Genomic DNA, 210,627 nt, shown 5'->3' with positions numbered 1-210,627 from the left:
CCTCGGACTCGTAGAAGTTGAGAACTAGCAAATTTGGGTATGCGAGAGGAAAAAGGGGGTATCGTCCATTGCTACCTCGTCCCGTCACACGCAAATTCCTCCAAATAATTACACACACACACACACTCAACCGCATGCCAAACTATTTTGACACGCAACACAGCACAGCAGCAGCACCGACAGCACAACAACAGTTGGCTCTCTCTTTCCCTTCTCTCTATCCATCTCCTGCAAAATCAATTTGAGTACCAGTACGCAAAACAAGCACTTCTCTTCCCTTTCCATTGCCAGTGCGTCTGTAGATGAGCAAGTGCAAGACTTTTGCCATTTCTACTAGACACGCCAAACACTGTAAAAACCCCCGTGCTGTGTATTAAATCAAGAAACCTCGGTCCCGACCAGGCGGGTGGACGAGGAGAAGCGGCCAACGAGCCTTGCGTTGCGTTGCGTTGCGGGAGCCGTCAGGCCGGTGACAAGCCTGCTAGCCAAACCAGACAACTTTGCCTTTTTTTTTTTTGGTTCTGTCCTTAGATTGCCCGTCTTTCTCAGACAAAGCGTGCTGGGCAGTATCTAGTTGCTATTGTTGTTGAGGTGAGGTGATTGCTGGAAATCTGTAATGGACTCCAGCATGGCCAGGTTCTTCTCCTGCATGTCGCGGTCCATGTTGTGGATTTGGTTCGCGTTGACTCTAGCTCGTTGTAGCTGCAGATTACGAGTTAGCATTCTTGTCCTGTCTCTCCAAACAAAGGGAGCATCAAGCAGGGCGTTCGCACCACAGCCAGTGCCTCAGAGGAATGGTCTTCTTCCTCACCTTCCGCGGGCTTGGCCGCTGAGCCGTCCGCCTCGTCGTCTTCGTCGTCGCCAACGGCGAATCTGCTGGCCGCAAGTCCCTTAGGCTTGGCAGTCGTTGCGTTGGCCTACATTGTTTTAGTGATAATTCGCCTGAGCCGCGCATAACAAGATCAGAAACACGTACCTTGGCCTCTGCAATCTCGGCATCCTTCACCTTGAGTTGCGCCTGGAACTCCTCAACGCCCTTCTGCTTGTCGGCCAATGACTTTCTCAGGCTCTCAACCTGCTCCTCCAGCGCTCTGCGCTTGGCCTGCTCCTCCTCCACGATCTTGGTCATTGTGTCGTTGAGCTCCTCGTAGTCGGCCTTGTAGGTCTTGAGCTGCTTATCGGCCTCGAACTGAGATGCTTCAAGCTCCTTTTGCGCGAGCAGCAGGTCCTCCTTCACGTCCTCGACCTCCTGCTTGGCAATGGTGAGGCTCTTTTGTACCACGGTGAGCTCCTGTTCAAGGCCCTTCTTGGTGTTGTTCAGTTGTTCGCGGAGGTTGTCCGCCTCAGCAGTGTCGGGTGTCTTGTTCTTGACGGCATCGAGAGCCGCCTCGGCCTCGGCGCGCGCCATCTTCTCAGTCGAGATCATGGCACCGAGCTCGCCGAGCTCTTCCTCGAGACTGGCCTTCTCCGTCTCAGCCTTTTTGATGGAGTCTTTGGCAGCGGAGAGAGCAGCCTCGAGCTCAGCCGCGCTGGCCTGGGTCTTGGTCTTGTCAGCCTCCGCCTGGGCAACGGACGCCTTGGCAGCCTGGAGGGCAGATTCGAGCTTGGAGGCATCGGCCGAGATCTTTTCAATCTCTTTGGCAAGGGACTCGTTTCTGGCCTCATACTGGCTAGTCAGCTCCTCCACGACCTTGGTGTGAGCCTTGTTAATCTCTTCGAGCTCAGCCCGGGCTCCAGAAGAGCTTTGCTGCTTCAGTGCCTCTAGCTGCTCGGCGTGACTGGAGATGAGCTTCTCAACCTCAGCCGAGTGAGAGTCGTCGAGGTTTCTCTTGGCCTCGGCAAGAGCAGCCGCGCTCGACGTCTCGGTCTCGCGGATGCGGGTCAAGGCCTCGTCGAGCTGAAGCTTAAGGGTAGAAAGCTCCTCGGTGTGCACGCTGTCGCCAGCCTGCTTCGCGGCAGCCAGCTCGGCCTGGTGTGCCTCAGCAAGCTTGGCCTTGGCCTCCTCGATTTCAGCCTGGTGTGACTGCTGCAGCTTAGCCTTGGCCTCCTCGAGCTCAGCCTCGTGGGTGCTTGCTAGTTTCTCCTTGATCTCGGCGAGCTCGGCTTCGTGATCGGCACGCAACTTCTTGGTGATGGACTCGAGCTCCTCCTTGTGGGCAGCAAGAAGCTCTTCCTTGTTACCAGAGCTCTCCGCCAGGGCCTTCTCCCTCTCGGCGGCAATCTCGGCGAGCAGCTTCTCCTTGTCGCCGGCAGTCTCTGCGTGGAGCGCCTCAACAACTTCAGAGTGAGAGGCCTTGAGAGCCTCGAGCTCCTTGGCAAGGCTGGCCTCGCTGTCAGACTTGAGGATCTCGAGTTGCTTCGCGTGGCTGTCCTTCAAGCTCTGGAGCTCGGCAAGCTGAGCGTCCTTGTCGGCAGAAGCTCCGCTCTTGGCGCCCTCCAATTCCTCAGCATGGCTAGCGCGGATAGCATCGAGCGCCTTTTGGTGCTCGGCCTCCCGTGCCTCCAGGGCAGCAACGGCGGCGGCAAGCTCAGCCTTGGCCGCCTCGAGAGCCTTGGTGCTTGTCTCGGTGCCGTCAGCGAGGCTCTTGGAAAGGTCGCCGTGTTGGGTCTCGAGTTCGCCGTGCTTGGTGGTAAGCTCGGTGTGCTTCGACTCCAGCTCGCCGTGCTTGTTGGTGAGATCGCTGTGCTGCGACTCCAGCTCGGTGTGCTTGGTCTTCAGGTCGCCATGCTCGGTCTCGAGTTCGGTGTGCTTGACCTCCAGATCCTGGAACTTGCGCTTGAAGAAGGCGTCTCCCTTGAGAGACTCAATTTCCTCCTCGTAATCCTGAGAAATCTGCTTGAGCTCGGCGTCGTGCTTCTTGACCTGGGCAGAGTGCTCCGCTTTGGCCTTCTCCAGAGCCTCATCCTTGGCGGTGATCTCCTCCTTGATGCTGTCAATCTGCTTCTGGAACTCGAGAGCCTCCTCCTTGGCCTTGGCGACGTCGGTCTCGGCAGCCGCAAGCTTGCTCTCCAGGTCGGCGACGTTGGCCTGAACCTCGGCCAGCTCAGCCGTCTTGGCATCGAGATCAGCCTTGGCTTGCTCTGCGGTCTTCTCGGCAGCCTCGAGCTTGGTCTTGAGCTCGGCGATCTCACCCTCAACAGCGGCGAGCTTGGTGTTGTGGGATTCGACCTCGGCAGAGACCTTGCTCTCGTGCGCAGCCTCGAGTTCGGTTTGGGAAGCGGTGAGCTCATCAATCTTCTTCTGGAGGTCGGCGATGGCAGTCTCGTGGCTGTCCTTCATCTTGGATAGCGCTTCCTCGTTGTCGGCGGAGGCTGACTGGCCCTGGCTGAGCGCCTCGCTGTGCTTGGCCTCGAGAGCGTCAATAGCAGACTTGTGCTGGTCCGTCAGGGAGCTCTGCAGCTCCTCAAGCTTGGCGGCGTGCTCCTCCGAGGCCTTGGCCAAGTTGGACTCGCTTTCCTTGAGCTTCTCGTCATGCTCCGCTTGGAGTGTTTCGAGGGACTGCTTCATCGAGGCGAGCTCGGCCTCGGCGGCTTCCTTGGCGGCGACAGCCTCGGTGTAGTCGCTCTGCTGTTTCTCGTAGTCAGCATCGGTGGCCATTAGATGTTCATTGGCCTCATCCACCTGGTTCTCGAGCTCCGTCTGCTTAGCCTTCAACTCGGTAACCTGGTCCTGGTGGGCCTTTTGGATGTTGTACACGGCGTTCCTCACCTGAACGGCATCTCTGTTCACCCCGTCGGTGTACTGGGTGAGCTTGTCCTGGGTCTGCTGGACCTGTGTCTTGAGCTCGTTCAGTTGCGACTCCTTGTCCGCGAGCTGGGTCTCCTTCTCGGTGAGCTGGGCCTTGAGTGATTCGACTTCCTTTCCAAGGGCCTCGGAGGCGCCGGACGAATCGGGCCGGATGGACCGTCTGGGAGCGGCGGAGGTGGTCGAGGTGGAGGCGGTGGACAGGCGCTTCTTGGCCTCGGCGACAGCGCCGGTACCGGTGGCGGCCGAGGAGCGGGAGCTGATCGAGGAGGGACGCGGGGCTACCGAGTTCGGGGTGCGCGATGTCGTCGAGGAGAGTCGCGGAGCGGCGGACGAGCTGCTGGTGGAGCTGGCGGGTTTCCTGGCGGCGGCCGTGCCGGTACCGAGGGTGGAAGTCCTTCTCTCCTTGCTCGGGGAAGCGGCACTGCTGCTGGGAACAGTGGAGGTGCGGCGGGCGGTCCTCTTGGATTCGTCCTCGGAGGCGGATACACTGGGTCGCGAGCGGTGGGTGGCGGTGGAGGAAGTACTCGCGGGCTTGCGGACGGTGCTGCTGGCAGTGCTGGAGCTGCTTCCGGGGGGACGGGTGGGAGGCTTGGTCAGGCCGCCAGCGACGCGGGAGGTAGTGGAGGAGGTGGTGCTCGCAGGCTTTCCGGTGCTCGAGGTGGACGTCGTCGGGCGGCGGGCGGCGGCGGCGGTGGTTCCAGAGCTCGAAGCAGGCTTCTTCAGGGAAGAGGCAGTCGAGACGGTGGACTTTGTGCTCGGCGAGGTGGTGGCGGTAGCAGCAGCGGCGGCGGGCTTGGGGGCCTCGTCGTGCTGAACGACCTCGAAGCTACCGGCGTCGGACATTGTTGTAGACGATGGTGGGACGTCCGGGAGGAGGAGAGGGTGTCGTCGTTCGGGTAGTTCTGCTTACGCGTATCCAGGTCAGCCAGGGCAGTTCATGAAGATGGGATGGAGAAGGGATCTCGGGTATCTGCAGGAATTGGGAAAGACGAAGGAGGGAAGTAGGCGGAAGAGCAACATTGTGGTGGGAGCCACAGCATTCCAACATTCCTGGGGTGGTAAGAAGGTCTCTGAGATGGTTATGCAGAGCTGCATTGAGGTCTCAAAGACGACAATTGAGACCAGAGAGGGACAATTTAGGTGTTTGGTTGTTGTGACTTACCTTGCGACACGTTGTACGCGATGGTGTCTTGCTTGGTCGTCTGCTTTTTTTTCTTTCTTCTTCTCTGCTTCTTGTCCTTTTCCCCTTCTCCTTGCTGCTGCTTGACTTTCCTTGTTTGGGAAAGCTTAAACTTTCACCGCAGGGGAAATCAACAGAACAACGGCAACAAAACAGTTGGAAGGAAAGCCGGAACAAGAGTAACAAATGACGCACAAAACGACACGGAAATGTCGTCGTGATATCTACAGGTTGGGAAGCTCTGAACAGTGGCGAAAGAGCTGGACAGAGGTGTGAGAGAGGGGGGTGAAGAGGAATTGGGAGCTGGGAGATTGCTGGACCAAAGCAGAGGAAGGAATTGAGCCAGTACCTTTGGGTGAGGTAGAGAGAAAGGTGAGGTGTCTAATTACCTACCTTAGGTAAGGCCATGGGTCCTGGGCTCCTGGTAGAGGATTTCCGCAGTGCTCCGTAGAAGAAGAAAAAAAAAGAAAGGGTTGCTTCGAGATTGGCGGATGGAGCAACATGGGGGACATGGAGACGCTGGAGACGACGCTGGCCATGTCCAACAATCAGTCATACTACGTAAGCTTCAAGTACTTCTTTTGTCCGTGAGGTACCTCAGATCACAGACAGGACCCTTTTTCCACCATCATCTCAAGCCAAGGGTAGAATGAGGTACCTACTTCTGTCCAAGGTAGGCTCTAGAGACGATCCAATGTACGCATGCCCGGCACAGGCGCTGCACTACCTACCTTAAGGCAGAGGATGCGTCCCCCAGCTGTCTGAAGCACTGACACCCGACGAGAACAGCGAGATGTATGCAAGCCAGGCCAGAACATTGGGCGGAAGCCACCCAAGATGCGTAGGTATGCAGGCCTCCTCGCGAACAGATGCCTGAACAGTGAACACGGCTCCTGGGAACCTCTCACAGCATTGCCACATGGCCCTCAGGCTCTATCGTTCTGTTTCTCTGCGAGGTGTTTCTCAAGCTCCCCCCATCCTCGCCTTGGGAAGAGGAAACAAGTTTAGCGGTCGGTACCTTACCCCTGACAGCCAGCACCAGCGATAAGGTACCTCTGGTCCCGAGCTCTCAGAGGTGAGCCAACCAGTGGACAGTGCTGACAGCGGGCGGCTCTCGCTTCGGGAGCTCGGGCGGTGGCCCCCCCTCCCTCCTTTCGCAGCCTGTCATTCGCTGACGGGACATTGGCGCGTCCAATTGGCTTCGACAGGTTCTCAAGTTCTCCACCGCATGTACCCTATCCATAGCTACGTATCTTTTTGTGTCTCTCTCCACGTTCCAAACATTTCTGTCCCCCCCCAAATCTCGGCCCCAGGAAGCGCCTGTTCCATCATCTTTATGCAACCTCTGGATAACTCGTTTCCATTCGCTCAGCGCCCAAACGGCGTCACAAGACCTTTGCCTCGCGGGATCGGCGCAGGTATGGCATTGACTGCGTTGGACTGTCCACTGTGTCCAGTCCTTCTGTCCATTCGTCCCAGCAAGGCCAGGCCCAGTGGCCGAGTATCAGATGAGAGGGTCCAGAAGACCATGGAGTTGGACAACTCATGGACGAGAGGGCAAAGCAGTTGAGGCTGCAGTTTTCTGTACACTACAGTTGCATAGCACTTGCAGAGGTACGACCGCGATGAATAAGGCTGCCCATCACCAATTCCCAATACCGAGGCCGTCATCAGCGAACCCCTGAACTAGCCTGACTAGCTATCAACCGTCCGGTCCATCTCACGCGCCGCGGCCTTTGCTAGGAGAGGAACGCGTCTTGTGCTCTCTCTGTGCGGCGCAGAGACGATTGAGTGACTATGAGACCCTTACAAAAGTTACGAGTCGCAAAGGGGCACGAGCGACAAGAAAAGCCCGCCAATTTATTATACGGAAATTTGACCCTCAGGTGAAGCTCCCCTCCCAAAGCCCCGTCTCTCGGGCCCCGGCTACTTTTTGATTTAATTGTATTTCCCTCTTCGTATTACAAAAGTATCATCTATGTCTGACTACAAAGGTATAGAGTCTCCGTAGGGGGGGCGGATTTTTCGTCTGAAAAAATTCTGGCTTCTCTCGTGACTAAAAAAGTCTCCATATAGCACCTTTCAAGTTTCGGTATGAAGAAAACACATGGGATGGAAAACTAGATGTTGGACCCCTAAAATAGAATATTCATCTACTCTATCCAGTCTTTGACACTTTCAGCTTCAACAAGCTCAACACAAGAACTATAACCCAATGTCTCTCATCTCAGTCCACAGACACTGCGATGCCATCCGTAGACCATGAACGCTTAACGAACACCACTGACCGTGGTACCACCACCCCGCGCTACAGCCCAACCCACACCCAATGGGCATGATGCGCTGTCAAACCATGTCACCGCAATCCACTTCTGCTCCCGCCCGCCGATGTGGCACATCGCCGTTGGTGGTGACACGCCGCACCAGACGTGCCCGGCACGTCAGGCTTGCTGTTCGCCTAGTATGTAGTTACATCACTCGCATCCCCATGGATTGCCATGCCAGATGCCCAGCCTCCGGTTCTTCAATCAAGGTACGATCAAAGTAAGACTTGCAGAATTCCCTAAACTCCCATGGTGCCTAAGGTAACGATATTGGCTGTTGACCTGCCCATGCCCCAAACTTGCACGTTCTACCACGGGCCAGCGTGATTGGAAGAAAATCATCATGACTTTTGCAAAGATAATCTCCAAAAAAGGCACACTTGGACGAAATGCAAAATCCCACTTTATTTACTCCCAACACTATTATTACAAAACCTAGGTAGAGCCATAATCATTCTAATAGTCGTCGTCCGAATCAGTCTCCTCGTCCGGGACGAGAGCCCGGTATCTGCGGCTGGCAAGATCCTCCTCGATGCCGCCTTCGCTCTCGGGGTCAACGTAGCCCTCTCCTCCAAACAAGCTGAGAGCAACGGGGAGGAAGATGAGAGCGTGAGTGCCTGCGAAAACGACCAGAGACAGCCACACTCGGAAGTAGTAAATCTCAAAGATCTTCGACCTGGTAAACGCCAGCACGAACACTCCCAGAAGCTTGGTGACGGTGATGCCAGAGAAGACAGACGCTCCCACGTTGACCAGAGCCGTCCAAGCGCGGGCGTCACGACCACGGAAACGGTTCTTGGCGCGCTCCATGACGGTGCGCGACGGGAACATGAAAGCCCTCGCAATGTGCGCGCAGAACTCCACGCCGATGCCGACGCAGATAATCAGGTTGACCAGCGACACGGCGTTTAGTGACACGCCAAAGACTGCCATGGCTCCGATAATATCGACAACAGTCATGCAGACTGTGACTGTGACAACCAGCGCCGTCATGAGGGATCCCAGAAGGACGGATGCAATGACAAAGATGATTGCCACCGCCGAACCGAGGAGAGCTCCTGTGAGCGAGACGATACTGGCGTACTGGTCAAAGAAGATGTAGAAAAGACTGTAAGGGAAGACCTCAACACCCGTTGACTTTGTAATGTCGGATGCGATTCTTCGGGCTGCCGACATGGCGTTGATGAAGTCGTCCTGGCTGCGCAACGGGGTATGCATCGTTCTGAAATGACTGGCGGGGATCGTATCCTTCTCTGAGTCCACCACCACAGCATTACCATATGATGCTTGGCCACCGAGCGGGCAGTCGTCGTTGGTGGGTGCCTTGAGGAACTTCTCGAGGTAGTGGACAAACTCGCCGTCCTGGGGCATACCCGACAGGGTGATGTTCCATGGTGGGTTGCGGTCAGCGAAGCATGCCTTGCCGTTCTCAACACAGCACGAATCGCCAAGGTCAGGGTTAAGCCACAAGAAGAAATCATCAATCCAGCTGGCAGCGGGCGACGAAATGTATGAGACGTCAGGTCTCTTTCGCTCACCCTCCAGGATATTGGAGAGGGAGAATTGGTCGCAGGTGGTGAATCTTGCGCAAATCTCGCGCTGGTTCTTGCGCGCAGTCGCGTTGAACTCTCGGGTGACAAAGTAGACAGGAGGACCAGTCTCCATGTATTTGTAAAGATCGTTGAAATAGGGGATGAGATAAGAGCCGTCGGGAATGGCAACGCGCTGGTCCAGGCCAAGTTGCACCTCAGGAATAAGTGCGATTCCAGCGGCAAAGAGACCCAAGAAGACGGCAATAATGATAGCCTTGGCCTGCTTCGCGAGAATTGCTGGTGCGTATGTACGGCGGATGAATTGCTGCAGCCAGCTCTCTTCTGGGACTTCGTAGAAACGCGCATTGGCATTGCCGTTTCCGCCACTCAGGTGGACACGGGCTGCCTTGACCTGCAGGCAGGGAATACAATCTGCCCTGTGGTCCTCCACGCGGATCTGGTTCATGGCCAGGACTGAAATGAAGAGCGTGATCTGAAGAATGGCGTTGATAAAGACAGCCCCAGCGGCGTAAGCGGCAAAGTTGCGCACCGCGGGCATACCTACGAACGTTCCGAGCGCAAAAGCGACAACTTCGGTCATAGCTGAGAGAAGAATCGACGGACCCATTCGTCCCAGAGCCTTGGCAATACGCTCCTCGACCATCTCATCAGGGTGGCTCACGTTAACGCGCTCAAACTCGTGAACGATGAGGAAAATATTGTCTACACCGACAGCAAGAACGATGAAGGGAATGACCTCAGCAATAATGAGCGTTGCCTTGAGTCCGAACCAGGAGAAAAGACCGATGGAGGCGCTGATGGACATCAGGACAATCAGAATGCCAACAACGCCGAGTGAGAACTTGGACTGGACCAAAGCAACAGCTGGGTTCCTGATCATATCCCGGAATGACAGCGTAGTAGATCCGAGGGCGAGAGAAGCGTATAGGAACATGATGATGTAGCTGATGACGACGATCTTGGCATCGGTATTGGTTGACTTGTTCAACTCCTGCTCCAAGCTGATCTCGGTAGAGAATGAAAGTCGAAGTCCTCGGTCCGAAGCTTCTTGCTGAACCTCGAGAAGGCGGTCGCGAAGCGCCACCTCCCAGTCCATGGCACGCTCAACGGCCGGGCTACCTTCAGCTGCGTTTTGGACGACCCAGGTGACAGTCATGGCATGAGCAGCAGCGGGGTCATCATCGTAACCGCCTAGAATCATGTTCGGCTCGAGAGGAAGGCCGAAATCAGGACGGCACTCGACGGGGGACTTTGCGCACTGTCGCAGTTGATCCTCCCAGTCATCCTTTCCAACAAGGGAGGGCTCGTCGCCAAAGTAGGTCGCCACGGACTGGACAACGCAGGAGGTGCCGGTAGGCTTCAAGCAGATGTCATTGAGGGTCGCGCCGAACTTCGGGCCCTTCAGCTGCTTGACGCTCTTCTCGACACCCATCCACCAGATCAGCGTATCGTAGCTGAGAACGGGGGCTGGGCCGCTGGAGTGCTGGTCATTGACCAAAAAGACCTTTTCGGCGCGGTAAAATGGACCAAACTGCTCGTCAAAGAAAGCCTTTTCTTGAGCAGCAGGAGACGTGGGGCTAACCCAGAGACGCGCAGGGTCTTTCTCGAGGTCAAACCTAACCCAACCGGCACTGAGAATAACGACGACGATGAGTGTAACACCAATGGTGATTCCTTGGTAGCGCGCTGCAGCGTGGCCGAGCTTGCTGAAGGCCGCGTCGCACCAGGTGTTGATCTTGTAGTATCTCTGGGGTCTATCAAACATGGCCCCATTCTGAACGAGGTCGCCCTCATCCTCATCGTCGCTGGGAGACGCATCTTGCAGGAGTCGGAGTCGCTCACTCTCTCTCTTGGCACGGCGTCTCCACACAACATGTCCGACAACGGCTGCGATGGCAGCGAACAGGAGGACGCTGTAAGTGAAGATGGCCGCAAACGACAGACAGGGCAGAAGACCAACATGGCATTCGCCAGGCTTCGAGACGGCCGGGAGCTCCGGACAGACAGCAGGACAATCGACGCAAGCGCAGCGATAGTTGGGATCCTCGTCATTGCACTTCTTCGGGGTCATGTCGCGAGGGGCCATGCCCGGCTCGGTGTACTCGGTGGGGAAGTTGATCTGGAAGGGCGATCCAATGACCTTCTCGTCTCCCAAGAACTTAAGCAGCTGGGAGTAGTTCTTTGCGCCGCCTCCGATGAAATCAATGGCCCTGGAGTTGGAGGGACCGAACTTGACCTCCTTGCAGCTGTCGAAGAATCCAGTTCCATATTCCTTTGAGATGAGCTGGTCCAGCTCTGTGACCATAGTCTTCTTGTTCTTCTCCTGGGTCTTTGTAATGTTTAGGAAAAGGGACTGATCGGGAGAGCACGTGAAGGTGCAGAACAGGTTGAAGAAGTTGTCCTTGCAGGCCGGGCAGGAAGAAACGATCTGGTTCGGGGTGCCGAGCTCGGAGGCAAGCGATTTGACCTGTTGAGCAGCACACATCAGTAAGGTGGACAGCAGCCAAGTTCTTGACGCCGATGACTTACCTGTTCAGCATCACAGCAAACCGGACCAGAGTTCCATTTAGCGCCGCAAAGGTCGACAATCTGCTTCCGCAAGTCTTCATCGGGGTCCGTAGCCAGACCATTGTCGGGGCAGGGCAGCTGCTTGCCAAAGAAGCTCTTGGAGCCGCAATGGCCGCGCATGGCACATCGTCCGGCTTCATGTTTCGGCGTAAATGGCTCTGCTGCAACACTGCTGCTCAGGGAAGCCAGCAGCAGGCCGCCAGCTCCGAGCAGCTTCAACAGCGTCATCGTGGGCGTGGTGTGTGCCGCTCAGCGGCTAGGGTCGGGTTACTGGTGGAGTAGTATGCTGAAAAAGAAGAATATTGAGGAATATGCGACGATGATTAGAGATGGAGGAAAGAGACGTCCGTCGCGCAAGAAGACCCAAAAGCAAGGGACGATGGACGGGTTGATGGCAGATGTTGGGTGTGGAATGAGAGGGACGGATGGAGGTTGGGTGGTTGCAGTGACACACGATACCTACCTCAAGGTACCGTCCGGGTGCGCCTGCCTCTGGGGTAAGGTAGGTAGCAAGCTTTCTGGGAGCTCCGGTAAGGTAGGTGCGGTGGGCTGCTGCTCGTGTGGCGCACTTGCACTTGCGACTCTTCCGCCCGCGTGTACGGCGTGCCTGCGTCATCCACCTCAAGTTGCACCAGAAACAGCAGCGGCAGCGGGTGTCTCAGTGCTGGCACCCACCACAGGCCACTGCGGAACTGCCTGAGGTGCATCTCACACCTCAACCACGCAACGCCGCACCCACCCGACCGGCTGCTGGTGCTTCCTGCCTGCAGAAGTGGGGCCACCACTCGCTCTCGGCTGGGGCCCTTGGAGGAGCTTGGGGACCATTTGATTGGCGGATTCCTTCCCAGCCACTCCGCTGTCACTGCCGCAGAATCAATGGCGTCACGATGACAGTCCCTCTCTTAGTCAGGTACCTGCCCAATGCGGCACATGGTCGGCTGCCCTTCCGGAGGCCCACGCGGGGATTCCCCCCGGACGTGAGGGTCTATTCGGACACTTCAATTCACTTCCGCTCAAGGTTCGGCCCGAAGGTTTCGGTTCTAGACTTGATTATGTCTTGAAGTTCACCACACGCTGTGCCATGGCCTTCCAGACATCTATCATATTCTTGAGTAGGAAATATTCCTGGTAGAGCATACCTTATTATCAAAAGTAATTAGGGATCTTCATTACCAATAATTGAAACCTCATTGGCATATTCAAGGAAATCGTCCGCACAAGCGTGTTGAGTGCCCATCTTCCAGTCGAACCCTGACGAGACTGATTCATATCGGAATGTCGCGACAAAAAGCTCTTCGTGGAGGCCAATGACCACGCTATTGAACAGATTCCATGGGTAGTATATGTTCGTATCCAAGGTCGTGGCGAAGCTTACGGTTCGACAAGCCATCTATCTGGGTTGCAGAGGCCTGAGAAAATTCCTCTCGGTAAACTTCTGCCTAGGTCTTGAGTGAGCCTGTTCTCATGGAACCTTCACTCGAAATAAACCTCATACGGACCCATCAGCCAATGGACTTCTATCGCCTCCTATCGAGTCTTGCCTTACGCTTACATATTCCGGGTGGAACGTAGGACCCTTACTAAGGGAAGATGAGTACTGCCGTTAAAATAAAACACGCATGATACGACTACGATGCCAGAAAATGGAACATAACTAAGAGTAAGGCAAGATCTCGGTAGCTCTGAGCAGAAAGCTGCAGAACATCGCACCCACATGGTTGTGCTGTGCCTAACTTAGGCCGTGTAACATTTATTGCCATATTTATACAAGGTGGTGGTAGAAATGATTGACCTCGGGCCTCTCTTCAAATACGAACGGATCCCTCTCAAAATAATCGTCAGCTCGCAGCAGCATCACTCATCCTCCCCCTTCCCCTCCCACCCCAAAATCTTTCGGCCCAAAGTTATACCACCCATACATCTCGACGCTCGCAATCACACAAAACCCCGTGACCAGCCAGAACCGCGCTCTGGGACTCGAACTGATATGTCGAAGATTGAATGCAGGGATCTCAATTATATCTTCTCGTCCTGCTTTGTTGCTGTTGCCGTTGACGTTATTGCTGCTGCTGTTTTTGCCCTGTACAGTGCCGCCGGCGGTCCGGTACGGCGTGGTGGAGAAGGCTGCGCGATGGAGCGCCCGGCTCCGGAGGCCTCCGGGGAGGATGAGAGCTCTTGTTGCGATACGAGTTGTTGCTGCGGACATGGCTCTTGGCTTATGTCGGGTTCCTGGGAGGCTTGGTTCTGAAGGAAATGAGAATGTAGGCTTGTTCTTGAAAGAGAGCTGCTCTTGTATTTTGATTCATAGCATCTTCCAGATAGCTTCGTTGGTCACATTGCGCTGTTCTTTTGGCGACTTATATCCTCCGCCCGCCGTTATTTACGACCCGAGCGTCTGCCATATTTACGAAGGATGCGCTGGAGTCATCGTAAAACGACATGCCTAAGCGTGAAGGTGGCACACCCCAGCCGACTGCACCCGGGAAAAGTGGAGACGTGCCCGTCAGCTCGGAGGAATAATGCCATGTCTTAGGTATGTCGCGAGGACTTTGGTTTTCCCTATTGGGCTTGTATCGAGCCTATCACTAGAGCCAAGTGCCTGAGGTAAGCATTTCTACAACCAAAATGTTCCATGTACAGATCTAGTGTTCTCCCATCATCATACTACAAGGTATGTCCAGTCAACACCTGAGCAACGCCGTGCCCACAGTCAACGCCGCAAAAGTCCAAGCAAGAAGCCATGACCATACCCTCATGATCTGTTAATCGTCAGTGGCTTGAAGGGCTTCCTCAGCCGGTCTATTGGCGCAAGGCCTCCTTCCTTCTTCAACGCCGCCGGCCGTTTGAATCCCCCAAAGCCATTCGTAGTCGTGGTCGTGTGTAAGCAGCTCGCCGGCCGTTCCCGGACCGGCGGTGGCTCGTTCATGTCTTGATTCTCCTTTTCGGGAGACTTTGCTCGAGGCGGGGAGCTCGAGAAGTTTGTGTAGTGCTTCTTTGGCCCCGCGGTGCCTTCGAAAGCTGGTCTTACTGGTTTAGCGGGCATTCTCCCCTGTCCGAGTCGGTGACCGCCGAGGCCTGGCTCAATGGCATTCACAGGACGCTGCGCTTGGTGCAAGTTTGGCAACTCTGGAAGCTCTTGAGCAACCGATCGTGGCTCGGGAGCTGCTGGACGATGTGTTGAGGGATAGGATGTATCCGATAAATCGGATTTAGTCCTCTTGACGAATCCCAGAAGACTTCGCTGATCGGCCGGCCGCTTCGACGTTCCCTTCCTAGGCGCGACGGACTTTTGAGGCCCAGAGTCGTTCTGGTGAGCGGATGCGGCCATCTCCCTTGCAGCAGCCAGCATCTCCCGTGCCGCGCTTGCAGTCGTAAAGCCTGGCAGAGTGAAGTTGGAAGCACTGTCCATTGTTGTAGATGTGTGCCAGGTGGGTATCGGCTGGGAATCACCCTCTTCTGATGCTGAAGTTGCCTGTGCCCGAGGGCGTCTCTGTGCCCAGGGCATGTTTCTCCCACCCACACCTCTCTCGCCAAAGGAGTCTTCCGGATCTTCGGGCCACAAGTTGTCCTCGGGCCGTTCCATGGGCGGCAGTTCCTTGTACACCTTGTGTTGCGTTGGCACGACTTTCTCCCTTCCAAGAATGCGCCCCATCTCCTGAAGGATCCCGGGCTCAAAGGATGGACCGGTTTTCCTAAAATACGGATGAATCTCTGATGGGATGAAAGGCGATAGCTCAGTACGCTCGCCTCCGTTTCCTCCATTCTGCGAGCTGTACATTGGGCAACTGAGGTAAAGGAGTGTTTGCGCACGCGTCATGGCCACATAGAGTAGCCGACGTTCCTCGTCGAGATCCTCGGACCTCGAGTGTGGTATGGATCCATTGTATACTGCTGGTACAAAGACAATGGGCCATTCAAGACCTTTGGCTGCGTGGATAGTTGAGATGGTTACAGTCGGCTTGTTCTCCGCATCTCCCTTTTGCTGCGCGTCCGACGCCAAGGAGACGTTTGCCAAGAAACGGCCCAAGGCGTCATTTTCTTGCACCTGCTGGACTCCATCGATCACTGGAAGACGATCCTCCTCTGCTGTAGCGCTCAAGTCTCGCATAAAATCGCCCGCCAGACTGATGAATTCCTGGACGTTGGCCCATCGCGTCTCGTGCTCTTCGGGGTAGTTCTCCTGAAGGTACTTCTGGAAGTTGAGCTGTGAAAGCAGATTATGGATGAGGTCGACCAAGTGGTAGTATGGACTCCCGGCTGGGGGCTCTTCGATCTTCCTTCTGATCCCAGAAATCAGTCGGAGAAGCTCTGCGCTAATCTTCTGCTCCATTGCCTTTTTGATATTCGTCTTTGCCTGGCGCTCTCCGCGGCAATGCTTGTTTAGCAAACCCCAAATACTGAGCTTAGAGTTCTCGGCTTCCTCAAGAAGGGACTTGATGGTTGTATCTCCAACGCCACGGCGGGGCACGTTGATGATGCGGGCCACTGCGTCGTTGTTGTCGGGCTGGTGAATGACGCGTAGGTAATCAAGAATCACCTTGACCTCAGCGCGGTCATAGAATTTGAAACCGCCAACCATTTTGTAGGCAATGCCTGCTTTTCCTAGAGAAGATTCGACGTGCCTGGAAAGCGATGCCGACCGTAGGAGAATGGCTACATCGTCGTAGGTCAGCATCTTGCCGGCCATCAGCAAGGCTCTCTTGATTTCAGACACAATCCATTCGGCCTCCACAGCTGAAGACTTGAGTCTTCGGAGAACTGGTCGTGTGCCTTTGTTGTGGATAGGTAATAACACTTTTTGGTAACGCTTCTTGTCTTGCTGGATAACCTTCAGGGAAACATCCAGGATTGCTTGCGACGAACGGTAGTTTTCCTCTAGGGAGATCTCGTCCGCTTTAGGATAGTCCTTTAGCAGACGGTATAGGTTCTTGATTTCGGCGGAACGCCAACCGTAGATGCTCTGGTCCGGATCTCCCACGATGGTAATTCGTTCTCGTGCCTGAGCAAATAGCCTCATGAGTTCGTACTGAATGCCATTGGTGTCTTGGTACTCGTCAATGAGCACAGCCTGGACATTGGCAACGCAAGAAGGGTGCTTCCGAAGTAGCTCCACACATTTAGTCAACAAATCGTCGTAGTCAAGCAGATTCGACCGTTCGAGGTGACTTTGATACTCTCGAAAGCATGTTTCCAAGTCGCGGTTTTCGGGTACTGGTTTGCCGTTCCGTTTTACTGGTGCCTGATTGTCACCTCTAGCCTTCTTCTTGCTGATCCATGATCTTGCAGCAGGAGGATCGACTGATAGCTGTAATCGTTTGCATATTCTCTGGATAATGGCTCTCGAGTCTCCATCGTCGGCAATGGCGAACTTTTCATCAAGTCCTATACGCTTGCCATAGGCAGCCAGGTAGCGGCGAGCAATACTGTGAAATGTACCGAGGACAATCTTCCTTCCCCGGTCATCTCCAAGGGCCTTGCAGATGCGCTCCTTCATCTCCCGTGCAGACTTGACCGTGAAAGTGGCGACAATCATGTCAGTGGGCGCATATCCAACATTGTCCACAAGCCAAACGACACGGGATGTCAAGGTGTGTGTCTTGCCACTTCCAGGGCCAGCCAGGATAGCGACAGTGGCATTCTTGGACGTGACGGCGCGACGTTGTGCTGGATTCAACGTCGCAAGGATGGATTCGGCCGGACCTGGGGCCGAACTTGACGAGTTCATTGTCGTACGGCGATCATTGGCGAGGAAGAGAAGTGAATTGCAAAGATTGGTATACAGAATGCAGTCCAACAGTGAATGCTCCGCTTGATTATCGCTTCCCAATGAAGAGGGTCGCGTCCTCAGGCTCTGTTGACGCGTCTAAAGTTCTTTGACCGTGGCACCGGCACCCAGGTCAACATCGCGGTACCTGTGTACCTGGCACGACATCAGGTGATCTCTCACGTGGAAGGCGGCCCCTGACAAGGATACCTCGCCGCGCACGTGCATCCGCAGATCCGCAAAGCTCCGCGACCCACCTGTAGCTTGCACTGAGGCAGCAGGGGAATACTCCCATACCGGACCGCTAAACTCTCGTCGATGGCTTCTTTGTTTTTGCGACTTAATTCACGAATTCAAAGTCACCCACTGAGACATGAACCACGTATTCTACTCAGCCACTAGGCGACCCGACGATTCAGTTTGGCTTCTTCCGTTGCTTCGATGCTCCTCAAACGCTCAGGCAAAAGAAGCCCTATTGCGGCAATCATCGACAGGTTTCAATAGGCGGTGCAGTCACACTGCTCTCGGATCCGGATGCATTCGCCGACGTTTTATCGGTTGAGCTCCGCGGGGTGAACACCACAGCCCCCCTTCCTCTAGAGTCTATGCCAAAACCATTATGCGTGGCGCTGATTCGACAAGCTGGCTCTTGGTTTTTTTTTCTCGATCAAGAGTCCCATCCCGCCGTTTCCATCACACCCAGACGTGCCAGACCGGCAACGACCGGCTGGAAGTGTGTAAGGAACCACGGAACGGTCCATTGGGCAAAGCGAATAAGCATCGCTCGGACAAAGTCTGTTCTCCTTATTGTTGCTTTGATGACTCGCGAAGGGTTGTTCGCTACCCGCCGAAAGCGAACGGACAATCACCCGTGCTCGCCCAAGGTTTTCCCTTCCGTCGTGAATGAGAAACAGGAGCAACTCAACTTAACGGGCAGAAACAAAAGTCAACGTTCCATCGGTCGATGTCGCTCGATGGGAGAAGAACAGCGTCGGTCCTATCACGGTGATGAGGTTGCGATCATCACGCTTTAATGCTGCCCGCAATGTGAAGTCACACTTGAGCAGAGATCCCATTCGAGGACGCCTGTGATGCGATGCTCCAGAGGGCAAGGCCAGTGCAATAACGTTGTGCCCTATTGCAGCAGCTCATGCGGTCAGAAAGAGATAGTGATGGGGCCAACGCAGGGATGGCCTTCCCGCTGCCGGGACTTGGGCCTGGAAATGGGGGACTGGATTCGCTTTGCATGTGTCCCCTTGGACAGGTCACAGCAGTCGAGACTGGAGAAGACTTGAGAGACAGGATGAGAAGCGAGGACGACAGGCGGAACCACCTGAACAGCTGACCTGGGAACCGCTCCTCTTTTTTCACCACTGTTCACGACAAACCACGGTGATTCCGACTCTCAGTGGTCAACCATTTTGGGGCCATGACAGGGCATGGCAGGGCATGGTTTATTGCCCTGCGAGGACGAATTGAGTTGCCAGAGTTCTTGTTGAACGACAATGAAGGGTGGCACGGCGCGGGGTTGGATCAACTTGGATGTGACGGAGCAACCCAATCATGCCCCCGGCAGCCATCCTCGGCGCTTACGGCCCCCTGCCATCACGTCGATCCGTCCAACCACATCCCGGGAAGCCCTTGATGCTCCCGCCTCCTCTGCAGACGACATTAATAGCCACGAGCCATTTTGGGCGCTATTTTATCGACGCCATCATGCAAGTGCGACCGCTTCGCAGGCGTCGTACCTGGGTGTTCAGCAAGTCAGAGTCCAGAGCACACGGTCAGCGCCAATCTCGACGCACTGCCGAACCTCACCAGCCGCTATATACCCTTTGTACGCCGCATATCCGTGCCTTTCCATGTAACTTCTCCATCACAATGTGTTTCGGACCCTCCTCCAGGAGGTAAGATCATCAAAGCTGGATTTGACTTTTAAAAAGAGTTGCGGTGTCCTCACCACCTCACCATGAAACCCGTCCAAGCCCTTCTTAACTCGTGTCCTCGACTTCACTTCTTGACCTTCGTTCTTTACTTCTTCTTTTGCAGCAGCAGCCACATCACACTCGCAGCCCCGTCACCGTCTGTCCTGGAGACTCGCAGCAATAACAACCCGTTGAACATTGATTGGGATCCCGCACCATCACCAGAGGACGGACCGCCAGCATCTGCAAACGCTCTCAGAGACCCTGCATATCTCCCTTACCAGATCGGCGCCATCGTCGGTTCCTACGGAGTATCATTGGTGCTGGTCGCCGGTTTGTTGCTCGTACTATCGAAAAGACGTCGTGAGGCCCTCACTGCCGGTGACGACGAGGTGAACTTTGAGGGTGGACTCGAAGAGCCACTTGACGATCCAAAGTCACCCCCAAAACTCACCCTTGAGGTGCCGAGTTCGCCCAGGAGCATTCCCCGGAGTCCCGTCCGCAACTTTTCGTATCCCGGTGCCGAGGAATACCAGACTCCGGAATATCCAACTCCCCAGACCCCTTACGTCAACCCAACACCAACGTCAACGCTCCAGGCGCCCGGAATAGACTTTACCGTTGACCAGAGAATCGTCGCCAAAGACAAGAAAATGGCGCAAACGCAACTTGAGGAGATGTACAAGTACGTGATGGAGCAGGAGGAGGCCAAACTGCAGGGCATCAAGCTGGAAGGATCGCCGGTACTCTCGGCCAACCCTCAGCTACCAACACCGACGAATGCCAGCTTTAGCAAGTCGTCCCTGAGGAAGGAGAAGCACAAGCCAGGCAACCTGAACCTGGCAGAAGAGAAGCCAGAGAAGAAGCAGTCGAGAGCTTCATCCATCTTCTCGGCGCTGCGTTCTCCCAAGAAGGACAAGAACGTCCGGGGTATTAGCATTTCGTCACCCATCATGACGCCCATGACAGGAACTTTCCCGAGACAGGAGGCCCAAGAGATGAACGCCATACCGCCGCGGCAGTACGCGCCGCCCCCGCCACCCCCGGTGCCCATGAGCCAGATGCAGATGCCGTACGGAGTACACCAGCACAACGGCCAGGTATCACCCGTCAGCCCGGATCACTCTCCGGAGAGCACCCAGAGCATCGACGAGCGGATCGGCGGCCAGATCCCCATTGGCCACGTTCGCAAGCCGTCGGCGGCGCCCTCCGAGATGGATCCCAACTCGGCCGTTTCAGAACGGTCGACCGCGCCGCTCATCGGGCTACCGCAATCCCCGAAGCCGGGCGCCCGATTCAGCTCCACACTACCCTCGTCCCCGAAGCCGGGATCCTCGTTCCAGCTCCCCGCCTCGCCCCTGCCAGGAGCCGGGTTCCGGTCCAAGGCCCCTTCGGCAGTCCGCACTGGCGGATCCCTGCCTCTGCGCGCGTACGAGCCCGCGCTCAGCTCGCCGTCGCTGGCATCGCAGACCACCAAGCAGACCGTGTTCACGCGCACGGGACCTCTGTCGCCGTCGGGGGCACGCACGCCGGCTACCGGCATGGCGGTGCCGTACTCGCCTTACCAGCCTTTCACGCCCTGCGTGCCCATGACGCCGTCGCTCATCACTAAGGCTGACCGGAAGAGGATGAAGAAGTTGGAGCCCAAGACGCCCACGTTGGAGATGGTCAGGAGTGATGATGACATCTGGTAAACTGGGTTTGCTGGGCAGGTTTCCGGGAAGTTAGAAAAGGAGAGTACGGGATAGGGGGGCAAAATACCCATATAGACTGTGGATAACGCAAAGCAGGGCCTGGCGGGCGACCGTAGGGTAATGTCATGATGAAATGTTTTCTTTTCCCTTTTTTGGAAATGGGATGAAGAAGAGGGGGATAAGAAAGAAAGAAGGAGGAAGAGAGGACGAGACGTTTCTTGGCGCTGTCTCCTGATTGGATCTTAGTTCTCTTCCATCGGATTTTATCGCATATACGCAAAATACCATTTTACATAGCAAGAAAGGGAAAGATGAGGGGTTCCGGTTCAACGATCAGAGTTTATGACAAGAGTCAGTACGCGCAGGACAGAGAGAAGATGATCTGTCATGCCCTTCTCTCTGGAACGAGACGATTCCCGGATAGCATCCAGGTATTTAATGATTAAGTTTTATTTTCTGCCCTCCTTCTTGCTCGCATTCTGCAATGATGTACGGATATGCAATTCAGGGTTCGTGCCATGCGTGTCAAGGACGAATAGGCGTTTCAGATGGTGAGTTGAGGGATTGTCTCTCGTGTCTCGGATGAGGGAGGGGTAATAGGTAGCACCCAGTTGGTTCAGTCACCGTGGGAGACGAGGGAGCCAAACAGCGAGTGTTGATCGGCAGGCAGGGGAAAGGTTAACTCATGGCTGTCAACGTCACCAGTGAGGGGGGCAGATATTGTTCAGACTTTAAGCAGTTTTGCTGGGTCTCGAGGAGTTGCTGAAGACGTTGAAGCACGAGGTTCAACGGGCCGGAGGGATGGTTAGAGACCAAAGGCCAAGCAACCGTCAAGCGTGTTTGCGGGGTGCCTGGGCGGGATGCTTGGCCTTTCTACATTCTTGGTGGTGTTGTGGCAGGCTCAAGCAGGGTGAGTCGCAGCCATGCTCCATTGTGAGACACTCACTGAGGCGCTGGATGAGAATCAGAAGGGCGAGGTGTGTGCAAAGGTGTGGTGGATGGGGGGAGGGACTGAGTGTGAGCACTGAGAGTGAGAAGCAGAGACAGACAGGCACACACGCACACTGGCGAAGACACGGTCCACAAGTCGAGGACACGGCCCTGGCCTGGAAAAGAAGCATGAAGCACCAGAAGGACCGTGACGCGCGCGCGCTTGTGAGGGGGAGATAAGGGACATATCCGTACACGAGAAACACACCTGAAAGTTGAAAGAGCGCAAGAGAAGAAAAAAAGCGAAGAGAGACAGAAACCGAGGCGCCACCGGTGAGCAGGGTGATTGATAGTGGAAAAGCCACAGCTGCTTTCAGCCTTTCAGCACTGGAGATATTGGAACTAGCAAGCTCTACTAGCTTACGGCTGATGTCTCTCTCGAGTCTCAATCTAGTGAAGGCCGCTGGGGGCAAAGTTTTCTTTTCCTTTCTCTTTCTTCAGGCGTCTTGCAAGTTTGTTGTGATTCGGCTACCCAACGCTACGGCGAGCGCCGGTGAGTCTTGGCCCATCGAGGGTCGAAGGTGCGGACTACAGTCTAGAGATAGGTACGGATACTTTGAAGATCAATAACAACTGAAGGGAAACGGGGGGGATCGCAAATGAAAGTGTGGAGACGTAAAAAGGCTAGGGCAGAAAAATGCCCGTCGTCATCATGGGACACCCATCGAGCTGAGCTGGCGTTTGGGTGGTGATCCTGGCTGGCTGGTGTTTGTGATGGGGAGGAGCTGAGCACTTGAGCTGCCTACGAGTACGGATACAGACGAGAGCCGATGATACTTTTACGTCGGTCGGGACGGATTTGTGAGCAGCGCTTGCAGCACCTTACCTACTCGAAGTCTGCATTGGAATTCCACAGGAATTGAAGATTCGGTATCACGCGATAGTTTCGGTCCGTAACCGTAGACAGTATGTGGAAGCGTTGGGCTATCAAGGCGTTCCCGGCTCGCGGGTGGCCCCCTCTCATCCGAAGGGTGAACTCTCACACACTTCTCTCACTCTTGACTTGTCCCTCATGCCTTTTTTTTCCCAGTTCCTGCGCGTGCCACGGCGCAGTGTTTCTTGGCGGTAAGTGGCGTTTCTGGAGTGGGGAAGCCTGGAAGATGAGCGATGCGTACCTATGGTGAGTGAGTAACAAGTGAGATTATGTGTGAGAGGAGAATGAGAGACGCTTGTCACTAAGAGAGTCACAGAGGGCGGCCGGCGCGGTGTTCCTGGTCCCCCGGGGCTCCATGACCAATCCCATCCGGCATTTCCCAGCGCTGATCCAAGACTAAGACTGCGCTGTGCCAGACTTTTGGCGTCCCACATCGTGGTGAGTGAGACTTGCGAGTGTGAGTTCTTTGCTCATCTGCCTTCCCTGGCCTGGCCTGGCCTGGCCTGGTGCGCTTGGATGAGTACCTATTGAGTGATGCCCGAGGTAAGGTCGGTACCTGAAGGGGAGTCAGGGCGGGCGGGCGAGCGGGCAGACGGGAGGAAGGTATCGTCTCATATTGAATAACGTGTGAGGATACGTACTTGCTGTCAAAGTGCGAGTGGACCTGCCCTGAAATGCCAGCCGGCGGGATCATTGCCGGCAGCCGTCAGTATCAAGATTTAGGAGCACTTTCCCTTAACACATCATGAAGCAGACCTGGCAAGAAGGAAGTGTTGGTGGCAGCATCCCGGGTTTGCAGGACAGCGAAGCAGGGACGAGTCGGCGCCCGCAGTACTTACGAAGGTACATTTGATGGTGGTCAAACCGAAAGTGGGAAGGAGTCGGTACGGGCAGCCAGCGGGCTACGGGTCGTAGAAGGTGCCTACGACTGGTCCTTCCTGCATCGAGTCTAAGGGTAGGTACGATCCACGGATGATTGGTGGCAGCCTGTAGGAACCTAGTGAGGAAAGCACCAAGGTACGGAGTACTTGGTACGAATACGTACCTAACGAGATGGATCATTGGCAAGGACGGGCAGGGACGGGTGGTGGTCTGGGCTCCTGCGGTTTCTGGGCTCATATCAGGCGTGGTTTCTAGATAATCGTACGATGCTCCCCCGTTTCCTTCCCTCCTCCCAATTCTCTGCTTCCCTCTTTCGCTCTCCTTCGACCCTCCCACCCGATTTCGATTTCGATTTCGATTCCCGATTGCCTGCCCTCCACCCATTGACTGGCACTGTCGAACCGCAATTGAGCATCTCGAATTCTTCGACAGAGTATCCGTACAGACAAGCAAAGTACGACTACAGAATAACCTCTCTGCACGTTGAGTGTGCATGCATCGGAAAGGAACATCAAGCAAACCACCGAGTCCCCCGACACACACAACTTGACATCCCCGCCCCTCTTCTTCTTCCCTCCCTCGACGCTCGACCTGCAGCCTGGCCCTGAGAGTAGTGGCCCACCCCCAGCAAGTCCCGTCAATTCGCTGCGTCGCATCCGTGAGAGGAAAAATAAGGCACCGCAAAACCAGACCAGCGTCATACGACTTCGACCCTCTCGCTTGTTTTGCCTCTGGGTCTCTCCGTTCTGCCTCCCGGCTGACACCACTCTTCCATCCCCATCTGTCCATCGCCTTCTGCCGACAGTCGTACGACCAGACATTCTTCCCGCTCAGCACCACGCCGCTGATTGCCGTCAATTGATCTCGCATTCCCGATACCTCACTACCTCACCCAAAAGACACGACCAATCTCTGGCCCCTGCGGCCTCGTCCACCGATCCCGTCGCTGCTCGCCGGCCACTCACATCGAGTCCCGCTCTAGATTCCGGGACCTGGCCCCCATTCCCAGCGCCGAGCGCACCCAAAGAATCCCAGGCCCGTCCCGACTTCGATGAATTGAGCATCAGCCCATAGGTGCATATTTTGATCGCTCTGCAACATGGCGGACCAGGATCCCAACGCCTTATTTGGCCTCGACGACTCGAACCTCGGCGTGCCCCCGTCGTTCCTCGACGACTCGGACGGCCAGAACGTCAAATCTGACCGAACTGGATCCAGCATCGCCAACGACAATCAGGTCTACTACGACGCAAACAATTGGTCCTTTCAAGACACACCCCCGTACGACTCCTACAACATTGCTGCCGTCACCACCGCCGCTGGCGCCACTCCTCTCTTCCAGACTGCCGCTCCGTGGGATTTCTCTCCGAATAATCAACACCATCAACACGGCCCTCCCGCCGTCACCTCCGGTCTTGATCACTCGACTCTTGCCCAGGCTGGCTTCTATGCCGCTCCCACTCCCGCCCCCAACAACCAGCAATCCCATCGAGGAGGCCAACCACACACCCTCCCGCAAGAGACCCTGAGTACCCTGACTCCCGCTCAGCAGGAAAAGCTCAGAAATATCGCCATGCCCGCCCATCTTCAGTATCAATCTCCCAAGAGCGAGCCGAGCCCCGGATCCGCCACCAGCGACCACAAGGCAGCAGGACTGTCGTCTCCCGATGCCCACGACTCCAGCAAGGCCAGCAGGAAGCGCAAGTCTTCGGCTGACGTCGATGACGATGAGGAGGAGGATGAAGATGGTCAGCCCATCAAGAAGACGGCCCACAACATGATTGAGAAGAGGTATCGCACCAACCTCAACGACAAGATTGCCGCTCTTCGAGATAGTGTCCCAAGTCTGAGGATCATGTCCAAGAGTGCCAGGGGAGAAGACACGACCGAAGACCGCGAGGAACTTCATGGCTTGACGCCAGCCCACAAGCTCAATAAGGCTACAGTAAGTCGAAAAGCCAAAGTGCTCTAAGGGGACATCTGACTGACAATCGCAGGTTTTGAGCAAGGCCACCGAGTACATCCGTCACTTGGAGAAGAGGAATAACCGTCTCTGCGACGAGAACCATGCTATGCAGAACAGAATCGCTGCCTTTGAGAAGCTTTTCATGGCTGGCGCGATGAATGGCGCGATGAGCCCTCTCCAGCAACCGCCGACTCCTATGCAGTACCCACAGGATCAGTACATGAGCACCCCCATCGGAACGCCGCGTGGGGAGTCTGCACAAGGCATGATTCCTGTGCCCGACGACATGAAGCGTATCATTTCTGCTCAAATGGCGGCTGGCCAACCTTACCCCATGCCACAGCAAAACTATCGCGGAAACCCCAACGTCATGCGACAACAACAAATCCAGCAACAGCAGCAGCAGCAACAGATGCAGCAACAGGGACGATGGGGCAACAGCAGCCAGTACTTCGGCAAGTTGATGGTCGGCTCGCTAGCCGGCCTCATGATTGTCGAGGCTGTGCGAGAGAACGAGCAGAGCAACGATACGCCCGAAGGCCGCGGTCTGTTCGCCCTGCCCATCCAACTGCTGAGCTATCTCGGATCGACTTCTCACATGCACGTTGGCGGCTACTACATCTCTCCTGCTCAGATCATCTCACATCTGAAACTTTTGTTTTTCCTCGGCACCTGCTTGTGGGTCTTTGTGCCCTCGCTCTTCGTTCCATCTGAGGGGAAGCCCAAGAAGGCGCAACGTCTTCGGGAGTCGCTTCAGGCCGCTGGCTCCGTTGCATCCCCGATTCACGTCCGTCGCCAAGCTTGGTTGACTGCTATTCAGACCGTCTGGGTTCCCCAGCACAACTTCTTCCTCGAAGCTGCCGCTCTGATCATGAAGACGATGAAGCTGAGCATGCGCAACGCTATCGGTGTCCACGGCTACCAAATGCTTACCGGTCTCACTGAAGAACAGGAGGCTGCCCGTGTGAAGGCCTGGTCAATTGCGTTGGATGCCCAGCTCGCAGGAGGCGATGTAGAGATCAACAAGAGCCGACTGACCCTTACCCTCCTGGCTTCAGGCACCCTTCCCGATACCCCCTCTAGACTGATGCTCAAGGCTCTTCACGTCCGTGTCCTTCTCTGGGATCTTGGCGCCAAGGGACTTCACAACATCGTCGCCAAGAAGGTTGCCCGGTCCCTCTGGAATGAGGCGAGAAACCAGAACCGTGTCCTTTCGCAGCTGCGCCGTAACTCTGAGCAGGTCGACGATGATCTCCCCGAGCACCTGGCCGCCCTTATCGAGCAAGAATGCGATGACGTCCTCAACAACAGCGTTGTCCAGCGAGCCTACAACCTGGCGTGGAACTTGTCAACTACCGAGGGCGTTACTGAGCACAATGACGGAATGGACACCGTTGTCGATGATCAGGCCGTTCGATCCCCGCTGGATGCTGTTGCTGCCTGGTGGTCGAGCCAGACCATCCAGCGTGCCTTGATTACCAGTCTCGAGGCAAGCAAGGATGATGGTGATGCCCCGAGGGTAGTGTCAACCTGCTTGACCACCGCCCTCAAGACTTCTCCTATCGGCTCCGGTGTGCAGGCGCGCGCTCTGGTGGCCCGCGCTGTGCTCGTTGACGAGAAGCGAGGAGCCAATATTGCCGCCGCCCTCCAGAACATTAAGCCGACCAGCGAACAAAAGTCCCTGAGCAAGATCGCCGCCATCATCGACTCGTCGTCTACCGCGCAATCGCCCGACGTCCAGATGGCGCTCGACTGTGCCATGGCCATTGCCCACCTCCAACGTGCCAAGCTGGCGGCTGTCCCATCTCAAAAGGGGTTCGGAATCATCGAGAAGATTGCCCGCCCCAGCGCTACCGCCAACATGTCTCTCCTTGGATGCACCGCTCTCTTCAAGCTCATGGAGGAACTTTACGCACAACAGTCGTCTTCTGACAACTTCAGCACATCTCTTGAGCGCGTCGCCGGCAGTCTCCGTATCTGGATTGGCAGCGCTCCTGGCGAAAAGTGTGGTCTTGAGCAGGACGTCCGTCACAAGATGGTGGACCGCTGCCTCAGCATCACCAAGAGCGTTGTCGGTATGGAGACTGACACGGGCTACGGTAGTATGAGCGAGTGTGAAGAAGATGGGTGCTGACGGAGGTGTATGTGTTGTGGTATATTTAGAGGCGGTATCTCCCCTTATTTACGTACTTACTAGATGCATCTTATTTCCTTTCTATTGTTGTACTTTCTATGGGTAGGGCATGGGGCTCGGCGTCACTATGGGGGAGGACGTATGTCTTGGACTGGCGTTTATTTTGCAAGGAAAGCAACGAGACTTACGGCTGGAAAAGGATGGGACCAGCGGATTTTGCATGAGCAGAGACGGGACGTCGCATCTGACTGACATTGAACTCCTGCGCGGACTGTCAAGGAATGGGATAGGAGAAGGAGACGGACGGTACGGTCTGGGGATATATACAAGTCGGCTCAAAAAGTTGCGATGGAAAACTTTCTCTTTCTCTATAATACGCAGGCCATGGGGCCTGCCATTATGTAGAATCAATATCGACGATGTGTTCGTTGCATACACTACTGATGTGTTATCTGGAGAGTTTGTTCGTGGGCGACGGTGAGGCGCAGTGGGGGTGGATGGAGGGCATCCTGGAGCTATGCCCTGTTGCAGCCAGCTGTCTCCGTGAGGGTTGCAACGAGGGGTATGTCACTCCGTCATGGAGGGCATAGGCGACTTTCCTCTTTCAATATAGGTGGGTTGTTACTATGTACACTCTGCTCAAGTCATCGACCATCGAAATGAATAAGGGGATTAGATGAGAAGGAGAAAGGAAAGCATGCGATATCTGGTGTTTTTGGGGACGACGCTGACGTTGATGGTGTTTTCTAGGACCACATAGAAAGACTTTGGATGGGACTGGGCAGTGTTTAAGAGGAGACACTGCCCTGGGGAGAGGGTAAGGATTGGATTCAGAAGGGCCACCGGTTCATCATACGGTAAGGAAAGAGATGGGCCGAATTGGATGGAGAATCAGTATTGAGTAAGTACTCTTTCTGCATTTGCACACCTTGAAGCAAGGGAAATGGAAAGGCCAAGTACATCGAAGTGCTGCAAGTTTATCAGTGTCTCTCGGTGCGGCAGTCAAGGGAATGAACCCGCTTTTTGCTCCCTTAGGCACACGGCAAGGGCCCTGGGCTTCAGGTGATACTTTAGGTACGTCTCCACCTTTCAAAGGTGCATGAGACCGGGACCCCCCAACCCGGCCAAAGATAGGTACCGGCACGTTAAACACGACAACGACAACAACAACACACTGCACAGGATGGACCTTGGCACCCACCAGTACCACATAGGTACCTCACGCATTCAACAAGGGACGGATAGCTGAGGTAGGGAGATGGGAAGTCACACAGTTCGACCTGCACTAAACACACTAGAGAGTGCTAGCAGCAACGGTCGCTAGTTTTATCGGATCCGAACCGTCAAACCCAACGTCCGTCCGTCCTTTTCCTTGTCCCGCCCGGCACATGATCGCCTGAATGGGAACGGCGACAGGGCCTTTTGCCAGGTTATCGAGAGAGGTTGCAGCAATGGCCTGCTGGAACGGGTCTCGAGTGCCGCCCGACATGTGAGTTGTTATCGGTCCCTTGAAGAGTACGCATACCTTAGCAAAATGGATATCTGACTCCCATGTCTATCAGTCTATCTACAGAACTATACGGCGGCTGGCAGCAATATTGGACTGCCAAGTCATCCCACGCTTCTGATTCATCTCGATTTCGAAGCTGCCTTATCATCCAAAACTCTAGCATGCTCTGCGGCTGAGTTTCGACGACCAAGTCCAAGGCGCTGACAAGTGCCAAAGCTGGGGAAATGTCTTGGAGGCGGGTGCTTAGTCTTGTTGTTTGCCACGAGCTGGACGCTTGTTCGAGCAAAGCATCTGCGAACACCCCCCGACAACCCAGCTCGCGCTGCTCATCCTCCCTCTGAGCATCAAATCGGAGCCCATCCTGCCGAGGGGAATACGCCCTCCCTCGCGGTCATCGCCCTCCAAAACTCCAAAAAGCTAGCATTGGCCTGCCCAATGGCGATAGCAACTGACCCCAAATTGCGACTCCCCGCATCCTGATGGCAACCACACCACAATCTTCAAATCCAATCAGATATCGACATCACCGGGCGCCATGTGACGCAAGATTGCATCTGGCAAGGGCGAATGCTCATCTCTCAGACTGGCTCGTCACTTTTCTAAGAGACGCGAGAGTTGACCGCTTGCTACCTCGCGTGCCTCGCTCCCTTCGCTGGCCCCCTCAGGCTTTCTCTTGCCCTCTCCGGTCTCTCTAGCTCGCTGCTCTGCCCTGATTTCCCATCGAGAATCGAGTATCGATGGCCCCCCTGGCCTCTCCACTTGGGAATACCACCTGCCAGCTAATCAATGTTGCGCAGCCCTTCAGGAGACACGGACAAATCATCGCGTCCGAGCCATCGGCATACTTTCCTCTTCCCGTAGGACCGGCATTATGATGGCCAGGTACCCGTCCTGTTTGTTAGTCAGAAGCTCGGCTAGCTCACAGGAGCTTCAAAGAACATGGAGGGGAAGACGAGGTCCACGAGCCACGAGCTCGTCGAGGCGGGCCATAAAAGAGCGGGTGACACGCCATGTTTGCCCGCAGTTCTCAAGCTTGGAAGCTTGAGTTCACAGACTGATTGCCCAAGATGCCTCGCCACTCTCGTTCTGGCCTTGAGATGCCTAGACGCTCGTTCTTCGCCGTCTTTGCTTTGATTTCGTTCGTGCTGCTCGTCACCGTCAGTCTCTCCCAGCTTGGAACTCGACAAGGTGCCACCCTCAAGTTTGAACGCAATGCCGACGGAGAGTGGCATGCCAAACCCAAGACGCGTGCTGCGGCGGGCGACAAGTACCTCCTCGGTGTTGGCAAGGCTGACATCACTGGTCCCGTCGTCGAGATTGGCTTTGCAGGGTACGCTGATCTGAGCCAGGTCGGAACCGGCTTGAGACAGCGGATCTACAGCCGTGCTTTCATTGTCGGGGATGTGAGCAAGCCGAGCGATCGGTTCGTCTATCTTGTGCTAGATACCCAGAGTGGCGACACGGCCGTTCGCGAGGGCATCCTCGAGGGCGTTGCAGCTCTTGGTTCGGGATACTCCGTATATAACAAGAACAATGTTGCCGTGACCGGGACTCATAGCCACGCTGGCCCAGGAGCTTGGTTCAACTACCTCCTGCCGCAGGTCACTAGCTTGGGTTTTGATAAGCAGAGCTACCAGGCTATTGTTGACGGTGCAGTTCTCTCCATCAAGAGGGCGCACGAGTCTCTACAAGAGGTACTGTGGTCATCTTCGAGAGACTTGCCAATTGACTAACACTCCCAGGGATACCTCGACGTCGGAACCACCGAAGTAACTGACGGCGCCATCAACCGCAGTCTATATGCCTACCTCAACAACCCCGCGGCAGAGAGAGCCAAGTACAGCGCTACCACCGACACGACGCTGACGCTCCTCCGCTTCCAGCGCGCGTCTGATGGCAAGAACATGGGTGTACTCACCTGGTACCCAACCCACGGCACCTCGATCCTCCAGAACAGCACACACGTAGCGGGCGACAATAAGGGCGTCGCGGCGTACCTTCTTGAGAAAGACCTCGCGAGTGACGCGGGCGCTGCACCTGGCTTCGTAGCTGGCTTCAGCCAGGCGAATGTGGGTGATACCACGCCCAACGTACTCGGCGCCTACTGCGATGACGGTTCCGGCCAGCAGTGTAGTCTGGAGAACAGCACCTGTGCCGACGGCAAGAGCCAGTCGTGCCATGGTAGAGGCCCCGCGTTCCAAAAGTTGGATCTGGGGATTTCGAGTTGCTACGAGATTGGACGTCGTCAATATGCCGGTGCCAAGTCTGTCTATGTAAGTTGTAATCCTGATGCAGGATCCAACGTAGCTGATCAGTCCTCCTTTTCAGAATGCCCTGGCTACAACTTCCACCCCTGTTACGGGCACCAGCGTCAAGTCCTTCCACTTCTTCCAAGACATGTCATACTACAAGTTTCCACTTGCAGATGGCACCATCGGCCAGACATGCCCCGCCGCCCTCGGCTACTCCTTTGCCGCGGGAACTTCAGACGGCCCCGGCGCTTTTGACTTCACTCAGGCCGACTCTGGCACCCCCGATGCCAACCCTCTCTGGGCAGTCGTCTCCGGTCTTCTCAGGACCCCCAGTGCAGAGCAGGCTGCTTGTCAACAGCCGAAGCCTGTGTTGCTGGACGTTGGTGAAATGAGCACCCCGTATGCTTGGAGCCCCAATATTGTAGACATTCAGATGCTGCGTGTTGGACAGCTGGTCATTGTCGTTGCGCCTGGTGAGGCTACAACTATGAGTGGGCGGAGATGGAAGGCTGCTGTCAAGGAGGCTGCAAAGAGTATTCTTCCTAATGATCCTGTTGTTGTCCTCGGTGGTCCCGCCAATACCTATGCCGTAAGTTTTGCGAGCTTCCTTCTTTTCATAGTCACTGACAGTTCCCAGCACTACATCGCCACCCCTGAAGAGTACGCTATTCAGCGGTACGAGGGCGCATCTACCCTCTTCGGACCCAATACTCTCCCAGCCTACATCAACCTCACCGTCTCCAACATCGCCTACCTCTCCCCCTCCTCCACATCCACACCCGCAGCAGGCCCCTCCCCTCCAGACAACCGCGCCAACTCTCTTTCCTTCATCACTGGCGTTGTCGTAGACGGTGCGCCAGCAGGCCGCTCCTTCGGACAGGCCATCGGGCAGCCTTCGTCGTCGTATACTCGCGGCGCGGTAGTCAACGCCACATTCCAAGCCGCGAACCCGCGGAATAATCTCAGACTCGAGGGGACGTACGCCGCGGTGGAGCAGCTGCAAAGCGGGAAATGGGTGCAGATTAGGACCGACGCGGATTGGTTCCTCGTTTACACTTGGACGAGGACAAATTTCTTGCTTGGGTATAGTGAGGTTGTAATTAGTTGGGAGACTGGGACGAGTGATGGGGCTGGACCGGGGACGTATCGGATCAAGTATTATGGTGATTCGAAGCCGTTGATTGGGAGCATCTCGGCTTTTGAGGGGACGAGTGGGAATTTTACGTTGATTTAGGGGAGGGTCAGAGGGGTTGGTGATGATTATGGATTATGACGGTGGAGTTTTCGTAGTGATGAATCGTAATGTCCTTTTCACATGAATGCCTACTGCCTTATTTCCTTCAAGTTGAAGCTGAGTCTTTCCAACACTTGTTGGACAGCCCGTCCATCTTGCACGACGAGGCAGTCACATTCGAGTACGTACTTCTCCATACATTCAGCAGGCGGCCTATCATCACTCAGCCTGCCTGCAGTTGGAACCACGAGGGCTCCTCAAGGATAGGTACATAAGCACCTCCCACCCCTTCACCCGAATTCATCCAACGGGCTACACTCTCTATTCGCATCCACCTCACAGCCTGATTGCAACGTGTTTCTGGTGAGTCCACTGCCAGTTTCATTTTCTTTCAAAGTGAATTATTGGTTGACCAGGCACTGGGCCATTTCAAATCCAAGCAGCCTAACATGGATTCCGAAGAGTCTGAAGAATTTTACTCCTCGATAAACGATGGCCTCTGTGACGAGTGCTATAATGCTGTTGTTTTTTACGACGGCGGCGACGAATTCTACGAGGGCACGAACCGTGACGATGAGGCTACCCTGCGACATTCTGAGGAGGGAGGCGATATCATTGAACTGGATTCTGAGCGCTATTGGAATGACACACTACCCGACTTGCCTATGATGGCTGAATCCGCTGCTGCTGGGTGCCGTATGTGTGGTTTCCTTCGGGAAGAGCTCATACGACGAAACATAAGCTACGATGGCGATGTCTACATCGATGCGGTATACTTATATGGTGGACCAGCAGATATTGCCGATATATTTCCTACTGATTCTGGCTTAGTGTTCTGGAGGTGTTGCGTTTTTGCGATTGAGGGAGGGCATCAGGTCGCAGCTCTGAACTTTGGAATTGAGACTAACGACGGTAAGCTGGGCATTTCCCAACCTTTCCCGTTATAATTCGACCCTAACAACTTTTTGAAAGATGTATTGCGTCAATGGTTAAGATTAGGCCTGAAGCGCGCACCAGAGCCTTTGGATCCTCAAAATGTTGGATGGCTTCAGTCGGAGCTCTGGCGCTGCGAGGATGCATGCGGCCACCCCAAAGCAGCACCGCCATTCCTACCCACGAGGCTTCTTGATATGGGAAAGAGTGATGAAGAGCTCCCCCGCCTAGTTGTCGTTAAAGACATGCTCAACTCACGCGAGATTGATCATGTCAGGTATGCGACACTGAGCTATTGTTGGGGTCCCAAGGCCGACACTCTACAGCAGGCTAAAACTACAAAAGAAACGTTGTCAGCTCATTTGAAAGGGATCCCGCTTAGTTCCATGAGCCCTGTTGTCCATGACACAGTTAGAGTCTGCAGGGTGCTCGGCATTCAATACCTTTGGGTTGACGCTCTTTGCATCATTCAGGAAGACAAAGCAGATTGGGATCGTGAGAGTCATATGATGGGCAAGGTGTACTATTCTTGCTTGGTGACTATTTGCCCTGTCTCATCGCGGTCTTGCATCCAAGGATACCTCGGACCACGGCCTCAAGGTCTCGACGTCGCTTTCCAATCATCACATCACGAACATATCAGGGGCACCTATACGCTAGTCCACTCTTCTACCGATGTTGACGAAAACGATGACAGGTGGCCTCGTCCCGGGCCACTGGCAGTAGATCTCAACCGCTCCTCATGGGAGAAAAGGGGCTGGACTTTCCAGGAACGACTTCTTTCACCTCGTTTGATCATGTTCGGGTCTTCTATGAGCTATTTCGCATGTGAAACCGTTGCGATATCAGAGACTGGGTACCAAGTCATCAATACCATGCAATCATCACTACGATCTAGGTTGGAGAAAGCTTTTGGAGAAGTGGGTGATGAGATGAATCACTCGGCGAAGAGCATAAACAGGTTATACGGCATTTGGGATGAAACCATCATTGACATCACAACTAAGATCTGGACGTTTCCTGAGGACACTTTTGCCGGAATTGCTGGCCTTGCCCAAGGGTTCGCGGCGATCACCGGCGATACATATCTTGCAGGCTTGTGGAAAAATCATTTGCATCAGCAGCTGCTTTGGGAGAGCTCACGGCCGAAGACATCCGACTTGCCCTCATTCGTGTATAACTTGCAGCACCCAGACCCGTACATCGCGCCCTCATGGAGCTGGGCATCGCAGAAAACCTACGTCGAAGAATTTTGCCAACCACATTATACAGCTCCAAGTGGGAGCGAAGTGTCTGCATCGACATCATCAATGGTAACACAACAACCGAGCCACATCTGCCCTGAATTTTCCCTCACAGACTATCACATTGACCTCTTAGGCAATAACCCCTTCGGCCCTCTAAGTGGAGCTTACCTTCAACTCAAGGGCAAGACGTGCCCATTCCCGTCGAATGTCGAAAGGAAGGCCGTTGGGCGTCACGAAGACGCCCGTCCGTTATACTCGCAATTCTCTAGGGGGGTCGGGACTTGTGTCTTTGACTGGTCCGTAGGCAAAACCTCGATACAAGCGCCAGAGAGTATGTCATTGTTTTTGGTGTCGAGCTGCTGCTCGGCAACAGTGAATTGGGAAGACCTGAAATATAAGGCGAATTGTGACGACGAAGACTTTGACGAGTGGATGCCAAGTGAAGCGGAGGTTGGCGGTACGTCGTTTCCGAACGGTTATGAAGACATCGACATGTGCCGATACTGCGCGGATCCGACGCACAAGCGCACTGGATATGGCCTTGTGATCCACCCTGCGGAGGAGCCTGGATCATATGTGAGGGTTGGAGTCTTTGTGTTGTTTGCACATAAGGGGGGCATGGACCTCTTCCACGACGAGGAGGAGATCAACCTCGTGTAATATCCCAACTCTATTGAGGCAGTTTGTACACGTATTCACGGAGAGCAACATGAACCGGGATCTCACGTGTCATAGAGACCCATTCTGCGGTTATGGCAATGGACCTTCCGCGATGACGGAAAACAGGCTACTAGAAAGGTACGCTGAGGGTTTGCAGCACTGTGCACATTTCAGCGGAGCTTGATGAATGCCCGCTGGAGCTACCTCACGATGTATCTGATTTGTGTGAGAAAGTGGTCGTGTCTATGCTCGCAAGAAGGATTTCATATCGAGTAGGCCTGCTCGTCACATGTGTTACGGTCTTGCTTGGCAGAGGGATTCGCTGCAGGGGTTGATCGATATCGAACCGCAAACGGCGTCTACGCGCGGAAGAAAATGTCCGCGGAGTCTTATGATGGCCATATCATCACATTCATCAATACATGAGACAGAGTATATCTGCCAGAAATGAGAATGGAAGGGACATTACCCATAGGGTATCCCACCGGCGACCTCAGAGAACGGAAGGGGAGAAGACGGGAAGGGGCATCACCAACATCTCCCCTCGCTAGCTAGCACCAGCCTGGTGTTTAGACCGCTTTCATAGAACGATTGATCTTCTTCATGAACCGAAACACGTCTGTCACTTTGCAAGCCCACTGTCTCTCTTTTTGGAGGTGTTTGATCATTCCTCTTTCCCCAATGATCCTCTTAGCAGTTGAATCCTGGCGTGTTTAGCGGCCCGACGGCATCGGTCCGCCCCTCGGATCTTGTAACTCCAGTCAGCGAACTGCAAACAGGGATACTCACTTGCCTCTGGGCCCTTCTAGTTCGACGTCTGATTGGGATGTGAGATAGCCGTTGGACTCACGTATCTTGTAAGGTGAGTCAAGAGATTGGAAACAACCGCCCCCCCGCATTTGTTAGTTTCGTTTTGGGAAGACGATCGCTGTTCGCACCATGTCTCAGTCACAGCTGAGCAAACATCTCAAACATCAGGACTCGCCAAGCTTGCGTGGCTTCGGATGCGATAGCTGAATTATAGCCTTAAACTAGTTTGTAGGTAATTAACGAATAACAACAGGCCTCCATCGTTCATCTACCAATGCCACTGAAGCTTTTGAAACTTATGCCCGAAGGCAATGAGAGACAACTGGAAGCCTCCTGAGCAAGGCTGGTCAAGAGCGTTCCCTGACCAATAAAGATCTGAATATGATGAAGAAGATTGAGCTAATTTTTGACAAGCAATTTCAATCTGACGAAACCAATGTTGGACTCATACACGATCTGGCAAGAAGGATGGAACCTGACATCGCGAGCCCTACCCTTAGAATAGGTGTTCCTCGTTCAACTGTAGGGATTGGTTTCTAAGTATAAATAAAGCCTAGGATCTTGAGCATTTGGAGGAGAGAGTCTTTTCTGAGTAAACCGCGCAATCATTCTATTCACTACCCTAAATTGACCCAACTCTTGACCTAAGTAACCTTTTTGGTGCCTTTTCTTTTTGGGACACGATGGCCTCAGACACAGCAACTATTCGCGCCTTGATGGTTGGAATCGACGACTACAAGGGGAATAACCTCAACGGCTGCGTTAGGGATATTCGCATTACCCAAAAAATCCTCCAAGAGAACCTCAACGTACCTACCGACAACATCAGAACATTGATCTCGCCCTTCTTGAAGCCTAACGAGCCAGAAATCGACCTCAAAGATCTTCCAACGAAGATCAATGTTCTCAATGCTTTGCAAAGCATCTCCGACGCATCGAAGCCTGGTGACTTCATCTACATCCACTACTCTGGCCACGGCGCCCGCACTAAAACCAAGTTCCGCGCTACTAAAGGCGAAGATGCGTGGGACGAGCACATTTGTACCCTGGACGAATGGATCAGTGACGTCGAGTTCGGCCAAAGACTCGACGCTCTTGCCGATAAAGATCTGGTGGTGTTTGTGGTTCTAGACAGTTGTCACTCGGGTGGTGCGACGCGTAACAACGACACGACTAAGGCTCGATGTCTCGTTGATGAGTCGATTGAACCTCCGACAGATGGCGCGCCTGGACCTGGATCGAGAAGCGCGGGCGAGAGAAAAGCCATTGTCAAAAACACTTGGTTCAACACGTCTGGCAAATACAACTTTATCGCGGCCTGTCAGCCGCATGAGTACGCCCATGAGACCAGACTTGCAGACGGCGAGATCGGCGGTATATTGACATACCACTTGGTCGAGTCCTTGAAGTTCTACAACGCATCAAAGAATCCGGTTACTTATAAAGAACTCATGTCGACCCTTCAGGCGGATCTTAAGGCTACCCAATATGCCAATGATCAACAGCCTATGCACTTGGGAGACGGCAAGAGAGTCGTGTTTGGAAACAAGGATATAAACGATGCAGTTTTCAGCCTGTCAACAAACGTGGTTACGGTGAACGATACTTCGGTCACCTTCAAGGATGGCAATGCCACCAGAATCAACGTTGGAGACAAGTTCCTTATATATGATCCATCTCACGCATCCATGGGACTTATTCTTCCCGGCGCAGGTCCGGTGGCAGAAGTACGCATCGATACAGCGGGAGAGCTGCAATCCTCCGCGACCCTGTTGACTGGAAGCTTGGCCAACGTGAAAGTAGGATGGCTTGCCCGGCTGTCGCAGAGAGCACACACTGCTACGGTCTACGTCGATATTCAGAATCACGAAGCTGAGATACTCCGCCATATTCGGACAGCCTCAGTTGAGAAAGCCAATGCCCTCGCCCCCTTGGAATGGACATACCACCCGAACGCAGGTGAAACGCCCCCAAACTATTCGATCTCTGTCAACGCCAATGAAAATTTTGACATCCGAGACGAGAACAACCAAATTCTCTCACGCCTGCCGATAGTTAAAGCCGACGAATCTGGTTCACGAACTTTGATCTATCTGCTTCAGCACCTTTCAATGTACCGCGCGGTCATGGACCTAAGACCTAGCACCGTCAAAGTCCCGCCGAAGTTTGACCTCACCTTTACATCAATTGGAATCCAGGCCGCAGGTTTCGACGAGAGTGAAGTAGCCAGGGTTCAATCAGCATGGGAAATCAAGTTCACGAACACAGATACGAAGGAACTTTACGTCACTATTCTGGACCTCGGACCTGCGTACGGGATCGAGCAGACGTTCCCTGATGGCGATGCGGCTAGTGTAATGGTGGGCCCCGGCGATCACATTTCGACCACTATTGGCATCACGATTCCGGACCTTCTCAAAGATGCTGCTAAGAAACCGGGATTCAGGATGGAAGACGTGTACAAGGTCTTCATCACAGACAAGCAGGCATCATTCAGCCACTTTACTCTGCCAGACCTTGAGGATCTTAGGGACTTGGGTAGTGCCAAGAGGAAGACTGTCAAGGCGTCCCCGAAGAAAGCTCCTTGGTATGTGGCCGAGTATATCGTCCGCACCCCTCTGGAGTGAGGCATCATTTGGTCGAACTCCTGGGAGGTGTATGAACCTCGCTAAGCATACTTGAATAGCTATGCTCTGTCGCTTTTCTATTCAAGTTTTCTTAAGTGCTACTGCTATCGGTCTAATATTTGTTCTGATTTCTCTTCTCGGATGGTCCCGACAAGACGCCAACGTGGCTTTATGTTGATGGTATGATTAGTCTAATTCTTAGTTGGAACCAGCCAGGCATTTACTTTGATATGACCTGTCCATTGTTCTTTTGCGCTGTCTGGAAACCCAAGTCAAAATACATAGTGTATACAGACGAACTCCTCGAGACCTACTTTTCATGTGCTCCCAAGAACCTGCCTGCGTTTTGACACCGTGCAAGTAAGAGCCTTGATGAACTAGTCAATGTATACGTCTCCTCGCTTTTCTCATCAGTGGCCCCTAGTAGTCGCGCTTCTACGAAGATACAGAGTCATCACACCAGGTAGATTGGGCTTGTGCTAGCTATCTCGATCAGCTGCCATTCCAACCAAAGTGAGCTCTATTCAGCTTCTCACAGCCTGCCTAGCTAGCGTCCTCGTGCCGCCAGCCCTGTCTTGCCTGGAAGATGCTTGCTTCTTGAGAGAAAGCACGCCAAGGTATCTGCGGCGAAGACCGAGATCGGCAAATATGCTACAAAAAGGGGGCTTCGGGGCCCGGTCAAAGTCGGTCGCAGGCATGCTTTCCAACGTTGCAACGCGAGAACCCACTCCTCCTGCCTGGCCCCTTGCTCAGCACGTCACATACGGATACGGATAGACTAGAAGAGAGCTAGAAAAAAGTTCCTACACTACGAAAGCTTAACGTCCTCAATTACTGAAAGGACAGCCGTCGCTATTTCATATTGTCGGGGGCTGACAGACTCGCATCTGACAGTGGCTTGCGTTTGTCTTGCACTTCAGCCGTATTGACCCAGTTGCCTGAGCTGGTGTTAGCTGTCTCTCAAAGGGGCTGAGGGTTGAGACAATCAGCAGGCGTTAGGAAAAAGCCCCGCGCTTCGTGGAAATTGACCATCGACAAGACCACTGACAGTCTACCTGGTGACGCCTAAGACACAGCCAATTTGGGACCATCTCGAGTTTTAGACTATGGAGGACGCACGCCGTTACTCGTTGATAAATAAGATGGGTACGGATGGCGTGTGAGTAGATTCACCAGCATGCTATGCACGTGGCGTTGAGACCCTGGTCGATTGAAGATGAGAATATCTGCCCCCCTTGCCGTAGGGAGAAATGGTCGGCCATGTTTCAGTCACGAGGCTGATGAAGAGTGAGAGGACTTCGAGAAGTTACTTATGACCTGAAAGCCCCCCAGTGAATTTACTCCTGGTTTGGTGCTTCTTCTCCCCTTTTTGACCCTCTCCGCGGAGTAGGTGTCGAGTTCACTGCCCCGAAACCTAGCCCCTGTCCAATTTTTACTTGTAACCCAGGTCCAAACCTTATATCTGCTGACAGGTCCCTCCCGGCTGTAAGCCAGGCCACCGCCGAACGAACGGAAACATGCGGGCCTCCTTCGAACACAATGCCTATCGGTACCTGATCTGCAGTCTACTTCTGCTGCTCAGCAGCTTCCGCCAAGCGCACGCTACGTATTACCTCAACCAGGCCGACGGGTACGATTCACTGCCGTCATGTGCCGAGCCGCCCATCAGCTCTATTGTCCGGGACATGGTGGCGGGGTGCGGTGACGACGGGAAGACGACGTCGTATAGCTGCTTCTGCACGGCGAGTTCCGACAGGTTCAGGGAAATTATCGCGACGTCGGTCGCGAAGAATTGCGGGCGGTCTGGGGCAGAGGTTGAAAGTGCGACGAGCGTGTTTGATGCGTACTGTCAGATGGAAAAGACTGACAAAGTCACTACCTGTGAGTGTTGCCTGGATTTGACACTTGATTTGGCATATGCCCATGCTGACGTGACGATGTTCCAGCTGCGACTGAAGTGACCTCAGCATCCGCAACTGCAACGGCATCTTCGGCGGATACCGCATCTGCCTCACCAGTGACCTCTGGTAGCCTCACGAGCGTTGCGTCACCGACGTCGACTGCATCACCGGCTGCTTCGGATTCCAGCAGCTCTGGTATATCCACGGGTGCGATTGTTGCCGTGAGCGCTTGCACTTCTCTCGTGGCCATTGCCCTGTGTGCTGCGGCCTTCTTTCTGTGGCGCCGGCGACAAAAACGCTTGCGGCCGGGCCGGGATGCACAGGGCCGTGTTTATGAAGTCGATCATCCGAGCGAATTGGACGGGAGCCAAATGACAACCCATGGCGCGGAAGAGTACTATGCCAAGCCAGAGCTGGAAGCAAGGGGCGCTGCGAGGGAGATGCATGTTGAGCCAAAAGCCAGGAGGCACCAGTTGGCTGAGCTGCAGTGATTCCCATGTATGCTTATTTAGAGCAATGGTGAGTAGACGTGCTGAATGAGTATAACAATACCACTCCATGATTCTGTAAGGTATGCTCGAGGATACTCGAGCAAGAGTTACACATGGGGGTGTTGTAGATTCACCTGGTCCAGCAGGACCGAATTCAAATAATTGGGCTTTGAAGACATTATTACATTATTAGATAAGCTACTCTACAATCACTCCAATGTGATTAGACGGCGAATCCACCAGAGTTCTTCTGTCTCGGCTCGCCAGCTGCCTCGAACGTGCCATTCGGCAGCAGCCTCACACCCTGCGCTGTGCTACCGCCGGGTGCAGCCCAGGTGACGTTCGTGCCCAAGCTCGCAAGGTAGCTCGTGGTGCTGTTGTCGTAAGCGTACTCGAAAGCAGCCGTGTTGGGGCTCAGCTGGTCGTGGAAGCGAGGCTCGGCGAGGGCTTGCGACACGGTCAGGTTCCTGTCGAGGACGTTGTGGATGTTTTGGATGGTGGCGGTGATGATGCGGCTACCGCCGGCTGAGCCGATGACGAAGTAGAGCTTGCCGTCGGGGTGCTCAACAATGACGGGGGAGATGGAGGAGAGGGGACGCTTGCCGGGGCGGACGTAGTTGGCCGGGCTGGGGATGAAGCCGAAGGCGTTGCTGGAGCCCGGGATGCTGAAGTCGTTCATCTCGTCGTTCATGATGACGCCCGTCTCGGGGACCATGAGCTGGGAGCCGAAGAGGAGGTTGACGGTTGTGGTGAGGGAGATGGCCATGCCGCTGGCGTCAGCGACGGCGATGTGCGAGGTTCCAGGGGTCTCGAGAGACTCGATACCCTCCGGGTTGTAGTAGGACACGTTTTCTGTGCGGAAGTCGGAGATCTTGGAGCGGATTTCGGCGCCGACCTCGGGGGAGATCATGCTCTTGGTGTAGGCCGAAAGACCGTCGACAAAGGACGGGTCGCCGAGCTTGGTGCGCTGGCCGTAGGCGAAGCGCATGGACTCGTCCAATCTGTGAACGGTGTTGTTCCGCGAGGCCGGGTCGCCGAACCCTTCATATCCGCTGACGATGTTGAGGGCGCTGAGGGCGACGATGCCGCCGGAGGGGGCGTTGCAGGCTGTGAGCTTGTAACCCCTGTACGAGATCTGCGCGGGCTCTCTGATGGCGACAGTGTAGTTCTTGAGGTCGGCCATGGTCATGGTGCCGTTGGACTTTGACAAGGCGGCAATGGTCGCGTTGGCGATGGCGCCGGTGTAAAAGGCGTCGACGCCCTCTTTTGCGATGACCTCGAGAGTGTCGGCGTAGCGCTTGCGCGTGATCGTCTCGTTGAGCTTGAGGAGGGTGCCGTGCGGCGCGAAGTCGATGGCCCATGACGGATCATCGGTCAGGAAGTTGCCATTGGGGGTGACTGACTTCATATATCTGACCAAGTCCTCGTTGACACGCCAGCCGTAGCGAGCGACCTTGATCGCAGGCTCGACCACCTTTGACCAAGGCAGCTTGCCGTACTTCTTGTGCAGATGCTCCAGACCGCGGAGCTCACCAGGGACACCGCTGAGAAAATCGCCATGTCAGTCTTGGTGGCACTTGTTTTCGCTAGCGCATGGATTCAGCTTACCTAGCGAGACCTCCGTACAAGCTGGCTCTCGTGTTGTTCGTGTACATGTCCTCGTAGGCAGCGGCCGGGGCCGTCTCTCTGAAGTCAATGAACTCGTAAGTACCATTGCTCGACCTCACGAGCATGAAGCCGCCGCCGCCAATGCCGCTGTGGTACATGCCAACGGTACCGACGCAGAGGACGGTGCCGACCGTCGCATCGGCAGCATTCCCGCCCTTCTTGAGGAGCTCGGTGCCGATCTTGCTGCAGATATCGGACTCTGAGGCGACGGCGCCCAACTTCGGGATCGTGCTGTGGCTCGGGGCTGCAACGGCGGGCTGGGTGGTGATGCCGAGCAGGAGCTGCGCGAGGGCAGCGGAAGTCAAGGAGAACTTCATGGTGGGCCGGCTGGGGAGGTTGAGCAAGCTTCACAAGGTGTCTCGTCTAATTCACAGCTCGTCGAGAAGGAACAGCACGGTGTACCTGGTTGGTCCTAAGGGAAAGCAAGCGGCAGTATTGGAACCGGAGACGGCCTGGCAGAACCAAGAGAAGCAGGATACCAACAAGGTAGCCACGAGAAGAAGCTGCCAATATTTAATATGAATGCAAAACTTCACGCTCAATGGCGCAATCGAGCAGACTCGCCGAGTTCGCCCACAAACCGAGGAGATTATGGACCCGACAGGTTGGGGGGAAACGTGGGAAAGGCTCACAGCTTCATTTCGGCAGCCTGCAGATCACCAACGGTAGCCGCTGTACCCTATCGCAATCGTTGGTAATGTCAGATGTGCCCCGTTTCCGTAGATAGGGAAACCCGATTGCGGAACTAAAATATGGTCTGTTAAATCGTCCCACGTTCTACCCAGCTTCCCCGCGTGTGTGCCTGTCCGCCTCGCCGTTCAGCAGCAGGGCCCGGCCCGGTTCGTGACGTCGAGCTTCAAAGTTCGGTGAGCTATTACCTTGGTGTCACTGCAAAGCATCAGCAACCTTTAGAGTCCTCGATTCTGTACCTAGCCACTAGTACGGGTAGTCTGCAGGAAATCTGCATGGAAGCCAACATGGAGCCAAGAACCAGCGAGTCAAGTGCGTGAGTGGCTGGGATTCGGCGTGTGAACCGTAAGCCAAAATTGTCACTATCCAAGTTCTTCATTGGTTATCTGAGGGGGAAGACCGAGAGAGGGAAATGTTTTGGAGAAATATCGAGCGAAATGCCGGGAGGAATCCACTCCGCAAACAATCGGGCGGGGTTCACCTGAATTCTCCTGCCTATTCCGGATAGCTCGCGGCGACCCCGGTATCGCCGGGGGAGGCATCCCCAGTTCACCATGGGTCGGATGGGACAGGTACGCGGCGCGCCAAGATAACAAAGCTTGCAATTTATCATTGCTTGAGCTGTCAAGTTGTTGATAGCACGCGCGGTTCCATAGATAAACTACTATATTTCGATTGTTGTCATGTCATAATGATACTCTAGAATATTGAACTGCACTTATCTACGTGTTCCTCATACAATCCTAAACCCATAACTTCTCCATACTCACCTCTCCAACAAATGCCATTCTTCACTAGCAGGCTGACGAGCAATCCAACACCTCATTAACCTCACAGGCCAAGCTTTTGAGATTGAGTTTGAATGTTTTCATCGCTTTCACAGTAATGTTAGCTAGATTTAACTCAATCTGAACCATGGGCTACCGTCATAACTGTTTGCAATCGCGATACCGACATAGGTGAACGGACTCCACACAAGTCCCGAGAAACCCGCATTTGAACTGTACCAAGAGTCTAGTAGCCGTCAGCCTCACGTGTGTAACGAAACCACGCGGCCGCAATTGTAAAGTTGTCTCTAAATCTTCTGATAGAGAAGGTAGCTCTGCAAACAAACTTTAGTGACGTGAGCTTCTGACTGGTCTGGCCGAGCGATCCGGTGCGCATTTATCCTACAAGCTCATATCCCAGCACGCTGTTGTTCTACCACCAAAAACCACCGGTGAGCACAAGCTTTCCGAACTTGAGATGATGCCAGGGCAAAATATGCTCAGCCGAATGGAGACAATGTCCGCTTAATGTGAACCAAAGGAGGCCCCCGAGTTGCCCTGAATGAGTATGTTGGGAAACTTGAAGAGATTCTGACTTTAAAAATAGTATGGCGATGAGATGGGTTGGAAATAGTACATCGCTAAATGATATCAATCATCAACTTTGCAGTAAGAGCACAAGCGATGTCTGCGATATGCTCTGGGCATGACTGTGGGGGAAGTTAAGGTTAGGTCCGCATATTAATTGCCTCCCTGCGGGCCCATTTGGAAGCTGTTGGCTAGCACGTCAAACCAGGATAAGGTCGCGTAAGAGAAAATACAGGTATTGCTTCGCTTAAAGCCCTCAAGTCAGAACAAAACAATATCGAGTTGATTACTTGAAAAGAGTGTTTGGTAAAGATTACGTATCGGAATCGGAGTAGCCTGTCGTGGAAGCCTTGTTTCCGTCCTGACCAGACTTGTAGATCCTGACCATTTTACCTTCGCGCATCCATAGACTTCTCATTTTGGGACTCGAGATCCTTCGGGCTCCCTTGGGACCTCCCTTAGACTTAAACTGAATCCAATTTCTCGACGAAAATTGACTCTCTTCTATATCAGTTATCGAAACAGTGAGTGCTTTCTAACTAAAAACGGAGCCTTCGCTAGGATTAACGGTAACAAAGATACAACGAGACGAGACGAACCTGATTGTCATTGGGCCAGAATGTACAATATCAAAGGAAAATATTGTAGGTGACTGGTCTATGGCTTCAATCAGGAGTCAGCAATTCTGCCGTGACTACAAAGGCACTTCGATAACTTCACAACTTAAACCGGTGTATGCTACTGGGAATTGTGCGGCGTACCTAAATCAGATTGACTTAAAAGGCTGCCAGGAACTTTGATTCTTACCACTGCAGCAATGACTGTACTTAGAGTATCAGCAGCAAGCCCCGCGAATATCCCATATTAACCGGAAGTCGTTCGTTTGGAGTTTTCCATATTTCAGAGGGAATGACGTTTGTTATATTGAGTTCATTTCAGACGTCCATTGAAGGGCTGTATATTACATACAATGTTGAAACATATTACCCGTCCGAACCTCGAGCTATGGCCGATGCCCCGAACAAATCTTCAAGCCTTGACACATTCGACAACCTGCAATTTCTTATCCATCCCATGTACCTTTACCATTCTCAGTCCCGCAAGGGTGATTATCTCGTTGAAAGCAGTGGCAGTCCTCTCCTTGCCAGCAATATTCAACATGGTAAAGTCCAGCATGCATTCCGAAATCGGAGGCGGATTGGGTATGACGTTGTCGGCAATGAGGAGCCTGCTATCGGATGCCATGGCTTCGGCGATATGTGTTAGTATGTTGACGCAAGTCTCATCGCCATAATTATGTAGGCATCGACGTATCCAATAGACCAGAGCATCTGTTAGAAGCAGTAAGTCAAGGATTTTGCGAGTTTGAACAGGGTAATAAAGTACTGACGTTTGATAGGTTGCATCGTTTGGAAGTCGTGGGTTTGCAACTTGACGCCCTTAAGCCCTGGGTCACTCATCGCAGCAACAGCATTTAGTACGTCCTCTTTATCCTCAAGTACGACGCGTTCCGTTGGGATGAACGAATTTTCCTGCAATATGGCCTTAGTGACGTGACCATTTCCGGCGCCGACGTCCACGAGCACTGCCCGTTGCTGGTCCATGTTTCGAATTTTCTCCTTGATCCATGTAAAGTCGTACGAGCCGGTGAAAGGTGCCGCATACTGTGCCATTTTCATGGCTTTCTGGAACTGGTCCCTTCTCCTTGGTTCTTGGTAGTAAACTTCGTACGGCGTCATCTCTGGCTGGCCAAATCCAAAAGCAAGTGGTGTCCGGATCTCGGAATCAGGCTCTCGGCGGCCGTACTCAGCGAAGTATTCCGGCATTTTCACGGAAGGGACGATAGTTTCCTCATACCTAGACTCTTCTTAGCACTGAAAGAATATAACCTAGTCGATGTCTTCGTAAATTTCTTACCAGAAACTAAACACGACTGTATCCGGCAAGCCTGGAAGATAGCGTTTGGAGATCTCGGTATGTGCTAATTCCTCTTCTCCTACTTGTATTAGTACTCCACGCGCAATCAGATGCCAGGCGATCCGTTCTTCAATGTCATTAGCTTCGGAATTCTGTGCGAAACGGAGCCCATGGTCATCACTTACGAACCAAAGACTTATCAGCATTGAGCTTCCTGGAAAGTTCGTCGTACGAGATGGTTCCATGTAGAGGGATTGCTTCAAACGCGTTCCAATCAATGAAAAGCTTCATGGCAACGAATTCGCCGAAGCCGTTAACTCGTGTAGTCCAGTCGGGCATATCAGGCCGGGCTGCAGCTATGAGCCGTTCCGCAACTTGGGTAATCTTTTCATTCATCTCAGACTGTTTTAATGGGGATTCAATGAGAGCAGACAGCTTTCCTACAAGGTCAGAAAGCAGCTCAGTGGTGGGAGACATCTTTGAAATGTTGATATGACAAAACTGAGTATCAGAGGGCCGCAATCTTAGCCAACAGACCCTGTGGCTGGCTCATACTGCCGAGTGCACACTGGCTTTATACAAACAAAGTGGATTAATATTGAGTTCTCTGCATCTTATAAATCAACTCAATGATGGTGTGTAGCTCCCGCGTCTTCGCGCTTCTCGCAATTGCGGGCGGAAACCCGTGGCGAATCCGAAACCGATGGGGCGCAACAGATGAACTTAGTATAACAACAAGTGGGTGTCCATACTAAAGTACTGAAGTACATCTCTCCGGACCAAGTTAGGATCTTATTGCTGGGTTCGTGGGCTTTGGAAATTGACAGAAGGATCACAACGATGTGGAGAGTGTAAGTTCTTCTTTTGATATGTGGTGTTGACAGCGTCGAAGTCCATAATTTCTATCACGACTTACAAATAGCCCCTTCAGACAGCTTCGCGCACTGTACCATTGAATCACACGCTTCCTCCTATAACGAACACACTTTGCTTTGAGTCTTGATCACTCAATGATTAATCGGCAGAAGTCAATCATGCAGAGGATTTAGGAATACTGTGCACAGGAGGTGTGGCCCATGTTAACGGCGGAGCGCGCTTGTGAAACGTCACCTTACTGAACATGAGTGACGAAGTGGCAGAATTGGCTTGTTCAACTTCTGTCCTCGATGCCTACGAAAGGATATATACTATGAAGAAACGGATAAAATGATCACCCAGTATTCCACTCACCACTGTATCGGAAGTTGATGGCACCTTAAATGGGGGATTGCGTATGCCAAGCTCGCAGATTGAATCAGACGAAGTATAACCCAATGTTGTTTATCATGGACCCCGCGGATTTCCCGGGAGTGGTCTCTTCGATGAGATGTCAAAATAAGCCACTGCTCATGGTTGTGAAAGCTGAAACGGTAAATGTACTGTAGTACTGCAAGAGATGCTCTAAGAAGAGCGTTGAATGCGTGAAAGATCAGATCAGATCGGATCAATGGGCCGAGTACCCCCCATCGACGCAAATGGTTTGCCCTGTGACAGTAGCACTCGCATCACTCGCCAACCATATGGCAACTCCGGCAAAGTCCTCGGCCTTCCCATTACGTCCAGTCATTGTCCGCGCCGCATGAGTCTCCGCCTTCTCCGTGTCCGAAAAGACCTCTTCCGTCATCGGAGTTTCCACGAGTCCCGGAGCGATGGCGTTGCACAGAACCCCGCTCGGCGACCAGGCCTCGGCTTGAGAGCGCGTAAGCGACACCAAACCGCCTTTTGCTACACCATAGGCACCGCTGTTACCAAATGCGCGGAATGACTGCTGACTGGCAAGATTGATAATGCGACCGCTTCCGCGCTCTGCCATTCCCGGGCCGAATGCTTGGCCTAAAGCAAACGGGGCAGTTAGATTTGCGGCGATGGTGTAGTCCCAGTCTCCTTGTGTTATTCGTGACAATGGCGGGCGGTGGTTGACGCCTGCTGCGTTGACGAGGATGTCTGGTATGCCGTGTGCGGACTTGATGCGAGCGCTGGCGTGGTTGAGGTCTGCTAGGTTGGCGAGGTCTGCCGTGATGGACGTCACGGGGACACCAAGTTGTGTGAGCTGATCGACTGTCACTGCTAGAGGTTGTGGTCTCCGTGCAATGAGTATGATTTTTGCGCCGGCTTGACCCAAGGCAAGAGCAATTTCTTTTCCGATTCCTGAGCTGCCACCAGTGACAACTGCTGTTCTGCCCGCCAGACTGAAGAGTCGGGTGAGGTAGGTCGGTGAAGTGCTGATATTTCTCGCCATTGTCCAGAGGGTTCTTATCTTACCCGTTCAGTAAGAGAAGAAGTATCAATTATCAATGTGAGAGATGTCAACTTTATGTGATAGTAAGTGTGGTAGAAGGTCAGTCTTTGCTGTGAGTCCCGAAGGATGTACATGGCGGGTTCTTGAAGTGTGACTCCGAGTCAACTGTGTGTGACTAACCGACCCTTGTAAGTCAATTCTGGGCTTAGTGCTTCGAGGCGGGAGATTTCACATGCAGCTACCGGCGTTCATAAGACACTTAAAGTGAACTACGACACGTGCAACACCCCATACTCCAACTTTTACGTGGGAAATTGTTGCACGTGATGGCCATCAGTTTGGGTGATAAAGAGGAGTAGCAGTTTCGATTACTCAAGCTCTCGACTGGCTAGGTTGGCTTGTATGCGCAAGTGAGATTTTGCTGCTAGTAGCAATCCCGACGCAACGCCCGGTGGAGGCTGGGTACAGCATGCACAGATAGGATCCCAGGAAAACCCTTCGCAGCAGCAAAAGAGAAGAGCAAATGCATCATGGGAGAAAGCCGAAGTCTCCAACTTGTCAAAAAGGCATCTGTACATTTGTTTTACTTTCAGAATTCAGCATAACTCTCAAAGCGCAAAAGTGACTGCTCCCTAAGATATGAATGACAAGCTCCAGAAGATCGTAACTAAGCGCTAGACTAGTTCAGGTGACGGTGTCAAGCGCAGTGGCACCTGTCAAGCTAACTACGATGTTGTCCCCAGATGCGGGGGTTGGCTCAATCGCATTAGTGTGTGGCACTCCGGGGTGTATGATCTGTTGAACCCACAGATATTGACTTTAAGCTGTGCACTGAGATTCACCACCCAAACACAGAGGGAGGGTGTCGGAACCGCTCTTCGAATACCTCTTCTGAGGAGTAGAAATCTAACCTTGTCAAGAGGAAGATGCCTAGACAAGAGGGTGTATGAGGAACTTGGAACATTATCAACATAAACGCCTGGAGGTACTTCAAGGAGACCTCCGTGGGGAAGTAGGAGCAATCGCCCAAGATCTTCTCAGAAGGCTACTCAAGAGTGAAATAAAGGGAAAGACTTGCTTGATGTACCTAAGTATTTGGATACATAGGTCTACAGGACGGCACATGTGATACTTGAACGAGGAGTTTCACAAGCGCGTGTAAGATCATATTGTGATTGTACGGAGTTTTATTGATGGATCTACCATACTGGATGTTATTATCCAAACCCTACTCCAATTTCATGTCATCGAGGCATTCATCTCTCGTTAGTCGTTTAATCGTCAAGCACCCCCATCACTGTCCATAGCGCCACATGCTCCCCAGCGCCCTGCACCTAGAATGGCGGTAGACAGTTCAATGCAATAAACTGGTTCTTGGGACTGGCGTAGAAGTGGAACGCGAACAGCCACAAGTATCCGATCGACTTTCCAACTCTTCCACTCATCTTATGATAGAACCGAGGGAAGTATGTCTGAAGACCATAGAGGAATGCCGTTTCCACGATCATCGCAATGTAGTTCAACATCCACCACCAGATCTCCACACTAACGTGACACTTGATTCCGCAGATATACTCAGTGCCAGCATGGAAGATACCACTGAGGAAGAAGATGAGTCCATTCAGGACCCAGCGTGTCTTTCCCCGGAAAGGTCGATGACCTACGCCAAGCACAGTAAGGATCATCTCGCCCAAGCCGTTGGTGGTGCGGTAGATGAGCCGATCGAAGTATTTGCTCCAGAAGCGCCGGAGATTCCAGCCTTCGCGGATATCGCCAAAGACCGGAGGCCACTCTTCAGGTTCATCGATGTGAAGCGCTACGAAGAAGAGGGCAACGGTCGAGTGAATAAAGGTGTACCAGTAGAAAGCGCCCCAAATGCCTTCAAAGGCGAAGTAACAGCGGATAACCACCTCCCGTAGGTCGGTCTCATTTCGAAGAAGACGGCGGAAGTAGGAACGTTTGTAGGGGGCAATGTCTTCATGAGAATACCAGGCGTACGTGTCCCAAATGTAGTCCTTGACGCGCTCCAAGATGAAAATGAGAGCGATCTTGGCTACGGTGGTCATGATCCAGCGGCTTCTTGGGCTGAAAGAGGTCCAGAAGCGAACCAAGGGCTGGCTGATTTTGTTCCAAGCGTTATAGCTTACTTGAATCACAAAGTCCCGGGAATTTCTGATCCGTTCGAGCACACCATTATTATTGATTGCCTCAGTCGAGCTCTGGTCTAAGTCGTTATGGTTCATAGTGGCTTTCTCGGTAGTTGTCTCTTCGATCGCAGCTGTGATGGATGCTTCTGCGAGCTGCCTCTTACGCTCTTCATCTGCCTTTATCAAGTGAAGGACAGGAGCCGGACGAGTGGTGTTGACAAAGCGTGCGTTCCACATGAGTTTGTAGGTGGCGAGGATGCGTTGCCCCCAGGGAGAGTTTTTTTGATGTTGCGTAACAGCGATATCCTCCCACAGCATCATAACAGCTGCACCCATGTTTTGGATGACGAGTACCTGAACAATGGTGATCTTGACAGGGTAGAAAATCGGTAGGATGGAAATTTGTTGAATGATAGCGGCTGCCAAGGCGAGGGATGCACCGACGAATGCTGTGCGGTATCGGCCATTGGAGTTAAAGGCGATAGCGAGGGATGCCAAGTTGAGAATGTAGATCAGAGCTGGGTAGCAGAGTATGTCTGTCTGAATCAGATATCTCTGTGACCGGATATGGTCGAGAAAGTGATCGGTCAATGATTCCCATATTCCGATGGGCTCGCCGTAGATATAATCCCAGTCTGAATCTGTCCAGTTCCATTCGGGGCCGGTGTAGTTCCATTGGCTTGCTAGTTCCTCGATAGTAGGTGGCATGATATCCATCTTGGGAGTAGAAGCTGCAGTTGAATTGATATCCATGGCGAGATTATCTCCAGTGGTTTCAAATACACAATGGCAGAAACGTGCTTCAAGTTTTTTACTTGCAGGTAGACTTGCGTGGCTATCCCGAATACCTCAAGGCATGAAAATGTGAATGGAGAATGCTTGAGCATTGATGTGAGACTGATAGAGGATGGGAGAGCGCTTCTTATAGGGTCGGGAACCTTGACCTCTTCCTTGGAACGCAAGAGAGTTTGGCCGTTAGACGGCGCTCCAGTGTACCTTACCCTAACGGCTGGTAGATTTCAAACCTTCAGTACACATGTATGGCTCAATCCTGACTGGGAGTTTTTACTGGAGAACGATCGAATGGGTATGGACCCAAGTGTAGCTCCGGTAGGATTGGATGGACTTAAAACACATTAACTCCCTTTCGGTGAGTGATGTACCTGTCTTCTATAATCTCTCTGTTTCCTAGACACAAAGATGCGTTTGGGGTGATGTTAACAAATGCAAGACTGAGAGCGAATGGGAGGATCGAATCCACCACCTCACTACGTGCAACAGCAATGCGTTGAATTGGTACAACATCGTGTGTAAAGATGTTGAAACATCAATATCGAATGACCTTAGAGCACATGTCGCTTGCTCTATCCACAGAATTATCCAACCACACGGCACAGTCTTCCATTCTCGTGAGGAAGCTTATCTTCAGTGATAACTTCCCAAAACTCACTACCGACAGCAGTAGCAGCATAGAAGACATCATCAGGGTCCCATTTGCGTTTCAGTTCCAGCAGGCGAGGGTATTTGCTATCCCCGTAGAACGACTGTTGGAAATTCGGCTCCATCCTGTCCGACTCAGCAAGATATGAGCCAGCACCTGGAGAGACATCTCTCCACCGCTGCATATCTCCGAAAGTGAAACCTTTGCGGGCTTCTAAGATTTCTTCCGCGGTTGCATTTACAGACCACCTGACAGACTGGAGAGCAAACAAGATGTTCTCGCGCCACGCTGGGTTGACAGCATTGTCTGGGTCATCGGGGCTGATGGCTTTGATGTTGAACCCAACAAAGACGTGATTTGTCTCGAGGGATGTGCGGATAGCCTCAAATGTTGCCTGTCTAAGCTCTTCGCTTTCGAAGTTCTTGCGGGGAAAGAGACGGGAACCGCTTTGGACGTTGACCTTCTCGACCACCTCGAGCGGGAAAAAGTCTTTCCAGGCAGGGTAGAAGCTTTGGTATTCTGTGATATTAGGGTCGAACCTAATCCCGAGATCGTGGAGCTTGGTGAACCATGGGTCCAGCAAACTAGCCACTTCCTTGGCTGTCTTATTGGGTGCGAAGAAGGGCGTCATCTGGAAGAGAAAGTTTCCAGGGCTTGGGTTGTTGTGCAACAAGAGGAAGTACGAGTACGTCCCATTGTCGGCATTGTGAATGAAAGAGTCGAAGTAGCTGCGTACACCACTCCAAAACGTCTCGTTGGATAGACCGTCCGCCGTGGAGAACTTGAACGCCGAGGCAGTTGTAGGAACGTCTGGAAAGGCCTTGACTGTGACCGAGACTGCTACACCAAAGGTTGAGCCACCGCCACCTCGAAGCGCCCAGAATAGATCAGAATTCTGGCTGTGGTTTGCAGTCACAAGGTCTCCGTCCGCTGTCACAACCTCGAAGGCCAGGGCTTGATCTGCCCCAGTACCATATATCGAACTCAGGGGAGAATGTCCTCCGCCCTGTATGTATCCTCCCATCACCCCAACAGTCTGGTAAAAGTTAGTTCTAATATCCTTCAAAATTATCCTGGTCAACGCACCTGTCCTTCGCCACCAACAACAACTCTACCGTATTCAGACGCCACCTTGTATATCTCAAAAGCTTGAACACCGGTGCCACATTTGAAAGCAGGACCAGAGTATCCCTCGATATCGTCGGTAATATCCTCGATGTATTCGATGCTTTTCAGGTGATGTGTCCATACACTCAATGACTCTCCACCACCCGATTTGCCTGAGAAGTCATGTCCTGTGTTCTTGACTACCAGTCTCACACCCATCTCCTTCGCGAACTTAACGCCTTCTTGTACGTGTTTGGCAGAAGTTGCATTAATCACGTACCACGGAAATCCACCCATGGTACAGTTGCCAGAGTCGTAAATATTAGGTGGCAAACACGTGAGACCTTGATAGACGGGCGAGAACATTTCGATGGGGTCATCAAGGTGGGTGTAAGAGTTCGTCCAGGTGGCCGTCATGGTGGCGCAGGCGGCCTCATCGTACTCGACGCCACGGTAGCATACTGCTGCCTGCGGTCGTGGTTTGAGGAGACGGTTGTCGACCCGTTCATTGAGAGCCGCCCAGGCTTCGTCAGAGGGCCAGGAGATGTCACCTGGATATACTTTGCAACGAGCTGGTGCGATGTCTGCTGAAGCCACCAGAGCGTACAAAAGTACCGCTGATATTCGAAGAGCCATAACTTGATTGCATCAATGGAGCCGTCATGAATATAAGTGTAGCAGATGCCGGTCCCGAAATTTGAAAGAAGATTCGGACCCAAGGCCGCGTTATTGGAAAAAAAAAAAACTTAAAAAACTTTCAATCAACCGTCTTTATGGATTTCTACGAGCGAAGCGTGCGGGGAGGTTTTTGTTCAGCGTTGCATTGGAAATGGCGTCTTCTTACCCTGCCATGTTGAGCCAAGATGACGATCTTCACTAAAAACAGGGGATTTCCGTAGCATGTCAGCGTCGTACCAGTTTTCCACGCTATTGACCAGCGTCAAGTTGGATTCGGCGCTGAGTCTTGACTCCTCCTTGCTGAAATCTCCAGGCCACTCCACGTCGGCAATTGATGCTACGGTTCGCATGTAGACTTCGTAAGTCGCAGACAGCCAGACTAACTGACATCATTTTAAGTAATAACAATTACATGGTGCAGTTCTCCCATGCTTTGAATACCTACTTACCTAGACATAGACGTGGGGATCACATGAATTGTGAAAGAATTTATTTCATTTCAGTTTTCTGAATCTACCTTAACACTGATAGACTGTCCACACTCGAGAAAGATATAACTGCAATTGCTGCGTACTGGTCGCCTGGTCCGGATCATTTGGCTTTGTAGTCGTTGAAAGCTGGAAATCCATCCCGATAGTTGATGCTAAACCCCATTTCCTCTCGTGAAATTGATAACTCAGAAGCTGTGGCATACATTCAGCATATGTCGTGGTTTTCGTAGGTATGTCTAACTTGGCGCAGATGGACAACTTCGTGTATCTTCGTGTATGATTGCGTATGTCGGCTCAGCTCTTATTCTGAGATCATTTCGAGCTAAGAAGCTGACGCTGCACTCGTGAGATGCGGGGAAATCAAGCAGCTCGAGCAGCGCCATTGAGATCTTGGCTCATGTTTTGGCTGTTGTTTCCAACGGTGTTATTTGGACCATTACCAAAGACCGATGAAGATCCATTCCCGTTTTCGATCTGGTTTTGGAATCCATCCCAGGGCTGAACTGCTTGATTCGCAATGTTGCTGGCATTTCCGGCCTCAGCTCCACTTCCGTTGCCAGCGAATTGTTGATTCTGGATATCGTTCGAGATTTGTGTCACTTGATTTCTCGGGAGCCCTAACCAAAGAGTGACCTCCCTCGTACAGACCGTGCCATGGTTGCACATGAGTGACACCTTGCCTTGCGTTTTCATACATGTCGACATGACTACATTCCGTGTAAAGCCGTCTAATTTTTGGACTTCTAGGTTGGTCAAGCCTGAGACATAGAGACCTATTTGCCCATGCATGGGGTTCATGCTCGGATCGAGATCGGTCATGAATCCGCTAAAAGAGGCCTGTTTGAAGACGAATCGTTTTCGGATCACGTTGGGTGGTTGTGGATTGCTGCCGTGTAAGACAACTTCGAAGAAGTGATCAGGGCGTGAAAGATATCCCTGCAGAAAAACGGAGAATCTGTCCGTTTGAGACGGGGCGACAGCCATGGTGTTTTTTTGGTAGCAAATGAGTAATAAAGTCGGTCTTGTTGGAGCGTTCAGATACCATCTTTTGGGAATGAGAATGGTGAAAGAGATTAAATTGCATTCGGCCAACGTTTAGAACTTATAGCACCCGAGCCGGAGGCTTTTATGTGATGCGGGACACGTGATATACCAATTAACCTCGCCGCCTTATGTGGTAGCATGAAGCAGTGGCGGAGATAGAAATAGCGAATCGTATTCCTTACCAAGGCACTCTATACCCTAGATAGAGACGCTGGAAGCCTAGGCTGACCACTCAGAGCCATGATGTGTGACGTCCCACGCATCCTCCAAGGTGGATAAGGTGGCTGAACTCGAAAAGTCAAATTGAGCCGCGGAGGTACCCTCAAATATGATCAGATCACGGATGTAGCAATTCTTAGTAGTAGATAGACGTGTGAGGGATAGATGAAGGAATTGCCTCAGTAACACTTTCGCACCGAAATGAAGAATCGTAATCCATGCTGAAAGCCTGCGATATTTGGAGATGAAGCACGATCACGAGTTCATGGCAGACACCTGAGAAAATTGCTACTGAAGCTTGCCTCCTCATATTACTTTCCAGTGCGCGCCACCCGAGAGACGGATGCATCATGTAGCCGATTTCTGGTAAGTTGAAACTTTCGTGGAGTTAATTTTGGAAGCCACTTCCTCAACATGTAAACTTCCTATCAGAGAAGTAATGACTGTGACTGTGATTGCCAGCTTTGAGAGATGGCGATCAGATATTGCTACTCATGACCTATCACTGCAGCATTCCGCCAGGGGAAGTACTCCGTGATGAACCTGATCAGTGATCATGAGGGTAATCCAATGATATCTGGTATCATGTACTAAGTCTAGGATATTACTTTTTAAAGTACTTTGGATGATTCTTTTCTCTTGTTGGTGTGCCGAGTGCTATCCTGCTTCTCAGAGGGTATTCTTTTTAACCTCCAATTGTATCTGTGCGTTTTAGGTTAGAGTAAAGCCATACCTTGAGGAATTTCTATATTCTAGCTCGGATGAAGAGACTGAGTCTTATTGTTTACCCCTGCTAGCGTTAACTACTGCTTCCGTAGCCTTGAGGTCTTATTAAGTTACTTTTGCCCCTGCCTCAAGCGGTATCAGTCGAGTTACATAGTCACGAAGGTGATTATCGTAAGAAACGCATTGAAACCTGAGTCGGATTATAAAGTTTCAGCTCTAAAGGTAAGCGTCGGATTATACATCTAAGATTTCTTGAGCCTTTACACCGCATGAGCTTTCTAACTCAGGTCCTCATAGATCTGCTTCTGGGCTATGATAACATACTAGGCGTCTTGAAGTCTATTTATCTGGGTTGAACTGTTCAATTGACCTTCGTAGTACTATTTAGGAAAGAACACCAGCTGGAGAAAGTAGGAGTATTGTTATGTGGCATGTCTGGAGATCACGTAGAGTGAGCTCAGGTTCAGAGTATTCGGCCTTTCTTAGGGTAAGTCAACGGTGTGCAGCCTTCTCACGAAAAGGTGCATTATAGGTAAGTTGCCTGGGCATGGCTGCTTTAGAAGATCATTAGGAGGTCTCTGCTCCTGTGAAGTTTGACTCTTTGGTTGCTGGGACGATGCAACATTACTGAGTTAATAGTACATATATTTATTTAGTCGTAAAACCACCCAATAGTATCTCTCCAGGGATGAGTGGGAGGTTCGATGATGTGAGGTCCTGTAGATGCTAGCGCCGGATACTCGAGGGATGCACCCTGGAGAACTACATCGCGCCGACCCGGCGCGCTTCGAGCCGAATCGAAGTGGGACTGAGTAGCAAGGGCCACAAGATGAATAAATCTGGAATCTTGTTATGCCAGAACCTCACTGGAGTAATCTTGCTCAGAATCGTGATATGTGACTGCTGACGGGAACAGAATCCCGAAAGCGGTAGTTTGGACAAACCGTTGAGCCATTCATCCGGCGTTGGTTTCAAGCCTTTCAACTTTACTGACTTTTGAGTCAGAATCCAACGCTCAGTGGATTAATATGACCTCACTCACCGCCGCCTTTGTTTCGGCGAGGCAGGCTCCTAGTTCCGGTGCCTGTACCGTCTCCGGATTGGGATTATGTCACAGAGGACCTAGTGGAATTACCATCGAGAATTCTTCCAAAGAACGCGTATGGACTCTCCTACAAGTATTGGCAATAGGAGAGAGTAGAGCTTCTGCCTGATGCCCTTGCCTAACTGTAGGATTGGCATCAGCGCCCTTGGCGTCGCGATGCCAGATTGCCGGGCCGCAGCAGGACGAACAATGCCCTGATCCATCCTCGATGCGGTTCCTACGTGAAGAAGCTAGCGCTCATGGTAATCAAGCCGCGAACCACAATCCTCGGATACGACTTCCGCCGACCAAGGAGCTTTAGTCCCCTGGAACTTATTCTGTTGAAGGTCTTTCGGCCGGAAGAGTCTCTAGCTTACGTGGGCCCGAACCGACACAGCCGCCGGACTCTCAGCCCCGGCGCCACGAACATGAGCCAGACCTCATTCTGGCCGGAACGTCGATAGCGCTTTGGCCAACATCGACCGATGCCCCACTGCATCGGATTCACAAATTGGGCAAAGGAGAGGAAGCTATAATGCCATAGTCTCTGGTGAGGCTGGCTTGTAGTGCTGTCAGAATGGCCCGATCACCTGAACGTCGCGTGGCAGTCGGAGTCCGTGAGGCAAAGGCATCTTGGTGGTGGCTTGCTGTTGATATATGTATTCGTTGTTGTGCGAGACATCATGAAACGAGACAAGATGTTGGCAACAGCCGGATGCGGCTGTGATTCTGAGCCCAAAGACTCGATAAATGGCGAAGACGGTAATTACCGTTGTTGAATCGGCTATTCCTGGCTTCACTGTTGATCAGCCGTATTGAAGGTATCCCGTCGGCATGGTTTCATTGACCATCCCATCCATACAAACGCGATCTTCTGTACTTGACACATTTGAGAATTTTTGACTTCATGAGCGAGACTGTGAAGGTTATGAGGCGCTTCTTGGGGATGATTTTGGTGGCTTTTGCCTGTCATTTGGAGTGCCGGCGCCAGGATATCACGCTCGCAGAGGCAGAGGGTGGCACCGGCAAAGGCTGAGCCACGCCAACATGATCGCCTATCGAAGTCTAACCATATATTCATTCGATGTGTCGGTGAACCCAATTCGACTCATGCGTTCTCTTGCAAACAATTTACGGGGCGCTTCCCATTGCCAAACCGTTGTCAAAGAAGGTCTATGCTGCCTCCCGACGTAAGATAATCTCGATTTCTTAAAGAAAAAGTGGCTGAATCCCTGTTCAAAATGGTCTCACTGTCAGACGAGTTAAACTGCATCTGACTCGGAGGAATTCCAGATTCTTGGAACCAGACCAGTTCTCTACATTGCTAAAGTCATCGCTAGACCCAAGTTAACGGTGCCGGAGGACTACGGTGGCTTGCGCAGAGGCCATGCGGAAGCGAGCTGGCTGAATTGAAGCGGCACGCTTAGCTAGAACTGGCATCTTCTCCGTGGCAGAGGCCAGAATTAGTAGATGAAAATTGAGATGTCATGAGTTTCCTTTGCTACTTTACTATGAGCCGGTGATTGTTTCATGCAACAGTTGACAAAGTGAGAGCCAAGTTACCGTGAGTGGAAAATCAATCGTGACAGCGCCCAACTCTTGATACGACGCTTAATTCTCAATAATGCCCGGGCCAAGTTTGCCAGCTCAGTGCCAGCGTTACACAGCTTGCTTCTTCCGGCGGCCAAAGCTTCTCTGATTTGGCCAGATCTCCCAGTGGATGTCGATCATCCCGCGGCCCCTCAGCATGTCTCACTAGGGAAGTCTTGTCCATCAACGCACGAAAAGCCTCCTAGGACCATTCGGGCCAACAATGAAAGAAAAAGGCAAGTCCGGGAAGCTGGTAGGTAATAAAGAAGCAAGGTCCGGATGCAATTGAAGAGTAAGCACGGAGACAATCGTCACTGATCCAGTGATCCCCACTCGAGCTAGCCGTAGATCTTGAACGGAGGACTCTTAGAAAGACCCCGGACTGCCTTGGCCCCAGACGGTCCGACGCCGCGGCTGTCCGAGCGAACCCTCCAGGCTCGACTGGCCCGATGCTGATTCGCCGATTCCCCTCGTTTGGACGTGGTGACCCTGCAGGGGAGCCGATACAACGAACAAGACTGGTGTGTTGTGTGTGTCTTGTTCGTCCCTTCATCTGTTTCCCACCCCTCAAAACATGGCAGAATTCCAAGAAAGGAAGGCCAGTCGGTAGGCGACGTCCCCGACATGTTGCGCCTCTGCGATGAAAGACGAGACGATGGCTGTTCATGTTGCATTTGCCTTCCAGGAGGGGCCAAGGAATCCGTTCGCACAACCCCTTTGTGATTTATGATGATGTGATGAGTGTTTGCTTGTCACTTTATCGTCTGAGCGAAGAAATACGACTCTAAAAGGAGATGGGGAAGAAATGGGAATGGGGTAAACACGCACGACATTTCAAACATGTCCAAGTCTGTCTGCATGCTGTACGCTCGGGTCACTTGAAAAAACGTCTAACGCTGCAGAAGGAAGAGAGAAGCAACGGTGAGCGGCATGGAAGAAAAAGAAACGAGGGCGCAGAAGCAAACACCAAGACATATCCACAGTGAGCAGCAATTTTGGATTGGCCAAAAATTACGTATGTTTGCCATTTATTTTTAATTGTGCACAGCGTTTCCTATTGACCTGTTCGCACTTTGATCGGCTGATCGGCTTGTGGAGTCTCTCATCTGGGCGGGAAAGTTGGAGAACTGAATCGAGTCTCCATTTCAAGGGTGAGATTTGCGAGGAGCAAGAAAAAGAGGGAGAGAGAGAGAGAGATTCGAAGGGGACGAAACCGCCTCAGCTCTCTCACACATGTACACATGCATGTACTTACGCAGAGAGGCACGGAATAACTTACCATAGAGTGAGTGGCAAGGAAGCCTCGAACCTTGAAGCCCTCGTCTCAATGCCAGCCATGAGCGATCTTGACCGTCTTTGTCCACGCAAAACGCCAGTGCTATCTGCATCAGGTGAAACAAGTTCGCCAGCAACAAAAAGGCACTTGGTTAGCCGTGTCCCCCAACCCAATTCCGGAATGCCCATACCACGTGTGCAGGGGCCCCGGTGCTGACGGCTCTTTCGAGGTACCAAACTGCAGGGTGTGGCGCGCACCACTTTCTGGAGCTACTCAAACACCCCCAGTCGGGTTCATCTCGAGAACGGCTTGACGGACGGCTTGACTTTGGGAACCATTTATCATTGCTGCCTCTCCCTCCTTCGCTCTTGTCCAACCTTTCCAGCCCGTCTAGACCGTCTCCATTTTATCCCGAATGAGTTGTCTTATTTGATTATCCGCCGACTCTTGCTGGCCAACGGCTGAGAACTCCGACCCGAAACCTACCCGCGAGCTGGACTTCGACCTACGGAATTCGAAGTCTTCCCCCCCCGAGTATGCAAACGGCAACGGCCCCGATCTCGAGAACCCTGGTAGAAAATGGGCGGCTCCATACTTGAATTACTCGGCAAAGCCGACAACCTCAAAGATCCTGTGCCGGTTCTCAACCAACGACCAGCAGTCCTAGCTATGGTCGTTTCTTTTCTGGTACTTGATGCTCATGAACCACATCAATATCATTGCAGCTTCTAACAAGTTCCCGCAGCTTGTCGCCTGGATATGCGGTGCTTTTCGACTCTATGTCCGGCTTTTTATTGCTCGATGTCCGGGATGGGATGATTTCTTCGTTGTGTTATCTTTGGTAAGTGGCTGTCAGGCAATGGTGTCGTATTACTTTCAATGTCTAACATTTGGCCCACAGCTTACCAGCCTGCTTTTATCTATCGCGACGTGCGTGGGTAAGTGTCTTCACTCTGTCGCGCCTACGAAAGAAAGGTCCTCTAACCCTTCGGTATAGCCACGGATTATGGGCTAGGCAAACACTTTCTATTACTCGGAGTTAACGGCATGCAATCCTTCATCAAAGCCTTTTATGTCTGTAACGGCGCATACCCAATGGCAACAGCTCTAATCAAATTGGCCTTACTGTTCCAATATCTACGAATGTTTGAACGCAACACGAAGTCTCGATTCGTTACCATTGTTGTCATATACATCACAGCGCTATGGGGTGTAGCTTACTCCTTCATCGCCTGGATCCCCTGCCTTCCCGTATCGGCCTTCTGGGACCTTGCATCGACTACGGACACTCGATGGGCATTTGGTTCCCGCGACCCCATTATCTTTGCGAAAAGCTTTGAGAGCCACGTCGGCATGAATGTTGCACTGGACCTGATTGTATTTGCGATACCTATTCCCCTGTTCCTGGAGGCTGGAACTCGGACGAAGTCGCGCTTGGGTCTGCTTGGTCTGTTCACTATGGGTGTTCTGTAAGTTTCCACGCCTCAAACTTCCTTTCCATCTCAAAGCGAACACGTCCCGTCTGACTCGATTTCGCTAGTGTGAACGTTCTTGGAATCTTCCGTCTCATCGGCATTTCACACTCGAGAGCGGGCACTTATCCGACCCTCGATCCCAGCTGGTACGGCTGCGTGCCTATCGTTCTCGCTGCCGTTGAGATCAACTTGGCGACAATTTGCGCCTCCTTACCCGTCTTCTGGCCCACCCTACAGAGTAGTATCGGCCAAATCTTCATCACAAAAGAGATTGAGATTACATCGGAGATACGCCGTCTCAGCAGTATTCGTGACGAGGAGGCCACTGCTGAGCTATGCGACTTTTCGTCACCACAAAAACCGAGCAAGACGTATGGAGGAATTGAGGTAAACGAGAGGTGGTGTATTAATGAGTCTCCGTTAAGGTCAACGAAAGTTGAGGTCGAATCAAGGGGCCTTCACACCAAACCGAGCGAAAAGTCCCTATTTTCTGAAGGGTTCAAAAGGATAGCGGACGATCAAGAGTCACACGATCGTCTTGTCCCGTCTCCATCACGCAGTCGATTGAGACCATAATTAATAAAAGTTCCGTTTCATGTTCACATATTACTTGGCGAAGCATTTACAACGGATCGAGCATCCTCTAAACACGTATTATCTCTGAAGAGTGGAAAGCAAATCATAGCTTACAACGGGCGTGGTAATGAGTGTCTCGTTTCCTCGCCCGCACATAACTTGGCAATGGTATGAGATTCCTTTGTCGCACGGAACTCTTCAGTCAACATCGCCGCAATATTGCCGTCTTCAGCGACTTCAAATCGCAAGCTAGGACAAATGGGGATGCCTCCGATGTTAGCTCGGTAGTGGAACTTTATCCGGGTACATCGACACCGTGGCTGTCTTGGTCTTTTGTCTGCCAGACCCCAAACTGCAATAGCCCGCGCCTCAACCTGTGCACGGAGCTTCTCCTCCCAGACCAGAGGCGGCTCAACCTGAACTCGACAGACTAAAACCGTAGCCGATGTAGCTCATTAGTCTTGGGCGGCTATTGGTCGCTGTACGATGGATTCGTATGATCGGATGCTGTGACTAGAGTGTAGACGTCGTTGTAACACACTAGACTGAGATGGTATAGTAGATATCCAAAACTACTTATACTCGTAGCAAAACAGACCACCGTGGATATCTATCACGTCGCTAATGGGGATATCCTGTCCAAAGTTGGGGTACTTGAGAAGGTACTGCAACGTGATGTTCTCGTACGGTACGTCACCGAAGAAGTTGAACGGGTACGCGAACATGGTGTCCGGGCCACCGATAGCGGTTTTGCGCGCGGGCCAGTCTACGACCATCGTTAGCAAGATCGATCCTACGACTTTTGACATTTCCTTATACTGGGGAAAACGGGGCGCCTAGGTAGCCGCTTGTCCAAGTGTCTTGGTCTGTTCACCACATGCAGTGGCACTGAAACGAAAGTCAAGTTCGTGAGCAGAAAAACATGCTTACCTCGTCGCTGCCAGTCGTTCCAAATCTTGTCCAGTGCGCCGTGGACGAAGTAGAAGAGTGGATCGCCGGGGGAGGAGTACATGTCCGCATTCTGGTCCCGGCCATTAGCTTCCTCAGATTTCACAACTTCACAACTGAAAAAGTAAAGAACCAAAAAGGGCCGAATGATGAGGAAGCATCATCGTCTGATCATATGTACCTCGCCAACAGCACCGCCGATGCCAAGATGCATGCCCGCGTGGAGAGTCAGGCCGTCAAACTCGAAACTATAGCCCTGGATGTGAGAGTTGAATTCACCGTAGGTCGACGCAGACAGCGCACGGTCAATGATTTCGTCTCTCAGGGCACTAGCAACAAGGGTGGGACTGAAATCTCGACGCAGGCAATGGGGTTGAGATTCAACTGAGGAGCCTAGTGCCAGGATGTGAAGTCAGCAAATGCAAGGCAGGGACGAAAGCCTTGTGGTTTGCGGAAATTCCCAACGTACCAAGACCCATGGGAACCGTGAGATTTGCAAATGGACCTTCCTGGACGCACCCTCCTCCGCTCCTTCCCGGAATTTCCGTGGGGGTCTTGACCGGGAACTCCTCGTCATCACTGATATCCTCGATATACGGTCCGTTACCCCCGAACCCGTATGTGTTGTCGAAGACGGGCGACTTGACGAAACTTTCCGCAGTGTTGTCAAGACTCAAGTCCCAGTAGGGAAGCGTTCCTTGATAAGAGCACTTGTTCCTCAGCTCGGATTCGAAGAGGAATATCATCCACCGATGCCAGCTACAGTTGACGTGTTTAGAAGACGATCGAAATAAGGTTAGAGTTATCTCTTACGGGAGGAAAGGTCCCTGTAGCAACATTAGCACATTAAACTACCTGCTAACTTTGGGACGCAGATTGGGCTTACTCACATTGAAGTGCACCTGTTCTGTGACATAGATGTGCATTCCCTGGAAGTCATCGTATCGGGTCTTCGCACCAGGCCATAGATCATTGCCTTCCGACGGCAGGGACATCAAGCATTTAATAGCATCGATGTAGCTTGACCTCTGCTCCAACGATAGTTGCCGCCATTCGTATCGGATCAGCGGGTTTTGACAGCACCCGGGGCTGGTGTGATTTGATGGGGCACCAGCAACGGCACGGACGACCGCCAAGCCAAGAATGGCCGGAGCGACAGTCGCGAAGAGACGCATGATAATTTAAAAGAGGATGTTCAGAGATGAAAACACTAGCATGATCCCAAGAAAGAAAGGAATGAACTGAATCTAGGTCTCTACTTTTGCCAGACGCTGGAGGCAGATCGGTTCACATTTGAGGGAAACCAACATATTTTCAAGGTCGGCACGCGCTTGCGGATAAAGTGCATTTTCAGTCTACCTGGAGGAAACGAGATGCACAGACTGCTTTCCGTGTGCCCCGATGCATCTTCGCGGCACAATCAGGCCCTTATGCTGGGACGGCTGATTTTCTTCTTTGAGACTTTCTGTTGGTATCAAGATGCAGGTTGGTTGTGATGCGTCTTCGATATCAAGAAGCCCTGCCTCCGGATGCATGCTCCATAGAAGAACGCGTATCCTTCGGCTAGGGCTCTGCTCGTCATTGACGGCCTATGGTTCGATCGGATGATGTTGTGGAGGTTACCTCAAGACCCGCTCCTAATGCCTGTTTCCTTCCCAACGCTTCCGACCCTTGCTGCTAAGTTTTTCCAGGGACCCTGCTCACCGAAGGCGTGTCCGATCACACTAGTTTTAAGCTATCATCGACTGCCCCCATCAAGGGTAGAGAGATGAGTTGCGGAAGTTTGAAGAAGATTGGAGAAATGAAGTTCACCTCAGGTAAACGGTGGTGGGGAGCTCAAGACTCCTGCTTGTGGTTTAGACTTTGATGAATGCTGCAACTTCAAATTTGGCACAGCAGGCCAGCCCTGGCTCATTCACTAATATCTCAGATCAGGCCAAGGTAGCTCTTGAGCAAGGGTTCGAAAGTAATGAAAGAGTAGCTCTGGATCCTTTGGGGCCCATCTTGTTTCGGCGCCGAAAAGTCCGGTGATGATAAAGGGCGGCCTAGCTTGAATGAGGTTTCTCTCCTTGAAGACGTGGGAGGCGCTGGGAGGCGCGCCCTCAGCCAACATCGTGCCAGGGGTCCTGGGGGCTTCGTTCCTATGGGGCGATGGAACCTCATTTCAAAGTAACGAGGCTAATTTGACTCTATGCCCACACAGACATGCTCAGCACAGACAGCGCATCGTGGGGAGAAAGTTTGTGGATCGGTCTTGCGACCTCACTTCTCAGAACGTTACATCTTTGCAGCTTTTTGCCTACTGTTGGACCACGTCGGGCAAGCTTTCGTGGAAGCTCAGCAGCTGGCTGGTAACCGTGTTGATTGCTACTCTGTGGTCTAAAACCTGCGGTGATGTCCATGCCCAACCGTAGGGTAAAACTGGTCGATTGCCCCGAAGTCAAGAACTGAATGAAGCCTTGGCAAAAGCACAATTGGCCTTTCAGAGAAAGGGGAAAGATTCATCATTGCTAGTCAACAAAACCCGATAGCTTGGATTGTTTGATTGCACTTCACTACAGAGCTTCCTCTTGTGTCCAGCATGGTATCATTTCCACACAATAATATGAGGTTCAAGGCGCTCTCATCCTCGAGGATTAAAAGAGGGAACAAACATGATCACCGTTGAGGGAATGGTACATGTATTGTCAGTCCGACGTAGCATCCGGCTTCGCTACTTCCAACACTATGCAACAAGGGAATGTTTTCATCACACTATCTTCAAGCTTCTAACCCGGTGCAATGCGAACGGAGCAATCCCACAGTCGTCGGGAACTTCTCGTCTTCTGAGGCATATCTCCGTTTGGCGAGACGTGGCTTGCTGCGAAGCGCTCTTTCGAGCCAGGTCTCGACCAACACGCGGAGCAGAGGCCTAACTAGCCGCCTGATGCCAAGAGCCAAAACCAACAACACCGCACACGAAATCGAACATAGTGCGAAAGATGAAAATTTGTCCTATAGGACCCAACTACTGATCCTTTGATAAGGCGAATGCATGACCGGTGCGCGAGCTTTGTGCTTAGAAACTTCAGACTATCAAACTCGCACAAGATCGAAAGAATAAGGTTTTAAATTCTACGTAGAACCCGTGCTATGCTACTGGCAGAGTAAGTATACACATTCAGCTGCCTAGAATACTCTCTTCTGCTTCAATTCGTCGAAGGCAAAAGACTTTCCCTCCTAGATCGTGGCGTTTGAAGATCACGTTGACCATGACCATGTTGAGACTGGTGGCAGAGCCTGTATGCATTGGCGAAATTAAACACATGTATGTTGGTCCAGCGAAACATTAAAAATTCGATACATCTTGCTTCACAAGTGGCCAACACCATGCCGACTGTCATCCCATTCTCCTGCATGCACAACGGCTGTAAACAACCCTGACACCGAAAACCAGGATTCATGTCGCGTTAGTAACAGTTGAGAGAATGATCAAGACGATTCTGCAAAAGTCTTTGCCGCGCATGGCTGCGGCGCAGTAGCTCGGCCGCTAAGGGGCCTGCGCCGAGTGTTTGAGAATGTAACGAGCCATGAAAAGTGAACGGACTGACGCCACGGCTGGAAGGACAATTAATATGGGCAAAACTCGTGGCTGGACGTCCTTTGCGGTTCCTCTGCCAGATCTCCATCTCGTCAGTCGACAGATTTACTCTTGTCAACTGCCTAGCAAACGGAGCCTTCGAATCTTTCTCTTTCTCTCGTTTCATACTCTCTCCGGTCCATCTTCCTGCTGGAGTATCGATAATCACGTCGAAGGACACGCACGATTGCAATGGACGGCAAAGTCCACTTCATGGACTCTCCAGGATACGCTGGTGATAAGACTCTACACCTTAACATCGCTCTTATCATCTGTACAACAGTCGTGGTTGGTCTGAGGCTCTATGTCAGAGCTTTCATGTCAAAGGCATTGGGACCTGACGATTTGCTTGCTTTTGTAGCCTTCGTAAGTCGTCAAATTTTACGATTTAGTGTCATAGGGCCGTGCTAATAAATATCTAAAGGGACTAGTAACTGCGTTGTCCGCAATGGATATTCGACGTGCGTTTCTGCTTTGCATTTGTGTTAGAGATCGTTTGATCCACTGACTGAATTTCCTCGTGCGTAGTTGTCCAGTTCGGCAGCGGCGCACATATTGAATATGTCCCAAAGCCTTTACTCGCAACATGGTTTGAGGTGAGGTTGAGCTATTGTTCTTCTTAATAACATGAGGAAGCCTCTACTGACCGGCTTCATTAAGTCTCTGACAACACAAACATTGATCTACTTCGTCGGAACCGGAGTGATGCGACTGTCGATCGTGGCCTTTCTTCCTCGACTGAGCCAAGATAGTAGGCTCTCGCCTTCGGCAGTTACGAATCATTGATTGATTTTGACTGACAGTGCTATTTAGGGACTTACCTAATATTTGTCTACATTACTGGCTTTTTCGTAGTGGCACAGACCGTCGGATGCTTTTTCTATCGCCTCACAGAGTGCAGCCCAATAGCGTACGTGGGCGAAGAAATTCCAATGGTTCATGACTTTTGCTGGAAGTCTCTCTCTTAGCGATATCTGGAAACCTCCGATTTTACCAGGGCTTAATTGCGTTCCACCTGAAGCCGAGAATACAATGATGGTAACCCATCAAGTGATTGGACTGATCCTAGATATCTCCCTGATGGGATTGCCTATCTGGGTGGTTTACACCAAGATGATCTTCTCTCGACGAGCCTTCCAAGTCATCTTAGTGTTCAGCGCGGGCCTCTTTGTAATTATCACAGGTTGTATCCGCCTCGTGATGCTGAAGACACTCCTCTTCCTGGCCGACCCGTAAGCATTACGATACCCAATGCTCTTTTACGAACAGTAGCTGACACCTTCCTGAGATAGTACCTTCAATATGTCGACTATAGGCGTCTGGACTGATCTGGAAGGCCACATCGGTCTCTGGATTGCCTCGTTTCCCGCATTACAACCTCTTGTTCGAATCGTCTCCTATAAACTTGGCTTTCGAAGTAAGCTCCAGAGCTACGGCAAAGAAGGACATACGGATGCTGGTGGTGGTGCTACGAGGTCGAGATCGGGGGCTTGGACTGGTCCTTCGCATAGCAGAGGGTATGTGCGCAACGGTAGCGGCGTCGATGCTGCCGATAGTCACAGCGAGAGGGGCATTATTACAAACGCAGATAAAGACGTAGAGTTGGATAACATGGACAACAGGACTTCGGGCATTCACAAACAAGTTGATGTGGAAGTTCGGGTGGACGATGCGCCTGGCATGGGTAAGCACGTGGCTCATACTTTTGACAAGGGATTCAAGAGTTGGTTAGTGGTTTGAGAAAATACTAGGCAATCCATAGAGCCGAAATCCTACAGTTGGAGAATGCAAACCCAGAGAGAGTTTGCGCTATCCTTTTTGTTCATGAAGCTGCCACAACAGCCGCTGAAGCAGTTGGAACTTGGTGAGAGGGGTTTAGGAGGAGAGGACACCTTCTATCGGCCTTACCGCTCAGTTCATGACCGATGCGTTGAGATTATGGAGCAGCGAGGACCAAAGATAGGGAGCGGATGAAAGAGCAGTTTGCGTCATCATTTCTGCTGGCAGCTCGATATTGCGACCCCAAGCATGACTTCGGGTCGTTGGAGGGTTTCGACCCGTGAAACCTGGTGAAGCCAAAAAGGGGCCCTAAAAAGAACCACGTTCAGTCGCTCATGAACACTGTTTCCGAGCTATACCTCAACGTCGGCAGAATTACTTTGCTTCAAAGGCTCGGCTACAGTACTGCTGAAAGGAAATCAAGCCGCCCAAAAGTTTCACTCTTTATTGCTATCTGTTCACCTCTCACTCCAGGCACTTTCCATCAATAAGCCACAAACCTTGCTAATGAAGCACCTCATGCCAAGCCCCAGTCACCGGTGTTCTTTAGATCCTCAACGAAAATACCAGACTTCTCCTTTTCTTCCTCGTCTTCGATACTCCAGGGTTGGATCTCATGGCCCACAGGCAAATTGGTGTTTCTAAATGGCTTGCCAAGTTCAATTGCCGAACACGCCTCCCCAAAGTTCTCTGTGGCATACTTTTCAGCATGGTGAATCCAGACCCATTTGCCGAGGAGCATGGGCTGCCTTTCATCTTCGAGAATCTCGTTCATGTCGCGGTGGACCTGTCGCCTGTTGACGAAACCATTGTGTTGCAGAAGCGAAGTACGCTCATATCTAGGAGAAATTGATTAAAAGACGGCTGCGCATGATGTAAACGCTTGCCAACATACCTGAGAAGCTGGTGAGCGCGAACAGCAAGAGGTATGTGATCTTTGCCTCCCAGTCTAAGGCATTCAGGAAGTGATATGGCGTCCTCAAGGGCCATGGATGCCCCGTTCCCAGATGACGGGATGAAGCTATGGGCTGAGTCGCCGAGCTGAATGATGTGACCACCATCAGAATGCCACTTTGGTTGCGGGTTACGGCAACACAGCTTCCACCGCACAACAGTGTTGGGTGGGGTGCTATGAATCGCCTCCATGAGAACTGGATCCCAGCCCTCCTTGTCGGGCATCACGTCCGCCGTCTGCGCAGGGGTCACGGTCGATGACCAGGATTCTACAGCCGTGCCATCGTCCTGTGTTTCTTGTGTTAGATTGAGAGAAAGGGTGTACAACAACACCTACCTTGTGCGTGATGCCGAGAAAAATGTGAGTCTTTGACAAGAGAAAGACGATATACATATCAGGGCTGGTCTTCTGTCAGCCAAGCCTTTGGTTTAAGTAATGATTTGACACAAAACTTACGCGGTATACATGCGCAGCTGAGGTCGTTGGAGTTCGGCAATCGCTTTCTGCAGAGCAGGGGCATCTTTGATGTGGTCGGTCGAGTACATGACACGATCAGCACAGTAACCTGTGCTCACTGCGCGAACCGGCTTGCCCAGGGTCACACTGCAGCTCTTGGAACCGATGCCATCTGCCGCTATCACAACATCCCCGATGAAGCTGCGGCCATCTTGGGCGTGGGCGGTGGCGCTACCCTCCCCATCTTCCGAGTAATGGGTGATGTCTACACCATATGTCACAGGAATACCCAATCGCTTGCATTGACCAAGAAACATCATAGCAAGGTCTCGCCGGCTGACAATCGGCTTTGCTCGGATGGGCCATATTACATGTGTGGCAACTCCCGGAAGATGATGCTCGAATTCAGCCTTCGGCACGGCGAATCGCCCGTCGCGGTGACAGAAGCATGCCTCGGGGTCAAAGGCGAACTGATCCCATTCCTGGAGCATCTTGGGATACTCCTTCAAGGTGGCATAGCTGTTAGGCCCGAGTCTGATTACATCGCCTGGGCGGCATATTGTTAGTTAAATTCTAGGGGAAAGGAAGTCTTAAGGTAATCACGTACCGGCCTCGGAAATCGCCTCCCCTTTCTCAAGTATTTGAACCTCATGACCCTTCCTCCAGCACTCAACCGCTGCCTGCAAGCCTCCCAGGCCTGCGCCAACAATGACAACCTTGATCCCAGAAGGAGGGTATCGCACGATCCCGTCCACAATTGAACCACACTCAGGCATTTTGTCGATGGAAATCTATATCAAGATGGAACTAGAAAGGACGGTGATATCTAATTCGGGTAGGGTCTCAAGCCTTGAGCTTTATACCTCGAAAATGATCAAATCTGTGCCGTGACAACATAGTTGCATGGTCTCGACGGGCTTGTGTTGCATCCCGATCCCGCGAACGACCCATGCATATATCGACTGCTAAGGACGGCATTTCTATCGACACTTTTGAGACGTCAGAGTATCCGTAGGTCGGGATTACGAGTAGGAACGGGGCTCCGCCGCAGTCACCTCCCGGTGGGATACGCTATTGTCGCAGGCTTCTTCGCACTATTACAAAAGCCCGGGACCAGCTCCACTAGCAAGAATTATTTTTCCCAGACCTCCTATGCCCCAGGCTCATTGATCTCGTTTTAATTTCTCCAATTCTACTGTTTCCAGAAATATGCCTACAACAGCTCAGTGACAACTCTCCATCTCTTTGTAGATATAAGAGTCCAGCACATGCTTGCAATCTGCACGTGGCGTTGCGAAGTTTTCAGCATCAATATATATAAGCGTCAGACGCTACGCCTGCCGAAGTATTTTAGCAGTTTGTCGGCGACCTCGACACGGATCCTATGTTTCTTGGAAAAGGAACATGAATGCTCATCGGGTCAACTCGCAATGAAGACTGTGTCCCCCCTCCCCCCTTTGGATCTCATTAAGTCTTTCGTGGACCATCAAGTTACTGTTCCAAGCTCCAATAGGCACCTTGGATTTCAAGTACCTGTGTCTCCCACAATATGGTCTCTCATCACCCGATTTTGCCGAGATGTGGTGTTTAAGTTAGCATAGCAGCAATGAGTAGGAAAAGAGCAGGCCTCAGGCAGAATCATGGAAGAAACTCAGTACGAACTGCCTTATATCATCTACTCATACCAGGTCCCTAAGGGAGCTAAATCTACGACCTTCAGGTATGTCACTTCATATGACGGATGTGCAACATAGAGAAGAACAACAACCCTTTTTACTCTACCTCTCAGACCCAAATATACCCACAGCACAGTCTTGATCAGCGGTAAGTGTTGCAAATGAAGCAAGCTAATGAGCAGAAATCCTTGTTTCCTGCAGATAGGATCCAATATGCCACAAATGACACACGCACTCAATGACTGCTGTTTCCTTTATGCAGGGGTCACTTGTGGCGTTGATAGAATATCCGTCGTAGATGATAAGACTGCCACCCTGCGGGGTGAGATTCGTCTTTCCGGTCTCCGGATTCTTCGCAACGGTGAAATGCGTTTGGAAGCTAAACATGGGTAGACTTTGTGAGTTGTCTGTATAGATAACGGAATGCGACCAAAGAAAGTACTCATGTCTTACTACGTAGTTGCGCAGCTTGAGTTGATCGGGCGGCTTATCTCCAGGACCCCGCCGACCTCAAAAGTCTTGTCCGTTCGTGTCTCCAAAGTTACGAAGGTTTGATTTGGGAAATGCTATGTATAGGAAGTCAGCCGACATTTCGTTCCACCGTCATAAGAAAGGTCCGAGTAACCTACGTTCCATTGCACTGAATCATCTGCGGGCAACATCGCTCCTCTGGCTGCCAGGATTTCTCTATTGCCAGTGTTCCTTGCTCCGAGGATGACCAAAGCACCGCCGGGTGCGAAGAAGTCGGTGGCGCGATCAGTTGCGGCAGGGTCTTCAAAAAGCGTTGAGAAGTCTAGTTGGATCCAACGATTTATGAGCACGTATGGAACGAAGGTGAATTTGGTCTGGCCTACTCTTTGTACCAGAGCCGAAACTCTGGTTCTACGCCGCATGATGGTGCGTAGTCTCTCATATCAATTGCACGGGCGGCATGCAGGACAAGGCCAATGCTGCAAATCGTGTGAACCCGCATTTTGATGGGGAATGTATCATAAAGTTGACTTGGTATCAGAGTGACACTTACAACAGAAGAATATCTGCTCTTATACCTACTCCAGCAGTATTGATGGCGGTATTGATGGTGGTATTGATGGTGGTATTGATGGTGGTATTGATGGACTGATGTCTCGTTGTTTCTTCACAAAGTCGAGTAGATTGAATGCCTTGGCCAAATCTCCGGGATTGTGTCTCGCTCTTCCACGGTCGGCTTGAATGTCTAGTTTGGATCCTTCCTCTTTCTTTCTTATTTATGGTTTGCTTTGCTCGAGTTGTTCCATGGAGATCCGTGGTAGACCGAAACCGACTACGTGCTCGGTAAGACGTGGTAAGGATGTCGGGTAGGCGGATGGTATTGAGACTGAGTTCAAACTATGGGACAGATCGCGCTAGATCGAATTAGGGAAATAATCAAGTCTTGGCAAATGGGTCAGTGCTTCGTGCGGAAGCTCTTAATGTCCGCATAGTTCTGTTGCAATTCTGGTTGGATTTCCCATCAACAACTTCTGATTTTCAACTGTTTTCCTAATGAAGATATCGACCGAAAGTCCGCTCCGTCCCCATACTCAGAGAGTCATGTCTAGTACGGGAAAAACTGAACAAACCGGTAAATTATTGCACGCGAGCATTGAGTGGTCACATGCATCATGAACATGAGAGTTCAGTGGCTGACATGGGAACAAGCGACAAATGGACTTGCTTTTGTCATCACCACAGCAAGCGATTTGCCAACGGACAGAGACCGAAAGCTCATAAGAAGCCATGTCATGAGGGGCAAGAATACTCGGAAGCGGACGAAACCAAGATTACAGATGCGGCATATCTTCCCAGTCACCATGGGGCTACCATCCACAACGCATGGCCATGATGGCGGCCTCCAAGAAGATGAACCCGGATACGACCTGCTCAACGATCGTGATATTGCCGGCGTGCAACAACCTCTCCTATCTCCTCCCTCAGCTAGCATCTTTGCTTTCGTTAGGTTTCCTGAAGAAATCGACGTTAGTGCTCGTAGCCTCCTTTGTACTTGTGGGTCTCAGACAACTCATCCCGGTGCTATGTGCACTAACGCCATCCTCAGATTTCACCTATTTGAAAACCAACATGTATCCAATCGCCAAGTACTCTGCTTCCGACGTCACCAATATTTACTGGTTTCATTGGACCCAGGTTGATCTAGCCTATCTCCACGCCATCCTGTACACCACCTCGTTCTTCTTCGATGATCTGGCGGGGCGGAAGAGTGAAAGAACAAAATATCACTCATATCGAACTGTCAGCGAACTCAATAAACAGCTCTGCGACCCACAGACTGCCTTGACTGACTCCACAACGACGGTGGTTATGTTCATGCTCTTTATTACGGAGTGCTTTGGAGATATGGAGAGCGCCCACATGCATATGATGGGACTAAAAAGAATCATCGACCTTCGTGGGGGGCTAAAGTCGTACGATGAAAAGCCTCTTCTCCAGGAAAAGATCCGGAGGTAAGCATTCAACGCAACACCCTACCTTCCTTCTCCTTGAAACAGCAGCGAAGTACATGTACTAACAATCCCGAACGAAGAGCGGATTTGATTTACAGTATGTGTACTGGCTATAAGCCAGTCTACTGTCAAGGCATCTCATCTTCTATTTGTGAATTATCCAGCCAGACCCATGATTTTGAGCACTGGCCAATCGATCAGAGTTGCTTTTCACGCTCGCGCGACCTGATTTATGGCCTTGACAGACAGCTGTACATCTGTGTGAAGAATGTCCAGATTCTTTCACAGATGATCAACACAAGCCACGAGACAGGAGAAAAGCTGGCGGACATGACTTTGGAGAAGTTCCTGACATTTATCCAGTCACAACTTCTCGTACTTGACTTTCATGACGATACTAGAGACCGTTTTGTGGAGGTTCTCAGACTTTCAGTCCACGCCTACCTGACTACTGTTTTCTGGAGCTTTCCCGGCTTGAAAACTGAATATCCTCATCTGGCCACTCAGTTCCACGAGGCCTGTCTGGCCTTTTCACCCACTACGGCCGAAGAAACCTTTTTGTTCGCCTGGGCTTTGATGGTAGGAGCCATCTCAGTATTCCAAAATCGAGATCAAGGGTGGCTATCGGATATTCTCTACCCTCTAATACAGACCAGTCTTGGTACCATGTGGTTTGAGGCGAAAGCCAGTCTGCGTCAGGTAATGTGGATTGGAAGTCTTCATGATAGCGATGGAACGGAAGTCTTCAGGCGATATCTTACCAGAAAGTATAGTGAGACAGCCATCTCACTGGGACGGGTTTGATTATGGTCTACCTTAGGCTATATCAGTGTGCTACTAGCGCTGTGGAAATTCATAATATGCACGCTGGGGAGATGGTCTGTCCCTTTTTCGATCATTAGTGCGTCTGAGAAGCTCACGTGCGGTCTTGATTACATGAACGATTCAGTTCGAAATTTGGATTGAAGAGTCTTTGATTCAGAAGTTTCTCTGCCGAAGCCTAGAGTCCCAGGAGGCATGATTATCAAAGTAAATGTATCCTTAGCCTACCTTATTGCGAAACCTCTAGATAGGTCGAAATCTTGCCGTTTTTATTGATCCATGTCTACACCTTCCTCAAAGCTTGAGGTGGGCTTTGAAGAACTCCGTCACATTAGCAACGGAGGGTGTCACGTACGGCTCCCGGTCATAAAAGTCCATGTGGCGTCCACCAGGCACCAAAATCTTCACCGCGTTCGGATTGGAATCCTTGATTTTCTCGTAGATATCATCCGTGCCCCAACGACTATCGGCGTCCTCCCCGGCAATCAAGATCGTTGGTTGAGAAAGAAACAGGTCTGTGAGGTGCCAAGAATCGAAACGATAGATAAGGGGGACCGAAGCGGGGTGCATACGGTTCTCGGACGTGTTGTAAAAGCCGCGAGGTGTGCGATAATAGTCCCATGCGTCGACCAGGTCAGGGGGTGTGTCGGATTGGGGAGGGTCGGGAATGTATTGGAGGTAGGTAATGTTGCCATCCCTGACGATGTCTTGAATATCTCCCGCCGCAGACTTAACCGCAGCGTAAGCATCCGAAATATTCAAGGTGTTTAGCCAGCCTTGGCGATTTGTGTCGCCAATGTTGACCAAGCTGATTGCGGCTACCGCCTTGATTCGATGGTCAGTGGCTGCCGCGGCGATACCGTACCCGCCGCCCGCGCAGATCCCGAGAACTGTGATCGCGTCAGGGTTGACGTAGTCAAGGGTCTGTAGGTAGTCTACAACAGAGGACACATCCGAGACCCTAGAACCTGGGTCCTCCAGGTGGCGCGGGCTTCCCTCAGATTGTCCTTGGTAGAGTGCGTCAAAGGCAACAGAGACGAATCCCTGTTGAGACATGCGATGAGCATAAAGGTTGGCAGTCTGCTCTTTAACTCCGCCGCCAGGATGGACAACGACGAGGCCTGGAGCTAAAGATGAAGCGTTCTCTGGGCGGCGGAGCAGGCCAGCTAATTGGAGACTGCCTTTGGCGATGCTGATCAAAGACATGATTTGAGATTGCGTACGTGCAGTAGATGATTTGAGTAATGAATAGGATTTCTAAGAACTGTTATTTCTTGAGTGTTCAAGAATAACATTGAGGGTCAGGTGGTTGTCAGTCTTAAGTACTTTTTGACACAGATTGGCCAAGCCCGATACCCACGCAGTCTAAGTGGCTCAGATATCACTCTGTTGCTGCCAGAACGACAACATCCGTCGCCTGTCTTATCGTCGCCCTGGATTAGTATGTTGCCAAGCATCCAGTTCACCTCTTGGCTTTGACCATGGATTAGATAATTGACTTTCGCCAGGCCTATAACTTTAGAAAGGGGGCATGGCGTCCTGTCGAGAGATTTGTCAGGACTTCGGACTCCACATGACATGACGACATAAGGCCTTACATCGGCATTTTACTGGAATCATGTCGCTTTAAGGTTATGCCTTTATATCTATGATTCACCTTACTTCCGATATGTCCGTAAAATCGTCTAAAGTCCACTGACTGAACGAAGTTTGCCTTGCTGGGACAAAAGCCGCACGCCCCTTGATTTCAAATCTCTTGGATTCAGATTATCTTATAATCTTCTGCAACTGCTATTCACTTCGTTGAACACCGTCTTCAAAATTATACTCAGACCCAAAAGCACAATAATCATTTACAATAACCGACTCATCATGGCTCCTCTTGTTTGGCTCATTACGGGAAGCACCTCAGGCTTTGGCGCCGAGTTTGTCAAGGCACTCCTTGCTAAAGGAGATAAAGTCATTGCTACAGCTCGCGACACCTCGAAGATAGCCCACTTTCGTGAAGCTGGCGCGGCTGTACTGAAATTGGATCTCCTTGCCGACCAGGCCGAGTTCGACAAGGTGGCCCAGGACAGCCTCAGCATCTATGGCAGTGTTGATGTGCTAGTCAACAATGCAGGCTACTCCCACTTCGGAACCATGGAGGACGACAGGTTAGTTGCTCTCACTTGACCCATCGCTTCTTGATCCTTATTGAAGATATGTGTACCTGACCCTTGAAATTTTAGCCAGGAAGATTGGAACAAAGTCTTTCAGACTCACCTTTTTGGACCACTTGGTACCACTCGAGCCTTCTTACCTCATTTCCGAGCACGCAAATCTGGGACATTTGTCTTCATAGGTTCGACCGCCGCGTGGGGAGGTATTCCTACCCTAGGGGCGTATTGCGCTTCTAAGAGTGCCTTGAGAGGTATTTCCCCCGGCTTTCCAAAGAAAAGTTTGAATGGCGGGCTGAGGAACTTTTTTGACTAACGCCCCCTGAAATCAGGTGCTGTTGAGGCCCTTAATCTTGAGGTTGCACCATTGGGGCTCCAGACACTTCTCGTAGAGCCAGGTTTCTTCCGCACCGAACTGCTCAACGCCAACAACACTGTCTATGTTGAGACGAAGATTCCGGACTACAAGCCTATTGTTGATCCGCTCTATGCCCGATTTAAGGGAGCTCATCAACAGCAACCTGGAGATCCCGCCAAGGCAGTTTCTCGCATCATTGACACGGTCGGATCCAGAGGAAGTGCTCAGGGGCGACCCTTACCTGTCAGCCTTGCCCTTGGACCGGACGCAGTTTCTCAGTTGACCAAGAAGTGTGCTGACACAATTAAACTGGTCGATGACTGGAAGGAGGTTTCTTCTGATACTTTGCTGTAGATCTGCCCCTGATTGGAATGGTCGCACTCGCATGAGGGGTTCAGAACTTAAGACAGTTTTTGAGATCTGCAATATCAATAAACTCAGTGATCTACCTTGCAGGAAAGTCGAACACGGATCCCGCCCAAGATGTATACTCTTCTTGCGGGGTAAGACCCATGATTGAGATGTATGGGAGGTGCTATGAAACCTCGGTTGATCAGGAGAACCGGAATCCGTCAAAGCTCTTCACGTTTTGGACAGCACTCATTGTTGCTACCCTAACTATCGATATTAGTTTTAGTACGATTGCAAATTCCTACGCTATTCAGACGCATAATCTTTCCCACAGGAAATACGTGCTGTCACAGAAGCAGAATGCGGTTGATCTAGTTCAGGCTTGCACCAAATCAGAGGGGTCCAGAAGTGGTCGGAAACTCAAAACTTTTGCAGGAGCTACATGTAGGCAGTACTGGTGTATTGTAAGGGTGAATTGAGTTGAGCAGAGATCTTCAATGAGCAATCTTTAGCAGTTGATTTTATTTAGATTTAGTAAATTAACCAATTGGCTAATCGTCATCATCATCGTCGTCATCTCCACCCTTTCCACCCCCTTTCTTCTTATCGTCATCTCCGCCCTCCCCCTCGCGGAACGCATTAGGGGTCACCGCAACCGCTCGACTCGAGCCAGCAACGGGCTGCCCAGCGGTGGCAGCTACAGCATCAAACTGTGCAGACTTTGCGTTGCCTAGCCGCGCAGTAAACGGGCCGAATCCTCGCTCGTGAAACCCCAGAGTTGCCCCAGGGTTTCCGGGGTTCCTCACGGCCTTCTCCGATAGAGCCCATCCCATGACAGCGTTGGCACTCGTGGCCTCCGGGCCGAGTCCCAGGGTCGCGTCGAGACAGTTTTCGCAGAGAAAGGTATACGTCAGAGACGTCGCGTTAACAGAGACGCCCTCGGCGATAGGCCGGACGGCGAAGTTGCCCTTGACTTCGGGCGGGTTGTCCTCGTTGGTTCCCTGCCGAAAGGTAGCCATGACACCGCCCTGGCCATCGGGCCATGCCGCAAGGAAAAAGTTTCCTTCCATGTCGCCGGTCAAGCCCATCGCCCCCCATCCAGCACCGTTGACGAGCGGGAATGACAGCTGGCCGATGAAGGATGACGAAGTTGTTTCTGGTAGAGCCATCGCAAAGGCGAATGAGGTACGGGCTCCGAAGAAACGCTCCATAGCCAGGCCTGTGGCCTGGTCTACGAAGGGTGCGCTTTGCTGAGCTGGTGAAGAGGTGGGATCTTCAGCATTGATAAGAATGGCAATAGAACAGAAGAGAAGAATCGAGTAAAAGAAGACAGGGCCAAACAGCCTCAGAGGCAGGAGAGATCCGAAGAACATGACGGTATCGTGGGAATAGACTTTGTATCGAATTGAATGATTACGATATGCCGGCGAACCAGCGCACGACCGAATTTGATAGATGAACTCAAAAGGGAAGACGCGTTGGAGGCTGAAGACTTTCTACTCGAAACTGACTTTGAGAGATCCTTCACACTACTTTATATATCGTAACCATCCGTAGTCCACCATCCAACCTCCAGCCAAGACGCTGTTGTGTTGTGACAGCTCGGTCTCACTGAGGCATATGGGAGGAGTTGGTGAGGACATGTTTGAGCCAAGATTAGCACCTGTCCAAACTTCCATCACATAATAGACAACCATCGGACGCATCGTGGTTGACCTCTCAAAAGGCTGATTTTAGCAATCAGACCCGGGCTGTTCTATTAATACGTCGAGGTTGGTTGGCAGGATTTAGCGACACACTCCAAGTCAAGGTGTCTGACAGGCAAGCCGTTTCGGGTTGTCTGGGGTAAGGCCTGGTCGCGCATCATCCGTGATGTGCAGCCAATGAGACTGGTAAGGAGCCCCATATTTTGACCGTTTCATGGACGCAAGGCGGGAATAGTCTCATGACAAGAGGAATCCGATCTCCTCCCTCTCTCTTGCCTTGAGCAACTCCGCAGTTTACAGCTAAATCTATTTCGAGGCTTCGCAAGTCAGTAGAGAGCTACACTGGCTTCGAAGTGATCCTGTATGTGGGAGCGGCTACGACGGCGCAGACAAACTTGGCAGTACAACAAGTGAGAGGTGATGAGCCGTGCGATGACTTGTTGGGCTCACGCACGAAATCCAAGGAGTTTTACCGTCGTATCGGGTTACATCGTTGACTTGGAACTAATATTCTTTATCGGGCGATATGTATTATTACCCCGCCAAGATCGTCTCTTGGATAGTTTTTCGCCCAGCTGTTCGAAAGGGACATCATTCTATGCCAAGCATTTGGCATCGGGTCGACTTGTCTTCGTGGTGAACCCGACGCTGCGGTCTGGCCTGGCGAAAGTAATACCACCCAGAAGTCTAGTCGACGTTGGACTTGGCAAAATGTCGACGACCATTACTGCTGCAAATATTGTTGGCAAGAAGTAGCGACAGCGAGCTTTAGCCTTTCTCTTCATAATGGGCCTTGGCAAACAGGAGTTAATCAATGTCTGAAGGTGATCTCAGATCTGCCCTAGGTATCTCAAGTGGACGGCTCCAGTCAAAGAAAGACCAAGGCACTCGCCTGGTATTATTGAGTCAACGTAAGAATAAGGTTAAAAATAGCAAGAACAAGCGGAGTTACCCACAGCTCACAAAGACTACTGCGCTGTTCCTGATTACATCAACTTTCCGGGCCTCATACCAGGATGCATTTAGAATAAGAACGGACGACAGCCAGCAACAGGAATTGACATGGGTTCAGCGTTTAAAAAATTTCAGACCCCAAATGCTCCATGCAGCCCCGCCGGCTGGACTTCCCCTCCCCAAAAATCTGGGTGACCCCGCTCGTCTGATCGGCTCAGGGTCAGGGGCAGTCTCACACCTCGTGTCATCTTGCACAGTTTTTTCTGGTACCGCCAGCGAGTGCAGAGTTTCCGAGGCTCTTGATAACCTTGGCACCGGACAGTCGGCAAGTTCGCATTCGCTCACTTTTCGAGATGCTCTACTTGGCGAGAGGGATAGCGATTGCCTCTTGCGTCTAAGAAACGGGCGCGAGTTTGCTGTCTTGCATGAAATCACTTAGTTCTACTTTGAAGTTATGGAGGACCGGAGGGTGGTGGAGGTATATTTTCAGGAAGACTTGAGGAGATTCCAAGCAAAAATGCGCAAGTGTGATAGGATATCCCGCAACAACACATATTGATAGAAACATCTGCTATGGGCGCTTGTCTTCTCAGCATTTCGAAACTGCATGGGCTAGTGACATTTTGATCAATATCCACACCTCACGCGAGCAGCTACTCAGACATGCACATTCGTCACGCCCCGCCTAGGATCATGAAGGACAGCAAGCCAGTTCCCATCATCCCCGCCTCAAAGCGGGTTCAACTACATTCCGGCGTTGTGGCAGAGTGGTCTAATGCGCAAGACTAGAAATCTTGTTCCTTCGGGAGCGTCTGTTCGAATCAGGCCAACGTCGATATCTTTTGCTTTTGGCAACGATTTTGGTTGTTTGATGTTGTCGGCTTTGAGTTGTGAGGATTTGCCAGACTTTGCGCTTTTGAACATCAAATTCTGTGCGCCTGGTTACCGGAAAAGTGGAGACTTTGCGCTTTTGTCTTTTGTGTCTCTTTGCGACCCCATCAGATGGAAAACGCCACTTATGTCAGCGCCTCATCCCTCGACTTACAATATCTCTCTCCACGACTTCTGCGCGCCCAAGACAAACCATGTCACAATGTTGATGGCTGGGGTGCACCAAACTCATGATTAGAGGAAGCCTCATCGAAAGCCCACAGCCGAGACAAACTGAATCGCACTCACGATCCAGATCTGTCAGACGGCACAAATCCCGTTCAGCCGAGGGGCCTAGTACCACACATGGCGGGTTTACGTTGTCCGACAACACCATCACACTGCGAATGCATGTGAAAAGGTTTACTCTGAATAGTGGTTCAGCGACATTTGAGAGTTGATTGATAATGTCCTAAGGGCATCAGGGATGAAATGGTAGTACATGTTTCCAGCATATCTACATCAGTGGCTTCACAGGCAAAGATCCCGACGTTCCATTCTCACAGCCTGCTTGACCCCAACCTGCCAACCTCGCAAAACACCGCAAGCGATGCTGAAAACCCAGGAATGCCAAGCCGCCAACTCAAAAGCAACCTCAAGCCACAACACAACTTACACAAGGGTCCAACTGCAACTCTGGGACTAGCGAACGCCTCTCTTGGGGATCCCCTCAACTCCATTCGTCACAGTCGTCAAATTTGACTCAGCCGCACCGCGCCAGTCGCCGTTAGGGCGTAAAAAGTCTGACAGGACCTTACTTCGTTGGCCAAACCTGTGTCGCTTCAAGTGTGTGTGCTATGTAGTACTGTGCATATACGCTTGCACGCTTGAAAGCGTTGTTAATCTGTCTTTTGCCAGTCATGTAGTTTTGAGCGGGTCATCTCGCGCCCGAGTCAGAGTAAGCATTCGATACGTGTTGACGATCTGGACCTTGAATCGGCATTAGCCCGAGAGCTTCACTTCGCTTACTCGCAGGAGCTAATAAGCTAGGGAAGCTAGAGAAACAAGGTTAAACGAGCTGAGCTCGCTAGCCCAGGCTGACAGGAATGCGGGGACGGGGTCGACAGGCGGAGGCGGACTCGGACTCGGGAGTCATGCCTGGCGGTGGCAGGTGATGTCAGTCGGGCTAATAGCTTTGACTGAATTCGGACAGGATTGATGATCTGAGGCTGTGAATGATACAAGCAATCTTCAAGTCAATGATAGATTCGGAATCGCTCCGTATCCGTAGTTGCCCAACAGCATCCTGTCCTCTGGTGCTCCGCGATGGGGCCCCTCCTCTCCGGGCCCTCTCTTCTCACCCGTTCTGTTCTTCGACGTCTTAAGCTAACTATCTGAACACGAGACGCCACTCATGATCCTCTAATCAAACCATGTGGAAAAGAAGCATCTAACGAAGTGCAGATGCCTGGTTATCATTAAACCCTGCATGTCTAGCTCATCCCCGTAAGGCTCACCCGCACTCTCTAATCAGCCCACCCCTTTTCGCCCACCAGTATCCCAGACCTCTGTCCGTCCCCGTCTAAGGGGTCGGTAAAGACTCCAGTTCTTGTACAGAGTACAACAAACTCTCCTTGCCAAGAAACAATCGCTTTGTCAATCAAGGGATCAAAGGACTTGGCAACAAGGTAAACGCCCGTCGTATTGTTCTTCCAACCCGCCGTCCGTCGGTCCGTGTGACTTGACCGCAAACAAGCACCCAAGAAATAGAGATGGACGTCGGGTGAGCCTTGACAAGGGAGCTAGCGAGCGATGAGCAAGGTCCGGGGTTGGAAGCTTGAATTCAGCTCTAAATACCAAGTAAATGGTAAGGATATGCCTCAGCCTGATCAACGGCTTTGTGTGAGTGGCAACCCCTTGAGCAAGATTCGATAGAAAGCCGCGGAGGTGTCAAGGTCAGGACGCCTGGCCTGACGAGGGCAGTCTTTCTTCTTGGACTTGGGTCTGGCCAAGAACTACATATACCACAACACAAGTCCCAAGAGCTGTCCCACGAGCTCACGTCTCCCGCCCCCCTCAAAGCCTTTGAGCTTCAGGCGAACCTACCCAGACACAACCTCATCCTTTTTCAGTACCAAAATCTCAAAGAGCATACAGCCCCAAACAACCCACTATGCTCTCCAAACACCTCCTCTTATCCCTCTCAACTCTGCTCCTCCCCCTCCTGACCCACGCCGACGAACCTCAAAACTACGACGGCTCAACCTCTCTCTCGACTCCAGCCTACCTCTTCCCCGGCACCGGCTCCACAATCCCAATCCTCAACCTCGGCGCCGCGGCCGTAGCCTCGTGCGACATCGGCCAGAAATCCTGCGACAACGGCTGCATCCCCATCACCGGAACATGCTGCGGCACGGGATCCGGCGGATACTGCGAGATAGGCAAATACTGCACGTCAGGCGGGTGCTGCCAGAACGGCAAGACATGCTCCGGTCCGCCTCAGGGTTGTAGTTCAGGAAAGGTGCTCTGCAACGGGCTTTGTATCCCCTCTGGCACGGTATGTTGTTCCAACGGAGGGTACTGCGATGCCGGGAAGACGTGTACTTCTGATGGATACTGTACCGGCGGCAGTGGAGGCGGGGGAGGAAGTTCATGTGGGAACGGGCAAACGCAGTGCGGCAGCGGGTGTATGCCCTCTGGACAGACGTGTTGTCAGACGTACTACTGCCCGACCGGGGAGACGTGCGCGGGTGACAAGAAGTGTAATAAGGGAGGCGGCGGCGGCGGAGGGGGCACTTCGTGCGGAGCTGGGGAGACGCTGTGTGGGACTGGGTGTATGCCTACCGGACAGACTTGCTGCCAGACGTATTACTGCCCTGCTGGGAACACTTGTGTGGGCGACAAACGCTGTAATAGCGGAGGAGGTGGTGGTGGTGGAGGAAGCCAGTGTGCGGCTGGTCAGACTCCTTGTGGATCAGGATGTATGCCAGCCGGCCAAGTCTGTTGCGACACATACTTCTGTGACGCTGGCGAGAAGTGTCTCGGGAACAAGAAGTGTGACAAGGGCGGCGGCTCTGGCGGCGGAAGTCAGTGTTCTGCGGGCGAGACTCCTTGCGGTACGGGATGTATGCCTGCTGGCCAAGTCTGCTGCAATACCTACTATTGTGACGCCGGAGAGACGTGTGCGGGAAATAAGAAGTGCAATAACGGTAGCAGTGGCGGCGGTGGTGGGGAGGAGGAGGAGGAGGAAGCCAGTGTGCAGCCGGCCAGACACCCTGCGGCACTGGATGTATGCCGGCCGGGGAGGTCTGCTGCGAAACATACTTCTGCAATGCCGGCCTGACTTGTGTCGGGGACAAGAAGTGTCGGAACCCCAACGGTGGAGGCGGCGGCGGAGGTGGAGGTGGTGATGATGATACAAGCGCGACATCCAGTCTACTTGCGACGATACCTGGGGGTTCAGCGGGAACTACATCTCTGAGAGACTTCCCACAGCCTACGCAGACACTTGATGGTGGCGATGATGGGCCGACATCATCTTCAAGATCTTCGTCTTCGACAACAAAGACAACGACAACTAGCGTAGCGCCGACGTCAACATCTGCCCAAGGTGCCGCGATTTTGGGAAGAAGTCTCGACGGCTCCGTCTTGGTTGCGGGCCTCCTCGTTGCAGCGCCCCTGGTGATCTGAAAGTAGTCAGAAATGGTACATACCCGAATATTAAATAAGCGAAAGAGTAACACAACTGTGATTGAACATCATAGGGATCAGTCTTTAATTTGAATCATATTCCCCTAATCATGTATCGCTCCCATACGCCTAGAAAATCCCGGTGAACGCCAAACTTTTTCGAGCCCATGTTGATGCTAGAAACGTCCAGGCGCCATGTGTAGTGCTACCCAAGCAATGCTGCCTACGCCCGAAAATGTGTCATCATAGTCCTACAGATACCTGGGCCTCATCCACTCAAGATTACGAATACTCAGGTTGAGCCCGTTGCTGGCCCACCACTTCCGTACTGGCTCTTGATCGCCGATGCTGTCCTCTAGGGCCTCTTCGATATCGCAGGTTCGGTATTCGACGCGGTGTTTCCGTCCCTCCATTCCTTCAAGCTCGCCATACGCAAACTTGCGCCACCACTCCAGAACCCCAATGTGCTGATGGATCGTGGGTTGAACGAGGACCTCGCCGTCGAAAGCAAGCTTGTCGTCGCCCTTAAGCTTCCTCCAGAGTTCGAGAACGCCGACTTGGCCCCATCGTGAAGCGATCTTTGCTACGCCATCTCCATTGGCAACAGGAATGCCAGAGGCCACCCACCAACGTATGACGTCAACCTGGCCGTGCTGAGCGGCCCACAACAGCGACTTTCCAGGTCTAAGCACGATATTCTCGTCCTGGGCAGCGGCATCACGCCACCATTCGAGCACGAGAAGGTGACCTTTTCCACTGGCCTGCTCAAGGGCAGCCTCGGTGAAGCGGAGTGGTAAGCCAGAGCGCCGCCACCACCAGTCCAAGCTCTGTATGTGGCCGTTTTTGGACGCGCCGTCGAGGGCTTCGGCATCATAGCACTGTTGGTGGCGACCACGGAAATATCGGCTCTCCTTCCAGTAATCAAGAACGTCGGGGCGTCCGAAGTATGCCGAAGCCTTAGTCGCGAGGACCTTCCCGTCGAAAGCCTGGAAGAGATCAGGGCGGTTGGCCTCCATCCAGGTTAGCACTTCGATCAGCGAGAAGCGGATAAGAAGCTTAATGACGAGTGCTGGGAGTTCGTGGAAGGTAGGCGGCGACTGAAGCAGCTTTTTGCAAATAGAGGTTGAGTCGCAAGTAAGTACGAGCCACTCCAATTCGTGCTCGTAGACCTTGACCGGATCGTTGGGGTTCCTGGGTTGTAGCTTCCAAGGATATGGCATGGGCAGGTTGGTGAAAATCCCTAACGCCTGCGCCAACTCCCAGTCGTCGGCAAAGTCGAGAATAATAGTCCAGATCTCCGGCGGCAAATTGGAGTATACTCGCGGATCACCCGAAGCGAGGTAACCGAGATGGGTGACGACGTCAACATCACGACCTAGGCCGAGCAAGTCGGCTTGGTTCTTGATGATGCTCAACACGTCGTTGAAACCGTTCCAATTGACAATTCGCTTAGGGTGTTTGTGGGCGCTGTCGTAGTGCCAGAGAATAGGTGGCATAGCTCGCACCCAAGGCCATTTGCTGTTAATTTTGTTCAACTGCCTTTTCGTGACCGGGTTCTCCCACATGTGCGTGCTCATTCCAGGGACGAGGAGCACCTTTTTCGCTGTGTCCCAGCCACGAAGGACCTCAAGAAGAAAAGTATCCGCGATCCCCACCATCATCTTGGCGATGTTGTCGGCATCGATGGGGGCGAGAACCAGAAGATCAGCCCACTCGACCAGCTCGAAAGCTTGCTGGCGGTAGAATTCGATATCGTCAACGTCTGCTTCGGAGCCGGCACGCGACGGACCGAGCGGCAGTGTCATGGATCGGTTCTGCATAGTGATGACAGTCTGGCTTAAGCGTGGAACGGCGTCGTCGACGATGGCGCGCATCTCAATGGCCGAACTCTTGGAGAGGCGGACGACGAGAGCCTGTGCCCATGATATGTCGCGAGGCCCATTGGCGGCCACTAGAAGGTGAAGCTTTCGGTCGCGCGGCTTGAAATGGAGTGACGAGGAGGAGGAGGCGCTCCTCGTTATTCGGAGCGGCAAGGGGTCGGGGGGATCCATCGTGTCATGCTTTGGGGGCGCTGGGGATGGTTCGTGTTGATCGAGGCGGTATCGTCGGCCTTTAGATTATTGAAATCGGGTCGATCGTCGGCGTCTAAGGGTCGAGAGGCAATAAACGCGGTCGTAGATAGCAAAGGTCCTGATTCACCACCTTCTAGCGTGGTTGTGATCGGGGGCGGGCGTCGAGATGATAAGGTCCAAAGACGAACTTTGGGCGTGAGTCGAGTTGCCAAGGAGTTGGTCGTTGTCGCGAGTCGGTGAAGAAGGTCAGAAGTCGTTGATCGGCGGTCGTAGATAGCAGGGCTGTTGTCAAATCTCGGGGACAGGAGTGGTCTAGTGGATTTGTGATTTATCGGCGGTTGGTGGTGTGTTGTCCGTGACAGCGTTTGCGGTGTGTGCAACGTCGCGTTGGGTAGGTCTGCAGTAGTGGTAGTCCAGCAATTATCCGGGGTCCGTACGACTAGGTACTGACTGCGTAGTGGTGAATCAGGCCAGGCGGGAGTGCTTGTGTAGCGTGTGCAGGTAGGTATCCGATCCGCAGAGCAGCGAAAGGTAGCGTGAGGTCGCTCGCAAGTCAGATCAGCGAATAATAGGTTGGAGTCTTGGAGAGAGTCGTGGCTGGCAGGTGGGAAGAATTGGACATGGATAGGTCGCAATATGTGGCATCACCATGACATGGGTGCGAATTCCTTAATTCCACTCTCGGGACGAGGTGCATGCGATGACCGACCGACAGAGTGACGAGGGGGAGAGGGGAACGTAATTGGCACGTTGGGTGGTCCTCGCTTCGTCGGTGACCGGGAACAAGCTGGGCTTGTTTGTCGATGGTGTTAGTATCGTTCGGTGTCGCTGGGCTCTGATTTCGATCTAGGCTACGATGATTCGTCGGGAGATAAGGCGGCGAAGCGAACTGGATGCGAGAGAAGGGAGAAAAAAAAAAGTCCGGGCTTGTTCCTTGGGACGACGAGAATGCGAGCAGTGGTGGCGGCAGGCGAGAAGAGACGCAGAGACGCAGATGGGGGTTTTCGGGAAGACCAGGACGAAGGAGTGGGGACTTCCTGCAGGGCAGAATGGAAGGGGGGGCAGACGGAAGAAAATCAAGGGGTTGCCGACAGGGAAGAGTCGAGTAAATGCAGATTGAGAGGGGAGAAGGAATCTTCGTTTGCTGGAGATGGAAGCGGTCCACGTTCACGACTGCGACTACGACTCCGTGGAAAGGGAAGACACCAGGAGAAAAAAAGAGGAGAGACTCAGACGGTGACGGTGACATTTGTGGAGACCTTGCGGGCGGAAAGTCTGCCGTTCTTTCTTTCCAAATTCTTCCTTCTGTCACTTGTGAGACCGGCACCTCTCTTGCCTCTTGCCTCCAGTACCTTAAGGTAGTGTAAGACCTGACGTGCGACGAGGAGGCGTCGGTGAGCAACAATTACCTAATCTGCCCCGCCTTTTCTGTGCTTATCCCACGCTCCTTCCTTAAGGCCTTAAGGTACTGTGTAAGGTACCAACCACAACATGGGCGGGCGGACACTTTTTTTTTTTCTCTTTCGCAGGAGCCAGACTGAGCCTCTGAGGTCCGCCTTCCTCAGCAAACTCCCCCGCCTCTACGTCACTGGCGCTCCTGCCTCCTGAGACAGTTTGACCTGTGACGGCAGGTCCAGAAATGCAAGCGACCCTTCCTTCCCTTTCAAAGGAAATTCTCCGCAGGTTGTTGCGATTGCCGAATTAACTTCCAGTCTCGCTCGGACCGTTATCTCCTTGGTATTCCAGGTTCCTCAAGACAGCTCTCATTCTGAGACTCGTTCTGAGACTCATTCGCATTCTCACCTCATCGCTCATTTCCAGACACGATACTTGAGTTCATCACATCGCCGCTGCAAGCAACTCATGAATCACCATCAGTCATCTCAACCTCCCTGATCGACTGCTGTCAGCTTGCCAAACGCAGCCATCGGACCGGCTCATCCTGGCTGCCACAAGGCAAACCCCAAGACTTCCAATGTGAATCTTGAGAATAGGCCCCCCTGTTTTGCATCTCCGACTCCCATCTGCTAAGTTTAGCGCAATCCGGCCTTGCCCCGCAGGGTCCTCCGTGTCATCGGCGCCGGATCCCCACCCAAACGGCGATTAAGTGTGAATTTCATCCCGACTTTTGGCTTTTTACTCAGGAGCCCCTCCAAGCGAGACCCCGGTCAACACCCCAGGGCCGGAGAGAATTCCTTATTGATCCATCAAAGATAAAGCATGCTGACATAATTCAACCAAGTCGCAGTACCTTGAGCCGCGCCTAGAAGTACGTCTCTTTGCATTCCCTACGGAGTAACAGGAACTTTTGTTGTCGGATCCTGCCGAGAATGCAGCATGCATGCTCTAGTGCTTTATTTCCCGTTGATACGAAGTATTGCTTCCGAAATTTTTGAAAGACCCACGTCCCGTTGAGCAACCTCTGCTCATCAAGGTGATAATGAATGAGCCTTAGTTTTGGCAGAAATGATGGCGTGTGCGCTTTCGATGCACCTTAGAGACGCTTTAGTTCTAGGTATACGCCGCCAACACCTCAATGAAGAATATTGCCTCTCTATGCTATTGAGGCAATTCGCGGCTACATTGGAGTACGGGTACATATTTCTGATTCGCTCATTGGTAGAGTTAAGCTTCTCTTATATACCCTCAAGCTAATGAACTCTAATCTTGGCACACACCTCATCCTCGTTCTCGGTCAACTACCACAGGCCAACCATGGTGTACGCATTAGTCTAACAATTTGCAACCTTCCTTCGCTACACCTTCTACTGAGTAGACTAGATATGATGTGATTGGGAGGAACCCTGGTGCGCCAGAACGACTGTTGTCGATAATTGCAAGCAGAGCTACTGGACATGAATCCCTCATCCCGTTTCATCTAGAATTAGGGATGAAGAGCACTTTTGGCCATGATGGCTAGGTTCTTAGGTACATGTCAGCTACGAGGGCCATTGGACTTTTTCCACTTCCACACACGAGTAAAGGAAGCCGCATCACAGAGCTCGATAGATGTGGATATTCCAGGCATCCGTAGGTCACCGCCTCCGTGCTTAGCCAACAAGCCCACTTTACGGACTCATAAATCACCGGCAACAACTTGATGGAACGTCACTTCGTAATCTGGACGCTGTTTTCAAGGGACTACTTACAAAACGGTTATATATCTCCCAGTTTTTCTTAGAGTGCGCAGGTTGACTCTTTCATTATCATCAACTCTATTCTTTAGCTTTACGTCGGGTTTTGCTGCCAACAAAATTGAATCCGAAATCAGAATGTTGTACCATTTATTCTTTCAGGTTTTTTTCATGGCCAGTGCCATCACTGCCGCCAGTGGTACCTCTGCCGTCCCTTTCACCTGGCCCCTCCGCAAGGATCCATGTCCGATTTCGAGTATAATTTACGCTACGGATGCGACTTCATGACATGGTGCGGAGGCTTTGATGGCGGATGCGAAGCCGAGGTATTTACAATCTACTATACCCCATAGAGTTGCTGGGCACTTTCTGATACATATGTGTGATCTTAGTGCCTGCGTCAAGGAAAAGAAGGCTGGACTTGCACTAGTCCCAATTGCGAGTGTCTTTGCGAGTAGAGCACTTGCTATTTGGTCTCCAGAGGGACATGCACAAGTGGTACCGCCAGTGGCTAGATGCCATGCAGTTCCCGGTACAAATCTTAGTTGAGATCCAATGCTCGGATAATGTCATAGTAATCGTTAGGTCGATTTAAATAGCGTTAGGCAGATAGCTACGAGAAAATCCATGCAGTAACATCTTAAGAGGCCAAGACTGCTCCGCAAAACAACGCGAAACGACCTCAGACTTCCCCTACCTTGGCCAGCCTAAAGATCTGGGTTACGAAAGCAGCGTCCGTTGTTGGGATCAGCTCTGTAAGGATTCATGTCAGCTTACTGATTTGATCCAAGCTTTTTGAGATGTAATAACGCTTACATGTACTCCCAGTTGCCGTACGCCGTTTTTCCCCCTTGGGCACACTTTGCTTCCTTGGAAAAGCCATTCACGCATTCAGGTCCATGAATAGTACGCGTTGCACCACTGCCAAAATACTGCAAAGCGTCAGACACAAGAAGTAAAAGCTACAGATTAGAAGTTGATACCTTCAGCTCAAAGTCCCACTTGATGCCATTCTTGTCATGCACGCAAATCCGTCGAAACTCGCCCTTGTTGTAGAGGCCTGTGAGCAAGCTACAGACGACGCCGAGATCGAGGACGTTGTTGTCATTGGCGTAGCCTGTTCGGGGTCCTTATTTGAAACATTCCCCAAGGACCGAGGAGGGTCCAGCGAGGAGAGTTAGAGGGAGGATGTGGATGAGATGCATCTTACTAAGGACTGAAGAAAGGGGCCGTTTTGTTCTAGGACTCGTCGGTGAATGAGTCTTGGGGATGGCGATTCCTCCTATAACAGCAGACCGAGTACTTATAAACAATCGCTGCACATCCAGGAAAGTGATGATATGCGCATGGAGAGCGGCCATGGAGGCGAAGAGAAGTTTTCGGCTCATCAATCGGAAGCGAGCAATTATGGCCCTCGTGTCCATTGCTTAGGTGCCGATCTCTCGTATCAAAATTAACATGGACTGCCATTCATTCCTCGCTATGAAGCAGATAGCAAACGCAAACTTTGCTGGTCTGTCGGATGACAAAGCCCAGAATAGGTGTACAAATTGCTCGATGACACGATTAGACATGCCCGGGCTGCTTATGTTCGCGCGGTTTGCATCATGAACCATTGTTACCATACCATTACCCCTACATGCACCCTTACCTCGTTGTATCACCGCTCTGAAAGACAGCATCTCATCACATGAGTGTGAAATCCTGACTTGTGTTACATTTGCAATCTTATCAATTGTGTTGTGTTTCCAGGGTGGCAAACGGTACACCATACATTATAGGCAACGGGTCGAGGAAGCAAACATTGCGCCAGTAAACTTTGAAGCTCAAGCACCTAGCTGCGATCTTCAGACCCCGATGTTCACAACAGAATCCGTTTAGCTGCAAAGTAGGCCATCGTCGCGTTCTCAAACTGCGATCAATCTTTGCTTTTCTTGTGATCTTGATTTCTGTCGAGGCCGCGATTGCCTTCCCTGTCCCCCTTGTTACCTCAGTACCAAGAAGCGAAACATGTTGCCGCGAGGCGAAGCATTATCTAAAATGCAGACAGGACTCTCGTCTATCATTAAATTTGATCAATCCCCGCTGAGTAAAACATTGGAAAGACTCCTATGCCAACCAACGTTATTCTTGGCTCTTGATCACTATTTCTATCCTTCAAAACCTTGGCTACTTCGACAAAATGAGGGTTTCAGCACTTTCTCACCTTCTTGTACTCGCTGTCTGGGCTGCCTTCTCCTTCTGTGCTGTTCTGGTAAAGAATGCTGGCGAGATAGACGACACCTTCAGAGGTGGTTCACATTCAGTGGCAAGTCCTATCGAGGAACGCTCAGTTCTTGTCGAGGATAGCCTGAAATAAGGTAGAGCCGAGGGAAATGATAGGGTAACCCCTGCAAGGTAAAACCATATCAAAAATCAAGTATAAGCCAAGTCACTGAAACTTCACGAAAAAGTGCCATGCATCGTATTCGGAAAGGAACTGTCACGAAAGGCCTAGCTTCACGGAACGATGATGATGATGATCTTGCTCCGACAGAAACAAACCTGTACGCTCTTTGTATGGAGCTTTGTAGGCAAGATTATGCTCAGGCCGGTTTTGTCCATTGGGACTTGTAAGTCTCACGATCCTTCTAACTCGGCTAGTGATACACGTCACCAGAAGCTAATTTGAAACCAAACAGCTGTATCACCAGATGCAATATGAGCTTTCATCAGGACAGAAGTCATGATCTGAACATGAACTATATAAGGAGATATGGGATTGCTAGATTCGCATCTCTGGCTGCGATTAGACCACTTATGGCGGCAGCGAAAAATTGGTGAAGGAATGACGGGTTGCCAGTTGTTGCCGCCTTTTGTGACGCTTCGGACATGGTTTGGTGGATTACGAAATGGCTAGCCGGGCTTGATTCCATAGAAACGGTTCCTCGCAAATTTATGATTGCACACTCTCTGATCATCACTTCAACCACTTAGCCAGCCGCCGCTAGAATCGTCTGCCAGCAATGCGTGTGTCGATACCTACGCGTGATAGCTTCTCTCTCTGGCCAAAGGACTGCGCCATGCTTCCGTGAGATCAATTCAAGCACAATCTTCTCAAAATCGTCCCAGCGTCCCGTAGTATGCGTGATCTTTGCTCTAACTTTGTTCTGGTCATCCTTATTTGCAGTGTCTTTCACAATCTGGCGTAGTCGACTGACTTGCTCCTTATCGCCAGTCATGAACTCTAGCCGGGTTATCGCGAGTGAGAGAGCTGTATCTCCTGCCTCGATCTTGTCTATTGTTGCATTACGAGGCCAGCTTTCCGCGTCGTAGTATCTTCGGTATCTTTTTGACATTCTGAAGAGTGCTTTTCCCGCCTCTGACAGAGGCCCTGCACCAGCGATAGACTGGAAACGGAGCGCACCACCATGAAGGAGGGTCTTGACAGCAGAAACATCACCTAGCAGTGAGGCCACCATGAGCGGCGATATGCCATCAGGTGTTACCTTATTCGGGTTTACGCCAGACTCGAGAAGCTTTGCAACTGTGTCTCCCACCGCCAGATGAAGAGGCGTTGCGCCATTGACACCTGCAAGTGTTGGATCCGCCCCTAGATCTAAAAGTCGTACCATCAACTCAAGATTACCCGTCATGGCAGTGATCATCAACGGGGTTTCACCGTCACCATTGGGACAGTTCATATCGGGGCCCTTAGCGAAGATGTTATCGAGGGCCTCTGAGATATCAGGATAGTCTTTGCTAATCGGGTCGCAGTAGACTCTACAGGCAAATTGAAACGCTGTTTCTTTCTTTGGGCCATATTGGCGCGATGATCGATGGGGATTTCCGTGCCACATTGCGTCAAAAAGCCGCAAGTCACGCAGACCCATGGCTAGAAAGAATGGAGGAAGGCCGTTATCTGGCGTCGCGATGATGTCAGCCCCCATTTGGGTCAGCGTCACGGCTAGGTGCCTGAACTTCTTTTGGAGACACAGCTGCAAGGGGCTGGAGATTCCCTGGAGACGGGCGCCGTCTGGATCTGCCCCTCGGTCTTTGAGCAGGGTTTCTGCAAGGTCCTCAAATCCATGCTTGATAGCGGTGTGTAAAATGGTGGAACCGTTGCTAAGGGTAGTATCAATGCTGGGGAGGTAGTGTGTAAGAAGCAGCGCAGATTTGATGCATGTGTCTCTTTCCGCCTCTTCCTGACTTTCCTGCTGAAGGAAATGTAGAACTCTTGGTATTCCATGTCGGGCAATGGTACCAAGAGCCACTTCGACGGCAACTGGGTCTTTGAACTGGCAATATTTGTCGCCGGTGCCAAAAGGCAGGCATTCCATTTCGACCAAAAGATTAAGCACCGGTACATCGATGCCCATATGTAGTAGGTACGTGGGGACCAGGAGCCCCGCGTCTTCTCCAGATAGGAAAAACTCGTGGCGTAGACAGTGGTGGTGTAGTTCATCTAGTCTTGAGATAATAGGGTAGGCCTCGGCTGTTGATATTTCCATGTCCACCTTATACTGTTTAATTATGATAATAGTTATCCGAAGGACCTCCTTGACGATGACGGCGTCGGAGCTACCTAATAGATGTCGGAACAATGGTCCGTGACGGTTGTAGAGGGACCATTTCGTTGCATCAGCTACGGATCCTGGAGACCAAGGGAGGCTAGATGAAACGGACGATACAGAACCGGACAGAAGGTTCTCCCAGAGTGAATAAATCAATGGGTCGATAGCCTCGGAGAAACATTTGGTCAGTCTGAGCCAATGTTTGCTGGCATACGGGAGAAATAAATGTATATCGTCTCGTATTTCCGATCGATACTGGTGTAGGTCATAGTTCAATCGCTCCAGATCTACGTTAGAAGCTCTAGCTCGCCTGTCGAGGGACATGATAGAAATGAGTCTCCTTGTCAGGGCGTTTGGACTAAAGATCGAGTTTGCCACAGCACCAGGAATTTTGTCAAACGAGACATTCTGAGCATGTGACAGGCTATTCTCGAATACCCCATAGTTGAGATAAGTGACACAGATGGCCCCGAGTTCAAACTCTGCTTGATGCAGACGAAAGTGGTAAGGAGAAGCTGAAGGCAACGCGGGGGCTCGGACGAGGTGTAACAGGACACTGTGATGAATGAACCTGATGCATGAGTCCTCCTCATCAATCTCCAATAGACTGCCACCATAAGTCGAGGCCAAAGTGAATCCGGAGGGATGTAGAGTCGAAGGACTCCATATCAAGGACCCGGGTTGGACGTTAAGAGCCACACGAAGCTCATCCAGAGAAAGGCATGGGTCTGCTGACGCGATGAGCTGGAAAATTCGTGATCCATACTTCAGGTCTGGGATTCTCAGCATTGCCTGATCAAACGCCTGTGGAAGATTTCGGGGAAGATTGTTGATAATGTCGAGGATGCCAGACTCAGAACGAAGCTCTCGAGTATATTTGGGGCAAATAGCCTCGATTTGTAACGAGAGCCAGAGAAACATGCCCTGAGAACCTGCTAGTAGCTGTTGCTTGACTAGCCCCTCAAGCCTGCTTGATATTGGCCTAATGAGCTTCCAGTTTTCGACCTCAGCCGATATGTAACTTCGCAGGTCTTCGGATCTGTCGACACTCTCGAAAGAAATAGTTTGGTGGATACCAATTGACGATACTGCAACGGATTTGCATCTAGATGTGGGTCGGGAAGAGCAGCATAGTTTGACTCGTCTGAATTGCATAAGTCGATAAAGTTGACCAAAAACTGATTCCACCTCTTCCAAAGGAGCTTCGTCCAGGCCATCTAGGACAAGTACACATTGCCAGGCTGATGGCGTGATTGAGAGCAAGAGGTCAATGCAAAATTCGGCGTGAAATACTTGATGCTTCATTTCGTGTTCATCTAAGAAATTGTCTAGGAAGCGGGCCAGGGTCGGAGTTCTCAAAACTTGGTGTACGATGCTGCCGAGGATATTGTGGTCTTGCCAGGTTGTTTGATTGCTGTTCTTGCAAAAGAAGAACGCTACAGATTGGAGTCTCCTTGAATCCGGCGTAGCTAAATAATTATGGCTGGTCAGCTTCTTCGAGAATAAGGAATCGGCAGTGGAACGGGACCAAGCCATGTAAAGAGTACGTGGATATGTAAACGACAGGGAAAGTGATTGACTGACTCTCGCTAGGGTCCTGATGTGCCATCAAACGATCTGCCACCACGGAGGCCATGGTGACAGTCTTTCCAGATCCCAAGTTGCCTTGAAGCCACAATGTTGCTGAAGTCTTTGTGCTAAGCCATTCTTGATAGCTTTTGTCGTTGAAAATCCAACAAGAGGTCCCCTTTTTTCTCTCCCTCGTCCAAATGGACTCGAACTCCTTCTGATTGGGGGCCAAGGCCTCGAAAAGCCGATGCGCACGCGTTTCTCGGTCCCGATTGGCGGCATCCCGCGAGATCATAACCTGAAACCGGCTGATTCTTTCGACTGAAGACGAGTTGCCTTCAACGTTGGCTTTTGCAACGAGTACCGCTACCCGATTTTCGATCAACTGACCCCATGACCGCAAGTCGTCTTCCAGTGGTTTGAAGACTGAGTCAAAGGTGGAAGTGAATGACGTCGCAAGCTGAGACGCAAATGATTTATGGGCGTCGATGGTGATCTTTTTGCATATTTTGATGAAAACGATGACATACTCGCACATGTACGCCTGAGTCTGACGACAAGTGGGAAACAGCAAAGCGAAATCCTTGTGAAGAGAAGATGATTTACCAATCCTCATTAGAAGAGTTGAAACTTTATCGAAATACGACAAAAAGCTTAGCGATATCTACGATTCCCGTCAGCTGCCCCAATTTTGAGATGACAACATGCAATGAACTAGTTCGGAAGAAGATTTGAAGTCAATACCTCGAGAGTCATCCTGACCGTGGCCCAAACCCCAGACGCTAAGAGGTTCTGGGCGCCTCCAACAAGGACGTCGCCAATAGGGGCAAATTGACGAATTCTCTCCAGAATAGTGACGAGACGGGTGGCGTTCGGCCTCCAAGACCGGTGGCGGCGTGCTCCATCTCGATTAATCTCTTCGGTCAATTGCAAAACCTCCATGGCGTTTGGTGGGCTTCTTGTCTGCAAGTTTTTGAAGCGGATGTGAGATTCATTTGGATGGCGCTTGAGAGAAACGCTGAATTCCGAAATAGTTTGAGCCAGACGAATCTCAGGTTTCAGTTTCCCTACGGTCGCTACCGCCGTAGAAATGTTCTCCATTCTTCGAGTTTTAGATTCATTCCAAGAGTTGATCAGGCAGTGGTGTAGAGACTGAAGCTTCCAAGGTGGAAAATTGGCAGTTCAGCGTAGACTGAAAAAGTCCTGAGAGAGCTTGAAGGTTGGACAAGCGTAAGCAACACGGAAGGTCTCTTGTCTCGTGGTGAGCTGGTCAGACCGAGCCGTAGGACTGCTTAGGTGGCAGTGCCTCAATGCGACCGCTGTGTAACTGTATCGAGGCCTTCATTCCAACTCATTGGCTGTCCAAAATATCGACCAGTGAGCTTTGAAGGATGCATGCAGCTCATAAGACAGCGGGCGCTAGGGGTGGCTAGGCATCCATGAAGTCTAAGGCGTCGTGCTTGTCTTCCCGGACGCACAGTTGTTCAACCCGGTCAAGCCGGCTTGGCTCCCAGGCGTTGACTGTATCGTTCGCCTTGAGGCAGAGGGTGGTCGTAAAACTTTCGACCCAGGTATGTGATAAGAATCGACGCGCGAGATTCGTTCTATTGATAGGCTGAGAAAAAGCGATAGAACAAATCAGTCCCCAGCAAACACCGCATGCTATGCATATAGATAGTACAAGTGAGTCCGCAAATCTTGAGTGCCGCCCTTGGCACTAATCTGAATCATCGCTATTACTTTTTTCCACCCAATTCTGAGCCCTCGATGCAAATTTAGAGATACCCAAGACCAAAACGCCGGCGAGGAGTGCAGAAGTTGCGGCTAAGGAGAGATCAGTATGCGAGTAAAAGGATGAGAATTGTCTTGAGGGACTTACTGATAGTAAAAGACCAGCCGACTCCAATGGCGTCGATCATTGGTACCAGACCACCAACGCTGCCAGCTCCGAAACTGTACTGAACGATGTATTTACTACTGATGACAGCTGTTCTGCGTTCCGGCATTGCCTCTGATGAAATGTGTCAGTCCAGGTTCAATCATCGAAGACGCAACAAGATGCCATGGAAGGTTTACCGGCGGAATATGTGTTTAGACCGCTAAAAGACCACATGAGGCCGAGGCCCTCAAAGAAGCAGCTGATGATGGGCAAAGCGATCCCGCCAACCTCCTTTTGTACACTCCACCCATAGATCAGAGTACCGGCAGGGAGAACGAAGAAGATTGCTGGCAAGCTGCTCTTGAGTCTATCCTGGGGCAAACGGAGACCATTACGTTTCCGGATGTATCGCTTGACAGTGTGGTCTGAGACTCTACCACCAATCGTGCTTCCCATGAGAAAGCCCGCTCCGGGAGCAAGATAGAAAAGTCCACTGATCAGAGGCGTAGTCAGGCCGAACCGAGGGTTGATGACTCGTCGTATGGAACTCAGAAGACCATATTGGTTGAATCCCAGGAGTCCACAGGCAAAGTTCTGCGAAAAATATCAGAATACGGGCTAGAGTCGAGTTGAGGAAAGGGGAAAGAGCAACTCACGGCTGCAACGATGTTGGGATACCTGAACTGGCGGAGAACACCCATCGGGTTGAACGCGTGGGCCAAGTCACCCAAAGACCGAATAGGAGCTCGTTCTGCGACAGCGATCTTGAGATGCGCCAGTTGACTCGCTTTTGGCACGAAGAAGAAGGCCATGATGAGACCGAGTAAGGTCATACCAGCCTGAACCCCATAGATGACTCGCCAACTGGTGAAGGTCACGATGACGGCTCCCGTCAACGGCGCTGAAAGATCATCAGTTTCAGGCGCTTGGGCACAATGCTAAAGTAGTTAATCAACGTACCAATTGCGTTTGCCGCCACGCAGCTGCCTAAGAAACAGCCCACTGCAGTCCCGCGAGTTGTCTAAAAAGCAGTTAGGCTCAATATGCTGGAAAGATCTGGCTCTATACCCAACTCACAGGCTCAAAGATATCTGCCAAGATGGTTTGACCGGCAACTAGAAAGAATGGGCCGGTGGTTCCTCCGATGACCCAAATCGCCGTGAAGCAGGCAAAGCTATTTGAGAGCGCCGAGCCTATCGAACACAAGGTCAAAAGGCAGTTAGCCACGAGGTAAGTCGTTCTGCGACCAAGGATGTTACTCGTCGGCAGCCATATCAAGGCAGACATAGCCATGGCAATGAAGACGCCAGCATTAGCTGTAGTGATGGCATGCGTTGAGACGTTGAAGTCGGCAGCAACCTCGGACGTCGCTGTCAAGATGGAGCTACCGGAGAAGGTGACAGGCAAGGCCATCCAGCAAACCACCGCAAGCGTAACCCATTTCTTCCATGTTGGCATCGCCATCACCTCGTCATCTGCTGCGGCCACGGGCCGAAGAGGGGCGGCGGCGGCCGGAATGGGGCCGGTAAGCGGATCGGGGCTGAGTTGAGGGATCATAACAGCGGCGGTCAAGTCGTCCGGCTTTTCGGCATCTGGGGAACCCATGGCGAGGTAAGTCTCATTAAAGATCGGAAAGCAAGCTGATATCTAAGCTATAGTATCGTCAAAGGATGAATACCGCCTCGGGGAGTCTTCCGAATGTATATAGTCGAGAACTCCTGCAGCTCTCCGCCCGTCGGAGGTACGCCTTCGGCAGGCGAATTTTCTTCCATTTTTTCACTACACCTTCTCTGACTCAAATGTTTCGTTAAGTGGGCCTTGTAGGGCGACGTGATGCACGCATGGGCGACGTGATCAAGGCCAGCCCGGATTTGTAACGGAAATGCGAGTGAAATAGGGCACCAGTGGTTGGTTGTCTGGTCTGAGTAGTCGGCAACATGGCATGAAGCCGGCTTGAGAAACTGGTTAAACCCCTGGACAGTTTGTGGGGTAAGGATCGTGACGGAAAACTCGGCAAAACTCACATTACGCCGATAATGTGGAGAAATCGCAGTCTTTTCTCGGCGTATTACGCGATTTACGCCGAACTATCTCGGCTGGGCTAGAGCTTTCTCCCCCAAATCTCTAGCTGTGACGACAAAGAAACCTTTACCAAACTAGTGCTGATGAGTTTCACGCAGCGGTAATATTTTAGAAATACGTCACAAGTCATTGCAACTTTGGAAGGTGAATGGGCGTCTTCAAATATCCCTTGCGCCCCTCGGTATCCCTACACGTTTCCCGAAAGCAACGGACCTCACGAGGGCAATATCCTAATCCGGCATACCGGTCGACCACCATGACATCGGAAGGCGACGCGTCCAGTGCGGAGGATAGGGTTGCTCTGAGATCCGCTCCGGTATCCTCATCGGCTTCATCACGACCAAAGACCAAACCTACCGCGTGAGTAATACAACTTATCGCGCCGCAAAGCTGCGGAAGGTTTTCTGGTGGTTAACAACGGCGACTCCGCCATGGTAGGTGTCGTAGGTGTCACTCGCGCAAAGTGAGATGTTCCGGTGGTCAACCGTGTGAGAATTGTCGCCAAGCAAGCAAGGGTGCAGAATGCACATACCCTCGGCGCAACCGTATGGTAAAAGTCAGCCAGCGGTAGGTTAGAACCAGAGATGTTCACACTTCGGGCTCGCGTCTCTAAGAGCGACTGGTTATCAGACTAACTCGATTTCCCACAGCTATATCGATGACCTCATTGCCGAAAACCAACGGTTGAAGAGCAACAGCGGCATTGGAAGTCAACCTCGGGCAGCCAATCTGCTCCCAGATCTCGCAGTCGTTGCCCCGGTAAAGGAGACAACAGACAATAATGCAACTGCCATCCCAGCGCCATCGCTTGATGAGCGACCATGGTTCTTCGACATGAATATTCCGCACACGCCAATCCTCATCGGCGAGGCCTCAGACGCTGCATTCGCGACCCGCTTCCGCCAAGCAATCTCATCAGCCGAGAGTAGTCACATCCCGCGGGTGAACTATGCCACAGATGAGAGGCTGCTCGCTCTGTCTGATACAGACTGCCCTTGGCCTAGTCCGGCAAGAGCACGTTTTCTCGTCGGGGTTGCCCTGAGATATGTCAGCCGCTGCTACCATATTATTCGCAAGAGCTCAATTTTGGATGCCTTGGAACAGACACTCCAGAACCCTGCTGAAAGCGATTCACTTCTCAAGAGTAAGCTGTGGGCAATGTTTGCTATCGGCGCCATGTACTCGACCCGGTCTGCCACGTCGGAAAAGCACTTCCCTGGCATGGGGTACTTTGCACGGGCAACTCGCATCCTTCGCATCGTGAGCGAACGACCGAGGATCGATGTTGTCGAGTTGAGATTATTGCTAGTAAGATCGCTTCGATAATTGATTATTTCCGATCGTCTCTAACGTTTTGACAGTCTTTCTACTCTCTTGCACTGAACCGGCGACATACCGCCTACACCTTTGCCGGCTCCGCGACCAGGCTTGCTGTTGTCATGGGCCTTCATCTCAACGTTCCTGAGACGCAACTCAGAGATGCGGCCGCCCGAGAGCACAGGGTTAGAGTTTGGTGGACAGCATACATCTTTGACAGGATGTGGGCAGCCAAGCTAAGCCACCCAGTTGCCGTCCAAGACATCGATATTGAAGTGAATCTGCCGTCGAATCCAGTTGTCGACGATAACATAGCGGATGACTTTGCCGATGCATCATATTTCGTTGCTAGTGTAAAGCTTGCTGGCTTATTGGGAAAGGTGGTGCCATCCATCTATCGAAGAAGGCTACAAGATACCTCCTTATCCCACAGAGTCCAAGAGGCGTTGAAAGATCTTCGTGGGTGGTCTGCAGAGCTACCGCCGGAGCTTCACATTGACTCGAAGCCTACATCGGAACGAATGCCAAAGCCCATCTCGCTACATCTTAACTTTAACCAGGCAAGTAAAGAAGTGATATTGCCAGACAAGGTGTCACAAAGCTAACTTCGATTCAAGTGCGCTATCAGCACCACCCGCCCGATTCTGCTCCACGTGCTGCGAACGCATGTAGCATCTTGGGGAACACCAGAGACCCCAGAACCACGAGTTCCGGCCACCGCCATGACGCTTGCAGAAACTTGCATACGCTGTGCTCGTCACACCTGCCGACTACTGACAGAATGCTGGATCGATGGGTCATTTGCAACGTTTGACTACTTCTACACGCAGTATCTCTTCTCGGCTGCCACCATCCTCGCTGCATCTAGCCTTCTGAGCGGCAAAGAGAGTCACAATGACAGAGAACAATTTGAAGAAGCAGCTCAGTTCTTGTCTCAGCTGAAGGATAATGGCAACTATGCAGCTGAAGAGTTCTGCCATCACATCGACGCTATGAAGCCCACAATGGCCGCAGCTCATGTACGCCGCGGCGATTTTGCCGTGGCGGGAGATTCGACGGCTTTGCTGAACGACACAACTGCCGCTTTTACGGACACTGCAGTCAACCTCAACCAACCTTTTGCGGAGCAAAACACGACCGCCGGTATGGCGCTCAACGAACCATCTTTGCAGGAGCTACTGGCGCAGCCACTGCTCGACTTGCAGTTCATAGATGCGTCGATCTACAATGATGGGGCTCAGGGGCTTTACTGGCCAGACTTCAGCCCGGAATCATGGACGCCCGAGACGTGGACAGCAACTTGAGTATCAGCCCGATGACAATTAAGCACACGGAGATACACTTGACACGCAGAGTTCGGACTACGAGAAACAATGATTAGGGTTCCAAGCTACGATCATTCTACATATAGACTGCGGACACTGTTCCCCGGCCGATTTTGGTACATATGTTTCATCCCAGTATGGCCAATTCTCAAGTACTTTTTACCAAAACTTGAATGGGATCGCCAGTCTTCCAGCCGCATTCGGCGTCGCACTAGCAGAAGCCGAAGAGCCCGAAGCACCTGATGCCGTGCCGACTTGTGAGCCAGTAGCGGCTGTCGTCGCTTGAGTAGTCGTCGTCACCGTGACCACGTCGGTCGTCGCGGCTGTGGCAGACACGCTTGCACTACCTGTGCATGCCTCTTCGCCAGATACAATGGTGTAGCTGGTGCTGCAGCCCACCCTAGGGCAGGCACTCTTGTCGCAACCGAATGTGAAGGTCTCTGTCGCAGCTGCACTAGGGCAGCCGCATGACTGCGTCAGAGTCGACACGGTCAAGCATTGCGGTGCCTCTCCGGTGCAACTAGGACACAGGGATAGCTCCGTCGCCGTGGGGCACCCTTCTTCTACCACCGTAGGAAGAGGCACCGGGGTAGGGAGAGGAGTCAATGAATCAGTTGGCAGGATCGAGTAAAGAAACGACTCCGAACTTGTTTGGGCAACAATTGGTGCCGCGCTATCAAAGTCAGTAATATGTCTTGATTTCGAATATTGACAGATTCATACACGAAGATGAGAGTTGCTACATGGCTGACCACCTTCATTTTGATTATTCCGAACTTTGCGGATTAAAGATGGAGAAAATGTTGTTTGATCGTATCACTGAATGAAACTCAAAGCGAATTGATGAGAGAAGAAGCCAGTCCCACGGTCAGCCCAGCGCGCTCCAGCTCTTATGAAGTCACGAGCCGGTAACACCACCGGCGATCAACTCCTCCTAACAAGACGGCCGTCATTCGTTCATAATCGTCGGTGTACAAACCACCATCCTTTTTCGGCATTGGGGTCTTGGCTTGCAGGGATGCCATTGCGGAGAGCCCGTATCGACTGGCCACCAGCCTCTTTGATTCTGTACTATTGCAGCACCCTTCAAGGGAAAACACGCAGTTTTGATGCGACCAATCCATCAAAAGCAAGAGTCACACCAGCCGGAACTTAGTCTTTCAAGGCGCTCCTCCTTACGTTTCAGAAGTACGTGGACACATCTAGGGTGCTGATGCCAAGGACTACCAGCCCGCGAATCGTTCATTGTCTTCACCACCTTCCTATAGAGGCACAAATGCATTGGCTCGTGCCCGCGCGAATTATGACGCAGATTGCCAATTGTACTCGCTTGTCCACTTGTGTCAATAGGTATATACTTGATACCCAAACATACATGTACATGCTCGTCTTATTGGCGCTTGTCGGCAATCTTTTCCTCGGACGAGCATCTCTCTCGCGCCAGGTTTCCTCCACTGCCAATCCCTCGAGCCTCAAGGGTAATGTCATGAGCGTTGTGTGGCATCCCATCAATATCTAGTGTTCCTTCTGCGTTGGCTCTCGAAAAGATAATGCCAGGCATGACGGGATAGTCGCCCTCGAGTTTCTTATGGTCAGGAACGAGAACGTTGAACCAGCGGGGCATGATCAGCCCAACAAGGGAGCTGACAAGAACAATGTGCATAAAGGTAAACCCAGCAATATGCAGCGGATCCATCCGGTTCTTGGCGTAGAAGTTTGGGTAGGAAAAGGAGAATATGATCGCAACGATCGGTGCCGTGTTGTACTTAAGAACGAACCCCCAAATAGCCGGGATCTTCCACTGGCCGCCGATGGCGATCGTGGCATTAAGATCTCGGCGCAGTTGATTGCCCTGAAGTCACCAGTAAGCAAGGGAGCCAACACCGTGCAGAGAGAAGCTGAACGCAAGTACGTACAGAGTAGGATGTGAGATACCAAAAGCGTCTCAAATAAGTATTCTTCGAAAAGAATCTGGGTGTGTAGGCTGTAGGGTTGGAAGAAGACAATACTGAAGATATTATGCCGACAATAAACATCCCGAAACCAGTCCCTGCGCCTGCTTCAGGGGATACCGCGTGGGCGATAACGAGGCCGATCACAGTACCTCCAATATAGCCAAAGATATTATACAAGCACCAAGATAGAAGACCACACTGATCAACAACATCGCGGTAGCGGTAGAGCGTGGTCGCACACACAGCCTCACACCATACTATCCAGAAGAGAGCCAAGTAGTTGATCCATGTATCCGCCGCGTCAACGAGAACGTATCCAAACTCTGTGCAGAATGGCAAGGAGATGAGGAAGGAGGCAATAACTATGACGGACGACACGTAAGGCCGGGAGAATTTCTTGCCCCAGTCTGTATCGCAGACCATGGTCACCAAAGTCTCCAGGAGTGCAAACGCTGATCCGAGCCCGAGAATGAAAAGAGTGGCAAAGAAGAGCACGCCCCAGAAGTTTGCACCAGGCATCTCGGCGATGGCCTCCGGATATGTGAGGAATCCGACGACAAAAGTGTTCAGTCTTTCGCTGGTATCCGGGTGCATGCCGAGGTACCCAACGATCCCGAAGACAGACATGGAGCCAATGACCTCGATAAGAGAGTTGGAGATGCAGATAATGAGAGCGTCTTGGACTGCATTCGAGTACTTGGAGTTGTAGGAAGCGTAACTCGTGTAGTATCTGAGACCCATGTCAGTGGAAGTCACTCTTTCAGGGAACTCAAGGAAGCGAGATGTCACCCCATGCCGATTCCAGTGCTGAAAAAGACTTGGCCGCAAGCCTCTTGCCAAATGGTGCCCGAGGCAAGCTTCTCCCCATGCCACTCAGTCCAATATATTCTGATGCCGTCGATGGCATTTGGCAGAGAGCAGCCGCGTCCAATAAGAACGATCATAAGGATGATTGGCATCGCCATTGTGAAGTATACCACTCGGCCAGTAAGTCCGATGCCCTTGAACATACACAGCCAGACAACTGGAATATCATCGAAAGATGTCAGCTGAGACATGAAAGTAAGTTCAGCAAAGCCTTTTACTCACCAAACCATGTAAATAGGTTCCACAAGGTAGTCTCGGTGACCATGCCCATTCCTGGATAAGCCGTGTAGTCTTGGACCGCGTTGCCATCTGCCGTCAAGTTTCCAGCGACAGGTTCCACATTCTGAAGAACGCTGCCTTCGAAGAACTCGGTATTGCGTCCCGTCCATGGAAGTGGGCTGTGAAAAGAGTATCGAAAGTATGTCATTATCCAGGCGATTATCGGAACGTAGTAAATCACAATCGCATAGCCGATATAAACGACACCGAATCCAACACCCTTGGCACGCTTGTTGGCATGATGCCACGCAAGGACGCAGCCTCCTCTGTACGCTTGACCGATGCTGATTTCGAGAAGTAACGTTGGTATGGCCAGACAGGAGAGAGAAATAAGATAGGGAATGAAGAATTGGAGTCCGTGATTGTTGAACACGATTGAGGGGAACCGCAAGAGGTTACCGAGACCGACTGCCCCTCCCATCGCGGCGAAGATGAAGGATATACGCGAGCCCCAAACATCACGGCCGTCTTCGCCTTTGTCGGCACTCGGCGCGAAGAGATTGTAGAGCTTCTTACCGAAGTTGAACATTTTCATCAGAGATGATTAACCTAGGCTAGAAAATGGGGGAGAGTTCACGAAAGCATTGGGGCGGCCATCACGTTCGGTATGATGCCCTCTTATACCTTATGATGCATCCTTCAGCCCCAAGCCAAGCAATTAGGAAGTAAGCCAGAGTTACATCTGAAGACTGCTCTGGGCACTCTCAGTATCCTTCGAACGAAATGCAGAGCAGGGCAATGTGCGCTAATAGCTATCGCGCATGTCGGCACAGCGCTGTGATAGAGGATTGAGGTGGTCGGGGTGCTGGGGCGCACGATAAGCCAGCCAAGTCTCTTGGTTGTCTTGTCTAAGATTACGACCTTCCAAATTCCAACCTGAGCCTAAAGACCTCAAGGTTATCACAAGCTACAAATCTAAATTCGGATTGGATGAGACGCAAAGCCGAGCCGTGGCACACTCACCGGATCTTGACTCTTGAGAAGCCCGGGACCTCCTCGGCTTTCCGGCTGTACGCTGACGTTCGCCCAGCTCGCCGGCGCCATCATCGATTCACCTTGGCTCACGAAAATTACCATTAAACTTGCGAGGAGACTCAGTTTCCCCACACCTTGGCAGACACGCGTCGGTATTAGCGGCCAAGAAATTGATGACAGCCAAAGGTCCACCGAATTCGGCCAATGTACATGCCCAAGATTTTGGGCTGTTAAGCAGACCTATAGAAGAATGTGATGCTGCACCGGATCGTTCATCTAATAGGTCTCAAGACAGTCGCTTTTGATTCGGCAACATCTATGTCGTTGTTCTTATCAGAGCATCGTACGTGGCGATTCTTACTGGGCCCTGCTCAGAGTCGGGTGTTTTCGCAGGTCTTGGGCTTGGAAGTGCTTGGAAGATGGAGAAACTGGAAACAAGCCAAAGACGAAAAAGCCGATCGGTGAAGACAAAACCTGTCTTCTTCAGGGATACCATGATCTTTGTGTGCAAGTGATGTCGTATTCAAGTCCTTCCCCTTGAATGATGCTGCTATCAGCAGTAGGCCCGGGTTCGAGACTCAAACGGGCTGAGACCATCTAATTCCCATAGCCTTTCTACTACAATCGTTCCTTTAAGTTGATACAGCTTAGTCAGATGCAACAAGTGCGTCAAGTCCGTCGGAAGACGGCATGAAACTCCGACCATCTGAAAGTTCAGCTCAATTCATCAAAGCGTCACATAGCTGGTTGCCGAAGTAGGTTGTCCCGGATGGAAGAACAGAATGTAAGCTTTGTTGTGCTTACGAATTGCTATCAGTCTTAGTAATGAGCTCATAGTTGCAGTTGCCCGAAGAAGTAGGAGTAACTCTTGGCGCATTGTCCGAGGCATCTGATGATTCTCACAAAGTAATCGGACTTTGAAACTATAAAAGCAGAACGCTTTCCATCAAGATTTCTTGCTGCTTTCTTAAGTTGTGTCTTTAATACCAACAGCAATTACATCATTTCCTACCCGCCAGTCTCTCCCCACTTTGCCATCAAATTCCAGCAATCAAAATGTCGTCCGTCTCGAAACAGCCCGTCAACCTCGTGTTGGGGGTCGCAAACGTAAGCTGCTCGACCGAATGAAAGATATGTGTACTTTTTTTGAGCAAAGCTAATGTTTGCAGGTCGGAGATTCATCTGCTGATCCCATGGCACGCTACGACACGCCCGACCAAGTGAACGCATTTCTCGACGTCTTTGCTCGACGTGGGTACAACCAGCTTGATACCTCGCGCATGTACTCACCCCAGGCGCCCACAAGCTCGGAGCCCAGACTCGGCGCCGCCAACGCCGGCGAGCGATTCAGCATCGACACCAAGGTCACGTCCAGATCGCCGGGATGTCACAGCAAGGATAAAATTCTGAAAGAGATTGACGAGTCTCTCAAAGCGCTGAGAATCAAGCAGATCAACATTGAATATCTGCACGTGCCCGACCGAACAACACCATTTGAAGAAGCGTGTGAAGCCATGAATCAAGCGATCGGAGAGGGTAAGATCAAGAAATGGGGGATCTCAAACTACTCCGCTGCTGAGGTCCAGCGGTTTGTCGACATTTGCCAAGAACGAGGTCTCGTCAAACCCAGTGTGTACCAGGGTCATTATAATCCGCTCGTGCGAGGCGGGGAGAAGGATTTGTTTCCAGTATTGCGCGAGAGTGGTATCGCCTTCTACGGATATAGCCCCGCCGCGGCTGGGTTCTTTGCCGGCAACCATAAGAAGGTTAAAGCGGGCGGACGATATGATACATCGGTGAGACTTTCCTACTCGTCTCGATTAGATTTCGAGAGACTGACCAAGTATTGTGTGACCTTCAAGATTCCTGTGGGTAGCATATACGCAAAGTTCTATGTCAAAGAATCCATCATGACGGCGACGGAGAAGGCGATCGAAGTCGCGTCTAGATACGGAATCGGCGGCCACGCTGCGGCACTTCGGTGGACGGTATATCACAGCATTCTCAGCAAAGAACACGAAGACTCGGTGATCATTGGAGCGTCGAGCCTCGAGCAGCTGGAGACCAATCTCGACATGATCGAACAAGGACCACTTCCAGAGGATGTGGTGTCTGCTCTCGAGGAGTTGCACGAGCAGATTGCTGACAAAATCCCATACCACATGTAGTTACGATGCGTCAAAGCCTTAAGTAGCTTCATCCAGACTAGTACCAGCGGCTAAGCTCAATAGAGTAGGAGTAGATCTTGGCAATGCTGACTGCATATACCGAGACATCAACTTCACCGCTGACAAATGGCAGTGCTTACCTATTTGTATTTGGCTAGTGACTGTTTTACGACTTTTATATCTTGTTCTCGTTACGATAATATTCGATTCAATAAAGCCAGGCCCTCAAGAAACAAATTGTGTTGCTGCAAAACACTTTCTTTGATATCTGTTACGCTTCCCAGCATGGAGTTCATCGTCATAGTGCATCCTAATCAGAGAAGATCAGCTCGCTTGAAGAAACAGGCCCACGCTCACGCAGCACGGGTGACCCATGCACGATCAAGAAAACGTCAGGCGGCCCGCCATAGCGATCAAGAACCGGACATCAAAATTGACGCTCGGGGTCGATCAAGGAATTTGAGGCAACCAGAGGAGAAGGGAACCAGCCGTCCACAACAAGAGCTCGTCGAATCGCAACATCTGGCTGAGCCTTCGATTCCAAGAACTGTATCTGGCGCATTCGAGCATGAGCCGTTGGCTAGCTTTCTGAAGTCTTCTACAGCCGAAGAAAAAATGCTATTCTTTTACTGTACGTCACAATATACATCTTTCATGCCACTTTTGAAGGCCATGCGAGGCCATTGGCACTGTAAGAGTGCTGAATTCTGACGGTCGTAGATGGTCAAGTTATTGTCCCCAATATGGATTTGCAATGTCCTATTCTGTGCTACCTCGGCGAGAACTTCGATCACATACGGAGGAACTGGTTGCTCTGTGGCTCTACCGACATTGATCTCTTGCAGGGATTCTTGCTTGCAGCCAGCCGCCATATGTCCCTCATTCACGGCGAGCAGTGGGGAAACTGGGCAGCCAAGTATAAGCTTAAGCACATTAGCGACCTACGTCGTGCCCTATCCTCTGACGATATGTCATTGAGACGAACTGGTGTTGCGAAAGCATTGGTGTTGTCATTCGATGAGGTGGGTAAACTTCAACACAGCTTTTGATCCTTTGTTATTATTAAGTGCGCTGTTCCAGTAAGGGCTCTAATTCCGTTGTGTAGATCATGCTCTGTGACATGCACATGGCCTCAAAACATGTTCAGGGTGCTATCACAATAGTCAGGGATTCTGGAGGAATCGACGCGCTTGAACTAAGTGAAATTGTTCGTTGTGTTCTCTTCAGCTGCATGTTCGGCAAGGGCCTACTGGACGGGCAGCCTCTATTCGAATTGAGCCCGGCACCTCTATCTAGAAGTCAATTGAATATGGCGTAAAGCATACATTGAACGCTTCGTCAAACTCGCTCTAAGACCACGTTCCGTTTGCAGGTCCAAAGTAACCCACATCCGGCATCTGCAGCCACGGCAGGCCTTGCCCGTCGGCGGTTTCACTCCAGACAGTGTTTCCCCACCAATCAGGGAATTGGGCATTGGGGCCTACGTCAATGTTAGTCTCGTGTGCCTTAATAAGATCAAATGAGCTGTCTGTGCCGACTTACCATATGTGACAGCGAAGAAGATGACGATACCGCTGATGGCAAGTCCGGTGTCCAGCGCCGCAGCGAGGACGTAGTTGTACTTGCTCCACCAGGCGTAGAACTTGCGGTAGATGATCTTGTTGAAGATCAGGTTGACAATGTACCACGAAGAATAGTTGATACCGGTGGCCGGAGGCACGTTATAGGTTCCGACAAAGATCAGTGGCCAGTTGATCTTGCGAATAAAGTCAGACTTTGTCTTCTTGAAGATGAAATACGTAATCGGCGGCAGGATAAGTCCGATCCAGAAGAAGTGCAAGAGACCAGAGTAAATGGCGCCAACGGAGTAGAGACGGGCGGGCCCGACGAGACCCCAGATGACCGAAGACGAGAAAACGGTGCGACCGTTGGGGCAGGAGAAGCCGTTGGGCTGCTCCTCGGTGCAAATACCGTCGACATTGCCGAGCATCCAAAGCGTGACACCAGTCTGGGTCAATGCTCCAAGGATCGTAGCAAGACCTTGAGCAAAGAAGAGGGTCGTGGGCGGGATCTTGAGGTAGTGGCCGAGCTTCATATCGGCTGCGAAGTACAGACCTTGACCGACGACATCCGTGCTGAGGATCTTGAAGAGGATGTTGGCAATCGGTTTACCCTGGAACATATACCCTCCGATGAACTCAGAGAGCACGTTCAGCTGGTTGGCGTCCACGTTGGTGACGCCCTGGATCATGCCGCAGGGGACCATGTAGACTGCGGGAATGACGAAGGCGAGAATGACTCCCCACCACGGAAGACCAGTGTCGTAGCCCTCTGCGGTACCGACTGCCATGCCGAAGACGACCAGAAGAATGACCATCCACCACCACCACTTGACAGTCTTGTATGACTGCATCAGACGGGCGTGGATGTCGAGCTTGAGCGTTCCCTTCATGGCATGCACGATTTCATCGAAGTGGAAGAAGTAGACATGGGACAGAACACTATCGTGACAAGGTTAGACTACAGTTGTCGACAACTTTGGATTGACATGACTCAGCACATACCTCGTGATTGAAGCAAAAGATAGGCCGTATACGAAGGCGAACGTCGCTGGTAGATATGGGGGAGAGTACGAGGAGTACTTTTGCTGATCGAATTCGTTGTTCGTAAGAACCTCGGTGACGTTGTAGAGGCTGCCGAATCGATCGTAGACGTCGGCTGTGCAGAATGGCATGTACGAGGTGAACCAGGTGTTGGTGTAGTAGATCGCCGGCGTGATGATCCAGAAGAAGAACGCGAAGCCGAAGAAGACGTTCAGGGCGGCCCAGTGAGGACTGAGAAGCGGGTTCGTGTTGTATGCAATCATGGACCAGTCAAAAGTCAGAGGGAAGAGACCCATGCCAGTGACCATACCGAAAACTTGGTTGACGGCCAGGTTGTTTGGCGCAATCCAGCAAATCCAGGTAAAGTAGCTAAGGCCCGTGAAGATGAGACCTGGGAACCAGTACCAGACGAAAGCGCATCCACCCACGATCATGAAGAACTTGATGCGGGTGATTCTCCAACCGTCGGCAATGGCGTTGGCTCGAGAGTGCAGAGAGCTGAGGAGGGCGACATTGCTGAGCACGCCAGGCCAAATCATACTGGCGGGCTTGACGAGCCACGGCATAGCGAGACCTGCGACGGCGTATCCGCTAAGCTGGCAACACAAGACAACGAGCACGGAGAATCCTGGCGGGATGTAGAAGCCATACAGCCTGGCTGCTTGAATGATGTTCGTCGCATCAGCTGAGCCGAAACCAAAGGAGACATTGGACATGATTGTCACGAGGGCATGCTCCTTAATGTTGAAGTGCCGGTCGGGGTTGAAGCGGCTGATGGGGAGAATCTTGGCGAGCGCGACGCCAATGGGGAACGCAATCAGTTCTGCGACGAGAGATACAATGTGAACACCGGGGTATCGCAATGAGAAGAACTGATTCACGCCGGCGCCAAGGAAAACAAAGACCTTTGCGGCAAGTTAGCATTGAGTTCCTCCATGAATATGGATCGCCAATTGCGTACAATTCCAAGGAACCAGGCGCGGAACGTGTTGACGGGGATCGCAGTGTCGTCCGTCTCCGGTACAACGGCTCTAACCTGGGGAAACGGCGAGGTATCGGCATCGTAGTCCCCCTCACCCTCCTCGTCGAGCACCCGCTCCATATCGACCTCCAACTCCGCGAGATGTCCATTTTCGAGTTCGATGTCCTGGCCGTGGAGATTATGCGCCGTCTTGATATTGAGCTTCTCTCCCTGCGCCAACGACTTTTCAGGGTCCGCGTACTCTGGTGGCGTATGGCTGATGTCGGTTGCCATCTTGTTGAAGGCTCGGGGTTGCGACGATGCGATGGCGGCGAAGACAAGCAATCGCCCAGGAGTGCCAAGAGAGTAGCGCCCGGCGCGGCATCGTGGCCATTATGAAGGGCGGATGCTGGTTACACTAATGTAAATATAAAGGGCACAGAGTCGCATCGACTGATAGAAGCGATATGGTCCGATGCGCTATGCGCCCGACGCGTACGACAATCTCCTAGACATCTTCTCCCGCTTATCAGTTCGCCCCTGGTCGGTGGTCAGCCGATGATAGGATTCTCAAAAAGTGCCTTTGGGGACTTTGAAAAGTTCCCCAGATTACACGTTCGTCCACTCATGTTAGCTCTACGCACACAACCATCACGTATCGTAATGACTCTCCCGATTCCCCCAACCGCGGCTTCGGAACTGCGGCATTGGCCAATTGAGCATCTTGGCGTTATCTTGGCTCCATCTGCCGCTGCGGGGATCCGCCATCTGCTTCTGGAAGGCGACCAGGGATTCCTTTCTTAGCGGTCGGGTCCGGCACCACGGGATGAGGGAGGCATTCGGGAAACCTCGATAAGTTTGCCGTACTTCCGCGGTCTTTCATTCCCGAGCGATAAGACTAGCTATGATTAGCAGACCTAGAACGCGGCCATGACGCGTTTTAAGCTCGAGAAATATCTGCCCTTGGTTGACCTTAGCTTTGTTGGTTCCTGGCATGGCGGGGTCACCCTTTTAAGTCTCAACCCGTCAAGCTGTCATGCAAAATAGAGTTGTCACCATTGGACACTCATCAACAACAGTGAGCGCTGCATGCTTACCAGTTGTTAGGTGCTGACATCAGTCTTTGTGAGTTGACTAGGGGCACCGATTCCCCAAGCAACAGGTTAAGCTTATCCTGTCTCAAGACCAGCTGTCTTGTCTACAATCAGCTTACTCGTCCTCGAGAAAAGCTAAGTGTAACATCGTGCTTATGTGGAGAAAAGCCATCTTGCTCTCAACTCAGCCATTGATGTTTGCGTTAGTTGATATCGCGGGTACCAGATCCCCGTTGGTCGGGCTTTCCTAACTTGCATCATTTGTGTAATTCCCTGTGTGCATAACATTACAGTAGATTGACTGAAGGCATCAGAGCTGGTACACAACCTTCTCGCCGGAGATTGCTCCGTCCCGATACACTTGGAACCCTTTGTCTACACCATCAAGGCCCCCAGAGATGACCTTCGGCTTGTTAGGCTTGAACTTTCCAGTCTCAACCCATCCCGGGAGCTTTTCATAAAACTCGGTACCGAGTTTGTGGTCCTCCTCGCTAGCCTAATCTGCTGTCAGTAATCATTCTTCTTCAAAGAGTCATGCGACGACTGCAACTTACCGGCCATTTAAACTGAGCATACCGATGATCCTTCAGGAATGCAGTCCAGACCAAGACGTCGGTCACAGTCGTCTGCTTCGTAACGTTTTCGGTGTTGGCCTTCCCCGGCCGCACGGTGCAGAGCCGCCCGCCGCTCTCATCGATGGCTTGGGATGCCTGGCCTGAGGAAGACTTATTGCCGATGGTGTCAAAGACATATTTGAGGTTAGGCGTCGTCTTTTTGATGGACTCGATTACGTCATCGTCGCGGTAGTTGAAGACATGCTTCGCGCCCAGGGACTTGACCCAATCGAAGTGGCGAGGGCTGCACGTCGCGACGACTTTAAGGCCTTGCATCGCTGCTATTTGGACGGCGTACAAGCCAACGCTGGCTAGAAAGATCATCAGCAACAGACCGCACGTAGTCAGGCAGTATCTTTGGCCAGCATACAGCTACCGCCCCAGATAAGGACCGACGTCTCCGACCCACTCTCTCGAGGGATGGCGAGGCATTCTTTGGAGAACAGGGCTAGCCACGCCGTCATGGAAGCTAGAGGTAATGTGGCAGCTTCCTCCGGGCTTATGTTCTTGGGGATGCGAAAACTGATATTGTCGTCCGCGACGGTGTACTCGCTATAGCCGCCGAGACCCTTGATTTCACCTGAAGATGTGTCAGAGCTTGTTCGTAGCTGTTGATCTAAGAAGGACTTCTGACCTCCCCATATTAGGCCAGCAACAGTATCTCCCTTGGACAGCTTGCTGCACTTGTCGCCAACCGCTTCGACTGTCCCCACAAAGTCGCACCCAAGGACGGCGCCATCACCGAATGCATCGCCGTCAAGAGATTGAACTGTGAACTGGAGTTAGAAAGCTGTGCTGCTGTTGTCTCTTGGTCGAGACTAGACGACGATTTCTGAGTTACCGTCTGTCGGGTTTTGTGCAATATGTGACACTTTCACCAAAGCTTGATGCGGGGCAGGTTCGGGGACCGGAATCTGCTTCTTGACCATCTTCGGCGATCCCCCGGTCGAAGACTCGGTCACCAGAGCTTGCATTTGTTGCCCGACCATGTTTACTTGAGATAGGGAATAAGCTAAGCTTGCGACGCTACGCAGCGATGGTCCTTTTGTGAGAATCGAATATGAAGTTGAAATACAACAGTCTCAGCAGGTACGAATTATTGAGGCAATGGTACATGTAGTCGTCTTTCGCCCTTGCTTAATCAGCCTGGAAACCCCGTGGAAGTTGGAGCTTGGCACGCAAGGAAACTAAATCCCCCCTTACTCCGTAGTGCACTCAAATTAATAATAGGGCCCGTTCATGACGTCGCAGTGATGGAGAACAACATCAAAGAAATACCTACACCAAGTCAAGGCTATGCGCGCTAGATGATGGGAAAGGAAATACCAGCTCATCGTCTGCTGACTTCCTCAAACAAAAATTGACCATCTATTACTAATGCAAGAAGCTTCTCCCATCGGCCCCCTCTCACCGGTTTCTGCATTGCTCATGCATCACGCACAGGCTGCAGACAACGTCTCAAAGTATTCCCCCATCATCCACTTTGGCACGGCTTTGAAAGGCGCAAAATCTCGTAAGACTCGTCCTCCAGAGAGAAAACCCCATCCTACCTTACCCAAGACCAGGCCAGCTCTCCCGTCTCCTCAACAGCTCAAACCACATATCAGGCCTCACAACCTCGAAATCATCCCCCAGCTTCTTCACCATACTAACAACACTCGTCGGCGTCATGTCAAAAGCGCTCACAGCACCCGCCACAAAAAGAGGCCCACGACCCCTCCAATTATCCGAAATATTCCGCAACGTTGCCGCACCGCTCTCCTCGTTCCCAATACTCACCATGTTCGTCACGGGGAAGCCCTCCGTGATATTCACCTGCAGCGCATCTACCGTCGAAACAAATGACCCGTAGTAGATTCCTCGCAATCTATTCCTCCCCACAGCGTCGCGAAAGTCGAGAGTTAGCCCTGGTGTGAGTGGGTTATCGGTGGCGTTGATGCGGTCGTACACGAATAAGACATCATTCGTTTGTGTCGCTCGCATATATTCACCGCTCTGGGTCAAGAACGTGGAAAGAGCTCGTTTGGGCCAGACGCCAGGGTACGTATATCCCGCGCCATCAGGTCCGGCAACAAGCAAGTCATTCTCCGTAGCCGTTTTTTGATAATACGACAAGATGCCCGGCCCGATATCGCGTAGCAATGGGCTAATGGTCCAGCCAAGCGGAATTGATCCCCTCGCGGAGTCATTCCAGTGCTGAAACATACTGCGCTGGTCGTACTGTATGTTGTCGCCTTCGAGATAGACGAGGGACAATACGACTCTAGGGGTCTTCTTCGGAGGGGGCGGAGGAGGCCGCCATGGAGGTCCCCTCTGCGCAGACTGCTGAGATTGGCTTTCGGTGTTGAACCCACTAAAGATGGTCGGGTTGAAGTAGAAGTCCGTGGCGGCCACGTATAATCCGTTCCTTGCGAGTTGTGTGACACCGGTCATCTCATCGCCGTTTGGAAACCAGCCGAGGTAGGCCGCATTGGGCTGGAATTGGCGAAGGAGCTTGTCGAGCAGCGCGGCTTCCCGCGGCCTGTTGCTGTCCAGCCATATACAGGGAGCTGCTGTGCTGACGATATAATCGCGAAAGATGGAGTTGACCTTGTAGTAGCCCGGTCGTTCTGACGCTGCCGAAACGAGAAACTGATTCCACATGGATAGTGTGAGTGTGAGTCGAGCTGTCTGAGGTGGAACGTCAAACTTGTAAATCATTGCGGATGCGCCATCTGCGAATCGCCAGCCTCCTGGGTAGTCTGCCAGATGAGAGCCGCCGTCATCGAACAGAAAGGAGTCTTCTTCCTCGCTGCCGGGAGTGAAGTCTGCTATGGTTTTGTTTCCATCGCCGGTCACCTTGACATGGTAGACAGAAGGACCATAGCCGTCCGCGGGGAAAGCGTCCGTAATATTGACGTAGACCGTCCCGTTGCCATTGATGAAGGACGATAGATCTACAGTGTATGTGCCGTTGTTGGACGAGTCTGTAATGGAAGAGTTCGCCGTTAAAAGTGTGGTCCAGGTTCTGTTGGCGTACAATACGGTCGAAAGCGGCTTGATAGCAGTGATGATGCGGTCAGTAACCTTGGGCCACACCTCCCGGGCCGCATGATCGTAAAGCTCAAATTTGTCTTTGAACCGACCTCGCAAGTCTTCCATGATGGAGATGTTGAAGCGTTGAGCCAGCTCTTCAGTTGCGAGGACAGCGCTATAAAGACCAGCAAGTGTCGAAGCCAGATTAATCGTATCTGGCAGTTTCGTGTCGTAGATGATAGCACCCCGAATCTCAGACTTGTACTTGTCAATCAGTTGCAGCGGAGTGCTCGTCACATCGGCGCTCCGATATCCTTCACTCTCAAGTTGCCGCAGCCAGGCCTCATTGACCTCGTCGTCCGGAAAGGCAGAATCCTGCGACCAATAAAGGTACAATCGCGGTTGTCGTCTGTTGACCAGTCCTTGAAGCGAGACCAAGAGAACTTGCTCATCACCAGAAAGCGCAGTGAGTTTGGCATAGTCTATCTCCTTCGCAATCTCCGGAAACAATGGCAGGGCTCTGTTTCCTGGCCAATCAAGACCTGAGACGGAGGGCGAACAGGAAGAAAGTGGTATCAATAGGGCGATAGGCAGTAGAAAGAGATGGCGCATCTTGACATATGTTGTTGATAGCACCCTGTTGCCTGCCATAACCTAGTCATGAAGCCAACAAAGAGATACTGTTCCCTCCCAGCGAGAATCTTCCTCTTTCATTTAAAGAATAATTCGTACATTAGCCTCGCCTACATGAGACAGCCAGGCGAATGAGGCGAACGAAGCGGGGGTCAGAGATCGGACGAAGGTTTGCAACATGATTCTAAGCTTAACTCTGTTTCCATGACTAGCTCATTTCCTTGGCATCATAGGGTAAGAATGTCGAGAAGCTGGCACGGCTGGCCACACTCGCGATTCAGCCTTGCATGACCTAGCGATCCAAACCAACACAGATACAGCAACATCACGCACTGGAATTCTGGTACCGTGCTAGGTCCGATTTGAGACGAGCGCCACCACTTAAAGGCACACGAGAATGACGCTCAGCCGATCATCTGAACTCTTGCTACTTTTCACAACGCGCTTCTGGAAAGTAACTCATTAACTGCTACTATTATCTATACTGGTGAGGCTATGAGTTATTCCTAGACTAGAAAAGAAACCCTTACTGATTCCATGTGCTCTTCACATCCGAGCTTCATCCTTTTGCCATTTCCAACGGCATAGCCAAACATGCCGGACGACACATGAGTCTGTGGGCAGATAGTTCAAGCAGCCAAAATCTTTCAGCTTGCCATACCCCAGCGGGGGGCGTTGACGATGACGCCTGCGAGACATCCGGAGATGATACCAGCCGTAGGTAGCGTGATAATCCAACCCATGTAGATCCAGCCAACCATACGCCAGTTGATCGATCGCCAAGTACCGGAGCAAAGGCCGACACCTACGGTAGCACCAGTGATGCATTGTGTAGTGGATACAGGAAGCTCTGTATCAAAGTCAGCAATGCTCTGGCATGGTCAAGAGGGGTTCGTCAACTTACTGAGACGCGTAGCTAAGATAATTGTGCAGGCAGCACCCAACTCCATAGAGAATCCACGGGCAGGAGAGTGAAGGGTTAAGCGGTTACCGAGGTTGCGCATGATGTTGTATCCGTACGTCCAGATACCAAGAGCAATACCAGCACCACCGAAGCAGAGAATCCAGATCGGAACGTCAGACTTGCTGCCAGAGAGAACACCAGTGTTCCAAATTTGAAAGATGGTAGCGTAGGGTCCAATGGCATTGGCAACATCGTTGGCACCGTGCGTGAACGAAGCGGTGCATGCAGTCATGACTTGCATAAATGAATAGAGGAATTCGGCCTTGTTGTCGTAGTGTTGAACACGGGCGTGCATCTCCTCCAAATCGCCAGTGAGCACGCTCTCCTTCTTTTGCATGTTGATAATATCCTGGTCGACACCAGACAGGAAGACCTTCTTTACCATCCAGAAGAGAACATCGCCGTTGTGCCAGGGACCTTCGGGACGGGGTCCAACGATGGGCTTATGGACGTAGTCTTTACGGGGAGTACCGGTCGCAGGGGAGTCTGTGGATCCTTGGACGACCTTCTTCTCGCCATCAGCAGAGCCAGTCTCGATGTCATTGCTGGGGCTTTGAACAACACCACCGCTGCGAGCGACTTCTAGCTCCTCTTTAGTCATGTGCCCGGCGTAGAAGTCGCGGATTCCACCGCCATAGCCTTCGGGCTGAACAGGTGGCTCGGGACGACGGAGCAAAAGTGGGCCGAGGGCAATGTGATACCAACGCAGTTGCCAATCGTCCTTGACTACCACACGATAGAGCCAGGGGAGGAAGAATATCGTGATGAGGAGAGCCCAGGCGGCACCGACACCGACGATCATTCCCGCAGTTTCGGCATCGTTGAAGGTAACCTTGATAGACCCACCCTTCCAAACGATCAGCATGGTCAACAGGGAAGCGGTAATACCAAAGTACACAGGAACGAGAGCCAGTCCCTTCATGACTGGGTTCTTCCGCAACATGACGCCGTATTTGGTAATGGTAAAGATGATGGCTGCGAATGCACCAGAGATACCAGGGGCGATGATCCATGCAAGGAATACCGAAACAACGCCAGAGTCGATGCCGCCACTAGGGGAGACCCAATGAATGTTATCGGCACCAATAAGTGCGACACCCATGCCGATGACGCCTCCCATGATGGAGTGAGTAGTTGATACCGGGAGACCGATCTTGGTGCAAAAGGTAAGGTAAATTGAGGAAGCCACAATCGCGCAGGTCATTCCAAGCATGAGCAGAGCCGGGTCGTTCTCGAATAGGTCGATATCCACTGCATCGGATGATTAGCCGGGGTCTCTTTGTTTATCAAAAGAATAGAAGTCCTACCAATCTTCGTTCGAATGGTGTCTGCGACACGGGCGCCGACACCAACCGAACCGGCAAACTCGAGGATGGACCCGAGGGTCATGGCTTGGATGTAAGAAATGGATCGTGACGAGACGGAGGTCGCCCATGAATTGGCAACATCGTTGGCACCTATCAGCACCGACGGGTCAGCTTGAGAATGGCTAGGCAAGTAGGTTTCCGATTTCGAAGGTACGTACCAATGTTCCATGCATCAAGGAATGCGAAGATAGTGCCAATGGCGAAGATGTAATCATACTGATGAAGAGGCATTTCGAGCTTTTTTGCACAGGTTGTGCAAAACCTGATCTCCGAGAAAGATGACGATGATCGAAATAATGATTCGAACTGAAGAGTAGGTCCACGTGCCTCGAAGGGTGGTATGAAGAGATGGAAGACCCTGGCTTTGACACGGGTAGCAAGGCCGGAGAGGGAATGATGTTCGAGGAGTCGACATGGGAGCAGGAAGGTAGATTTCGGGACGAACTCTGGCATATATACCAGAAGGCAGAATAGCCAAGACGTTGCTTCTGTGTAGTTCATCCATGTCCACCTGCTAGGATGCACGTGTGCCCCTTTCCCCCCGGGGGATGCTCGGTGTGTGATGCTCGGGCGTAGACGAGGAAGTGGCTACACGCCAACATCAGCAGAGGCAAGACAGGTAAGGCACATAGGATTGTGGGAGACGTACCGACCCAACCCACTCAGAGGTACTCGCCACACCCACAATCTGCAATGTTACCGACATGGTTTATCCTGCGGGCTAGTCCTCGTAGCATTTGACTAGGTATACTGTCTTGCATGGGTCCAGACAGGAGTGCGCTCCAGCCAATTCGATGTTAGGGTTCACTTTTCCATAGAGAAGAGAAGTATTCGTTGATTTGTGGCTCTGAGGCGATGTCTGTCGTTGCCACAAATGATTACCATGACGAGATTCGACGCAGGGAAAACATCTTCATCGACGAGATTTCCAAGGCTTCCGAGTCTTTGCTGCTCGAACGCACTTCTGCGACGTTCTCCGCAGGCCTAGAGTGATCCCTTTAGCAAGGAACGTCATGGCGAACATCCCGTCGGTGGGAGAAAGTAGATGCCAAGTTCAACCTAGTGGATAGGTTGGCTGATATGAACCTGCATGAGACGGGATGGATGGGTATCGAGTGGAAAGTACAAGAAAGCTGGAAGTACCTAGTAAGACATAACCTGTAGTCTCCCACGTGTCGTAAACAATGTCGCATATTTGGCAGAATTCGAAATTTTGGGAGAATCTCAGCCTCGTGGAGATACTGTTGGAGGCGATGGAGTGGAAGCGCGAGGAGGGAATCCACAAATCCATCCATCCAAGATATCCCTAGGTATTCAAAGGCGGCCAATAAAATCGGTAACAGCTGAACATTGACTTTTTCTCGCCGAGCTCCCAATGAAGATGGTGCCCAACAATTGTAGAAGGGCAAAGCTGGACGTTGGGCCGTTGGAAGATGCCGGAAAACAAACGGACGATGACAGGTCGTCGAGGAGGGAAGTAGATACATCCTCGCCGCATCCTTCCTAAACCATCGACCGAGATCCATTTGTGTGGCGCACCCGAAGCGACTTGGCGCGGTGAAGCGCCAAGACACCCGCTCTCAGGAAGCGCCAAGCGCCAAGCGCTGCTGGCAGGAGCACAGCGGCCCTACTTCGACTCCGCAATTGCCGAATCATCGGTCCCGAATCCACCACGTGCTGGGTCCCTTCCTTCTCTGTGGATTTTCCCCGGCTGCAACCCCGGAGCTTCTCATCTTCAATATCGCGAATGAGTCGCCAGCACCATCAGACAAATTCTCCCTTGACGACATGAATTTCTATAAATCCTGTGTCTTCCGCCAAGCAGCCAAGTGGCCAAGGACAACAACATCTTTGGGATGGCTCCGCCAGTCAACCGTATCCCATGAAATGTCAGCGACCAACTTCTCCCACGCCCCCGTGTCCGCCCCTTTGTCGAATACTAGACACGATCCACCGAGCGCCATGATTGGCTTCCCCCGAGAGCTCCTGCCCTCTAATGTTTCCCGATGCAGCTCAATCTCCGGCTGTCCCTCACTTACGCTCTTCCGCCAGCAACCACTTCCCAATTCACTTCCTCAGGTCTGATGCTGGTCCCGAACCGATTGGCCGGACAGTACTTTACGAGCCATGCGTGCCTCAAGTTGCCGTGATTCGCCTACCAGCTTGTCAACGTCCAATATCACTAGCTTGTAGCTCGTGCGAACGATACCGTCACCCCGGTATTGGCTGCCACACACTTTCCTCTGGCCAAGAAACCCAAGAATGACCCAAGACGATTGATCACATTTCCATCAACGAATCAAATCTGCGGCTTGAAGCTCGTGGTCTCTCCTCAACAGCCAGAAGTTCCCAGCTGTGCTTGTTCGTAGGCAAGCCCTGTGTGATTATGGATATCAATGTCACCAAACACATCGCCTCCTGCCGGTAGCCGTTGATACGGTCCTCGAAGACTCCCACTCTGGTAATACCTTTTTGATGGATATTTGCACAACCAACGGCCTTCTTGACGTTTTTGCCCTGTATAAGAAACCAGTATCATCAGTCTCACTTCGGAGTATTCGGTGCGCAAAATTTCTGAAATTCTGCAAACTTTCCCTTTCATCGTAGTTTGGGTAGATCTACCGACTAGCCCTACGTGAGAAGACGTCTCAAATTCTCCCGCAGCGCATTCTCGCCTTCGGCCCATCCAGATTCAACTTGGTCCTCGAAGTTGGAACCGTAACGATTATCTTCATCCAGCAGTGCCACGGTGGATAGAGCGGCATATGCCGTAGAGTTGAGTCTATCCTCGACTCCCTGTTCTGTATCCTCTCGCCACAAAGCACGGGCCTTCTCTGTAAACCCGTCAAATGACAGGTCAATAATCCTCCAACTTTCGAGACCTAGATCCTCAATCAGTGTAATCAACTGGTTCGTCGATACAGTGTGACTGGCAAAGTAGGTAGCCCTGTTCCGGTATTTCTCCGGGTTGGTCAGCACAGTAACAAGGGCTTGGCCGTTGAGGGCGCGGCGACTGATGCTGAATCTTTGATCTCCAGAACCGTAGCGACTGATGGTTCGTTCTTCTCTATTGATCCAGAAAATGCCGCGATTAATGGTCCAGTCGTACCACGGACCAATTATGAATGCCGTCCATGACAATGACCCGTTCGACTCGGCGACGATACGTTCAAGTTCACGCTGAGCTGTCAACTTGGGACCGAAGATGAGAGCCTCTTTGGCGTTGGGATGGAACGTATTGCCACTGAAGTCTGGGGTGACAATGTGTCCCACTCCGGCGGCCAAGGCTGCCCGCAGGATGTTGGTCTGGTAGGATGCGGCTGCTGGATTGAAAGCCTCGACAATGACGTCTTGGCCTTTCAGAGCCATAGTGAGAGCTTTAATGTTCGAGTAGTCAGAGACTCTTACTTGCACGCCGCCGGGAAGGCTCTTTTGGCTGTCGGGGCGAGTAATGCACGCCACGTCAAAGTCGGCTTGCAGGAGTGCTGGAATAAGAACCTCTCCCAATGCGCCATTTGCCTTTCGAATTGGTCAGGGACTATGAGGAATCGCGATAGTAGATCAGTGACTTACACCAAATACGGCAACATTCTTGATGGGTGTCATCATGTTCGTGAGATGAAAATCCAAGTCGCTAAAGGAAAAATAGATTGACATTTGGTGATCATGGCTACTTTTTGATCCCAGACTTCCAATCATTGTTATAGCAACTCAGCATTAGTGATGTTCACGTCGGCTGTGTTGATAAGTCCATTCAGGAGAACAATCCTTGGAGCACAACGTTATGGGTTTCTGAGACGGAGATGAGCTCATTGTGTTAGCCAGGTCACACCATAGTTGATGAGTAAGACTAAGTGAGAACTGGGGCATAACGTTATCACCTGTTTTACATGCCATTGCACACCCCCTGGTCTCAGCTTTCGATTCTATTATACTTTTCACGAGTGCTCGACCTCTGCCTTTTCCTTCTCAAAAACATTTGAAAGCCTTTCGGTATCATTCCCAACCCCCATTGCCTTTGACATTTCCTTCGCTATCTTGACTGGATTGCCACCCGATGTGAAGAACTCGTCGATATCTTCCAACCTGAAATTGCTGGTCTCGGGATAGAAAAAGTAGATGATTGGCACAAACAAGAAATTGGTAACCACGAAGATGAGGTAGGCCTTCCACTGCAGACGATTGATGATGACTGGGGTGATCATGACGACAAAGAAGTTCCACAGCCAGTTGGAACTGATGCCTACGGCAGTACCTCGAGTTCGTGCGTGGAGAGGCAGGATCTCAGGAACAACGACCCATGGAACGCAGTTCATTCCCATGCCGAAAATCAGGTTGTACCTGGATACCTCGTGAGTAAATGTCCTGAAGCACCGTGTTTACGTAGAAGGTGAACTTACAGGAAGAAGAATGCTACAGACGCTGAAGCACAAGCTTGACCGCCTATAAAGCCCACCCGTGACAATAGAATCGAGATCATGAGCATGCAGATACCGAGTCCCGCACTTCCCCACATCATCGTCTTGCGACGACCCATGCGGTCCAAGGCCAGCGCCGGCAAGATGGATCCGAACATGAACATCATCTGCACACAGCCGCCAATAATTTGGGCCATATGAGGCGTCATGCCTACGTTCTGCACCAGTACGGACGGAATGAAGTAGACGACGAGGTTAATGCCTCCCAGCTGATTCATGAACTGGGCTCCCCATGCCAGCAACACGCGGTGGCCGGTTCTGAGCCGATCATTTTTGAAGATGCTGATCCAGGAAGACGATTTCTTTTCGGCGGCTTCTAGTTCTATGGCATGGTGAATGGCATGAATTTCGGCTCGGATGTAATCATCGGTTGGTTCTTTATCGAACACGTCACAAAGAACCTGGACGGCTTCCTGCTCGCGGCCGTGTTTGAATAGCCATCGGGGAGATTCAGGGAGGGCGAAGACCAGAACCACAACAATAAGCGCGAAGATAATTTGGAACGCGAGGGGCAGTCTCCAAGCAATTGGGCCGCCAATGAATGACATACCAAAGTCGAACCTGTGGACGTTAGCATTACATAGGGAATTACTAGAGTTATCGATGCAGTCGTAAACACACCAGTATGCGAAAACGATGCCGACGCCGACGAACAAGGTTTCGGCGGAGACAAGTCGGCCTCTGTATTTTCGATCACAGAGCTCTGATTGATACCTGTAGGAGGCATGGTGAGGCACTGTTCCGCGATGGGGCGTTGTGTGTAGCTTACATGGGGACAGTCGATGTCTTCATCCCGGTGCCGAACCCGGTGACCAAGCGCCCAATAACCAGATGAGGCACGGTGAAAGCCGTCGCTTGAAGAGTGGCGCCGATGATGACAAGGCTCATAGCGGTCCAGATTGTCTTTCGGCGGCCCAGCTTCTCGCCGAAGATAAAGTTGACTAGAAGAGTTTAATGTCCATGCATTATGTTGGCTGCCTAAATTCCATGTCTAGTGAGAATGAATACTTACGGACACAGCCAGTCAGACATCCCAAGTTGTAACACGATACTATGATGCCGGTTTCCGAGTCAGAAGGATGGCCGAACTGATCTAACCAATCCTCCATTTGGAGAATTCCACCAAACACGCCTTGGTCATATCCGAAGAGGACGAACGCAATCAGACAGCATATCGTGACACCGACTTGGAGGCTTTTGCCTCGGCCTAGAGTGAAGAACATGGTGTGGTGTCTCTAATAGACTCGTATGCAGGAATTCTTTGATAATCCTAGAAGTCTTCGGGGTAGTAATAGCTGTCTTATGTACCAAGACAGTAGACGGTAAGAGCCCTCTCTCGCAGAGTCGTCCGGTGTCGAGCACTTTCGCAAGGGAATTTGGGGATCAAATTGAAGTGATGTAAGGCAGCCAACGATCTTCCCCGGTCTAATGTCGAAGGTAATAGCTTTGGAGGGTTTGGTGGAGAACTGGGCGTTGAGGAGGCAGATCTATGGGGATAACGCGGGGGAGCGCCAGATGATATCTAAAGTCAAACTTCGCGTGGCTGGCCACCGTCGAGATTCCTGAATTGCATTTGCGAGCGAAGATATGACAGCGCTTGTGCTTGCTGGTCTTATGCTTCCTGCGGGTAAGTTCTTCCTTCTTATAAGTTCACATCGGCAACAAGGCCGCTGGCCGGAAGACGGACGAGCGGGGAGGCCAAGTTCACGGACCGGAAGAAATAAGGTAGCGCTAAGCACTTCCTGTGCCCCAGTGATCTACACGGCACTCCCTCTTGTGCGCAACTGGCGTGGGGTATCCAGAGGTTGGAGCGCTTAATCATTCTTGTTTTGGATTCTTGTTTTGGTCTTACAATCTGGGGTTGCTGCAGCAGAATAACCGTGCGTCGATTGGGTTGGTATGCAGTCATCGCATGCTGCGCAAGTATGATGACGTCCCGACATTGGAGGGGCCACACGGAAAAGCAAGTGCTGAGACTAGTTGGCCCACAACGGTACGATCATGATTGGGTTCGCTAGGTGTTTGCCAAACATCGTTGGCTGGCCTTTGGCATCTTTGATGTTGGTGATAAGATTCTAAACAGAATGGGATTACGCGCGCCAATTACAAGTACGTTTGTGTAACGCGACATCTGCGGCACCTGAGTCTTGGGGCTTGGAACTACCTTACGACAGATGCGTACAGCCCGGTTGTCAAAGTCTATAGTTTGGGGGCACAATCATTGAATTTGGCGAGCATTGCGAAATGAATAATGGAAGCCTCGAGACAGCACACTCTATCCTCGGTGAGGAGAGGCAGCCATTGCTGTACGTGCCCATTGGTACGCTACCTAAATTAGGCACATATAATGTAGTCCCAGGCGTATCAATGCGAGCCTCTTCACCAAAAGATGCCAGGCGTTTACTGCCTTCGGTATCTGTAGGTGAAGCGCTTTCAGAATTTGAGCTTGCTTTATTTCCTCAAATCCCGGTTGTAAAAGTGGCGGATGACGAGTACAGTCACTGCGGCCGCTGCTCCGAATCCAGCTGTGATGTAATTGCCAGTAACGATGTATGGCTGAAGGTTGGCAGGGAAAGTGAAGATGGGTACCCACGCCGTGAAAATGTAGGCGAACGCATTCATCTGGTAGTGACAGGCCGTGTCAGTTCTTATTGCCTTGGAAATTGTGACTTGAAGTTGAAAAAAGCGAAACAAACCATAGCAGACACATATGCACGCTTCTCAGGGTCGTCTCGATTCGTCTCGTTCACCCATGTCCATGTAATGCCAGCGCATGTGCTCGCGAGAGCGGTAAGATCTAGTGAAGGGGGGAGGTAAGCAACGGTAAATTGACTCCGTGGTGGATGAGGAGAGACTTACAATACAATGCCCATCGAGTTGCAATGTTCGCTGGATGCACAGGTGTGGCCGCCAGTGCGATAGGGAAAATGATCGCCATGACGCTGGCGAACAACATGCCGGGCCATCGAGCTGCTCCAGGCAAGCTGTCTGAAACCCACGAGTTTGCAAGGGTGGCAAAGATGGAAATGATGTTGATCTAGTCAGAGTGTGAGCTACGATGTGTTTGAGTAATAAATCAAGAGCAGGGAACAAACTCACTCCAAGCGGGATGATGTTGATCTCTGCTACGGAAAAGCGTGGCGGCTTTCCCGCTACATTGTAGCTCTTGACCCAGAAGATCACTAGATTAAGTACCGACGGACGGTAAGTGACTGCTCTTTCATGAGCTACATTATTCCTGTGTCAACTTACTTGATCCTCCAGACTGGCCTAGTTGAGCAAGGAACGTGAAGAAAAGTGGGACTTCACTTGTCAGTTTCCACGAAACGACGTTGCTTGCGGCATGGATCTCTTACAAAGGTAGACATGCCAAGTCGTGTGCCATCGCTTGATATCCTTCCACTTAAACAAACCAGTATAAGGTTTGACTTCGGTAGGCATTCTGGCACGGGCGAGCTCGACTTCCGTTTCGGTGAAGATCCTAGGAGAAGAAATCATTCCATCAGTTGCTGCAATGTCGTTGCCCTTCTATGGGAGTGATTCAGATCATGCGTACCAATTCGCTTTAGCCCGAGAAGGGAGTTGGGGCATGGCAAATGCCGTCCATATCGCACAAGGGAGGGAGATGCATCCGCAGACGCTGACATTTTGTCAGCATGATTATGTTCCCTTTGGACTAGGCCGCGTATTTGGGTTTCTGTTACACTTACATGTACATCCATCGCCAGCCCGGGAGACCACTCTTTCCGTCTAAGCCAGCATAGACAGCGGCCATCAGAAAGCCGGAGAAAAGTGGTCCGACAGAAGTGAATACTTGGATCAATGTGTTGCGCCGCGCCAGTTCGTGCGGCTTGTAGTAACTCGAGCACACATACATGACGGCCGGAAAGTGCCCTGCTTCAAATAGACCAACGCTGAAATGTGGTGAGTGAGGTTTCAATAGATAGCGACGGCCTGGCATTGATGCAACTTACAAGAAGCGGAACACGTATAGTTGATTGACATCTTTGACCCCGGCAGTCGCGAATGTGAAGACCGTCCAGGCAAACTCAAGGAATGAAATGTAAAGAGGAGCATTGACCTGGAATTTATCAACAACTAGTACTCTTTTTCGAAGGTGGAGTTGTCAAAACTCACTCGGGTGAGAAGTAGGTTTGACGGAATCTGCCCGAAGACGTATGCTGCACTCCAAATAGCGTTGGCATAGTTGAGTTCCTTTCCGAATAACAAAAGATCTTCTTTCATGCCACTGTCTAGCATAATACTTAGCAAAGCCTACAAAAAAACCTAGGTTTAGACACTGACTGAATGCATTCGTGATGTTGACTTGATCAAGATAACGACACATAACGCCAAGAGCCGATGCTGATATGAGTGTCAAATCGAGCTTGGTGAGAAATCGTGCCTCATCTTTTGGAACATCAAGTGCTAGATTAAACAACAAGTCAGCAACTGAAACCCTCCATCACTTCTTCTTCACTCCGTACTTCAAGCGACTTACTCGACCAGAAGAATGATCTCCACGTTCTCTTAGAGTCGATGTAGACTGGTCTCTCGGTATCTGCATGATAAGGGACTTTGACTCCATCATGAACTTCGTTTTCCCTTTCGCCGATGACGAAGGCATCTTTGGGTTCTTTTCGTCAGGAAGCGGCATTGTATTCAGGCGAGATATGTGACGTGGGATTAAATGTACTGTAGAGCATGTATTTGCACTTTCCGACTTTTCGCTACCGGAAATCTGTGAGCTTATCTACAAGCTCATTGTGTGTGGCTTCTCGTTCAGATCTCGTGGCTCGGAAGTCGGATTGATTGTCGTCTTCGGCGGGTCCCATGGCGACATCGACAGTCAGGTCAGAGTGCGTCTGCTAGTCATGATACGTAAACGCCACAGGACCTCCGTCTGCCTGCCAGTGGTCGTGAGACCAATGAATAGCCAAGTTTCCAGCGTACCATGTCGATAACGCAGACGCCTCTTTGGGAGCTACCGATGTCGGAAACATGGGTTGGATCATATCTTTTGGTAGGGTACCTACAATTAGCGAGCAAGTACGAGTCCGTAAACACCAATGATGTCGGCGAAAGGCAGGCATACAATGGCGTGCTTGATATCTCGGCAAAACTCCGCGTTTATCAATCGCGAAATGCGTGTGCAGGTGATAAACGCAGCTGAATAGGGCATTTCCTCCGATTTAACTCCAACGGAATAGAATATTCTTGACTTGAATCGTCCAAACTCGCACCATGCGTTGTACGCGTGAAGGAATGTGTTTATTCTTTATAGTGAGGCAGGTGGACATGGCGATACTACCCTTGCTAAAGGCCACGAACTAGAGCATCCGATCATAAATGCTATCTAAGTCTTTTAAACTGCAAGCAAGACTCAGGATGAATTTGCAGGACCCAGGTGCGAAAGATTCCTCGCTGGGCTTCATCCACATTCCTTTGCATTCATACCAACATTGAACAATTGATTGCTAAGTGATTCGACGTTGAAGCAACGACCAATGCTCCACGCCAGACTATCAAACCTTCGTCTAATATTATACTAATCCATCATGCCTTTGGCGAATCAGATAGGTCTTTTACCGGATCATTTAATACGATACCGAACACGAGCCCGCGGTGCTACATGAAACAAAGTTCTTAATAATAGAAAGCTTAAGCTTTCTGATGTCGGCGCGGGGTCAACAAGATGAACCTTACCCCCTCCCGATGGCTTGAGAATGGTAATAGTCCTACGCACGTCTGAGCATGATCGCAGACGCTTCGCTCATTGTAGAAGTTTCCAACCGATCTTGGTTGGTGTTGCGTGCTTCTCGCTTTTATCGACCTGTTCAGCCCAACAGCTCTTTACCCTTTCGCAGTTGGGCTATTCACAACTTGACTCTTTGACGTTTGCATGCGAACCATCATGAACAAAATCAGCCCATCAACAGCCTGGCAAGCATTAGGGGCAGGCTGTTTACTGGCTACCCTCTACTTCGTTTACTGCTTGTATAGTGCCCGCAGGTTTTTCAAGTCACTTCAGCGTCAAGGCCTGCCAATGCCCCCTCACGACCCAATCTGGGGCCATCTCAAACTTATCGGAATGATTCTGAAAAATTTACCACCTGACATCATGCCATCTGCAGCACTGGCCCATGAAATTCGCTTGCGTTATCCACATCTCGATCAGGCCTTCTATTTGGACCAGTGGCCCTTTTTCAAGCCCATGCTGGTCGTTCTGTCACCAGATGGAGCTCGACAAGTGACACAAGGTCAATCTCTTCCCAAAGAGCCGGGCCAGCGAGAGTTCTTGAAGCCCCTTACAGGCGGTTACGATCTGGACACTATGGAAGGAAACGAATGGAAATTTTGGCACAACGTCTTCAGCCCTGGCTTTCGAGTCGCGAATATCGCCGCGCTGGTGCCGAGCTTGGTCGAGATGGCTGAAATCTTCTGTGATCGTCTACGCCAATGTGTAAAGAAGAACGGGGTGGTCTCTCTGAGTCCCATGGCTCTCGACCTTACCATGGACTTTTCAAGCAAGGCTGTCATGGGACACGATATGCATTGCCAGACAGGCTACAACGACTTTGCCGCCGCGATGGCTTCGCAGCTCAGCTGGCTGCATTACCGCGGCACTTCGCCGCTGAGAGACATGAACTTATTCAGGCCCCTAGTCCAGCGCTACAATACTTGGCGAATGAACTCGTACATCAACAGAGTACTACAAGAGAACTCACAAACTGCCAAGAGCAGACAAACGGAGTCTATCTCAATACTAGATACCGCCAATGCACCACAAGACGGGAGCCGGCTGCGGATACTTCCCGATGTTATCCGGTCACAGATCAAGTTCATGATGCTTGCAGGTTATGACACAACTGGATCATCGATCGTTTTCATGACCAACCTCTTGTCGCAGCACCCAGAAGTACTGGCACGCGTTCGAGCTGAGCACGACGATGTCTTCGGCTCTGACTTGAGGGCAACCGCGGGCCTCATAGCCTCTCAGCCGAAGCTGCTCAACCAACTTCCATACACGACTGCCGTCATCAAAGAGTCATTGCGCATTTACCCTCCCGGAGCAACTCAGAGGCTAGGCAATCGAGATTTCAATGTCTTCATTGAGGCCTCCTCTGATATTCCAGAGACTGATACAGGCGAGAAATCTGTATCAGCTCTGAAGTCCCTGCCGACGGAAAGGTGCAACGTCTATGTCAGTCACTACGCAATCCATCATAACCCACGGTACTGGTTCCGCCCAAGCGAGTTCATCCCAGATCGTTGGCTAGTGACGGACAAAGATGACCCTCTGCAACCTCCTGCCAACGGTTGGCGTCCCTTTGAGAGAGGGCCCAGGAGTTGCATAGGGCAAGAGATGGCTTTGGCTGAGATCAGAATGGTATGCGCTCTTACTGCGAGAGAATTTGAGTTCGACCCTGCGTATGAAGAGACCAGGCAAACAGAGAAGTATCATGGGGATCCTGTGTATTTGGTGAGTCGCGGGGGGGCAGCCAATCCGAGTGGCTTCTTCCCTTGTCGAGTGAGCTTTGCGAAGAGAACATGAAGTAAGGTCTTGCAACGCGAGATGGCTTAATTGGGCTTTTTGGTTAATTTCTCCTTCAATCAGGCCGACGTGGACATCGTATGCTTGCAGGATTCATCCGGAGTTCAGATCCCTCTACATAAGTAAATTGTAGAACTTGAATTGAAGGGCAAAGCTCAATGACATGGCATTCAATTTCCAGGCTATCAGTGTGCGAGGATGGGAAAAGCTTCTCATCAATAGGATAGCATTCCCCCTGCTTTAAATTCAAGATAACCAATCTACGTCTATCACTTGGAGTCGACCTAGTATGCTGTAACCTTATTACTCTTTTCCCAAGGGTTTTGCAACCGCGTTTTTCTGACATCACCGCGCTGCCAAGAAACCAAGTCATGGTATCCAAAATGCTTGGGGTAGTCCAAGGGCTTGAGCCTGGCGGATGGCCCGAGGAATCTCCCGACGACGGTGTTATTGAGGGCCTTTCCAGCAGCTCCTTTGGCTGTCTCGGCCTTTTCCTTGAACCATTGTCCCCAAGTCTGCTTCACTTCAGGCTTCTTAGCTTTGATCTCAGCCCTCTTTAGTTCCTCATGTTTTTGGCGCAAAACCAGCTTGTGATTGATGTCGATGAAGAGACGTTCCCACATTCCGATGCGTTCCTCGTGCAAAGTCCGCGCACCCTCCTTTGCGTTATCTCGGGCCCAGATCCAGTGATTCTCGGCTTGTTCCAGAAGGCAGAGGTCGGCTTCGAACGGCACCTGGTGTACAACAAGCGTGTGCCCCTTGTGAGACTCAAGGTCCATGGTATGGCCGCCGTGGACGGATGAGACGGTTCCCGTGAGCGTTTCGTAGGTCGATGCAATGGGAGTCTTGGGGTATGGGTCGTCGATCTTAAGTGGCTCTGTACTCTTCTCGAGTCTGAATCCATTTTGCATCAAGGCTGCGCATTCCCATACGCCAGCGTCATCGAGACCTTTACCGTCGTAAAGATATCGGATGCGTACGGAGGGATGAATGAGCTGGTTAGGGTTCACGAGCCTATTCTTCCCATCGTCGGTCTTGTATAAGCCCGGAGTACGCGTGCCCAAGACAGTGTTGTCACCCTTCAACTTTTGCCACGGGTACCAAATCGCGTTGTATGCCTCGTCGGGGATCGACGTGGCCTTCCCGGGATTGGAAATCTTTCCCATTGCCCATGGCCGAGGCTCGACACCAGGGGTGAGGGTGTAGAAAAGCCGCTTCATCTCAGGCGTGCTGAACTCAACACCGACAGAGGTGAGCTGGTCCGCCATCCCTATTTCGTGCTGTCAGCTAACTTCCGCGATGGTGCTTCTTAGTCATTCGGCGCCGGGAGACCTCACAGGCAAGTGCAATAGTCGCGATTTGTTGGTCCTCGAAGCCTCCTCCGACGTTACTGTGGCTGCCAGGAAACCAGACCTGCCGAAGTTGCGTGTGTGTATTATTGTCCTTGCCCCACAATGTCGGTTTGAATGCGGTGCGCCATTCGTCCAGTGCGAGGGCATGAAAGGCAAAGTCTACTTTGGGATTGACGTCGAGACTTGCAAATCGAAGCTGGTTGTGTCAGTCGTGTTTTCCAATATTGAACATGTCCAATATTTCTGGCCACTTGAGAAAGCTTCAACTCACCTCCTCGGCGCTGCGGCCGATGCGGACCTTTTCCCAGGGCATTTTCGGCCAGCCTAGACTTCCAACAGTATCCCATACAGCTAGGTCGAGGGCAATTAGACTGGGTTTGTCTTCATTTGTGGGGTTTAGGATTCGAAGACTGACCAACTGCTCTAACATTGACGTCTGTGGGGACCGGGAAGAGGCCCAACTGGCCATCTCGGAATTGCGTCTCCCACTTGGTGAGAACCATGCCGTGCTGTGAAGATAATCATCAATAAATTGCTTCTCAGACCAAAGTGATAACTTTCGTCTTACCTCTTCAAGTCTGTCTCTGTATTTCTCAGCCATCTTGCGAAGATCCATTGGCCCGTAACCCTTCCTGTTCTCACGATATGTGGTCATTGTCTCAAAGAACATTCTTTTATCTTTGTTCAATTCCTCTTCTAGGGCAGCACTCTCGCGTTCCTCGACCTTGTCATCCTCGGATGCTTTTTGTTTCTTACGGCGCATGAAATTGGTAAGCGTAAAGCCTACCAAATGGTCGTCTTTGTCAAAACTTCCAGGGTACTTCCAGTTGGGGAAGGTCTGGTAGTCGTGGAAGATTGCCCCGAATTGTGATAAGCCGACGCGATTCAGAAGCCCAAGATTGCAAATCAACCCGGAGACCGATCGCGCGGTAAAGGCCCCGCGCGAGAAGCCGACAATAAAAATCTCATCTCCTGGGTTGTAGTTATCGCACACGAATCGGTAAACATCAGCGATGTCCTAAGCGACGGCATTGAAGCGTTAGCGACACCTCGTTGTTTTACCATTGTCATTCTAAGAGAAGCCGACCTGAACGATCCCTTTTCCAAAAACTCCGCCAAGAGTCTGGGCAACTTTTGATTCCTCGGTTCCAGCTCCTCGGTGGTAGTAGACGACCTGCGGCATACCCGTACAGCACTTGCGGGCAATGGCAGACGAAAGGCGAGCTACGTTAGTAGGAATGCCTCCCCTCTTGTTTCTATGAAATATCATAATCAGCGACAGATGATTAGATAACGAGTTACTTGGGAGACCGACGAGTTGTTCCATGTTCCGTCACAGCAGACGATTATACGCTTGGTGTTGGTAGTCTTTTCTGTCCTGTGGGCGCAGTCTGCAAAGTCGGACTGAGATCGTGATTGTGATTCAGGCAGCTGGATCTGGGAGATGAACGGCTGACCGTCACTAGTAGCTGATGCCATGATTCAGGGAAGAGATTCTCTCGAGACGAGTGATGGGAATGATTTGGGCAGGCCAAGGTGCTCGATGAATGCTCCCCTGCCACTGGTTATAAGTCTTCCGCCATCTCTCAAAATCATCTTTCCACAGCTGTCTGCTTTGAGACAAGCTTCGGAGGTGTTCATGCCGGCGTCCAAGCTATATGGAAGATTTGACTGCACACGCCAATAATGATCTACCATGCCTCCCCATCTGTCTCAGACAAATGGGGTAGGATCATACGAAATGGCACAGTTCACCATCTGTTGGTCTTCGGCATCCCTTGGAAGTTTCCATACAGTGAAGATTGTCCAGAGGTTATCTGGGATTATATCGTCTCAATTGCTTTCGAGGTTAAAATCACATGAAGGCAGCTGAGAGAAGCCGATATTACCGCACGAACGAAGTCGTGGAAGAAGGCTGGCTTGAAGGCAAGCCCACCTCGCCCAACTTTTCAATAAGAAAAAGGGCCAAATCTGCCGGGCTGCGAGACATACGAGCAGTCTTTCACATGCTCAAAAACTCTCTTCGTGATCCCAAACAATACGCGGGGATCCAAGATTTTCACATTTTCGGATTTAGCTCGAAGCGCGTCTGAACCATACCAGCGAGCCTTGCCGTAAACATTCAGATATGATCACCAGGCTTTCGGCAACGGTAGGAACTAGTACTTGACACACTGATGATCCGCTCCACATTCGATAGGTTCTTTGAAATTTGTGTCTGCTCTGGGAAGTCGTCGACAATGTTGTTGGGGAATACTCCTCGCTCTAGCCTGAAGTAGCTTGTTTTTGGGAATGACGTTGATATGAGACACTCGGAGATGATGTTCAGTGTGCCGGAAACGTGTTGAGATTACAACGATCGAGATTGAAGGAGATAGCCATTCCAAGGATCCGCCAGTTTAAACCCCAATTCTCCTTACAGATGTGCCACAAAGCTAAGCCGAGGAATGCTGGAGACGGCCGAGCCGCGGACGGCACACACACCACGCTAACTACCGTGTCGGGGCGCAGCGGAGCGGCCCGCGTTCCGGGGCCGAGACTGCTGTGAGTGGTTGAGGGCAACCCGCGGAGCGGAGGTGTTCATCCTTCGTACCTTTACTATCAAAATGACGGCCCGCGTAAAGTGGACATGTATTCAGAACTGCATACTGGTGCTGATGAACGCCAAGAATATCACATCAAGACAGGAATGAAGTAGATTCTACAATACCTAGTAGGTATCCAAGTATTTGATGTTTGATAAGCCGCTTTAAGTCGTTTTGGAAGACCTGGCTGTATGCCTACCTTAGGTACGTATTTGTGCCATGGTATCGTCGTTATATCTTTAGAAATGTTTCACGATAAAACAAAATATCCAAGCATCACGGCGGTAGAATTTTGACAGTTATGTATATTCGACAGGCTTAATATGTGCAGAAGTGAATTTTCATAACCCATAAGCAGGCCCTTTGACCTTTTCATAAACACATCCCCTCCAATCCCAACAAAGTCCTCCAACCCAGCATTTAGGAGGTACCGGAGCAGCCAACGAAGTTGTTGCCGCTGGCGCCAGTGTGGGTGATCTGGCCAGCCTGGCCGCAAGAAGCGTTGATGACGACACGGTCGGCACCGGGGGAGCCTGGGTGGAGAGTCAGGAAACTGAGTATTTCAAGGAGTGCAATACCGCTCGAGCGACGCTTGCACCACGCAAACATGTCGCACATGACGATGGGGGATAGCTCACCTCCGGTGTAGACGCCGCTGGTCTTGATGGGGAACTCGTACCACGGACCGGTGACGTCAAAGTCGAAGCCCTCGTAGTTGTTGTAGCGGTGGGGGTAGGTGGAGCTGCCGGCGACGGTGCCGGCCTTGACGTGGGTGCAGGCGGCGTTGGAGGCGGCGTTGACCTGGGCGGTGGAGTAGGTGGTGCTGCCGCAGGTGGTGGAGCGCTTCTGGATCTCGGCGGGGGCGGCGGAGACGGCCAGGGCGAAGAGGGAGACGAGGACGACGGAGAACTGCATCTTGGCGGTTGTGGTTGGTGTTGTTGGGAAGGGGATGGTAGTGGGCTGGGAGACGAAGACTGGATGACTGGGCCTGAGGGGCTTCTTTCAAGTCTGATTCATCGCGGGAAACCTCATCATCTTTATACACGGAAGTTGTCTGTAAATAGAAGGCCAAACTGATTTTCCAATTATTGTGAGGACCCCGACTCCAGTGTGATGCTACAGTACGGCAAGCAACAGCCAAGCGAAAGCACAAAGTCCCCAAAGTCTCCCAGGGTAGCGGTGTCAGCGCGTCCGCGACTCCGCCGTGTCCACTTGTCGATCCCCGGTCCTTAATGCGGAAGGTGTTTTAAGGGATCTTATCGCGCATGGCCAGGAACGCCGACGTGGTTGGCTGGAAAATGAAAGAGGCCATAACGTATGGAAAACCTGTCCGGTCCGTCTTGGTTCAACTCGAGCCTTGAGAGGTTCCCACTCAGCTTCGTTAGTGTAACCGTAGTGTTCCTTCTGCTAAGACTTGCGCGCTTGCTGACACATCGAGGACTAACAAATCAAGTTGTGCCCAGTGCCTTCATGGCACCCGTTGAGTGGTGTTGCGGACATGGATGTCGTGCGCTAGTCAGGCGCATCTACCGACGGCATTGCGACCCCAATTCCGGGCCAAGCACCAACTGTGTAATGTCATCAAGAAGAGAAAAACCGTTCCTAAGCCGGGTGAGGAAGTCTTTCCCGTGTCTCCCGTCCCACACGGCGTTCGAAATCCCCGCATTTGAGTCTTGAGTTGCGCCCTTCTCAGTCCCTGATTCCCTGTGGTTTCCCGCCATTGCCTATTATTCCCCCCTGGCGGCCAGCTCCGATCCACCATTCTCTTAACCAGCTGTCAAAATAGGCTTAACCTCGAAGTGGGTTTTGAAACGTTCGGGCTGTCCCTATCATTCTGCCACGGGGGTTTGTCTGCGCTCTGGTGGGCTGCAATCTGTCTGGGGGAGAGGCAAAAGCAAAGCTGCCTTTCAGCTTAAGCGCCTGCTGTGAAGCTTACAGGTTGCCTCGTTACCTACCTTCTCCATGGGGTTACAGCTCAGCCGTGGCACGTTCGTCCCATCGCCGGGAGATCAGCATAGGTAATCATTGAGTGGGTGGAGAAGTCATCAATCTTCCTCCTCGCGATTCCAGTGTGGTTTCCCGCGAGCATACTTGCCTTTTGTTCCCACCAACTACAGCAGTTCCAGATGAGAGCTTGTAGTCTACTTTAGGTATTTACAACAGAAGCCAGTAAATTATCCGGCCGCAAGCCAAATTGATTGCACCACATCAACAGAGTTAAAAATTTCGTAGCTGTCGAAGCTCCATTTTCATTTCTCGCAACCGGTTTCCAAGCGAACTTGCTTAACCTTAATCAAGCCTCAGTGGGGGAGATGCGCCCCTTGAAAGCAGGGATCAAGTGCCGCTCACCCGATGCCGGAGAATCTGATTCGAGGCATATCTCTCTACCTGATTGCATGTAGTCTTTAGCTGTTGTCGGAGGCGCCCGGACCTGCTTGCACCTTCTCCTTGGGTTCTTGGCCTTTCATGTTGTCAGGCTCGCATGTGATGCTGTGCGGCCACGGGTTGTTGTGCCCGCATCGGCGTTGGTGCTCAATCAGGCAAGACATCTCATCGTCGGATGCTTCGCTTAGAAATTGGTTGCCAGCGAATTGCGATATCATGAGTTTACTCGTCGGCATCGGCCGGTCTATACTATCTTTCAACATGCTATCGCGAAGGCATGGGTTCAACAATGGACTAGACACGGAAACGATGGTATCAAGATAATAAGATTTGATGGAAATCATGGATACCAGATAAGCCAAATTCCAAAAACATCTGGCGCAAAGAGCAAAACAAGGAGTCAGTTCCATGAAAATGCGGTGGCATGTTCATATGACACTGGCTCGATCAAAATATCGATCAATTGTTTGAAATTGAGAAGGAAAAGTGCCAGCTTGTTTGTTCTGTGTTTTGTAACAGTAAAGATGCTGCGACTGCATGCCTACACTAAATTGATGGAAAGGCTTTGCTCCAGTCCTGTGCTGAAAGCCATTCGTCGACTTTGACCGCTTCAATCTGATTTTTCAGAGCTCCAGGTAATGTCAGAAACTCTTTCCATCCTTCAACTTTCTCTCCAAAGAGACCATATTCTGCAAGCCAAACCCAGCTCTCGGGAGCCTCACGACCTAGCGGCGATTCGGCCGCCATCTCATCGACAGTTCTTTGCACAAAGACAAAGTCCCGACCCATTTCCCTATGTAGAAGCTCGATACACTCTCCCAGCGACTTCATCTCGTCGTAAGCCGCCAAGATTGTACCCGCCGGCTCATCAAGAACCAGAGCCTTGACAGAGTTTCCGGTACTGGACGAGGCATCGATGAACGGTATAAGTTTGTCGTCACTCACAGGCCCTTCAAACTCGATCTTTCCTGTCAATGGATTGGATTTGGGTCCGAAATATGAGTCGGGTAAAATGTTGGAGTTGTAGAATCCAACCAAAATCTGGGAAGTCTTGGCCCACAGCGCAGGATGTTCTTGTCGAATGTATCTGACAATGTTGGCTTTGCCGTCAAAGTGGTGGACGTGCTTTAGCTTTCCTAGGCTGAGTTCGGAGACAGGTGGAAGACTGCTGAAGATGAAGCGCTCTAGGGTCGGTATGCTGGCTGCCGCTGTTGCAATATTTCTGCCCCAAGCCTCCTCTAGGTCCTGAGTAGCAATCGCGAGGTCAACTCCTTCGCTTTGGACCCTGTGGCTAACCTCTTCGGTCTTAATGGCGCTCCAAAAGTCTGTCACTGCGAAAATCACTGATGCGTCCTCGAAAGATGACTTGAGCTCCGAGACGGAGCTGAGGGAGGCAGAGGCCATTTCCGCTCCAAGCTTCGATAATTTGGCCGCGGACTTTGAGGATGGGTTTCGAGTTACACCTCGTACGTGCCAATCGCTGTATAAAGTCGTGTCGCTCAGGAATGCTCGAACCACGGAGCCACCCTGATTTCCTGTGGCGCCCAGGACGACCAAGGTTTTCTTCTCGTGTGAGCTCATGTTGGATTGAGGAGTGGCTATCCAAGTAGAGTATGCAAGATGGACAGTGTGATACAGCTATCAGTTGGAGAGCACATGAGGGAAGACACCAGTTTTTATTTATCTTTATAGGATTATTAAAGATTCGAGACTACGTCGTTCGTAAACGGAATATGCATCAGCCATGAATGACGGATAACGTTAACGCTGGCTGCGGATTTTCGAGCAGATTTTGTCAGCTTGATTTGTTATGGTCTTGCCGTGGCATGTCTCGCCGACTAGAATCCTGAGGTAAGTAAGTAGTTAAAGAGATGAAGATAAAGATGGAGGAACAGAAAGACCGATTTTGGGCTAATTATCACGGAAATGTGGATCCTCAAGGAGGAATTGCGAGCCGACTCCGCTCCGCGATAACGCCGGCAAGATACTCCACCAAAATCGACCGGCTCCGGGGAGTTGAACGAAGGATGGCGATTACCTCATCTTTCACCCTTCGCTCCTAGGTTCTTGGTTAGGCGTAATGGCCTGCAGCAGAGGTACGTAGATCAAGGAGGCTCATTAATCCGTCCCGGGCCAATGTGAGACTGGGAAGGTGGTCTGTGCAGCAGCTCAAGATGGGACGTACCTTTACAAGTTTGGTGTCAATTGGCCGCTCATTTAGCGTACGCAGCAGCAGGAGCTTTGGACGCGAATTCCAGGGCGTCCGGGCTCCGCAAAACGCGTTTTCTTGGGATTCAATCAACCCCAATTTGTGCCCACCTGTTTGGCTTGTCGCCTTTTTTTGCGTATTCAGCTTTAGGTTCCCCAGCTTCACTATCACCATACACATCGCGGCGCATCAATCGCAACGTCTTACCCATCGACGAGAGCTTTAGCAACACCCCGATCAACGTCGCATTCGCACACAAACCCTCCTATCCGACCGAGAACCAGGTCTAAATGACCCTGGGGACCATTCGCGATGCGCGTCATTAAGCCTACGTGGCTGAGCCATTCCGGCGAGCAGAAGGACTTCGAGGTGTATAGCTGTCACGTATCCTCCGATGGGAAACGACTCGCGACCGCTGGAGGTGATGGCCATGTCAGAGTGTGGTCAACCGAGGCCATCTATGGCGATGCGAATGGTGACGCAGAAGGCAAGCCGAGACAGCTCTGCCATATGAGCCATCACCTCGGCACAATCCACTCTGTTCGCTTCTCTCCAAATGGCCGATATCTCGCATCAGGTGCCGATGACAAGCTTATTTGCGTCTACCATCTTGACAAGAACCCTCCGGTTGCTTCCTTTGGTAATGCGCTCCTGCCGAAACCCAATGCGCTATGCCCTCGACGTGACGGATGCTAATGCAAGATAACAGGACTTGGCGCCGAACCCCCACCGGTCGAGAACTGGAAGACGTACAAGCGACTTGTCGGACACGAGAACGACGTTCAGGACCTTGCCTGGTCCTACGATTCCTCCATACTGGTGTCGGTTGGCTTGGACTCCAAGATTGTGGTCTGGTCGGGCCATAGCTTCGAGAAGCTCAAGACCATAACTGTCCACTCTAGTCACGTAAAAGGCATCACGTTCGACCCTGCAAACAAGTTCTTCGCGACCGCCAGCGACGACCGAACAATCAAGATCTTTCGTTTCACGCCACCTGCACCGAATGCGACGCAACATGATATGGTCAACAACTTCGTGCTGGAGCAAACAATCAGCGGGCCCTTTAAGAGTTCACCGTTGACTACATACTTCCGTCGATGCTCCTGGTCTCCTGACGGCAACCATATTGCCGCTCCAAACGCCGTCAATGGTCCTGTCAGCTCAGTCGCGATAATTGAGCGAACACGATGGGACAGTGAGATCAACCTGATCGGCCACGAAGGGCCAACCGAGGTCTGCATGTTCTCGCCACGCCTGTTTCATACGGAGAACCCGGCTGAGCAGCCAGACAACAATGCCCTAGTCACTGTTATAGCCTCAGCAGGCCAGGACAAGACCCTTAGTATCTGGAATACAAACACATCACGACCGGTAGTCATTCTTCAGGATGTAGCCAGCAAATCCATTTCCGACTTGGCTTGGTCACCCGACGGAACTACCATTTTCGCCGCCAGCTTGGACGGCACACTCCTCGGAATCTCGTTCGACCACGGGGAGCTCGGCTGGGTTGCGGATGCTGGCGAAAACGATAAGGCTCTTCAGAAGTACGGCGCGTCGAGGAAAGGCATGGGTATTGCAGAGGACATAGAAGGTCTAAACCTGGAGAATCAAAGTAAAGCCGGCGAGTCTCGAGCTGCAGAGTCAAGGATGGGCGCCTTGATGGGTGACCCGGGTTCCTCCAAGGGGGCAACGCCTGCGACCAACGGCACCAAACCGGTTGGCAATGGGACAGCCACAGGCACATCAACGCCGAGGCCCACGAACGGCAATGTTGAGCCAGAGAAAGAGAGAGAGAAGCCTGCAGAAGAGAACGGCGATAAGTCAGGGGAGAGAGTCAAGGAGCTCAAGTCCCGGGTGACGGTTGGCAAGGACGGTAGGAAACGTGTTGCGCCTCTCCTTGTATCCTCATCCGGCACCGGGCAATCGTCCCTCCCTCAAACCCAGTTAGTGGGCTCAACATCGACATCAAAGGCTGCGCAGAACGATACGCCTCAGACCATCCTGGATCTCGAAAGACCATTCGAGGGTCTTCCCAAAGGCGGCGTTGCTGCCATGCTGCTCGGAAACAAGCGCAAGACACCAGTCATCGAGGGCGAGGAAGAAGAGGATCCCGCATCAAAGCGACAGGCAACGGGACCAACGCCTGTGGTACTGAACGGCGTCGACGGCGTCGAGCCAGCTTCAGTCGTGCCGGCTGCTTACGGCGTTGTACCCACACCCGAGTATCTCAGGCCTGCGGTGTTAAATCCATCGATTGCCTTTGCGCAAATTCGGCTGGCTGTACCCAAAGTAAGATCTCAGATTGTGAGGCCCCTCGAACGAGGGGTCTTGCTCCCGGAAAGCAGCACAGATGACGCCTCCAAGGTGCCCGAAAACATCATCCTTGAAGCCCGAAACCCTGCTCAAATCAGGGATCCCTCATTCATTTCTGCTACCAAGCGTGGGACGCTTCTTTGGCAGGACTACCTGCCGAGAGCAGTCATTCTTGTCACTGGCAACAAGAACTTCTGGGCAGTGGCATGCGAAGATGGCAGTATCTACACCTGGACACCCGCTGGACGACGATTGATGAACCCGATAATCATGGAATCCCAACCAGTCATTCTCGAGTGTCGCAATAATTATCTGCTTTGCATCAACGCTGTCGGCTTGTGCCACGTCTGGGATCTGCAAAGACAAGCAGCTCTGCATCCCCCAGTATCACTAGGCCCCGTCCTCGAACTCGCGACAACATCGCTCAATCTCAATACAACAACACCAGGTCCCGGCATCACATCAGCTCAACTCAACTCGGCTGGCCACATTGTGGTGACACTGACTAATGGAGACGGCTACTGCTACACTCGGGACATGTTCACATGGCAGCGGGTCAGCGAAGCCTGGTGGGCCGTTGGCTCCCAGTACTGGAACAGCAACGACTCATCGATTGGCGCTCTGCAGTCCACTGCCGTTGGACCCGTTACACCCGCGAAGCCGAAGGACGACAGTACGGCCAACGTTTCCGCCGGCATCATTCCCTACCTCGAAAGGCACACGACGAATGAATTCCTGCTCAAGGGTCGCGCCTACACCTTGCAGCGCATCGTCAAAATGCTGTTGACAAAAGACGGCTTTGAGGGCTTTGAATCAACGGTGAGTATTGCTCACCTTGAGAACCGCATTGCCGCCGCCCTACACCTGGATGCAAGGGACGAGTTCCGCCTCTACTTGTTCATGTATGCGAAGCGTCTTGGTGCCGAGGGTCATCGAGGCAAGGTTGAAGAGCTCCTCAACAGCTTGCTTGGCGGTATCTTGAGAGACAAGGACGAGAAGCCGAGCGAGGGTGGCCGGGGTTGGTTTAGCCAGGAGGACGAGATATGTGGCTGGGACCGCAAGGAGCTCCTGAAGGGCGTTGTCATGATTCTTGGTAAGTTGATTCGCTATTCACTTTTCATGAGATAGCCACGCTAACAATCGCTCAGGCAAATTCAGGGAACTTCAACGACTGACCATCCAGTACGCTCGTGTCCTCGACCTCAATCTCGAGAGTGACGGTGCAATGGAGATTGAGGCATGAGCGATTGGCTGAAGGATGGGAAGTCTGGTCTAATGACGAAGACGCAGCGTTTGTATAGTATACCTACCAAGTAATCCTACTGGTAGTTGGCATGATGAGAAGCAAAAGGGCCAGCAAGGCGTGTTCGTCGGCAGGTTTTTGGAGTCGGCGTAACTATTGGGTGTTTATGAGTGGGTCGGGCACGGCGAGCCAGGCATTGATTTTTACGCTGGCCTCACTTTGGGATGGGATGGACGTGGTCAAGATACAGTTCTAGTTGAGCTCAAGCTCGTAAATAGCATTCCATATTATTTTCTAACGTACTCGCAAAGCTTCGTCCATTGTTCCCGGCCAATTTACTCTGCCTAAGTTCTTGTTTGTTATCCACCTGAGAAAGCACCCTTAGGCCTCGTAAGTCAGAATCTATCAAACACAGCTCTTCCAACCTCTTATTTGCTTATACATGAGCACTAGAAGGTCACCTGCTCCGTCAAATCTCGAACTCTCTCCATCGCCGTCCGCAAACCATCCACATCCACGGCACCGACAGCCACGTCAGCCAGACTACAGCCCGTGTCCGGATCATCGTACCAGCTGATCACGCACATCCTCCCTGTCTCAAATTCCTTCTGGAAGGACTTGATGAAAGCGTCGCGGGACTTTTTATAGCTAACGGAGAAGGAAGATGCGCTCCAATGGCCGCGAGAAGTGAAGTGGGTTCGTAGGAGGGGGAGGCACATTGAGCCTGATGTTCTGACATTGAGGTCGACGATGTGGAAGTTGGAGAAGTCGGAGGCACCGTTCGTCTTAGAGCACGCTGCCGTCGACGATGTTGTTTCCAGGACATCAATTCCAGCTGGTCCAACGTACCCATATTCTCTCAGCCAGGTCGCAACCCTTTTGACCAACAGCCCAAACTTCTTCTCCAGCTGCTCTTGACGGCGGTAGTTGATGGTACTCCCGATCCATGCGTTATCGCCATCCGTCATCTGCTCCGATGCAGCCAGGAGAATCGGCTCATTGCCATCGTCTGTGACAAAGAACGTCAAGCCATAGTTTTCCAAGGGATCCTCGACCATATCAGACATAATCAGGGCTGCGGGCTGGAGATGAGCGTTTGACTCCGTCACTGAAGAAAGCAGCTTGCGAAGGACGCCGTTCCTAAAGTACTGCACCAGCTTTTGACGCTTATCCTCGGTGTTGATGATGTACATCCCCGCACAGCCCAAGGTCTGCTGGTTCTTGAGAACAAACGGCAGGGTGTGAGATTCGAGATCCGCGTAGATCTCCTCGCTTTTCTCCTTTAACCATCTGCCCCGGCTTCCTGCACAGGATTCCGGGACGATAAACTCTGCTGCATCACCGCTGGTGCACGAAGCACAGCATGCCCACGCATCACCAGCCAAACCATCGACCTCGAGAATAGTTGCTTTCGGGGTGGGAAGGCCTGATCGTGCGAGCGCAGCTTTGGAATTGAGAAACCTGTGTGTCTCAAGTGGGAAGATGAGGTTACTGTATGATTCCAGACCGTCGAGAACAAATTTATAGGCGATCAAATCGGTGCCGGCTTCTTTGATGGGGATTTCGGAGGGCCCGGGGCAGAAGATGAGATTTGGACGCTGGGATTGGATAGCACGGAGAGCGTCGTCTCTGCCTCGTGTATATCGTGCAGATTTCGCTTCTTGGAGTTTATGGTGTGGAAGAGCACGACGGCTGTGTTACCGCTGATGAAGGCGTCTCATTGCGGGATCAGCGAGAGGTATTTCACGGCCAGTCCGCGCTGCTGCTGTCTTCCGCCATCATCACCTGACAGTCTGCTGCAGGATGGATCTTGTGGAACGGCGTTGAAGGGGCTATCTTGGTAGAGGTATTTTGCGTTGCGTGGGACGTTGCGGTTGAGTTCTGAGCCGGAGTTGATGAGACAGAGGACTTGGGCGATGCGCTTGTCTGCGTTTCTGGGGCTTGCGCGGCGGTAAAGGTCTGTGAGGGTTGTGTCTAGGGTGACTGGTGGTAGGTCTATCATCGTTGTTATGTTTGCTTCTCCTCAGAAGTATGATTTTATGCTTTAGATTTAGCGATATTGTGAAGGGTTAAATTTATTTGAATGAGTTGCCCTTGTTTTTGAGTTGCCAAAAGGCGGGCTTTAGACCTCGTCTTGTAGAAGTGATGTCCTTGAAGAGCAAAAAATCATGGCTGGAAAAAGACGTAGGCCATCGCGACATGCAATTTAAAAACATCGGACCCTCGTGGCTGTGGTACGTTTGACGTGTGTGAGACATCCAAGAGAGATTAGTCGCCCAATGCAGATCTTCTAGGCCTGTGAGAGGTTGTGCGCCGGAGCTGTAGCGCCATCTCGCGCCTCTCAGAAGGGAGAGAAAGATATAAGATGTTACGAACAGAGGGACTATGCATAATTATTGATGTCGTCATCTCCATCCACGTTCGCAGGGCGTCAGTTGGGGGTTCACTTAGATCGGGGCGCCCAGTAATCCACTCGACAGGCGGGTCTCAGGTGAGACCTTTGACGTCGCTATCCGGTAAACAAGATAGCTGTAATTTCTTAGGCAGCAGGCAGCCTCACGACTTGAGTAAGCAGTTTCTGACCTAGAGAAGAACACGGTGAATGACTTATTTGAGGCAAAAGGTGTGTAGTTGTGAGATGCCGCCTCGACCTTTGCGGCCTACCCAGGTGGCTCCTGGTAAACTTGATCGATTACAACCACCGAGGAGAATTGTATCTTGCGTTGTCTACCCCAGCAATGCGGCGTGTTGGAAACGCTAGATACCACGGCATCCTGTTTACGTCGCGGCATATTGCAGGTCTCCGTTCCGGCATGAAACCCTGTATTGAAGTTGGTCTTCTAGCATGAAAGTGAGGAAACAAGGGCAGATTTCGGCATTGTTCAGGCCAACCCCTCTGGTACGAAAGGATCACAGAATGGAATTCTCCCCACCAACATACCAGACACCGCTTCAGACAACAACTGTCGTTCATAGGGCTTTCGATGAGTATGACTCGTTGGTGCAAGCCTCAAGGAGTCTGAGGGGACGTAAAGCTTCAAAGTTGTGGCTCATTGATAGCCGCTTGCACCGAAAGCAAACAATTATGCAAATCCATACGATGCTTGTCCTGGGAGACTGGCTGTATTCCGACCATGGCTAACAGGTTTTTGAGGAGAACGGTTGCAAATTCTATGCGATGCCAGACTACGCCTCCCAGAATTTCTGTGGAGACGTTAAGGACGACAACGTGATTGCCGCCCAGGTTTCCGGTTTTGTTGTGGCGGTGGCCATTGTGGCAAAAGATCAAGACGCCGTGCGGAGGATCGTCCCTGAACATAATGGATATTCGAAACGGCTTGGAGTCTTAGTGAGAGAGTAAAAATATAATGTGTCGGTAATATGTCCTGTCCAATATGGAACTCGATTCCGCGATAAGAGGAGTTCCTAGGCAACCATGTACGCTTATGAACTACACGTACAGCAAGCCTTGAACTGCGTTAAGGGATGCCTAGCAGAGGAGGCTCAGTCAAGGCTCTAAGAGAAAGGCAAAAGGTCTAAGATAGCAAGCAGTGTATTGTCTAGTTGGTAGAGATAATACTCTAACCTTGGTACGCAATGGTGAGATGTTATTATGAGGTGCTGAACTTACGTCTTCATTGGTCATACGACTGTTTGAGATGCATTATCAATCCATATACCAACAGCTCACCTCACCGTACTAGGCTAGACTAAGTGTGCTGATAGAAGTTCTGAGCAGCTCAATCAACAGGAGATGAGGTCGATGTAGTTAGAACAGCAGTAGACCAAGGCAAGCCACAGCTAGGGTACTACCATACGGGAGGTTGCAGTTCTAGGGACATAGCAACTATAAACGGTGAAGCGCGGAGAAGCACACGTACTGTACAGGTATAAATATACGGGTCACAAAGCTTGTGTTTTGAGAACTCTAAAGAACAACCGCCTTCGTGACACTATAGTCTATCCAAGGTCGGCCACGTCGCCTTTGATATGACATGCTCCCGTACCATACAAAGATGCTTCAATTCACTTAAGCGGCTGGAAAAGATGAAGTTTGGTAGAAGCCGCCCGCCTTGGTTTTTAAAGTCGTCTACAGCATGTGTTGTGGTACCCGATTGTATGAATTTCCCGTCGCTAGCCTGAGCAGAAGTGATTTTTCAGAATCGCGAGACGAGAGTTTCCGTCTCTCTCTTATTAAATATCTGCCCAACTAAATTTCAACGATCCAGCCAGAGGTGAATCAATATTGGCGCGAGTCGGCGGGTTGTGATGTTCCATATTATGACGTTGATATTTTTTTTGAAGTGAAGGTCCAAAGAACGTCTTTAGTGTTTGTTAGGCGGAGGATACACACACAGCCCGAGCGTGGAAAAACAAGCCGATTTCTCAGGATGGCTCCGTCTCGGTCAACAGATCGTTTATCCTGAATTTATCTTCCTCAATACGCTCCAATCGTTTCGCGTGTGATACGACCAGCTAGCGAAGATTGCAGCGGTGTTTAATTATTTAAGCTTTACAAACCTTGCGTGGTTCAAGCGGCTTAATCGTACCAGCGGACTGTTCGTTGGCCCGAGTTCCAGTTTACAGAGGTTCGGAGCCGAAAAACTCGCTTTCGGATGGCCCTGTTCCGGCTTCCAGTTACAACAAGAACAACACTTGGTAGAGCTCTGGACCTTTGGCTTCTCTTGTACTGAATCATGTGTACCCGAATACGCGGACTACTCCGTGATTTTCTTGTGTACGGGATGGCCGATGAGATTGAGGACACCCAACCAAGCTGTTGATCATCGTTCGCGAAATTTATCCTGCCGGTATCCGTTCACCGGTGGGATGCTTCGCTTTAGTAGATTTTTACGGAGATCTGAGCAAATCAGGGACTCAATTGCATTGAACGTCGACCCGCCGGTACAAGTCATGTACAACATGTGAGGCATAGCGTGTTCTTGGATACTATCGATGGAAATTACCATGGCCAGGCAGTTGCCTTGAAGTCATCGTGTGCGAGTATTTGAGTCGACAGTTTGGCCTGCCATCTCTGATTACCAGGTCAGCAACTCTTTGTCGTTCAGGCTATTCAAGCCTCCCACAACATCGTACATCAGTCAGAAATCAGCTCCTCATCTCCCTTAAAATCCATGCCAAGATCTCTCTCTATAAGAACAGACCCATAAGGCACCAAGACGACAAAAATGAAGTTCCAAGCCATCCTCTTCCTCGCGGCCAGCGCTATCGCCGCACCTACACCGGAAGCAGTTGCTGAGCCTGCGCCTGCCGATGTTGGTGCAACAACCAAGGCCCAGCGTCTCTTGTGCTCCGGTCTCTGGACTGGAAATGACCTCGGCTTCGGAGACCTCAAGTGGGCCATGGAGAACCGCAGAGATGAGCTGCAACTCAAGGCCGGATGGTGGAACGAGGTCAACACGGTCTGCAGATCGACAGATGGCAGGGACATTGCGCAGAATGGTATTTGGATCACGTACAACCACGCACGAAGTAGCCAGGCGAGGACAAATCTGAAGTACAATGGTGCGGTCGTCTGTTCACCACAGAGCAGCTGGAAACTCAAGTGCGATAAGGCATGAGTGCCGACATCCACGAAGAAAGAGGTGGTTGATGGATGGAGAGTGCTCCCAAAACTTTCCAGATGAATACCTAGCGGTCTTTACAACAACGAGGCAGCACTTGAATAATTTCAATCATTAATGAGACACTTTTGATCATAAAGATATCTGCCTATGGTCGTGATTGTTCCTTACAGACCCACCGTATCTCTCACTCCTGGGTCATTTGTCCACTTATCGAGAGCAATGGAGTTCGTAACTTGGGATTAGCGAGAGCTTTGAGAAAGCTACATTTTATCAACAGATGTTGCCCAGACGCTAGCTCCAAGAGCACATGAGGACTCTGGCCGGAAAAAGTTTGGTGTTGACATTTGTGGCGTCTATGTCAGTGGCCAGCTAACTTTCAGCTGTTGTCTCACGGAAGGATGTAGTCCATATCACTCCCGCAGTGATCCGGTCAGCGCCCATCCTCTCCAACACCCATACTGCAGGGTCCTCTGCAGCTTGAACGCATACAATTAAAAAAGCACCAAGCAATGTTCTCAACGTAAGGCAGTTGCGGCAGACAAACTTCACAGAGCCGATCGGCTTATCGTGCATCCAGCCAGTTTGCACCGGTGGAAAGGAGGCGCCATCTTCTCGGGTTGCCAATCTCATCTGCTGCGCCAAGATTCGTAGACTAAAGGTGTCCAGAGACTTCTGACAGATATAAAAACACACTGTACCGAGACACCCTGGACTTTTGGGGTATTATGTCTCGAAGACTTGGCTTTCATTTTGCTTCACTGGCTCCAGTCAAGAACGCGATGATCGCTGTCTGACAATTGAGTCTTGGCGTAAGTAACGCGACAGAGATTGCGCATTCGAGATTATGGTCATCACGTATGCTGATCTTATTTTCCTTGGGAACTAAGGGGCTCGGAGAATGCTGTATGTCGAAGATGCTCCGCTGTGCTAAGTCAAAATGTTTCACACAAGCTGTCGGGACTGTGAGCTGAATGCAGTCGGAGTCTGAGATGAACTTATTGGAACTTGACCATCGGTACCGATGACTCCACATTTAACAGTCAACAGCAGTCTACCTTTGCCCGAGCCGAGTGATAATTGGGCGAGAAACGGGCGTGTCTCTGCCTTAGATACCTTAGTAGTGAGTCTTCTGCGGGGAGACACCAGCAACCCCGGCAGTGGTTCTCAAAGTCGAATTGAACTCCACGCGGGGGAAGATATGACCGCTTTCGGCCATATGGCCTAGTAGATTTGTCCCCATTCTAAGCGAGGAGTTTATGGGTTAACGTGAGAGAGATAAGGACCATTCCATTTGAGGCAACCTTTACCCTGCGCGCGGGATTTGTCTCGAGTTCACCTCCTTTGCCATTTTAAGACCTTTACACAAAAGCCAATCGGACTCATTTACACCCTTCGGCCGACGCGGGAGGGCTGCCTGTGGCTGGCTCAGCTACGACAGCTAGGGATGCAAGCATGGAGACCCTGGTGTTTACCGACATCGCCTAGCCTCTCTCAACAAGCACATCAGGTCTCAGACTACCCTGCAGATCACGAAGCTGTGAATGTTGCTTCATCGCCATCACAAGCCATCGAATTTGCCGGAGGGCTTCTTCGGGAGGAAATGGACAGAGATTGGGATCTTACTAGTTGTTTCTGTGCTGCTTTTGGAAATCAGCCATACTTCAGCTCTGTCTCAGCCTCCTAGGAACGAAAATTGTGCTGATCATGTCCATACGAGCGGTGTTGATGACCATTCTTTGAGAATAGCTGGAGCCGAGGTGACGGACGAGCTTGTCCGGTGAGTTCAAGGCCTTAAAAGTCCGGCGTCGCATGTGCGTTGTCGCCTGCACAAATGCGGCTTGTCAAATTTGTTGATATTTCCCTTACCCCATGGCCGAGGGCTTCTACCTATCTTTGGACTCTACTCTTGCTTCACATTTTGGACTACACAGCAACATGGCGACCACTCACGACCACAATCACGACCACTCCCAGACTCACTTGGGAGTGGACATTGACATCCCGACGCCGATCACTCCGGGCGAATCGGATTTGCTAACGAGCGAGATGTCGGGTCTCAGCATCAACGAGCGAAGCCGACCTCGTCTTCTCCCGTCTTACCCATCCGCAACATCCCCTCGCACTAGTAGCCCTACTGGGTCCGTCAGGAGCGCGTATACTACCAAGCGCCGTGTCAGCCGTCGTTCCTACAGCAATGAGTTTCATTCAAGCTCCCACAGCTCCAGCTTCAGTTCCGAGGTGTCGAAGGAGCTCACTCGCCAGGCAGAGCTTGAGTTCGCAGCGCTCACGGAACTCATGTCTAGCATGTCGAGGCGAAGCATGTCGTTGCGCGAAGTCTGGAGCAAGATCATCACCGAGCGCGAGTCTGTCTACTCTGAGATGCATCGCATGACTGAGCGCTACGAGGAGTTGACCGAGGTCATGGAGCGCAAGGAGAGGGAGCATAGTCATCACAACCACGAGCGGGAGGGCCACAAGCAGGAGCTTGTCAAGGTGCGCCTGGAGCTCAATGTAGCCATCAACAGCGCTTCTAAGTTCAAGCTGGAGCTATCTGCACGAGACAATGAGTGCAAGACCCTCCGACACGAGATTGCCGAGGCCAAGGATACCTACACCTACATCAAGAAAGAACACGAAGAGCTGAAGAAGACGTCGGAGCAGACGAGGCTCACCTTGGTGGCCACCACAGCTGCCCGCGCCGACCTTGATGATCAGTGTGGCAAGCTGCGAGGCGAGCGTGCGGACATGGACCTGAAGCTCACCGAGCTGACCTCCAAGCACGAGGAGATTACCACCAAGTTCGACTCGACTTATAAAGAGCTTGTGGACATCAGGAAGAGCCATCTGATACTTAAGGAGGAGAAGCACGAGTGGCTCCACAGGCGGGGCGAGCTTGAGGACCACATCCGCAAGTGCGACCACAAGTATGATGAGCTGAAGCGGAAGTACAAGGAGACAGAAGAGCTGTACGAGAAGAAGAAGTCTGAGGTAAAGGAGCAGCAGGAAACTGTCATCAGAGTCAAGAATGAGAAGGAGGAGGCCATCACCAAGGTCAAGAGTGAGAAGGAGGAAGCCATCACCAGAATCAAGAACGAGAAGGAGGAGATCATCATCAAGATCCGGAACGAAAAGGAAGAGCTCGAGCAGTCCATCATCAGACTCAAGCGCGAGCTTGAGGAAGAGCACTGCAGGTGGGAAGCGGCCGAAGACAACTGCGGCAAGTGGAAACTCAAGTGGGAGCACTGCGACCGCGAGATCATTTCCCTGCGCGAAGAGATCTCCCGCATCGAGATTACACGCACCGAACTGCGGGAAACCATCACCAAGAAGACGGAAGAGCTTCGTATTCTCATCATCGAGAAGAAGCGCCTCAAGGACGAGGGCGAGCGTGCCGTTGGTCGCGCCAACGAGAACCACCGTCAGCTTCTGCTCGTGCAGGAGACCCTCAGCCATACCGAGACCATTCTCAAGAAGTCGCAAGAGGAGATCCACACGAAGACGGAACGCATCGAGCGTCTCGACTGCGACCTGAGCGACTGCAGGAAGCAGATCGAGAAGCTCCAGATCGAGATTGAGAGTCATCAGTCCGCCTCGGCAGTGCTCAAGATCGAGGTTGAGACGCTCAACAGCAGGTGTGGCGCGCTCAAGGCCAAGTGCCACGAGTGGGAGGTCAAGTACGAGGAGGCCTACGAGAGCATCACCGAGATCGAGGAGGGAAGCTCCAGCTACGAGTACGAGATTTCGGCTATGCGCACCATGCTCCGAGAGGCGAGGGAGCAGAAGGAGACGGCCATTACTGCGCGCAACACGGCGGATCGCGAGCGCGACGAGGCTGTGGTGAGGTTCGAGGAGAAGTGCAGGGCGATGGAGAGGTTGGAGGAGAGGATCAGCGCGCAAATGCATGAAATGAGCTCGCGGTCTGGCACGAAGACTACTACGACGAGTACCACTCGCAAGTCGGGTCATCGGGTGAATAGTAGCGGTAGCGGTGTCATCTGCTATGAGAACTGACATGGTGATCGTTGGCAGGATCGTGGGCATAAAATTTCGACCTGGCAACGACTATTTTCTTTGTAAACTCCGTAGACGTGACCGATTCTAATTTGTGGAATGGTCATTAATTTGATGCTAATAATATCATACTTACAATTCAATTACCTCGCTTTGCTAAGTGGCTATGATTCATAACGTGTGTGAGAACATCACAAGGTCCATCTCAATCGTGGTGGTGACAGGCCTTATTACTTCTCGCTCAATTCGCCTTTTGGTATTATCTCCTTAGTCTCAACCTAGGTCGTGGGTATTATGTTAATCTCGCTTGCCTTTTCCTCTAGCATCCTCCTCATCACTGCTCGTCAACGTCGCCTCGCTCGGGTTGATCCTGAAGCTGAAGTCCACAACACCAACCAAACTGCTCACAGATCGCACTAGGCCCTCCAAGTCATCGCACACAAGCGAGCTGCAAACCTGCAGCACCGCGAACTCAGTATATCCGTGTTGCTCCACGTTCCTCACGTCGAGAATACTACCGCTGCCGAGTGGGCTAACTATCTCCGATAACTCGGCCATACTGGCAATCGTTGAAGTATCGCTCGTCGGCGACTCCACCACGCTGGGCTTCCGACCTGAGGGGCGCACCTCGGATCCTGTTCGGGTGTGCACCGTGACGAGCCTGTGCTCGAGCTCACTGCCCCTTCTTTGCATGGTCCGCGGCTCTGGTTCGGGGCCTTTGAGGTGGAGGAGCTTGCGAGTGAGCTCATTGGGTCTCGGAAGTTGCATGAAGGGCGGTAGCGACTGGCCCGATAGTAGAGAGTTGGATAGGAGCGTGAGCGTGGAGAGAATGGTATGTTGCGTCGGCTCAATCCCCGCAAGGACCTGATTGAGGGCGCGCAGCCAAGCCCGGTCGCTGTCGGACGAGGGCGTTGCCGGTCTGTCACGCGGCTTCCATGTGATGGTGTAGGCTATCAGTGTCAGGTAACGCATGGTGCTGGTAGACCGTCTGATGATGTCCTCGTAGGTGGCTCTAGGGAATTTGCCGCCAATATCGGGTTCCCATTTCTGCCATTGCGCATGCTGATCCAAGCTAGGGAGCAGCAGTAGCAGCTTGCCTAGAATGCGACGCCTTTCCTTCTCCATCTTGTGAGCAGGTGTGCCAGGCTTCTTGATATCACCGTGAGTCTCCTCCATCGTCGCCTTGATCGTCTCAGTCACGACGCTGAAGTAGTTGGCCAATAAATAGAGCGAGGCACTGAGATCCCGTCGCAGCCAGCGCCTGTCGGTGATGGGAGCCGGGAAGATGGTCCAGATGAACGCGATGAAGCAACCGGCCGCAACACAGGCAAGACGATAGGGTGCCAGGAGATAGGTAGGATAGTACGGTTGTCCCGTGGCGGCCGCCGCCTTTTCTCCGATTTTTTGAACCTGCAGCTCATACCCGATGATGAGAACTTGGGTAATGATGGTGATAAGCCATACAGGCATAAACCGCGGGTACTTCAAAACGAAGTACTGCTCGATGAAGATGAACAACCAGAGGAAGACGATGACTCCGGCAGTGCGCTCGACAACGATATACCAGATGATGTAGGAGAAGATAACAGCAACACAAGTTCCACCGACTCGACATACGAAGCCAAAGATGGACTGGCCGGCCGTGATGGTCATGCCGATGGCAATCATGATCATGGCCCAAACCAAGCGTTGCTCAGTGAAGAACGTCTGGGTGCTCTGTAGGAAAGCCATGATGCCGACTGTCATAGTAGCAATGGCGACACGAAAGCCAAACAGCGATTCACCTGATCCGACAAACCCAGAAAATGCCCTCACCCAGTTTCCAAAGTATTGCCAGAGGCCGTGTGCAGGAAGATGTTCGGGGTCCTTCTTCTTGTTGTACCCATCACCGGCGTAGACAATGTTCGCGCCCATCTCCGCGATATCCGGTGTCTGTTCGGGGGAAGCGTCCTCGGTGCTGCAGATACCCTTGAACCATTTCTTGAGACGCTTCTGAGAAGGGACAATCAAGCGCTTCTTTGCCATCGTGCCGTCAGCCACCTTTGAGTCTGCGAACATGACCAGATCCTGCACCGCTTCGCCGAGGGCGAGCATGAGCTTCTCCATGTACAGCATCACATAAAGCTGCGTCTGATCGCGCTCCCGCATCCTGGTCTCGAGCTTCTTGAGGTGAAGATCTTGACGTTCCTGCTCCGTTGCGAGCTGCCTCTCCTTCAACCAGTTCTTGAGCAGCTCTCCCTTCTTGTCGTTGAAGTCCTGCACCCTCGCGGCGAGGACTTCAGCAAACCCGGCTTCGCCTGGCTTCGAGGTCGCCTTGGCACCAGCATCCATCTCCACATCGGCGCCCTTGGTCTTCTTCGGCTTCGGTGTAAGTTCGAGGACGATACCGACATGATCTAGTCCCTGGTCCATCGCTTCCGTAAGGATTTCGAACGGCTCCAGCAATTGGAGCATGATATCGTTCCAGACTTTCTTTTCCCGTTCCTTCTCCGCGTCAGAGTCGCCGTTACCATCGTTGACCCCCCACCCGTGCTTTTCGGAGGCTCGGCGGAAAATGTCGACGATTGTGCTGATGCCGTTCAATGGGATCATGATACTTCGCAGGCGGTTGAAGATTTCACCGATATCCTTGGAGTTGAGCTTGCCGTAAGCGATATCCCTCTTGGCGAAGAGGATGTCTCCGTGCATCTTTCCAAACAGGGCTGAAATTACCAAAGCCGTGGCCTTGAGTTCACCCGCGGCCTTCGTCTCCTTCGTCATCTCGGGCTTCTTCTGCTTCTTGTTCTTCTTGAACACGTTGCTGCTCTTCGTCTGGTGACGCTCGAGCATGTCAGGGCTCGATAGCGTCTTCAAGTAATTGAGCTGGAGGGCGATGGACTTGCGAACAAGGCCGATGGCACCCTTGAATTCACCGCTCACCACCTTTCTGCTGGAGACGGGGAAAACAAAAAGTGAGACACCGGTAGCGATTCCCATTGCGCAAAGCATTGCCACGGTAAGTCGCTTCACAAGCGACTCAGCGGCTGCGGTCGTCACCATGAGCGGGCCAAAGGTGCAGGCTACGTTCATAAAGATGGAGTAGATCATGACAGGCAGGTTCATCGCCGGGTATTTGGCTCTCAGAGTATTTGAAATCCAAATGTTGAAGAAGAGCCAGACGCCGCAGACAGCAGACTGACTTGAGTTGTAGATGGGCAATCCGGTGGCCAGCTCCTCGGCGGAAGCAGTGTTCCTTCGCGCCTGCACGCCGGACCACAGTGCCAGCATCGACAAGGCGCCGCCGATGCATATTCCGGTGACATTGAGGACGAGGTTCTGGAGGTATTTCCCTCTGGGGAGAATGGCGAGCGCAAGCACTGAGATGATTGGCACGAGATAGCCCAATGTTGTGAAGTACTGTGCTACAGGCGTGGATTGGTAGATGGCGATGCCGATCAGCGGCGGTAATGAGCCCTTGAACATCATGATGAGCGTCGGCGCATCGAGGCCCAATCTCGTCGCCAGGCCCGGCTTCGGCGCCGGTTTCTTTGTCGCTTTACTTGCAGTCGTCGGTGACCGCGCCGGGACGCCATCCGGGTGAGTCTCAGTCTCTGGGGATTGAGCCTCGGTGTACCGGTCGGCGTCCGGCTTCTGTTCGTCGGATGCCATGGTTCCAGTCGTTTTTGCGTTACCGTTTACGGAATCATCGGCCCTTTGAGCGAACGAGCGGGCACCTATTGATTATTCGATTATGTCGTCGTGCCCGTAGATCAGTCGAACATAATGGTCTCTTGACTTCTTGTCTCTGAGTGTTGCGATGACTTTGGGTTGAGTTTTCGCCCGGGCCGAGGGTGGGCGGTTTGTTTTGTCTCATTGGAGAATGATGTAATTGCGGAGTTCGCCGCGTCTATCTAGCCTCTATCTACGCGCAGTACAGAACTCATAGTGTGCGCGAATCCAGCACTACAGGCAAGAGAATGCCGACAGAGTTTGCGCTAATGCCGTGTTTTTGTGGACTTTGTACTCGTTTTCGGTCAAGAGGGGGAGGGAAGATTACGGCGTAATAAGACCTAAAATAGCTAGCTGGTGGCCTCTAAGAAGCCTCTCCTCAAGGTGAGACGAGTCAGGATTCATGCACAAGCACGGGCCTTCATCTCAAAGGTAGGACGGGGTGAGCCTGTGAGATGATGTGAGATTAGATGAGATGGGCAGATCACTCAGTCTAGAATCATGTCTTTCGAATTATGGATATGCAGATTTTGCATTCCTGATCTTTCAAAGACCACAATAGTTACCCTCACAAGTTTCGGTACGGATAGGTGAACTAAACACATCACTCGCTGATTGACACGAGATGAGTAAGCCTCATTGGCACCCCATCTAGTGGCCAAAGATGAGCGTCGCTGGTGTGACACCAGCATCCAACCTCTCTCTCATCCTCAGCGCAGTGAAAGCTCAATGAGCCCTCGTCAGTTCAATCAATGGCATTGAAAGAGTTTCTAGAAAACCATGGTTCAGAAATATTGCTCTTCCCAACATCCACAGTAACGCTGAAGGTCCGTAAACCCCTATCGGAGGAAATAAATGAAAAGAGTTCATCCGCATGTATCACCCCTGCACCTCAGCCCTAACGGGCTTGTGAACCCCGCCACGTCAACTTCCCGACCACAAGCCGGCCGGCGTGTCCGGCAAAGCATGATTGCAATATCATAGCCAGTTCCGAGACCGTCCGCGGAATATCAAGGCTTTCCCCCGAAGAGCAACACTATAGCCTCGCTGAAATCTCCGTTGGCCATCGGAATACTGAATGCTGGCCGTCTTGGATGAGTGCAGTGAGGCGGGTGCGCTCAAGAATTGAGGATCCCACGTATCTGCTGGTGAGTCAGCCACGCTTCATGCAGCTTGGTGTCGGGTAGGCAACACCACCATTTTCCCCGCACCCCGGATTCACTCCGGCAAGACGCCGCGCTGATGATTAGCACCGGGGCCGTTGAGGAAAATGGAGGTGGGGAAAATTAAGAGCCGCTTCTCACTGGTTTTGCATGTACTCGAGATAACGTGATGTGCTCTGGGCGTGTCTAGTGAGCTGGCGTGTTGCAAAAGACTGGCCACGTTGATGGATACTGCATTCAACGGTAACAGGAGATAATTTTGAAACCGTCGCTGGCTTCTTGATCAAAGTCTGACTCTTCGCCGGGGCTGATGAAAGACCCTTGTTGGTGCAGGCAGCAGCCATTTGAAGGCTGCTGACCGAGTACATCTCATACATCTCCCAACGAAGAATGAATTCCTATCCCACAACTGTGAGGAAGATCATGCTCCTAGGCCAGTCTTCAAGTTGGTGTGCCTCTGATTCATGATATGGCGACGTCTTCTATTCATCAGAGCCTAGAACATGGTTGTATTCGACTTCTTACCCTCCATCCGGGTGACTTGTTTGATCCCCTATCATGCTCTTTTCAAGAGGTTTCGCTGGAGTCGTCTCCCAGTTTCGAGGCCGTCTCTTGTGCGCAAGAGGCATCCGGTGCAACCGAAAACCTGACTGTTCAAGCTTGCGCGTTAAATGTAAGCCCCAAAGTCATCCCAATCTCATCACAGATTGCGTCTCTTCTTTTCTCTCTGCGCGGCACTGCCGACACACGCACTCTATGGATTCACGAAGTCTGCGTCGACCAGGCAGATTCATCTGAGAAGAGCACTCAAGCAAAACTCTTGCGGCAAATCTTCGAAAGCGCTGTGCGCGTGACATTCTGGCTAGGTCCTTCGGCCGGGGATGGAACCAGTGATCGTACGCTCACGTTCCTCAGGAGAATGGCGATGCATAGAAAATACAATGATCGAGGCACATACCTTGGTGGTCGAAGAGTTGGCTCAGACACAAGCTCCGAGTGCGGATCTGGGAGGCAAGCGGAAATATCAGATGCCGAAGACGAGGACAACGATGATGAGGAGGACGATGAGGGCTACGAGAGCGGATCCTTTTCTGATAATGACCTAGATGTCGTCGATAACAGGAGTTCTACTACGGTATCATCTGATACTCGAGCCTATTTGGAGAGAGTCGACTCACCAGCGCCGCTCATTTCTCATACCGAACTTCTCCGGTCCGAAATCTGTCAAGTATTCTCTGTCATCATGTTGTTTCTTCGGAGCAAGTACCGACACTACTTTGTCCACGGCTACCGGAACCCTTACCGAGCTTTGAGAATCCGAAAAGCCTGGGAAAGGGCCATAGCAGCGTGGGAGCTTAATCGGTCACGACGTGGCCATATCGCTTTCGGCAGGCCTGTTCTTTACGAGAACCACATGGAATACTTCTTTCATGAACACTACAGAGCCAACTGGGAATCTGTTGACAATTTCCTTCAGAATCCATGGTGGAGCCAGACTTGGACCGTTCCAGAGGTCTGGTGTGCCAACGACCGAGCAGTCATCCAATTCGGGCAGCGGACGATCAAGTGGAAGACCTTGCAAAAGGCTCTGCCGTTCGCTGAGGCCTGGGACGACATGGGAAAGACGATGGTCGAGACAGGAGATGGGCGCATTGGCGAGTGGCCAGAACTGAGGGATCTATACGCCACCGCCTTCCACCTCTTGAGGCAACGACTCATGAACGGGAGACTTTCGGATCTCTTGTGGACCACTTGGTCTAGAGATGCAGCCGACCCTCGAGACAAGGTGTTTGCGATGCTCAGTCTCGTCGGTAGCTTTCGTGGCTGGTCCCAACCTGATTACAACAGGTCTGTCAAGCAGGTGTTTTGCGGAGCAGCGAGAGACATCATCCGTGGCGAAGGAAGTCTTGACATATTGCTGGCGGCCGGAAGACTGAAGAAAGGAGACGAATCAATCTCGCTGCCGAGCTGGGTGCCTGACTGGCGTAAAGAACACAGCCCACTCAAGGGACGACCGAAGCCCCTGGTTGACCGATCCCGTATCCATTCTCTCTTCGTCACTGGGTCTATCGAATCTCTCGTTGTAAATGGACATGGCTTTACGGCCTGCTCAAGCGCAGTACCAGTTGCTTGGTTCAGCCATGATCTAGACAGGTTACATGTTCGAGCTGTATTTGTCGATGAAGTGGAAACAGTGGCTCCTCCGCATGGGCCAAGATCAGATATTGGCGTCAAAAATACCGTGAATGATGCGTGTCTTGTTAGCCAGGCCGCATTCTTTGATGGGAAGCCTCGTTGGTGGAGCAAGGATGAGAAGGACGGATTGCCTAGCCTTGTCAAGAGAGTCCTGATGGCTGGTTCCCGTGGTATGATGGATGAAGAAGAAGCCATAGGGGAAACCATGGTATTCCGGCGCTTCTTCGTCACAAAGAATCAGCGCTATCTTTGCATTGGACCCGAGGGAACAAGGCTAGGAGACAAAATTTTCATCGTTGCTGGATGCAGCCTGCCCCTGGTTCTACGGGAACATGAGCGGGCAACAAAGAATGGGTCGACACTATATGAGCTGGTAGGAGAGGCTTACGGTCAGTTGCGATCATCTACTGTCCACCAAAGGATCTCAGCTAACTCTAGATCAAGTTCACGGCATCATGAAAGGCGAGGCCATCGAAAACAGGAAAGCCGAGATCGGGTGGGAGAGGTTAGCTTGGTGGCGACCCTCAAGGGGAAATGAAGTCTCTTGGGAGTATATGGTCATTCAGTGAGATTTGGACACAAACCTATACGCCTGTAAATACCCAGTCTACTCACCCAGTAATATTCTGAGGCATCTTCAGCAGCACCCAATATACACATGCAGCAAATCGAAGAGAAATCGAATGAGGACCAAGCGGCATGCTCAGCTTAGATTGAGCTGGCAAGGGCGGCAGAGTTCCACTTTCCAAATTCCAAGCCACGAAGATACTCATTCAAACTTAGCTTTGTGCTGAAATTCACGGTTTCTTCATATCAAGGAAGGACATCTACCTATTAAGCCCCACCAGTCAACATTCAATCCTATTCGTGAACGATCAAGTCAAACAGAGAAGTGGGAGGCTACAAGAGGTAAACTGTCATTCACCAAGTAACTATTCCGGGCTCACTTCCCCAAGTCCATACTACAGTCCGAGACCAAGACGTTGTTTGGGATTTATTGGGATGTAGGTACGGTATGGGGGAACACCTGGGCCAGAACGATGAATATCTGTGCCTAGACCAACTTCTTATGGCAATTCGAACAAAGAAGGCATATACAGCAGACTGCTAAGCGAAGTTCAAACGAGGGCATGTATATTTGGCGTCGATGTCGGGCAAATGAATGCACCGGGCGACTACTTGGTCTGTCACGGAAGCCTCCTGCTCACATCGTTAGACTGGGAGTGGTGATACCGGGTAGTCTTCCATCACAGATCGGACGAGACCAAGCAGAGTAAACCTCGGGGTAAAAAATAATCAATGGACGATCATGGGTCTTGAACTTAGGAGTATCATATGTCTGAAAAGTCATGTTCGGACCGTTCAGAGGGTTTTCGGAGCCATCGAGCTGATCCAAGCAAGCCATCTTGGGGTCTTCACTCGAACACCATGACACTCGTTCGAACCGGGATCCTAACTCCAGACTCCAGCTCCATGATCAGCTCTCGATCGCATTCGAGCTTCAAGTCCTTATTGCGCGTCTCTGTCACTTTCAGCCGCGTATCTTTGGCCCACGAAGGCGTTTCCACGCGGCTCAATCTTGGACAAGAGTATGACGAAGGTCTATCATGATCACAAACAGCGGACAGCCCAACTATGGGGTTTGTATCAAGCAAATTATCTCAACGCATCAGAAACATTCTATGCCAAGAACTCTCAAGTATATCCATCCAAGGTATCGAAAAAGGTATGGAGGGTAGGCATTCGGGTTGTCGCGTCGAGAGGGTAACGTCTGATCGAATAGTAAACCTGGTGACAAGTTACCGTCAGCAACGAAACACCAAGCAGAGCGGGGAAGGCTTTGGAGCAAGAAGACTTCACACGCGAATCAATACAGATCCAGTCTACAGGGCGTTTAAGGCACTGGCGAAAGAAACTAAAGCCAGAGTAGACCACGGGTAGAGACGCGTCTATGATCCCAAGCGGCCTGAGTATGATACCTTGATACAGGTTCATTCGACGACGTCTGACTTGACTCCCCATCAGCAGATGAAAGCGTTCAGATAAGGTATCAATCATTGCCGGATTTCACGACCCTCGAGCCGTAGACGCAACGACAGAGAAGTCGGCAGTGCTACTTCCGCTCTCTGGTATCGGGGTCATAATTGCCTTACAGCCTCAGCGTAGAAGCTGATATCTTCGACAAATGGACCTATCAATCAGGTTTCCCGAGGACACGGTATTCAGTCCAAATCCATGACGGCCTGGTATCTTTCTCCCGGACTTCTTTCATCCCCCTTCAGCGTTTTTTCTTCTCTCCCGTCTCTTCTCTCAGCTCTGAAATTTTGCTTTTACCGTATCGTCCTCGGTCGAGACACGGCATCTTGCCCCGCGCGCGGCATGGAAATGTGGTCTAGGCTCGTGATTCGGTTTCGTCGGTTTCGTTCAAACTCGATAGATAGGTCTTGGCATCTTTGTCAATAGCCGTTCGGCCGGCTTGTCGCACGATTCGAATAAAGGACTACGAGTCATTAGAATCGTCCCATCGAGACCTCGCTGACTCCACATGTGTTGATGGGATGGCAGATATTTGGGTCGAGTTCGATGTTTGTTGTCGTCTCCATCGATCCATCATATTGAGACGAGGCATCTTTAGTGGCTTTTTGATAATGAGAAATGTGACGACGACGGCTGATAATGAATCAGAAACAAAAGAGAATAATTTCGAGGAAATAATCCAGTATATGTATTCGATTTTACCGTATGCCATCATCATCCAATCTATACTACCAACAACTTTCGCCCTCCAAACCACACTCAGCTCCTTCTCTCGCCCATCCAAACTATCAACGCAGCCGGCGCACCGCTCCCGGCTCTACACCCATCCCGCGTTAGCAGAACCAACCAAACCAGTCCCTAAGCTTCCTAGAACCCACGGTAACCAAAGAATCCTAACCAGCAAACCACACGTTCAAAGACTGCAATTTCTCGTCAGAACAATTGCCACAAAACAGATGCGTTACCAAGGCTCATAACTCTACGGAACACCCATAGCCTCATTCTTTACGGAATCGTTGGTGTGGAACTGCCTAAACGGAACGGACCAAACCTTCCAAAGAGACCAGGCCAGACGGGCATCGGGGCCCTCTCTGCCTCTCCCCTCTTCCTCCTCTTCATCCCCCCTCATTTCCCCCATCATCCAGAGACTCGTCATTCAGATCAGAGGCAGAATAACTGCCTCAGCCTTGGACCTCCTGATCACCAACCACCTCACTTCCCATTTCCTTTTTGCCGCCTCTTCCTCTGAGATCTGTGCTCCGGGTGTTTCATTGACTGACTTCCGCGTCGTCATTTTACCGCCACGTTCCGCGATCTTCTGCAAAGTGAGAGAGAAGTCTTGGTCGTACCGCCAAGGTCACAATTAGAGAGGATAAGTGAGTCTCCTATGCCGAACACGCCCCGGGGAGTGTATAGGCCAAGTGATGGTGGAAATCCGTCACTAGTGGCTGGGCCCTAGCCCAGCATGGTCCTTCCTGGGAGAGATTGAGGATCTAGACAGTATTCGAAACTGCCCGCATATCTAGTTAGGTGGCGGATCAACGCGGCCGAGTGGAAGTACGATGGGTTCAAAGCTCAGTCTCAAAACACATCTCGTCCCAACTTATTCATCGGCACATCTTGGCAAGGCGACATAAAATACCACACAGACTTGCGCCAAAATCTGGCCGCGGATGTTCCGCTGCATTTGCTAAAGCACGTCACCTTGATCCGTCACATTTCCCGATTGTAAAAGCCGTTGGTGGATGACTGATCGGAGCCGTGGGCCCCTTCTCCCCCACGGTGGTGGCCAATGGACGATCCGATCGGTGGCTGGCTTGTCTCAACGGCTGTCAGAAGTTCGATATCAGTCGTGGGCCGATGTCTAGTCGATTGTTCGTGTATGTATGATCGCTGTCGTCTCAACTATGCATTGACGCAGTTAGACTCTGTACAACCGGAACATCAAACCTGTCATGATTTCTCTCTGCACAGTGTCATTGGCAGCATAATCATGGCCGCATGACACTTTTCAGAAATTTCCAATGACATGAGAAAACCATATTGAACCAGCATCTTGCCTTGGTAGACCTGCAAACCTGGAGTCCAATCTCCACCAGACCCGAAGATGCAGTATTGGCCATGGCTCGATTGTGCTCCATTTCTTTGCAGAGGCGGTATCTGTACTCCGTAACCTCTAGGCTCTGAGTCTGGGGCTCGTGAGATTATTAGCGCCTTAGTGCTCTCTGTTGGGCAACCCGATTCTAAGCGCGATGTAACGGCGGCTTGATGAACCGCCGTGAAAGTGCAACTGTGACCTCGATTGTGGACTCCACGGATTGCCTCGCCTACTAAGCCGTGCGATAATGCATGTACGCTGTCTGGTCCCACAAGCGGTGACTTGGAGACAGTTCGGTTTTGTGCAAATTGGTCTACGGATAGAATATGTTTCCAGCCGAGTTCAAATGAAACGAAACAACTAAATCTCCGGATCCATCGCCGGTATTTGATCCAGAAGAGGGGCAAACAACAAGGTGCTCGAGACCCCGAATGCGCCTCGGTTGGTGATGAGGAAATTGGTCACCTGGGGAGAGCAATTACACTACGCATCGGAACTCCAGTCAATCGAGAGCGCGCACGGTGTGCAGCGTGGAGAAACGGTGAGAACAACCTTCAAGTTAGAACGCCCGAGTCGATCTAACTAATTACCTACCTTAGCTTGAGCCTTGGAAATAGAAAGATGTGGGTAGCCTGGGCTGGATACGATGCTTCGCCTGGCTTTCTGGCTTCGAAGCGAGGAATATAGAAGGGGAAGGATCAAGAAGAGCAGGGTAGAATCCGTGAATATTGGTTATGCTTCAACGGTCTTCAAGGGGTTGCCTTGGTGAAGGACATCGTCAAAGATTGGCATGACAGGGCATTTGTCGAACGGGCCACCTCCTAGCGAGCCGTGTCCCGCCCGACGACCCGGACCCCATCTAGGTTTAGATATGAAGCGAAGTTCTGGCCGACAACAGTATCAGTATTGACGTGCACTTCCGCTGTGGGAAGCTCGGAAGAAGTGCCAGAAAAGCACATGCAATCTGGGCACGGGATGCCAGAGCCGGCCAGGAGATTGGGGTGGCGGGTGGCCGGCGTGCTCCTGATGCAGTGTAATATCGAACATGCAAGCTTGACACCAATTGACTCAGGGGGACCGCGGGTGCGCGAGTTCTCCGTTGGCCGCAGCAGTGGCCGCAGAACACATGAAAGGCCGCATCTGGAGAGGAATTGTGTGCGAGAATGCCGTTCCAGTCCAAGACAGCCCTGACTGCTGGCTGCAGAAGACTGAGCTGACAACGTCTGGATTCTGTTGGTGCGTGGCATCCCCAATACAGTCACCAACACAGTAGAGAGTTTGATGAATGGCTTGCAGAGGTTCGTTCCTACACAGGAAGATCATCCCGGCGACGCCTAAGTTGTGCATGAGATGGTCTGTCTCTTTGGCCGTTCGTCTGCAGTGCTGCACTCCGCATTGCGCCCGTGGTAGAACCAGCCAATGCCCAGTACTCCGTACTGGCACGCTGTCGGCATTCACCCTCGCAAATGACGCTAGACGCCCCGAGGGATTGCAAGGTGTGACGGAGGCTAAAGCGATCCCATTGTTTGCGTAAGCCAGGCTGTCTGCAACTTCTCTCCGCCCCCAGCGTCGACTTCTTTTCCAATCTCAATATTGAATAGTCGCAGGCGCGCCTGTCTTTTCGCGATAATTTGTGCAATCGCGCTGTGGAAGGAAAGACTCGAAACATTCATCAGGCGGGCCGAAAATAGCCAAAACATAGCGGCAATTCCCAATTGTGCATGAAACATGGGGCTCGCGTTAGAACAAAGACGACATGGGTTCTCTGGGGTCCTCGTAGCTCGAACGACGTTGGTGCTTGGGTTCCGAGATTCGACTATTTGGCGACGGTGACCGGCCGATAGCGATGCAGCCAGCAGACGGATGGGTTGACTGTCAACCTCGATTGCAACCTGGTCCAGCTTCCCATTGCTGGCTCTTGGCCGTCTTCTGTGCAGACATGTTCCATCATATAATTTCGCAAAGACCCAGTCTTCATTTCCCCATGTTGCCTGTAACGTCGTAGGTGACACACACACTTCGCCTTTGAGGGTTGTGTCCGTATCCGTACTTCAACGGGCTAACAGCCATCTCTGTTAGTGTGTAGTGGTCCACTGTCCAGCAATCGATCCTCTTTTCCCCCCAGCCAACCGCCTATCGGGTTTCTCTCGCGCTCGGAAGATTTGTCGGGAGCCTTGAACCGACGTGGGCTCTTTGTGAAGCGCGACGAGCATGGTTGGCCAGACTGACGTGACATTGGGGGTGCGCCACTGACAGACCGGATGACAGGCTCAGGGTTTCTAGTGGGCCGCGTCAAACGTTCCTGACGACCTGGGCCATTGGCCCTTCTTCAACGGAACTTTGCGATTCGTGAAATGGGTCCCCAAAGACCGTCCAAACGAGATTGAGTTTGCAAGGGCGACCTTGTTCTGCGCAACGAACCACAGCCCGCAAGGCGTTGAGTCCACAGACAGCTGCACAATCACTACCGCCACTGAGCAGCCGCCACTGTCAATATGTCGTTGGCGACGATCTTGAATAACGCAAAGTCGTCCGAATAAGGTTGAGACCTTGAAGAACTCCAAAATTCCGACGAAAGCTAGACTCGACTCAACTGACTTTTTAGCTAGTTGTGTTCGTGCCGAGCCGAGATGTTCTCGCCATTGGACTGTTCAGTGGCATCCTGTCAGGCGTCAAAAATAGCCGCGCATCATGCAAAGAAAGGTTCTGTGTGCGAACATAAGCAACGTCAGGCTCGGATTCGTTGTCCGATCACAGGGCGAGGTCCAATAGAACATCCTGTTTTGCATGTCAGCTGCCGAGACCCTGACTGAGCGTTTAGAATCTATGGACAAGCAGAATAATTGCCGTGACACTTGGTCAGATGTGAGAAATTGCCAATCTCTCCATATCCGAACCGGCAATTCCTCCGCGAACAAGTGATAGGGTGGCGATGCGCGCAGGCGGAATATCAAGTTGTCCAACACCGGACATAATCGGGTATACTCATATTCAGAACTAAGAGATCTCTGGCTTGGTATCTGGCATCAGATGACAGTATACTGCTCAAACTGAAGTCTTCTATCAAGAGATGTTTTGTGATTGATATCTCGAACTGTTTTGCAAGAAAGGATCATCAAGAAATGACCCTCGTTAGTTCAATTCGGCCGAGTGCAAGTCCTTCGGGTTGTGGGTGGTGGGTGTGGAATGAAATGAAGCTGTGGGTCACAAATCCGACCAGCACCATGCCGCAGGAGACATTCACAAGACTCCATACGATGTGACTGCCATAGAACTCGAGAGCAGGCAGTGATCAAGCTCCGAATGAGCCAGCGAAGTGCGGATAAAAATCACGGAAAGACGGATAGCTGCGGCATCTGACCTAAAAGACGCGGTCGTCAGTAATGCATAAAGCATGTCACGCCATGCAGGATGAGCTAAATACACGCGACTTGCGCATGGAACACCGGGTTCAAAGAAAGGGCTATCTTGATCCGACAAGACTGATGTGTCCTATAAGTGCAGGACAAAGGCACCAAACCATAATGAGCTGCCATCAACTTCACTCTGACCTCGAAAAGGGTGATGAAATCCGAGAGTCGAACCGGAAATCGGGAGCGAAGCACGACTTGGACTGGACGGTAGATTCGCAAGAAAGCATTATAAACCTGGTCCGAGGAATGTCTCTGGAACTCTTCCGTTGATGCGTTACGTCCCCTGGGGCTAGCCATTCAGCCAGACTTGTTATTGTTCATCGGTCTGATCGACCTTGATGGGTACCCAATTCCCGTGTCAATGCCGTGCGCGGCATGATCCAGCGGAAGCCGTTGGCGGGAAATATGCCGGCAAGTTAGAACAACGGACGTTCGACGCGACGCATTATTTGTATGCAGCCTTCACACCGTCGGAGCGTGCTGAAGAGGACGCCGCTCGGATAACAGGTCAAATTTGGCTCACGGACAGAGTAGACAGCGAGCCAAAAGCGGCGATGTAGGGCACACGATAAACTGGCGGTGAATCGATGAGGATCTCAAGTCGAATTGAGATGGTGCCAAGCCTAATCATGACTTCTGTTCTATATTTCGTCTGTCGTCGGTTATGTTGAATTGGAGGATGGCTTTCCTCCTGATTAGGGGACAATCTCTGCGAGCATTCCAGCGTGAAGACATTTCTGGAGAAACTGACCAGCGGAGCGAAACCCCGGCTGATAGTTCTTCATCTGTAGGCCCCTGATCCCCTGCCGGACATGGAACCTATTTCGAGACCTCTTTTCTTGGAAGCCGTAAATCGCTGCAGGGGTGTTTCACAATATTCCAGAAAGATTGCCGACAAAGGTTGTCAAAAAGGCGTTGCATAAGCAGGCGCGAAATGGAAATCTGGGGGATGATGCCATCCCGCTTATGGCGGAGGAGGTTGTGCAGGGGGCATCGGTATGGAATAGAGTTGTGAGTTCTTCTTCTAGAAGACCCAGGGATAAGTGACAGGCCGAGGCGAAACAGTAGTCCAGCTGCAAGAGACTCGTAGAATTCACAGCCTTGTCGTGTGGCCAGTGGCATGCCAGTCGAGACAGTGCAGTGCCTCCTCCTCGGACTTTGGTGCGGCGCGACCTGGTCATTGTGGTGCAGAGGGGGAATAGGTGGTGTCGGCGATTGGCAGGGGCAGAAAGTGGGCAGAATTCCAGGAGGAATCTGATATTGCATAACCTTGCGGCGCTCGTTTGAAGGGGTGTTTGCTGGGCTGAGTGCAACTGATTGCTGATAGACTGGGAAATTCTCCTTCGCGTCCCATGATGCCCCGCCGAAGAGCTTGCTCGCCGGCCAACTCACGACGTCAAGAGCGAGGAGGTTGGTCTAGGTGGTAATTAATCATGGCGTCCATCATTAGCAATAGCCGTCGTGACCCATACGGAGGGGTTTCCTCGTTTTAGCTGGCAGTAGGGTCTATCGTAAGACTGCGTATTGAACCTGATGGGCGTACTCCAGGCCAATGCAAGGCCCGGGTGATGCAGGGCAAGCCGCAAACGCTGCCATGTCAAAAGCCCCGGGAGGATGATATGCCGTCGGTGATGACATCGGAGGCCTCTCCCAAACAGAACACACCGGACATTGCCATGGTATGCGAAATAACAGCAAGTGACGGAGTCATCTGAAGTATTTGTGTCTGCCCAGCGAGCGCTCTGGTGGATGGATGATGTTGGGCGGGCGCTGACTGACAGGGCGTTGGAGTGGACGAGGGTTTGGAGGTGGACCGGAGCGGAGGACGACGGTTTATTTGTTTCATCAATGTCGAATTGGGTAGGCAGGTCGCAGAACAGGAGGTGAATGCTGGCATTGTCAAATGATTTGAAAAAGGAGAGGCATGTCGAGTATCCATAGAGTCGATTCGTCTGCGAAACAATTGTGCATGTTGAATATGTCCTGCCTTGGATGGTATTGTGCTCGGCGAATTTCTTCATGCGGATGCGAGATGGGGGTGGGGGATGTGGGATGGGAACCTAAGGGACTCAGGGAGAAAGGGACGCCGGGAAGGGGAGGAATGACAACCCAAAGACGGGAGAGGGAGAAGGAGCCAACGGGAACCTTGGGACTGGGACGTATCGCGTCAAATTCCTCACTTTAGGTACCTTCTGAGGTAGCTGCGTTCCCAGGCATTCGAGGCAGGTGTCCAAGGTACCTATCTTACCTCCCATGCCTTATATCAATAGAAAGTACTGTAAAGGCGTCTTTTTAATCTCAGCGATGAGTACCTGCCTCTTTCGAACGTTGCGCACGATCAACTCAAAGTGACAACAAGCAACAAGAGGGCGATACTTGAGCACGTACGGATACGTACTCCAAAAACCAAGTGGGAATGGAAGGAACGAACGACTTTGCAAAGTCGCAAACAGACAGCGGAGTCATCCACATCCTCAGCGGGATGGACACAGAGGACCAGGAAGAGTGGAGACATGTCACATTTAATGGGTCCAAAATACCTGAGTACTTGGGTACGTAACCGCCCGTCGGTACCTCATTGTGGTGGAAGGTGCCTTGCACCTGGCCATTGTGCGAAGAAGGAACCAGCAGGGGAGTGCCATCTTTCCCCCGTCTTTGCGCACGGTGGGCTCAAGCCCACTTGTAGTGTTTGAACACCGTGTTATGTTGGAAGTTGGTGATGTTCGTACAGTATTGGATACCAAGGCAGGAGGAATCCAAACTTGGAGTCACGTCGTGAGCGGGCATCGCCCCCATCTGTGCCTTGAATTCACCTCGCCTGCCCTGATCAAGGTAGCGAAAAGCTTCAATACCAAGGCGAACGTGAATCTGTCAGGTCATAGCTAAAGCTATTTGATCCGTTCCTCGTCAGTTGGGCCGCACGACGATGGAGACGTAAGGCACCTTGCCGCTGTGAGGTAAGGTAGGTAAGGTAGGGCAAGGTCCAACCAAGCCCGGGCAAGGCTGGGATCATTGACAGCTGTCAAATGAGCCACTCTCCGGAGCTTCAAGACTCTCGACGTGCCGCTTGGATGCTGGTCCTGTCAACATCGGCATTGAAATTGACTATTATTGCGGATATCGCAGTATGTTAAGGTATGAATGCCTAGCCAAGTCTCCGAGGTGGCATCAGAGTATCAAGGATAAATGGCGTGGAGGACGACAGTACGACTACCTGAATGTGTATGTGACCATTGTGCACCCAAGTTGGTGTGAGATGGTGCTATCTATCTCAGATATCCGAATTCTTTATGGAGCATCAGTCTGTGCTGTATTCTGGCCAGCTGAGGTTCACGTCCTGACAAAGAACTTGGAAGAACTCACGGTCCTCGACGAATCCCCCGTTCCCCCCGTGTGGCCCAATCCGCCCCGTGTGGACCAGCGCCCGGAGTTGGCCGAGGCAGGGCGTAATTGAAGATTCGGATTATGCATGTGCTTCATCAATACGGATAGCGTAGATAGTGCGGAGGAAGAACAAAAAAAACCCCGAGAAAAAAAAGAAGACCAGTCAATCTTGTCTTGTCTTGGAAAGACGTTTTACCCGTCAAGCCAACGTCTGTCCAAGCATTGTCTCAGAAGCTTCCATTCATGCCTTGATGCCTGCTACGACTTCTTCTTTTCGCCGCGCACAGACGGCAGGGTGGAGCCGTAGACTTCCGGTCCGGGCACGGCACCCAAGGCCCCAGGGGCAAGATCAAGAGGAGCAGGGATCAGGGATGTTTGCGTCAAGGATCTTGTCAAGCTGTCTTCTCTGCCCGTCAGGGGACAGGGGGGAAAGTGGAAAGCACGGAGGCAGTGGAAGTGGGAAGTCGGAGAGGAGACACAAAAAGTGAACTGTGAGGAAAGAAGTTTAGGCAGAGGAGAGATGAAGATGATGGGCGGTGGGGGTTGACCAGGGGCGAACAAGGGGAGGAGAAAAGGACCCGGACGTGGATGATGTTCTTCTCTCCGCAGAAACGGCCAAAGCACAGTGACTTGCAGCATCGATGGTCAAGAAATGGCAATGATGTGCCTACGCGTTGCTAGAGTATTCATTTATGCCGCGGGAAAATCGAGGTGGTGGGAAAGGAAGAGAGATAAAAACGACAGGAGGTTGTCCCAATTGATTCTCAATCGGCCCATCTCTGGCCTTCACGTAATAGCTGGATGTAAATCCCTAGGGGACCTTATGCCAGGGCTGATTCATCTGAGATGCAATCCATGGTGACACAGTCTTGTGTGTGTGTGTTTTTTTTCCCTTCCTTGGTCGGATCCCGCCGTCTCTTATTCACTGCACTTTGCACTTTGTACAGGGCAGAAAATAACCGGACAGAACAGGGATCCTCCCCATCGGGTGCAAGGCGAAGCCGCGAAGCAACAACGCAGAGACTACGGTAGAGCAGAGACGATTTCCGTATGCAGGCCCTACCGCCCGAATGATCTTCCCCTGCCCTTTTTTTGTTGCCTTTTTTTTTCTCTCCCGACATCCACTCTCTCACTTATTTACTTTTGTCACCTAGGTCGTGCACAGCAAACTCAGGTTGAAAAGCCTCGAGTCACTCACCCAATCACTCAGACCATCTCATGGCGACTTACCTACCTACTGGAAGGTAAGGTAGCTAAGATAAGGTACCTATGTACCTACCTACCTTACCTTACCTAGGTGAGCCAACCTAAGGTACAAATGCAGCACCTCGCAGCTCGCCCCGTCCAGTATTGCTCCTACCCTTACCAACGCAGCTGGCGTTACTTCACCCACCTTCACCTGCCTTAGCTCAGTTTAGCTCCAGATTAGGCTACCTTACCTGCGTTACCTGAGGCAGAGACAAGACATTTGACGCATGGTGGTGTACCTCGACACGGTCCAACACGTGTGTCGGTACTTTCTCGGGCACATGGAGCACATGAAGCAGAGACACCTTAAGGGAAGGCCAGCGTCTGCGCCTCTGTCCAGACTCCACGCAGTAGGCCTTGAGGTGTGGGAGAGAGGCAGAAGAAGGAGGGCAGGTTGCAGGGCCATCTTTCCCAATGTGGTCTGTTGCTCTGTTTCCCGTTCAATCCTCAACTGACCTCGAGAAAGGAAGTACCTGCCTTTTTTCCCCCCAGCCCTGTCCTGCCCTGCCCTGCCTTACCAAGTTGCGACTAAGGTATTCCGTACGGACAGTACCATGGTGTGGTACCTGTCTACTTGTGGCGTCCATCGACACATCACAGACGACACACCCGCACCCGTCTCGAGGACGGACCAAGTATCGCCTACTTCCGCCATCCGTGCTTTCTCGTAAAGATGAAAGTCACTTTAGCCTGACAAGGTACCTTTAACTCAGGTAGTCCACGCATCTCCCGTCTCAATCAGCACTTACCTCCAAGGGATATCCTTCCTACTTTACTGTGTACACAGCAAGTAACCGGCCTTCGCGCCGCAGTCCATCTGAACGCCCCTTCCCCTCTTAACCTTACGTCCCTGTCTCTAAGGTAGATATACGGAGACGTGCCCAGTGTAATAGGTCGTCGATCCAGACGTGCCTGCCATTCCACAACCTGCACGCTCCATTAGGTACTCCACAGTTCCAATGGGTGTGTGGATGCATCTGGGTATTGCCTGCCAGTGTCTCTTTCCCCATCTTTTTGATATGCATGGGTTATGGCCAATACCGACATGGAACGGTTACAGAGACTGAGCGGAATGGACATGGGAAGACACGGTAAGATAGGGTAGGAACGGGAGACCAGGTCCCAGGTGAACAATTCAGCCAGGTGAGCGCCTTTCACCTTCTCCCGTCCACCTCCTTCTTCCTCTGTACCACTCGACAACTCCTTCCCTTTGCTATTTATCCAAGACTCTGTGAGGTACTTTACCTTATTCTTGGTTACCTAAGATAAGTGAAGGGAAGGTACTCAGTTACTTTGACGTTGACTCTCGCGCCTCGTGTCTTGCAACCTCACTTCCTTCTTTTCCTCTCCACTGATGAATATCAAATCCGCTCCGCTCAGTTCATCTCTTCTCTTCTGCATCTTTCCCGCATCTTTCCTTCTCACAGTTCCCTGGCCTGACACTTCATCGTTTACAAGGCCCTCACTTTGGCCGGCATTAACCTTACATGAGATCCACTTGCACATCCCGACTGATGTGGTGAGGCCCTCTGCGAATGCTCCCGTCAAAAGTTCCCTCCCGACCATCTCCGGTACCCGTGCCGTGTCTGACTTGCTCCATCATCGTCTTTTTCTTCTCGCCGCATGAACGCACAGAGCAAGTCAGGACCCGTCAGAAATTGCTTCTAAATCCGACCGGACCTCTCCTTCATCTGCGCGTTCGTCTCAGGGCCGGGCCACGTTCTTCATCACGTCGTTTTTCATCTTCAAGTCATCAATTGCTCATCAACAACAAGACGGCACCAAGACTCATCTGGGCAGCAAAAACGCATACTCCGTACCCTATGTTCGGATTACTTTCCGCCTTGCGTCCACGTTTGATACATCGGAGTACCCAAGCTCAACAGCATCACCAAACCCATCTTGAGGATTATTGATCATCCAAGAACACTCACAATATCTGTTACTCGGCACGACACGTCCACTACCAAACGAGTCCCGCACGAGTGTCAACATAGGCAGTTCCAGCCCAAGTCAACTTGGCTTCCTTGACCGCCCCCAAATCGCCGCTTGACAGGTCGCTTCTTGCCGAAAGTTGTCGACTGACCAGACCCGGGACGACCAGGGACGCCTCCGCCAAGAGACTCGAACCTCGCGGCACAGACCAGAGCGACACAGGGATTCTTCATCGGTCTCTCCTCCTCACTCTTTCTGCCCCCGCCGGATGGCAACCAAGGCCTGGGCCTAGTCTATGTCACCCAAAGAGTCCTGTCCAGCGTCCAGCATTTGGCATCCAGTTCTTCCAAGTATCCTGATAAGTGTAGGAAGTACCTGGTCTAGCAACCCACAGTCACCCAAGAGAATAGGACCGGACGCCCGCCTACCATTTGGCTCTATCTTCCGAACTACGCCCTTGCCCACCCTTTTTGAAGCTTGAAGGCCAACCCCGTTGCACTCAGATCGAACTGTTCGTTCCTAGGTTAGACCGTCCGGCACCTGGACATGGGCTTGAAGTTTCTCTGTGTATCGTCATCGTCTCCGAATCGCGGTTGAAATTCCCGATAATCTGAGAGCCCCTCCAAAAGAGAAAGAAAAGGGAATTCATTGGTACGACACCGTGCATCCTACCTATCCCACCTTGAACTGCCACCCCCCCATCCATCTCCCACTCCCACTCCCACTCCCACTTCCAATGCTCCTTCATTCTGCTGTATCCGTATGGACAGTCCTGTCAGAGAAGAAACAGGCAAGCATTGGCCAAGTAAACCGTCTCTTGGGGCAGGGTTCATGGCGAGGCAGCTTGGGGAGACGGAGACGTATTATTCCTCGGCACACCCCCCGCCATCCCCAAGCTTCACTCTTGCTCAGTGCTCACAGCTTGGCTGACCGTTTTCTTTTCACAGTACGGATATTCCCAGTCCTCATCCCATACACCCAGTTCCAGCCCCCGTCGCTGGACGCCTCCTCCCCATCTCCAAACGTCTCCATCTTGTACACGCCCCTTCATGCGACCCCTGAGGTACGGTACCCTCTCCTGCTCCACCTGTCTCTCCCTGATCCTGACAGCAGCTTCCAGGGCCATTGAGACCTATTTGGCCTGCCCGACTTTATATCAAGATCACTGCTTTACCTCGTAGTTGCATTTTTATCAACCATCTATCTACCACATCAGGTTCAACGGCATATTATCTCGGATACTCTCCCGAAGCCTGCTGCCCTCTTTCTCATCTCCTGCTCTTCGCAACAACGCCGATCTTACTCGACACTCGACATTTAATTCCATCCTCGGCGATTTTAAGATAAAGGAAGTTCAGGTTGCGTAACTTGCGTTTTGGTGGTCGTAGCAAAGTCGAACAAGTACACGCGCAACGCTTCGTGCGCCCGCTTCGCGCCACTCGTGGAGGTCGAGTTATTCATACCTGCCACGGCGCAGTTGACGTACCACTCTGCTCCTCGACTGAGAGGGACGGGTGTAGCTTGCTTTTCCATAGGTAGGCCAGACCCTGTCTATATCACCAGCACATGCTGTATCTGTGTGGGTATGCTGAGAGAAAGGCCGTTGTCGCTGACCACTTAGAAAGTAGAAAAGAGCCGCTTTCTTGGATACACTGGCACTACTATTGCTTCGCACCCTCCAACTCTTCTCTTGTTGTCCCTTCGCACAGGAACATTCCGATCAGTCTCCCCTGCTATTGTCCTGTGTCCCACCTCGAGGGATCTGCGCCTGGTACTGTACGGAGTACTTCGCGCTACCATCATTTGGCAGGGGTTCAACAACCATCAACTTCTTTGTCGCATTAAATCTCCTCCTCCCACCACTTGTACTTCTTTCACCACTTGTCGCTGTCACGCATCATATCAGATAAGCCTCGCCCAACCGCGTCCATCATCAACGTCTCCCCACATTCGAATAATCAACCGTCGTCATTCTCACTGCGCCGTCCGTTTCGGAGATACAAAAGTCTTTCGTCGCCACGGCAGGCCGGCCTCCCGAGTATCAAACGTACCCTGCTACACTGGACCAACATCGAACGAACTGCACCTATCTCCGACGTGTCAGGATATTCTGGACATAACAGACCGGTTATTTCTTTTTCTACCAAGGAACAACAAACGGCGGAGCACCTTACAACCGATTACATTGTCATCCCAAGCATACCAATCAAACACAACGACAAATGTCGTACCAATCCAGTTGGCACACGGGTCCGGCTCCCGACCCCCAAGAGTATGTCCAAGGCTCGACATCATGATGGGCGGGAAAAGACTGGGTAGAAGCTGACAAGTCCCAGCATAATGAGGGATAGGGACTCGTTGCGTCTGGTGATTGCTCAAGCGCCGCAGCACGCCAAAGTAGCAACTGGCAAAGAAAAAGGTTCGTCTACGGTTGACAATGTTACCTGATGGATACCTAATACGAATTCACAGATCGTAAACCTATTGACCCCCCACCGATTCTTAAAATTGACCTAAGAAATCACAACCAGAATTACGCAAACTTCATTCTGTCTAGTAAGCTGCGAGATCATCCTCCTGCGCCCTGTTCGTGACCCAAGCTTGGAGTACGCTAACCATGCAACAGGCCCTAGCTTGTTCGTCCAAGTCTACCTCAAGCCCGGCGATAAGAAAACCAAAATGGACCCCGAGACCTGTGCAAAAGGCTTGGTGGGATCGACAGTATCCTCTCTGCAAAAGTACAAGAGCATCGATGGCCAGGACGAAGGCTACTTTGTTTTTCCCGACCTCTCTGTTAAGATGGAGGGCTTTTTCAAGCTGAGATTTGCCCTGTACAACATGAAGGGCGGTGAGGTATACTTCATGACAGAGATGGAATCCCACGGCTTCCAAGTTCACACAGCGCGATCCTACCCTGGAATGAGCTCCTCGACAGATTTGACGCGTCACCTCAGCGATCAAGGCTGTCGACTGCGGATTCGAAAAGATTCGCAAGTTGTCAAGAATCGCAAACGACAGTTCCAATACGGCATGGACTCTGAGCAAATGCGCAACGTCCGGCAACGCCAGGGCATGGCTCAACTAGCCCAGCAAGCCCAGCGCTCGAAAGACCTCGCACAACAGCAGAGCTTCTCCCACCAGGGCTCCGCAACGGGAGTTCCAAGCCCGGCATCGTCTTCTCACGGAAGCGCACAAGCGTCCGCCGGGGCAATGATGCAACAGACGAGTCGGCACCAAGTCCAGGCGGTCAGCTACGCGCATCCACAGCCTTTGATGGCACATTCCATGACGGGGATAATGGGGATGCAATTACCGCATTCGTCGGTGTATCCGCCACCAACACCATCTTCTGGACTGTCGGTTGCTTCGCTTCCCTCAACTTCGCCTACGCAGAGCCCCGACTTGGTGACTCCTTCGTACTATCGACTTGACGCGGGCCTCTACGATTACACGGCAACCCCAAATAGCTTAGGGGACACTTTCTTTCCGCAGTCCCACCAGCCTTACAAGACTGACCAATATTGGGAGAGAGACCCGGATAGTAGGATCAACAGTCACGGACATGGTCATAGCCAAAGCTAAGCTGCTAGAGCTATGGGTTAAGATTCAGACTGGGGGGTACAGGAGTTCACGTGAATAGCAAGAGGTCAATCGCTCTCAAGATGGGACTTGGGCGGGAACATCAACATGGCGGTGATTTTGGTTTATTGTTTGGCTTGGTGCACATTGACGAGGGGTGTCTAAAGACGGTATCACTTCCAGCGACATTGCATAACCCCAGGCACAGTTGCTGGCTATGGGTCGATCCGGCGTTGGTGGTTTCGAAGGCTTCAACAGAGGACAAGATACCCTTGGGATTCTTTCAACGGGCATTGGTTGGTAGCAGAGTGGCGCAGCAGGAGCATAGAGGGGCATGGGATCTCAAGCAAGTCATCACTTTAGACTTTGTCAGTAGCAATAACATTTATTTTCTTCCATACGTTCTTCCATGGTGTGCTGGCTAGGTTTTTTGAGTGCAGGAATACCAAAACTAGGCAACTAGACCATTGGCAGAGGCGTAAGGTACATGTACCGAAGAACCCAGGGCCCTGGTTTCTCGACGGAGCGGCCCTCCGACAGGAATCCTTGCGCCATTAGGCCGAGTATCTACATAGTACGGACCGCGCTATTAGACTTTCCAAGTGTGTTGGGCCGGACCCCTGCCCGTCACAATTTTGCTTACAATGCACGATAAATAGACCTTGGTACTTCATAGGCAGACAGCAGAGACCGCGATCTCCGCACTGGTGCTACTTGAAACAAGACAGGCTACGGTAGATAGCAGCATAAAGTGAGGTACTAGGTAGTCAGGGGGGTGTGAAGGAGGTAGGGCAATGTCAGGATAGGGCGTAAAGAGAGTTGATTGGAGTTCAGGCCCTCAGCCTTTCAGCCTTTCAGGGACTAGAAAGGGAGGGGAGGGGTTAGTTCTGCCAAGCTATCAAGCGCCAAGCATTCAAGGGAGGTGTCAAAATGTGTCAGGACTCTGGCGTATCAGGGCTAAGGTAGGTATGTGCTCTCTCTCTCTGTGTGTGTGTGTGTACGTACGGGATATGGATTGTTGTCGGAAGATGCCGTTTCGGATATCGGCGAGGGTGCATCGTGTCTGGTGTAAGTGGTGTGTCATGGTTTTGCTTCGCTGGTGTGTGCTCACTGACTGCTGCGGCCTAGGTTGCGGCGCAGGTACCGCCATGCGTCCCCGTAAGGCCTGTCCGGCGGCATTTCGAGGGCCGGGCGCCCGGCCGGGTGTTGGGGTTGTGGGGCCCTTTGGGGGAGGGGGGAAGGAGGGCCCCATCACGGTGTGCTTTACCTTACGCTTGGTGCCTACAGGTATGCTGGGGAATGTGGACATGTCAATGGGGATGGATCCATTCGTATGAGCAGATTTCGACGGATTAATACTAGTCTGCGTGGTATTGGCTAAGGGAATGAAGGGTCGATGAGTGATATATCCCGCGGTTTGCTTCGTGGGGGCACGGGGATTTGGTTCTGCGGTTTTTGGGGCTGACGGATTGGGGGTTTCACGTAAGGTAAGGTACATGAGATGCGGTGCTAGTAAGGTGGTAAGGTACAAGATATCGGATGGGTGTTGAAAAAATTTGTTCATGGGCCTTGAAATGCCTCAGACTCTGAGCGACGTTATTTCGTAATAGGGGCATTGACATTCTACCTTGGAGGTATCGGGTAACGTAAAGAAAAGCATTGACGCTCGATTGAGTAACGTAACATTGAGCATTGAGGATCGAGCATCGAGGAACGAGTTGGCCCACGGAATCCGCGCAATTATTCCGCTCGCCTGAGCCTGAGGTCACCATTGCCTCGGTTTCGGCTCAGCGACGTGGCTCGGGCGGGTGAAGGATTTTCATTCATGAACGTGATTGCTCACGTGTGACCGAGGTTCTTCCCGGGAGAATAAGTAAATATGTATCGAGTTTTTAGTAGACTTCAGTCTCAATTTACTGCCGGTAAAAAATAATAATATCGTGAGGTCCAAACAAGGTGAGCATAAAGTTTGGAAGCATCTTTACCCGGCAGCCATCATGTGATGGGCTCATCTAAATCCAGCCCTACGAGGCTAAGGTACGACACCAAAGTCAATCGCTGCTCTGTGTACACAGTTCATGATGGGCGCAACCAGACAATCGGTTCTGCCAGTGTGAAGGATGCCGCATCTTTCGGTTTTGGCTATCTTTGAGTTCGAGCTCACTGCGGATTGACCAGATTCCTGGGGTTCATCGTGAGCCGTGTGGCGGTTTAACTTGGTTGTGGCGTTGGCGCGCACGTGTGCCATGTAAAGTCAGGCACATTATAGTACCTTAGCCTGTGAGACTAAGATGAGACGGGCTCGAGTGAGCCACGGGAATGATGATGCGGCAGGATCAACGCGCCAACTCAAAAAGTGACAAGTTACGGGCGTTTGAATCTCTCACTCGGGAATGGAGTATCGTGAGATGAAGTCGGCTTGTGAGGTTCTGCGGCGATGCGGGCAGTTCGCAGCTGCTCCCCGCACAATGGAGGGGCGGCGCGGGGCTACGTCTGACAGACCGCGGGGTCCCTGTGTGCGGGGAGGGAGAATCTGTAACGCATGCCCAGTTCCCGGCACCTCGTCTCACTCTCACTCCACCTCGATATGACGATTTCCATCTAAGTGAAGTACCTACTGCGGCATCTCATCAATGTCTCATAGCAGATCATTTCCAAAGCTTCAGGTCAGGGGCATGCTTACTGCCACGATCCGACTTGGCGACAGCAAGAAGACACCGCTGTTTTCCTGTCACTTGGCCGTCGTCCCATGATCCAAGATACAAACCCGGGCCGGATGGCGCAGCCGCCTCATCCCGACGGAGATCATGACGATCAATCACCACCTGGTCGACACATCACACTCGGGACCTTCATGCGGCTCTTTCGTGCTCCGACGTACCGAAGATGCTGCCCCCGATTTCTTCACTGAGACTGTATCCGAACTCCGGAATGTGAGGCCTGTATCCATGCCGTTCACAAACTTCACCCTACCCACCACCACCTCGCTCACCCGTGATCTGCGGCCAGGAAGTGTGGTGATCACGCAAATATCCTGACACCCTGCGCCTCATGTCTGCAACTTTTATAGGATAGACTTTTCTATGCCTTTACATTCTGGGCAGGGCATCTCGGAAAATCCGGCGCTTGAGAGGACCTTGCTACATGTCCGATTTGAGTACTACCCATGCCGTGGGCTGGGCGTCTCGACCACCCCTCCCCGTTTATTCGTCTCATGTCCAGATGAACACCCCATCAACGTATGGGATATCGATCGACCATGACGTGCGTTTCGAGGCACTTGAATGCTGAGGGAGCAAGACCCGGTCGATCATACATAGATGAACCACTGCGTTTCTCTGGAGTATTGACGCTGTGCCGCGCGGGTCCTTGTGTAGAAATTTACATCACCCCATATCACTTGGAACAAAGCAGGTAGACGGAAGAAGTTTTATTCGAGGAAAGTTTCGCTTGAGTTATTGACAAATTCGAAATATGGCTGTCCGAGATCGAGGAAGTAGGCCTAAAATGCGAATGCTTTTGTTCGCGATCGCCAGATAGTCGGCTTAATGAACACTATTGGAGGTGGTTCCTAGTCGCACGGGGACGAGGGTAAGGTGAACAACATGTTGGAGTTGCGAATCGCACAACGAGCATAGCAAAGATCAGCCACCCAAGCTTGCTGGTTTCCGTCCGAATTCCAATCTCATGTCTCCCTTGTCGCTCATATTGCCACCTCGGATCTCGGGAGTACTGCGTGCATGGATTCCAAAGGAAGCATCCGGACGATCATGCGCGCAGAGGCCTCTTGACACAAATATTCCCGTGAGATAGGATAGGCACAACATACGAAAAGAACTGTTCAAGGAACGGAGACATGACGATGTGTGACTACCCTTTGCAAGAATGGTATTGGCTGGAATTGGTGCACTGGACACTTCAGTCTCGGGGCCTGCTGGCCAGGGCCGCCAGCACGGCATGGACATGCTTCCGCTTTAACGTCAAGGGATAGAAAGATGGAAACGCTATTCGACACACTTCGCACCTTATGGAAGTCTGAGTGCTTCTAGGTGTCAAAACCTGCCAATTACCAGCAGCTCGAGTTTGGAGGGTAAACCCAGCACCCTCGTTTACGATTCGCATGGCTGGTGTGACGTTTAGCAAAGTTGACTACACATTGACTCATTATCTCGCAAAAGAAAAACTGCAAATGATTGTGCGATGCCATAATCTTCAGTATTGGTGACATTGCATTATGCCTACTCATTTCCTGGCGCACCCTACTGGTAAGCAGTAGTACGGCCAAAGAGTCTGGCCACTCTTTCTACAGCCTACCTTACCCATAGAGCATATTAGGTAGGACGAAATACATTTATTGAATTTGCCTTGAGTCAAACGTATAGACGTAATCGTGTTGCTAAGAATCCCTTCAAGACCAAATTGTAGTCAATGGAATCCTTTTCTCCGTCACCTGGGGTAGGTGCATTGTGCACCTACCCCGATGGGTTTCTAGATCTTAGGTGGCATCCAAAAAGCACAGGTAATGATTCACTCATGAAGCGCATGGACTTAGATGCTACAAGCCGGACGATCACACATGGCATGTCACGACGACACAGACCTTCCCGGGAGACTTTTGCCGGCCGGAATTTCAATAGAGAGTTCCCTCAAAGAGCCTCAGAAATAGCCGCGGGAAAGTTAGATTCAGCAGTTCCGGATATTTGGTATTCCGAATGTCCAATATTGGCATAGCGCCCATCCCGTCCGGGACTCCGATAATATCCTGTTCAAGGTCAGGATCATTGGCCATCAAAGAGAGCATGAGTCTGAGTAGACCTCGTAGTATGACACGTGGAAGGTCGGAAATCCAATCGAGAGAACCCGGCGACGGACCGGACTTCTTCGGTCTTGAAACCCCACCTCATCGGTGCCTGGGCCGAGCTACATTCGGAACTCGATCCCACCGGAAGATTGCAGTTGATTTAAGGTCTCAACAAGCATCCCATGCCAAAGATCACCGGAAAAGATCCTGGAACTCACAGAAAAAAACACTCGGAATCCTCACAACTCGTATAGACATTTTCTGGGCTCCAGTGGTCAGAAAACTTGTCTGCCGTCGGGCATTTTCCAATTCGGCCATCCCGAGCGGACAGATGTCCGGATTGGTAATCCGTCATCTGACGGATACTCAATTAGGCTCAGAGATTTCCAAACTAGACATCTTGAGAGGAGATAATTGCCAAATTAAGCTGCTTGCCGGCGACTCGTCGAACGCCCGACGCTCCCTGCATCTCAAGATGACTGAAGCCTCTATCCTGCCTTTCTGGATATCAATCTACGTTGCTACATGATTTTCGTCCCATCTTCAGGCGTCTCAATACCAGACGACACTCTTTAGTCGCTTCGCGGGCAGATGCGACAGTTTCAAGTTTTCCGCTGGCAGGGCTGGACATACTCAGCTTTGGCGAACGGTGCGCTCGTTCACTGCACCTCCTGGGAGCTGGTTATGCTTGTTCTGATTCTTGCTCGTTCGGGCCGTACGCCGCAACTCGACAACGGCGCCCTGCTTTACGGTTTGCCCACGCCCGCAACACAGACCTCATATCTTCAGATACGAAAATCCTCTTTCAGTCCTTCAAAGACGTTCCGATCCCCTGGTCTGAGCTCAATTGACTTTGTTGGCACTCCCGAGCCAAGACCGAACTTCGCTGAAGTATGCCCATGGTTGGCGGGTAGAACAATCTACCAGAGTGTACGAGGCATTTGGTTGGCCTCGTTCGGGCCCGCCCGCCAAGCCCCTGGCGCCGTTCATCATCGGTCTCTCCATCGTACGAATATTTTCTTCTTTCTCTTTGGTCTTGAACCCCCGGGTACTCTATTACGCGAAGAGATCTCACATATTCCATGCCCGGCAACATCCAGATGATCGCCCTGATGCCATTGTCCGATACAAGCCAGACATGGGTTCCTCGTCTGTCCAGCCAGCCTCTCCAGTCATCACCAAGTAACAGTCACACTACCGCCTCGGCGCCAGATGTATTCGGTACATACGACTTGGCCTGGACCAAAAGTCCTCATGGCAGTAGGCACATAGTGGTACCTCCTGCAACGGCAATGAACAGGCATCACGGCCGGAATGCTTTAGCGACATGCAGAGATAAGCATATGCAAGTTGGTAAGCTATCCATCAGCTAACCCCAGACGGTGCAGACGGGCGCCAGACTGTTGGCTCACTCCCCTAGTGATCCCGCAACGGGCGGGCTCGCCTCGCCTCTACGCCGCGCCGTACTAAGGATTTTACAAAGCTTCCTACGCCGGGAGTGGCTGGAGAACAGAAATTTTCTTTTACGGTGGACAGCCCACTGAAGGCGGCATCTGCACGAGAACTGGGCAATGATCAGATCAGGTAATAGAAGACCGTCAGATGGCAGGAAGATCACCTATATTGGTGGAGGAGTGGCGGAAAGCTCCAGATTGGGGTTGTCGAGCCCCCGATCCTGGCCTCCTTCGTTCCATATGAGGACAATACTCAACTGCCCTTACCCTTCATACAGCTATATCCACCGCAACTATACCGTTTCCCATCATCATTATTCCCGTCGCCTTGCTTCTCTTTCCCGTCTCGCGTCAGCAGTCGCTTGGACACCTCGAGACTGATGTGCCAGCCATAACCCCTCACCTTACCTATCCCCCGCTCGCCCACTTTCCCATTTACCCCAACTGGCAGTTAGACTGGTGCTGGATGCCGCCGCCGGATCATCATGGGTGTGTGCGGATCGAGACGACCGGGGTGCCGGGGGGAGTTGGTAGGGCCTTGCCGGGACTGCGATTCCGATGCTTGAAACATTACGCTAGAAGCAGGGCCGATTCCCAACGGGCCTTACGGCGCGACGGCAAACTCTGCCCTTGGCTCCATAGTGGTCCTTTCGAAAAGACAGGCCGCTTCTTTCAACGGGTTATTGACGTGTATGTAGTAGATGGGGAGGGGCAAGAGGTTACTTGGCACGGCTCAAACATCAGCAGATGGTGACATGAAGCTTTCAGGGGAACGACCCCAGAGCCGTAAGAAAAGACCTACTCATTTCGGTGGCATTCATGGCGCCGATCCAATTGCGAGCATGCATCGCACGGGACATCTGTCAACCCTCATCTGCCTGCTCGGCTAGCTCGACCCAGACTCTGCGGCCTTGGCCACCGAAAGGCCGGGTTCTTTTGACATTTGCGTCTCATTTCATTCAACCACCCCCCGGTCTCCTCCCCCGCGCGCGGGCGGTTTGCCTGCCGCAGGCCCCAACCACCTTGATGTTGACGCCCATCTCGCCAATGTCGGGGTCTGGACCCGATGCCGCGAAAGGCATTCCGCGACTATGGGTTACACTGTAAACATGAAAGTCGGTGGCCTCGGCCGGGACACGATACTTCCCGTCCCTGGCCTGTCGCTTGGATGCACCTTTGCCGCGCAGGGCATTTGACGCTTACCTTGCACGCCGGTTAATTACTTCCGCTTGGTGGTATGAAAGGACGTGTCCACTGTGGCCATGGGTTCACCTTGTGGAATAGCCCCGGTCGATTATGATGTTGACCTCATCTGACACCCATAGTTCGAGTCTGATATTGACATCAAAGTAGCCATTTACAATGGACGAACCTGGCTTCTAGACTTTCTTGCCGTGTTAGTGGCCCACGCCCGAGGTATGGGTTTCGGCCCGCCAATGGCCAGAGCCAACTCTTCGGCGTGCAATGCTAGCTTAATGCTTGGTTGGCAGGAAGCCGTTATGAGGATTGCCAATCTGCACGTGCTATGGAACGCCAAGGTCGCCCTTTTTTGGAGGCTCAGCCTTTGGAGTAGGGATCATCTTCCCGTCGTCCGGATTGCCCAGCCATGGCGTTGGAAATCAGCAGGCATAGAGGTTGTTAACCCGGACCTTTTGACTGCAAGAGAGTCTTTTTGAGGCGATCAGCGTGGACAAGGATACGGTCGGCACTGTGCCGAAGACTTACAAGGGTGATGTTGATGTTTGAAATGCATGCGCCGTGAGATGTGGTGGCGAAAGTGTTGGCAGCGATGATCGTTGCCCCGGCAGTCCTGACATATTGGTTTTCAAGGGGAATACATCAACTTGAGAATAGCTTCACGTTTCTCCTGCTGATGAGATGATCTAACATCGTTTTGAAAAAGCCCAATGGGAACATAGCCAACTCAATTTGTCTGACCGTGGCTTTTATGCAAAGTCAGAATAGTCATAAGGTAATGAGACTCAGTAGTATTGTTGCCATTGTGAACTACTAGTAGCCATTCCCTGACTGCTAGTACATGTAACTGAAGAGATTACTTCACAAAGTGAAGTATAAGTCAAACATGTAACCGGTCCGGTGATCGGTACATGTATGAATAGGTACTTGAAGTACTTGAGTACTCGAATTTTTAGGTACGAGCAGAAACACTTTGGGGGTTGTGGAAGACATCCTCGGGATCCCAATGTCTCTTGATATCTTCCAGAGCAGTAAGGCTCGACCCCCAGTATGACCTCTGAGCATCTCTAAGCTCCGTGTCCACAAATCCTGGATAGGTACCAGTCGCCCAGGAAGAGTGTTCATCAGCTTCCGGTGAAAGTCTCCAAGACTGGTGCGAGTCGCCTTTGAAGCATCCGGGGCGTATGATTGATAGAACATGACCTTATCTCTGTGAGCGTAGGATGTGCTGCCAACAGGAACCTCTGCAACAGCACCACCAGCAGCCTGGAACTTGATAGACCAATTTTCTTCCATAAGCTCAGATGACAGACTAGCGAGAACACTGGCAATCTCTGTCCTGGACAGAATGTCCTTACTGCTCAAGCCCAAACTCTTCGAGTAAAGCTTGTTCGGGGTGGAAGCCGTATGAAGAGCCTCTTCGACAGCGAGGTGAGCAAGAGATTTCTCCCAGGTCTCTTGACGAGTTGTGATAGGGGTATCAGTGGTTTGAATGCGCCTGAGAATACCACTTTGCTCAAGCTCTGCCTCTGAGCCGAACCAGGTAGAAGAGATGCGAGCACCCGACGGGCTGAAGATCATTTCTGTACTGAAACGGTTGTCGAGTGCAGGGTCGGTGGCAACAGACTGCCAGGTGTGGAAGACATCAGCAATCTCTGCTGGGTGGCTGTACAAATGACTTTGGCTCAGGTGAAGAACACTTGATGGCGCCGGGTGAGTACTCATGACAAATTCGGTGACGATGCCGAATCCAGCACCGGCTCCTCTCATAGCCTAGAGAGGTATGTCAGCAATTAGGGCATGCAGGATTGCTGTCAGGGGAAACTTACGAAGAACAAGTCCGAGTTCTCCTTGGAGCTCGCGCGTACGACCGTCGCGTTTGCCGTGACAACCTCAACTTCAACCACATGATCCAGGGTGGTGCCCCACATACGGGACATCGGGCCAATTCCACCCTGAACACAACTTGTCAGTGTTCGTCTGTGAGAGCTTGACATACTTGTGCTACTTACAACGGTAGCGTGGCCTCCGATGCCGATGCCGAAGCACATTCCATGAGGAATTGCTCGCTGGGAGGTGCCCAAGTGCTCATCGATTCGGCCGAGTCTCGTACCGCCACCAACTCTGATGTTGTTTGAGCTGGAGTCTTGCGTATATTGAAAGTGTTTCATGTCTACTGATACGGCACCGTCTTCGCCTCCGAGGCCTTGTTATACAGTTAGCAATCGGGATATTTTGTTATTCCAGCACGCAACACTAGGCAAGGCATGGGAATAGCGAACCATAGTTGCTACCATCAAAAGTTAGTAATAGAACGTCAAGTCTCTATGTTGAAGGTCGAACTCACCCCCAACTGTGACTTCCTGCAGTCGCCTGGACTTTGACTCCATGCTTGGCTGCGCAAGCTACAACGTTGGCAACCTCTTGGGCGTCTTTAGGCCTGACGATCGCCGCGGGCGTGACTGTGCGACCGAGATTGAAAGGCGCCATCCACGTAGCTTCTCCCGCATCTTTTTGACTAGGAAACTGTACGCAATCTGACCTTCCGGCACAGACGTTGCTCAGGCACGACTCGATCGAGGAGGTTGGCTTGTAGACAGGCCCTGGAGCAAAGTAGGTCTGCATGGTGAGGCCTGCCAGTACTGTGGCAGCACCAATGGACCAAGAGTTCCACTGCACTCCTTTGGTAGCCTTCTCTAACCTAGAGGGTTGACGATGATACGAAGTGGACATGATGAGATGTGCTAGAAATAGCTGTGACTTTTGTATGAGGTTGAAGATATGTGAATTGCATGTGGTGAGACCATTGGTTTGAGACGAAAATGGCCACTTCTTATAACTCCAGGACAACTAAGATACCCGACAGCATACGAGAGTCTCTTGACCGCTTTGTCAACTACTGACCTACTAGAAGGCATGTGATTGTGGTGATGGACGGCCGCTTCGGACAGTGGACGTTTGCCGGACCCGGCCCCGCATCGCCGATCGGTCTCAGCCCGGGTGTTCAGAATCCGTGGATCGGCGAACTTTGATAACGCAGCTGGCTTCCCCTTGGCTAATTACAACGATTACCGCGCGTAACGCGGTACCCAATTGCAGGGATTTCGTGCAACGAGCTTGAAACTGGGTATATGTTTCGGGGTGAGCCCCGTCAGGAACGCTCAACTTATAACCCTTTACGGGTTGATGATGTCTTGGATCGTTCAGCTCCGCCAAAACTATCAAGACATTAGCCCCAATGCATTCTCCATATGCTAGCGCATCTGTTCTTATAACTTTGTTGAAAGCAGAATAGTACGCATAGGCGCTGTTGATCGATCCGTATCCTTGGCTTCTTAAATGTCTAGATGCTCGTTCTGAGTTAGGTGTGTCTCATTCTTGGGTCTCTTGTCTTAGACTCTCGAACCCTCCGAATACCCGTCAGTCAGCCGCTGTTCCACATCTAATACATCGCGATTCCCTCCATCAGATCCGAGACAAAATGCACAAGTAACTACGTCATGCCCCGAATGGAAGACACCATTCTAACCAAGTGAGGAATCCCATATGTCGCGACACAGCGCCTTCATGACATCACATTTAGTGATTATTCACAGGAAACTGACACCCGAAGAGCAGGATAGTAGAATAGTCAGTAAACACTAAGATAAGGACGTTCACTGTTCACTCAGATGTGGCTGCCTTACTTAATTTTCCCCCCTTAGGAAACCCAGTCTTGGCCGACTATTGTAACATATCAAGCCCGAGAATGGCAAGTTTCACTCCTATGGACAAAAGAGTAGAACATCAATCACGCCAATACAAGTTATGCTGACCATTCATACTATTCGAAGTATATGCGCCATCGAGATGGGTCAACGTGGCGCGATGCTGACTTTCGATGGTTTCACCTTCCTGTACACCAGTAGTAATTGTTTAAAGTAGCTTGCCTATATCCTAAGCATCGTGAGAACGCATGTGTACTTCACGATACTTGAGGAGACCATTGAGGACTTCACTATCTGAGTAAGTGGGTTCAACAGCACCATCTGAATATCTTAGTACGGACTAATACGGTACATCACGCTCCATCGCGGATGAGCTTTTCAAGCTTCAGATCTCCACTGTTACTCATTCCTCGCCAGTCATATCTCTCTACCCCTTGTCAACCTCCACCGCTTCCCGCCAGTCTTCCAACAAGATACTTAGTTCCCACAATGGCGTGTCCTATTATAACACCTTGGCCCCAAGCAAACGCTATAAGTCTAACAAGTTGCGGTCAAATTATAATCTTATTCCATCTTGGTCGCCTTCAGGGGATCCAGCGAGCTGGTGAAGTCAGCGGCCTTGGTGGCCATATTGGTGGGGAAGCTCAGATGCTCGTGAATCCACTTCCACTGCCCATCTGCGTTCTTCCGTGCGATGCCCGTCCTTCTAAAAGCTGTGTCAAATGGCACACCGCCAGCTGTTCCCCAAGTATGCTGTATCATGGTGGAATAGGCATACTCTTTGGACAGAGCTGTGATCTCGATGTCCTTGTACTCCATATTGCCGTCGTTCCAATACGGGAAGATGGAGTCAAAGTGCTCTTTGAAGCTGCCCCGGATGGTGTTGCCGAACATGTCGTAGCTGAGCATGTCATCAAAATCATAGAATCGTCGAGCGCCCACCATTCCATTGTGGTAGTCTTCGCGCGACTCCTTGTTCCAGTAATGCAACCAGCCGCGGTAAAGCTGGTCCATAACTTCTTGCTCTTCTGTCGCTAATTCTTCTTTGTGATACTTCAGTGTGCAGGTCAGCCTAGGCCTTATCTGTGGAATTACGATGAAATAGCATCACTAACCTTGCTGGCTGGCATGTGGAGGAATTCAATTTGCTTTCGAACGTCGACATACTCGCTCTTTTACCTGTCAGATTCATCTGCTCGAGTGGAATTTGGCGATACTGACAGCATCTTCGACAAAGCCTTTATCGTTCATATTGAGTGTACTTGCAGAGTAATCAAGGAATTGTGTCTCTCTTGTGGATGGTTTAGCAACTAGTGGAAACGGGAGTCGTGACAGTGAGCAATGTCTCCATATTTAGATTTCGTCGTAAGCCCGAAATCACCGCAGTCGGCCATGCGGCCCACGCAGTCGCGGACAGATTCCAGCCATGAATTAGTCCGTCCGAATCACTATTCGCAAGTTTCGCAACGACTTGCAAATGTCAAAATTGCCAGAATCAATTACACAATGACGGTATGAGAGCGAGCAAAGGCAAATGGATCAAATTAGACCCGCCAATTGAGCAAAACCTGCGAAAGTTTGCCCGCACCTACGTAAGCTCATGGGGCGATGGCCTCTCGCATCCAGCGCCGTTATTCAGCGGTATCATAAAGATGCATGCGGTTCTACCTCATATCTCTCTTTTCAGTCGATTGCATGATCATTGGTCTCATCCGCTAGACTTCCTACCCTACCTAGTCTATTCTTAATTTTCTTTATAGTTGCTTCCCAGCAAAATGGGTTCCCTGTCTTCTCCCGAATATGATGCCATCATCGTTGGTGGTGGCTTCGCCGGATGTTATGCCCTCGACCAACTCCGAAAGGCCGGATTCAAGACCCTTGTGATCGACGACGCAGCCGATCTTGGCGGCGTCTGGTACTGGAACTGCTACGCTGGAGCACGTGTCGACACACCTGTGCCTCTCTATGAGTTCTCTGAAGAAGAGATCTGGAGACCGTGGACCTGGTCCGAGAAGTATCCCGGAAGAGAAGAAATCCGAAACTACTTCCAGCATGTCGAGTCCAAGCTGAATCTCAAGAAAGACATTATGTTCAATACCCGCGTTGTCAGTGCCGACTTCGACAAGATTGGCTCTCACTGGACCATCACCACTGGCGACAATGTCGTCTTGACCGCCCGATACTTCATTCTTTGTACTGGTTTCGCTGCAAAGCCAAACATTCCAGATTTCAAGGGCCTTGATTCCTTTGCTGGAGTCTTGTGTCACACCTCGAAGTGGCCTCAGAAGGGCATTGACTTTAAGGGAAAGCGGGTTGGTATCGTTGGCAACGGCTCAAGTGGCCTCCAAGTCATCCAGGAGATTGCCCCCGAAGTTGGCCACCTGACAGTCTTCCAACGCAGCCCAACCTACGCCCTTCCCATGCGACAAACTCCCCTTTCTGCTGAAGACCAGAAGAAAGAAACCTACAAGGAGCTTTATGAGCTTCGTAAGAATACTTTTGCTGGCCTTGACTTCGAGTTCAATCCTCAAGCCTGTGCCGGGACAGCTGCAGAGGAGCGCCAGGCATTTTTTGAGAAGATCTGGGCGAAGGGTGGATTGTCTTTCTGGTTGGGGACATATCAAGATGTTATCAGGAACAGAGAAGCCAACCAACACGCATACGAATTCTGGCGCAGCAAGGTCTTGGAGCGCGTCCACAAGCCCGCGATGCAGGAGCTTCTGGCCCCGGAGAAGCCACCATACTACTTCGGAACCAAGCGAGCTACTCTCGAGCAGAGATACTACGAAGTCTACAATGGTGACAACGTGGCTCTCATTGACACCAAGGTCAATGCTATCGCGGAGGTTGTCCCCGACGGTGTCTTCACCGCCGATGGCGAGCTGCACAAGTTCGACGTCCTCATTCTTGCTACCGGGTTTGACTCGGTGACGGGAGGTATCTTGGCGATCGATATCAAAGGCGAGAATGGACAGTCATTGAAGGAGAAGTGGGCGAAGGGTACGACGACGTACCTTGGAATGATGACCGCTGGGTTCCCCAATGCACTGTTTGTCTACGGGCCTCAGGGTCCAACATCATTCTGCAACGGACCTACGTGTGCCGAGCTCCAGGGCGGTTGGATCCGCGACACGCTTGTCTACCTACGAGAGAACGGCAAACGCTACCTTGACCCTCGTTCGGATGTAGAGCAAGAGTGGCGGGATCTTGTCAATCGTATTGGAGACGAGACTCTACTGCCCCAGACCAAGTCTGAGTACATGGGAACCAATATTCCAGGGAAGCCCAAAGGTAAGAATTTAGCCCATCTCCCCTATCTACTCAATACTCAAATGTAACCGCTGACTTCGAAGCAGAGATGCTCAACTTCCTTGGCGGCGTAGTCGAGTATACTCGACGCATCAATGACTCGCTCAATACGGGCCTCAAGGATTTCGTCGTCCAGTGAGAGGAGATAGAAAGCAATTATCGAGGAGAAAGGTGCGGGGTTTGGTTAGCTCGTGAGTCGTCCATAGGAATATACCACCTTTTCTTTCCTGTTGCGGAAGCTCGGCGCCGACCAGGCGTTGTTCCCGGTTGCACGGCGCGGCAGCTTGCATACTGTGTTCCTCGGCGGTGTCGCATCGGGTTCACGGCCAACAGAAAACCCCGATGCGGTGAGCGGCCTACTCCGTGCGAGCAATGGCCAGCCACCTGCAGGCTACGGACCGGTCCGTAGTGTCTTCCAGCCCTGGTCCGGCAGTCGTAAAGCAATGATGGGCACATCCATTACGAGGGAGGTGGCGGAATCAAAAGTGAGATTGTACAACGGATCACATCATGCAATAACATCGCTAACTTATCAAGCGCCGGCTACACGCCAAGAAACTGAGTAATGGAGTGGAGCCATGGTGTTACAGATGTACTGGGGACTTCATAGGCGTCAAGAGGAGGCTTCTGCGGTATCACATTGCGGACATAAAGACTATTAATTCCAGCGTTGGACCTGGAATCAGTTGAGTTGTTGAGGCAACTAAGACGAACAACTCAGTCTACATTATCATGATGGCTCTGAGCTCCCTTTTGTTGACGGAAACGCAGCCGCTTGCCCACATTGCTTTATTGACACTCAGTTCTTCGTTGCTCTTTTATCTAGCCCGAGGCCTTTACCAAGCCTATTTTTCGCGGTTGAGCCACGTTCCAGGTCCCAAGTTGTGGACCATATTCCCATTCATTCCCAAATTTAAGATACTGTTCGGCACCATCGACCAAGATATTCGCGAGTTTCACAGAAAATACGGCAACGTTGTACGCTACTCACCAGAGGCAGTGACGTTTACGACAAGCCAGGCCTGGAAAACTATTTACGGCCATGGGCACGGGCAGTTCGCAAAGTACAGTGCCTCGAAGCAACTCGACCCTGACTCCAACATCCTCGACGCCGATGATGTCAACCACGCTCGAATTCGTCGAGGAGTAGCCCACGCTTTCTCACCACGGTCTCTGGCTGAGCAAGAGCCGATCATTCACGACTATGTTGATAAGCTCGTACGAAGGCTATCAGATGTGGCTGAATCCCGAATGCCGACAGAGATGGGAAGATGGTTCCATATTGCTTCCTTCGATATCATCGGCGACCTGACGTTTGGAGAGTCTTTGGGTGGCCTCGACAATAACGAGTTCCATCATGTGGTAACTTCTGTCCTCATGTTTATCGAGCGAGCTAAAAAGCTCTTCGAACTCAATACACTGCTGGGCCCGCTCTCGTGGATTATCCTGCCGATCTTAGCGCGAGATGTTCAAAAGGGCTTCATGGACCAATTTGACTACACCAGGAAGGCCGTAAACAAACGATTGGAGAATAACTCTGAAGCCACTCGCAAAGATTTTATGCAAGGTCTGCTCCGTGGAAGAGACGAGAAGACTATCAACTCCACCGAAGAGATTGTCACAAACTCGAATACCCTCTTCGTCGCCGGCAGTGATACCACGGCAACTTTGATGACGGCTTGCACTTTCTACCTCTTGTCAACGCCTCATGCGCATAGAAGAGCAGTTGAAGAAGTCAGAGCTGCGTTCAAGTCACCTGGCGAAATTAACTTTACGGATGCGACAACACGTCTGCCTTACCTTCTCGCTGTGCTCAACGAGACCTTCAGACTCTATCCACCCGTGCCGACTTCGCTTGAGAGAATTGTTCCAGACACAAAAGAACCAACATACATTGAAGGAATATTTTTCCCTCCAGGAGTAAGTGCTTGATTGTATTTACCTCTCTGCTCGTCTCAGCTTGAAAATTTGCTGACAGAGGCGTGTTGAAGACTCGTGTTGGGGTTCATCACTCCGCTGCCGGTCTCTCAGCTTCCAATTTCGCTGAGCCAGAGAGCTTTGCTCCTGAACGATGGCTTCCCAGTGTTGCTAAAGACCCTACGTCTCCATTCTATGCGGACAAGCAGGACGCTGTTCAGCCATTCTCGTATGGCCCTCGCAATTGCATCGGGAAGCACTTGGCATACAATGAGATGCGCGTTATTATTGCGCGACTGCTATGGGAATTCGATATGAAGCTCGATTCATCTTCGACCAAGTGGACACAGCCATATTCTAAGCACAAAGCCTGGGCCATCTGGAAGAAACCACCTCTGGTGGTGCATATTGAGAGACGTCCTTTGGCAATCTAAAACCTGGCCATAAGTGGGATTGAAGTCTCTTTCAACGTCAGCCACTAGGGTCCTTACATTAGTAACAGTCTAGTTGATTGGTATTCAAAAGAAGAGCATGATCAGCTTCAACGCCGCAATTTTGCTCTACTATCTGCGAGGACAATTCTACACATTGCTAAGGACCCAGGCCTCCCATTATCTTCAGAATCTTGCTTATCGGGCTCTTGAGCTTGTCTGCCTTCTTCCAGTATCCTGCAGCCGCCAAACCGGTGACCACCAAAAAATCCATGTCCAACGTTTGAGGGGGGACAAACAATTCAAAAACCGGACTGGGGTCGCCCGCTTGACCTTCAGGCTTTCCTGACCATCTTGCTAAAAGTCGATTACCATCGGTCTTAAGGTACAGCGTGTTCATCGACATGGTATTTTTGGACATAACCCATCGGTAGTTGCAGCCGTTAAAGTTGATTTCGTGTCCGTGGCTGTAGTCCGTAAGCCCCAGGCTTAGCTCTAAACCGCGCAGGGTGATTTGCGTTCTTGAGGACATGGTGTGGTATTTGATGATACCAACGGCATTGCCTGCGGGGACCTGCGCTCTGGGTTCTGCGGAGACAATCGCTAGTACGCCGTTTTCATTGCTCTCGTTGACAGTCCACACTGGGAATTGTCGTCCGCTCTGATCTACGCGATATATGGTTCTTTGAGTTCCGCCGTAGACATCTCTGACTTGGAGAGTTTCGCATACTGGGAGGTTGATTTTCGAGTCTTTGATGTAGTCATCGGTGATTTCATACCAGCCCATAATGAAAATGGAACGCAGTGCGTGAGAAATCTGAATATATTTTGCTTGAGTCTTCGTATTTTAGGTAAAAGTCTAGCGATGTGTTATCGCATCAAAATGAAATCAGAGACCGAAAGCTATGTGGATAGCATCGTGGCTACCTAAGTAAACTCCGAGAATCGAGCAGGAGAATCCTTTTAAGATTGCCAGAAGACAAGACAGACCACATGATGTGTAGATGCACTTCGCCGCAAACCTATTCGGAAGAATAACATCATTGGATCTTTCCCGGCTTATTGAGACAGACTTGCCCAAATTGGGAAGTAAGAAGTCCTCAAAAGGTGCAAAGCAGCCAGGTTGTTCCGCTAGGTCTTACTTCTCTGACCAGTGCCAAGCGCGGCTCATCATCGCAAGCGAGCTTAACAGGGGTCGACAAACCTGTCGCGACTCGCCAGTCTAAGGTAGGTAACGCTCGAGAGTGGAACGGAGGACCCAATCATACCGGGTTATTGTTTGTGACCTCACAAATCTGTTTGGTTGAGTTCAATCCGACTGGATGTAAAACGTGTCTTTGCCAGACTCCGCCAGCTTGGCTCTGCATTGACCTTATCTATCTCGATGTTCCAGTATTATTGTGTTATTGACCTCTTCGGAACCGTTGAATTCGAAGAGAAAATGCTGTCAGCAGTGTATTCCAGAACCCATGTACCGGCTTCCCAGGTTTCCCAGTCCTCTTCCTTCGCCGCATCTCCAAGCATCTTAAGAGCCTTTACACGCCAAGTGTAAGTACCAGCCGGCACGGGAGCTTTGTTATCGTCGGAACCATCCCAATACCAGGTCGAACCGTTCCATGGGACCGCTGACGTACTCTGATAGGAGTTGGCCACTACTTTTCCAGTTTTTGCGTCTACCATGTGAATGCTCATGTTACGCGACTGCAAGAAGAGGAAGACCTCGATGCCGGGGAACTCATTGCCTGGGAAAGAAGCTGGAATATCTGCGGTGATATTCAGCGTGCAGGTGTAAACGCGGCCTGGTTCGGCATGTGATGCCTTCCCTGCAGTTACATTGTATGACGAGAGGTAAGATTTATCGCGGTTGATACTGTGTAAGGTAGTGAGGGGCGCGCCGAAGCCGGTGTATGGGAGCGAGAGTTTATTGACGTCGGTTGCACCCTTGGCTTCAACGTTGATGTAGCCGCCGAAATAGGAGACACGAGTTGAAGCTTCCGGCAGAGCAGGCTCCTTCGAGACTGAGACTGAAACAGTGGCAGTCTTTCCTGGGTCAACTGAGAGAGTTGTGGGGTTAATGCTGATTTCGGCGTATACTGGGTACACCACGGCCTCAGTAAGTTGGTAGCTATCCGGCTTCTCAAGAACATAGCCAGAGCTGGCTCCAACATGAGTCAGTTCGTAGGTGGTGGTCTCCAACCCGGTGTTCTTGATTGTGAAAGTCAACTCTTTGGGGCGGTTGGTCGTGTCGTTGAATGAAAGGGCGGAGGCGCTGAGTAATGTGGTCGAGTGAACTGCCCCCCACGCGTCAACAAGACCAGACCCTTGTTGGAAGACCGGCGCTAGGAAATTCCCTGTGTCTCCCCTTCCATCGTACCACTTGACAGGGCGGGATGTGGCTGCAATGACATTCCGGATCTCTTCAGAGCTGTAATCTGGATGCTTCTGTTTGACGAGGGCAGCGATGCCGGCGACAAACGGCGTGGCCTGGCTGGTTCCTGATAGAACATACTGGTCAATAACAGCTCCGCATAGCTCTCGAATAGACGTCCGACTTACCACTCACTACTCCGTAGCCCCCAAGCCATGCAGGGAAAGTGCTCAAGATATTTCCTCCGGGCGCATGGAATGCGGGCATGGATCCTGCTCGGAGAGTTGGACCCCAGCTGGTAAATACAGAGCTCATGAGGCCGGAGCGGTTATTGGCTTTGTAAGTGAGACTAACATCTGCAACAGAGACCTCATTGGCAAGGAACACTTGAACAGAGCCGTGCTTTGCCTTCGCATCCAGTAGTTGCTTTGCTGTGTCATAGTCCACTGTGACAGACCCTTTCTGGTTTGCTGCGGAGACCTTCAGGAAGAGCGGACCTTCGGAGACCGTATAGTTGCTCCAGCTATAGTACATGACATACGGGATGCCGAACTCTTTCGTGAGAGAGACTGTGGAGTTATCGGCTGCCATCCAGCATTGGTCGAACTGGGAGAGAAAAATGACTTTGGACAAATCGGCCGGCAAAGTAGACTTATCAGGGAGTAGCTGGCAACCATTGGTGTTTGGTGTGTCTGCAGTCCAGACCGTCAACCCTTCGTTTGATGGGAAATCGAACGGCATGCCAGGGACGAAACGAAGCGATCCGCCTTCACCTCCTGCAGTCCAATTGCCTCCCCAGTTGTAGTAAGGAGTTTGCGAGTTGTCGGTAGACCCAACGGCGGCGATAGCATCTGCCCCTCCAGGACTGGCGCCTGTGAAAATGCCAGGGCCACCGTTTCCAGCTACAAGAGAAACGTAGGTGCCGTTGTTGAACAGTCGCGTAGCCACGATAGACCAGGCGTCTTGAACCTATCAGTACTTCGCGTTCTTTGAGTTTGGAAATGCGAATGGGGCCGAATTACCTTCAGGAAAAGTGAGGGCACCCCCATACGAACATGAGATGACGTCGACGCCTCTTTCTGCAGCTTCAAGGAACGAGTTGATGATCGCGTCATCCGTAGTTCCTGAAGTACAACCTGTGATGCGGTAAAGCTCGTATGTGGCATCAGGGGCCACGCCAACGACACCAAATCTGCCCTCGTCACCCTTGGCTCCTACAATACCCAGAACATGCGTGCCATGGAAGGAACAGTTGTCACGAACATCATTGTCGCCGTCTGTCATGTCGTGGGCATAAACAATGTCGGTCTTACTGAGGCCCGGAGTATCAACGTCGAAACCGCTGTCAATGACTGCCACACGAATGCCTTTACCCGTGATATTGCTGGCGTGTAGCTTCGACACTCCAGTATCAATGTGCGTTGGCAAGGTGTCGGCTGCGATACCACCTCTTGCGTGGAGAGTTGAGATCTGGGACAAGTCGCGCTTGGACGATCCATGAATGCTGCTTCCCCAATCGCTGTCAGAAATGCCTGGAATTCTCGGCATGTGGACGGCCGGTGCTGCTGAAGTTACAGGCCAGGCTTTCTGAATGCCATCGATCGACTGTAGAGTCGAGAGTACCGCTTTCCGAGAAACTCCATCGTTGGTACAGTCAACGTTGAAAGATCCGCCTTGGAATATGGCGTGAGTGAAATGATATCGCGAAGATGCAGTGCAATCCAAGCCAGTGGCTGCCAGAGATGTCTGTGTACGGCTGATGAGATCCGCTGGGCTCTGTAGCCATGTTAGTGGCATCTACGCTATCGAGATACACTTGGGTGGCTTTACCAACTGCACGGATGCATCGAACTCAACAACAAAGGCGTCATGATAATCAGAGACAACCGACCATGGGAGGCAAGCTGCGAAGGCAGCCTGCTTAACGAATGACTTCATGATGGTCTCGCGGACAGCTGAGTAAACCAGAAATTTCCACCGTTCTTCTTCGGCCACGATCAATAATCGCTTCAATCCTTATAAAAGACCTGCGGTCCCTGGGAAAGACCCCTGACTCGCGCAGACCATCGCTTGGTCACTACTGTAGAGTGCAATACGGGCTTTCGCTTTCGGCGCAAGCCGAATTGCCAGTGGTTGAACTCTAACAGATTGAGCGTAATTACCGACTTCTCCGTACACCTCCCGTACAATCCTCGACGCCCTTCTTGCGTCTTGTCACAGAAATAGCATAAAGGGGTCGGCTCTGGATTTCCGTTCTGTCCACTAAGTATCCTTTGGCCTAGTGAGAACCCGACCTCTTAGCGTGCAGTTCGCACAATGTCATTGTATCTTTTGAGATTTGCACGTGGCCAGACCATGCCTCCATGTCTTTTAACAAAGCATTGACTTGGGAACTGAGCCTGAATTTCTGCTCAAGCAAACGTTTCGTGCGATGAACTGACACCCAGCGCCCACAAAATCCCAGATTCGTTCCTACTTTGAAGGCAGGCGACCGGACCATATATGTCTGTACCCGCTCCGGTCTGGCTGCACCGAGACGTCCGTATTTGTATTTGTTTGAACGGCCGAAACAGTGAAGCATCTCTCGTAGGCCCGCTAGACCGGGGTCGAGAGTCAAACAGCTCACAGGCCAGCCCTCGTGGTTAAATGCCCCCAGCCTGGTGCCCTTGCAGCGCCTCTTCAGCTACAAGTATGGATCAGGATACTGTTCACATCTAATGAGCTGCAAATATGTAGTGTCGTTTGCTGCGGTCATTAGTGGCGCTGGCATATGTGCTCATCTCCAAGTCCTGTCGATTTTGTTCACCACGTCCTCGTGCAGCAATCCAAAACAGATTTCTGATTTCGTGACTCATGTCGCCTGACGATGTACCAGGTACCTTGGCAGTTGAAATTTTCGAAGATGGTCGAAGGTTGCCCAGGATCGCTAGACAAGCTTCTTTGATATCAGACTACTAGGTAGATACCTAAGAACCTAGTGTCCCACCCACGTTCGTGGCAAAACCGGCGCTATTGAGTATGGGCACATCGGGCACATCGGGATATGCAGAACATAACGATGAATATTACGACCATGCGGTTGGTTTTCAACCTACACACATGTAGTTCCAATGCCCCATGAAGTAAAGACCACCTGAACTCTATCAATCTCTGCCAACAGCCCATTTGGAAGCATCCCTCAACCAGGAAAAGACCATGTCTGTTCCCTTTGACCCATGTCTAGCAACAAGGCCCCTCTTTGGGTCAGGGTCTGGGCCCGGCGCGTTGAAAGCTTCGACCAAGCGCGTATTATCTTTGCCAACTTCCAGAATTGATCCTCCGACAAGGGCCTTCTCCTCGACACATCGTAGCATAGCCTCAGCAACTTCTCTTGGGGTGACCCAACCGTCCTGAGCTTCGTCCAGATTGATCAGCTTCTCCGGATGCTCGGTCCAGAGCGGTGTCCGTACGACACCCGGTGCAACAGCGTTGACGCGGACCCCATCTGTATCTTCCAAGCGAGCAAGACTGCGGACAAACCCGGTGATAGCGAATTTGGAGGCTGCGTAGAGAGGAGCGTTGATGTTTGCAACCTGTCCAGCCACTGATGAGATGTGAACTATGCGCTTTGGGTTCTCGGGCGAAGCTTTGATAGAAGGTGGCAGGGCGGCGTTCGTTGCCTCCTTAGGATGAAGCCAGTATGAGATTGCCAGCTGCGTGGAACGGATGGGATGGGTGATATTGATGTCAAGCAGAGCATATTTTCCGCCGTCTGCACTGTCCTTGCTCTCGGACGACCCAGGAGGGTGCCAGAAGTTGGACCAGTGCGGCTCATAGACACCCGCTCCAGGACAGAAGATGTCGAAACTCCCAAATTCCTCGATGGCGACCTTGAACATGTTGGTTAGTGCCGGCCATGAGGTCACATCGGTCTTGACGAAGACTGCGCGTGGCCTGGCGTTTGACTTGTCTTGGTTGCTCGAGACGAGCTGCTCCGCCTCCGGCCGAAGAGCGAGGTCAGCAATGACGACATTGCAACCACGCTCAATGAGCAACTCGGCAAAGGAAAAGTTGATACCTAGATTTGATTGAATTACTAAGGATTTTTGCGAAGGTGAGAGATCCGCTGGGTTGATACCTGAGCCTGCCCCTGTGATGATGGCCGTCTTTCCGGCCACGGTGTATGGCGGGATTGATTTCTTGATGGGGTCTGTCATGTCGCCGAATATGTCGGAAGTATGGAAAGACCAGCCGGTAATCGATAGATATTTGATAGCCCGCGTTTGCAGTTCACGAAGGCGATCCTTTGAAATGATGCACCACGGTGTTGTGAGAGTTTTACGGAAGACAACTTGTTGGTCTGAATAATGATTACCTTGGGGCATATCAGTAGAGGTAAGTAGCGCATCGACAGCGTCGGCGAGGGGTGACAGCATGGATCGGCTTGGACACGCTCGCAAGGCCGACGATCGGACCCCGAGCTATGTCGTATGAGACGAACTGGCGAAATACAAGTCCACGCCGTGCTGTAACGCCATGTGTGGCTTCTCCACGGGGTGTGCTCCGTTTACCCCGCAGAGGAGCTGGTTGGGACGAGTGAAGGCATGGCTCATCCAGGCGCTTAGACTTGCCTCAAGTAGATACCGTGACACCACAACAATTTTAACCACCTATGCCGACTGGAGGAGAGCAAGTCAACAAGTAGCTGACTCACTGAAGACAAAAGACTCTTAAAGAGTCGCAGAGTCAATATTAGATAGGATGACTGCTGATGTTCGAAATGTACCAGCGTTCTGATTAGATATATGAAAGCACTTTAAAATCGCTATCCGATAAATTTTCATTACTACTAGTCGTCTGAAGGCCGTGGGATTTTCAACACTTGCCCAACACAAAGACTAGAAAGGGCAGCACCAGATGCATCATATCAAAGCAACATCGCTAGGTAACTTGAAGCTTTATCTATTGAAGGGTATTGATATTGTAAATCAGAAGCTACTTTAGTTCTAAGCTTTCTAACTGTCGTTCTTGAGTACTTTTTGCACTGAGTCTACCACGGAGCTGAATTTTCCCAGAGTCATGAGTGGTGAAGTGACAGTTATCCGAGCGAAGAAACCGAGCGTCGATACTAGATATCTGAAGATTGTAGCCCGTTCATTCGCCCTTGAAATGAAAGTCGCAACGAGGCAGAACGAACTGACAGCAATGCGCACCAAACTTCTGGAAGAGCGTCAGTTTAGTGCCAAGAGCGAAGAAGACAACGCGACGGAGACATACTGATCTGTACCCGCCTTAGTGGGATCGACTTCGACAAGCAATTTCAGAATATCAATGGCAGACTCAAGGACTTTTTGTTCTATCTTATCAGAGATTGAGTCACCCAAAGAACTAGCCGAAAATCGACCGCAGAGACACAAAACTAGCTCGAAATAGAGTAGACTTGCTGATAAGTCCCCTTCTGAAGACGTCATACACGGACTACTCGGTGAGGCGATTCTCGGATCCCACGTCATGGCTGGTGCGGGTTGGTGGCGTGCGGTGAAGACGTTAACTCTCAATTGTTGAAGCTGTTCCAACCAGTTTTCTAGATTCTCTGTTGTGAATGCCGTAGATTGGGATAAAGCTTTTTGATTGTCGAATTCACCAGCTATCCTGGAGCAAAATTGAGCTAGACGGTAATGAACCCCAAAGGTTTGCATCAATGGCTTTCTAGCTTCGATCTCGGAAGATATTGGCTCGTGGTCGATGTAGGCATCATTCAAGGCCTAAGCAAAAATACATGGGTTAGTGTATGACTGCTGTGGCCGATGTATAGAGTTGGCGGGCTTACCGAAGCTTGTCCGTTGCGCAACCGATACGGCTTTTCGACCGTGTACAGCAGCCAGAACGCGTGCTTCAATGATTCAACCTCTTCTTTCGTTTGACAAACTGTCTTCAGAGAAGCCAGATTGTTGAGTCTAAGGGATTGAGCGCAGGAAACTGCAGCTCCAAGCAACCAATCCGTGTCCGCTGGTTTCCACAAGGTCGAGGCAACGAGCTTTGCGAACAGTGTCAGCCATAGATGAAAACTTGACATACCATTTTAGAGGGCTTTCGAATCCTCTTCTATACTTACAAGTGTAATCAGCGCCTATATGATTCAGTCAGAATGGCTCGCTGTACTTAGGTAGCGCAGGGTGTAGAAGTACCTTGAAGCTCAGAGCTGTCGAAGGGCACATGTGCAGTTTCTCGACGTGCACCATTGCGTTGCTATACAAGCATCTCATTTGCGATTCTGACTCTTGCGACATTCCGGATCGCCTCATCGAGATCAAGCATCCGATAGAAAGAGCCGCATACACTACCGAACTATTGACGTGATCTGACACCCCCTTCATAACCACGTCTTCGAAGAGTCGTAAAATTTCAGTCTCTCCTATGTATCTCAGCCCACTACGAGAGATTGTTAGAGAACACTCAATCTTTCAAACATATACACTGTAGGTTCAAATAACTCACAGATATGGTTCAGATGCGGTGAAAGCTGATAGTAGAAGTTAGCACCAATCCCTATACCTATCTAGACTGCTCTTGGAACCGATAGCAGTGTACCATGAAGAAACTCAACTAGTGTTTCAAGGCTGGGCTGAGCCCTTTGATAAGTGCTCTCTGGAAGCTTTGGGCTGTAGCAGCAGGTGGTAGATTCGTCTACAAGATCCATGAGGCTCTGTCCGAACTGTTTAGAATTGCAAGAACTCCGATCCCGTCCTATGAGGAGCTTCACCATATCGGTTGTTGAATACGCATATGTTGCTGATAATATTGTCAGCTGAGGTCAGGTATCCCAGAATCACGAGACGTAATCATACCACGAACAGGATGGCCGACAGTGCTTTCATCGTTGACTGTCTGCAAATTTGAAAGATCCCAGCCGCCTATTACCAGACCGTCAAAATCCTGTAGTCCAGGAACACTATGTCCATTGGACAAAAGCTGTGTGCTCCAACAATACTCCAATGCGGAAGAGACTGGACTGGCGACGATTTCCGTGCTTTGTGTTCCTAGAGCTTCGGGCGAGTTTAAAAGACCACTTGACAACGGTCCCCAGTGTTCTTCTAGGGATTCGGTTGTCACAGGGGTCGGGAACTGTCCAAGGTCCAAAAGCCTGTTCACACCGGAGAGTGATGACTGAGTTGAGGATGGCCCAAAGTAGCGTAGGTGGTCTGTCGGTGATGGGGGTGATGTGGACTGCTGTGACGCATAGTTGAAGTCTTCGAATGAAGAACTCTGTCTAGTTGATGCGTTCAAGCCTGGGTGGATGTGCTTAGTTGCTGTATGGCAATCAACGCAGTGTGGTTGGATCTTCCTACTGTTTTGGCTGGATCTTCCCCTCTTCTTCGGTGTGACGTAGAAGCAGAAGGAGGCGGATGACTGCAAATCATGAGAATCCCTCAAGTGATACTATCAAAACATCAGTACACTTACAAGACACTTATCGCAGCTCGGTCTGCCACCATCGCCTATAAAATGTCAGGTTGTCATTGTGAATATTTGTTCTAGCATCCCAACTCACATTTTCGCTTTCGTACTTTGCAAGTTTCGCAAGCCCCCGGTCGACGTTTGTATACTCTCCCGCCAGCGTCCGTGGTGTTTACTGAAGTCGGCGAAGACATCGCATGAAATAGCTTGGAATGGAATATGATGGATGGGATGGCAGAGGAAACAGGCACAAGAGAGCTTATATCGTCGGGGTCATGCTGTGCTGTGGGGGTCTTGGAATATGTAAACCATCCCCGCTTCATGTTCATCACAGCTGTGCGTAGTTCAAAGCACTGATAGACCCCGGGCCGTGATTTCCGAGTCGAGATGCAGGAGATCATCCCGCGAGGACCATCCAAGGTAAGGTAGGCTGGTAACCCAATCCCTGTCCAATGAGTCCTGAAAGATCTAGCCGGCCATGGTTCTTGCCCTACATGTTACAAATATTCTGTCTCTGGAGGACGCTACTGAACCTTGAACAGGCAATGCTTGAGTCCTGCAATCATCCAGACGCCTCGTGGATTGGATTCTGCTGGACTTCTAGCTGAACTTTGATGGCTTTACCCCCTCCCCCTCCCTATCTTTCAGCTCAGATCCCTATTGTTTCTAGGCCCCTTCCTATTCCCTGGATAATAGTAGCTTGGGTGCATATCGAGAGAGACACATGTCTGGCGGTCAAGGCCTCCGTCCCCCCTCTTTGGAGTCGGCCCCACCCACCGCCTCGTTCACTTCGCAATCCTGTCGAGAAGCTCAGTGCGACAGCCACGGAGTTCCATTGGAGACAGAGTTGTGATGATCTGTTTCAGAAGATTCTTTTATCCGAAGAAGACTTCCTTGACTACTCCAGATGGTGAGCATTACCCGCAGGTGTAAGAGAGACTTGTGGATCAACTTCGGATTTCCTTCTCACACCTTAAAGTCATACAATCAAAAGCTTTTCTTCACTGGGTTGATATCCGTTCATCTAATAGTAGACTAGCCTGCTGAATTTATAAGGTGACCACCCACTCGTGTATTATTTCGCAGCGGCCGGCTTCTTTTCGTCGCCTATCTCTCACTCCGTGACATGAAATCGTGACTTAGTATGCACTCCTAAGCCTGAGCATTATTTTCCCTCGCTACGCTGGACTGCTTCCTGGTTCTAAATGATCTTAGACTTAGTGTCTAAGGCGAGTAAATTACCAGAGATATGTTCATTGTTATCATCGCCATCGAAACTTGCATCGATGATCGCCGGAAAATGGTATCAGCGCTGCCAGCCGGATTACTTCACCAGGGCCATGAACTCAAACGGTGCACAAATGGCCTGACTTTGACTTGCCGTGATGTTATCCGAATGAATGTTGGACAAGATTAGACCTCCCGCTGGGGTCACAACTCAGACGTTGAGGAACATATGCATGCGTTGACTCAGGTGCAGGTGCGCGAACTCTACTGTATGACCCAATTCGTGGTTTGGAAGCAGGCTAAGCCCTTGCTCGCGGTCTCCTGAGGTCGAAACTAGCGAAGCTTGGTAGATCTTCGGTAGTGTTAAACTCTTTCGATTGCATCGGTCGCCACAACGGACCACCATCGTGGCCTGATTCCAGACCAAGCCCATGCCAGCTAGAACGGGCTTGGCCTTGTTCTGCCCGCTTTCGTACTTGGTCGTATTGGCTTCAGCCCTATCCGTTGGCCTGGGTACTAGCCTCTCCAACCAGCAATCCCCAATCACTTATGACAGGGGATAGAGAGTTTATTGCAAACCCCAATTGAGCGAGCTGACGCAAACAAAAACTCAGTGCCTCGCGACTTCGCTAAGGCCGCGCGGGGAACTGTCAGTCCCGCGGGGTACCGGTTCGCTTACCCAGTAAAGTTCTAGGCACAAGTGTCCGGCAGGCAAAAGTTCACAGCCTCCATCCATAGCCACCTTATCTTGCATTAGCTATCTTACACGGAGGATAGCTTATGCTGCTCCCAGCATACTCACTGTGTGTCAGAGCTTCTCATCTGAAGTCTGGGTACTATCAAGCATCCTAGAGTAACATAGCGGCAGCGTTTCTAGTTCGAATGGGCACCCCCGAGAACGCTTCATATGCCATGAACACGACCAATTGGGCTTGGCTGAGTCCATTCAGATGAGTATGGTCATTACGACGAGGACTTGACTGATCATGATATTCGTTTCCGCATGAGTTATTCTTGATTCACATATTTCACTAGCCTTGATATGCCATTTCGCTCCAAAAAGAATTCGAGGGCCTTGTCATGTCGGGTCGTTTCATATCTCCGACAGTGACTACGTCGAGCTACCTAATCCATCATGTAAGTACCCTCACGCATTTTTGTAGCGAGGGGTTGAGCCCGACCGGATATCCCGAATTGACAAAACTCGCCGGGTTACTATACAACCGGGAGCGGCCGTGGCGTTGTTCTCGTGCCAGGGTCTGGTATGTGATAGGAGGGCAGAAATCTCCAGTTTCACACAAATCCTCCATCTTTCTGTCGTCTGAAGCTTTACTCTTTTCTCAAGATGACTTTTAGTGTAAATTGAGTTGATGGGAAAGTCCAACCAGTCGCAACCTCTGCCGTCCCACGCCTCCTCACGCCTTATTACCCACCCCGGCTATCTGGGGACGCTGGCAGTTGCGGCTATATCATGACATCGGGCCATGTGAAAACAGCGATGCTTTCTTCGATAGCCCAAATTCAGTCACAATCATACACTCCATTGTTCTCGAAAAAGATTGGCGATGGCGATCATTGTCGGGAGGTCGGGCCTTGCCCCGTCAGAGGTGTGAGTTTCCGGTGTTCATTGCACGCTAGGTGAGGCTGTGCCTGTGCCGAGATCCGACCACGTCTCATGAACAGGTGAGGAAATAAGTCTAAATAAGTCGCTCATGACGTTGGAGAACTCCTGATCAGCTATGACTGGGCAGATGAATATCGAAATGATGCTCCCGCCTCCAATCCTGCAGATATGGGTGAGGCCGCCACAGTTCATGTACCTAGGCTGTGAGCGGAAGGATTCTTCTTCCCAATGGCATTTGCACTGCAAAACCACAGACCATCAGGCTAGCCCTAGATAGATGAAAAGAAAGGCACAGAGCAGCCCACCATCGATGCATTCAGAGCTCAAGCTTGTACCGGCTACAAATTGGCCCAATCAAAAGACCCGTTACACGATGAAAAGCGATGACCATGCGTTTCTTGACTCAAGAATTCGTTTAAAGCATCTCGAAGAGCAATACAGATACACCGATGACTGACATTGACCACGGGTGGCAGCAATATCCTCCACATTCTCTAGGACGTTGAGCGTTCGGCTGCACACATGATCTGGATGAGGCTATGCCACACGGACTGAAAGTGTCCGAATCGAGTGACTTAGCAATGGCTTATTGTCATTCACCTTCGTCTTCTTCTAGGAAGAGACCAGTCAACTCACTGACCGGACTAGCTTGAATGGGCGGCAACACCCGCAAGCCAGATGCCACCGTGCCTCCACCGCGGGAGGGCCTTGCTTCCTTGCCCTCACGGGTCACTCGCACGGGTTCTATGAGCAACCCTGAGTCGGACGTTGAGCAGATACGGCTTAATATTGAGTCATTTCGCCGAAATTTGCGGCTGCCGTTATAACTGGCGCATCAGGAAACTACCAGTCCAATAACACTATCAGCTCATCCAAGAAAATAAGGCGAAATTTGCCTTCCTCACAATTATGTCAGCGCTCATGTATGCTGCACTTAAGGTAGTCAAGCTTAGAGAGTCGGTTAAATCGACTTTCCCTGCGCGTTACACCGCAAATGCATTGAACCTTTTCTGCTATATCATGACTCAGTGAGACCTTACGAGCGATATTAGCTACTGCATGCCAAATCGAGAGAAGGGCCACGATGAGGTCCAGCCTCCGGGATTCCTCTACTCGATCAGAAAAGTTGACAGCCCTGACACCCCTGACATCGGCTTTTCCGCGGCGCTTCGGCCCGAACCTGCAATGATCATGGACTTCGAGCAGAATATGGATCAATCACCCATCTTGAGTAAAGAATCCATGGAGACGGATGACCGGCAGTGCTCAGAGCCCGCCAAACACGCAACAATAGTAGTAAAGACTGGTGGGAATAGCTGCACATATTGAAGCTGAGAAATAGACAGTTGGACCCGTTGGAGGAATGTTTATGACATAGTAAGTAGCCACGCTCC

General features: G+C 51.6%; 45 protein-coding genes and 1 non-coding gene across 46 annotated transcripts; 15 read left to right on the top strand and 31 right to left on the bottom strand.

Moving 5' to 3' along the window:
- Positions 1–570: 570 nt before the first annotated feature.
- On the bottom strand, positions 571–4,591 carry N0V96_006317 (uncharacterized protein; the record flags this gene model as incomplete). Its single annotated transcript, XM_053190826.1, has 3 exons — positions 571–702; positions 774–917; positions 977–4,591. 3 exons carry the CDS (start codon positions 4,589–4,591, stop codon positions 571–573), a joined length of 3,891 nt encoding a protein of 1,296 aa, XP_053051744.1.
- Positions 4,592–7,708: 3,117 nt separating this feature from the next.
- Positions 7,709–11,601, bottom strand: NCR1 (niemann-Pick type C- protein 1; the record flags this gene model as incomplete). The annotated part of the gene is made up of 2 exons (XM_053190827.2): positions 7,709–11,272; positions 11,335–11,601. 2 exons carry the CDS (start codon positions 11,599–11,601, stop codon positions 7,709–7,711), a joined length of 3,831 nt encoding a protein of 1,276 aa, XP_053051745.2.
- Positions 11,602–14,125: 2,524 nt separating this feature from the next.
- On the bottom strand, positions 14,126–17,098 carry srs2 (ATP-dependent DNA helicase srs2; the record flags this gene model as incomplete). Its single annotated transcript, XM_053190828.2, has 1 exon — positions 14,126–17,098. One exon carries the CDS (start codon positions 17,096–17,098, stop codon positions 14,126–14,128), a length of 2,973 nt encoding a protein of 990 aa, XP_053051746.2.
- Positions 17,099–19,018: 1,920 nt separating this feature from the next.
- Positions 19,019–20,756, top strand: N0V96_006314 (uncharacterized protein; the record flags this gene model as incomplete). The annotated part of the gene is made up of 2 exons (XM_053190829.2): positions 19,019–19,022; positions 19,210–20,756. The coding sequence occupies 2 exons, from the start codon at positions 19,019–19,021 to the stop codon at positions 20,754–20,756; spliced, it is 1,551 nt and encodes a 516-aa protein (XP_053051747.2).
- Positions 20,757–24,601: 3,845 nt separating this feature from the next.
- On the top strand, positions 24,602–27,602 carry CPH2 (Clr6 histone deacetylase associated PHD protein-2 Cph2; the record flags this gene model as incomplete). The annotated part of the gene is made up of 2 exons (XM_053190830.1): positions 24,602–25,447; positions 25,500–27,602. 2 exons carry the CDS (start codon positions 24,602–24,604, stop codon positions 27,600–27,602), a joined length of 2,949 nt encoding a protein of 982 aa, XP_053051748.1.
- Positions 27,603–30,179: 2,577 nt separating this feature from the next.
- N0V96_006312 (uncharacterized protein) lies at positions 30,180–32,598 on the top strand (the record flags this gene model as incomplete). The annotated part of the gene is made up of 4 exons (XM_065757675.1): positions 30,180–30,806; positions 30,855–31,385; positions 31,441–31,953; positions 32,002–32,598. 4 exons carry the CDS (start codon positions 30,180–30,182, stop codon positions 32,596–32,598), a joined length of 2,268 nt encoding a protein of 755 aa, XP_065613592.1.
- Positions 32,599–36,931: 4,333 nt separating this feature from the next.
- On the top strand, positions 36,932–38,875 carry N0V96_006311 (uncharacterized protein; the record flags this gene model as incomplete). The annotated part of the gene is made up of 1 exon (XM_053190832.1): positions 36,932–38,875. The coding sequence occupies one exon, from the start codon at positions 36,932–36,934 to the stop codon at positions 38,873–38,875; it is 1,944 nt and encodes a 647-aa protein (XP_053051750.1).
- Positions 38,876–40,484: 1,609 nt separating this feature from the next.
- On the bottom strand, positions 40,485–41,026 carry N0V96_006310 (uncharacterized protein; the record flags this gene model as incomplete). Its single annotated transcript, XM_053190833.2, has 2 exons — positions 40,485–40,678; positions 40,807–41,026. The coding sequence occupies 2 exons, from the start codon at positions 41,024–41,026 to the stop codon at positions 40,485–40,487; spliced, it is 414 nt and encodes a 137-aa protein (XP_053051751.2).
- Positions 41,027–41,490: 464 nt separating this feature from the next.
- Positions 41,491–43,252, bottom strand: N0V96_006309 (uncharacterized protein; the record flags this gene model as incomplete). Its single annotated transcript, XM_053190834.2, has 2 exons — positions 41,491–42,811; positions 42,876–43,252. The coding sequence occupies 2 exons, from the start codon at positions 43,250–43,252 to the stop codon at positions 41,491–41,493; spliced, it is 1,698 nt and encodes a 565-aa protein (XP_053051752.2).
- Positions 43,253–46,009: 2,757 nt separating this feature from the next.
- N0V96_006308 (uncharacterized protein) lies at positions 46,010–46,806 on the bottom strand (the record flags this gene model as incomplete). The annotated part of the gene is made up of 2 exons (XM_053190835.1): positions 46,010–46,227; positions 46,371–46,806. The coding sequence occupies 2 exons, from the start codon at positions 46,804–46,806 to the stop codon at positions 46,010–46,012; spliced, it is 654 nt and encodes a 217-aa protein (XP_053051753.1).
- Positions 46,807–48,380: 1,574 nt separating this feature from the next.
- N0V96_006307 (uncharacterized protein) lies at positions 48,381–49,175 on the bottom strand (the record flags this gene model as incomplete). Its single annotated transcript, XM_053190836.1, has 1 exon — positions 48,381–49,175. One exon carries the CDS (start codon positions 49,173–49,175, stop codon positions 48,381–48,383), a length of 795 nt encoding a protein of 264 aa, XP_053051754.1.
- A 1,334-nt stretch (positions 49,176–50,509) lies between these two features.
- N0V96_006306 (uncharacterized protein) lies at positions 50,510–52,075 on the bottom strand (the record flags this gene model as incomplete). The annotated part of the gene is made up of 1 exon (XM_053190837.2): positions 50,510–52,075. One exon carries the CDS (start codon positions 52,073–52,075, stop codon positions 50,510–50,512), a length of 1,566 nt encoding a protein of 521 aa, XP_053051755.2.
- A 623-nt stretch (positions 52,076–52,698) lies between these two features.
- Positions 52,699–54,898, bottom strand: N0V96_006305 (uncharacterized protein; the record flags this gene model as incomplete). Its single annotated transcript, XM_053190838.1, has 3 exons — positions 52,699–53,799; positions 53,850–54,421; positions 54,715–54,898. 3 exons carry the CDS (start codon positions 54,896–54,898, stop codon positions 52,699–52,701), a joined length of 1,857 nt encoding a protein of 618 aa, XP_053051756.1.
- Positions 54,899–62,121: 7,223 nt separating this feature from the next.
- N0V96_006304 (uncharacterized protein) lies at positions 62,122–63,100 on the top strand (the record flags this gene model as incomplete). Its single annotated transcript, XM_053190839.1, has 3 exons — positions 62,122–62,447; positions 62,519–62,824; positions 63,073–63,100. The coding sequence occupies 3 exons, from the start codon at positions 62,122–62,124 to the stop codon at positions 63,098–63,100; spliced, it is 660 nt and encodes a 219-aa protein (XP_053051757.1).
- Positions 63,101–63,601: 501 nt separating this feature from the next.
- N0V96_006303 (uncharacterized protein) lies at positions 63,602–65,152 on the bottom strand (the record flags this gene model as incomplete). Its single annotated transcript, XM_065757674.1, has 6 exons — positions 63,602–63,795; positions 63,960–64,050; positions 64,159–64,306; positions 64,443–64,736; positions 64,791–64,804; positions 64,868–65,152. 6 exons carry the CDS (start codon positions 65,150–65,152, stop codon positions 63,602–63,604), a joined length of 1,026 nt encoding a protein of 341 aa, XP_065613591.1.
- Positions 65,153–69,892: 4,740 nt separating this feature from the next.
- N0V96_006302 (uncharacterized protein) lies at positions 69,893–71,562 on the bottom strand (the record flags this gene model as incomplete). The annotated part of the gene is made up of 5 exons (XM_053190841.1): positions 69,893–70,214; positions 70,271–70,617; positions 70,667–70,730; positions 70,787–71,333; positions 71,394–71,562. 5 exons carry the CDS (start codon positions 71,560–71,562, stop codon positions 69,893–69,895), a joined length of 1,449 nt encoding a protein of 482 aa, XP_053051759.1.
- Positions 71,563–76,061: 4,499 nt separating this feature from the next.
- On the bottom strand, positions 76,062–76,973 carry N0V96_006301 (uncharacterized protein; the record flags this gene model as incomplete). The annotated part of the gene is made up of 1 exon (XM_053190842.1): positions 76,062–76,973. The coding sequence occupies one exon, from the start codon at positions 76,971–76,973 to the stop codon at positions 76,062–76,064; it is 912 nt and encodes a 303-aa protein (XP_053051760.1).
- Positions 76,974–77,639: 666 nt separating this feature from the next.
- N0V96_006300 (uncharacterized protein) lies at positions 77,640–78,638 on the top strand (the record flags this gene model as incomplete). Its single annotated transcript, XM_053190843.1, has 3 exons — positions 77,640–77,923; positions 77,999–78,132; positions 78,259–78,638. The coding sequence occupies 3 exons, from the start codon at positions 77,640–77,642 to the stop codon at positions 78,636–78,638; spliced, it is 798 nt and encodes a 265-aa protein (XP_053051761.1).
- Positions 78,639–79,186: 548 nt separating this feature from the next.
- Positions 79,187–80,008, bottom strand: N0V96_006299 (uncharacterized protein; the record flags this gene model as incomplete). The annotated part of the gene is made up of 1 exon (XM_053190844.1): positions 79,187–80,008. The coding sequence occupies one exon, from the start codon at positions 80,006–80,008 to the stop codon at positions 79,187–79,189; it is 822 nt and encodes a 273-aa protein (XP_053051762.1).
- Positions 80,009–82,048: 2,040 nt separating this feature from the next.
- N0V96_006298 lies at positions 82,049–82,130 on the top strand. Its single transcript has one exon. It is a non-coding gene; the product is annotated as a tRNA-Ser (tRNA).
- A 3,976-nt stretch (positions 82,131–86,106) lies between these two features.
- On the bottom strand, positions 86,107–87,906 carry N0V96_006297 (uncharacterized protein; the record flags this gene model as incomplete). Its single annotated transcript, XM_053190845.1, has 1 exon — positions 86,107–87,906. The coding sequence occupies one exon, from the start codon at positions 87,904–87,906 to the stop codon at positions 86,107–86,109; it is 1,800 nt and encodes a 599-aa protein (XP_053051763.1).
- An 11,312-nt stretch (positions 87,907–99,218) lies between these two features.
- Positions 99,219–100,667, bottom strand: N0V96_006296 (uncharacterized protein; the record flags this gene model as incomplete). Its single annotated transcript, XM_053190847.1, has 4 exons — positions 99,219–99,656; positions 99,719–99,963; positions 100,023–100,083; positions 100,140–100,667. 4 exons carry the CDS (start codon positions 100,665–100,667, stop codon positions 99,219–99,221), a joined length of 1,272 nt encoding a protein of 423 aa, XP_053051765.1.
- Positions 100,668–101,691: 1,024 nt separating this feature from the next.
- On the top strand, positions 101,692–102,470 carry N0V96_006295 (uncharacterized protein; the record flags this gene model as incomplete). The annotated part of the gene is made up of 2 exons (XM_053190848.2): positions 101,692–101,711; positions 101,795–102,470. 2 exons carry the CDS (start codon positions 101,692–101,694, stop codon positions 102,468–102,470), a joined length of 696 nt encoding a protein of 231 aa, XP_053051766.2.
- Positions 102,471–103,253: 783 nt separating this feature from the next.
- On the top strand, positions 103,254–103,765 carry N0V96_006294 (uncharacterized protein; the record flags this gene model as incomplete). Its single annotated transcript, XM_065757673.1, has 2 exons — positions 103,254–103,257; positions 103,383–103,765. The coding sequence occupies 2 exons, from the start codon at positions 103,254–103,256 to the stop codon at positions 103,763–103,765; spliced, it is 387 nt and encodes a 128-aa protein (XP_065613590.1).
- Positions 103,766–105,176: 1,411 nt separating this feature from the next.
- Positions 105,177–106,482, bottom strand: N0V96_006293 (uncharacterized protein; the record flags this gene model as incomplete). Its single annotated transcript, XM_065757672.1, has 2 exons — positions 105,177–105,638; positions 105,859–106,482. 2 exons carry the CDS (start codon positions 106,480–106,482, stop codon positions 105,177–105,179), a joined length of 1,086 nt encoding a protein of 361 aa, XP_065613589.1.
- Positions 106,483–106,822: 340 nt separating this feature from the next.
- On the bottom strand, positions 106,823–107,416 carry N0V96_006292 (uncharacterized protein; the record flags this gene model as incomplete). The annotated part of the gene is made up of 1 exon (XM_065757671.1): positions 106,823–107,416. The coding sequence occupies one exon, from the start codon at positions 107,414–107,416 to the stop codon at positions 106,823–106,825; it is 594 nt and encodes a 197-aa protein (XP_065613588.1).
- Positions 107,417–108,918: 1,502 nt separating this feature from the next.
- N0V96_006291 (uncharacterized protein) lies at positions 108,919–110,030 on the top strand (the record flags this gene model as incomplete). The annotated part of the gene is made up of 2 exons (XM_053190850.1): positions 108,919–108,969; positions 109,032–110,030. The coding sequence occupies 2 exons, from the start codon at positions 108,919–108,921 to the stop codon at positions 110,028–110,030; spliced, it is 1,050 nt and encodes a 349-aa protein (XP_053051768.1).
- A 1,349-nt stretch (positions 110,031–111,379) lies between these two features.
- Positions 111,380–113,888, bottom strand: N0V96_006290 (uncharacterized protein; the record flags this gene model as incomplete). The annotated part of the gene is made up of 4 exons (XM_053190851.1): positions 111,380–111,510; positions 111,573–112,531; positions 112,595–113,538; positions 113,595–113,888. The coding sequence occupies 4 exons, from the start codon at positions 113,886–113,888 to the stop codon at positions 111,380–111,382; spliced, it is 2,328 nt and encodes a 775-aa protein (XP_053051769.1).
- Positions 113,889–114,998: 1,110 nt separating this feature from the next.
- Positions 114,999–116,291, bottom strand: N0V96_006289 (uncharacterized protein; the record flags this gene model as incomplete). Its single annotated transcript, XM_065757670.1, has 5 exons — positions 114,999–115,184; positions 115,243–115,613; positions 115,673–115,882; positions 115,937–116,071; positions 116,144–116,291. The coding sequence occupies 5 exons, from the start codon at positions 116,289–116,291 to the stop codon at positions 114,999–115,001; spliced, it is 1,050 nt and encodes a 349-aa protein (XP_065613587.1).
- Positions 116,292–116,853: 562 nt separating this feature from the next.
- Positions 116,854–121,512, bottom strand: N0V96_006288 (uncharacterized protein; the record flags this gene model as incomplete). Its single annotated transcript, XM_065757669.1, has 5 exons — positions 116,854–118,859; positions 119,612–119,800; positions 119,855–121,165; positions 121,222–121,371; positions 121,440–121,512. 5 exons carry the CDS (start codon positions 121,510–121,512, stop codon positions 116,854–116,856), a joined length of 3,729 nt encoding a protein of 1,242 aa, XP_065613586.1.
- A 2,400-nt stretch (positions 121,513–123,912) lies between these two features.
- Positions 123,913–125,178, bottom strand: N0V96_006287 (uncharacterized protein; the record flags this gene model as incomplete). Its single annotated transcript, XM_065757668.1, has 2 exons — positions 123,913–124,766; positions 125,172–125,178. The coding sequence occupies 2 exons, from the start codon at positions 125,176–125,178 to the stop codon at positions 123,913–123,915; spliced, it is 861 nt and encodes a 286-aa protein (XP_065613585.1).
- A 41-nt stretch (positions 125,179–125,219) lies between these two features.
- N0V96_006286 (uncharacterized protein) lies at positions 125,220–126,982 on the bottom strand (the record flags this gene model as incomplete). Its single annotated transcript, XM_065757667.1, has 5 exons — positions 125,220–125,622; positions 125,682–126,320; positions 126,381–126,473; positions 126,529–126,700; positions 126,772–126,982. The coding sequence occupies 5 exons, from the start codon at positions 126,980–126,982 to the stop codon at positions 125,220–125,222; spliced, it is 1,518 nt and encodes a 505-aa protein (XP_065613584.1).
- Positions 126,983–133,598: 6,616 nt separating this feature from the next.
- Positions 133,599–135,429, bottom strand: N0V96_006285 (uncharacterized protein; the record flags this gene model as incomplete). The annotated part of the gene is made up of 5 exons (XM_065757666.1): positions 133,599–134,584; positions 134,652–134,862; positions 134,938–135,017; positions 135,082–135,175; positions 135,235–135,429. The coding sequence occupies 5 exons, from the start codon at positions 135,427–135,429 to the stop codon at positions 133,599–133,601; spliced, it is 1,566 nt and encodes a 521-aa protein (XP_065613583.1).
- Positions 135,430–137,671: 2,242 nt separating this feature from the next.
- Positions 137,672–138,166, bottom strand: N0V96_006284 (uncharacterized protein; the record flags this gene model as incomplete). Its single annotated transcript, XM_053190860.1, has 2 exons — positions 137,672–137,784; positions 137,890–138,166. The coding sequence occupies 2 exons, from the start codon at positions 138,164–138,166 to the stop codon at positions 137,672–137,674; spliced, it is 390 nt and encodes a 129-aa protein (XP_053051778.1).
- Positions 138,167–140,182: 2,016 nt separating this feature from the next.
- Positions 140,183–141,217, bottom strand: N0V96_006283 (uncharacterized protein; the record flags this gene model as incomplete). Its single annotated transcript, XM_053190861.1, has 1 exon — positions 140,183–141,217. The coding sequence occupies one exon, from the start codon at positions 141,215–141,217 to the stop codon at positions 140,183–140,185; it is 1,035 nt and encodes a 344-aa protein (XP_053051779.1).
- A 940-nt stretch (positions 141,218–142,157) lies between these two features.
- On the top strand, positions 142,158–145,401 carry HIR1 (HIR complex subunit; the record flags this gene model as incomplete). Its single annotated transcript, XM_053190862.1, has 3 exons — positions 142,158–142,485; positions 142,555–145,251; positions 145,307–145,401. The coding sequence occupies 3 exons, from the start codon at positions 142,158–142,160 to the stop codon at positions 145,399–145,401; spliced, it is 3,120 nt and encodes a 1,039-aa protein (XP_053051780.1).
- A 449-nt stretch (positions 145,402–145,850) lies between these two features.
- Positions 145,851–147,403, bottom strand: N0V96_006281 (uncharacterized protein; the record flags this gene model as incomplete). The annotated part of the gene is made up of 2 exons (XM_065757665.1): positions 145,851–146,999; positions 147,221–147,403. 2 exons carry the CDS (start codon positions 147,401–147,403, stop codon positions 145,851–145,853), a joined length of 1,332 nt encoding a protein of 443 aa, XP_065613582.1.
- A 3,187-nt stretch (positions 147,404–150,590) lies between these two features.
- On the top strand, positions 150,591–150,983 carry N0V96_006280 (uncharacterized protein; the record flags this gene model as incomplete). Its single annotated transcript, XM_053190864.1, has 1 exon — positions 150,591–150,983. The coding sequence occupies one exon, from the start codon at positions 150,591–150,593 to the stop codon at positions 150,981–150,983; it is 393 nt and encodes a 130-aa protein (XP_053051782.1).
- Positions 150,984–152,924: 1,941 nt separating this feature from the next.
- Positions 152,925–155,000, top strand: N0V96_006279 (uncharacterized protein; the record flags this gene model as incomplete). Its single annotated transcript, XM_053190865.2, has 1 exon — positions 152,925–155,000. The coding sequence occupies one exon, from the start codon at positions 152,925–152,927 to the stop codon at positions 154,998–155,000; it is 2,076 nt and encodes a 691-aa protein (XP_053051783.2).
- Positions 155,001–155,297: 297 nt separating this feature from the next.
- N0V96_006278 (uncharacterized protein) lies at positions 155,298–158,853 on the bottom strand (the record flags this gene model as incomplete). Its single annotated transcript, XM_053190866.2, has 2 exons — positions 155,298–158,713; positions 158,760–158,853. The coding sequence occupies 2 exons, from the start codon at positions 158,851–158,853 to the stop codon at positions 155,298–155,300; spliced, it is 3,510 nt and encodes a 1,169-aa protein (XP_053051784.2).
- Positions 158,854–178,522: 19,669 nt separating this feature from the next.
- Positions 178,523–179,267, top strand: N0V96_006277 (uncharacterized protein; the record flags this gene model as incomplete). The annotated part of the gene is made up of 4 exons (XM_065757664.1): positions 178,523–178,601; positions 178,655–178,738; positions 178,809–179,035; positions 179,145–179,267. The coding sequence occupies 4 exons, from the start codon at positions 178,523–178,525 to the stop codon at positions 179,265–179,267; spliced, it is 513 nt and encodes a 170-aa protein (XP_065613581.1).
- An 8,898-nt stretch (positions 179,268–188,165) lies between these two features.
- Positions 188,166–189,946, bottom strand: N0V96_006276 (uncharacterized protein; the record flags this gene model as incomplete). Its single annotated transcript, XM_065757663.1, has 6 exons — positions 188,166–188,270; positions 188,315–188,986; positions 189,043–189,168; positions 189,226–189,419; positions 189,496–189,503; positions 189,561–189,946. The coding sequence occupies 6 exons, from the start codon at positions 189,944–189,946 to the stop codon at positions 188,166–188,168; spliced, it is 1,491 nt and encodes a 496-aa protein (XP_065613580.1).
- A 1,538-nt stretch (positions 189,947–191,484) lies between these two features.
- Positions 191,485–192,050, bottom strand: N0V96_006275 (uncharacterized protein; the record flags this gene model as incomplete). Its single annotated transcript, XM_065757662.1, has 2 exons — positions 191,485–191,973; positions 192,036–192,050. 2 exons carry the CDS (start codon positions 192,048–192,050, stop codon positions 191,485–191,487), a joined length of 504 nt encoding a protein of 167 aa, XP_065613579.1.
- A 645-nt stretch (positions 192,051–192,695) lies between these two features.
- N0V96_006274 (uncharacterized protein) lies at positions 192,696–196,580 on the top strand (the record flags this gene model as incomplete). Its single annotated transcript, XM_053190870.2, has 4 exons — positions 192,696–194,211; positions 194,277–194,359; positions 195,148–196,149; positions 196,221–196,580. 4 exons carry the CDS (start codon positions 192,696–192,698, stop codon positions 196,578–196,580), a joined length of 2,961 nt encoding a protein of 986 aa, XP_053051788.2.
- A 1,392-nt stretch (positions 196,581–197,972) lies between these two features.
- On the bottom strand, positions 197,973–200,493 carry N0V96_006273 (uncharacterized protein; the record flags this gene model as incomplete). The annotated part of the gene is made up of 3 exons (XM_065757661.1): positions 197,973–199,111; positions 199,134–199,907; positions 199,968–200,493. The coding sequence occupies 3 exons, from the start codon at positions 200,491–200,493 to the stop codon at positions 197,973–197,975; spliced, it is 2,439 nt and encodes an 812-aa protein (XP_065613578.1).
- A 1,595-nt stretch (positions 200,494–202,088) lies between these two features.
- N0V96_006272 (uncharacterized protein) lies at positions 202,089–203,141 on the bottom strand (the record flags this gene model as incomplete). The annotated part of the gene is made up of 1 exon (XM_053190873.1): positions 202,089–203,141. One exon carries the CDS (start codon positions 203,139–203,141, stop codon positions 202,089–202,091), a length of 1,053 nt encoding a protein of 350 aa, XP_053051791.1.
- Positions 203,142–210,627: the final 7,486 nt, after the last annotated feature.

The sequence above is a fragment of the Colletotrichum fioriniae genome (genome assembly GCF_027942845.1).
Source record: "Colletotrichum fioriniae strain IMI 355084 chromosome Unknown scaffold_7, whole genome shotgun sequence".
NCBI classification, from domain to species: Eukaryota; Fungi; Ascomycota; class Sordariomycetes; order Glomerellales; family Glomerellaceae; genus Colletotrichum; species Colletotrichum fioriniae.
The sequence above is the reverse complement of the archived record's forward strand: the minus strand, read 5'-3'. Positions and strand labels throughout refer to the sequence as shown.